The 278,769-nt window shown below is 43.6% G+C and overlaps 1 protein-coding gene and 1 non-coding gene across 2 annotated transcripts; both read right to left on the reverse strand.

Annotated features, from left to right (window-relative positions):
- Window positions 1-13,196: 13,196 nt before the first annotated feature.
- SNCB (synuclein beta) lies at window positions 13,197-152,427 on the reverse strand. The gene is made up of 7 exons (XM_073620463.1): window positions 152,122-152,427; window positions 151,971-152,020; window positions 150,174-150,310; window positions 109,312-109,353; window positions 96,067-96,185; window positions 50,963-51,052; window positions 13,197-14,102 (listed from the first exon to the last, which is right to left on the reverse strand). Exons 3-7 carry the CDS (start codon window positions 150,292-150,294, stop codon window positions 14,070-14,072), a joined length of 405 nt encoding a protein of 134 aa, XP_073476564.1. The 5' UTR covers window positions 150,295-150,310; window positions 151,971-152,020; window positions 152,122-152,427; the 3' UTR covers window positions 13,197-14,069.
- Window positions 45,457-45,567, reverse strand: LOC141135724 (U5 spliceosomal RNA). The gene has a single exon (XR_012243584.1). It is a non-coding gene; the product is annotated as a U5 spliceosomal RNA (small nuclear RNA).
- Window positions 152,428-278,769: the final 126,342 nt, after the last annotated feature.

Consider the following 278,769-nt stretch of genomic DNA (forward strand, 5'->3'; position numbering starts at 1 on the left):
CATGTCAACTGGGATGCAGAGGCTGCTTGGGCACAGCTACCAATTTGACATTCATATGGGTGCATATCCCAGAATTCACACTGTCTGCGTTTGGGGAAACACACTCACACGCACATGCCCCCACATGCATGTCTAATTATGCAGCTGTTGTGTCCCAATTGACATTTAAAGGACTGCCTGCACATGTTTGCATGGAACACCTGTGCAGTCTGTGTGGGCAAAGATAGCCCTTTGCATAGATCTACACTTAAATAGGAGTTCCGCCCCCCCCCACACACACAAATAAAATAAATGTCAGCAGCTATAAATACTGTAACTGTTGACTTTTATTCTCAGGGCACTTACCTGTCCAGGCATCCAGCAGTGTCTTCATCAGACCTGATGCTTGAATCAACTCTCGGGTGCTGGTGTCGCTATCTTGGCTAGGGGGGACCACAAGGCTTCACTGCTGGTTTTCTTTTGCGCATGCACAGATCGTGCTGCATTTTGTGAATGGGACGGCTGTGAGGGGAAGGATGGGGGGCTGAAATTCCAGGCTCACTTTGTCATGGCAAAGTGAGCCGGAAGTGGGAGCAGGTACCTGTCAAAACCAGGTACCAACTGGGAGGAGGCAGACAAGTGGAGCTTCCCCTCTTTTGGATGGAGCTCCACTTTAAAGTAATACTAAAGTCTTTCTTTAAAAATAACAAACATGTTATACTTACCTGCTCTGTGTAATGGTTTGGTTTTGCACAGAGCAACCCTGATCCTCCTCTTCTCAGGTTCCTCTTCAGCGATCCTGGCCCCTCCTGCCTGCTGAGTGCCCCCACGGCAAGCAGCTTGCTATGGGGGCACCCAAGCCGCAGCTCCATGTGTCCATTCAGAGATGGAGTCAAGGTTTGGCCCTCTCTCTCCTGATTGGCTAACTGACTTTGATTGAGAGCCGCAGGAGCCACTGGCACTATGGCTGTGTCTCAGCCAATCAGGAAGGAGAGTCCTGGATGGCCAAGGTACTTGTGCATATCGCTGGACCAAGATGGGGCTCAGGTAAGTATTAGGGGGGCTTATGCACACAGAAGGTTTTTCTTATTGCACAGAATGCATTAAGATAAAAAACCTTCTGCCTTTACAACCACTTTAACCACTTGCCGACCGGCTCACGCCGATATACGTTGACAAAGTGGCACGTTCCTGCAAAAGAACGTATGGGTACGTCTCCCCCTTTAAAAACCGCCAAACGCGCACGCAGTGCATGGCAGGGGGCCCGATGCATGTGGCTGGCAGGCGCAATCGCCGCCGGCCACCCGCAATTGCGGGCACGGGAACCAGAACGAGGATTTGTGTAAGTAAACACACAAATCCCTGTTCTGTCAGGGGAGAGGAGACAGATTGTTTGTTCCTAGTAAGTAGGAGCAGCGATATGTCTCCTCCCCATTCAGTCCCATCCCCTCACAGTTAGAAACACACATGAGGGAACACATTAACCCATTGATCGCCTCCTTATGTTAACCCCTTCTCTATCAGTGACATTTACTCAGTAATCAGTGCATTTTTATAGCACTGATTGCAGTATAAATGTCAGTGGTCCCAAAAAATGTGTCAAAAGTGTCCGATCTGTCCGCCACAATGTGGCAGTACCACTAAAAAAAATCACAGATCACCTCCATTACTAGTAAAAAAAGAATAATAATAAAAATGCCATAAAAATGCCAAAAATCTTTCCCATTGTTTGTAGACGCTATAACTTATGCACAAACCAATCAATATACGCTTATTGCGATTTTTTTACCAAAGGTATGTAGAATATATATTGACCTAAACTGATGGAGAAATTTGTTTTTTAAAAACAATTTTGGGGATATTTATTATAGCAAAAAGTAAAAAAATGTTGTTTGTTTTTCAAAATTGTCGCTCTTTTTTTGTTTATAGCGCAAAAAATAAAAACCACAGAGGTGATCAAATATCACCAAAAGCAAGCTCTATTTGTGGGAAAAAAAGGACCTCAATTTTGTTTGGGTACAACGTCGTAAGACGATGTAATTATCAGTTAAAGTGACGCAGTACCATATCGCAAAAAATGGCCGGGTCATTCAGCAGGAAAATCTTCCGGTCTGTAAGGGGTTAAGTACTCCCATGTGAACAAGGCCAAACAGTTTTACCTACTTGATCTTCTGATCCCCAAGCACATGGCACTCCCCATGTTTCTGCAGTGGACTGTTACTCAGCATCCTCACATCCTTTGCATGGTATTGGCCCCTGCCTCGGTCTTGATGTCAAATAACCTTACACTGCCAAAGCATGGGGGAAAAGAGAATGCAGGGCCTGGTCTAGCAGTGTAGAGGAGTCTGCAGGAGCTTGGCATTGAGTAAGTAAAAGTGCTTTACCAAGTGTCCTAGGCAGAAACAAGCAGTTAACCCTTGGATTTTTAGGTTTCCTGGAGTTCAGCCTTAAAGCGCAAGTTAACCTTTCAGGAAGATTTTCTGAAAATCTCCCTATGCAATTCTATAACAATGAATAGTGCATACCATAGCTCCTCTTGTTGAAAATGATGAAAGTTCTCCCTTTACACATGCAACTTTTGTCCTCTCCAGAAGATCTAAGGTCCCTCATTCCTCTCCAAACTGCCCTTTGCAAGACGAGCTGATGCACCCCTAGTTGTTGTTCATATCCTGTGGAGTCTGAACTCTCAGTATGAGTGCTGCTGTACAGGAAAATGCAGGGAGCTAACTTCAAGTCAAATCCAAGTGCTTAATCAAGCTGCATTTATAATCATATTTGAAGACTTGAAATGAAAGCATAGCTACATTAATAAATGCAATTATGCTCTGAGTTCAGCTTTGAACGGCAGACATTGGTAATTTGTAGATTAATGTTCTCTGGCACGGACACCAGGGGCTTTGGAAATGTTAATGTGTATATCCTTTTTGACAGTTAGGTGGATGTACTAGCTGTCACACTGTTTTTTTGTGACAGCTTGGGTCTCAACTAATGATTGACAACCAATCAGCTAGTTTCCTGATCATGTGGTCACCATGGCAGCTATAAAATGGCGATCACATGATATTTGTTAGCAAGCCAACCTTTCCCAGCTGTTACAGTTTTTTTTCTATGTGCACAGAAAGAAATTGAAATATTAAACAATACAGTACAAAAAAAGTTTAACAAATCCTTCACTCATATTTCTGTTTAAAAAATGTATTCATAGTTTTCCTAATTTCTCAGTCTATTATAATCCTTATCATAGTATTTATGAACAGAGTATACCAATTAAAAGTTTTGTCCTTAAAAAGCAATGTAAAAATGATTTTGGTATGCAAATACTGATGCTGCTAATTTTTGTCTGGGCATTTATACATTGATGATATCTGGTTATGGAAGGGTTTAAAAAGAAACACCTTTACATTTACTGTTTGCATACCTCCCAACTTTTTGAGATGGGAATGAAGGACACCTATCAGCAAAAGTATGCAGGCATAGGACACACCCCCTGCCACGCCCCCTTAAAGGAGAATTGTACACAAAAAAAAAAACAAGATTGGTTAAACCCACAAGTGCTTTTTTACCGCCTTTATATTGGCTTTTGGAATTTACAAATGCAGCAATTTAGAAATCAGATGAAAGGTTTAGTGCTGGAAAACACTTTTTGATAGATGAAAAGTGCATTTTAAAAACAACTATATAGATCAGACCAAAATGAGGGACATTGCTCCAAATCAGGGACAGTCCCTCCAAATCAGGGACAATTGGGAGCTATGCTGTTTGGTGCTTTGTCTCCTTATCCTTAATACATATCCTTAATACATCCAAAAATATAAATGTTTCCCCGAGTTGTAATGCATCTTCCATCTCATTAAATTTGTATTGTGTTAACATAATATACAGTAAATTAAATCTGAGCATTTTTTTAAAATAACAGTATATAAGCTATTTTTTTTTTTTTAAGAAAACATTTTGGAATTTCGTTGATTATTCACTTTGAGCATAAGGTGATCAAGACTAGAAATCAAGCTTTCTACAAGCAATTATCTCAATAACTGTGAGGCAAAATTGTTTTCCAGAGAGCTCCCACTCAGAAACTGTATAAGTCTACATCATTATCTCTCCCCACCTCCACTGCCCCCTCGCTCAGTATGCTCAACCTATTTTATCCTTACGCTGTAACAGACTTTTGCATAAACATTTCACTTACTAAAAATCTGCCTCATAACAAGCCCGGCATGATGAATTTCTGCAAATATGTTTCAGCCTAAAGTTACCTTTATCACAGCACATGTGAGGCATTTCTCCCGAATTTCATATTGATTGACTGCAGGTACTAAGTTATTTTTGCACTTCAAATGTGCCAGAGTAATTTTCACATTTTGAGTGAACAAAATTTTCATTTGAACATCTTAGCTAATCAACACGTTTCCAACAATGCTGATAATTTGTTTTTTTTTTGCAGCCTTTGCTTTGTATAAGACAGCTTCAACAGCTTCTACAACAGTTGATGGTATCTATGTTGGCTCAAAACCATACTGTTAAGCATACATGTTTGGGCTTGGTTCAACCATTGTAAGCAATGAACTCACAATTTTGTAGAACTAATGCCGCGTACACACGGTCGGACTTTTCGTCTACAAAAGTCCGACAGCCTGTCCGACAGACTTCCGGCGGACTTCCGGCGGACTTTCGGCGGACTTGCAGCAGACTTTCTAACGAACGGACTTGCCTACACACGACCACACAAAAGTCCGACGGATTCGTACGTGATGACGTACACCGGACTAAAATAAGGAAGTTCATAGCCAGTAGCCAATAGCTGCCCTAGCATGGGTTTTTGTCCGTCGGACTAGCACACAGACGAGCGGATTTCGGGGTCCGTCGTAGTTACGACGTAAAGATTTGAAGCATGTTTCAAATCTAAAGTCCGTCGGATTTGAGGCTGAAAAAGTCTGCTGAAAGTCCGGAGAAGCCCACACACGATCGGATTACCAGCCAGCTTTAGTCCGTCGGCGTCCGTTGGACTTTTGTAGATGAAAAGTCCGACCGTGTGTACGCGGCATTAGATTCTTGCTCTAGAGAACTTACATTTCGCCTTAGAGCAAGGTGTTTCATGCTGTTGCAAGAGAACATTTTGACAGTTTATTGTTTCACTCTCTAGCCACAATTCTTACGTAATCTTTTTCAGTTTGGACATTGCATTTAGCGTGTTTATTTTAAATGAGAGGAATAAGAATGTTGTAATATGGGAAAAGAGTATTCTCCATAAATCTCTTAAATTCAGCAAAGATGTCATTTACCTGAAACATTTCTATTTGTCAGACTATGGGTAGCAAAACAGTTTTCTGTGTACCTGTATACCAGGATGTGAATAAGGTAATGGGGAGTAGTCCCAAACATTTTAATAACATATATACAACAAGCTTGGACAATGGGGTTAAGTGACTTGACATGAAAGAATGCCCATTTTGGTTATATCTTGGTGTGGATTTGCATAGTACACAGTTCTTTATCAATTCTTGAATCACTGGACTGATTTACAGCTAACACACAGCTTTTTTACATGTGTACAGTATTGTAATTGTTGTGGAAATTTTTATTAATGTATGTTGTCAGATGTCCCCCAGTGTCAGTTTTGCTGTAATGCGCTCATGTGAGCGTATTCGCACATACAGACATTGGTGGAAGACCATTGGCTGCAGAAACCTTCCCTTGGATCTGTTTGCTCTTTTAAGGATGTTTGTTTATGCATCACCAAGGGACTGGCCACTCCATGGCGACCGCATCTATAACTCCTAGCGAGCAGATCTGCGTACATGGGAACCATAGCATAACCATACAAAATTATGGCCCACTGAGCCATGATAGAGTATGGCTCATGTCATTGGTAGTAGTGAGAATGCGCACACGATCGTGTTCAGAACCATGTGCTTGCCGCATGGTTTTTTTACACGACCATCTGCACACGTCACTACTGCATTCTCTATTTGAATATATACACGTGTGTAATTGGTTCTTTTGAATGAATTCAAGTGTCTGATTGGCTGATTCTGAAGCCACCACCTTCTTTTGTTATCCATGTGTTTAATATAAATAAAAGCAGCCTGGCTATTCTCTTCAGGATTCTGCTGAGCTCAACGTGATACCAATGTCTGTTTGTGTTACTGAGAGACATACGACGCGCGCTTTCCCGGCATTATATGAGAGAGCTGTATTTGTGCTTTTAAGCACAAAGAAATTATATGCTTATAGGGAGAAGCTTAGAATTTCCCTGACATAATGTAAAATGCCTTGAAGCACTTAGAGTACATAAAGCATAGCTCCCAACTGTCCCTGATTTCGAGGGACTGTCCCTGATTTGGAACAAAGTCCCTCTGTCCCTCTTTCCTCCTCATTTGTCTCTCATTTTGGTCTGATCTATATAGTTGTATATAAAATGCAAAAGTGTTTCACAGTGCTAAACCTTTCATACAAATTCTAAATTGTTGCATTTGTGAATTTCAAAAGCCAATATAAAGGAATAATAGTGGTGTAAAAAAAAATCACTTGTGGGTTTAACTAATCATTTTTTTTGTATAATTCTCCTTTAAGGGGGTGTGACAGGGGGTGTGTCCTATAGCTACATAATTTTGCTAATAGTTGTCCCTCGTTCCCATCTCAAAAAGTTGGTAGGTATGCATAAATTGTTTTTCCAGCCAAAACATTTCCAAAACATTTTATTGCTGCTTTAAGCCCTGTTGAAGTCACTGGGACAGGACTGGGAAAATAGGTTCTTGCCTTTACCCACATTACTAAAAATGAAAGTGCTTTTCCTGACGCCAAATCATGGCAGCATACTAGTGATAGGGTCCGCCTCTCTTCCACTCCCTCAGGACCAGTGAATAGCATTAATTAAAGGCCTAGTTAGGCCCCACCCCATTCTTCTTTTTTCCTCATACCTCCACGTACCAGTGAAGAGTAAGCAGTACTAAGTTCCCCCATCTGCCTCCGTGCAGCATCTGGCTGGGTTGAGCTTCTCCCAATTCGAAGTCCCAGCACTCGGGCTGCTAAATTGCGCTAAACAGCCTGGGAACCCGTTCTGTGGGCTGAGGCTTGGGAGGCCAGCTAGTTCATGCATTTTACTCCTTTGGTCCCTTGTATCTCACAGGGCTGCCTATCCCTTTTTGTTTTTATTTTCCGTCTCCCTATATGTCTCCCTATATGTTTCCTGTTTTTTTCCTTGATCTTTTCCTTTTCTGTGCCTTCTTTGGCTCCATTTTTTGATTATGTTTGCCCTTTTGCTTGTTTTATCCTGTGCTGGACTGTTTTCTCTGTGCTGGAGGCGCTCTCGATGATATCATCGGGCTGTACCGGTCTGCACATGCTGAGTACTGACCGACATTTTTCTTTTGGGAAAAGCTGCCCTTTATTTAATAATGAGGGTCAGAGTCACAGGGTAGATCTATAGATCTCCAGGGATAATTAGAGTGGCTCAAACGGCCCTGGAGATTTGGTCAGGCAGAGCCTCCATTGCCTGGCTCTGGATCGCTCTTCCCTCTGCTTCCTGGGACAGGTGATATATATATAGATATATATCTATATATATATATAGATATAGAGCAGCGCTAATCCCAGCAAAAGTCCTGCAGCGTCTATGGCGCAATACCTATGCCCAATAGGCTGGTGAGTAAAGACTGCCTGGAGGAGTTTGCAGTTGACAGGTATCACTCAAATATCATTGTTATTGAAGAGGGTGGTGTGAGAAATTATGCTGTACTTATTTAAATTATCTCAGCCACCAGGCAGACCCCTCCTAGTTGCCTGTCACTAGAAGAGTATCCTGGCACCTCGGCAGGTGGCGTTTACCCACTTAGTTACGCTACTCTGGCGAGTGGACAGCCTGCGGACAGTGGTAGCTCCTCTTCATCAGAGGAAGGCCCGGAACTGCTTGGCTTCAGTTTTCCCTCCATTGAACTATGTATCCAGACAGTCAAGCAGGCCAATTGTATGAGTAAAATCATATTCACCCTTTCTTCAGAACGGCAAAGTTCGGAGAGGAAATCTCCTTCATTTGTCTATACAGGTTTTATACTCGTTAGAGATTAGATAGCACCACTTTAATCCCTGCCTACAGTAGATACAATGTTTGAAACTTTGGGCTGCATTTGTTTTCTCAGGCAAGTTCGGTGTAAGATACCTTATAACAGGAAATCTCTGTGTTGGTAGGAAACTTAACACAGCCATACGAGGAGTGACAGGAAGTCCGTCCTGCTCCTGCTTGCTGGGAAGCAAAGGGATATGGAATGTTCCTCCTCTCAGCAGGTTCCATTCTTCCAGGCAGATGGGCTGCTATAATACATACATATCAGACCTAGGGGGGGTTTCGTCGTGATTCCATTCACAAAAAGAATATGCAGGCTTCAATTTAACCCTGTATGTAGTTTGCAAAGGATGGTGGCTAGCGTCCAGGTGTAGATCTGAAGACGTTAAACTTTTTTATTCCCCTTAGAGATCTTCAAAATGGAGTCCATTAAACCAGCACAGCCAGATGGCAAAATGCTATTTTTGGATCTTCACAATGAATATCTAAACATCCCAAAATATTTCTTTCTTTCATAATTGGTAAGCTTGCGATCGGCTAGATGCATTTCCAGTTTAACAGTCTGCCTTTTGGCCTATGCAGGTCTCCGAGACTGTTCACAAGGGCCAGGAGTCAAACGGTGGCAGTCAAAGAAGGGAGGCTGAAGACAGTAATCTCCACTTGTTTGACCATTTCTCAGTGCCTCAATCTTTTTAGCACAATGTCGTCATATGACTTTGACAGTTTAAGCTGGGATTATTAGCACAATAGAGGAAACAGAGTCTGGCACAGTTATCAACTGTTACTCAGTATGAGTAGGAGTATACGGTGGTGGCTGAAGAGGGAGAATCTGATGAAGTCGCCCTGTTAGAACCATTGGACTAGATTACTATTCATCTCTGCAAAGATGGCCTGGAAGGCACACTGCGAGAAACCGTCGGTTCAGTTCAATGAGAGATTTCCAGCCAAGCGGGGTAGTCTTAAATACCCTAGAAATCTAAGCAGCTTCTTTAGCACCTTTCGCCTTACTACACAGAATCAAGGGAAGATCAGTCTCTTTGCAGTTGAACAACATGGCAGCAGTTGCCTATATTCATCACCAAGGAGGAACTTGTGGCAATATGCTATTAGGAGAGGTGAACCCCACGCTGTCGGGGTCAGGAGATCACCTGCAAATTCCAAAAGCAGTTTACCATCTAGGGGACTTGAACACACAGACAGACTGACCATTATGCAAACTTTCTAGAGCACGAGTGGTCCCTTCACTGTAGGTCTTCTATGAGCTGGTCCACAGGTGGGGCCAACCACAGATAGACTAAATTGCTTCTCACAGCAATTACAAATTTAGAAGGATGTCTAAATCAGTTCCACACCCCGAGGCAGAGGGGACAAATGCCTTGATTTTCTCCATGGATCTGCAATCTAGCCTTTATATTTTCCAACATTTCTCGTAATGAGATTCCTCTTGAGGCTGTCGAGAGTGAACATGGTAGTCATATCCATTCCTTCATTTTGACAATGAGAACCTTAAGTGTTCGTGCCCATTCATCTCATGAGACAGAAGCCAATTACCCTTTGCACATACGCAGGCCCTGGCTGCAAACAGGATGACTAATAGGGGAAGCTTGAGAACCTAATTTGCTCCAGGATGATCTCTAACTTGTGGAGTGTGAGAAGGCACTTTACTAACAACAATTATGCCAAAATCTGGAACAAGTTTGCGTTATTTCTCAGCAGAGCGAGGTATTGATACTACTGCACCTCCGGTGACAGCTGTTCTGGACATCTTGTAGACCAGATTAGAAATGAGCCTTAGCCTATATTCCTTGAGATTGCAAGTGTCGACTAGGTTGGCAATAACAAGGCTTAAATGTTCTGGAAATCCTTTAGTTTGCACAAATTTTGAAGACGGTCAGGAGGTTTCGACTACCACAAAAGAGGATCTTTCCCAGTGGAATCTATCGGTGTTGCTGGATTTCAAATCAGTTCGACTATTTGCTCCAACAGAACAGTGTTCAGTTTGTGACATTACCTACTAGGCAGTATCTATCGCAAGATCTTCAAGCAGAAGTAAGTCTGAGATTCAAGCTCGGAGAGCTTCAGAAAAATATATTGTTTTCTTTCCTGAAGGAGTAGACATGTGTCCCGTAGATCATCTTGTAGCAAGGGTAGCGACAGCCCTCCATCTATCAGTCATCTGGGATTGCCTAACTTCCCAGAGGTTCACTCAGGAGAGTCACACAAATTGGACGTGTACAGAACTTGAAGTCCCTATCCACAATTGCCTTCTTCAGATCATGTAATACGCCTTTCATCTCTCCAGCTGGAATTTGTCAGGGAAAAGAGGCTACATCCTGGACTTAGTAGGTTTGGTCGTGTATTCAGGATGAGGGGTCGTGAACCTCCTTCAGCAGTGGATACATACTCTTCCAGAGCGGTTTCGGTCTCATGGGCTGCCCATTCTAAGGCATCCATGGAATTCATCTGCAGGGAAGTATCATGGTCACCCCAGGATACCTTTTCAAGCAGTACGGAGTAGATCCGGTGGTCTTGTCATTAGTGGACTGCAGAGGAAGGACTGTTCTGCCTTCTGTCCCATTCTAATTAAAAATGGATTTGACAAGTAGAACCCACCTTGTCATCTAGTTATTTATAACTAGTATGCTGCCATGGTGGCGTCACAAAAACTGAAAATTTTATCAAATACTTACTGTAATTTTCCTTTCCTGACGCCAAACCATGGCAGCATACAGACCCACCCTTGTACGTTTTGGTATGTAGCTAATTACAAAGAATGGGGAGGGGTCTAACTAGGCCTTTAATTTATGCTATTCACTGGTCCTGAGGCGGAGACTATCACTAGTATGCTGCCATGGTTTGGCATCAGGAAAGGAAAATTACGGTAAGTATTTGATACAATTTTCCATTTTATTGCTATTTTATCTCTTTTACAGCAATTTCTATGAGCTTTTTGTTGATTGACAATGCTGTCACTGAGACAGGAAATCATTTCCCAATAATGCCATAAAGAGCAGTAAAATTGTTTTAGATATCCTGGCATTCCTTCACTATAGCAAAAATGTAAAAAAAAAAGTTCTTGCTGGATTTGGGCTGGGCTCACGCTGTGTGCAGCATGGGTCACTGCAGGAGGTCCGGTGCATCCCCGTTCACCGTTTCAGGTCCAAATCCTTTGTCTTTGGCTCCATTTCAGGTCCGAATTCAGCAAAAAAATCGGACCTGAAATGAAGCCAAAGATGCACAGTACTCTTCTGCAATGCGTGCATTTGTCCTAGATGTTATTTGGCAGGCACGCCTGGTGAAACATTGGAGTTGATTTAATAAAGGAATAGAGTACTTTCCCTTAGCAAGGTGAATTTGCACTTAACTTAGTTAATGAGGTGCAGATAAAGGACAATTCTCAATAATGGTAAATTAAAAAAACAGGATTTTTGTTTGCGTGGCATTGGATGATTGAAGTCAGAAGAGCTTTAACTCATTAACCTTGCAAAGCGCAAATTTACATTGCAGAGTGAACAGTCTATACTTCTTTAGTATATCAACACCAAAGGGTACATTGAACTTCATATGGCTTCCAAAAGATCAGCCAACATTTAATAGTATGGTAGAGAAAGAGAAACTAAGTTTCCAAATTAACAGAATTATTATTTTGAGTGGAGTAGCACCTAAATAAAATTAAGATAGATAAACTTACAAATCTTTTTCCCCACTGTACGCCATTAAAAGGACAGCTACAGATGCTCATTTCAAATGTCAGATATTTTTAGCCACATTTTACAATATTATGGTTTTGTACCCATTCTGGTATAAAATCATATGTTTTCTGCAAATGATTCATCTCGCTGAATATTTGTGATCAGAAAGTGGGTATTTTGGGGAGTGGTTGATGACTTAAAGTAGGCTGCTCACACCAGAGTCTACCTTATCTTTTTTTTTGGACATAAATTGCTGGCTATTTCAAGTTCAAGTTTCAAGTTACCAGAGTGCACCCTATTTTTATATTTACCTCTGTTGCTTTCTGCACAGTGAAGAGTGCTAGCCATACATATAGCGCCAATTCAATTTAATTTTTAGCTTAAAAAATAAATAAAAATAATCCACTATTTTTAATTAACAGGTTGCCAATCAAATTTAAAAAAGAAAAACCTGATCAGTTGTTTTCTATCAGATCACTAGGTTTTCTATTCAGCCACTATTCTTTCAAGCTATTAAACTCTATTTTAATTTGTAAAGGTAACTGAAATGTGCTGGACATTTATCAATGGTAGGTTCATTTGGTTTTCTCAATCACTTCAATTTGAAAGTGCCTTACATTGCTACATGTATGGCCAGCTTAAAGGTTGCTGTTAGTTTCCCATGCTTAAATACAATGTTATGCCGCGTACACACAGTCAGAATTTCCGACAACAAATGTTCGATGGGAGCTTGTTGTCGGAAATTCCGACCGTGTGTAGGCTCCATCGGACATTTTCCGTCGGAATTTCTGACATCTGGATCTCAAATTTTGCGACAATAAAATCCATTGTCATAAATTCTGATCGTGTGTACACAATTCCGACGCACACAATTCCACGCATGCTCAGAATCAAGCACAAGAGACGCACTGGCTATTGAACTTGTGACCGTGTGTATGCAAGACAAGTTTGAGCCAACATCCATCTGAAAAAAAATATAGATTTCGTTGTTGGAATGTCCAATCGTGTGTACACGGTATTAGTTTTGGACAGGACCGTGTAAAAAAAAAATGTCTAATTCCGCGTACACACGGCCGGACTTGCAAACAGTCTAAACTCTGTCTGCATTTCCGACGGAGAGATTTACAACATGTTTTATATCTGAGTCCGTCGGAAATGCAGATGGTCGGAATGTCCGACCGAAAGCTCCCATCGGACTTTTTCTGTCAGGAAGTCTGGCCGTGTGTACGCGGCATAACAGAACATGAAACCATTTTGTGAAGTGCCAGTTCCAGAAGTCTTCCTTCATTGAAAGTAGAGGGAGAGCATTTGGAGGTGTATTGGCATAATACATTCTGGGAATATGGTGCTCCCTTGTTTTGTAGATTGCCAAGGACCCCGCAAGATCTTCAGTCATTTCCCACCCAATTGCCAAATCATTAGTGGTGTTGCCAATAACATTTCAAAAACTCAAAACATTGGTCTGATTTTAATTAATTTTCTTTTTTTATTCCTTTTGCAAAATTATTTGGAACACAATGACATTGAAAAGATTCTGCATGGAATATCACAGATTTTAATCTGTTTTACAGAACAGTCACAAATAAGTTAAACCATTTATATATTCGTTGATATGTGTGTATATATGTATAAAAAAACAGCAAAATAAATTCACATTAGAACACTGAATAAACTATGTCAAAGGTCATTCATCCACAGCTACATTTTTTTTTTGTGTGATTTTCCCTTATCTCAACGACTACCCAGCTTTGTGAGAAATCACGGCAGCCGCTTAGTGGGAAAAAACATTTGTTGGTGTTTCCACCTTCTCTTTATAAAAAGTAAAACATGCTTTATTTATATTGGTAGACGCAGAATACCCGCAGGTTCAGTTGCAGAGGGTTGCAGGCCCCCCTGCCACAGAACAAGCTTACACACCAAAACAAATAGAAGGTTACAAAATAATTATGAGTGACAAAATCCACCAAAAAAGCCCCCGGAAATTATTCTCTGGGAGGGAAACAGAAATAATTGTCTGGGGGCACAAGGACTGCAAAGACAAATACAATGCATTCATGGGTTCATACATTACAAAGGGCTTTTTTTTTTTAAGTTTAAACACCAGTTTTGTTTGGACTAATGACTCAACGCTAAGGATTACCGTACATGAAATCACTTCACATGAGGCTTTCTGGAGGTGTAGTGAAGGAAGAGCTCACTTCTTGGGAGAAGAGGGGGTGCACTTCACACTCCTCTCGGGAAGGATAGGGCAGAGGAGAGGGGAGATTTTTTATTATTTTTATTATAGCTATCTTTGTGCTGATGCTGCTGGTGGCTGGGTCCAGGGCTGAGGGATGTTATGCTTCCGGTTCATATTCCTGGTAATCATCCTGTAAAATAAAAGCAATCAAAGTTCATTTGTAGCAAAGCTTGCTTACAGTAAATCAGATAGTAATTCATATAAACCAATTTTATTGTCATGTAAATGAGCTTTAGAAGAGCATTTCCACTGGAACTACCAGAAACAGACAGATGTGTAACAGAATATAAATACTTTCAATTGTCATTTATTTAGAGGGACAGTTCCTCCTTTGAATCAGAATCCAACTGTCCCTCTTTTTCTCCTCAATCATCCCTTTTTTTCATCTGCTATAAATTCTGCTAACAAAAGTTCTATCTATCTATCTATCTATCTATCTATCTATCTATCTATCTATCTATCTATCTAAAAAAAAATGAAATAAAAAACAAACAAACAAAAAAAACATGAAGTTGGGGGGGAGGGGTCAAAATGCCTACCTCTTTTACTTCATGGATTTATCGCTACCACATCCTCTACTGTCACATTGGGGTTTATTTACTAAAGCTGGAGAGTGCAAAATCAGTCTAACTTCTGCATAGAAACAGCTTCTTACCTCAGCCTGTTCAATTAGGCTGTGGCAATAAAACCTGGAAGCTGATTGGTTTCTATGCAGAAGTGAGCCTGATTTTGCACTCTCCAGCTTTAGTAAACAAACCCATTGAGTATCTTCTGGAGAGAAAAGTCTCTTTCTTGGACCTTCCTCTCAATTACTAACAAAAAAAGCACAATTTGCCCATAGTCAAAATGGCGCCCGTTCTCCCGGCCGGCCAGTGCACATGTGCGAATCGGCGCGCTCTGATGATGTCACCGAGCGCATCCCAGCATAGAAAAACAGACCTGGGTGGCCGTGCTTGCCCTAAAGGGATGCTAGGACAGTTATATGTAGTACTTTCTAAAATTGTAAATGCACTCTTTTCTGATGCTCTATAATTGATCTGTAATTATTTACAATCAATCTTGTGATATATACACCTGTAATGTGTCGTGTATTAGCATATGGGTGACACAGTTATTATCTGGTTAATCAATGCAGTTATCTATGTGACCTCTCAGCCTCATCACAGAACAAAGAATCAACATCTTCACCTCTATCCAATAAGCAGTGATTTTGATCCAGGAAGTAGTAATGCTAAATTAGAAACAAAAACAGCGTCTCAAGAATGGCTGGTCAAAATACCGATTCATTGGCAGCATTGGTTACCATATACAGTATGCACTGTATATGAACTGTGAATTAAGCTGTCTGCCAGGAGTTTTGCCTTCACTTATACAGGAGGATCTACATTTTTTTATTTGCCCTAGAAAAGAAACCAGTGTACATAAGCTTTTGTACCTCCACACTCAACCCATCCCATGACCCACAACCTTCAGTTTGCTGTTCAACCTGCAAGAATTTTAACCCAACCCAACGTACCCATAACAAGTGCTAGGCCAAGGTCATCTGGTGACCAGGGTCACCAGAAAATGCCAAACTGCACCCCTTCCTGGTTTATGACGAATGAATGTGTGACATTTCAAGACAAGAAAATATTTAAAACAAAATAAACTAAATGGGTTTTAAAGAAGAAGTATGACCAAAGTTTTTTTGGCTATACTTCTATGGATCACAGAATTGCAGTCGTTCTGCACTCCTATGACCCATTTTCATCCAACAGTGGGCTAAAGCCTGCTATTGGCTGATGTCACTCAGCCAGTCCAGGCTCGGGAAAGATCCCGACCATATAGTTAGGATCCAGCCAGATACTTGGAGCAGCCTCTCAGCAATCTGCTTGGAGCCTGAGCCAGTCCCTCCTTCCTCCTCAACAGCTCAGTGCTTCAGTAAATGCTGGAAGGGAGAGCAGACAGCCGCTGACTAACAGTCATGGCTCTCTGCTCTCCCCCTCCGCTCTCTGCGGAGGGGGAGAGCTGAGAGATCAGTGGTGTTCGATTGCTCAGTTCTTACGACAGAGCCGACTGGGGACAGATGCAGCATCGGTCAATGCTGCATCCACCTAGTTGAGTGTAAGTGTTTTTTTTTTTTAAATCCTGGACTTCTCTTTTAATTAATTCAAAACATTTAGCAATTCTAAAAAAATAACATTCAACATCGGTGCCAGTTTCTGCAATAATAACCCCAGAATTGGTACCATTTCCCACAATAATAACCACCTGCATTGGTGTCAGCTTCAGCAATAATAACCCTGAGCATTGGTGCATTGCCACTCTTTCTTCCTGGCCTGGGAATGATGTCATATCAGAGGAGCAGGCCGGGACTAACCTTAACCTGTTGGGCGGAGATGACTCCACCTGAAAGTAGTGCATCTTCTTCCTAGTGCTGGGTTCAGGAGTGCATGTCTTATTAGAAACTGCATCCATGTTATAAGAGACTGTTAAAGACTGGTTGCCAGAGAAAAGCGACTGCTATAGACTGCTGCAATTTGATAAAAACCTGATAGACTGTTGCCATGTTATCTTTACTTAACATGTGCCCATGGTAAGCTTTCCAGCTTGCTTGACTTATTAAAAAACCAAGTGATGCCAAACTGAACCACAGCAATACTGTAGTGCATTCTGTTGCCTTCATTGAATCTGGTTCAATACTCACTACACATTGTAAGTAACCAATCTTTAGCTGCATATTCCTGACTAGCGTTGGACGAACTGTTGGGGCCGAGCAAAAGTTCAGCCCGAACATTGTCTGTTCAGTGATCACCCGATTTTGCGAGTCGGTTGGTGGGATGTTCGCCTGCCAAGCTCCCCACAATGCACTGCCTGCTGCACAGTTCATTTTAAGCCCTGATTGGACAAAGCTTCGCCCAAGCAGGGCACAGTGAATAGCTGGTTGTTAGGGGGCGGGGACGGGAAGATGGCCGCTGCATCCGGATGAGTCATTAGCTGTCAACAGGCTTTCCCACTGACAGCTGAGTAAAAGAAAAACACATTGCCAGCAATAGAAAAAAGTTGATGGGAACAAGGGCATCTTCCCCACAACCCTGGCCAGTGGTTGTGGGGGTCTGCAGGCAGAGGGCTTATCAGAATCAACAAGGGGGCCCCCAGAACCCGTCACCCCCCCTTTGTGAATAAGTATGAGGTACATTGTACATTGCATATTTTGGATGTCATCCTGAGTGCCGACCACCCCTTTCCTTTATTCCCGTAGACACACCCCTAAGCCTTGTGGACAGCCTTCCCAGAAGATTTGAAGCTGTTATAGCTGCAAAGGGTGGGCCAACTCAACTTTGAACCCTACGGACTAAGACTGGAATACTATTAAAGTTCATGTGTGTGTAAAGGCACATGTCGCAATACTTTTGGCAATATAGTGTACAGTGGCAGAATTACCAGGGTCGCAGCAGTCGCAAGTGCGACTTGGCCCTTGAGTTCTGCCACTGTAGGTGGGCCCGCCGCCGCCCAGGAGTACACTGGTCATTCAAGGGGCACACAGTCCCCGTCCCACTCCATCCATCCTCTCCACTCACAGGCACACTGCACAGACTCTGCCCATCCTCATCGCCCTCACTCACGGGCACAGTTCCCGCCTGCTCCGCCCACCCGCACTCACAGGCACACTGCACAGTCTCCGCCCGCTCCACCCATCCTCTCTGCCCGCTCCGCCCATCCTCCCACCTGCACTCACGGGCACACTGCACAGCCCCAGACTGCTCCGCCCATTCTCTCTGCCCGCACTCATGGGTACTCACAGGCCCTGCCCATTCTCTCTGCCCGCCCAAACAAAACCTAGCATGGAGGAGGAGCCAAGTGATCTGCAAGTGAGTAGCACTGATCCCATCCCTCAACATCAACACTGCTAGTGATTCCCCCCCACACCACACTACTGCCACTGATTCCACCCACCCCACTACCATTACTGCCACTGATTGCCCCTCACCCCACTACCACTGGTGCCACTGATATCCCCTCACCACCATTATTTCCACTGATACCCCCCGCCACCATTACTGCCACTGATTCCCCCCCACACCACCACCACTAGTGCAACTGATACACCCACCCGCACCACCACTAGTGCGACTGATAACCCCCCCACACCACCACTACTGCCACTGATCCCACCACCACCACTGATACCCCCCACACCACCACCACCACTGATACCCCCCACGCCACCACTGCTGCCACTAATCCACCCCCCCACACCACCATGACCACTACTGCCACTGATCCATACCATCGCGATGGCACGACCACTGCTGCCACTGATCCCATCCCACAACCACCATCCCTGCCACTGATCCCATCCTCCCTACCACTACCATTCATCCCATCCAATCCCCCCCTTCCACTACCACTCATCCCATCCCATCTTCCCCAACCACCACCCTCACTACTGATCCCATCCTCCCACCACCGCTGCCACTCATTTCATCCAATGCCCCCTACCGCTACTACTCATCCCATCCCCCCCAACCACCACCCTTGCCACTGATCCCATTCCCCCACCACCTCTGCCACTCATCCCATTCAATCCCCCCTACCACTGATCCCACCCCAAAACCACCACCCTTGCCACTGATCCCATCCCCCCTCACCGCTGCCACTCAGCCCATCCACCCCACCACCACTGACACTGATCCTATCCCCACCCAACCACCACTGCTGCCACTGATCTCATCCCCCCCACCGCTGCTACTCATCCCATCTCTCCCTCACCGCTGCCACTCATCATATCCCCCCACCACAACCACCGCTGCCACTGATCCTATCCCCACCCAACCACCACTGCTGCCACTAATCCCATCCTCCACCACCACCGCTGCCACTCATCCCAGGGGAGTAACTACAGGGGTCACAATTGCAATGGTGCACTCCCATAGGCATTCAGTGGCTGCAGGAGGAAAATGGAGGGGATTTGTTCCTCCATATGACGCCCCTTCTATCCAGGTCCTGCTGCCCCCGGGATCAGTGGGAAGGGCCCTGGCCAGAGGTCAGGGGGCTCTTCATGTTTTTTTGCACCGGGGCCCTGAAGGTTCTAATTATGCCTCTGATAGTGTATATACAGTATACACAGATCAAAAAATTAAAGGAACACTTTGAAAACATATCAGATCACAATGGGGAAAAATATCATACTGGATATCTATACTGATATGGACTGGGTAATGTGTTAGGAACAAAAGGATGCCACATTGTTTGATGGAAATGAAAATTATCAACCTACAGAGGGATGAATTCAAAGACACGCCGAAAATCAAAGTGAAAAAATTATGCAGCAGGCTAGTCCATTTTGCAGAATTTTCATTGCAGTAACTCAAAATGGTACTCAGTAGTTTGTATGGCCCCCATGTGCTTGTATGCATGCCTGACATCGTCCGGGCATGCTCCTAATGAGACAACAGATGGTGTCTTGGGGTATTTCCTCCCAGACCAGGGCATCACTGAGTTCCTGAACAGACTGAGGTGCAACCTGGTGGCATTGGATGGGCCGAAACAAAATGTCCCAGAAGTGTTCAAATTGGATTTAGGTCAGGCAAGCATGGGGGTCATTCAATGGTATCAATTCCTTCATCTTCCAGGAACTGGCTGCATTCTCTCGCCACATGAGGCCATGCATTGTTGTACACCAGGAGAAACCCAGGACCCACTGCACCAGCGTAGGGTCTGACAATGGGTCCAAGGATTTCATCCTGATACCTAATGGCAGTTAGGGTGCCACTGTATAGCCTGTAGAGGTCTGTGCATTCTTCTATGGATATTATATTGGTCATGCTGAACAATGTTACAGGCAGCATAACGTTCTCCGCTATTTCTCCAGACCCTTTCATATCTGTCACATGTGCTCAGGGGTGGACCTGCTCTCATCTGTGAAAAACACAGGGTGCCAGTGGCGTAGCTGGCAATTCTGGTGTTTAACAGGAAATGCCAATTGAGGTCCACGGTGCCAGGCAGTGAGCACAGGGCCCACTAGAGGACGTCAGGCCCTCTGGCCACCCTCATGAAGTCTGTTTCTGATTGTTTGGTCAGAGACATTCACACCAGTGGCCTGCTGGAGGTCATTTTGTAGGGCTCTGGCAGTGCTCATCCTGTTCCTCCTTGCACAAAGGAGCTGATACTGGTCCTGCTGATGGGTTAAGGACCTTCTACGGCCCTGTCCAGCTCTCCTAGAGTAACTGCCTGTCTCCTGGAATCTCCTCCATGTTCTTGAGACTGTGCTGGGAGACACAGCAACCCTTCTGGCAATGGCAGGATTTGGACTGCCTGTGCAAACTCTATAGGGTCCAGGTATCGCCTCATGCTACCAGTAGTGACACTGACCCTAGCCAAATGCAAAACTAGTGTGAAACAGTCAGAAAAGAGGAGAAGGGAAAAAAAATGTCATTCCTGTTTTTAGGGGTTGTCTCATTGTTGCCCATCTAGTGCACCTGTTGTTAATTTCATTAACACCAAAGCAGCTGAAACTGATTAACAACCCCCTCTGCTACTTAAGGGACCTGATCAATATCCCAGGAGTTTAACTGACTTGATGCTATACTCTGATTAAAAAGTATTCCTTAAATTTTTTTTTTGAACAGTGTATATACAGTATCTCACAAAAATGAGTACAACTCTCACATTTTTGTAAAAATTTTATTTAATCTTTTCATGTGACAACACTGAAGAAATTACCCTTTACATTGTAGCAAAGTAGTGAGTGTACAGCTTTTATAACAGTGTAAATGTGCTGTCCCCTCAAAATAACTCAACACACAGCCATTAATGTCTAAACTGCTGGCAACAACACCTAAGTGAAAATGTCCAAATTGGGCCCAATTAGCCATTTTCCCTCCCCGATGTCATATGACTCATTAATGTTACAAGGTCTCAGGTGTGAATGGGGAGCAGGTGTGTTAAATTTGGTGTTATTGCTCTCACTCTCTCATACTGGTCACTGGAAGTTCAACATGGCACCTCATGGCAAAAAACTCTCTGAGGATCTAAAAGAAAGAATTGTTGTTCTACATAAAGATGGCCTAGGCAATAAGAAGATTGCCAAGACCCTGAAACTGAGCTGCAGCACGGTGGCCAAGACCATACAGCAGTTAAACAGGACAGGTTCCACTCAGAGCAGGCCTTGCCATGTTCGACCAAAGAAGTTGAGTGCACGTGCTTAGCATTGTATCCAGATGTTGTCTTTGGGAAACACATGTATAAGTGCTGCCAGCATTGCTGCAGAGGTTGAAGGGGTGGGAGGTCAGCCTGTCAGTGCTCAGACCATACGCCACACACTGCATCAAATTGGTCTGGATGGCTGTCATCCCAGAAGGAAGCCTCTTCTAAAGATAATGCACAAGAAAGCTCACAAACAGTTTGCTGAAGACAAGCAGACTAAGGACATGGATTACTGGAACCATTTCCTGTGGTCTGATGAGACCAAGATAAATGTATTTGGTTCAGATGGTGTCTACCTCGTGTGGCAGCAACCAGGTGAGGAATACAAAGACAAGTGTGTCTTGCCTACAGTCAAGCATGGTGGTGGGAGTGTCATGGTCTGGGGCTGCATGAGTGCTGCCAGCACTAGGGAGCTACAGTTCATTGAGGGAATCATGAATGCCAACGTACTATATATTGAAGCAGAGCATGAACCCCTCCCTTCGGAAACTGGGCCACAGGGCAGTATTCCAACATAACGACCCCAAACATACCTCCAAGACGACCACTGCCTTGCTAAAGAAGCTGAGGGTAAAGGTGATGGATTGGCCAAGCATGTCTCCAGACCTAAACCCTATTGAGCACCAGTGGGGCATCCTCAAACGGAAGGTGGAGGAGCGCAAGGTCTCTAACATTCACCAGCTCCGTGATGTCATCATGGAGGAGTGGAAGAGGACTCCAGTGGCAACCTGTGAAGCTCTCGTGAAATCCAAGCCCAAGAGGGTTAAGTCAGTGCTGGAAAATAATAGGTGGCCACACAAAATATTGACACATTGGGCCCGATTTTGATATTTTCCCTTAGGGGTGTTCTCACTTTTGTCAGCGGTTTAGACATTAATGGCTATGTGTTGTTATTTTAAGGGGACAGCAAATTTACACTGTTATACAAGCTGTACACTCACCACATAGGTGTGCGCAGCCTAATGCATTAGGGTGTGCACCCTTAAGCTCAAACACACATGCATGTGTATGTATCTACATATATATGACCCCAGCACATTGATCTCCCTGCTGGCATAGTGAAAGAGAAGAGCATAAACACTTCTCTTATGGCAGAACTGGTAAGAGGGAGATCTTTCCCACATTCCTGTTGCTACACAGAGTGATAACACTAATGCGCATGGGGTGATTAGGGGGTGCCTGGGCACACCCGGCACACCCTGTGCGCACGCCTTCGCCTCACCACTTTACATTGTAGCAAAGTGTAATTTTTTCAGTGTTGTCACATGAAAAGATAGAATAAAATATTTACAAAAATGTGAGAGGTGTACTCACTTTTGTGAGATATTGTGTGTGTGTGTGTGTATATATATATATATATATATACACACACACACACACACACAGTTTTTTTCTGCATTTATATAGCACCCAGATATTTCATAGTGCTATACAACATACAAAGAATAATTTATATCAGGCCGTGGCCCTGAAAATGCTTACAGTTAAATGTCCCTAGCACACTAATCTCAGTACAAACATACACAGGGCCAATGCATTTAGGCATCAGTTATCCTAGTAGTAAGCTTGCTCGGCTGTGGAAGGAAACCAGAACACAGAGAGAATATGGCTGATCTCACTTCTTGCATCACCATTGTCTGTTGACTTATGTATCCCATAGAGCTATAAGAATGAGTAATTAGAGATTTGTTAGAAACCACTAGAGGAATCCTAGCAGTTAAGGAAGATGAGAGTTTATATTAGTATTCACCTTAGGTAGCAGCAGATAATGAAATATCACAGAAAGGTTTCCCTAATTATAGCTGTGTCTTGGTTAAACATGACTTCTCTGTCTGCTGTCTCACTGCAACTTGCTTGTTGTAAATGTAACCAGTCACAACTGTTTCCTCTTTTGGCTGTATATCTATATTGGCCTCTGCATCAGATATAACGCAACTGCCATTCATTTTACAAATGTCACAGTGTGGGCAAAAAAAAAATGTCACCTGATTCATAAGCATTAAATACATATTTAATATTTATATTTTTTGCATTTATGTAGCCTAGCCAGGGGATAAAGGCCTTGCATGGGCTATAGGTGTGCACAGCCTATTGCATTAGGGTGTGCACCCCAAAGCTAAAACACATACATGTGTGCATGTGTATATATACTGACAATGTCAGTAGAGCAGCGGACAGTGTCATTAGGGCAGAAACTGGTGTCAGTAGGCTAGTGGATTGTGTCAGTAGTTTTTATTTTTATTATTTTATTTTTTACAATTTTATTTTTTAAATCATTTTTTTTTACAATTTTTTTAGGAGCCTCGTTAGGGGGCCTTGATGAAATCAGGAGTCTAAACAGGGGGAATCTGCACCACACAGGGTGATTAGGGTGTGCCCAGGCACACCCTGTGCGCAAACCTATGGCTATAGCTCTGTGGAGAAAGTACCGTAAGTATGTAACATTTCTGAGAGAACAATAATACACTCACATCCTTCCTTCCACAGTGGCTATCTAACATCTCTGCCACAGTCATGGCCACTTTCATGTTTAAGCCATTTGGTATGTTACAGATTTCGGTAAGAACTAGAACACTCGCAGGAAATCTATGCCAATACCGAAGACAATACAAATTACTAAAATTAAGTCATTAAAATGCTTTCAACAGGATATTAACATGTTTCATGTAGTGCTGAAGCTTACTTACTTAAAGTGACGGACAGCACTTCAATTAAGACCAGTATTTAAAGTGTATCTTCACCCTCAAATTAAGTTTCTACTGTCCATCCCTCCTTTGCTCTGCTTCCTTCATTTTTTGCTTTGATTACCCTTTTTCTTCTGAAAAAGGGTGCGGTCCCACGCCAATAAACGTAATGCGCCTAGGCGCATAAAGTGCACTGTGCTTTAGTGTTCCATTCACAGAGGAGGGGAGCGGGGCTAGTGACACGTTATCGGGGGGCTTCCTGATGATGTCACACACAAACATGGCGGTGCAGGACTCCAGCAGTGGATGCAGAGAAGAGGATCTTCACAGGACAACACTGGATCCTCTGGGTAGGTGAGTATGTAAACTGTGGAGAACCTGCCACAAAGTTAGCAGGGCTTATAAAAAAGAGGGTGGGAGGAATACCTATCAGCAAATGTTTTACATTGTTCTGACCTCCCATGGGACAAAATATACAGCATATATTACTTTCTGCCATGTTACGCGGTGCGTCCTAAGTTTAGTTATAAAGTCCAACCTGCCCCTCTTCCCTCTCCATGTGGGAAATCCAGCTTGTAAGGAGAGCCATTGCAACTGGAGTTTTTCTCGGCTCAGAGCACTTATCCTAGCCAAGGGAACGAGAGGATTGTGTTAGGCTCCCGTCTCTCTGCACTTCTCCTTGCAGCAGCTTGTCCCAGGAAAGTGCTCTGAGCCAAGACAAGTAGCAGTTATGATGGATCCGTTGCTTCCCAAGCTGTTGTTGGGTTTGTCATGTGGGGAGGGGAAGGGGGCAAGACAAACTTCATAACTAGGCTTAATGAGTACCTAGTAACATGGGACAAAGTACAAAATGAATGTTGTATGTATGCTCTTTTTTCTAAAACTCCAAGTGCAAGATGGGAAGATGGTGCATTTTTTGCACCGCTGAGGATACTGCCAAGAGACACCTGTGCTATTCGGAGCTGTGAGTGAAGGCACCTTCACCCCATTAAGGGTATGCGGTTTGGATCCTATCAGCAAACACTGAATACAAGGAATACTTTTACTTCCTGCTGTGAGGTTCTTTTACCAAATGATGAATGCTACCCTTGTATTTATAAACATGTCCCAGGAGTTTATACTCCAGAGAGGTATATAGTGCATCTCTGATACCTACCCTTGTTTGGTGACTGGAATTTGGTGGCCTTCCTCACCTCTGTTCCTGCATTAATCTGCGCATATAGCTAATTGTTATTAGATCTATCAGGAGCCTTGGTCTTGGTGGAGGCTATATATGCCTCATTGCTAAACAAATAGACTCTCAGAAATTGGTGTGAAGAATTGCCACCATCCCTAAATAATACAAAAAGAACCTCATATAAATGTGATTTTAAGGGCAAAATTACTTCGTACTAAGTAATTACTAATTAATTTTGCCCTTAAAATCCCATTTATATGAGGTTCTTTTTGTATATGCCTCATTGCTTACCCCCATTGGGGAGTTTATATACAGATATTTACTATCTTGAACAGCAAAATTGTGTCCCCAAGAGAATTGGTTGCTGAGTTGTAGTCTGTGATGTGTGGTGTCTCCCTATATTGCAATTGAAGGTCTATCAGCACCTACCCAGTGTCCTGAGGAAGCTACTAAATTGCGAAACACATTAACAAGCAAGCGTGGAGGATTTTGTGAATCATACTTTCAATAACAGATATAACTATTGATATAATTACAAATTATTACTTATTATATGAAAGGATCCTACCTTCATGTTTGATGTATTGGGTATCTGTTGACCCCGTGCGGGTGTTGTGTCATGATTATATGTTTTTTAACCAATGAATTTTTGTATAATCACTGCCTCATGATGTGCCTGCAAAGTCCCTTTTTCTTTGAGAGTTCTTCTCAATCCTTACATATACTTATTGGATGTTGGCATAGTGGGGGACTTCCCTTTCTATAGGCTCTAAAAAACAATACTGGGGTGATGCCATCATCCCCGTATAGACGCCCCCCCCCCCCCCCCCCCCAAAAAAAAAAAAAATGCTGCCCCATGCAAAGCTTGCAGTAAATACACCCATGGTTAGACCCAGATGGCTGCTATATTGTACTTCATGCTGTTATCAAAAGTATTGAGGTGGTAATTGTGGGCCTCTATGTACCTCTTCCAGCCTCAATTAGGCTTTTTTATAAAATGATTGCACTGTATACTGCTAATTCCACTGACAACATTATCATTTTGGGAGATTTCAATATGACTCCTGACCCTGGAAGGGATAGGGTGCCCTCTGATGGTGCCACATACTCTGTACAGCTATGAAGAGAGCGAGGTAAGCCTGTCTAGAATTAATGGAAAGCTATTTTATTAAAATAATAAATAAGTACATGAATGCTATATTGGTACATAGGGGAGCTGAAATTTTGAAAAAAAAAATGCTTTTACAGGGGTATGAGGTTTTTTTTTCCTGCCTCTAAACACCCCTCCATGTCAACCTATGTGTCTTTGCATCAATAGGAGTTTAGAGGAATTTAGAGGAAGGGGCATTTAGGGGCATAAAAAACCCATCACTTGTGCATTCAGGAGAGGAGCTTTTGTGCATAAAAAACACTCAAAAGCACATAAACACGCATTAATGCTAGGTGTGTTTAGGCGCAGTCCCACAATAATGCCTTCTAATGGCCATAATTCTGACCAATAGAATGTAGTAGTGCCAAATGCGAGAAAGTGCATGAACACGCATGCAAAAATGCAGCTTTTTACTGTGTTTTGCCTGCTGCTAAACTCCTGTAGGAGGAAAAAGCATCAATAAAATACAGTGTGCATGAAGCCTTATGCCCCGTACACACGAGCAGAATTTCCGTAAAAAAAAGTGTGATGGGAGCTTTTGGTCGGATATTCCGACCGTGTGTATGCTCCATCCAACGTTTTCTGTCTGAATTTCCGCCAGCAAAAGATTGAGAGTTGGTTCTCTATTTTTCCGACGGAAAAATTCTTTTTTTTTCTATACAATTCTAACGCTCAAAAAACCACGCATTCTCGGAAACAATGCTCGGAAGCATTGAACTTCATTCTCTCGACGTAGTGTTGTACGTCACCGCGTTCTTGACGGTCAAAAGTTCAGAGAACTTTTGTGTGACCGTGTGTATGTAAGGCAAGCTTGAGCGGAATTCCGTCGGAAAAACCATCCAAGATTTTTCCGACGGAAATTCTGCTCGTGTGTACGGGGCATTACAGTTCTCACTTTTTTAGACATATTGGCACATTGAGTTATGAGGGGTTATTCGTAAACTACAATTGATTTGCACGGTGGGGTTGGTATTTCAAACAGTATGGAAGGGTTCATTTTTTATTACTCTTATATAGATTGACTTATGAAGTAGGAACTGCCTGGAAAAATCAGATAAAATTAGGAATGCTTGGATCAATGCCTCTGGCTCCTAAACCCTATCCCTAGTACACTTTGGTCGCTGGAATCCCATACTTCCTTATTGGGCATTATATGTATATGTTCAGAATTCCCTTAGTTCATTTCTCCTGCCTTTTTCTTTTCCCTATCTTCCTCTTCTCCCTCCCTCCTCCTGATCTCTCCTTCACCCCTCTCTTCCAATTCCCTTTCTGGGGTCCCCCCCACCCTTGTGATCCTATGAAAGGGTTATAAGTGCTCCCACCAGTTGGTATACTTTGTTGCCACCTTTAATCATCTGTGTATATGTAATAATACTGTGCTGCTCAAGTTAGTGAAAGGATATACAGTTTTCACAAAACTGAGTACACCCCTCACATTTTTGTAAATATTTTATTTTATCTTCTTCAAGTGACACACTGAAGAATTTACACTTTGCTACAATGTAAAGTAGTGAGTGTACAGCTTGTATAACATTGTCAATTTGCTGTCCCCTCAAAGTAACTCAACACACAGCCGTTAACGTCTAAACCGCTGGCAACAAAAGTGAGTACACCCCTAAGTGAAAAAGTCCAAATTGGGCCCAAAGTGTCAATATTTTGTGTGGCCACCATTATTTTCCAGCACTGTCTTAACCCTCTTGGGCATGGAGTTCACCAGAGCTTCACAGGTTGTCACTGGAGTCCTCTTCCACTCCTCCATGATGACATCACAGAGCTGGTGGATGTTAGAGACCTTGCGCTCCTCCACCTTCCGTTTGAGGATGCCCCACAGATGCTCAATAGGGTTTAGGGCTGAAGACATGCTTGGCCAGTTCATCAGCTTTACCCTCAGCTTCTTTAGCAAGGCAGTGGTCATCTTGGAGGTGTGTTTGGGGTCGTTATAATATTGGAATACTGCCCTACGACCCAGTCTCCGAAGGGAGGGGATCATGCTCTGATTCAGTATGTCACAGTACATCCATACAAAGTGAATTCGCAGTGAAATGACAGTTGAATAGTCCTCTTGAGAAAAAAACGAAATCCTAAAATCAATAAACATAAGAAGTCCAATTGCAAAAATGCATAAAGTGAAAAAAGTTCATTGGGGTGAAGTGATCTTGGCAAAGGAGAGAGTAACAGACAACCAAACGATGTATGACATGCGTCCTTATCACCCGGGAAAATGTGGTGACAGAAAGGTACCTCCACCTATGAATAGACTGCCCCTTACCGACTCCTTTGGAGGGCTGGGGGAATTAAAGATTAATTCCTCGATTAATCGTTAATTTTTTTGATCGATCAAAATTCTTTTGATTGGCACTCACCTCTCCACCGGCTTCCGGGCGTCACGGACATCGACATCACCGGACTCCTCCCCCCTTTCCCAAGTGCCTCCATCTGCTAACAAAGGAGGGGGGGGGGAGTCCAGTGACGTCGATGTCCGTGACGTCACCGGACAGCCTGGACAGTGATGGTAAATATGGATGTGGTTAACTGGGATCATTCAGTGAGCTAAGTGAAGGCAAATTTGATAACCTCCTTTTTTTAACATTGTTGTCCTTAGAGGCTGATAAGCTGTGATATTTTTGCCGTGTGGATGGCTTCTGCTGTTGCCATGATGGCGGCGATTGCTTTTGATTGACGTGTGACGTTCTAGCCATGCCCCGCTATGTCCGACTTACGTCAGTGTTACAGTTTGAATTTAAATATATTTTTGCGAACTGTGAATTTAAAGTGGTGTTCCACCCAGAAAAAAAAAAATGCATGAATGTACCTTAAAAAAAAAAAAAAAAAATTTGGATTTTTTTTTTTAAACTCCCCTCTAAATGGCTGTTGCTAGGGGATCCCTCGTAGTCTGCCTCCTTCAGTGCCTGAGCTGGTGACATCACTTCCCCTCGGCGCAGGAAGGACTCAGCTTTGTCCCCTCCCTCTTGTCAATCATCTGCAACACATTACAGGTCCCAGGTGACTGAGCGGCCAATCACGCCGAATGGAGGGGGAGACGAGCGGGGCTTCTATCCCCTGCATCGCTGGACCCTGGGACAGGTAAGTGTTCGATTATTAAAAGTCAGCAGCTGCAGTATTTGTAGCTGCTGACTTTTAATTTTTTTTTTAAATGGGAACTCCTCTTTAAGTCATGGATTGTGGAAACTAACTAGTGTCGGGTGATTGTATATAGTGTATACCACATTTACCACTGACTAATGGACTAATGCAGAGTTGTAATGCAAGGAGATCAGCTAAAAGTAGTTGGATCTGTATGTGCGTTATAATTAATTGAAATTAGTCGATTAATCAATTAAAAAAAATCGATTAATCGAACATGAAAATTTTAATCAGTAACAGCCCTAATATATATAGGGACCTTAGCATTTAAGAACTGCTAAAATTCCTCACTCCAGAGAGTCAGTTTGATAAGTAACCACCAGGGGGAGAGGTTCGTAATGAAATAAGTGTTTATTTTATATACATTGCTGCTGAAAACTGGATAATGAAGAAAAAGCTGAAAAAAAGGTGTTGCAGCAATGGTACTTTATACTATATTTTCTACTTCATAACCATGACAATTTAGCCATTTTGACAAAACTAAATCATACTGGGAACTGCCCTTAATTTTGATTAATATCCCACAGATCCGAGCCCTGTCCTATGCACCGTCCGGCATTGCTGAGGCTGCACAGTGGTGCAAGGCGAGAGAACCAATATGAGTTAATCAGCACCAGTCAGCCGTTTATTGACTGCGCTCTGTTGTAATTGTAACTGGCAACCATTTGTAAATTCTGGAACTGCAGCCAATCAGAAGGTTCTGATACTGTCATCAAACTCTTTCTTGATTGGCTAAAGTTCCAGAAATACTAATAAATGTATCTTCAAATATAGCTGAAGTTAGTGCCTAGTTGTGGCTTTGCATCGGCCTCCTGTTATTCCCCGCACAGTAACACTCAGACTGGGAGAGGGAGGGGCGGTACTAGGAGCCATTTAGGTGTGCTATATTGCAGGGACGTGCAGTCAGGGGAGGCGGGTGAAAAAAAAAATTGAGCTTTGAGGGTCGTAGCTCGGGGGTTCTGGGGTCACAGAGACCCCAAATTTTTACCAGTGGTGGGGTAGGACTTAGGCTACATACCCCACCACTGGTAAAAATTCTCCTTCGACCTATGGTTCTGGAGATACGGGGGTTTCTTGCGCAGCCTGTCAGAAGCTACATACAGAGCAGCCAGTTTAAATACAAGCTGACACACTCTGCAGCAGTCTGAGAGGTTGAGCTCACAGTGCCTCTCCTCACTTCTTGTCTGAGGCACTGAGCTCAATGGACAGCTTGGGGACTTGAACCAATGTTAAAGTACCATTAGCCCCAGCTGTCCAAAAAATGTTGCAGTGGAGGCACATCTCTCACTGCAGTGTCATAGAGGGGGCATGTGTCTAAAAGACAAATGTTCCCTTCCAGCCCAGCCCTCTAAACATGTGTTTATGTGTATAAGATTTACCCACAATCCCATGATTTTCTCACACAGTTAAGAGGAAACTGATTCTGTTGAAAAGGTACTGTTATATTCAAGCTAAATCATATATTTATATGCTATATTTTATAACATAATAATTTATTATTTATCTATTTACTGTGAAATTACTGGTTGGAAGTTATAACTTCAAACTTCAGTAATTTGTCCCTTAAGCCACCTGCTTGAGTACAGATTTTGAAAATATAGTAGATAACCTTAAAAACAATATATAATAATTATTTGTATATTACTTACTAATGGTAATTAACCCCTTGCCACCCAGGCCATTTATGACATTTGTCTCCTACATGTAAAAATCATAATGTTTTTGCTAGGAAATTACCGGTGCTCAAAACCCCTAAACATTATATATATATATATATATATATATATATATATATATATATATATATATATATATATACACACACACACACACACACACACACACACACACAATGGGGATGGAAAGTATTCAGACCCCCTTAAGTTTTTCACTCTTTGTTATATTGCAGCCATTTGCTAAAATAATTTAAGTTCAGTTTTTTCCTCATTAATGTACACACAGCACCCCATATTGACAGAAAAACACAGAATTGTTGACATTTTTGCAGATTTATTAAAAAACAAAAACTGAAATATCACATGGTCCTAAGTATTCCGACCCTTTGCTGTGACACTCATATATTTGACTCAGGTGCTGTCCATTTCTTCTGATCATCCTTGAGATGGTTCTACACCTTCATTTGAGTCCAGCTGTGTTTGATTATACTGATTGGACTTGATTAGGAAAGCCACACACCTGTCTATATAAGACCTTACAGCTCACAGTGCATGTCAGAGCATATGAGAATCATGAGGTCAAAGGAACTGCCTGAAGAGCTCAGAGACAGAATTGAGAACTGAGCTATCGGGGGAGAAGAGCCTTGGTGAGAGCGGTAAAGAAGAACCCAAAGATCACTGTGGTTGATCTCCAGAGATGCAGTCGGGAGATGGGAGAAAGTTGTAGAAAGTCAACCATCACTGCAGCCCTCCACCAGTCAGGGCCTGATGGCAGAGTGGCCCGACGGAAGCCTCTCCTTAGTGCAAGATACATGAAAGCCCGGTTGGAGTTTGCTAAAAAACACCTGAAGGACTCCAAGATAGTGAGAAATAAGAGTCTTTGGTCTGATGAGACCAAGATAGAACTTTTTGGACTTAATTCAAAGTGGTATGTGTGGAGAAAACCAGGCACTGCTCATCACCTGTCCAATACAGTCCCAACAGTGAAGCATGGTGATGGCAGCATCATGCTGTGGGGGTGTTTTTCAGCTACAGGGACAGGACGACTGGTTGCAATCGAGGGAAAGATGAATGTGGCCAAGTACAGGGATATCCTGGACGAAAGCCTTCTCCAGAGTGCTCAGGACCTCAGACTGGGCCGAAGGTTTACCTTCCAACAAGACAACGACCCTAAGCATACAGCTAAAATAACGAAGAAGTGGCCTCACAACAACTCCGTGACTGTTCTTGAATGGCCCAGCCAGAGCCTTGACTTAAACCCAATTGAGCATCTGTGGAGAGACCTAAAAATGTCTGTCCACCAACGTTTACCATCCAACCTGACAGAACTGGAGAGGATCTGCAAGGAGGAATGGCAGAGGATCCCCAAATCCAGGTGTGAAAAACTTGTTGCATCTTTCCCAAAAAGACTCATGGCTGTATTAGATCAAAAGGGTGCTTCTACTAAATACTGAGCAAAGGGTCTGAATACTTGGGACCATGTGATATTTCAGTTTTTCTTTTTTAATAAATCTGCAAAAATGTCAACAATTCTGTGTTTTTCTGTCAATATGGGGTGCTGTGTGTACATTAATGAGGAAAAAAAATGATTAAATGATTTTAGCAAATGGCTGCAAAATAACAAAGAGTGAAAAATTTAAGGGGGTCTGAATACTTTCCGTCCCCTGTGTATATATATTTTTTTTTTATTGCATTCATTTATTTATTTATTTAAGCAGACACCCTAGGGGAAAAAAATGGTGGTTGTTGCAACTTTTTATGTAACATGGTATTTGCGCAGCAATTCTTTTAAACGCTTTTTGGGGGGAAAAAAACAGTTTCATGCATAATAAAAAAAAAAAAACTAACATTAGCCCCATTTTTAATTTATAATGTGAAAGATTAATGTTACGCCGAGTAAATAGATACCTAACATGTCACGCTTTAAAATTGCGCACACTTGTGGAATGGCGCAAAACTTCGGTACTTATAAATCTCCATAGGTAACACTTTAAATTTTTTTACAGGTTACATGTTTAAGAGTTACAGAGGAACTTGAATTATTGTTCTCGCCACTGACCTCATCGCACGTCCCCGCTATATTGTAAATGAGCTGGCAAGGAATAGTTTGACAGGAATAGAGAACAGCTTGAACCCAGTCATAACACATATGTGTGCTGTGCCTTCCCTGTTGAGTCACAGGCTGGGGCAGAGGGGAGACCAGGCTGTATTGCTTACCTGTAGTAAGCAAAAGTGAGGTCATCAAACTAGCTATGCTGTCTAATAGAAATGTGTAATGCTTTTTTTCACACAGATGGCCAGAGGGTGGTGAAAACAATCGGTTGATTTGCGTTTTTAACTGTCACTACATGGTGGTGCTCGGGGTCGTACACATGCCATGGCTGCCATGCTTAATGGCAGTATTAATGCTACACGCAGAGTTCAGCAGGTGGCACTGCCTGTCAAACTCTCCCATGTTTTTTTATTTCTATAGAAGATTTTGTTATACGTTACAAACATTTCTTTTACCTTGAATCCAGTATTTCGCATGTATTTGTTGCATAACAGGTATGACATGCATCCCTTATATTCATGTCTATGCAGAATTGCAGAGTAATGTTTCTTATATTTTCAACATTTGCATGTAGGGGTGTAGTGTTTTTCACATTCTTTTTCTATTTGTCACATAAGAATCTCATTCCAGGATTCAAAAATATTTGTTGTGAAATTCATGCCCTTGATTTCCCCAAAGGGTCAGACCAGAGAGAATTCCTATACATTAATGATATTAAGCTACCTGATATATACTGTAAGGTATGTTTTTGTAAGCAAGTGAGATTAGACCGCCCAGGTTAGGGAAGAGTTAGGCTCTTAGTTGCTTGTTTCCTGGGCTTTTTGGGTCCTGCCTTCCTTTCTGGTCTATAGATAAATAGGGAGAAGGCCGGGCTCGAGGGAGAGAGAGAGAAAGAAGAGAGAGAAGTTGGGGGAGAAGAAGGCTTTCTGATGGGACCGCTTGGGAAGAAGGAATGTCCATGACACCATGATGGATGTAAAGTAGCCTGAAGCAACCTTCGTCTGCCTCGCTTCATGGATTCATGAGGATCAGGATCTCTGCCAATTATGGAATCATATAGCCAGAAGGACTGTGTTGCATTTTATACTGTTGCAAGCCTGGTCTGAAGTCATTAAAAGGGGTGCATGGTGATACATGGCATATTAGAACAGGGCCCGTATAGCACACATAGGGTATGAAAGCAAGGCCACTACGAAGAGTTAGTGTGAGAGTTGGAGGAAGAGAATAGTTGCAATGGGTAACCAAGAACTGGTGAGAAGTGAACAGCAGTCGGTCAATAAAGCGCGGTACCTGGCATGGGAACCAGGTCCTCTGGTAACAAAGGGTTGGTGCTCTCGCTCCCTCCCTAGTGGTCGGTTCCCCCAAAGTAACTGGGACAGAACCTGCAGTACGGAGACCCCATATACAGTACCTAGCCGCATGGAACAGGAGAACAGAAGGAGTTAATGAGGTCTGCACTAGTGCGTGGCAGGGACCCCATTCTGTCAATGGGAGTGAGGTGGCAGAGATACACTGGACTGGTGGAGAGGGCATAGGCTTAGCTGTGTCCCTTCTAAGTGCAGCATTTAACAGCAAGGTGTGTAGTACCATGGGACAGCACGTTTTACAGAGGGACTCTGTATATTCGAATATGCCAAGTTGTGAGTAGGGCCTCACACACGAAAGAAGAGGTACCCCCACATGTGCAGGGCGAGGAGGCCCCCCACAAGCCTCGTAGATCACATATCTCGTTATTTTCTCTAAAGAGCACTATATATCCCCTTTAAATGAATCTGAGAACACATTCTCAAACTATATTGCCTCATTAGACCACTTTTAAAATGCCTGGCTACTAGGGACATCACTCCACATTTTTCTTTGATTTCTGATCCTTAATTATCTTACTAATATAGAGGTCTCATAAATCTTCTACGCTCAAATTTCTTCTCAATGGATCTATGCTTACTACCCAGACCTCTTCTCATTTCACCATCATAATAAATCTCCTATCATATATCAAATGGGCAGTTTGATTTTTATTTGAACACTATACTACACTAAGCACATTATTATGTTACCCCAGATGATGCCGCATTTTAGACGGTGAAATGTGGGGTTATTTAGTTTTTTGGTTTATTTTTTTGTTTGTGTTTGGGGGGTGCTTTATCTTTATTTTAAATGGGGTTCCTGTCTGACCAGAGGAAGAATTTATTAGATGACCAGAGAGATAAGGAGAAAAGTGAAATATGATAGGAGATGTATGATAGTGAAATAAGAGTGTTTTTTTTACTTGCACATTTTTTTTGGTGAATGGGTAGGGGTATGTACCCCATACTCATTCATATAGGGGGCAGGATCTGGGGGCCCCCTGTTAAAGGAGGCTTCTAGGCTCCGATAAATCACCCCTCGCAACCCCACAGCTACCAGGCCAGAATTTTGGGGAAGAGGCCCTTGTTTTTATCAACATGGGGACAAGGTGCTTTGTGAGGGCATGTGACCTGGTATGGTTTGGGGGGGGGGGGCGCTCGCTCGTTCACCCATAACCCCCCACCACCACCACCACCACCACCACCACTCTTTTCCTGGCCTGTTGGGCTGCATGCTCAGACAAGGATCTGGTATGGATTTCAGGGGGGAAACCATGCCATTTAAAAAAATTTGGGCGTGGGGTTCCCCGCATGGATTGGGAGGGGGGGGAATTCCATGCTGTTTTTAGAAAAAACATTTTAATGCCCACACTTCTCTTATTTGCATTCTGCTGTTCACAGATGAGTTATAGATGTTAAGGACGTGTGAGGGGCAGGGGGTATAATTTTTTGCTTTTTTAGGTGAATACCGCATATAGGGATAGTGAATTTACATTTTCAGCATCACATGCGATATTTGGGAAAAATGTGTCAGATTACCTAAATGCTTTAGTGAATGGCACCCAGTACCTCTAGAGATTTTGCAATTCTCAGATAGATGATAGCATATTACAATCTCTACTACTTTGAGAAAATATGGTTAGTAAGCATAGATCCATTAAGAAGAAATACAAACTCTCCCATGTAAGTGAATAGGGCATGCAGTGGCGTTGCTATGGGGGTGCGGGGGGTGCGGCCCGCACCCGGGTGACACCCGTCAGAGGGTGACACCCGGCTCAGACTGGCACCGGCGCCGCATTGAGAGGGGCGCCGCCGCCTCGGCTCCCTCCTTTCCTTCCGGGATCTCCTCCTCTCCTCTGCTCTATGCGATCTGCGGGGAGAGTGGGGGAGGAGGGAGTGAGGCAGAGATAGACTGGCTGCCCAGGATCCGACCGTCCCCACACACACCTCCACATGGCACGGCCGCGGCTGCACTCACTGCAGCTTCCTCCTTGGCTGAGTTGACTCTGACGTGGTGTACACAGGCAGGGAGGAAGACCCGAGGATGTGGATGCACACCATCCATGCTACAGCACCTGCCCTGAGGTATGCAACAGGAGTGTTGCAGAGGAGGGGGTGGACATAGTGGTTGGGGACATTGGCAGGTAACAATTATGCTGCCAGGAGTGATTTTAGGGGGGTTAGAGAATAGGTGCTAGGGGGTGCTCTTTGTTTTGGGTTGGAGAGGACTTGTACTAGAAGTAGGAGAGGGCAGATTTGAAGTTTGACCCCCCTCCCCCCAGCGCAATTCCTCTCCCCTCCCAAAGCACCCCCTAGCACATATCCTTTCACCCCCCCCAAATCAAAGATCCTATCTCGGATCCATCCACCCCCCAAATCCCATTCTGGCTCCATCCACCCCCCAATCCCATCCAGCTCCACCCACCTACCGATCCCATACCTGCTCAACCATCCCCCTGATCCCATACCCACTCATCCACCCCCCCCCCCGATCCCATCCCCATGCCATCCATCCCCCCCGATCCAATTCCAGCTCCATCCATCACCCCAATCACATCCCAGCTCCATCTATTGTGGTAGATTAAGGAGGGGAAACCACACCGACCCACTAGCCTGCTTAGTGCCGGGGGGTGGGGGGGTGGGGGTGACACCATGTATTACCGCACCTAGTGACGCCACTGAGGGCATGTTCCTGCAATGCAAAATTGCAAAGCCAGATACCCGCTCCCACTTCCCAAAAATATGTGTCAAATATAACAGAAGAGGGGGTAAGGAGGAGGAACAGTGGAACATCCCCTTTTGGGTGAAGTTTTGCTTTATGAACAAGGCTCAAAGAAGTGAGTTGTAATGGCTGCAAGGTGGGGGTCATCTAACGTAATGCTCCAACCCAAACACCCTTACCAATATATAAGTTAGGTCAGAATTGTTCTATCTTCATTGAAATAAAATTCCATATTTTTTTTTGTTAAGCTTTAAACAGAGAGGTTACAAAGAGGGTCTGCTAAAAACTGATTAAAAAGTTCTAAAATGGAGAGAAATATAATTACTAGCGGAAAAAAATAAAAATAACAAATAAACTAAAGGATCATAACAATAGAATAAAAACCCCTAGGCTTAAAACTGTAAGTAGCTTAAAGATGAGAGATCAAATATACTCCAAATATACCGGGGCAGGGAGTTCCAGAGGATGGAAGAGGTTCTGGAGAAGTCCTGAAGGTGAGCATGAGAGGAAGTAACAAGGGAGCTAGAGAGCAAAAGGTCCTGGGAGGAGCAAAGAGGACGATTAGGGCAATATCTGCAGATGAGGTTGGTGATGTAGCTGGGGGTGATATTGTGGATGGCCTTGTATGTTGTGTTTAGCATTTTGAATTTTATACGGCGGGGTAGGGGAAGCCAGTGAAGGGATTGGCAGAGAGGGGCATCAGTCATGGATTGGTTAGTGAGGTGTATTAGTCTAGCAGCAGCATTCATAATAGACTGAAGGGGAGATAGCCTACGTAAGGATAGGCCTTTAAGGAGAGAGTTGCAGTAGTCAAGGCGGGAAATAATCAAGGAGTGAATAAGTTGCTTTGTGGTGTCATTAGTCAGGAAGGGTTGAATTCTGGAGATGTTGCTGAGATTAAGGCGGCAGGATTTAGCCAGTGATTGTTTTTCCCCTTGCTTGTGTGACAGGTGAGATTCAATCATTTGAAGGCTGAGTTGCTACAGCTAAGCAGAGGGACAAATGCATCTAAAAATATCCATCTGCCATGACACCAAAGAAAGCTGCAGTTATTTATTTATTTATTTTTTCTCCTTAAAAAGCAACTTTATTTCAACTAACACTGTCATGCATGGTAAATATAGCCTAGAGCGCTGAAAGGTTATGTCCACAACAACAGCCAATATAGCGGATTATAATTGCAAATGGCACTGACACTGCATTATTAATTTCAGCTTTTCTATTGGGCTTATTGGCAGACATAAGTTTCTGCACCTGGAAGTCATTAATTATTGAACTCATTTAATCATACTAAAACAGTCGCCACAGCTCAGGTCAAATGTTCCACTTATGATTAAATTACTTAGTCTTATTAATGCTGCAAAAAATATATTACCTTAAAATGCATAATACTGCCTGACTCAATATGTAACTATTGAGGTTTTTTTTTTTTTGTGGCAATGACTATGATTACCTGAGCCATGGATTTCGTGTGAATTTTAATATTGTTTGTAAGCATCTTCCTACAACTGAAGGCAATGTCAATAAACATCCATTTGTAGATACTATAAAGCAGTTATGGTCAGCTTTATAAATATAGAGGGACTCAAGTGTGGCCCCTACATGTCTAAAGGGTCATACCATGGCATCCGTTATTATAGATAAAAAACAACTTAAAAAAAAAACAGACAGACCTGCACCATTATTTCAAGGCTGCCAACTACAGTAGTTTAATGCCGCATACACACGGTCAGACTTTACGGCAGGAAAAGTCAGACGGAATCTTTTCATCGGACATTCCGATCGTGTGTTGGCCTCATCTGACTTTTTTTTTCGAAAATCCTGACAGACCTAGAAATAGAACATGTTTTAAATCTTTCCGACGGAATCAATTCCTATCAGGGAAACCGATCGTCTGTATGCTGTTCCGACGGACCAAAAATGACGCATGCTCTGAAGCAAGTACGAGACGGAAGCTATTGGCTACTCGCTATTGAACTTCCTTTTTCTAGTCCCGTCGTACATGTTGTACGTCACCGTGTTCTGGACGGTCGAACTTTGGTGTGATCGTGTGTAGGCAAGACAGTTTCAGTGGAACTCCGTTGGGAAATCTGTCGGAAAAACCTTCAGAGTTTAGTCCGACGGAAAAAACGGTCGCGTGTATGCGGCATAAGGCTTATTTGTAAAAAAAAAGGTTTTGTGAGAATGTTCGTTATCGCAGTGCAGAGTAATGGGCAACTGGTGGTGTGGTACATTGCAGTGACATTTGTTTTGAATGCTGCTGCAGTTTATTTTTCTTTCTCTCCCTGGTGCCCAACATGTCAGACACTGGCAGTGTTGTAGGCGACCCGCACAGCCATAGACGCCCCAGGCCACATACAAAATGCTGATGGACCGCGTGTTGACCAGGGCTATAAAGGCTTTCCTGATAAGTACAAGTAAAACTGCAGACTGATACAGCAATGAACACTGCAAGAGTGAATTTATAAAGTATCCATTAACGTAGATAAGGGTAGTGATCCTTCCATATTCTATCAAAAGCTAAAAAAACAAAATAAAACACTATATAAATACTTTAACCTTCCCACTTCCGCGCTGCTCCGTTTAGCATGCCCTGGGAAGTGAATTGGACTGAATTCACACAGTGTGTGGTGACAGACGTTTTCCTGCATTGTAAAACATCAGTCACCGCAGCGACACAAAGGAAACAATAGTTTTCTATGTGTCCCATTCAGACTGCAACTTAGCCTAGGGCAGCTCTGCAGCATGCTGACAGACATGTTGCATTTTATACCTTTCATGCCTAAGCCTATTTCTGATATTTGTAGCTTACAAGTTAAAATCCGTATTTTTTTGCTAGAAAATACTTACAACCCCAACATTATATCCAACATTATATATATATATATATATATATATATATATATATATATATATATATATATTTTTAGCAGAGACCCCAGAGAATAAAATGGCGATCATTGCAATATTTTATGTCACAGCGTTCTTTCAAACACAATTCTTTGGGAAAAAATACACTTTCATGAATTAAAAAAAATGACACAGTAAAGTTAGCCCATTTTTTTTGTATAATGTGAAAGATGATGTTACGTGGAGTAAATAAATACCTAACATGTCATGCTTAGAAATTGCACAAACTCATGGAATAGCGACAAACTACGGTACCTAAAAATCTCCACAGGCGATGCTTTAAAAAAATGTAATGGTTACCAGGTTGGAGTTACAGAGGAGGTCTTTAGCTAAAATTATTGCTCTCTCCGAATCTGGCATTGTTCGAGTCTCAGCCTAGGGGGCGAATTCACTGGCTGGTGGCTTGGATCCTCCGGTGGGACGGGAGGCCCGGGAAGAGCGACGGAAGGCGGAGTGGGGAGGATGTCCCCTCCCGTTCCTTAGGATAACAGCCAAACAGCATTTAGCCACATCGGTTGTTATCACTAAAAAGCCAACCACCCGCTGTAAAAAACGGTACTGGGGTGATGCCTGCAGGTGCAGGCATCACCCCAGTTTAACCCCTTCAAGCCATGAACGCAAATTTGCCTAGGGTCGGTGCGAAGGGGTTATTGCAGTTCATTGTACAGAGTCGCATGACACTGTACAGCAGCATGTTTTGTACACTTCAATTAAAGTTTGTAAAAAAAAAAAAGGGAGCTGTGTCATACGCTGAATCACGCACCACACTGCCCCCTACCGCAGCCCGGAACAGACAGCTGACAAAGCGGTAAAGCCTTCCACTTTACCGCTTCGTCCATCATAGTCCATTATAGTTTGAATTCAGCCTCACTGATCCAGAGCCCTGGTTAGGCTAAGTTCCTAGTTTGGGGGGTAAAATTGAGCTGTGGTGGAGTAAAGAAAAGTGCCAAAACAGTGCTGGAGAGGAGAGTTGTTAAGTGATCCTTTTACTTTGCTCTGCATTGGTAAGAAAATAAAATAAAAAGAGGGTCACTTTGATTTGAATGTTTTGTAATATAAGAGCATAAAAAGAGGAGCTCCAGTCTCTTAAGACCCCTTTCACACTGAAGGCCCTTTTGCACGCGTTTTAGCGTGTTTTAGCACCTGTAAAGTGCCTGAAAAGCGCCTCTTAAGCAACCCCCCGTGTGAAAGCCGGAGTGTTTCAACACTGAGGCTGACCGAAAAAAAAGTCCTGCAAGCAGTGTCTTTGGGATGGTGCAGGAGCGGAGTATACACTGCTCCCGCACTGCCCCCGCAAAGTGCTTTGACAGAGTTGCTTTTCGGGTGCTTTTAACCCCTTTTTGGGGTTAAAAGCGCCCCGCTCCCGCTCCCACAGCACCGGTAAAGCACCGGCTAGTGCGGGGCAGTCTTCAGTGTGAAAGGGGTATAAGTGAAAATTAAAAGTCAGCAGCTACAAAAACTGTACCTGCTGACTTGTAATAAACAGCCACTTACCTGTCCTACGATCCAGCAGTGTGCTCACCCCAGCTGTTTTCTCCCCATGTCCTTTCTCACTGGCACCGGCATCAGCTACATACAGTATACAGTGCTGTGTCCTGGCAGCAGTACAGGGACTTCCTGGAAAAAACTGAGTCAGGATGAGCACCAGTCACAGGAAGCTTTGTATTTTGTGAATGAATACAAGGCTGCCTCTGACTTGCTGAGGTAGAGATTGTGATGTCATCTGCCCAGCTTCCTGTGAATGCTTAAGCAGAGCTCAGCCCAACTTGACTTCTGGGAATAGGACAGCAAGTCCCTGTACTGTTGCCGGAACACAGCACTGTATGTTCTATGCAGTTGATGCTACATACAGTTTATAGAGCGCTGACAGCGGGCACATGTATTAGAAATGAAAATAGCTAGCTAGTTAGTTTTGCCCAAATTAACTATTTAAAGTGAAATGAAACCTAGAGTTAGGCTTTAAACAGAGAAAACAAAACCATTTATATCAGTTTCCTACATAATGAAAACAAACTGATCAAATGTGATTTTAGCAACTTGAATGGGTTCCTGAAAATCACATTAGGTTATGCCTGAGGTTTAAACTTCTATGGTTAGTGTTGGAAACCACAGTAGCATTAAGCTTAATGTGCTTATTAAGCCAGGGGCATTGCTAGGATTGCAAAAGACTTGATGCACATCTGAGCACCTTATGGAGATTATTGATGCAGCACACAGAGCAGAACAGTAGCTGTGGCCAATTTGGGCTAACATAGGGAGGGGCTTTAAGGGACAATATAAAATAAACCTTAGCCCACTCGATATATACTAGGCACACATATGCCCCAGTGCTTGTACCCATCAGACAAATAAATCTTAGCACAATCATCTTTTTTTCAGGACCAAAATTAAGGGAAGATAGGAGATAAGCAGTGCCAGAAAGGTGAGTATAGAAGCTCTTTTCATTCATGTACCTTCATCTTGATTTTTTACCCCGTCTCTTTAAATATCTTCTATATGGTCAGTTTACATTACGATACTGTAGTGCAGCATAGAAGACAAAAATCCAGCATGCATATTTTTTGATGTAGCAACTGTAGTATTACTGGCCCCCAAAAAACTAGAATGTGCCATATGGCTTTGCACATTAACATATGTCAGCACTTTTGCTACTGAGATATGAAAAGCTGATTTTTGCTGAGCTCATAGATTGTCATGAGTGCTGTGTTGACTCTGTCTCAAAAGAAAAAAATATAATTTTAAATTTTACAGCTTGAAGGAACCAACAGCACTTGCTCTCCTCCCACGGACACCTGCTGGTCCTCCATCCCCGAGGCTTAGTCTGTTGTCATTATCTCTCCTCAGGCTCAGTGCACTGTTGCTAAGCATGCGCGTACACCATCTGCTGGTCAGAACAGAATATGCAGCAGTGTCCACTCAACCGTGGCTTTGATCCATTAAAGAGGAATTTCACACGTATCTTAAAATTTACGAAGTCACCTTTAGAAATGTTTAGTAATGGCAATCTACAAACAGATACTTAGAGAAAAAGGCAGGAATTTTATTTTTTGCATATCTTATTTTTAGTTCTCTCCCTATTCTTCTCACAGTGGATATTTTAACTAAGGTCAGATGAATCCTTTTCCCTTTAATTCCTGAAACTCTGTGTCTGCCTCCTGGAGGTGACACTGCACATCATCTGAAGAGGGAGGCACTGGTAATTTTGCTTTCCTAGGATGTGTCTGTGAGGCCCTGGCTATATCACCAGTGCCTCACCCAACCAGGAAGTGGAAAAACAGTAACTGTAAAAAACAAAAAATATTTTGTTTGTAAGCTTTACATGTTGCCTGCCATCAGTGTAAGTACTTTTATCCGTTTTCTAGCCATTTCCTTCCTCTTTAACTAACAAATGTAAGATGATTTCATATCAGCATGAAGTGCTGCATGCTGATGTGATTTTTAGCGAAAGAGAGGATAGGTCTGCTTTATCCACTTGCCACTTGTGCTATAGTCGAAAGACGGATACAGCGCGGGCTTAAATTGCCGAGAGCACGCGGGCGGCATGCTCTGTGATTGCTGAGTCAGTGAGACTCCGCTTATCATAAATCGGGTAAAGGGCCAATCACAGAAGGCCCTTTACCACGTGATCAGATATCAGCCAAAGACAGCTGATCACGGAAAGATGTCAGATATCAATTTTTTTTTCCTTCACGCTGTCAGCGGCTTCGATTAGGGGGACATTGGTTCCCTTAGTGCCTGAATGTGCTGCAAATTAGTGCCGTCTATCAGCGCCCATCAGTGCCAATTATCAGTGCCCACCAGTGCCACCTAACAGTGATCATCAATGCCAAGCAATGCCACATATCAGTGCCCACCAGTGCCACCTATCAGTGCTTATCAGTGCTGCCAATCAGTGCCTCATCATCAGTGCTGCCTATCAGTGCCGCCTACCAGTGCCACCTATCAGTGCCCATCAGTGCCACCTATCAGTGCCCATCAGTGCCACCCATCAGTGCCTCCTGATCAGTGCCGACTAGTGCCGTCTCATCAGTGCACATGAGTGCAACCCATCAGTGCCGCCTCATCAGTGCAGCCTATCAGTGAAGGAGAATTACCTGTTTTCAAAATGTTATGACAAAATATGATAAACTTTTTTTTTTCTTTTCAAAGTTTCCAGTCTTTTTTTTTTTATTAAAAAATAAAAAACTCAGTGGTGATTAAATACAACCAAAAGAAAGCTCTATTTTTGTGAAAAAAATGTAAAAATGTCATGAGTACAGTGTTGCATGATGGTGCAATTGTCATTCAACGTGTGAGAGCCCTGAAAGCTGAAAAATTGGCCTGGGCAGGAAAGGGGTATAAGTGCCCTGTAAGCAAATGGTTAAGTTTGTTGCTAGTTCTGAAGACTTTGATTACTGCCTCCAGACCAGGGCCTGTGTTAAAGTTCTACCTGATTGCTTCTATCCCAGACCACAGCTGAATTATGGAAACACAATTTCTTGAATTGGTACCTTGCTTTGATTATCTACACGCACGTCAGCTGTCTGCCACAAGTTGTTCAGCAATACTGTAACATTTTCACTAGTGTCTGTCTCTCCAAAAACGTCTTTTCTTCTAAAAACCCAAACACAGCAGTTCTCAGTAACATTAAGGCTGCTTTCACACTGAGGCGCTTTATAGGCGCTATAGAGCTAAAGATAGCGCCTGCATAATGCCTGTAAAGAGCCTCTCACTCCAGTGTGAAAGCCGAGTGCTGAAATCAATGGTTAGACATCAAAGAAATCCTGGACAGCCACATTCCAAAAATATTTGCCTTTATTCAATAGAGTGTCATCCAAAATACAGGTCACAGCAGAGTGGAACAAAGCTTACGCGTTTCGCACTACACAGAGTGCTTAGTCATAGCTAACCAGCTAGGTTAGCTATGACTAAGCACTCTGTGTTGTGCGAAACGCGTAACCTCCGCAGAAACGTCAGTTTACTGCCGAAGCCCCCAACGCCCCAGTGTCAAAGTAGCTTTAAAGCAATTTTTTTCCTTCCTAATTTAAAAAAAGAACTGGCAATTATAGTGAGAGGAAGCATCCGGATCACACCAGAACTGTAGAAAGCTAACAAAAAACCCAAGCATCCCCAGAGACCCCATTATTTACACTTTGGGAACTGCCTTCTTTTTCCAAGCAAATCATAGTCAAGGGGGGGGGGCAAGGCTATCAATCGCAGCTCACCAAAAACCTGGGATTATACTGTCTGTGCCAATGAACTATTTGCATGCACCTCGCATACAGCAACCATGTGACTGAGTACTTGGTGGTTAGAGGGGGCAACCAGGTTCTAAGGAGGAAGGAGCATTCACTTTACCATAAAATTGTTTGCTTTGTAAAAAGAAGTACAGAGTCTATGCCTAAATTGCTTGTTGAAAGGATTAGAACAAGTAAAATGTTTTTGTTTTTTTTCTACCCCCGAGGCCTCAAAAAATTATTTGAAAACCCATAGTTGTTGCTTGTCACGAAAATCTAAAGTAAAAGGTGAAAGATTTTTTTGATTTATTGAAGAGAAACCAATGTATATACTCATAAAATGTTTTTTATTGTACTTTATGCCATCCTGTCTCAGTGAGAACCACATTCCTTGTCCTAGTGTCACAAAGTGAGGAATTATCAAAGGCAACCATACAAATCAGGCAGGAATTTTAAATATTCTTTATACTATCTCTTACTAACATAAGAGGGAAAAAAAACCTTTGGGCTAGATTAGGCTTTACATATTAAAGACTAGGGTAGAGGGCAGTGCAGTGACTTGGAGTAATTTGCTCCTGCCTAAATTGGCCCTAGTATGTGTACACGTAGGGTTGCTACCTCATCCCTTTAAAACCAAACACATATGAATTACACAGGTTCTGTGGCTGATTAAGGTGGTGATTCAACTCACTTGGTGCCTTATCTGCAATAAATTAGCCTGAGAACCTGTGTAACTCATATGTGTTCTTGTTGAAAGGGATGAGGTGGCAACCTTATGCACACGTGATCTTAGAATGTAAGCTCCGTGAGGACAGGGACTGATGAGACTGTACAGTACATAAAGTGCAGCTACAACATGTATAAATGTTTCGAATAAATAATGGAAACTGTCGTATCAGCCAAACGTATTTCAACAATAACTATTAGAGCTAATTAAGCAGCTGAGCATGTTTCATGTGCACACACACCACTGTCTGCCACAGTGCTCTAATTAGTTGGCAAGGGAACCGAAGTAAGGTTTACCTCTACTACTAAGCCCTACATTTGTGAAAAATACATCAGAGATGTACGTGTCCAATGGGATGCTGTCATTCAAAGAGGAATAATGTTCTTTTTTACAAAAAATGTATGGTTGTTGGTAAGGCACGTTCCTTTGAATATTTGTGAGTGCTTTTTGGATTGAGACGCCCCCTGGTGGGCACCTGTGGTAGCTTCTAACAAGCATTAAAAGAGAAATATGTTTTTTTATTTTTATTTTCGATTCATACTTACCTTGGTGGATGGAGCGTCAGACCGATGCTGCTTCTGTCCCCCGCCGTCTCTGCACTGAGAACCAAGCCACCAAACACCGCCGATGGCTCAGTTCTCACAGCTCCCCGAGAGGAGAGCTGCTGATTGTCAGTCAGCGACTCTTCTCTTTGCTCACTGAGCTGCTGAGACTGCCATCAGTCAAGGCACCTGGTGGATCCAGACTTGGGAAGTAGGGAAGACGCGCTGCTTCGACTGTTTGCAGTGACGTCAGCAGAGAGCGGACCTCAGATTGCTCTCCGCTGAAAACGGGTCACAGGAGTGTAAAATGAATTGCACTCCTGTGACCCAGAGGAGAAGCCCAGCCTAAAAAGCTCAGGTTGGACTTCTCCTTTAGGCCCCTTTCACACTGGGGTGGTTTGCAGGCGCTATTGCGCTAAAAATAGCGCCTGCAAACCGACCTGAAACTGCCGCTGCTTTGTCTCCAGTTTGAAAGCTCCGACGGCTTTCATACTGGAGCGGTGCGCTGGCAGGAGGGAAAAAAACTCCTGCAAACAGCATCTTTGGAGCGTTGAAGGAGCAGTGTATACACCACTCCTTCACCGCTCCTGCCCATTGAAATCAATGAGGCAGTGTGGCTATACCGCCGGCATAGCGCCGCTGTAGCGGCACTTTGCGGGTGGTTTTAACCCTTTTTCAGCCGCTAGCGGGGGTTAAAGCCGCCCAGCTAGCGGCCGAATACCGCCGCTAAAACGTTGGTAAAGCGCCGCTAAAAATGCCTCCACCACCCCAGTGTAAAAGGGGCCCTAATGTTGGCTTGTAGCAGAGCCATTTCTTTGTTAATTTGAAGATTCAATAATACTAGCTGTGAAACTCAGGGGTTGATCTTTAATGTGCTATGTCAAATCGCATGTCAAATCAGCGGCTATTGCCGGCAACGGCACTGTCTGAATTGGTGCGATGCAGATTCCCAAACATAGTTCCTGTACTACTTTTGACGACTTCAGGGGCGATTTCAATAGACATCTGTGCATGAACCCCCACAGATGTCTGTCAAATTGCCCCCGAAGTCAGACTGCATTGCTTGAGGGCAGTTCAACCTGCCCTCAATGCGAACCTGGGCTTAAACCTGGAAGCTGATTGGTTTCTATGCAGAGCTGCACCAGGTTTTGCACTCTCCAGTTTTAGTAAATCAACCCCACTGTGCTTGTATTCTCAGCTGCCATTTACTGTACTTCCAACTAATTAAATTGCTAGGTAATATTTTAAAGATTATTAATGAAATATAATTGTAAACAAAACATTGGAGAATTTTATAAGATACTGTAAAAAAAATAAATAAAAAATAATACAATCTAACAATTTTAAAAGAAATGTATGGGTTTCATTTTTTTGGGCTTAATCATATTCCTTGTGAGTTGCTAGTGCCTAAAAATCTCTCTAGCCTTCTGAACGGCTAGTGGGGACAGAGAGCTGTCTTTGACAGCTCGATCTCTGTGCTGGGAGTGCTCTCAAAGGAGAAACAGTGCCGCCCAGTGACGCATATGTGCGTTGTGTGGGCAATAAAGGGGTAGTAAACTGCGGAAAAAACAAAAAACAAAAAAACAAACCTGCAAGACAATAGTTCAATGTGCTAGTATGCTTCGCATACTAGCACATTGTGAAATACTTACCTTAGAACGAAGCCCTGGAGCGGTGCCCATTCACTGCTGAGGGAGCTGACATGTTTCCTCTGTGTTTCTTCTGGGATCGCTGGCTCCAGCACTGTGTGGCCGGAGCTGCCATAAGGACACTCCTGTGCATAGCCCTCCGTTCCGGCAAGTCCTGGCGTGATACGTCGAACCTTCAGAGCGCATGCGCCGCTGACGTCAGCAACTGCATGCAAGGTCAATATCTCTTAAGTCTTGCAGGTTTAGGAGATATTCTTTTTTCCTAAAATAAGGCTTACCTGTAGGTAAAAATGTCGAAGCAGGGTATACAACCGCTTTAAAGTCCAACCCTTTTGCCACAGAAAATATGTATTACACAGGTGGCAACAGATTAAGCTAACAATGGGGGACAGTTATGAAGCAAATTAGTGACCCAATATAACAAAAAAAAAAGACTACCGCTCATTTTGTAAAGTGTAAGCAACAGGTTTTCTGTGTATTTGTGACCCCAGTATGTAAAGTTCTGGGCAGCCAACTTCAACAGATTTGCACAGGTCTGTATCACTGTAGAAAAGACAGATTGTCAGCTTAATAAATGCACAGTAAATAAGTGGTCAGGGTCAGGTTTCATTCTGTTGCAAGTGTTGCATAATCTGTCTCACTGCTCCTGTTTTGCATTGCCTTGCTGTGACGGAATCCTTTGGCGTTTATTAGGGCTAAGGTCAGACTAATGTGTGTGCACCACTATAGTTTCCTTTTAACAATAACATGGATAGCAATACAAAAATTATATTTTAGCCCTACACCACTGTAACAAAGGAAACATGTTTAGTGCTACTGTATAAATCAAATTGTGCACACAGGACTAGGTTCATCAGGGCCAAAACTTAGGGGGGGGGGGGGCAGAGGGACCCATGCCCCAGGCGCTACATTGAGGGGGGCACCATGATTTGTTTTGCGGAGCTCAGTAGAGGGGTGTGGGAGCCTACAACTTAGATGCCTGTCTGCCTCTTCTGTGCTCAGGAGGACACCTGTGCCCCCTACTGTGTCAGCTCTGCAGGCTGGCAGAGTGAATGGTCTATCTCCAGGGAGCCTGACGTGGACTCGGAGGAATTACAAGATCCTCTGCGAGCAGGGTCAGGTGGGGTAATGTGGCTGGGAGATCCTGGGCTGAAAGGGAGCTTTGTAAGTATATGTCTACACATGACACACAGTCTTTCAGCTGCAGCAGCCGACAGTGACCAGACAGAGCAGCTGAAAGATCTGTTCTGTTACTACTACTGCACATGCTGGTAGGGGGGCACACTGATGTAAGGGAAGCACACGGATAGGGGGTGGGCAAATTGATTTAAGATGGGCACTCTCGGGTAAGGGGGAGGGGACACACTGCTAAAAGCGGCCAAATTTATGTAAGGGGGATACGCTGATGTAAGGGGGACACTGAAGTATGGAGAATCTCTAATGCAGGAAAGGCACTATTGTAAGGGGGGACACTAAAATAAGGGGGGGACGTTGTAAGGAGGGGATCGGACGTAAGGGGGAACACTGATGTAAGGGGGGACACTGATGCAAGAAAGGCAGTATTGTAGGGGGAAACACTGAGGTAAAAGAGAAATTGATGTAAGAGGGTACTCTGAATTAAAGGGGTACACTAATGTAAGGAACGACTCTGATGTAAAGTGGGGAATAGATGTAGGGGGGGGGGCTTTGATGTAAGTGGGGACACTGAATTAAGGGGGCACACTGATGTAAGGAGGGATTCTGATGTAAAGTGGGGAATTGACATAAGGGGGGCACTAAACTAAGGTGGGACACTGAAGTGGGGGGGGTTCTGATGTAAGTGGGGACACTGAATTAAGGGGGGACTCTTGTGTAAGGAAGGACTCTGATGTAAAGTGGGGAATTGATGTGGGGGGGGGTCCACTGAAATAAGGTGGGACACTGATGTAAGGGGGGCTCTGAGGCTCTGATGTAAGAGGGGACACTTATTTAAGGGGGGACTCTGGTGTAAGGAGGGACTCTGGTGCAAGAAAGGCAGTACTTTAAGGGGAGATTGATGTAAGAGGGGACATTGATGTAAGGGGACACTGATGTAAGGGGGGCATTGATGTAAGGGGGACACTGATGTAAGGTAGGCATTGATGTAAGGGGGACACTGATGTAAGGGGGGTATTGATGTAAGGGGGACACTAATGTAAGGGGGACACTGATGTAAGGTAGGCATTGATGTAAGGGGGACACTGATGTAAGGGGAACACTGATGAAAGAGGGACACTTGTGCAAGGGAGCATTGATGTAATATAACAATTTTGTAAAAAAAATAATTCAGTTGCAAAATAATTATGAAATGGAAATTAAATAATAAAAATAAAGTACCAACATCATCCTCTTTTTTTTTGGGGGGGGGGCGCCGAACTGTGTCTTTGCCCCGGATGACAGAATGTAGCGCTTAGCCACTAAGGTTTACATTGCTGAAATCTGATTTTGAAACGATTTTCAGTGCCATTATGTAGTGCAACTCAGATGTGATTCGCATGGGGGCCAAAAGTAGTACAGGAACCTTTTACAAATTGCTCTGTGCTGAGTTGCATTGATGTGAATGGGCACCATTGAATATGTGATTTCCATTGTGATGCCATTCTTTGCGACTCAAGTTGCATCTGGGATCACACTAGTGTGAATGTATGACACATCGATATGATCAGGCATGGGCAAATTGCTATCTGTAAAGGGGCTAACAGATAAGGTATGCCGTATTTTTGATGCTCCTGTAAGTATATCTTAATATCCTACGATTTCCAGTAATATCTAAGATCATTTGTCTCACCTGAGGGGCTTCCTCGTAGTTTTCCCCTTCTGGCTCCAGCAGAGGTTCAGCAGCAGGTTCTTCCAAAGCTTCCTGGGCTTCTTCCTCAGGCTGCAAAGACAGACGCACCTGTTAGTAGTGGCTTTTCTAAGATTCGTGTCCAAACATGCAACATTAAATCTGTTGAATCCCATTGAATCCCAAAAAGTGGGATTCTGGCACAGGGGGATTCATATAAGGATTTTCATAAAATGTTTTATAGACTGTACATGAAGATGTTTTAAAATCCCAAATGTACTAGATGAAAACTATATACAAAACTATAAACTATATGAAAAAAATTGCATGTACAATCAGGACTTTGGCATGTTGCACATGTCCTGTCTGTTAACCAGCTGGCAGACTGAGGCCCTGCTTCCAACTATACACAGAACATGGCACAACATTTTGATAATAAATAATAAGTTAAAATCGTTCATGAAAGCCTTCTTCTGAAATTGCGGCCACTCCCAGCTAGTAAACAGTCATGATATGTGTGAGCAGCACAGGAACATCGCTACTGGGAGTGCGCCTGCGTTGTTCAGTGTTAAACAGACACACCTCCATTTTTGGTAGGACGTCAGCAGATGGATTTTGGGGCAGACTGTCACATCCTGGATCTGAACTTGTACAGGTTCTAAAAAAGATGGGACTTGGGGGACTGCAGCATCAAGTGATAATACTTCTTTAAGTACTTCTTTGTGTAAGATTCAATAAAGGCCTTATTCAGACTGGTGTACTGAAACGTATGCCTGTGGGAGGGCTAGGGTTGCCATCTTTCCTTCAAGTCAAACCCGAAACACTTTAGTGGTTCACAGCAATTTTTTTTATAGTATAAAGGATATATATATTTTGCAATTAAATAACATTTCTAATCATATGAGTTCCCTTTAAATCAGAGTCCACAGAGTTCCCCTTTTACATCTGAATACACAGAGTTCCCCTTTTACATCTGAATCCACAGAGTTCCCCTTTTACATCTGAATCCGCAGAGTTACCCTTTTACATCTGAATCCACAGAGTTCCCCTTTTACTTCTGAACTCGCAGAGTTCCCCTTTTACATCTGAATCCGCAGAGTTCCCCTTTTACATCTGAATCCGCAGAGTTCCCCTTTTACATCTGAATCCACAGAGTTCCCCTTTTACATCTGAATCCACAGAGTTCCCCTTTTACATCTGAATTCTTAGAGTTCCCCTTTTACATCTGAATCCACAGAGTTCCCCTTTTACATCTGAACTCACAGAGTTCCCCTTTTACATCTGAAGCCACAGAGTTCCCCTTTTACATCTGAATTTGTAGAGTTCCCCTTTTACATCTGAATCCGTAGAGTTCCCCTTTTACATCTGAATTCACAGAGTTCCCTTACACTGTAAGGGGCGGACTCTGCAGACTCTGATGTAAGGGAGAGCCCGGGAGCCCTGATTTAAAGGGAAGCACTGAGAACTCTGTTGTATGGAGAGGACTCTGATGTAAAGGGGAACGCTGTGGCCTCTGCTTTAAAGGGGAATTCTGATGTAAGGGTTGCTCTGAGAACCTGGATTTACCTTAGTGTACTCACTAAGAGGCAGGAGAGAGAAGGGGGGAGACTTCAGTCACAGACAGGGATGGATGGTGAGCTCACTCACCCCTTGGCAGTCAGCATTTCTCATCCAGATGTATCTGAGTTTGCTGGACTTCAAATTTCCGGCCCCCACTTTTTTCTGAGGAGTGTGGGCAGACACCGAGGGGTAGGGGTGGGAGGAAAAGGAGCAGATCGAGCCCTCTCTCCTCTCCTGTGTGTGTGTGGGAATTGTTAGTGATAGCTTTGGGTAGCATGAAAGAGTGTTTAGACACCTGCAGCCAGCAACCCTGCTGGGAAACCATAGTCTGAATAATGTGTCCGGGTTTCAGGCAGCCCGAAACCTGGGCGCATGAGTCCAAACCTGAATCAGACAGGTGGCAACCCTAATGAGGCCTGTGTTTGCCCACACAGGGCTGCGCAGCTGTCAAACTGGGAGCAGTGGCTATTTCTGATTGGGACTGCCTGAACAGGGGTGCAAGGAATATATCTGTGCATCCCAGTGCAGGCAAACATGGCACTCCCAACGTTATTCCTTTTATGTTCAATTTTAAATTACTTTCAAATATATGTTTAAGCTGTATGTAAATAATGTCATCAGTGAGTGTCAATCTTTAAAAAAAAAAACCTTTGTTTGTATAGTGCTTGTGTAATTATGTAAGTCCATTGGGACAGTCTTTTCTCACTCATATACTGTATGCAGGCCCTGCTTCCTGCTTTGCACTGTTACACAGTGGTACTGCTTTACAAGTCTATGAGTCAGGGAAAACAATGCATTCCCGTTATGTTTATAATGCCATAATCCTTGGCAATAAAAAGCAGGTCTCTGTTTTGGTAGCCATACATGTAGTAATTTGTGATCAAACTTCATACAAGCAATTGCAAACAAGAGATTCATTATTGCTTAAACCACTTTTGTCAAAACACAAGGCCCATGGGCAGAATCCAGCTCACCAGGCCATTTCATGTGGCCCTCACACCTCTCTTGCAACTGTGGTGACACCCTTGTTTTTGCCCCCACCTTGTCTCAGCAGTCGGCAGCAGAGAAGAAGACCGAACCTCCTCCTCCAGATCCTGCACTTCTCTGTGCAGCTGCAGAGAGGTGCGTCTCTGTCCCCCTCTTCCCCATCTCAGCAGTCGGCAGCAGAGAGGGGGACTCCTCCTACAGATCCTCCACCTCTCTGTGCAGCCACAGTACCCCCTATCAATGCCTTCCCTGGTCTCTGCGCTCAGTAGACTCTGGCAGCTGACCCAAGTCCTCCTCTGGTCCTTCTCCAGACCCCAGACTTTCTGCTTCCCAGCTCCACCCTCAGCTTATTCCCAGCAGCACAAGGGAAGTGCACTGAGATGTAAGAGAGGGTGGGGGACTCTTGGCTTCTGATAGTGGGGGGGGGGGTATTGACATCTGATGTAAGGGGGTGTGATGCTCTAGACATCTAGTCTTACAGATACAACTGGCCCTTTGAGGGCAAACATAATGCTGATGCAGCCCATGATGAAATTAAGTTTGACAACCCTGGCTTAACCAGTTGTGGGATTTCAACGTACCACATATGCCCTAAAAAATGTAATCCAATACTTTGCATGTGTGTGTGGTACCCCCCGCTCCTCCTCCCTGGATGCATTTAGGGACCATTCAAATCAATTATATCTTTCTATGGATTGCATAGTAAATAAATTATAGACAATATTGCCAAGATAAAGCCTTGCTTGCAATTCCCCCCCATCCTTAAATATTGTGTATGGTAGTGACAATGCACCAAACCTCCATTCCCTCCATAGGGCATGTACCCAGCATTTGTTTTGTTTTGTACCTTTTGCTATAAAAAATATCTCCCAAAAAAAAATGTAAAAAAAAACACATTTTCTCATCAGTTTAGGTTGATATATATTCTTCTACATATTTTTGGTAAAAAAAAAATCGCAATAAGCGTATATTGATTGGTTATAGCGTCTACAAAATAGGGGATAGATTTATGGCATTTTTATTATTTTTTTTTTTTTTTACTAGTAATGGCGGCGATTTTTATCAGGACTGCGACATTACGGCGGACAGATCGGACACTTTTGACACTATTTTGGGACCATTGACATTTATACAGCGATCAGAGCTATAAATAGCCATTGATTACTGTATAAATGTTATTTGCAGGGAAGGGGTTAACACTAGGGGGCAAACAAGGGGTTAATTGTGTGTCCTAGGGAGTGATTCTAACTGTGGGGGGATGGGACTGCCTGGGTGAGGAGAGCGATTGTTGTTCCTAAACATTAGGAACAACAGATCGCTCTCCTCACCCCTGACAGAACGAAGATCTGTCTGTTCACATTGACAGATCTCCGTTCTCTCCTTCTCAGGAGCAATCGCAAGTAGCCGGGCAGGTGCACAAGGTCCTACATCATGCCCCGGGCCTATATTCCTTAAAGCATCCGCCGTACAGCTATGGCGATTCGCGCAGGTGTGCCATTGTTCTGCCGTCAATCAACAGCGGGCAGTCGGCAAGCGGTTAAAGTAAAAACTGCACTAACAACAAAAAATGCCCAAAAGAAATACACCATACTTTCTTATTAAGGATAATACATTAGTAGTATACTGATCAACAAACTGAAATGAGTAAAACATTTTTTTTTGGTGCGCATCCCTTCTGCCAGTTGAATAAAAATATTGCATAATGAAGATGTATTTAGGCTTGAGGTTGTAAGAGGCCTGTAAGCAGGTGGATGCAAAGTGGTTTATGTTTTGTTAACCTGTTGAACTATTTCTAAGTTAATATTTTTAGGCTAAACTTGGGTAGTGTAATTTAAGTGTGTTATCCTGTGTTGAGTTGGTGCTCCCAGAAAGGTAAGAGTTAACACTGCTGGCCAGGTTTTCCCAGGCTTTTTTGGGGGAAGTCCATCCCTCTGCTGAGGCAGACACATAAAAAAAGAGGGTACCACCTCTCAGGGGCACCGCCAAAGTTATGGTTCCAGATTTTGCCCACTTAAGGAACAAGTATGCTGCCAAGGATGTGACTCAGTGGGGGTTATTTACTAAAGGAAAATCCACTTTGCACTGCAAGTGCACTTGGAAGTAAAGTCGCTGTAGATCCGAGGGGGAAATGCAAGGAAAATAAAAAAACAGCATTTTAGCTTGCACATGATTGGATGATAAAATCAGCAGAGCTTCCACTCATTTCAGATCTACCACTTAGATTTAGAGCGACTGCACTTCCAAGTGCACTTTCAGTGCATTTGCAGTGCAAAGTGGATTTGCCTTTCGTAAATAACCCACAGTGTTTGGTGTTAACCAACTCTTTTGGGAACCCAGTCGGGGTTCCAGGGACATGGAATATGCCACCACTTTATGGACTAATGGACTCTGAAGGACTTTCTCACCTATTTAAGTTTTGACTGCCTCATAGGCAGGGGAACCAGGAGGATACCAAAGGGGCATTTAGAAACTCTTGAACAGGAATGCATTTAAAAGAACTTTGGTGTTAGATAAACTTGCCTTGTCTGAAGTCACTTTAAGATAATCTTAAAGGGGTGCATATATGGCGTATCTTGGAACAGGTTTCATATGGGGACTAGAGAAGATGCAGTACATATGTCTAACGTGCAGTGAAGCTATTCGGAGGGGGCTATATGGCTGTTGCCAATGACTGCAGTCCTAGTGTCTATGCACTAGTGACTAGCAAGTTCCCTCTTCCCATCCCCATATGGGTGCAGTAGGCACCACCCACAGGCCTGGTATGTAAGGGCTATAGCCCCCACTGAGGAGGGGGAACTGGTACCTTTGACATTTCTAGAAAATTTCAGGAGGGTTCCCCCAAAACATACAAAACATTTCAGGATTCCAATGCACATGGCAAGTGATGATGGTCATTGCAGCTAGTATAAAAACATTGTGACACAGTGACATTCTAACAGTACCAGGTTCTGTGCAGTAAAGGAGTACAAAAACTATTTATATGAATGATCAGATATGGTTTTAACTATTGTTGATCTCAATGGTATCAAAGTTAAAAATGAGAGGTTTATGTATAAGGCCACAAATTTTTGGGCACATATCATTTTTTAAATGAAAAACATGAAGAGTATGTTGTGTACATAAAATATAATAACCATATGCTGAAGTCAGACTATATAAATATGAATGTAGAATTATACTGAACTGCACATCCACTTACAGTATATTTTGTACATAATTAAAATCCTTTTTGTCCCTTCTTTTTTTAGTTCATTGTGAAATCTCCATTTATTTACAGCTTTGTTATATGCTTATGTACCAGACACACAGAGTCTGATTTAGCACAAGTAAAATGAAGAAAAGCAAGCAAAATTGTGAGCAGAAGATATACCGTATATACTTGAGTATAAGCCGAGTTTTTCAGCACATTTTTTTGTGCTGAAAATGCCCCCCTCGGCTTATACTCGAGTCAAGCACTTTTCTGCAGCAGAGAATAACATTTTTCTAACTGACTTTGGGGCCCTGTATCTCGAACCCCTAGGAACCCCAAATTTGGTGTGCAAACCCAGTCGAACTAGCACTACAACATATCCAAAGCTGGGGTTCCCGAGATACGGGGCCCCAAAGTCGGTTCGGAAAATGTTATTCTCTACTGCAGAAATGTGCTTGACATTTTCCGAACCAACTTTGGGGACCTGTATCTTGGGACCACTTGGTGCTAGTAACCCCTCTGGATATGTTGTAGTGCTAGTTCTACTGGGTTTGCACGCTAAATTTGGGGTTCCTAGCACCAAGTGGCCCCGAGATACGAGGCCCCAAAGTCGGTCCACTATGTCCATCTGCAGCAATGTCATTTCGGGACCCTTTGTGTCCAGAGACCCCAAATTTTGGCTGCAGCTAGGGGGCATCTAGGAACCCTTAACTACTGAGTTTGAAGTTCGGGGGACCTATGGCTGCAAATGGGCACAATGAGGCATACAAATGGGCACTGTGAGGCTGCAAATGGGCATTGTTGACCCTCTTTTCCACTTACAGTAGCTGCGTATTTCTCACCCTAGGCTTATACTCGAGTCAATATCTTTTCCCAGTTTTTTTGTGGTAAAATTAGGTGCCTCGGCTTATATTTGGGTCGGCTTATGCCGCGTACACACAGGCCGGACTTGCCAATGGTTTAAACTCCGTCAGCATTTCCGACGGAAAGATTTAGAACATGTTCTATATCTGAGTCCGTCGGAAATTCCGACAGAAAAAGTCCGATGGGGCATACACACGGTCGGAAAGTCCGACCGAAAGCTCCCAAATGACTTTTTCTGTTGGGAAGTCCGGCCGTGTGTACGGGGCATAATACTCGGGTATATACGGTAAGTGCTCAGAGCAAACATGATCTCTGAGACTTTCTAGCAAATCATACTTTCATGTACAATGGCCCAGACTGCAGTGTACATTGAACATCCAAATAATGGTGCGTTTGTGCCTTTATTTCAATAAGGTGTCAGCATTTTACTTGACAGTAAAGAAAAATACAAAAAAACTTATGTAACAAGCAACTTGATTGTTCACTAAGAAATTAAATGTTAATGCACCGAGTAATGCAACATTTCAAAAAGACCCATACGATGTGCTGACAGTGAAAAAAAAAATGTAGTATGTGTACAGGTATTTATTACTGTTCAGAGGCACAGAAAATCATTTAAGCTTGTTTTCTTTTGCCAAAGGAAGCATATCTGCTATTTTCTATGTAACTATTAACAGCAGTTAGATCAACTGAAAAACATTAAAAAAAAAGCACATTTTATTTTAGGCACGCTGCCATTTAGCTAAATATTGTGAGGATGTGGCTTGTTTGTCCGTTTAAGGTCGATGCACGTAAGATTTAGTAAATCACTCTCATTAGGCCTTATGGAAAGCAAAAATAGGACTTGGCTCATTCTTCAAGAATCAAGATTTGAAGCACAGGTTTAAAGCACAAACTATCTGTACATATCCCTTCATCCATTTTATGAAAGTATAATAAATAGGACACAGCTATATTACCTAGCTTGTCTCAATTACCAGCAAAAGTAATGTTCCATAGCAATTAATAGTAACACATGTAAAATGTGATGTTAAACAAATGTGATGAATATATGAAGCAGCGCAAAAAAAATTAACTCAATATTGTGAAAACACAAAAATAAAATCAATATAATGACATCAAGCTTATTAGGTGAAAAAATGTGTATAAAGAAATCACACCAAATATGTAAATAATTGTCCATAAGAGGCCATTCACAAAGGGTAAAAAGGAAAAATATATGTGAAACAAGAAAGTCCAAAGGAAACAAATGATCCACTATTCACTTGCTCCACTAGTGTCCCCACAATCACACTTCGTAGTGCGTCCACCACCAGGTGACACCAAGTATTAAAGCCTCTTACCAGATCCTGTGGACCATCATATAGTATGGTCAAATGCACATGTTACATCTCCTTATGAAGGGAGACTCCAAAGCGCCAAACGTGATCCAGTCAGGGTTGGTTCATCAGCAGGATAAAAAAAAAAGCATATATGCCCATAGTGTAACCCATAAAAAACATTTATTAAAAAAATAACAAGTAAAACTTGCAAAGGGAAGGGCACACTGAGCAAATCCTTGGGCAATAGGTTTAAAAAAACTTGCATATAGCAATAAAAACAGATGCAATTGCTCTCCCAAAAAGCAGCAGCCTTTGTGGCTGCACCAAACTTAATCGCCGGTCACCAAGCGTTTTTTTGAATAAATGTTTTTTATGGGTTACACTATGGGCGTATATGCTTATTTTTTATCCTGCTGATGAACTAACCCTGACTGGATCACGTTTGTTGTTTTGGAGTTACCCTTTATAAGGAGATGTAACATGCGCATTTGGCCATACTATATGATGGTCCACAGGATCTGGTAAGAGGCTTTAATACTTGGTGTCACCTGGTGGTGGAAGCACTACAAATTGTAGTTGTGGAGACACTGGTGGAGCAAGTGAATCGTGGATAATTTGTTTCCTTTGGACTTTCTTGTTTCACATATATTTGACCTTTTTAGCCTTTGTGAATGGCCTCTTATAGACACTAACATTTTTGGTGTGATTTCTTTATACAAGGTTTTTCACCTAATAAGTTTGATGTCATTATATTGATTTTATTTTTGTGTTTTCACAATATTAAGTTAAATTTTTTACAGCTGCTTCATGTATTTATCACAATTCTTGTATCTAGTGTCAGAGATTGCTTAAGCGGCTGCTCATTTGTAATTTATGTTTTAGCAGGGATATCCTATATGATTTTTTTTTTTTAGATGTTAAACAAATGTTCAATTTGATCGACGGCTCTTTGAAAATTTACAGGAAACCCAAGGCCTGTTGAAAGTTAAAAAAAAAAGATAGATTTTAAGATGTATTCAACTATGTTAACCCAATTTGTGTTGCTAAACTTTAGTAAGAAAGGCAATGAGCAAACAGCAATACCGTATTGCAAACAATATGAAGTGGGCTTTCGTTTGAAGGGTTTTATTCAGTAGAATAATGCAAAGATCAAAAATTAAACCCTATGTGTAGTAACTAACTGAAACCAAACATTTGTCAGATTATACTTTAGTCTACAATACATTAATCAGGCCAGAAAAAAGATGCTTTCTGATTAGTTGCTAGGGTTTACTTTGCACATCTCCTCTTTTTGCATTGCCCTATTGAATAAATTGTTACAAGTTTTTTTGTTGCTATGGCTTATTCCCATTTCACTATGCTACTGTAAAAAGCTTTACAGCTGCTGTCCAGGGAATATTTTTGTAGAAGCATTACTGGTTGAGGAAACTGGCATCTAGTAAGTAAAACTGTTTCTCTTCTCCCATAGTCAATATGCTCAATTAATCAGCCCTACTGCAAGGGATCATTTTTAAATTTTTCTGGAGCTGGGCTAAGATCAGGCCTTTTCTGGCACTTTTTGTTTACATGTAACAATCAGTATTTTTTGATAGAAAATTTCTTAGAATCCCCAAACATTAATTATTAAAGCAGAGACCCTAGAGAATAAATTGGTGGGCTTTTCAATTTTTTATGTATTTGTATTTGCACAGCGTTTTTTCAAATGCAATTTTTTGGGAAGAAATACACTTTTGAAATTTAATGTAAAATACACAATACATAACCCAATTTTTAGTCAAATTTAAAAGATGATGTTATGCCAAATAAATAGATATCAAACATGTCACACTTTAAAATTGCGCACACCCATGCAACGACAACAAAGAAAGTAAATTTTACTATCCATAGGTGACACTATAAAAGCTTTACAGGTTACCACTTTAGATTTACACAGGATGTCTGGTGCTAGAATTACTGGCCATGATCTGACATTCACGGGGATACCTCTCATGTGTGGGGCGATCGCAGTTTGGACGCATGCGGGACCAACACGTGTGTTCACCTTTGCGTGCAAGCACAGGGGGTTGGGGGGCACTTTACTTTTTTGTATTTTTATTAATTAATTAATTTTTTATTTCTATTTTTACACTGTCCCTTTAATTATTTTTCTTTAATCACTTTTACTGCTGTCAAAAGGAACATAAACATCCCTTGTGACAGCAATAGGCATGTGATAGGTAACCTTTATGGAGAGATCTGAGGTCTAGAAGACCCCGGATCCCACCTCTGGCCTTAAAAGCATTTGATCACACCAAGATCGATGTGATCGAGTGCTTTTGATTTTTTAAAGTGGTGCCCTTTACATCCCTTTGCTTTCGTTTTTCTAAATTACAGACCCAAATAAAGCTGATCCGATCTTTGTTTAGCTCTGTAAACAGCCAGCAGAGGTGCCAGCTGGTCAATCGAGGCTCCCAGTGGGACGGAAGATCCCGTTAAAGCCGCAGAAGACAGCGGGAGGGGGGATGTCCCCTCCCACTGCTAGTAAAAGCAATCCAACGGCTAGTTAGCTGCTAGGATTGCTTTAACAAGAGAGCCAACTGTCAGCTCTAAAAAAAACTTTCCTGGGAGGATGCCTGCAGCTGCCGGTATAACCCGCTTGAAGTCCAGTGACGTACCAGGTACGTGACTGGTTGGCAATGTGGGGAAACTTCACTTTGCACAGAATACCCACTCGCATGCAAGCAAAATTTAAAAAACAAAACAGTATTTTTGCATGCAGATAATTAGATGGTGGAAATCAGCAGTACCCCACTTCATTTTCAGGCAAAGGAAGATTTCCTTGCATAGTGAAAGCTTCCTTTTTGTCTTTAGTAAATCAACCCCATGGACTTTAAGAACGTTTTTCCAGCCATAGAGGCAAGGCAAGTTAAAAAGATAAAAGCACGACTTTCGCTGGGTGGAGGAGGAAGGGGTAGAAGTTCTTGCTGGCAGATAGGTTTTAATTTCATAAAGAAAAGTGACAAATGTATCAACCGCTAGCAGCCAATTAGAAATATTCTTTTTTTTTTTTGTTCAACTACTGACTTTTGATTTGTTGTTATGGTAACTGCACATCATTTCCTTTGTGCCATTCTAATCTGATTGGTGCTGTGGTTTACTGTACATTATTGCTTTCTGCATTATGTTATTAAAATATAAGCCTTGGGTCTTTATTTAATACGTCAAAGAGCAATGTACTAAATGCTGTAAAGCACAGGTAATACAAGTATGAATTATTGGAAACAGACATGAAAACATCCTGTTTTTGCTTGTACTGTGGCCTAGAAATTTTTTTTTTTTTTTCCTGCCACAGTTTAGAATAAATCTAGTGCCATCAGGCAGGTGTTTCTACGAACTAATAATGCAGGAAAACAATATTACTTACAAAGAAACTTAACTGATAGACTCTCAGATTCCTAGATTAGGAGTGACCTCTTTGTGGTGAAAGCTGAGAATTGTCCTTGTATCTATTGCTGTAACTTAAGGTACACGACAGACTAGAGTGGGCAGCCAGGAACAGATATATGCATTGGACAAAAGCGTCTTCGTTGCCAAGTAAGCACACTGTGATCTATGGGCCTCCTCCCACGTTCACACTAACCTCTCCTGTTTATATATATCTCTTGTCACTGCACTGCAGCTCTTGTTCCTCTGCTACCAAGAAGTGTGAATGCATTAATCATGTCTGATAAATCAGTGAATGCTGGGAGCTAGATACAAGCATTTCAATTAACAATCATGTTAAAATGCACCACAAATCAATTATCAGCTCTCGTCTTTGTGAGCCTTGTGAGAGCACTGTGAACACGTATTTGCTATGTTTAATGTGAATATAGACCATGATGATAACATCTATGCCAGATTAAAAATAACTTTTATGGGTTTTCCCATTTTTTTTTCTTTTCATTTCTTCATTTACATACTGTTATGATGTACACTCACCGGCTACTTTATTAGGTACACCTTGCTAGTTCCAGGTTGGACCCCCTTTTGCCTTCAGAACTGCCTTCATTCTTCATGGCATAAATTCAACGAGGTGTTAGAAACATTCCTCAGAGATTTTGGTCCATATTGACATGATGGCATCACGCAGTTGCTGAGGATTTGTCGGTTGCACATTGATGTGATTCTCCCATTCCTCCACATCTCTATTGGATTGAGATCTGGTGACTGTGGAGGCCATTGGAGTACAGTGACCTCATTGAAACCAGTGGTGAGATGATTTAAGCTTTGTGACATGGTGAATTATCCTGCTGGAAGTAGCCATCAGAAGATGGGTACACTGTTGTCATAAAGGGTTGGACATGGTCAGCAACAATAGGTAGGTTGTGGCATTTAAATGATGCTCAATTGATACTAAGGGGCCCAAAGTGTGGCAAGAAAATATCCCCCACATCATCACCACCAGCCTGAACTGTTGATACAAGGCAGGATGGATCCATGCTTTCATGTTTACGCCAAATTCTGATCCTACCATCTGAATGTCACGGCTGAAATTGAGACTCATCAGACCAGGCAACGTTTTTCCATTCTTCTATTGTCCAATTTTGGTGAGCCTGTGTGAATTGTAGCCTCAGTTTCCTGTTCTTAGCTGACAGGAGTGGCACCCGGTGTGGTCTTTTGCTGCTCTAGTCCATCTGCTTCAAGGTTCGATGTGTCGTGTGTTCAGAGATGGTATACTGCATACCTTGGTTGTAACGAGTGGTTAATTGAGTTACTGGTGCCTCTCTATCATCTCAAACCAGTCTGCCCATTCTCCTCAGACCTCTGACATCAACAAGGCCTTTTCATCCACACAACTGCCGCTCACTGGATGTTTTCTCTTTTTTGGACCAATCTCTGTAAACCCTAGAGATGGTTGTGTGTTAAAATACCAATATATTCAGACCAGCCTGTCTGGTACCAACAACTATGCCACGTTCAAAGTTACTTAAATCCCCTTTCTTCCCCATTCTGATGCTCAGTTTGAACTTCAGCAAGTTGTCTTCACCACGTCTAGATGCCTAAATGCATCGAGTTGCTGCCATGTGATTGGCTAATTAGCAATTCGTGTTACTAAGCAATTGAACAGGTGTATCTAATAAAGTGGCCGGTAAGTGTATTTCCTATTGTATACAGATATTTCTATTTGTATGCTACTTAAAATCACATTTAATTTTCATGATGTCACTGCAGGATATCTGCAACAACTTTTAATGGTATGAAGATCTGGAGCCTGGATTGCCTGCTAAATTGTTGGGATTTGTACACACGTGTTTCCCTTGTGTTAAGTTGTCATCGCCTTCTGAAGTTTGTTATTTTGCTGTTTAGTAACTTGGTCCAACATAGCCAAGCCTACAAGGGATCTCTGGCTCGTACTGTTACTGCAAAGATCATTTATAGTGCCCAAAGGGTTATGCAGTGCAAAGGCACTATGGTGTCTAAATGCTGCCTATTCTCATGTTCCACTAAAGGTCACGTGACTGGCCTGTGTGATTTATATAGAGGTCAGGCATCTCTTGTGGCTTGGGCATTTTTTTTGTAGCTCTGTTGAATGAACATTTTTGCAAACCCAAAACAAGTAAGCAAGCCAGAAGGAAAACTTGTGTGAAGGTCCCAAGGATTAACCTTATTAATATCATTTTTGTTTAGAAACACCTGTCTGTTATATCAGCTAAATGTCTACATTTACCAATATCCTTCTCTTCTAAATGGCATTAAATCCAAGGTACGAAAAATGTAGATTTACACCTTCCCCAGTTAAAGGACCACCCATCACCATGTAGAAAAGCTATGGCATAGTAAAGAGTCATACAAGGGGCAAGATTCCTATTTAGAAGACCTGCATATATCTGCTAAATTTATTTGCACTCATTTTTGCTCAAACTCACACTGAGGTTACACTTGTGACACTTTCAATGTTTCCTGGATTTCAAGTCACATACTGATTTTTACTCATGTTGAAACTCGCTCTTTAACAAGCGTTGAAAGCACTTTGCATCATATATTGGAATATGGGGGGCTGTTGCTTCTACCCTTGTTTAGTTAAAGTGGTTGTAAACCTCAGACATGAAATATGAACAAAGCATATCTCTCTAAAGTGTGTACTTGTCTCATTCCAAAGCACTAATGCCGCGTACACACGATCGGACTTTCCGATGGGAAATGTTGGATGTGAGCTTGTTGGTGGTAAGTCTGACCGTGTGTATGCTCCATCGAACATTTGTTGTCGGACTTTCCGCCAACAAATGTTGGCTAGCAGGTTCTCAAATTTTCCGCCAACAAATTTTTGTTGTTGGACTTTCCAATCGTGTGTACACAAGTCTGTTGCACAAAAGTCTACACATGCTCGGAATCAAGTACAAGCCGGAACCGCTCAGTCTTGTAAAACTAGAGTTCGTATTGGAGATATCACATACATCTTGTAAGTCACTACGTTCGTAAATGTTGGCAAACATTTGTGTGACCGTGTGTTAGCAAGACAAGTTGGAGCCAACAACCTTCGAACAAAAATCCACAGTTTTGTTGTCGGAAAGTCTGATCGTGTGTCCACAGTTTTGTTGTCGGAAAGTCTGATCGTGTGTACGGGGCATAAGTGTTATTTCTTAGTTCCTCTGCTATCAGTATGAGTCAATTCTGACAAGTTTTCCTGACGCCAAGCGAAAAAAGGTGACGGGAGGAATCTCCAGCACACAGCCTGTGATTGACAGCCTCAGCTCTGTATCTGTGTGAAGGGGGTTTGTCCCTTCCCTCCAATCAGCTCTCTTCACTGAGCTCCAAAGTGTGCCATTTCAGCTCTCCCCGCCCCCTGTTTCTGACAGCTCATACAAGCTTTATAAATTCTGGATGGATGTAGAGAAGAGAAGAATGCAGATAGTCAGGTACAACTTATGTAGTGGGATTTGTTTTATCCCTGTGTATCACCTGAGGACAGTCACTTCATTGGGTATTTGTAAGGGTTTACAACCACTTTAAAGCGGAGTTCCACCCAAAAGTGGAATTTATTTACTTCCTCCCCTCCCCCCTCCGGTGCCACATTTGGCTCCTTTCAGGGGGAGGGGGGAACGGGTACCTGTTTTTGACAGGTCCCTGTTCCCACTTCCAGGGGACGGCGTTGTGCACCGTCCCTCAGAAGTTCGGCCCCCCTCCTCCTTCCTCCACCGCCAGGGCCAATTAAAAAGTGCATCGTGCTTCTCGCATGCGCAGTAGAAAACCGTCTGTGAAGCTGAAAGTTTTCACTGCCGGTTTCCCTTAGTGAAGGTGGGATGGCTGCACCCGACAGCCGATCCAAAGACCAGCTGGGGTGCTGACATTGAGGGCTCCCTGGGACAGGTAAGTGTCCACATATTAAAAGTCAGCAGCTGCAGTATTTGTAGCTGCTGACTTTTAATTTTTTTTTTCCCCCAGGCTGGAAATCCACTTTAAGCCAATACTTTCTGTGCCGATTATAAACAAAGAAGCATACATTTCAACATGTTTTTAAAAAAATCTGAAATCATGTTTGCCAGGATGTATTACTGAAAAGTTACTAAAGCAAAACTGTTTTGATATGGAACAAATAGACATCATAAAATGCCTATTCATACCTAGGTTGAAAAAAAATCCCTCTGGCTGGTCATCAACCAACAGAATATTCCATGTAAATATTGACTGTTTCCAAAGTTGGGATAGGCTTAAGCAAGACCTCCCATTCCCAAATCACAACAGTCAGGGCTGGGGGTAGGTTGCTAAAGCACATAGGGGTGGATTTACTAAAACTGGTGCACTCAGAATCTGGTGCATCTGTGCATTGTAGCCAATCAGCATCTAACCGCAGCTTGTTCAATTAAGCTTTGGCAATAAAACTTGGAAGCTGATTGGTTTCTATTCAGAGCTGCACCAGATTTTGCACTCTCCAGCTTTAGTAAATAACCCCCATAGTGCTGCATTATTGGACTGGATACGTATACTTCTCTCCACATGCCCAAATTCAGGGTTTTGGGAGGCATTTAAGCACATTTTAGTTCAAGATATTCAGTGTTCGCATTACATTTTTTTTTTTTTTTTTTTTATCTTACATGGTTTTGTATTGATTTATGTCTGTAAAGCTTTCAGTTATGCTCACTTTTCTACCACTGTGTGGCAGATTAGTTCAAAGCTATTTCAACAATTCAGTGAAAACAGAAATGGAATTTAATATTTCCCTTTAGCAAAACAGAGAAGGATTAAAGACAATAACTGCAAATGAGAACATTTCCTTCTCCAGACACCCCAGTAGATAGTAAAATGTAAATGCTTAAGGTTCAGTTCTATTGCAACAGCAGCAGCTGCTGGTAATATTAGATTTTTATATGCGCTTGGAATGCTGCTTATGTTCTTTCTGAGGTTTGTTTCCTTATAAAAGATGTATTGAACCTTGTGGGGTCAGCTCTGGACGAAGCAGATAAGCAAGCAAATCGACTGCCTAGCAAATCATCACTAAAACACAAAAGCTCATTTCTTTTTTTTTTTTAACTTTAAAGAATTTTTATTGAATTTTAGTTTGAAAGCTGTTTTTTTTTTTTTACCTTACCCTGAGAATGTATCCAAACACTTTCCAACACTACATGTTTCTTTTGTATATGTTTCAATAATTACAATGTACACCACTGGCTGATTTCTGTGTCTCAAACGGACATAGGGTAAGTCAGAAAAAAAAGTCTTAAGCCTACTACAGGAAGGTAAAGTAATACTGCGCAAATATGTAACTAAATACAACAGCTGCTACACAAAATGTGACAAATTATACAAGGGGTGTGAAAAAATGTAGCGCTAACAGAATATATGCCTTGTGGTACAGTGCAAAAATTGAAACAATGAGACAAATCAAACCCAATAAATATGAAAAAGGGCAGTAGTGTGACTATAATTCTCCAAACAAAAGTCCAAGATGAAAAAAAGTGAGTGAAAGTCCAAAAAATAAACACAAGGATCAAGTGTCGGTCTTCTATTTGTGCAAACGACCAAGTGAAACCTCAATAGTGATGGCCCTGTAGATGTCCCATATTCTACGAAACGCGTTGGACTACGCTTAGCGCTCCCCACATTGCTTTTAACACCGTGATCACTTTTTATGTACCATTGGTTTTAATAAACCTACCTTTTGACCTGCTCCATTGGAGCCTCTTCTCTCTTCTTTTCACATACATTGATTGTGAGGAGAGTTGCTGTAGCATTCCTCTTTGGATACATCGCACTTCCAGTCTGGCAGAGTTCCATGAGGTCGTTTGGAGACATCCGTAGAGATCCCTAGCTTCCACTTTCATCAGAGAGAACCACTGATCCGATTATCCAAGCCTTTATGAACTGGTGTCGCTGACATCCGGGTCCATCAACTCTGGTAAGAGTACCCCATCTTATTTCACTTTTTTTGGATCCATCACTGTTGAGGTTTCACTTGGTCGTTTGCACAAATAAAACCGACATTGATCCTTGTGTTTATTTTTTGGACTTTCATTCACTTTATTCATCTTGGAATTTTGTTTGGAGAATTATAGTTACACTACTGCCCATTTTTCATATTTATTGGGTTTGATTTGTCTCATTGTTTCAATTTTTGCACTGTACCACAGGATTCTGTTAGCGCAACTTTTAAAGCCTAGTACACACAATGAGATTATCGGACAAAGGATCGTCCGTTTTCTTTTTTTTTTGTGTTTTTTCTTCTTTTGCATGCTAGTCTCCATATCAAAAATGAAGAGGTTACTAAAGTACGAAAATTATTGTATGACAGAATAACAATTCGGAAGTGATGTAATGTATTGTATTTTTGGACAAAACTGTACTGATTAAATGAAAATTGTACAATCTGGTATCATACGAGAACATTTTTGGCGTTTGTCCCTTTGGAAAATTTCACACGAAAGCTGTGTACTAACGATCACATTATCGTACAATCATTTCGAAAGCAGTATTTTTTGTACGATCATGGGTCTTTACATTGCTTTTGCAACCCAGATACCATAAAGATTCCTGTTGCCCCCATGACCATTTATCAACGTTTTCTAATTAGATCTGTCATTGTTGCAATCAAATTGAAACCTACCCAAAAAAATCTATTTAGAATAAAATTGTGGAGTTTATTGGAAGTAGTGATCTGTAAAGCCAATTCCTATAGAGGACACATTCATTAATAAAACAGAGGGCACACTGCTAAGAAATTCTGAAATGGTTCACTAGTAAATAATCTAAGCCAATACCATTGTGGTAATTGTCCAAAGGAAAGATTTTGACTTATCATAAAAAGGTCTGTTTTACTTATTTATTTATGAAAGGAACTGCCAAGCAAAATCAAGAAAAGAGTAAAAAACTGAGTGTATCAAAAATATTTAGGCTATTTCAGGCTCTGTCTCCATAGCCCCAAAAGTGGACATTTGGCAAGCATTAAAATGTTTCTAAACCCAGGGCCCTGTATTCACTATATCTGGTCTCCCAAGGTACACAGAACATGGAAATGCATTTCTTTATAAATATAAACTGCAAAATATCTTTTCTCATCAGCATTATATAGCAGTCTTATGACTTCTATCAGTGTCTGGTTAAAGCTAGTAGGCTTTTTATTCTGCTCTGACTTTCCTATGAGGCTGCATGACTCCTGACCCTTTGTCTGGAAAGTGCCAATTGGCCCTGTGCTGATCACATACATCCTCCCAGAAAAAAAAAAAAACCTCTCTAGCAATACACATCCAACTTAGCATGCGCAGTGTACCCCCAAGGCTCTGTACTATCAGGAGATGGATTGGGGACTGTGGAAGAACCAGCCTTTTTACACAATACAAAGGATTAACCTCTTAGGTTCCACAGTGAGTATAACAAGCATGCTTTACTGCATATACAAACTGATTTTACTGTTGTGGGTTTAGTAACACTTTAATGACACTTGTCAAGCTCCCCAAAACAGCACGGTCCAACAGTGCACCCTGAGCTTAAGATCTCAGTACATACTTCCATTGACCATTCTGTCATTTCCCGCCCTCTCTGGGAATTGACATTGATTCCCAGAGTGTGTCCTCTTTAGAAGAACATTCCAAGACACAGGATTTTCTGCTTCTGCATCCAGCACCTAAGGATACCTAGTCATCGCTAGATAAGAAATTAGACACATAACTTACTGTCCTCATCCCAACTTTATACATATTATACATCACAAAGTGCTCATACAGATTGATTAAACTGTCACCCCAACAGCTTACATTTATTTCTCTTTGCAGTCTTGCCACTCTTTGTAGCCACAAGTGGTGAATAAAGGACTTGAAGCTTACATAGGGCTGAAGACATTCGCCCTGTCCCCATATAACAGTGTTTCATACCCATAAGTACAACGTTTTTCTTTGAACTTGTTGGCTTAATTCAGCTGTTGGCAACAAATAAAATACCCAGCATAACAGGGTGTGTAGGATCATGTCACTGACTCTACTTGCTTGCATGTGACAGTTTTGAACTTTGGTGATGGACCAAGAGCTGTCACGTGGGGGTGGGAAGACCTTCTTCAGCACTGTAAAAGCTCCGACTTCAGAGCTTTTTTTTTTTTTTTTACACGTTTTATCCTTTCTGGCAGCTGAACAAAGTAGCAGGAGAGCAACGTAAATGAAAGAATTTGACTGGAGGTCTGGACATTTCAGAAAACCTGTGCTTTGCCCTACTTTGGTAAAAAAAAGTTCACTTGAAAGGCTTGTTTACTACGGATTGGATTTTCCACAATCTTTATTGCAAAAATGCAGTTGATATTCCTCCTCAATTTTCTGGAGTTCATTCACAGTAAAAGCATTGCCCTAATGCATATCTGTTGGGCTGAATTTTTAATTCAAGTCGCTTTTATGGGGTATTTAAATAGTGATATCTAAATATTCTTCTAGAGCAGTGGTCTCCAAACTGTGGCCCGAGGGCCAGATACGGCCCTTTGCTCACTTTTATCCGGCCCATGGGTATAATTCCCCCCACTGACACCAATGAAGGAGGCACATTTCCTCCCAATGACACCAACCATGGGGCACAAATCCTCCTAATGACACAAACAATGGGGCGCAATGACATCAATGATGGGGCACAATTCCTCTCAATGACACCAACAATGGGGCCCAATGACATCAATGAAGGGGCACAACTCCTCTCAATGACACCAACGATGGGGCCCAATGACATCAATGATGGGGCACAATTCCTCCCACTTACAGTAATAATGGGGCGCAATTACCCTCACTGAAACAAACAATGGGGCATTATATTTTCCCACTGACTACGGAACCTTTTCTACTCCCACTGGCCACAATCCAGCCCTCCTACAGTCAACAGGACAGTAAACTGGCCCTTTGTTTAGAAAGTTTGGAGACCCCTGTTCTAGAGAGTAGAGACGTGAATGTAGCCCAAGATGAAATTACTATATTCCAGTGATGGCGAACCTTGGCACCCCAGATGTTTTGGAACTACATTTCCCATGATCCTCACCTACACCGCAGAGTGCAAGAGCATCTTGGGAAATGTAGTTCCAAAACATCTGGGGTGCCAAGGTTCGCAATCACTGCTATATTCCACAGAAAACATTTTCTTCCAGTCTATACTCCTTTGCTTCATCGCAAACACAGGCCAGCTGCAGAGCAGAGCAACATTCTATCATATCTGTATAAACTATATAATATTTTATATACAGTACATCATTGTTGCCAACCTCATAAATGGCTTGACATTCATTATACTGTCTTTCATGGTGTAATAAAATATATCACCATCAGCAAAGAAACCTTTTGACCCTATAATAATGTATGTGTCAGTTACGCTCTTATTTATGTACAGAAAATAGGAGAGAAGACGTGTATGAACTGTGGTACCCCCTCCCCATAGATGATGGGTATAATAGGCAGGGAAGGAGTTTTAGTTATCAAGCATCCAAAACTCTGCAACATATCAGTTTTTCACTTACTATCACCTTATTGATCAAGTGGTAAGGGAATCATTTTTCACTGACAATCATATATTTTGCTATTTGAATTTCTGCTCATCTACAGATTTAGTATACTCCCATGGGACTTTTTCATACACGTTTCTATTGATTTTTGTTGCGAGCTCAAACAAAGTGATTAATGACTCAGCACAACAAAAGGGATGAGAACAGTAGTAAAATAGTTCACTGATGAACATTTAAAGTAATATTAAACATACAATGTTTAATTGCCATCATCTTCTCTATTTATGTATAAAGGTCATGCTACTGTATTTAATTTAATATAAATTATTATCTGAGTCCCTTATTTAATCATTGCTGTTCAGAGGTCACATGATGCTTGTAAAAAAAAGGCTTTCAGGAAAGAGAATTGAACCAATTAATTCATTTAAAAAAGTGTTTTAAAGCTTCATACAATTCTATATTTCAAATGTTTATTATATTTTTGCAATAACATAGTTTAGGTGTAGATTAACCACTTGACCTCCAGAAGTTTTACCCCCCCCCCTTCATGTCCAGGACATTTTTTGCGATACGGCACTGCGTTACTTTAACTAATGCAGTTATGCTGCCTTGTTTACATAGGCGTGCGCACAGGGTGTGCCAGGTGTGCCCAGGCACACCCTAATCACCCTGTGCAGCATAGATTCCCCCTACTGCCCTAGCTCCCCCCCTTCCCCCCGCACCGCTGCTGGCTTCCCTCCTCTCCTCTCCCATCGGCTGTTGCTGCAGGGATGTTTTAGGATGAATGGGGGAAGGGGCCAGTAAATATGTAATTTACTGACCCCTTCTGTTTCTGAATGAACACAGTGAGCGATCGGTAGTGTTTGTTTGAGCTTTGGGGTGCACACCCTAATGCAAAGGGCTACGCACACCTATGCTTGTTTACATAGGCAGTGTCTCTCCTCGCTGATCAGTGAGTTCTGGCAGACATTTATTGGCCGGCACCCGCTGATCGGCTTGGTCTTACAGTGCACAATTCTCTTGCCTGTCAGATATCCAGCCTTTTTTGTTCAGTGAAGAGCTCTCTGTCCCCCTCATATTCTGTTCACAAGACCGGTGGTTGATAGGCCCTCTATCCCCCACCGGTCTTGTACAATCCCATCTGTAGTTTTTATTAAAGGCAGGGGAGATGTAATCACACTGCTGCTCACTGCAGTGGGTGGACCCAAGAGTCTCAGACTCCGGGTCTGATTCACCCACTGAGCTGTGTAATTGAATGGTCTGGCCACTGCACTCCTGTTCTGTCCCACTTCTTATGACCAAAAAAAAAAAAATTTTGTTCTGTTGTATGGTCTTATGGCCGCACCATCTTTAATGCATGTTTTAGGGTGTGCCCCCCAAATATCTTGTTTGTGTATTGTATGGATTCTGACCAAATCCTTTTGGGTGCAGAGCACCCCACTCTCTTATTAAGTACCTCTCATTAGTGTCCACCTGTGTCATGGGTGGAGGCCTCAAGTTCTCACATATAGAGGAGTGTATATCTCCCATGGTTCAGAGAAGGAGGATCTCCCAGTCTATGGATAGTGTAGGACCCACTAATCATGGGGTACTTTGTCGCATTAAGTGGGCTTAGCACCATATAGCAATATGGTGTGACCAAATCCACATATTTTTTTATAATGTTTTTTGAAAACATCTAGGTGTTTTAAACTAGCCTTGCAGGAGGTAAATGTCTTTTTTGCATGTGTGCGCTGTAATATTTTGTTCTGTTGTACGGTCTTATGGCTGCACCATTTTTAACGCATCTTTTAGGGTGTGCCCCCCAAATATCTTGTTTGACTTCTTATGACCAGACACTTCATTGGCAGACCAGGATATGCATGGCTCAGAGAAAAAGAACCATATCGGTTTTCCATACCACACTGTAGGGAAACAATATGCAATGTACGGACATGAAATGAGAGCAAAACAGGGCACAATGATGCCGGCTGGCGGAGTCTGAAGCCACTGTAAAACAAACTTCAGATCCATTGCACACATGCCCACACTTCCACCCACACAGACTCTATATCCCAGGGCATGCTGGGATGTGTAGTCTCAGTGAGCAGCGACGAGCACTAAAAGGAAGTGACATCACCGCTTCTGAGACACCTCCTTCCGGACCCTGGGGATTGAGAAACTTTCAGAGCAGAATGATGACATCACAGCTTTTAAAACAGTGAGTTTGGGACAAAATATGCAGTTTTGATCAACAGAATGTCAGCTGTTTTGCCTAACTGACTATATTGGACTACTGTAAAAATTTGACCATCCTGGTGTTCTGCTTTAACCACTTGCCTGCTGGGCACTTTCATCCCATACCTGACCAGGCCAATTTTCAGCTTTGAGTACTGTTGCACTTTGAATGACAATTGTGCAGTCATGCAACACTGAACACTGTACACAAATTACATTTTTATCATTTTTTGAGACAGATAGAGCTTTCTTTTGGCGGTATTTATTCACCACTTTTTTATTTTTTATTTTTTGCTAAACAAACTAAAAAAGACTGAAAGTTTTTTTTAAAAAAACAACTTTTTTGTTTCTGTTATACAATTTTGCAAATAAGTAATTTTTCTTCTTCAATGATGTTTGCTGAAGAGGCTACACTGATGGGCACTGATAGGCTGCGCTGATGGGTACTGATGAGGCTGCGCTAATGAGGCTGCACTGATGGGCACTGATAAGCTGCACTGATGGGCACTGATGAGGAGGCACTGATGAGGCTGCACTGATAAGATGGCACTGATGGGCACTGATAGGCAACATTGATGGACACTGATTGGCACTGATGGGGCTGTACTGATCATCAATTTTTTTTATTGTGCATTAAAAAAGAAAACAAATAAAATTAGACATGCTATCTGCCAATAGAACTTAACCAAAAAGTGCATTCTATGCATCCAAAAAAATATACCAAATCAAATCATTAGTCAACTAAAAAATAAAATAAAAGCCTCATGCATGTGTCCTGCTTCTTAATATAGGAGGTCAACAATGCCAAGAGTTGGCAAAAGCAGGGGTCCGTCATCCAGAGATAATTCCGAAAATCATCTGGATTATTCTCCTGGAGCTCCTGCAGCAAAGGCATATGACATAATTGGTCACGATTAATAAAGGAACCAATTTTTGGTCCAAGAAATCCTCCTCCTCCTGTTCCTGGACTGGACTTGGGTCAAAGCAATAACTCCAAGGCCAATAATAAATAACACGTTATTTCCTTCCAATTCTGCAACATGTCTAGTTGATAAACGGCCGTTCAGAAACAAACTGAAAAGCGGGAACTGAAAAGCACGAAATGAAAAGTGCGAATCAACACTCACCAAACTTCTACTAACATGAAATTAGCAGAAGAAGCCCAAAGGGTGGTGCTAAAGAGCTAAAAAACTACATAGTACATCACTACATTCGTGTTTGTTGGCCGACAATTGTGTTTGCTGTTTATATGCAAGACAAGTTTGGGACCAACTCCCTTCGGACAAAAGTCTGAGGTTTTGTCTGTGGAAAATCCGATCATGTGTACGAGGCTTAAGGTTATGTCCTTGATACTGATTTGATCTCACAAGAATTGGGTTTGAATGATGCTGGGCATCATTCACTTTAGAATAGGGTCAGAGATGGGTTGAAAAGTGGAGAGTGTGCGGGATACATCACTGAAATAGAGGTGAATATTGCAAAGAAAGTTGCTTTTTCCCTTATTGCAGGAAAAATGGTATAACGACGGGAAATGTTCGATGTGAGCTTGTTGTCGGAAAGTCCGACCGTGTGTATGCTCCATTGAACATTTGCTGTTAGAATTTCCGCCCACAAATGTTTGAGAGCAGGTTCTCAAATTTTCCGCCAACAAAACTTGTTGTCGGAAAGTCCAATCGTGTATACACAATTCCGACGCACAAAAGTTCACGCATGCTCCGAATCAAGCAGAAGGAGCCGCACTGACTATAGAACTTCCTTTCTCTCGGCTTGTCGTACATCTTGTACGGTACCGCGTTCCCACATTCGGAATTTTGGGCCAACATTTTGTGTGACCGTGTGTATGCAAGACAAGTTTGAGCCAACATCCTTCGGAAAAAAATCCATGGTTTTGTTGTCGGAAAATCCGATCTTGTGTACGAGGCATTAGGCTTTAATGGAAACATGTGCTGAGGGCAATGAACCCCGTATGAAAATGCTAGTTGCCTGGTTGCCTTTCTGGATGACTGACCTGTAATAGGGATGAGCTAAGTTCATGTTTAAATCTAGTTCTGCACAACCCATGGGATGGTGTCACATGATTGCATCCGCACCGGCCCAATCAGCTGCATGCAAGCAAAGGGGCAGGGATGCTTGTGATGCCATTGACCTAATAATGGCTATGTTTGGTGAATGTGTTCGACCTATATGGCAGTGTGGCCATATTAGAGCAACAACGTCATGAACATCACCACCTCCTTGTGTACGTGTAGTTGCAGGGTGGGGAATGTTCCAGTCACAGTTAATTGGGTTAGTTGGGATCCGGTCATGTGAGAGTTTCCCATAGGTACTGCTGAACTGGGACTAAACCCAACTCATCCCTGACCAGGAAGAAGTAGATTGAATGCAGAACCCCTGATTTGAGTCAGTGACAAAGTATTCAAAATATTATAAGTATATACCAAGTCAGTGAAAAATTATTAAAGTATTTGCATCAATATAACAGCCAGGCAATGAGCATGTTCAAAAGTAGAAGTCAGCAACTGAATTCTATATATTTTTCTCAGTGCCAGGTCTGTTTAACTCTTTAACACTTACCAGACAGTGAACTGTGGACTGACCCCCTTCATACATAATGATCTTCCGTAGTACATTTGCTAGCACTTAGCACAATCCTAATTTTTTGGTGTTTTATTAGCATTATCATTTTCACTTAACAAAAAAGTGTTTATTTGACTTTCAAGCTGATTTTACTCCTGCAAGTTATTTGTCATTCTTTTTTTTAGATCTTAACATTATTACCTACAGAGCAGGCCCTCATTGTATGTGTGATCTGCATATTAAATAAATCTAATCACTAGTTTAATTTCAAACAAGTGGTAGTATTGCTGTGTTTACCTTCCATATGAAACAATTTTCTAACAATACCATGCTGCTGCGAGCCCAAACTGTGTCACGCCTTTGCAGACAAAAAAAAAAAAAAATTGAATACATCAAGTAAAACAAATCAGCAGATCTTAAGCAGTGTAAAACCAGAAAACGCGCCTGTGTTCTGAGCATAATCTGGAAGAGCAGAGGAGATGGCCACTCAGATATATCTGCGGGTCACATGCACACGAGGATTAACAGGATCAAAAGGGGACCTTGGGTAAGGGGGCAAGCTTACTCCCTCCTACCGCTGCACAGTGCTGCATGCTACCTTCTACCAATGCTTGCTCTCATTCTGGCAGCATAAGCCGTGGCCTCATTTTCTCAGCTGTTGCTATTTATAAGCTAAGCTGGAAGCAGTCCCTTCATTGTCTGAAGAGAGCGTGTATTCCAAGATCTCTTTTCTTACTGATCACAAACAAGACTTGCACATGGTGTAAATTTCCTGCCTGCCATCTTTTACTTACGTACGGTACCTTATCCCCGCCTGGCAAGGGGGTATGCATACTTGTGGGCACTTGACACAGGGTTAGAACTGCTTTCCTTATTTTTGATACAAAACACTGATTACTAAAGTCATATCTCCCAACTGTCCCTGATTTTGAGGGACTGTCCCTGATTTGGAGTCCCTCTTTCCTCCTCATTTATCCCTTCTTTTGGTCAGATCTATATAGTTGTATATAAAATGCACTATTTATCTTTCTTTTTTTTTTTTTTTTAAACAATAGATTTTTATTGAAGGAATTTTCTTAACAATACAGATTAACATTGTCACGATAGTTATTGTGACCAACTTATTTGCAATAGTTCTTAAGATTATTCTTATAGAAATACAGTAATCGATAGTCTGTACCAGCCTACCCCTATTGGGTTCAAACTGTAGGCATGGATAGGCCACCAATTGCGTTAATTAGTTGAATACAGAAAATTGTAAGGAAAACATAAAAAAATATATAATTAAATTAACTGAACAAAACTTGCTACACAGATTAATAAAGTGGGTCCAGGATGATATACTACATCTGAGGTATGTGTGTATATATATATATATATATATATATATGACTTCAGTGTACTTCAAACTTGTCAATAGATTATATATTACATTCTTTTAAGTAATTGGATGCTCTGGGATGGGAGAACCAAGCACTCAATTTCTTTCTAAATGTAATGGTGGAATCGTTTTTATAAGCCAGCATTAATTCGTATTGGACCTGTGTATTGATTCTGGCTATAACCGTCGATAAATTGGGTGCATTACTGGATTTCCAGAGGCTGGTTATAGTGAGTCTTGCTGCTATTAGTGTGTGGAATACAATTGTTCTGAATTCTTTAGGATATATATCCAAATTAATACCTAGTAAAGCTGTGGTAGGGTTTAGTTTATTTAGGATACCCGTAAGGTCTGCTATGAAGGAAGTTATTGAATTCCAGAAGCTTTGCAGACTTTTACAGCTCCATAGAATGTGTAAAAGGTTACCCGTCTGATCATTGCATCTCCAACATAAATTAGGTGTTGAGGGATATATTTTCGATAATTTATACGGGGTCAGGTACCACCTATTGAGTATTTTTTGTGCATTGTCCCAGTGCTCGATACATGCTGACGACTTACTAGATATATGAATGGCTTTTTTCCATTGGTCCCAGGTAAATTCTTGTTCTAGATCTCTATCTCCCATTTAATCGTGTGTGTGTTTTTATTGTCAAATGGGTGAGTCGATAATAGATCATGAAAAAGAGAAAATCATTTTATTGATAGTTGATTTTGACGTGTGAAAAATTGCCATATAGTTAAAGGCATTTCTACAGGGTTAGTCGGGTTGAATTCTTTTAGTCTGGTATGTTTCCTCAGTTTGTTTAGAGTGACCTCTTTATAATGCAAGGGTAGATTTACGTAAAGATGATAACCTTCTTTAACCCATTCATCAGCATTTAGGCGTACTTTACAATAATTGATTGCTCCTGTCAGTATCATTAAGTTGATTTTATTTTGGATATTTTTAGTTTTCGAAAGTATATGTTTCCAAGCTATTAATGTGGATCTGATACTGAGTAGACTAGGTATGTTAATCTTTGGTAGTATAGCGTAAGCTATTGCTAGGGCATATAGGTCGTGTCTTTTTGTGACTTGTTTTTCTATGTTTAGCCATAGTTTGTCTTCCATGTTGTAAAACCAATATCTCATCTGATCTAATAGGGTTGCATAAGAGTAGTTCTTGATATCAGGTAGGTTCATTCCTCCTAAAGATTTTCTGGTAGTTAAGGTGGATAATGCCACTCTGGGTTTCTTTCCATTCCAAATGCATTTTTTAAGTTCTCTATTCAGTTGCGTGAAAAATGTGGTCAGGATTGGGATGGGTAAACATCTAAAATGGTATAATATTTTAGGGAGGGTTTGCATTTTAAATGCGGCTATTTTCCCTACCCAAGAAAGTTGTGTTTTTTTTGTATGTTTTGTAGGTCTTTGTTGACTAATGCCCTGTACACACGGTCGCACTTTCCGACGGAAAATGTACGATCGGATTTTGTTGTCGGAAATACCGATCGTGTGTGGGCTCCATCAGACTTTTTCCGTTGGAATTTCCGACACACAAAGTTTGAGAGCTGGATATAAAATTTTCCGACAACAAAATCCGATTGTTTAAATTCCGATCGTGTGTAGAAAAATCCAACGCACAAAGTGCCACGCATGCTCAGAATAAATTGCGAGACGAAAACTATTGGCTACTGCCACGTTTATAGTCCCGACGTACGTGTTGTACGTCACCTCGTTCTGACTGATCGGATTTTCCGACAACTTTGTGCGACCGTGTGTATGCAAGACAAGTTTGGGCCAAAATCCGTCTGAAAAAATCCGACAGATTTTGTCGCCGGAATGTCCGACTGTGTGTACGGGGCATTAGTCTAAAAGGTGAGGGAAATTAGCTTTGTATATTTTGATTGGTGGGTAGGTAAGTTGTATTCCCAAATAGCTTATTGTGGAGTTATGCCAGTTAAAGCCATTTTCCTTGCGTAGTGTATTGATTAGTGTCATAGGAATGTTCATAGGGAGAGCATAGCATTTGTTTTGGTTTATTTTGTAATACGACACCTCCACCAAATGTGTCTAATAATTTTTGAGCTTCTGGCAGGGAAGAGGTAGGATTGGTTAATGTAAGTATGAAATCGTCTGCAAATAATCCTATTTTATGTTCATATCGTCCTATAGTTATACCTTTGATGTTGGGGGTTGATCTTATATATTCCGCAAGTGGTTCTATTGCTAGTGAGAAAATTAATGGGGATAATGGGCATCTTGTCTGGTTCCGTTAGTAAGGGAGAAAGTTTTAGAGATTATACCTGATGTGAATACTTTGGCCATAGGATGAGAGTATAGCACCATAATTGCCGAGTAAAATCCTTGAAATCCGAATTTGTCTAGAGTTTTGGAAATGTATACCCAGTGCATTCTGTCGAACGCCTTTTCTGCATCTAATGCTAGAAGTAAGGAGGGAGTTTGATCAGTGTGAATTTGGTCAATTATATTAAGAATTCTTCTAGTGCTGTCTGGTGCTTGTCTCCCCTTAGTGAATCGTACTTGGTCGGGTCCTATTAGGTGGGGGGTTATGTTTACTAATCTGTTGGCTAGGATTTTTGCATAGCTTTTTAGGTCAAAATTTAATAATGAAATGGGTCTATAATTTAGAGGGGATGAGGGGTCTTTACCCTGTTTCGGTATTGTTATTATTATTGCTTCCAATAGTTCTTTGGGAAAAGATTTAGAGTTAGCTAGATGGTTAAACATGTTAGATATGGACGTAGAGTTTCTTTAAAGGCCATGTAATATTCCCGTGATAGGCCGTCAGCTCCTGGTATTTTGTTTTTGGGTAGTTCTTTGATTACTTTAAGGGTTTCTTCAGGTGATATTGGTTTATTTAATCGGTCTAGATCAATAGGGTCGATATTTGGTAATTTTATGTTATCTAGGAATTTTGTTATATTTTCTAGGTTAGGTTGGGGAGTATTGCTTTCATCTTTTAGGTTGTATAGTGACTCATAGTATTGTGCGAATGTAGCTGATATTTCTTGGGGGTTGATTATTACTTTACTGGAGGTATGATGTGCTAATTTATGGATTTTATTCTTTATTTGGCGTTGCCGGAGTTGGGAGGCTCACTTTTTATCTTTCAAAAAAGTAATTCCCAGTGCTAAACCTTTCATCTAAATTCTAAATGGCTGCATTTGTAAATTTTAAAAGCCAATATAAAGGACTAGTAGTGGTAAAAAAAAAGCACTTGTGGCTTTAATCTTTTTTTTTTTTTTTTTTGGTTAATTCTCCTTTAAGGGGGTGTGGCAGGGGGCGTGTCCTATGCCTACATACATTTGCTAGTAGGTGTCCCTCATTCCCATCTCAAAATGTTGGGAGGTATGCTACAGTGAATTAATAGGTGACAGGTCAAGGTCTCTGCAATTTCCTCTATAACTGTTCCCCAGTTACACGTATATCTTTTTTTTCATTACTGTGGTTTTTGCAGTGGCAACCAAAGGGCCCCTCTAAACCAGCCTTTTTCAATCAGGGTGCCCAGGGAGGTGCATTCAGGTTTCTTTGGGGGTGCCTTTGCAAAATGTTTCAAAATTGCCCAAAAATTGTATACAAGCCAGCAGATGGATGAAGCCTGTATTTTAGTTACACACAGCACAGGTTTTCATTGTGCACCATTACCACCTTTCAGCAGCCAGCATCCTAGCAACCAATGACATCATCATCGGGAACCTGCACAGCATCCTTGATCGCCCCTCCTGTGCCCCTTTCCGTCAGCACTGGAGTCACATTAACCACTTCCAGCCCAGGCCTATTCTGGTACTCCTCTCCTACATGTAAAAATCATCTTTTTTTTTTTTTTGCTAAAAAATTACTCAGAACCCCCAAACATTATATATGTTTTTTAGCAGAGATCCTGAGGAATAAAATGACAGCCGTTGCAACTTTCTATATCACACGATATTTGCATGGCAATTTTTTAAACGCATTTTTTTGGGGAAAAAAAACAGTTTCATGAATATATATAAAAAAAAAAAAAAAAGTAGAGTTAGTCCGATTTTTTTTGTATAATGTGAAAGATGATGTTACGCCGAGTAAATAGATACCTAACATGTCACGCTTTAAAACTGTGCACACTCCTGGAATGGTGCCAAACTTCAGTACTTAAAAATCTCCGTAGGCGATGCTTTAAATTTTTTGCAGGTTAACTGTTTAGAGTTACAGAAGAGGTCTAGTGTTATAATTATGGCTCTCACTCTAATGTTCGCGACAATACCTCAGATGTGTGGTTTGAACGCCGTTTAAATATGCAGACACAACGTACATATGCGTTTGCTTCTGCGTGCGAGCATGCAGAGACGGGTTGCTTTACATTTTTTTTGTTATTATTGTTTATTTTATTTTATTTTTATTTATTTTTTACACTTTCCCTTTCATTTTTTTTTTATCACTTTTATTTCTATTATGAGTGTAAAGGAAATTTGTAAGTTCTGTATATAATTGTATTCTATTTTATACAGTATGTATTACACACTGCCCTCACTGTGCACACGGCGCTAATAATGTTTTCAGTTCATGTTTGCATTCTTTCGAGTCCTGATTAGAATTAGCCTGCCTATGTTACGCCCCTTGTTACCATAAAAGTACAATTGTAATATTAATGTGATACCTACGTAATCATGTATATAAAAACCTTCAATTGCGTCATAATAAGGCAGAACAGTTATTTGGAAAGATGCGGAGTGTATCTTTTGTGTCTGTTTGGAACCACTAATCAATATGAGGATAGGCGTTGCCTATCTATAAATTCCCATGTCAACGAGGAATGTAAACATCTCTTGTAATAGGAATAGTGCATGACAGGTCCTCTTTACAGAGAGATGTGGGGTCTATAAGACCCCACATCTTTCTTCTAGGCTGAAAAACCTGACATAAAAAAAAAAGAAATGATCTCAGCCTTTCCAGCTAACAACACAGCAGTATTTACATGTGCCAAGGCCGGAAATGACATCTTAACATTGCACCCAGCCTCTGAAGGTCATAGAGGTGACTGCGACCATCTGGTCTTTGGTCAGCTCTATGGTAAACGGCCTCTGTCGGCCGATTCATTCTCTGGCTCGCCGATCGCCTGAACAGTCACTATGATTGTTTTTACTTTGCAGGGAATCGCTGGCAGAAAAAAAAAAAGATATCTGAATGATGCCTGCAGCTGCAAGTATTATTCAGATATCTCCACTCAAAGTCCAGGACGTCATATGATGGCCAATGGGCGGGAAATGGTTAACTGAGTGAAGGAGAGAAAGTAAGGGAGAAGAGAAACGCTGGAAAATTAGACAGTACCAGTTTGCAAAGGTGGAGGAATAAAGCTCTAACGTTTGCTGGGTTCACAAATGTGCAGTGAGAATTTAAGCTCCATTTTCACAGCTAATTGACAAAGTAGTTGTTCAGCATTTCAGGTCATTTTCTGATCAAGGTCAGGTCCGGATTTCATCCTGTTCACAACTGAAATACATATGCGATTCAGAAGCTTTACCATAGAAGTCAAAGGGCCTGAATTCGCAGCCGGACTGCACTGCTCAGAAAACTGACAGGACACTTTTTTTTAATTCGCACTGAATCCGCACCCCTGACATCTGTGAACAGGCACAATAGAAACCAACGTTCTTTCACATGTCATGCGAATTGGATGCAGTTCAAACCGCATCCAATCTTAGAATAGAATAGATAGACAGATAGATAGATTTTGATATACTGGACTTTCTCAAGGTTAGAAATATGCACGTTGGGTCAGACAACAAACACCCCAAGTCACATTTCCTGCCCAAATGGTATTGGGAAGATGAAAATGAAGATATATTCTGTGTGTTTATGTATAGAAAGCACAAATCATGAAGCAGGGACCAGCCAAATTTTGATCTATCTATGGCCATTTCCGCTTGACAGAAGGCAATCTAACAATAAACAAAATGGGATGTTGGAAAATTTAAATTCGATCATCAGTTGCAGCGCCCATCAGTGTATTCTGATATGCTGATCAGCTGTTCGAACATAATAACACAGCAGGAAGGATTCCTTCATCCATCTCCTATGTGTGCATGGGGGAATCCATTCACTTTTTATTTTCTCTCAGCCCTCTGGCTGTTTGAAAAAAAAAAGAGACCAATCTATGGTTAGCTTTAGCCCCAGTGGACCCATGCCAAGCTGCACAACAAAATAGTTTGTCTGCCTCACCTGTACTGAATGCAGGTTTCCATATTGTTTAAAAGAGAAATGCTAGATTAAACAAAAATAATCATATTCACCTAGATCAGTGGTTCTCAACCTGGTGGTCGCGACCCCCTCGGGGGTCAAATGATAATTTTCCAGGGGTCACCGAATCCTGGGCTGTTCCTGAAGCCCGCACCGCTCTCCCAGCCTTTTTGCGGCCGCCCAGCAGGGCTGTCCCTGAAGATTGTGACCGCCCTGTTAGTTTTTTTTCTAGGAGCCTGTGGCTGCCTACTCAGTCTCTTTGTACCCGCCCATTTAGTTCACGGCATGGCTGGGGGGTAGAGACTAGAGATCAGCTGACTGGTGAGGAATGTGAAGTGGGAGGGGCTGGAGGAGACCCCATCTCCTGATTTCGGTATAGGTGTCACTGCTACAAGACACCACAAAGTCGGAGACACAGTGAGTAACATTACCTGTGATTATAGTTGCCTCTCAGATCAGCAGATGACCTTGATCAAGAGCACCTAAGTTGGCTGATCAGAACTCCCCCCAGCACTGCCACTCATCCCATTCCCCCCACCAAGGAGTAAGAGAAGGAATAAAAATAGAGAATACATAGAAGGGAGAGGAAAAGAGGGGGAGGAACAAGGAAAAAGGGAGAGAAAGAATAAGAAAAAAGAACAAGAAAGATGGCTAGAGAGAGGAATGGGAAAAAACAAGAAATTAGCAGAGAGAGATAAAGGGAAAGAAAAGAGAACAAAGAGAGTGGTACATCTTAAAATGTACCATAAGGGGTTTTAATACCGTACGAGTGGAAGGGACTCAGGGAGAACTAAAATGTCTGTGGGTTAGGGGCGCAAATTACTTGTCTTGCCTTGGGTGCTGACAACCCACAATACAAAAATGTTACTGTTAGGGGTCCCCACAACTTGGGAACTTTTATCAAGGGGTCACGGCACTCGAAAGGTTGAGAAACACTGGCCTAGATGAATGCAGCATTGATCCGATGCTGCATTTGTCTCCCGCTGCCTCTAGGACCGGAAATCACTCAGTTCTTGGTCTTCAGTGAGCAGAGGGTGGTGACTGTCAGTCACTGGCTCTCTGTTCTGCCCCTCCAGTGCTCACTGGGGCACCAGGCTGTGCAGGGGGCGTGAGCAGCTGGCTGAGGCTCTCAGCAGCATGCTGAGAGCCTCAGCCAGCTGCCGCTCAGGCATCTGGGTAGATCCTGACATTAAAGTTGAGATCCTCCCAGAGCCTGTGCCGACTAAGTGAGGTCAGCCGACAGTGGACTTTACCCCGCTGTTGGCTGAATATGGGACACAGGAGTGCTGAGCTGAGTGCCTGTGACTCGTAGGAGAGGTGGGGCCAAAACAGCTATGGGCCTACTTCTCCTTTAGGCCATGTATGCCACACCACAGGATTTTTATGCAACAAGTGTCTTATATGTACAGTTTATATGTAATGTTGTGCTTACCACTATGTACATTTTCAATTTTTAAATGGTGTAATTGCATTGTGCATAATTGAACATTGTTGAACATGTACATTAGGGATAAGCTGAACACCCCCCCGGTTCAGTTCGCATCAGAACTTGCGAACAGGCAAAAAATTTGTACGAACAAGCGAACACCGTTAAAGTCTATGGGACACGAACATAAAAAATCAAAAGTTCTCATTTTAAAGGCTTATATGCAAGTTATTGTCATAAAAAGTGTTTGGGGACCCGGGTCTTGCCCCAGGGGACATGCATCAATGCAAAAAAAGTTTTAAAAACGGCTGTTTTTTCAGCGGGTCCCCATACACTTTTTATGGCAATAACTTGCATATAAGCCTTTAAAATTGGCACTTTTGTTTTGCGGCTTTCAAATTTGCCGCGAACACCGCATAATGTTCGCTGTTCGGCGAACAGGCTAATACTCGATGTTCGAGTCGAACTTACATTCGACTCAAACATCAGGCTCATCCCTAATGTACATTAGCTAAATGAAAATGCCTGCTCTCATTCACACAGGATGCCAACAAATGTTGCTATAGTTATAGGTGAAGACGCCGAATGAATAAACAGGTAACAGCCAAGCAACCTATGAAGCACAGATCAGCTGTATATGAATATTCATCTTAACCCCTGCTGCTTACTGTAATACTCATGCAAATCTTTGCAGCCTGTGGGGTCAATTCATTAACGCTTATCACAGGTGAAATTAGTGTCACATTACCTATTTGTATAAATTATCGCATGCGATAATTTAAAAGCCAATCCGTGAATAAAAAAATATTAAATGTAGGGTAAATAAGGATAAAGCTTCATTTAGGTCAATTCACTTAAAAAAAAAAAGTTATTTATCCCATGGTACAGGCATTCGATCTTTTAGGAATGTAGAGAATAAGAAATCAGGGGAACTCTGCACTAGCCAGTAAATGAAAAGAAAATAATGTATCAGTGTAAAAATGCAATGTTGCTAGCTCAGGAAAGTAAATAATTTGTAACATTGCAGATCATTTGGTGAATGAAAGCACACTTAGCCCTAGTTCACACCAGTGCGACTGGTCATGGGACCTGACATTTTAAAGTTGCATGGCAAGTCACATTTCATTTGTGGCTATGGAACCATTCAACTCAAGTTGCAGCGACTTTGAAAAAGGTTCCTGCACTATTTCTGTGTGATTTCATTGTGGCTTGCATTGACATCTGTTAAAGTGTTACTAAACTCAGGACCCTGCATTCACTGTATCTGGTCACTGTATCTGGTCACCCACAGTACACAGAACATGGAAATGCAATTATTTTAGTAAAAATAAACTGCAAAAAACCTTGTGACTTCTATCAGTGTCTGGTTAAAGCTTGTAGGAGGCGTTTTCATTTTACTCTGATTGTCATATGAGGCTGCAGGACCCCTGACCTTCTGTCTGGACAGTGCTGATTGGCCCTGTGCTAAACCCTCCCAAGAGAAAAACTCTCTAGCAATACACACCAAACTGAGCATGTGCAAAGTGACTGCAAAGGTTCTGTCTTACCAAGAGATGGATTGGGGACAGTGGAAGAACAGCCTTTTTGCACAATGCACAGGATTAACCCCTTGGGCTCCACAGTGAGTATAACAAGCATGCTTTACTGCATATACAGACTGATGTTACTGTTGTGGGTTTAGTAACACGTTAAATTAAATGCAATGAAATCGCACTGGATAGTCGCTCTGTAGTAGTGACTAAACATGGGTACAGTGTATGGGTGTATGCAAATACATTGAAAGGGCTCAGAAGCCCGTGTGCAACAGCCCTGTTTTCATAGTTTTACAACTTTTAGTGTGTCTTTGTTGTTCTCACTCTGGTGCGGTGTTGCAGCATGTGAAAAAAAAAATTGAGATAAACAAAAACTATTAAATTAGGTGCTGAACATAGCAAAATGCAACTAATTTGTTAAGAAGGCATTGACTACTTTTGAGATTAGTACCCCATGAGTTATTTTAAGGCAAAAATTCATGCAGTATTTAAATGTTAGGGCCCGTTTAGACTTGCGGTAAAACATGCTGTTGAGCTGAATTTTTGCCACCCCCCCATTACTTGCAAGGGCAGCAGACATGCCATGGCCACGATGCTACATGTCACAGCCACAGTTTGAATGACCCACCCTGCCACGTTAGGCAGGCAGTAGCACCGCCAAACATGACCCATTCAAGTATTTACTCTTATAAGCCTATGTCAGAGGTCTCCAAACTCTCTAAACAAAGGGCCAGTTTACTGTCCTTTAGACTTTAGGGGGGCTGGACTAGGGCCAGTGTGAGTAGAAAATGTCCTGGCATCCAGTGGGAGTAAAAAATGCCCTTCTTTGGTGTCAATAGAAGGAATAGTGTTCCATCGTTGATGTCAGTGGAAGGAATAGTCCCCATTGTTGGAGTCAGTTGGAGGAATAGTGCTCCATCATTGGTGTCAATGGAAGGAATTGTGCCCCATCGTTGGTGTCCCATATTTGGTGTCCCATAGTTGGTGTCAATGGAAGGAATTGTGCCCCACTGTTGGTGTCAATGGAAGGAATTGTGCCCCATTGTTTTTGTCAATGGAAGGAATTGTGCCCCATCGTTTTTGTCGATGGAAGGAATTGTGCCCCACTGTTGGGGTCAATGGAAGAAATTGTGCCCCACTGTTGGTGTCAGTGAAAGGAATAGCGCCCCATTTGATGGTGTCAGTGGGAGGAATAGTGCCCCATTGTTGGTGTCAGCGGCAGGAATCATGCCCCATCATTAATGTCATTGGATGGAATAACGCCCCAAGGGCAAGATAAAGGCAAGCAAACAGTCGCATCTGGCCCCCAGGCCGGAAGTTTGGAGATCGCTGGTCTATGTTATAAAACTATAAAAGAAGGAAATATGTGTATGCTGAATGCAAATCATTCACATATGGAAGCTGACTAAACAGTTGTGAAACACTAACAAAGCTACTTAAATTGTAATAGGAAAAACACAAACTAAAATTAAACATATAGGAGAAATATTCGGTGCTAATACTTCTGACAATTCCTCCACCTACATGTTGCTGTAACAACATTAGACTGAGGATAGTGACAACTAATATAGACCTAATGTTTAGTCTTGTTGGATGACAACAGATTGAATCACACACCAGCTGCTGACATCTCCATTGGGACTGTGTTCGTGAGACTTCTCTGTCCGGGGGATTTAAGGCAAAACTCCAGACAAATACATAGGTAAAGTGGTGTTCCGCCTGGGGGAAAAAATGAATAGTCAGCAGCTACAAATACTGCAGCTGCTGACTTTTAATATATAGACACTTACCTGTCCAGGGAACCCGCAATGTCAGCGCCCTAGCCAATTTTCGGATCGGCTGTCGGGTGCTGCCACCACCATTCGTCGTAAGATCAGCGGAATTTCCACTTTTGGGTGGAACGCCGCTTTAATACACAAATATGTTTATTGTACTTTAGCTGACAAAGGATTTGTATTTTTTTCCAGACATTTCTGTGATATACACTATGGTAGTAAAAAAAAAATAATTAAGCTATTTCCTTGTTTTACATTACTGCATTCTTTCATCTCCCTTTCAATTGGCTAGAGGTAGTGATGTTATCTCATTGTCCAACATGCAGGCTGAACAAGGAAATAAGTGTGTTACCTGTGTTAGGCCTCATTCTCACGAGGCGGATCTGCTTCCACGGAGTCCGCCTCGGTCCGCCGGCTCAGCGGGAGATCTCTCCGTTGATCTCCGATGAGGCGGCGGATGACATGTCCCTCTCTGCTCACTGAGCGGGGAGGGGCTTGTCGAGCGCCGCTGGTTTCTATGGAGAGGTTGGAGGAAAATGGACAGCATGTCCGTTTTCATCAGATCTTACCCGATCTGCCAGCGACGGATCTAAACGTAGAGGCATCCGCTTTTAGCGGATCGGACCGGGTTGGATGTTAGTGGACATGTCACCGCTGACATCCGTCGCTCCATAGACTAGCATGGAGCGCCCGTTCAGGTCCGCCGTGAAATGGGCCTAAGAAGACTGATTGAATACAATTCAATACAAATCTTTTGGCAGGAAAAAAAGTAAACATATACATATTTCGATTGTGTATATTTCTGTTTGCCTGGAGTTCTGCTTTAAGAACTCATCACATATTCCATATGTCAGAAGCTATACAAGAGAGCAACATCTGATTTACATCGACACACATTTGACTTCAAATTCATGAGAACACCGATTTAAATAAATGTGGGGTGATGTTAAAAGAGACTTTTTAAAAAAAGGTTTCTTTCTTGTTTTGGATATTATAGAGCAGTGTTTTTAAACCTTTTATAAGTCAAGGCACCCTTTAGAACCACGCACAATGCGGGTGGGACACCAGTCTGAGGGTTCACTCACACAAGAATGTGTGTCCAAGTGTAAGCGTTTTTTGTGTGTTCCTGCGTGTTGCGTTTTTAATTAGGCTGCTCTATGCTAGTGAAACATATAAAACATGTGCTGGCATGGTTTTTAAATTGAGCCCCACCAAAATGCATGGTACTGCAGTACCATGTGTTTTAGTGGGTGAAAACATGCATGCAATTGGTGGATGTGTGGGGGTGCCATTAAGAATTATTGGCACCTGCGTGCAACTGCAAAAGGCAACACATTTTTGTGTGGTGCAGAAAAACATGCGTGTAGTTTTTCAGGCAGAGTTAAGCGGTCAGTAGGTTGTAAACCCATCCTCCCCATCTCCTTAGCTAGCAAAAATTTCCCCCTTCAAAACCCCCCTCATTGCACAACCCCCCCCTCCAAAATGCCCTCTCCTACCACAAACAAGCCCCATCAGTTGGTAGGATGCGGGCGGGTGGGCGGCTTGTACATCTTTCAATTTTGACGGTGTTCCGTCAACATAGCCAACTCGTCAGAAACTCCATCTACTTCACTTCCAGTTTCTTTAAACCATCAGTAATTGGAGATTTTGATGAATTGCTGTTTGAACACAACACCGGCAACTGAATACAGTCCGCTGTACGATATTATGAGTGGAGATTGATACTCTGCTCCGATACTAGCCAACAAAATGACCCACTCCGTGGTGGTGACAACTTTGTCTTCATTAGCCGCTGTGCTGTTAAAACAGCTAAATCTGCCTGTACTGGGCTGTATTCGGTTGCTGTTGTTGTGTCCAAACAGCAATTCATCAAAATCTCCAATTACTGATGGTTTAAAGAAACCGGAAGTGACGTATAGAGGAGAGTTAGAATCCCTGCCAGGGTTTTATGTTGTCTGTGTTTATGCTGGAGAAATTCACACTCTCATTTTGTCCTGGTGACCATTGTCAGAAACAGATGGAAATTCCAAAATTTCCCAGTGGTCATTGGTACAGAAATGGAGTAAAAATCTTTCAAGAGCGACATCTGTTTTGGTGATAACTGTATAAGAAAGGATTTACCTCTCGCTTTCTCTACAAAACTTGGCTGGGAATTCAATCGTTCCCATTTCTATCCAAACCTAAAAACACGTTTTTGCTTTTCATGGTCCAGGCTAAGCACTTCTAATTGTGTTTTTTGCAAATAACTAAGGCTTTCACACTGAGGCGCTTTACAGGCGCTACAGTGCTATGAATAGCGCCTGTAAAGAGCCTCTCCTGTGTCTCCAGTGTGAAAGCCCGAGGGCTTTCACACTGGAGCAGTGCGCTTGCAGGACGGTCAAAAAAGTCCTGCAAGCCACATCTTTGCAGAGCTGTAGGAGTGGTGTATTAACAGCTCCTAAAGCGCCCTCAGTGGCGTCTCCAGCTTTCATATTTAGGGGGGGCACATGGGGGGACAGGGACAAAAGTAGGGGGGCAACTATAAAATGCAAATATATATATATATATATATATATAGATATAGATATATATAGATATATAAATCTATATCTATATATATCTAGATATATCTAGATATATATCTAGATATATCTAGATATATAGATATATCTATCTATATATCTAGATATATCTAGATATATATATAGATATATCTATATCTCCTGGGGCCCTTTACTACGATCCCACAATGGCCCTTTCACATGTTCTGCAGTGAGCTCCCTTCCTACTGTATTGGGGCCCCCCCAGGGTGGCAGAAAACAAGAGATATATGTCACCAGCATACCAAGAAAATATAAGGGTCCAAAGCAGTGGGAAAACTATCAGGGTTGCAAAGGTTGTCTTGCCACCAGGCCCTGGTGTTCTGCCACTGTGGGGTTCCCCAGCCTCCTCTTGCTGTCCTGCCCCTGCTATTGACAGTGCTGGTCTGGTATCTCTTGGAATTTACAGGCTGGTTCTCCTGTCCTAAGGACGAGAGAAATCAGTCTGTTTTTTCACTGAGAGTCCTGGTGGAGTCCTTCCTGCAACTCGCTATTCTCCCTGCCAATGAGGATGCAGGGGAAGGAGCAGATCGGGCGGCCGTGGTTGTGTGAGCGCTCACATTATGCAGTGTCAGCAAGCAGAGGGAGGGGGGAGGAATCACCTGCAGGAGCTGACTGGGGACGCTCTCCCTCTTAGACATTGCCTTTTTTGTTAAAAAAAAAAAAAAATTTAATTGGGGGGGGCACATGGTGGGGCACAGCATATTGTTGGGGGGATCAGGGCCCCCTCTGGCCCCCCCTATGGACACCATTGGCGCCCCTACCCGCGTTACTGCTAGCGCACGCCCGCCCCAGTGTGAAAGTAGCCTAAGATATGACCCATAAGTAAGTGTTAAACATTATTTATCATTATGTAGGAACTATAGATACACAGGGGTTGATTTATTAAAACTTAGAGTGCAAAATCTGGTTTCTCTGCATAGAAACCAATCAGCTCTTTTTTTTTTTTTTTTTTTTGTCAAAGCTAATTAAATAAGCTAAAGTTAGAAGCTAAATGGCTACCATGCACAGCTGCACCAATTTTTTTACTCTTCAGTTTTAGTAAATCAACCCCATTGCCTACAGTAATGCCCCATACACATGGTCGGATTTTCCGATGGAAAATGTCCGATCGGAGCGTGTTGTCGGAAATTCCGACTGTGTGTGGGCTCCATCGGACATTTTCCATCGGATTTTCCGACACACAAAGTTGGAGAGCAGGAGATAAAATTTTCCGACAACAAAATCCGTTGTCGGAAATTCCGATCGTGTGTACACAAATCCGACGGACAAAGTGCCACGCATGCTCAGAATAAATAAAGAGATGAAAGCTATTGGCCACTGCCCCGTTCATAGTCCCGACGTACATGTTTTACGTCACTGCGTTTAAAACGATCGGATTTTCCGACAACTTTGTGTGACCGTGTGTATGCAAGACAAGTTTGAGCCAACATCCATCGGAAAAAATCCATGGATTTTGTTGTCGGAATGTCCGAACAAAGTCCGACCGTGTGTACGGGGCATAAGACTTTCTAAATATTTTTCAACAGTGATATCATTATGAATACAAGGTTGCAGGCACAAAAATCTGTTCCTGTCTCCTGTGCAGCTAACAGGAAGCAGAGACAGAAGGAGCCAACCGCATTCTGAACAGATATTTCAGGGATTCATTTTCTATAACTTTTATTTAATAAGGCTAATAACAACATGAAATTGCAGCATTGATATTGACTAATTAGACATGATTTCCTATTGTTCTGATTACTAGCTGGCAAATTTGTAATACCCTATTATTGTTCTCTGCAATCTCTTATTAAATAGGACACAATTAGTTATATGGCAGATGAAAACTCTACTTTAAGCTGTCATTTTAGTTGACAAGGCTGTCTGATATTCAGCCTAACTGCATTGTTCCAGATGGCAGGCTATTTGTGTGGACAGTGGTGTCGGAGACAGCACTGAAGAGTTACCACCCACAAGTCCTGATACTAATCCCTGCATATCTACCAGCAGTCTCAGGATGTGCTGGGTTTGCATATGAATAAACCAGCGCACAAAGGGCTGACCACATCATTTGCATATGAATGAGCTTTACCAGCTAGGGTTGCCACCTGTCCGGGATTCACCCGGACGGTTCGGGTTTGGCATCATGCGTCCGGGTTTCAGACTGCCTGAAACCCGGACACATTAGTAAGACTGGACTATAGTTTCCCAGCAGCGTTGCTGGCTGCAGTTGTCTAAGCTGAGAGTGTCTTTTACACTCTCTATCATGCTGCCCAAAGCCAGCACTAACAATCCCCCCCACATACAGATGGGAGAGGAAAGATGGCTCGATCTGCACCTCTTCCTCCCACCCCTATCCCTCTGTGTCTGCCCACACTCCAATCCCCGGCACTGTGCCTCAGAAAAGGAAAGTGTGAGCTGGAAATTTTAAGTCCAGCAGCCTCAGATACATCTGGATGAGAGGTGCTGACTGCCAAGGGGTGAGTGAGCTCACCATCCATCCCTGTCTGTGACTGAAGTCTCCCCCTTCTCTCTCCTGCCTCTGAGGGAGTACACTAAGGTAAATCAGAGTTCTCAGAGCACCCCTTACATCAGAGCTCCCCTTTACACCAGAGGCCACAGTGTTTCCCCTTACATCAGAATCCTCTCCGTACATCAGAGTTCTCAGTGTTCCCCCTTAAATCAGGGTTCCCAGAGCATCCCTTATGTTAGAGTCCCCAGAGTTCTCCCTTACATCAGAGTCTGCAGAGTCCCCCCTTACAGGTAAAGGGAACTCTGCAAGTTCATATGTAAAAGGGGAACTCTGTGGACTCTGATGTAAAGGGTGATTCTTGTTATTAACTTCATATGATTAGAAATTTTATTTGATAGCAAAATATATGTATAGTTTATACTACAAAAAAAAAATTCTGAGCGCCGCTAAAGTGTTCGGGTTTGATTTGAAGAAAAGGTGGCAACCCTATTACCAGCTGATTCCAATGCAAATCCCTCACTGGAGTGAGATTCTGTACTGGTGAGGAGGAGGAGTCTGCACCGACATGAAGGCTATGTACTTGAGGGAGTGCAGCACTGGTGGGGAGGGAAGGACTCTGTACTGGAGGCAGATTTTGTACTGGGGAAGGGGGTCTGTTCTGGAGGAGGAACTTTGCACTGAAGGGGGTGTTCTACACTGGAGGCTGGTTTGTACTGGTTGGGGGGGGGGGGTCAGTACTGGTGGTGGGGAGAAAGCGTCTCCAAACTGGAAAGGTGGGTCCACACTGGTGGGGAGTGAGGGATCTTTACTATGGAGGCGTCTGTACTGGAGAGAGGCTAGGTGGGGGGGGGCATGTATCGTGGGGGTGGTCTGTACTCAGGGACTATGTACTGAGAAGAGACTGGGAGGGTGGTCTGTGCTAAAGAGTGTTTAGGGCTGTGGGGCTTAGGATCTGCAATGGGGGGGGGGGGGGGGGTATGAGTTTGAGGAAAGACTTGTACTGGGAGGAAGAGGTTTTTTTTGGTTGTACTCTGTACATTGGCCAGTCCATTAAACACTCCTGACCCCTGCACTCTATGCTTTATGCATTCCTGAGCCCTGCTCAATAGACACTATGTTGTACATTTGTTTTGTTTATCACTGCATTATATGCAAGTACTGTTAGGTGGGCACACTATACTAGACTATACTAACAGTTGTAACTAGCTAAACAAGAACAAAAGCAAATGAATGAATAAACAATACCTTCTTGGTTGTGTTTTTGTCCTTGTTATGATATACTGTATACTCCAGTGCCAGGGTTCTCATCAAAGCTGCTGCAGGAATATCTGTAAACCACACTCACACAGCTGCTTTTTGCTTGGCTAAATTCACCTATTTCAAGTTCAAAAGTTGGGAGCCAAGTACCACTCACCCTCAATCCCAGCAAGCATGGAGTACACTGCTCTATGTTCTTACCTTAGTTTCACACTTCTGCGTGTGGCTGCGAGTGTGGGAAATGCAGCCCACTGAAATGAATGGGCTGCAGTGCCCACGCAAATGCGGCCCGCAAACATGTGTGAACCTAGGGTTAGTTTCTAGATTCCTGCATCCGCAACCATCCTCAGTAAAAATGCACGGCTCTGCGGAAACGTGCGGGCCTGCCATTCATTCTGAATGGCACCCCCACGCATGTAAAATTGCAGTGCGGGGGCCGCAGGCAAACCGCATGGTCAAAAATACCATGCCATTTCCCTGTGGCCCCGTTTTTGAAAAGGTGCATGCACTTTTTTTTTTTTGCGGGAATGCATGCACGGCAGCCCATTAAAATTAATGGGCTGTAGTGCCCACGCAAATGCGGCCCGCAAACATGTGTGAACCTAGGGTTAGTTTCTTTAGTAGCACAAAACAGCCATAGAACAAGGCAACACCTTGCTGTCCCATGCCAGAGAGCACCATAAGAAACAAAAATCTCAACCTTCCTGATGGTAGGAAAAAAACAACCAAAGGGTAACTGTCCCCTTGTCAGGATGGCACTGATCACGGACCACTGCCTGACTATTAATAATAGACGTGATTTAATATCACACATTGGACATTGATATTCGCATTACAGAAAATGTCAAACCTTTATGTCTGTAGGGAATTCATCTTTCTTCACTAGACCGGTGGCAGCCGCAATGTTTCCAGCTCCAGACATGACAGCCCCTCCCAGCTGAGATGCTTGCTCTTTGGTCCTTTCAGCCACTATGAAAAACAACAGAAAAACAGCAAATGTTAAAGTTGAACTCCAGGCAGATAGAAAAGGCACAAATCAGTTCAGCAAGAAATCATTAAATGTGTTTTATTTTTAATTAAGCTAGTGCAAATACCGTATTTATCGGCGTATAACATGCACAGGTGTATAACACGCACCCCAATTTTAGGAGGGAAGTTTAAGGAAAAAAACATTTTAAATCAGGAAGCAAAATTAGGGTCACAGCTCATCAATGCACCCTGCTCAGTGCCCATCTGCAGCCTCTAAATTGCCCATCAATGCACCCTGTTCAGTGCCCATCTGCAGCCTCTAAATTGCCCATCAATGCACCCTGTTCAGTGCCCATCTGCAGCCATTAAATTGCCCAACAACCCAGCCTGTTCAGTGCCCGTCTGCAGCCTCACCTTTCCCATCATTGCTACCTCGCCAGCGTTGGATTATCCCTGCAGTCTCCGAGGGAAGAGGAGGAGCGAGCGCTGCTGAATTACTCAGAGCCACGATCTCCTGTGTACCTGGCGCTCATATGATAGACAGAACAGTGGCCCAATGCGGGGCCAGGAGGCGTGGCTGTGCGTGACAAAGTACCGGGTACACAGGAGATGGCGGCTCTATGTAATTCAGCGGCGCTCGCTCCTCTTCCCTCAGAAGTACGACGTGGGAAGGATGTGCTGACGTCACCACGTCGCCCTGTTGAGGACGGGAGCTAGTCTTAGTGCCGGCCGGCATCATTTTTTATCTTTCGTTTACATTGTAAGTGTTATTTTATTTAATAAACCTCAGTTATATACAGTAAAAAAAAAAAAAAATGGGAAGGACGTGCTGACGTCACCACGTCGCCCTGTTGAGGACGGGAGCTAGTCTTAGTGCCGGCCGGCATCGTTTTTTATCTTTCGTTTACATTGTAAGTGTTATTTTATTTAATAAACCTCAGTTATATACAGTATCACACTATTGGCTACTCTTTTTATACAATATGCACTGCTGAGTTCGGGTCAAGATTTCCAGGATGTATCCATGCTGTTCCTGCCGGGATTTTGGTCTGTGTTTATGTCAATCTGTCCACTCACATTTGACATCTGGTAAGCAGGATTTTCACTAGGTTCGCTAGAACTACATACCCTGTGCCACTCCTTATGGTGTTTAGATTTCAGCTGTGTGAATCTGCATACATTAGTTTGACATCTGAACACACGGTTCGAGTGTGACCTTCCTGCTCCATTGGGATCATTCTCTAAAGGCCCAGGCTGGGTTTTAAGCCACTCGCCCGTTTTTTGGCTTACTTCTGGTAAGCACTTCACCTTATAGATGTGTTTATCCGACTTTCACCCCACAAGATATGAATTATTGAGGAATTTCACTTCACTCATTTAAGATCCATGATTGTTGGACTTTTTTCTGTTTAGGACTATACACCTTAATTTTACTTTATAGCGCTTTTTTTGTTTTTAATCTTCCCTCAGAGACAGCAGGGATCGGCGTATAACACGCACCCACAATTTTCCCCTGATTTTACAGGGAAAAAGGTGCGTGTTATACACCGATAAAAATGGTATTTGAATCTGACCTGGTATTGGCCATCAGCATTCAGACTGGGACAGGGAGGGGCAGCACTGGGAGAGGGAGGGGCCGGATTGGGAGTCAATCAGGTGCTCCAAAAGCATATGTATTGACAAGGAACACACTGATAGTTGAGTAGGCAGAAGGGTGACCTCACTGGCCAGTCATAAGGATGAGAGCGAAGAAAGGACAACTGTATTCCTTGACTATAAGTGGTACTAACCACTTGACCGTGCTGTGTTTGGGTTGTTTAAATCTCAAAACTGGATTGACAAAAAAAAATGCAAATCCTTTGGCAAATAAAACAGACCTCTCTCTAATAAGTACTTGATGTTTGTATTTAGCTGTTTCGCTGGAGTTCAGTTTTACTCATATAGCAAAAGTGTATAATAGATCTAATTACAGTAATTGAACTGAAGTAAACATACAGCAGGAAATGAACAATGCACTTGTTGCAAATGGCAACCAATTCACATTTAGGAATGTCTGCCTGATCATGTGACCACTGTGATTGGCTGTCACAGTGGTCACAGAATTGTGGACCCCGCAAGCTCCAGATTATTACTAGGGACAAGGAACTGTCTTTGAGAGTTAGGTCATTGTTCTGGAAGTTCGCAGTGTTCATGCTCTCAACACAGAAACCTTAGAAACCTCCCGCATATATGTGGCGTGTGGGCATAGCTCCCAACTGTCCCTGATTTGGAGGGACTGTCCCTGATTTGGAACAATGTCCATCTGTCCCTCATTCCTCTTCATTTGTCCCTCATTTTGGTCTGATCTTTAGAGTTGATAATAAAATGCACTTTTTATCTATCAAAAAGTTTTCCCTAAACCTTTCATCTGATTTCTAAATTGCTGCATTTGTAAATTCCAAAGGCCAATATAAAGGAATAGTCGTGGTAGAAAAAGCACTTTTGGGTTTAACCAATCTTGTTTTTTTGTACAAGTGTCCTTTAAGGGGGCGTGGCAGGGGGTGTGTCCTATGCCTGAATACTTTTGCTGATAGGTGTCCCTCATTCCCATCTCAAAAAGTTGGGAGGTATGCGTGTGGGCAATAAAATCCATCCTCTTTGCTGCCACATATATGGGTTATGAGAACGGCAAGAAGTTAAGTTGCGTTAAAGTGCTCTATATTCTATGCATGAAGGTAAAAGACCTTCAGCGGTGGGGTGTGGTAAGGGTAATAGTATACCTTATACAGTATGTAGAACAGCTGCAGTGTTTGCTAGATAGCAAAATAAGTCCACCCACTTGTTTTCCTTGTTATCTGGAATTAGTATAGTCAAAACAAATGGATAATGTAAAGTGCATTCAACTATAAATTACTGTAACCTAATCCTATCAATTGATAGTACTTGCAAAGTGTTAATGCATTCAAGTGGCACTCCAAGCCATTCAAATACATATATATTTACTGTTCCGCACAGTTCTGCAAGACAACATTATCGCTTGCCATTACTGCTTCAGATTTATTGCTTCCTTTCTAATTGAATTGAGGTGCTGAAACAAGTTCATTTCCCAATGATCAGGTTGGAGGTGGCGGGGTAACACAGAAAACTGTAAAGCTGAATTTCTGAAGCAGAAAATAGGTGCGAAATGTGTTTGTGCAGTGCACAAGCAGTGTGCAAATGACTGGCTGAATGGAACTACAAAGCCTTTGGCAGGTAAAAAATTACAGCATATTGTAGATATATATTTTAAGTCTATGCATTGCCTTTTTTTTGTTTTGGACAGATCAAGGAATGGCTAAGACCACTATTAGTTTATTTTTTGTTGCCTGGAGCTCATTGGGAAGATTTTACTTTACTTCCTGCCCTAGGGCACCACAGGAAGTCAGAGGAAATCTCTACAAAGTAAGGGCTTGTTTACACTTGTGGTACCCTCTGAAGAGCGATTGCAGTGCAGCCACTTTCAGGCAGGTGATTCTGGGGGGATAACATTTGCCCTCCTGTCTGCTGCTTTTGCACTCTCATGCACTGCCTTTGCAACCTAAAGGGGTATCATTTGGGAGGGTAGTAAAAATGTGGCTCAGCCATATGTTTTTATTGCCACCCCACTGCAAGTGTAAATCAGGCTTAAAGGGAATTCCCTTTTTTAGCCAGTTGTCATTGGAACAGTGGGGGAGATTTACTTAAGCCTCGTACACACGATCAGATTTTCGACAGACAAAGTGTCAGACTTTTGTCCAAAGGGCGTGTGCCAGGAACTTGTCTTGCATACAAACGGTACACAACTGTCGGCCAACAAACACGAACGTAGTGACGTACTACGAGGAATTTCAGCTCTTGGGCGCCACCCTTTGGGCACCTTCTGCTAATGTCGTGTTTGGTGAGCATTGATTCCGAGCATGCGTGTTTGTACTTTTGGACTTTTGTGTGACGGACGTGTGTACACACGATACGAAAATCTAACAACAGACCGTTGTCCACCGAAAATTTATTAGCCTGCCATCCAACATTTGTTGGCGGAAAGGCCAATAATTGTCTGATGGAGTGTACTAACGGTCGGAGTTTAGGCAAACAGTCTGTCATCACACAATTCCCGGATGAAAATCCAATCGTGTGTACGAGGCTTAAATCTTGTGCATACAGAATCTGGTGCAGTTGTGCATAGTAACCAGTCAGCTTCTAACTTGTATTGTCAAAACGTGAGCAAGCTAGAAGCTGATTCGTTACTATGCACAGCTGCACCAGATTCTGTGTGCACCAGTTTTAGTAAATCTCCCCCAGTGTCTCCATGGGATTTACCCTCTAGTCTAGTTCTGTTGACAATGCTAAAATGTTGTATTTCTTACGTCATTCTGTTTCGGTGACAATAATCACCGGGACAAATAGAGAGGGCAAATGTACCCAATGGGGACACAGGAAGATAATACCCTGAGAAGAGTTCTAATTCTTACCTGCAATATCCAATAGTAGATGCGCAATACAATAAGCATATACAATATATATATATATATATATATAGCGGGTAAAATAAGTATTAAACACATCACCATTCTTCTAGGTAAATATTTTTCTAAAGGTGCTATTGACATGAAATGTTCACCACATGTCGGTAGCAACCCATGCAATCCATACATACAAAGAAACCAAAACAAATGAGTTCAGAAATTAAGTTATGTGTAATAAAATGGAATAACACAGGGAAAAGTATTGAAAACATGAAGAAAGGGAGGTGCAAAAAGGCAAGGAAAGCCAAGACACCAGCTAAAATCTATCAGTAATATAAAAAGCAATACAGCCCCTTGTCAGTGCAATTTATTATCAGCTAGTTCAGTCTGAACTGATGGCCTATAAAAAGGTGTCTCATTACCAAAGTGTCACACAAGAAACATCTCATGATGGGTAAAAGCAAAGGGCTCTCTCAAAACCTTTGCAACCCTATTGTTGCAAAACATACTGATGGCATTGGTTACAGAAGGATTTCTAAACTTCTGAATGTTACAGTTACCCTGTTTCCCCGAAAATAAGACCTAGCATGATTGTCAGTGATGGCTGCAATATAAGCCCTACCCACCAAATAAGCCCTACTTTGTTTCCCTGAAAATAAGCCCTACCCTGAAAATAAGACCTACAAGGACTTTAACTAGGGCTTATTTGGGGGGTAGGGCTTATATTGTGGCAATCACCGACAATCACGCTAGGTTTTATTTTCGGGGAAACAGGGTAGCACTGTTGGGGCCATAACCTGGAAGTGGAAAGAACATCATTTCATCATAAATTGGCCACGACCAGATGCTCCTCGCAAGATTTCTGACAGAGGAGTGTAAAGAATTATCAAAAGAGTTGTCCAAGAGCAAAGGACCACTTGTGGAGAGCTTCAGAAAGACCTGGAATTAGCAGGTACAATTATTTCAAAGAAAACAATAAGTAATGCACTCAACCACCATGGCCTGTATGAATGCTCATCATGCAAGACTCCATTGCTGAAAAAAAAAGCATGTTGAAGCTCGTTTAAAGTTTTCTGCACAACATTTAGACAAGCCTGTAAAATACTGGGAGAATATAGTCTGGTCAGATCACCCCCAAAAACTCCCCAATACCAACAGTGAAGTTTGGAGGTGGGAATATCATGGTGTGAGGCTGTTTTTTAGCATACGGTACTGGCAAACTTCATATGATTGAAGGATGAATAGAAAAAATGTACCAAGACATTCTTGATAAAAATCTGCTGCCATCTATCAGGATGATGAAGATGAAACGAGGGTGGACATTTCAGCAAGACAATGATCCCAAACACAAAGCCAAGGAAACTCTTAATTGGTTTTAAAGAAAGAAAATAAAGCTGTTAGAATGGCTCAGACAATCACCTGACTTGAATCCAACAGAAAATCTATGGAAAGAACTAAAGATCAGAGTTCATAAAAAAGGCCCATGGAACCTTCAAGATATGAAGACTGTGTGGAAAAATGGATCAAAATCACACCTAAGCAATGCATGGGACTAGCTTCTCCATACAGGAGGTGTCTTGAAGATGTCATTACCAACAAAGGATTTTGTACCAAGTATTAAATAAATTTCATTTAGCGTGTTCAATACTTTTTCCTCGTGTCATTCCATTTTATTAAACATAACTTCATTTCTGAACTCATTTGTTTTGGTTTCTTTGTATATATGGATTGGATGGGTTGTTACCGACATGTGGTGAACATTTCACGTCATTAGCACCTTTTAGAAATATATTTACCTAGAAAAATAGTGATCAATACTTATTTTACCTGCTGTATATCACTAGAACACTTTATTTTTTTTTTTTTATTAAATGAGGCTATAAATAGCATAAGTCCGGTCACAGGAAAGGTTGTTGCTGTTATACAAAGGACAAAACAGGAGATGTCTGTTTTATCTTTTGTTATATATAGTCTATGAGGTGTCTAGCTAGAATGAAAAAAAGAAAAACAAAATAAGTCTTAAAACTAACTACAAAATGTAACAAGGCCTGTAGCAATCCTTAATCTGCAACTCAATATCTAACTGGTGAATGGTAGAGAGGGGTCGTATTTACTTTACGACACTAAAAGTGTTACTAAACCCAGGACCCTGCATTCACTATATCTGGTCTCCCAAAGCACACAGAGCATTGAAATGCAATAGTTTAACCACTTCCTGCCCGGCCTATAACAGAATAACGGCCGGGAAGTGGTTCTGTTATCCTGACTGGGCGTCATATGACACAGCGCTGCATCTCCGATCGCCTGTGGCCAATCACAGCTGATCATCGCGAGAACCAGAAAGTGCCGGTAAATGGCATTCCTCGGTTCGCGCACAGATCGGCTCTCCCTGTCAGAGAGGGGGGGGTCTGTGCTGATAATGAGCACATTGATTATCAGCACAGCCCCATCAGATGTGCCAATCAGCTGCCAATTAGTGCCCAGCAGTGCCCCAATAATAAAGTCTGCCAATGCCCATCACAGTGCCAATCAGTGCCCACAGAGCCAATCAGAGCCCACCACAGTTCCAATAAGTGTCCATCACAGTGCCAATCAGTGCTTAGCATTAATACCTGCCCAATCAGTGCTGCCCATCAGTGCCATCTATTAGTGTCCATCAGTGCCACCTGTCAGTGCCAATCAATGCCGCGGTCAGTGCCCATCAGTGCCACCTGTCAGTGCCCATCAGTGCTGCATATCAGTGCCATCTATCCGTGCCCATCAGTGCTGCATATCAGTGCCGCCTATCAGTGCCCATCAATTCTACATATCAGTGCCTCCTCATCAGTACCCATCAGTGCCACCTTATCAGTGGCAACTCATCAGTGCCCATCGGTGCTGCCTCATCAGTGCCCGTCAGTGAAGGAGAAAACAAAACGTTTCTTTTTTCAAAAATGTCGGTCTTTTTTAGTTTGTTTAGCAAAAAATAAAAACCGCAGAGGTGATCAAATACCACCAAAAGAAAGCTCTATTTGTGGGAAGAAAATGATGTTGTATGACCGCGCAATTGCTATTCAAAGTGCGACAACGCTGAAAGCTCAAAATTGTCCTGGGCAGGAAGGTGTGAAAGTGCCTGGTATTGAAGTGGTTAATTAAATATAAACTGCTAAATACCTTTTCACATCAGCAGTATATAGCAGTCTTGTGACTTCTATCAGTGCCCAGCAATGCCCTGGTTAAAGCTTATAGAAGGAGTTTTCATTCTTCCTCGATAGTCCTATGAGGCTGCAGGACCCCTGTGCTAATCACATGCACCCTCCCAAGAAGAAAAAAAAAACTCTCTAGCAACACACACCAAACTGAGCATGTGCAGAGTGCCCCCAAGGCTCTGTGCTATCAGGAGATGGATAGGGGACAGTGGAAGAAGGGGAGGATCAGAGAACACAGAATCCAGGAGCCTTTTTGCACAATGTAGAGGATTAACCCCTTAGGTTCCATAGTGAGTATAACAAGCACACTTTACTGCATACACAGACTGATTTTATTATTGTGAGTTTAGTAACACTTTAAGGATATAAGTATGGAATTCAAATTTTGCCCTTAAACATTTCTATTTTGACAGAAACGTAAAATTATGGTATTGTACAGTACTTTACAGTGTTGTGTATATTGCACATTATATATATATATAATATATTGTGTATATAGCCTGTGGTTCCTAATTCATATGAATTTAAAGTTTGCTATGCAGACAGCATGTTTGTCCTAGAGGAGACATCACAGGGGTTTTATCTTCAGCTGGCAGGTGGATGGCTTCAAAGCCGTGCGTTGAGAACAGTGTTCCCAAACTTTAAGGCCCCTTACACATGAGGGCATCTAGCTGCCATGCATCCCTTCCAGCATTTTCAAACTCCCAGGAGAGCTAGGTACATCATCCAGCCTTGCTGCCTGCAAGCTTGTCTGCAAGGGGCCTAAGCTAGACTGTTTATCTAGGCAAAAGTGTGTGACATGATAGGATCTTACTTTTTTAAATCATAATAACCTATTATTCTGAAATTCCCAGAACAAAAATATGAATTTCATTGGTTATGCTTATCTTTTTATTTCTACTTTCAAGTGAAATATGAATCACACAGATTTAAGAACAAAGTTGATATGTGTACTTCATTTATCAAATGATGTCAGTTTATCCAGTCATCTATTCTATGGTATCAGTATGATACAGTATAATGTGAGAATGTCAATAAAAAACTTCCTCCTTAATATTTTACAACTTTTTTTTACAACATGTTTACAGCATACAGCATTTTTGTGGTGTCAGCCCTGCCCTGTAGTTTTTTTACTAAATTACTCAAGCCCTTCTGCTCTTCTCAGCACTACAAAATAGGGGCTAATCATTCTGTAGTCCCAAGATCAGAACTTGGAGGGCTAATTACTCTCCCTGAGATAACACAGGAAGTGTGCACAAGAATTTCTGACATGGTTGACAAGTCATTTTTGCACTTGTTGAACAGAAATAGAAAAGCACTTACAGTATAATGGTATAATTAACAGACAAATGAAACAAATAAGTAAAGTTTATTGTTAGAGATTATATACTTTTTAAGCCATAAGGGGAGGTAAAGTGGGAGGTCTCCTTTAACTGACATACACTATATTGTCAAAAGTATTGGGACACCTGCCTTTACACACACATGAACTTTAATGGTATCCCAGTCTTAGTCCATAGGGTTCAATATTGAGTTGGCCCACCCTTTGCAGCTATAACAGCTTCAACTCTTCTGGGAAGGCTGTCCACAAGGTTTAGGAGTGTGTCTATGGGAATGTTTGACCATTCTTCCAGAAGCGCATTTGTGAGGTCAGGCACTGATGTTGAATGAGAAGGCCTGGCTCGCAGTCTTCACTCTAATTCATCACCAAAGCTGTTCTATGGGGTTTAGGTCAGGACTCTGTGCAGGCCAGTCAAGTTCCTCCTCCCCAAACTCGCTCATCCATGTCTATATGGGCCTTACTTTGTGCACTGGTGCGCAGTCATGTTGGAACAGGAAGTGGCCATCCCCATAGGTGTGCGCAACCCATTGCATTAGGGTGTGCTCCCCAAAGCTCAGACACACAGGCCTTTCTCTACAGCCTCAGCTGCACAGGGCAGTGAATGAATGGGAAGTGCTCTGTGCTGAGTGGCTTCCTGTTCATTCACCGACTGAAGTATAGTAAACACAGATTACTATGCTTCAGTTATGAATGGACTCAATGAGCAAGTGTGCTCATTTAGAAAAGGAAGGGGCCGGTAAATCCTGAAACATCCCCGCAGCAGCCGGGGGGGGGGGGGGGGGGAGGAGAAGAGGGAAGCCAGCAGCACTACAGGGCAAAGGGGCCAAAACGGAGAAGTCCGGCAGGATCGGCACCGCACTGTGATTAGGGTGTGCCCAGGCACACCTGGCACACCCACTGCGCACACCTATGGCCATCCCCAAACTGTTCCCACAAAGTTGGGAGCATAAAATTGTCCAAAATGTCTTGGTATGCTGACACCTTAAGAGTTCCCTTCACTGGAACTAAAGGGCCAAGCCCAACCCCTGAAAAACAACCCCACATCATAATCCCCCCTCCACCAAATGATTTGGACCAGTGCAAAAAGCAAGGAGACTGCGAGCCAGTCCTTCTTGTCCAACATCAGTGCCTAACCTCAAAAATGCGCTTCTGGAAGAATGGTCAAACATTTCCTTATGCCGCGTACACACGGTCGGAATTTCCGACAGAAAAAGTCCGATGGGAGCTTTTGGTCGGATATTCTGACTGTGTGTATGCCCCATCGGACTTTTTCTGTCGGAATTTCCGACGGACTTAGATATAGAACATGTTCTAAATTTTTTCGTCGGAAATGCCGACGGAGGTTATCCCGTAGGCAAGTCCGACCGTGTGTACGCAGCATTAGACACACTCCTAAACCTTGTGGATAGCCTTCCCAGAAGAGCTGAAGCTGTTATAGCTGCGAAGGGTGGGCCAACTCAATATTGAATTCTACAGACAGAGGCGGCTCTGTAATTAGGTAAATTAGGCGGTCGCCTAAGGCCTCACGCTCACAGGGGCCTCACGGCTGCCTAATTTCCCAAATTAAAGAGCTGCCTCTACTGCCTCTACTGGCAACCGGGATCCCCCCGCCCCCGCCATCAGCACAGTGGTGAGTCCTCTCACCGCTACATGGAGAGGTAGCGGGTTGCTTCCCAGATGATCGGAGCTCACATACAGCTCTGGATCTCAGTCAGAGCCAGCGCTGACACTTGCCCCCCTCCTCTCCCTCCCCTTACAAGCAGGAGAGGAGAGAGAGCTGCTTCTACTGCTGTTCCTCCTCATGTCTTCCCTGCTGACCCATCGGGACCAGTGGGGGCCCCCATGAGAAACTGTGCTGGGGATGAAGCCAGTGCTGGACCAAGTCCCGAACTTCCGGCACTGTGCTCCACTCAACAGGGATTCCTCTCAGCTGTGCCAGTCTGTGGTCATCGATCTCTGGTCCCTCCGCCCAGCGCCATTCTCCCCGCCCGACTCGATGACCCCTTTTTCATCTGGATTGCCGCTGTATACACACACACTGAGGAAAAATCTGTAGAATGCTCCGCCTCTCAACTCCGCCCCCCAACTTCGGCTCTCACACCTTGCTTGCAGCAGTACCCGATTCCCGCTGATAAGGTAACATAAATGGAGATCCTAAAGAGGGCAGGGGACGCTGCTATAAGGGGGGTCTCTGATCTCTGGAGTTCTCTAAGGAAGGGGGGCACTGATATTAGGGGACTGTGAGCTAATGGGGGTCTCTGGGGGGTACTCTAATGTAAGAGGCATCCTTCTTTCCTTCTGCTTCCCCTGTGCTGTGCCCTCCTGCTCCCTCCTTTACTTTGCTCTCTTGACCTGTGCCCACTTACCCTCCCCCTGTACTGTACCCCCCCTGCCCCGGTACTGTGCCCACTTACCCTCCCCCATACTGTACCTTCCTGCCCCAGTACTGTGCCCACTTACCCACCTCCTGCCCCGGTACTGTGCCCAATTATCTTCCCCCCATACTATACCCTCCTGCCCCAATACTGTGCCCACTTACCTCCATGCTCTCCTGCTCCCTGCTTTACTGTACCCTCTTGCCCCCTGTACTGTGCCCACTTACCCTCCCCATGTGCTGTGCCCTCCTACTCTCCCTGTACACTACCCTTCTGCCCTCTGTACTGTGCCCACTTACCCCCCTGTGCTTTACCCTCCTGCTCCCCCTGTACTGTACCCTGCTACCCCCAGTACTGTTCCCCATCTCTCTCCTTTAATAAACACTCCTGCCCCCTGTACTGTGCCCACTTACCCTCCCCCGTGCTGTGCCCTCCTGCTCCCCCTGTACTGTACCCTCCTACCCCCTGTCCTGTGCCTACTTACCCTCCCCCTGTGCTGTGCCCTCCTGCTCCCTCCTTTAATGTACACTCCTGCCCCATATACTTTGCCCACGTACCCTCCACCTGTACTGTATCCTCCTTATACAGCTAACTTTTATCGCTTGAATTATTTTTCCCATTATGGGTGTGAGGGGGCCTTGTGCCTAAGTTTTGCCTAAAGCCTCACAAAGCCTAGAGCCGCCTCTGCCTACAGACTAAAGCCCCATGCCTGCAGATTTTTGTCTTCAGATTCACCAAAACCATGTAGTGCAAGGGCCTGCCTGATTGGATACAAATTGAAACTCTTAAGGTTTGACCACATATTATATGGTTTTGGTAAATCGGCAGGCGTCACAATACTTTTGACAATATAGTGTATGTCAGTTAAAGGAGACCTCCCCCTTTACCTCCCCTTGTTCGTTAAAGAGTATGTAATCTCTAACAATATTTAACACTTATTTGTTTCATTTGTCTGTTAATTATACCATTATACTGTGCTTTGCTATTTCTGTTCAACAAGTGCAAAAATTACTTGTTAACCATGTCAGAAATCCTTTGTCTTGTGCACACTTCCTGTGTTATCCCAGGGAGAGTAATTAGCTCTCCAAGTTCTGATCTTGGGACTACAGAATGATTAGCCCCTATTTTGTAGAGCCGAGAAGAGTAGAAGGGTTTGAGTAATTTAGTAAAAAAACAACAGGGCAGGGCTGACACCACAAAAATGCTGTATGTTGTGAACCCAAAAAAAGATTTAGGAGCAGAATGCATTTCTGACAGATCAATAAGCATTATACTGTACTTGTAGGATCTTTAAATGGACAAAACATTGAGAAAAATACATGTATTACATGTATTTTATTATGCCCTGAAATACATTTTGAAGCCACAGTTATGTCATAATGACCACAAATCTTCCTGGCTCCAAGAAATCAAAAGATAAAAACTGAGTTGCAAGAATTATAAAACAATAGCATGAAGTACAGGAATGTGAAATATGTTACATATTCATTTCTCTAAATGGCAAACATTGGAAGGCCTACCGTGCACATATTCATCTTCTGCTTTGAATTTTAGTTGTAAACATGTGGAAGATGAGCAGTGGCTACTTGTATTAATTGTATTATCTCAGCCTGGATGATCTCAGTGACCCATTAGCTTTTGATCCTGTTATGAACAGAGCTGGCTCCGGTTGCCTGACTGCCTGAGGTGCCATGTCACAGAGATTAGCGTTCTGTGCAGCAACAGGGAGGACAACGCTTGGAAAAAGAGGTTGATACTGACCTGAAGTCACTCCTTGTACCACTCCATCTCTGGTTTTGCTTCCTGAAAGAAAGAGAAAAGGAAATAAGTGTACAATAAGAGTACATTAAAAAAAACATCAGGCACTGTATTTTTAATAAACACAGAAAATACTGTACTGATATTGCTCAGAGAAAAAGCCTAAGCCTGAAGATAGTATCTACACAGTAAGGGTACACTGTGCATGGCTCATGGAGTGTTCCTGTGTGTGAAGAGCTTAATCCAAGACAAATAAAGCCTGTATAATGGAGCAGCGCTAAATCATAATGCACCGATAAAACATTAAAAACCATATAAAAGTAAGTAAAAACCCAGTGCAAAATTAATAACAATAATAAAGTGCCTTCTTCAAATGTGGAATAATGAAGCAAACTTGTTTGGAGGAGTGGGGTGACGTCACTTTCGGTTACGCCCGAAACCTGAAGTCTTTCATCCTCAGCGTCTTGTTGACCCCACTTCACCGTAGCTACTCGCATGTCTTCTATTTTAAATGTAATGCCTCGTACACATGATCGGACTTCCGTGGAATTTTGTTTGAAGGGCACTGCCTCAAACTTGTCTTGCATACACACGGTCACACAAATGTTGGCCAACAATTTTGAATGTAGTGACGTACAAGACGTACTACATGGTTTTTCAGCTCTTTAGCGCCACACTTTGGGCTCCTTCTGCTAATTTTGTTTTAGTAGAAGTTTGGTGAGTGTTGATTTGCGCTTTTCAGTTTGTTTCTGAACGGCCATTCGTCAACCAGACATGTTGCGGAATCGGAGGCGATAACGTGTTATTTATTATTGGCCTTGGAGTTATTGCTTCGACATTATTTTTTCGGCTGAATAATAGTTTGATTTGGTATATTTTCTATATTTTTGGATGCATAGAATGTACTTTTTGGTTATGTTCTATTGGCAGATAGCATGTCTAATTTTATTTGTTTTCTTTTTTTAATGCACAATAAAAAAAATGTGGAGAATAATATTTGGCAATATGTTTTACTTCAAATGACAGTTTAGGTGTAGGCAGAAGATAATTGTGCGCTGCATTTGGAGATTTCATAATTTGCCACGTCACGAAGGTTAATTCTTCATTACAAACACTAGTTTACAAGACCGACTGCTTCTGCTTCCGAGCATGTGTGTTTGTACTTCGGACTTTTGTCCGACGGACTTGTGTACACACAATCGGAAAGTTCAACAACACACATTTGTTGGCGGAAAATTTTGAGAACGTGCTAGCCAACATTTGTTGGCGGAAAGTCCGACAACAAATGTCTGATGGAGCATACACGCGGTCTGACTTACCGCCAACAAGTTCACATCCAACATTTCCCATTGGAAAATCCGATCGTGTGTACGGGGCTTAAGTCTACCTTTGTTTTAAATAAACCATTGCTTTATACTACACCAGGCGGAGATATTTCCTTATTACATGTGCGATAACCAATGACGGATGACAACATATGGGGATTGCTTTGCCAGTTTGATGCGCATTTTTCTTGGGTCTGGGGTGAGCGGCCATTGCATATGGTGGCGAATTTGTGCCCTCTTTAGAATTCAGAACTGATATATGATTGCTGACACTGGGATTTGTTTGTTAATTACTCACCATTCATCTTGGAAAAAGGACTGCACTTTATTGTCATTTGATATAATTTACATGAAATCTCTAAAATTCGCCCCTTTTTAACAAATGGAACCACAAGCTCCTCATTCACTCCCTTGTTATCTCTCACCTTGACTATTGCAACTCCCTTCTCATTGGCCTGCCTCTCCATAGGCTATCCCCTCTTCAGTCTATCATGAATGCTGCTGCCAGACTTATCCACCTTATCAACCGCTCAGTGTCTGCCAACCCTCTCCTCCAATCCCTACACTGGTTCCCAATCACCCAGTAAATTAAATTCAAAATACTAACCACAACATACAAAGCCATTCACAACTCTGCCCCGAGCTACATCACCAATCTTGTCTCCAAATATCACCCAAATTGTCCCCTCCACTCTTCCCAAGACCTCCTACTCTCAAGCTCTTTCGTCTCCTCCTCCCATGCTCATCTCCAGGATTTCTCCAGAGCCTCTCCCATCCTCTGGAACTCGCTACCTCCACTGGTCTGGCTATCCCCTACTCTTGCTACCTTCAGGCGATCCCTGAAAACTCATCTCTTCAGGGAAGCCTATCACGTCTCCAACTAATCTCCTACCACTTCCATCAGCTCATTCCCCACAGTTACATCCTTTTGTACCACCTGCACCAGACTATTAGATTGCAAGCTCTTCTGAGCAGGGCCCTCTTAATCCTCTTGTATTTTATCGTATTGTAACTGTATTGTCTCCTTTTATATTGTAAAGGGCTGCGTAAACTGTTGGCGCTATATAAATCCTGAATAATAATAATAATAATAATAATAATAATAATTACTTTTGCACTGGACTTTCATTTTGCTTCATTATTCCACATTTGCACAATGCACTATATTATTGTTATTAATTTTGCACTGGATTTTCATTTTGAGTTTTTTTTATCTAAACAATATTTATACTTTTATATGGTTTTTAATGTTTTATTGGTGCATTATAATTTAGCGCTGCTCCATTATACGGGCTTTAAAGAGGAAGTAAACCCTGATGAGTCGCATCACATAGTAGCCCATTATGTGTCACTTACCTGACAAGGGAGCCTGCGATGTCACCATTGTCCCTTCTCCTACGAAGCGTCCATTTTCTTTTCGGGTATCGCGGCTCCGACGCTGTGATTGGCCGGAGCCATGATGACATCACTCCCGCGCATGCGCGCTGGTGCCGCCACTAACGGCATGATCGCCGTTAGAGACGTCACGATCAGTGCGCCTGCGCGCCGTTGTCTATGGCGCATGCGCCGTAGACATCGGAGCCTGTCTTTTGGAAATATCTCCTAAACCATGTAGGTTTAGGAGATATTTATTGCACCTACAGGTAAGCCTTAATCTGAGCTTACCTGTAGGTAAAAGTGGTCTGTAAGGGTTTACAACCACTTTAAAGTGGATGTAAACCCAAATTTTTTTTAATTTTTTTTGATGTCATAATGTAGAGTATAAGATTTCTATCATTTGAGCCCAGTCTTGTCACAATAGGTTAATCCATCTCTGAGCAATCCTCTTTTATTGTTCAGTGAGATAAATCTTGACAAACAGAGAAAAACTTTGTCAAATCCTCCCCCTTGCTGTGAGTGACAGGTGATTTACATATCTCGTGCACTAGCCTAAGACATGCATTATTTTTCAATTCCCACCCCCAATCCTTTCTTCAGCAGCTCTGAAAGGATTGGCTGTTCCACACCTCAGCATGATTTGGCATGCTGAAGTCATGTGGTTACTTTCCTGTCTTTTCACTGGATGTTAGAGATCATAGCAGAAGTTCAGTGTAAGAAATACACAGGAGAAAATGCATATTGACAAGGGGAGTGTAGAGGTGGGCGGGGAGTCTACTGACATCACAACTCCACCCACCGAGCTCCAGACAACAGACCCACCCACAGAATATGCAGTTTTTTGGGTCTCATAACAGACAGAGGGGAGACTTTTGACAGGTAAAGATACATACAAGAGACATGTATATCCCTATAGATAACCCCTATGGCAGTAGTTTAGAAAGGATGACATTGGGTTTACATCCACTAATATTGGTGTTAGTGAAACTACAAGAGTTTGGCAGCTTTTTTCTTATATTGGCACTGCAATTTACCACTCATTATTGAGTAATCACATTATTGCACATTATTACACATTATTGCTGTAATCTTTACACTGAGTAGCACATACGTTTTTTTCTTATATTTCCATTTTTAAGCCAAGACAATGAGTTCTCAGAGTGACATTACACATAATAAATAGGTTTGCATGAAATCTACGCACATCTTGGTGACTAGGAAAGAGTGGAGGGATTTCAACAAAATGACTGATTTCACCATTGACAAAATTTTGTTAAAGCGGAAATTCACAATTTTGTTTACTGAGCTTTAAAGTTTAGTTTTCTTTACTGAAGGCTCATTCAAACATACTGCGGTGCCTAGTGTTTTTCTACACTGGTTTATTGCAGGTCACCACTAGGTAGTGGTGGCCCATCCATTATGGGCGCATGGGCGCCCCCCCCCCCCCCCCAAACCATGCGCCGGACCCTAATCTACATGCAGGACGCTGAACGCATGGATTTCTATGTGGGTTTTTTTTTTAAGAACGTGATTAGAGCCAGAGGTTTTTAATTGGCTTCAAAAAGGGGAGCACTGCACCCCAAGCCCACCCACTTGTGTTACATTAGCGAATTAATATTCGCTAATGTGTTCCTGCTTCGCGGTGGGTGGCGGCTGTGTAAGTGGGGGGGAGTCTTTTGCCGCCCCCCAAAGTATTGAGCACGAGCCGCCACTGCCGCTAGGGCAAAAAGAACACAATTGTGCCTCGTTAACACCACAACCATATACAGTGCAACACAGTAATACAGCACAGGGCACCATCAATGGAATGTACACTTTGTACACTTAAAATAATGTTAACCACTTCAGCCCCTGAAGGATTTGCCCCCTTAATGACCAGGCCATTTTTTGCGATACGGCCCTGTGTCGGTTTAACTGACAATTGTGCGGTTGTGCGACACTGTACCCAAACAAAATTGACATCTTTTTTTCCACAAATAAAGCTTTCTTTTGATGGTATTTGATCACCTCTATGGTTTTTATTTTTTGCTTTATAAACCAAAAAAGGCCGACAATTTTGAAAAAAAAAATGTTACTTTCTGCTATAATACATATCCAAAGAAATATATAAAAAAATGTATTCATCAGTTTAGGCCGGAATGTATTCTTCTACATATTTTTGGTAAAAAAAAAAAAATTGGAATAGGCGTATATAGATTGGTTTGCGCAAAAGTTATCGCGTCTATAAACTACGGGATAGATTTAGGGACTTTTTTTTTTTTATTGTTTTTACTAGTAATGGTGGCGATCTGCAATTTTTAGCAGGACTGCTAGATTGCGGCGGACAAATCTGACCCCAAATGACACTTTTTGGGGACTGGTGACATTAGTACATTGATCAGTGCTATAAAAATGCACTGATCAATGTAAAAATGACTCTGGCATGGAAGGGGTTAACACTAGGGGGGGGGTTTCCACAAGGGGTTAAGTGTGTTTCCTGGGTGTGTTCTAACTGTAGGGGGATGGGATTACTGGAATATGACAGAGATCACTGTTCCCAATCACTGGGAACAGAAGATCTCTGACGTCATTAGACAGAACGAGGAATTGCCTTGTTTACATGTTTCCTGTTCTGCCTCTGTACACATCGATCAATGTCTGCTGTCGACCCGCAAGCACACTCCCGTGGCACGCAGCACGCACGTGCCCACTATCCTTCTTACACAGACCGACCTACAGGTACGTTGGTTCATGCAGGAGAGCCAACCTGCCACAGTAAATGTACGTGAGCTGGTCAGCAAATGGTTAAAAAAAAGGTAAGTAGTGCCTTATATCATAAAACACAAAGCACCACATATCCCAGCGTGGACACCAGCCACATACTAAAACGAGCCAATTTAATGTGCAGCTAATGTGAAAGAGTCCTTAGTAGAGCTGCACGATCAACCGTTAAAAAATTGCGATCTCGATTCAACCCCCCTCATGATCTTAATCCAGCATTTCCACGGTTCATGTAACAAGTGCAGAGCCGTTCTCTGCTCAGAGCTGTCAAAAAAATTAATCAAACAACCTGGCAAAGTTTATCACAACATTGCTCAGCGCAAGAGATAAAAAGAAATAATGTATCATTTGGTTCTTTTTAGAGATCAAAGGGAAGAACTTCGGTCTGCAAATGAGGTCATTTTAACCACTTAAAGACTAAAGCCGCGCACATACAATCGGATTTTCCAACGGGAAATGTGTGATGACGGGCTGTTGGCGGAAAATCTGACTGTTTGTACGCTCCATCAGACAATTGTTGTTGGATTTTCTGCGGACAAATGTTGGATGGCAGGCTTTAACATTTTCCGCGGACAAATGTCTGTTGTCGGATTTTCCGAGCGTGTGTACACAAGTCCGCCGGACAAAAGTCCAAAGTACAAACACGCATGCTCAGAAGCAAGGACAAGCCAGAAGCGATCGGTCTTGTAAACTAGCATTCGTAATGGAGAATTAACATTTGTGACGTGGAAAATTATGAAATCTCGAAATGCAGCGCAAATTCTCTTCTTCTTTAATGGGATAATAATGAAGCTGCTTTGCTGTTGATACTGATGGAGTTATTGCAAACTAATTTTCAAAGGCTTTTTTTTTCTAGTGATATCAAGAATAATATTATTATGCTTTTTTTTTTTTTTTTTTGACCACAACACCATTATCCCGTCGTTTTTAAGATCAAAGATACAACTATGTTGGTGTCCCTTGTAAATTTTACATCGTATTTTTTTAAATGTAACTGCCTACTCCCAAACTGTAATTTGAAGTAAAACACATAGCCAAGTATTATTCTACACAATTTTTTTATTGTGCATTAAAAAAAGAAAACAAATAAATTTAGACATGCTATCTGCCAATAGAACTTAACCAAAAAGTGCATTCTATGCATCCAAAAATATAGAAAATATACCAAATCAAATCATTATTCAACCAAAAAATAAAATAAAAGCCTCATGCATGTGTCCTGCTTCTTAATATAGGGGGGTCACCAATGCCAAGAGTTGGTGAAAGCAGGGGTCCATCATCCGGAGATAATTCTGAAAATGATCCGGATTACTCTCCTGGAGCTCCCACAGCAAAGGCATATGACATAATTGGTCACGATTAATAAAGCAACCAATTTTTGGTCCAAGAAATCCTCCTCCTCCTGTTCCTGGACTGGACTTGGGTCAAAGCAATAACTTCAAGGCCAATAATAATTAAACACGTTATCTCCTCCGATTCTGCAACATGTCTGGTTGACGAACGGCCATTCAGAAACGAACTGAAAAGCACAAAATGAAATGCATGAAATGAAAAGCGCGAATCAACACTCGCCAAACTTCTACTAACATGAAATTAGCAGAAGGAGCCCAAAGGGTGGCGCTAAAGAGCTGAAAAACCATGTAGTACGTCGCTACTTTCGTGTTTGTTGGCCGACAATTCTTTGCCATTTGTATGCAAGACAAAATCCAGGCACAAAACTACAAGGTTTTGTCTGCAGAAAATCCGATCGTGTGTACGAGGCTTAAGACCTCATGTACACTGCAGCTGGTAAACTGACATTTAGGAGCATTTGGGCGTTTTTTTCAGCAGCTCCTGAACTCTCCGTAATGTTATCTTATGGCTACATGTACACTCAGGCGTTTCTAGCAGTTTAGAAGCAGTTGAGGTTAGAAGCGTTTTTTTTTTCAAGCAAAAATTTGCGTTCAGGATGGTAATTCAGGGGTATTTGAAATGCCAAATGCTTGGGAGAAAGAGAGAGTGAGAGAGAGGGAATATATTTGGGAGGGTATACTGATCTATAAAAACTGTTATCAAAAACGCTTCTAAACTTAAACACGGCAAAACAGACGTTTTTAAGCGTCAGTTACTAGCTGTCAAGTTCCAGCATCCAGAAGAGGTTTTCAAATGCCCTGTGTACATGAGGCCTAAGCCTTTTTCTGACACTTTTTGCTTACAAGCTCAAATCAGTATTTTTTTGCTGGAAAATTACTTAGAACCCCCAAACATTGTATATATTTTTTGTTAGCAGAGACCCTAGAGAATAAAATGGCTGTCGTTTCAATATTTTATGTCACACTGTATTTGCACAGCGGTCTTTTAAACATGATTTTTGAGGGAAAAATACACTTCAATTAATAAAAAAAATAAACAGTAAAGTTATCCCAATTTTTTTGTATAGACAAGAAATATACAAAGTACCCCCTGGTACTAGTGGGACATTAAAAGCAACAGAGGTAGATATGCAGACATATCAGCATAAGAGAACACCAAATATCACCCCAATGTTGCAGCGGTGTCCTCCACACTAAGACCGCCAGCCTATTGAGCTTAAACGGCCCAGTAATCACAATTACGATTACTGGGCCGTCTAAGCTCAATAGGCTGACGGTCCTAGTATGGACACCGCTGCACCGTTGGGGTGATATTTGGTGTTCTCTTATGTGAATATATCTGCATATCTACCTCTGCTGTTATCACATACTCTTTATGAGACTATTGATGCTCTCCCCTCCATACTTCCAGACCCGGTACTATTCATATTTGATTGCATTGATACCATACACACCGTGGATGGGGGTTCTTTTGGGATCTTCACCTTTTGGTGCAGCGGTCTTATACCATCAGACCATATCTCACTCCTTGCTGACTCTGTGTTTGGTATGCTGACAATTATTATATACTTTTTGTATATTTTTGCTCATTAGTATATTCTAATGTACCTGTTCTTCCCTGTCATATGTTCTAATGTTTTGAATACTCTCTTATAGAACTTTTTACGATCTTCTATGTACATACCCCTGATGAAGGGACCTATCTTGTCCTGAAACGCGTCGAGGGCATAGGAGAAAGATCCAGATTTCTTACACAGTCATTCTGACAATATTCATTCATTTATGTTTTTATTAGTGATGTATACACCTGTTTTAAATTTGTAATAAATGTCTTATTCATACTTTTCTGTGGTATTTCTGTTGCCTTTAAAGTCCCACTAGTACCGGGGGGGGGGGGGCACTTTGTTTATTTCTTGTCTATTTATCAGGGATGTTGGCACAATTATATGGCTTACATGGGTGGGCAATTGTTCTGTTTAATTTTTTTGTATAATGTGAAAGATGGTGTTACACAGAGAATTGTGATCTTTATTCTAAGCGAAAAAATTGAAAAAATTATGATTCTCACTTTATCATTTAAGCTTAGTGTACTTTAGTAGTTCTTTTTTGTTCAACCCTGCAGGGCTGATCAAAAAAAACCTGACAGCTCTGGAGGAGGCATTGTACTAATAATCCAATGTCTGCTGTGCTATTGTGTTCTGACAGGGGGACACCCCCCCCCCCCGACAGAACACTCCAGTTAGCACTCTCAGCCATTGGGATCGGGAGCCGGTCAGCATAGCTTTTTCAGTCAAGCCCCATCGACAGAAGCCGGCCCAACAGCTGGTTTCTGTGGGACTGACTGCAGTACACACAGGCCAATTGTCAGCCGGTTTCGATTGAACCATTCGATGCTGCCCGACATTTGGCCTGTGTGTACTAGACTTAAGCTTGGTGAATAACGTGAAGTTTTGCTAACTTCTATCATGCAATCATGTGCAAACACATATCCTTTTTTTTAAATGGTTCTGAGCCATTGGATTGCGTTGACAGAACAGCGCAGGAAGCTGTCAAAGAGAGAGGTATGATCACCAGATATTTTGCTTCTTTTGAAGACAAAGGAAAAATAAGATAGTGTAGCATGGACAGAAAACAGGTTTCACTATTGAGTGAATACAGTAATTTGATTTTGCGTTTACATACTCTTTAACATCCCTGACAGGTCTTAAGATACGCCTACAGATGCTTTGTCATTGATAGCTGTGACTGAGACACCTATGATGCTTTGTCATCTCTTGATAGCTGACATTCAGAAGATAACTAGGCAATTAGTTGGAATACAAATCATTGCTACACACAACTTTAAGCCCATTTCCAGATTTTCACTCACCATATGCCATTCATTCTGTGGGATACAGTGCCAAATTTAAAGGTGACTACTGCAGTGAAAGAGATGCATATTTTATTATAGAAAGTGCTTGTCAATTTAGTAAAAAACTACTATTTTTCTGTGGGATACAGTGCCATATTTGAAGATGACTATTGCAGTGAAAGATACATACCGTATATACTCGAGTATAAGTTTTTCAGTCCATTTTTTAGGCTGAAAAACTCCCCCTCGGCTTATACTCGAGTGAGCCGTATCTTCCATTACTAAAACAGTGCGTGTCTCCCGCTGTGTAATGCATTCTGTTCAGCCGTTCATTGAAACAAAGCCCGCCCCGCCTCCTCCTCGTCTGTGATAGGCGGAACACTGATACAGTTTCCCAGCATCGTATCAGTGTTCCTCTATCACGAACGGATGAGGAGGAGGTGGGGCGGGCTTTGTTTCAATGGACGGCTGAACAGAATGCATTACACAGCAGGAGACACGCGCTGTTTTAGTAATAAAAGGTACGGCTGCAACTGGCCACAGTGAGACTGCAACTGGGAAAAGTGAGACTGCAACTGGGAACAGTGTGACTGCAAATGGGCACAGTGACTGCAAATGGGCACAGTGAGGCTGCAGATGGGCACAGTGAGGCTGCAGATGGGCATTGTTTACCGGTAGCTGCTGCATTTTCCCACCCTCGGCTTACACTCGAGTCAATATGTTTTCCCAGTTTTGTGGTAAAATTAGGCGCCTCGGCTTATATTCGGGTCAACTTATACTCGAGTATATACGGTAATTTATTATAGTAGGTGCTTGGTAATTTATTAAAAAAGTACTACTTTAGGCATGGTCAGAGGATAAACATTTACCACATGGCAAGGGAATGCCAGAGCACTATGGGGAAACTAAAGAGGTGGGCAGCTCAGAAATAAGTAGCTCCCTTTTAGACAGCTGCCTCACAATAAATCCTTGGATGCAGTCTTCGGATAAAGGATGAGTCATTGCTCTATCATCCTTTGTGTTCTTGATCTATTGAATGAAAATAATCTAACATTTGTAGATATTCTAGTGTAGTTGATTATTTTTTCAATAATTAGGGAAACTGTAGATTTTTTACATTTTGCACTGAAACTATCTGGGCTTACAACATTGAGAATAAATGTACCAGTATTAACATGCACTCACTCATGATATTAGAATGCCAGTATGATGAGGGGCAAGTCCAAACATTTGGTATATTTATTATCAAGTAAAAGCTCAAATGTTGCCATTTTCCTCTAGTTTAGATTGAGTATTGATAGGATAACATTTCTGTAAGGGCTTGTATACACTTGCTTAAAAATGTGGCATTGGAAACGCTTTTTTAAAGCCTATTAAAGCCCCTGTCACTAAATAAAATAGTAAGCTTACAGTCCTGTTTACATATTAGATTTGCTTTACCTCCAAAAATATACCCCATGTTGCTTTTTTGGTACTTCAAATCATCTCCAAAGCCTCCATAGAAGTCTATAACAAAGCTTGCTAGCAGCACCTGCAGATTTTGAGAAGCTTTTATTCAGCTTTAGCTTCACTTTGTTTTGGATTGCAGGTATGAAATATCCCAGGATACACTGGGAAACCAAGAAGCGAACCGGAAAGACATCATAGGACTTACTATCCGGTTCATGTGTATATAATCTGGAAGTGTCTGGTGCAGAAGTCACATCTGGTGTGCAGCAAGGAGCAGCAGGAAGGTGAGCTGGGTCCAGACTGGAGTGGAGCGACTAGCAGATGACACATATGCGCGCAACATGGGAATGCTATAGCAGAAGGTGAGTGAGGACCAGTGAGAGAGGACTGAATGGCAGAGGATCAGCAGAGCTGGTGGACCAGAGCAGGAGAAACTAGCAATGTCACATGTGGTACACAGCGGGTAAGCGATATAGCAGGAGTTGAGTGGGGACCAGAGAGAGGAGGATCAGCAAAACCAGAGGATCAACAGACCTGGGGTTTTCTAGTGAATAGGGTCTCAGCAGAGCTGCAGGTTATGAATAAGTGGGGGATAAGCTGAAGGGGGGGTTACTACTGAGCTAGGGATCAGCAAAGCTGGGGATACTACTGAAGGGGACATCAGCAGAGCTGTGAGTACTACTAAGCAGGGTATCTGCCGAATGAGGGAACTAATAAGCTGGACATCTGCTGAATGAGGGTACTAACAAGCTGGGGATCAGCTGAAGGAGGGTACCAATGAGCTGGAAATCTGCTGAACAGGGGTAATAATGAGTTGGGGATCTGCTGAGTGGGGGTAGTACTGAGCTGGGGTTCTACTGGACCCCTTTAAAACAAATAGAAAACCAGCACACACACAGGGCATTTGCCAATCTTCGATAAAGCTTTAAACAGATCATCAATGACGTATCATCGAAGCATCACCGAAGCATCAATGAACAATCAAAAACACATCAAAAAAGCATGTAGAAGCGGTAGACACTTTAATGTGTGTTGAAGTCATAGCAAGTGTAAATAATTTTGTTGTAACTGGGAAAGAAAGGCACGGACAGTAATAAACACATGATCAGAAGTTCTAATCCTTCCTCGCTCTATTAGAAATCTATTTGGGTTGTTCCTGTTGGAGAGATTTCCCATCACTCACTGTCCTGAAAAAAGTGATAGGAAATTTCACTAGGGACACAGATGGCAACAAACATCCAACAGAGACACTAAACCTTACCTGCTCTATCTAAAAAGAAGTTTTCGGTGCAGTTAGGTTTTACAAGCCTAATGCAGAAGAGACTTCAACTCATGTGGGCCTTCCTTAGGGGTTTTCAATGTATCACGCTCCCAGTTTGCCATAAACATTTGTGTCTCCAAAACATAAAATTTTTGCTATAAATCAATGCGTATTAAAATTGAGGCATACTTACTAATCCATTTGCCAGTTTAATTTAATTGCAATATGCAAGGAAAACATTTTGATTTCATAAAATTTTTTACAACAGATTCACAAAGTAAATATACCGAAGCCCCACATAGCATCTACTATAAGCCTTCATGCCTGAAACTGTCTGAAGAATGAACGGCTTCAAGGCCCAAAGATAATCCTATTTTTGCATTGGGTAAGAAGAACTGATTTTTCCTTCAGACACTTTGATGAATAAGGCCCAGCGTAAGCGTGAAAAGTGGTACCACCTAAGGTATTGTAAATCTATATTATGTTAGGCCCTTCATGCTTCAAGCTTAAATCAAGGCTGGTTTAGCAATGTTACGTGCTTCTGAAAACAATCCAATTAAAAGATTTAAATTGGTAGAGTAGACACATGAATGACATAATCAATTCTGAGCACCAGTGAACGTACTTCATCAAATGCAGAATAATACAATATCTCTTTGGAAAATAGGTTAACTTCTTAAAGAGAAACTGAACTCTGGAAGTTGTGCTGAAAAAAGAACACCAGTGTTGTCTGTGGTCCCCGTTACTGACTTACCATACCTCGTTCTGCACTGTGTCTCTGTATGCAGGCAGCCATATTGGTAGAGACAGGTCCTAGGCAGCCTGTATACTTACCTGTTCACTGGTAGCCCTCGCCCTCCTAGCTCCCAGTGACAGCTTGCATTCTGGTTCTAGGCAATGGGACACAGCACCACTCCTCTGCTTGGCTAGCGTCTTAAGTCCTAGGCATTAGGATGCAGTCTCCCAGCTCCTTCTAGTGGTTATTGGCTGCCACTCCGTACTTTCCCAAATTTTTGTAGGGTAAAGAGTCTGGCCACATGCCCCCCAGCTCTGGGAATGAACCATAGTGCAGGAGGCACCTTATTTAAAGTGCATCAGCCTGTGTCTCTTTGCTCCTGATAGCATTATCTGCTGACTAAAGCCTAGTACACACAGGCTGAATGTCGGGCGGCATCGGCCGGTTCAATAGAAACTGACCGTGTGTACTGGAGTCAGTCCGACAGAAGCCGAAAGGTCGAAAGGGCATGACCGAAAAATTATTATTATTTTTAATTTTTTCTTATTTTTTCTATCATTCATTCTAGTACTATAATCCCTCCCCTCTTCACTATTCCCTTGCTCTTACGAGCCACACCACCATCCCAGCTGACGTGTGTTAGACACATACCAACGCTGCCAGGCCACTCCTATTTTCTGCCCCTGTCCCTCCCCTCCTCTCTCCCTATTTAACCTACACCATCATGGCCGATAGCCATGCCTGAGGAAGGAGCACGCATGCTCCACACGCGAGCGCTACGGCCACGCCCCCTGCTTTCCTCCACCTGACGTCATCTTCCTAGGAACCTACTGACGCGCTGTCCGAGGGAACCCCAAGCCATCGGAAGCTACGGACTCCACCGCTAGCGGCCGAGGCCGGCCCCGCCACAGCCCAGCTGGTTCGTGATGTGACTCTGCCCAGGAGAACCTACCTTTTGCCTAATTCTTATCACACAAATGTGAGTGCAAAATTTATACTAATAAAGTGTCATTTTTTTAACTACTTACTACCCTTAGAGCAGCGCTGCTGCTCTTTTTGTTTTTTTTTTGTTTTTTCATGACCGAAAAAGGTCTGCCGATCGGCTCAGGATCAGCGCTCTCAGCAAATGGAGTGTTCTGATGGGGGGGCAGTCCCCCTGTGATAACACAAAATAACAGAAAGTGAGATTACTGTACTAACATCGTATAGTTAATTAATACAACGGCTTCTCCTGAGCTGTCAGGTTTTTTTTTCGTTTAGCCCTGCTGAGCTGAACGGGAAAGAAACTACCAGTGCGTAAGAGGCTCTAGTGTGCCTGACTGTTTACTCCTTGCTGACCTTTGCTACAGTCTTGATTTTTTCTACAGTCTGTTGCCTGCCCTGACCTTTGTTATGTTAACCGCTTGCTGTCTGCCCTATAGCAGTTTTACTGCAACAGTGCGGAAGCTGTGTGTCGGATCACGTATACATACACGATCCCGCACTTCCATGTAGTGCGTGCAGCTGCGTCTCACTCCTGCTGTGATTACATACAGCAGAAGCTGATCAGCAGGTGCCGGGTACTCGATGTCCGCCGGCACCCACCGATTGTTACACAGAATTGCGATCTGCCTATGTAAACAAGGCAGATCGCCGTTCTGACAGGGAGAAGGGATGGAGTTTGTGTCCCTGCAAAGCAGGGAATAAATTCCATCTCTTCCCCTAATAAAAGCAGCACACATACTATACTAAAACACTGGCTAGGCACACAGTTAACCCTTTGATCGCCCCTGATTATAACCCCTCCCCAGCCAGTGTCATTAGTACAGTGACAGTGCATATTTTTAGCACTGATCACTGTATTAGTGTCATTGGTTCCCAAAAAGTGTCAAAAGTGTCAGTTAAATAACTCAGCCATTGGCTGAGAATGCTGACCGGTAGACAGTCGGATACTGGATTTCCAGCATGCTCATCCAACAGAAGCTGGCTAAACAGCTGGCTTCTGTCGAATCGGCTGCCATACACACGGGCCAAATGTCGGGCGTTTTTTAACGGACTGGTCAATGTCGCCCGGCATTTGGCTCATGTGTACTAGGCTTTAGTCTGTTATTTCCAACTTCCTTTAACAGGCCAAGTTATGTGGCAGTTAGAGGGTTGAAATGAACCATTTACCACTGACAGGGGTACTTACAATGGTCAGCTATTATTCATATACATTATGTAAAACCTTTATCCCAAATGGAAAAAAAACTGTTGCTGTAACTGCTCAAAAGTGTTAGCTGAGCTGGAGTTCAGCTTTAATTTGTTACTCAAGACAATCTAAATCTGCTAGCTCATCTATCACTACCCTCTCCCCAGACTGACAATGCTGCTGTCCAAAGGTATCTCCAGAGTGAAGACACCCTAACACAAGCTTTGCTCTTTGAAGAGCAATCGACCTTCAAAACGCTCTACGTAGAGCATTTCACAGGCGGTGAGGAGGTGTTGTATTGCCTCCTCACGGCCTGCATTAAACCCTTGAATTCCACAACCACATGCATTGCACACGGTTGCCAGATGCTGGCAGAACAGGCCCATTCACTTGAATAGGTTGTGATCAGCAGGTGCTATGCCTGCCAAAAACGTCAGGGGGTAAAATTCCTGCCATGGCAACAGAGCATTGTGGCCAAGACATGAGTACATCCCCAGCTGCTGCCTCTACAGCCAAAGGGGGTAGTGGTTAGGGAGCAGTAAAGCATGGTTTTAACCCCCCCCCCCCTTTCCAACCTCATGTGTGAACAAGCTAAGACAGAAAGTGTGCTACTGCCAGATCACCAGGTAAAAATAAAAGCAAAACCTAAAAAAGGATATATAGCCTAAAAAAAAGGACAACCACTACATTAAAGCCGAATTCCACCCAAAAGTTGAACTTCCGCTGATCTGCTTCTTCCCCCCTCCGGTGCCACATTTGGCACCTTTCAGGGGAGAAGGGGGAATGGGTACCTGTTTTTGACAGGTATCCTTCCCCACTTCCAGGAGAAGAGGCCCACGGCGCTGTCCCTTGGAAATTCGGCCCCCCTCCTTCTTCCCCTGCTACCAGGTCAATTAGAAAGCTTCGTGCATGCGCAGTAGGGAACTGGTGGTGAAGCCAAAAGCCTTCACCACCAGTTTCCCTTATGACGAATGGTGGAGGCAGCACCCGACAGCTGATTCGAAAATCGGCTGGAGTGCTGACATCATGGGCTCCCTGGACAGGTAAGTGTTTATGTATTAAAAGTCAGCAGCTACAGTATTTGTAGCTTCTGGCTTTAATTTTTTTTTTCCCCAAGTGGAACACTGCTGTAAGGGATTGGTAAGCTGCAATATATTTAATACTGCTTCAACTGTGCTGGAGAATAGTAAGGTCAAAGACCTAGCTATGATGTCTAGCAGGAGTGCCTAAATCACATAGTACATAGTTACATAGTAGGTGAGGTTGAAAAAAGACACAAGTCCATCAAGTGCAACCTATGTGTGTGATTATATGTCAGTATTACATTGTATATCCCTGTATGTTGCAGTCGTACAGGTGCTTATCTAATAGTTTTTTGAAACTATCGATGCTCCCCTCTGAGACCACCGCCTGTGGAAGGGAATTCCACATCCATGCTGCTCTTACAGTAAAGAACCCTCTAAGTAGTTTAAGGTTCAACCTATTTTCTTCTAATTTTAATGAGTGGCCACGTGTCTTGTTAAATTCCATTCCACTGAAAAGTTTTATCCCTATTGTGGGGTCACCAGTACGGAATTTATAAATTGAAATTATATCCTCTCTCAAGCGTCTCTCCTCCAGAGAGAATAAGTTCAGTGCTTGCAACCTTTACTCATAACTAATATCCTCCAGACCCTTTATTAGCTTTGTTGCCCTTTTTTGTACTCTCTCCATTTCCAGTACATCCTTCCTGAGGATTGGTACCCAGAACTGAACAGCATACTCTAGGTGCGGCCGGACCAGAGTCTTGTAGAGCGGGAGAATTATCGTTTTATCTCTGGAGTTGATCCCCTTTTTAATGCATGCCAATATTCTGTTTGCTTTGTTAGCAGCAGCTTGGCATTGCATGCCATTGCTGAGCCTATCATCTGCTAGGACCCCCAAGTCCTTTTCCATCCTAGATTCCCCCAGAGGTTCTCCCCCCAGTGTATAGATTGCATTCATATTTTTGCCACCCAAATGCATTATTTTACATTACATTATTTTACATTTTTCTACATTAAACCTCATTTGCCATGTAGTTTCCCACCCCATTAATTTGTTCAGATCATTTTGCAAGGTTTCCACATTCTGTGGAGAAGTTATTGCCCTGCTTAGCTTAGTATAGTCCGCAAATACAGAGATTGAACTGTTTACCCCATCCTCCAGGTCGTTTATGAACACAAGACAGGCGTAACAGAATTGCAAATCTTTGGCAGATAAAACAGTCAACGGTATGTGTTTAATTGTAGGTTAAAGTGGTTGTAAACCTCAGTCATGAAATCTGAACAGAGCACATATATCTGTAGTGTTTACTTATCTCTCTCCAAAGCTTTGAGTGTGGTCTCTCTCTGGAGCTTCATTCCTCTGTTATCAGCATGAGCCACTTCTGAGAGTTTTCCCGATCACATAAGATAAAATTTGTGATGGGGAAGGGGACTCAGAACAGAGCTTATCTATGCAGAATACAGTTCTGTATCATTTCTTGGCTCCTGTTTGGTGTGTGGAGAGGGGTGTGTGCATAGGTGTGCGCAGCCTATTGCATTAGGGTGTGCACGCCAAAGCTTAAATGCGTGTGTGGGTGTATATATATACTATTACCACTCTGAAAAGCGATCTATGTTTGGATCACTTTTCAGAGGCATTTAGCTAGCGCAGTGAGGAGGCAATATGTTGCCTCTTCACCACCTGTTTTTACCCCTAAAAGCTACACAGGCCACACTACAGCACCGCGACCATACACATTGCACACAGTTGCACTTTAATGGGTTGCATTCGGTGGCCACTACTGCCAAATGCAACAGGGTTTGTAATTCCTGCCACACAACAAAGCACTGTGGCATGTGTACAACCCCCATCTGCTGCCTTTGCTGCTGAGGCTACATTTACAAGGGCAAGGGGATAGAGAGAGAGGGGAGAGGCAGGGAGAGAGGGCAAATAGAGAGAGAAGGGGGCAAGAAAAGACAGGGGGGGAGGGAGAGTGGGGAGGGGGGCAGGGAGAGAGAGAGAGATAAAAAGGAGGGCAGGGAGATAGAGATGGGGCAGGGAGGGAGAGAGGGAGCAGGGAGAGAAAGAGAGAGGGGTCAGGGAGAGAGAGAGAAAAAGGGGGGGCAGGAAGAGGGAAAAGGGGGGAGGGGCAGGGAGAGAGAGGGGGCAGGGAGAGAGAGAGAGAAAGAGAGAACAGGGAGAGAGAGGGGGCAGGGAGAGAGAGAGGGGACAGGGAGAGAGTGAGAGAAAGAGAGAACAGGGAGAGAGAGGGGGCAGGGGGAGAGAGAAGGAGAAAGGGGGCAGGGAGAGAGAGAGAAAGAGGGCATGGGAGAAAGAGGGCGGGGAGAGAGAGAGTGGGGCAGGGAGAGAGAGAGAGAGAGAGAGAGAGAGGAGTGGGCAGAGAGAGAGGGAGGCCAGAGAGGGAGAGTGGGCAGGGAGAAGATGGGCAGGGAGAGAGAGGTGGCAAGGAGAGAGAGAAAGAGGGGGGCATGGAGAGAGAGAGGGGCAGAGAGTGAGAGAGGGGGCAGGGAGGGAGAGAGGGGGGGGCAGGGAGAGGGAGAGAGAGAGGGAGGCCAGAGAGGGAGAGTGGGCAGGGAGAGAAAGAGAGGGGGGAGCAAGGAGAGAGAAAGAGGGCAGGGAGAGAGAGAGGGGCAGAGAGTGAGAGAGGGGGCAGGGAGGGAGAGGGGGGGGCAGGGAGAGGGAGAGAGAGAGGGAGGCCAGAGAGGGAGAGTGGGCAGGGAGAGAAAGAGAGGGGGGAGCAAGGAGAGAGAAAGAGGGCAGGGAGAGAGAGAAAGCAGGGGAGAGAGAGAGGGCAGAGAGACATGGAGGGAAGGGATAGAGAGAGGAGGGAAGGGAGAGAGAGCGGGGAGAGAGAGAGTGCAGAGAGAGATGGAGGGCAGGGAGAGAGAGGGGGCAAGGAAAGAGAGAGAGGGGGGTAGGGAGAGAGGGGGGGCAGAGAGAGAGGGGGTAAGGAGAGAGAAAGAGGGGGGCAGGGAGAGAGAGGGCGGACAGGGAGGGGGGGCAGAGAAAGGGGTCAGGGTCTGGTCAGTGACAGTGCTCAGCTCACTCACTTGAATGGTCCCTGGGGCTCACAGTCAGCGGCTTCAATGTGGCTGTTGGCTGCTTGTTTAACCCTCCCGCCATCACATCCCCTTCACAGTAGCAGCACACTGGCAGGGAGAGAGGGGCGGGAGAAGGGATGTGTGTGTGACAAGCTCAGGCATGCTGGACAGAGCAGTGTGCGGATCCCCTCCTTCTAGGACAGCTGTACCGAGTCGGCTGTCACCCGCTGCCCACACATTGACACAAGGGATGATCAGGAGGACAGGGCGGCAGCGGCCATCGGAGGACTTCTGTCCCACCCACCACCTATCAGACACGTATCGCAGAGCCAAAGGAAGTGCTCCAACATCCTGTTGGCTCTGTGCTACAGGTGGTGGGCAGGCCGTCAGAGATAAGAAGCATGCAGCTTTGGCAGCAGCATCAGGGCAATTGCTATGCCTCAGGCACAGGAGAAGTCCAAACCCTGAAGCTCCCTGCATGCTCCCCCCCCCGCCTCAACATTTCGCCCGTGCCTCTCCTCAGCATGCCGCATTGGTGATTGGGGGGTGCTTGGGTACATCTGGCACAACCCATACACACACCTATGGATGTGTGCCTTTCCTCAAATCGGCTTACACACAGGGGCGTAACTACCACCATAGTGACCCATGCGGGCGCTATGGGGCCCGCAGCCGAGTGGGGCCCAGTGAGGATAAGAGCACCGCTGGCACAGTCTCCCAGCCAGGGGAAGAGAGAGGAAAGGAAGAGGTGAGCTGTCCGTATCAGCAGAGAGCTGAATTGCCCGATGTAAGAGCTTTCATTAGAACTTCCAGTGTTCCCGGGGCTCACGTCACATAGCTCCACCTTTTGGCCCGGTGCATTTGATAGAACGCCGATCCAATGCGGGACATGTGATGTCATCAAAGGCGTCAGGCCAAGAGGTGGGGCTATGTGATGAGCCCCGGGAAGACGGGAAATTCAAATGAAAGCTATTACAGCGGGCAATCCCGCTCTCTGCTGATCCGGGAGCCTTGCCTCTTCCTCTGCATAGGTGGGGCTGTATGGTGCACAGGCAGACCAGGCTGTATTGGGCACAGGTCACGCTGTATGGGGCACAGGTCACGCTGCATTGACACTAGGGCAGCTGTGGGGGGGGGGCTGTTTGCAGGGACCCCCATACAACATTTTGCTATGGGGCCCTGCTATTTCTAGTTACGCCCCTGCTTACACACACTGTAACTACAGCTCTCCGCCTCTCCACTGTGATACTAACAGATGGAGAAGGATTATTACATGATTCTGCCCTTTTGAAGGGTTGTAGGGAAGAGAAGACTGCAAATAAACAAGTAAAACTTATGTAGGAGGATATGTTTCATCTCTGTGTATCACCTGAAGCTATTCACTTCACAGGGTAAATATACGTTTGGAACTAACATACAGCTAATGCTTTATAACTGTTGGCATCGCAGCACAAGGTAAGCTTTCCCGCTTTTTGGACCTATTGAAGTTTGTGCATTTTGTTATGCTATGTGGAAGCTTGCTAACCACAAAGCCACAGGTTGTAATTTAATTTTTGTAATTGTACACATGATCTGTTTACAGGCCAGTGAAAACTTAGCATTCAGTGAAATTTCCAGTGTCAGGGGTCAATATAGCTAAATGTAATCAACTAGGTATGGCAATTGAGAGGAAATACATTAAAGAGGTTGTACATCTACTTTTATAGAACCTTGATGCATAGTAGCCAACAGTCATGGTTTTCCCGGGACAATCACAGGAAATTGACTGATGTCCTGGGGAGACTTTGCTGCGGGAAGAATCCTGAAAAATGATTAATGTCCCGGGCAGGGACGATCTGGGCGCCAAAGCGTACCAACAGGAAGGGGATGGCATCTGTCTGAAAGGATGGTGTTTGGAGTATCTTTATCTGCTGATTGTTAAACTTTCTGTCATACACATATTGCTATTGTGGTGTAGGATCTGGGCCTGCTGTCCCTCCATCCCTCTCTCCCCCCTTCACCCTCCCTCCACCCCTCTCTTCCTTCTCCCTCCATCTCTCTTTCATCTCAGACTCTATGTAACCACACCCCTTTTAAGCCACGCTGAATACTTTGCATAGTTTAAACCACGCCCATTCTTCCACCACTGCGCGCGCCACATTTTTTTGCTCTATCTAGACCAGTGGTTCTCAACCTGGGGGTCGGGGACCCCCTCAGGGGTCGAATGATGATTTTCCAGGGGTCACCGAATCCTGGGCTGTTCCTGAAGCCCGCACCACTCACCCAGCCTTTTTGCGGCCGCCCAGCAGGGCTGTTCCTGGAGCCCGTGGCCGCCCAGCTGGGCCATTCCTGGAGCCCGCGACCGTCCACTCAGCCTCTTCACAGCCCCCCCCACCAAGGAGTAAGAGAAGGAATAAAAATAGAGAATACATGGAAGGGAGAGGAAAAGAGGGGGGGACAAAGAATAAGGGAGAAAAAGAACAAGAAAGTTAGCTAGAGAGAGGGATGGGGAAAAGAACCCCAAGAAATTAGGATAGAGAGAGATAAAAGGGAAAGAAAGGAGAACAAAGAGAAAGAGTGGTACATCCTAAAATGTACCATAAGGGGTTTTAATACTGTACGAGTGGAAGGGACTCGGGGAGCGCTAAATGTCCATGGGTTAGGGGCACAAATTACTTGTCTTGCCTTGGGTGCTGACAACCCACACTACAAAAATAATTTTACTGTTAAGGGTCCTCACAACTTGGGAAATTTTTATCAAGGGGTCATGGCACCAGGGCGGTTGAGAACCACTGATCTAGACAATGCCTACAAATGAATGCCCCACCCCTAATTAAAAGAATACTCCGCCTACAGACAAAAAAGTGCATTTTTTGAGGATGTTGGCAACAATGCTTGATGGCCTAAAGTACCTTTTAACAATCAGAATAATGTATAGCCAAAGCCTTGGTGCACAGGTTGAGCTGCAGGCCTTCATCACCTTGACAAAGACAAAGGCTACAATAAAATAACTTTCTGTTTTCAGGAAAGAACACAAACACAAGCAGTTATTAAAAAGGGTTTCTATATTGATCGCATTTACATGAGCTCATACAGTCTCCCCAGGGATCAAAGCACTTCCAGCAGCCACATAGCTGCCTCCACAAGCTAGAAGCGCTAATGATGTTGTTGATATTGATTTGACCTTATTACTGGGGATGAGTGAAAGATTACAATAGGTTTCAGTGTATTAATAGAACATAGGGGTCACTCATACTATGACATGCTTCACAAAGATTTGCATGAATTCCCCTATTTTTAAAAATATGCCATTTGCAATCTTTATTATGATGTCTTAGGTCTGTTACATGAAATGTATCTCAGTAATTAAGACCAGTAGGTTAAAGGCTGACTCCACCATACCTCCCAACTTTTTGAAATGGGAACAAAGGACACCTATTAGAAGAAGTATGTAGGAATAGGGCACACCCCCTGCCACACCTCCTTAAAGGAGAACTATACAAAAAAAATGATTAGTTAAACCCACAAGTGTTTTTACCACTCCTTTATGTTGGGTTTTGAAATTTACAAATGCAGCAATTTAGAAATTAGATGAAAGGTTTAGCAGTGGAAATATACTTTTTGAAAGATAAAAAGTGCATTATATATACAACTATATAGATCAGACCAACATGGGGGACAAATGAGGAGGAAAGAAGGACAGAGGGACTTTGTTCCAAACCAGGGACAGTCCCTCAAAATTGGGGCTAGTGCTATGCTCCATCTTTAGCAGAAATTATAGTTTTGGATGGTTCATGGTAAATCAAATTACATGTCGGCTTTGTATATCTATTAAGGTATCCCAACCAGACGTATCTGTTTGGTTCAACTGCAGAAATCCTTATGGACTTTTTATGACTTTTTCAACAATGGCTTTCTTCTTGCCACTCTTCTATAAAGGTCAGATTTGTGGAGTGCACGACTAATAGTTGTCCTGTGGACAGATTCTCCCACCTGAGCTATGAATCTCTGCAGCTCCTCCGGAGTTATGCTGCGTACACATGATCGGATTTTCCGACGGGAAATGTCGGATGTTAGCTTGTTGGCGGTAAGTCCGACAGTGTGTATGCTCCATCGGACATTTGTTGCCGGACTTTCCGCCAACTAATGTTGGCTAGCATGCTCTCAAATTTTCGGCCAACAAATGTGTGTTGTCAGACTTTCCGATTGTGTGTACACAAGTCCGTCAGACAAAAGTCCAAAGTACAAACACGCATGCTCGGAATCAAGGACAAGCCAGGTGCGCTCGGTCTTGCAAAAGTAGCTTTCGTAATGGAGATATCAGGTATGTCTTGTACGTCACTACGTTTGTAATTGTTGTCCAACATTTGTGTGACCGTGTGTATGCAAGACAAGTTGGAGCCAACACCCTTCAAACAAAATTCCACGGTTTTGTTGTCGGAAAGTCGTGTGTATGGGGCTTTATCATGAGCCTCTTGGCTGCTTCTCTGATTAATGCTCTCCTTGTCCAGCCTGTCAGTTTACGTGGACGGCCATGTCTTGGTAGGTTTGCAGTTTGCAGTTGGGAGGCTGCTGGGAAATACTCGCTACGTCATTACGTCACTGCGGGCCGGGCGAAATCAAGGCCTGAACCGCAAACAGTGCGCAGAGCGGGAGCGAGGCTTGCACGGCACACAGGCGGAGGGAACACCGCGCCGGTATCTCTGCATTTTTACCCAATCAAACTGCTGGATTAGCTTGGTGCCGGCTGGAGGGCACCCAAAGCATGTGAGTTTATAGTGTTTTATACGATTTTTTAATAAACAGTGTTAGCATATTGCGCTATGACCACTGTTTGTTGTCTTTTATGAGGACGGATGTGTTGGCTTATTACTACATTGGGGTCTTCATAAAACAAGCAGTAAAGTGGAATGGTTATCCCTAAATTAACCAAAGGCATATTTATGCCAGTATCTGGTGAGTGGCCGATCCTTATGGTGGTGGTGTAGTCACTGCAATGGTGAAGAAGTCACATTTTTTGCACCGATTTTAAGAATAAGAGCACGGAAAACAGCACAGACATAGTGGGAAGTCCACACTGGGATTTAAACCCTGTATTTGCAGAACATATTTAATGGACTCTATGTAAAATTATTCATGCATGATGGTTATTGAATAGTGGATTTATTTTTGATTTAGGTGAGTTTAGGTATCAGAATAAAGGGGGCTGAATACAAATGCACGCTACACTTTCTGATATTTATTTGTAAAAAAAAATAGAAAACCATTTATAATTTTCCTTCCACTTCACAATTATGTGCTACTTTGTGTTGGTCTATCACATCAAATCCTAATAAAATACATTTAGGTTTTTGGTTGTTTTTTAGCTGTTTGCTAAATGTATTTTTTGAATTTATAACACTACTGCTTTTTACTTTTATTCAGAGAGATAAGTAGTACAGTGGCTTACTGGTTAGCACTTCTGTCTTGCAGCACTAGGGTTCCTTGTTTAAATCCTTGTTAGGACACTATCTGCTTATGCCGCGTACACACGATCGGAATTTCCGTCAGAAAAAACTTGGATGGTTTTTCTGACGGAATTCCGCTCAAGCTTGCCTTGCATACACACGGTCACACAAAAGTTCTCTGAACTTTCGACCGTCAAGAACACGGTGACGTACAACACTACGACGAGCCGAGAAAATGAAGTTCAATGCTTCCGAGCATGCGTCAGATTGTTTCTGAGCATGCGTGATTTTTTGCGCGTCCAAATTGCATACAGACGAACGCATTTTTGGAAAGGAACTTTTCCCGACTGAAAAAATAGAGAACATACTGTCAATCTTTTGCTGGCTGGAATTCTGCCAGCAGAAGTCCGATGTAGCATACACACGGTCGCATTTTTCGACAAAAAGCTCTCATCTGAGTTTTGCTGGCGGCATTTCCGATCCTGTGTACGTGCCATTAGTGTTTGCACATTCTTCTTATGCTTTATTGGGTTTCCTCCCACACTCCAAAAACATGCTGGTAAGTTATTTGGATCCTGTATAAATTGGCCCTAGTATGCGGTACCTAGATTGTAAGCTCATTGAGGGCAGGGACTTATATGAATGTATAAATATGCATGTAAGGTGCTGCATAAATTGTTGGTGCTATATAAATACATGTAAAAAAAAGAAAGAAATACACATAACAGGCTCAAAGTGTGTGTTTATAGGACAAATGATATTATAAACCCAAGGGTAACCTTGTTTTAGTTAGATACCAGGCTAAGGCAGCCAAAACTACAAACAACTAATATCTCCTTACCGAGTTACAGTCCCTCTGTGTCACTAAATAAACTCACTGGCAGCACTGAGTAGAACATTTTTTTTTTGCGTCAATCCATCCCTGGCCCCTAATGCTCTGCAGATCCGCTGTTATTAACCCTTGCAGAACTGCAGACTGCAAACGATGTCAATTTTAAAAGAAACATGACAGCATTTGATATATTTTTTTAGTATTTGCCTTACTTGGCTACAGTATGTATTAGGAAATGTGGGATTCTCAAAAATAAACATTGGTACTTACTCAATACGATGCTGCATCTGTCCCCCGCTGCCTTTACACCGAGAACTGAGCAATCAAAAACTGCTGATTGCTCAGTTCTCAGTCTTTACTGAACAGAGTTGTGACTGTCAGTCACCTCTCTGTGCTTTGCCCCTCCAGCTCTCACTGGAGCACTGGGCTGTGGAACTCAGGTTCTCAGCGGTGTGCTGAGAGGCTGAGCCAGCTGTCGGTGAGGCATCTGGGAGGATCCAGACATTATTGTCGGGATCCCAGCAAAGCCTGGACTGGCTCTGTGATATCAGCCGACAGCGAGCTTTTGTTCACTGTCAGTTAAATCTGGGTTACAGGAATGCAGAACTGTGACCCACAGGAAAAGTATGGCTAAAAGAGCTTTGGCCATACTTCTCTCTTAACATTAGCAAGCATATTTGGCTTCCGGCTGTTTAAGTACTACCTATCCCACCATGCCCATACTGGTGCTTGCTGTGCCGGACATATGCTGGTATGCATCATTTTATGCATATGGACATTGAAACACTTCACAGTGTTATTACTTGACTTTTTCAAACTTTACTTGGTGCATTTGTGGTATTAGGTATTGATTGGCAGGAAGAGGTCATCCAAAGAACCAGCTGTTATAGTACAATTTATTAAAACAGGTAAAGTCCAGTACATGCCAAGTTAAGGCCTCATGCACACTGGGTGTTTAGATGCAGTGCATGAAGCTCCAGTGTTTATCTGTGGCTGGAGGGCACAGATGCACTGTCCAGCCCCACTGCCTGTCAAACTCTAGAAGAGGCCAACAGCTGCTGCAGCTGGATTGGGTTGGATGGTGCACTTAGCAGTACTTATGTTTAGGGCAGTATGCACCCAGGCACGAATGCCTGATATGCAAGCAGTCGCTTTCCAAGTATTGGTCTTTGGGCACATACTGACCTAAGCATTAGTACCGCTAGGTGAACTGTCCAGCCACTTGTCAGCCTCTTATAGAGTTTGACGGGTTTCAGCCAGCGGGACTGGGTGGTGCGCCTGTGCCCTCAACCCACAGGTAAATGCCAAAGCCTCAGGGAAAAAGCCTTTAGAGTTCTATTCCATATTAAATGTGATGGTTTTGTTATGACCCCTGGATGGGGGATGGGGCGAAAAAAATGACTACTGTAAAATATTAAGCCTTAGTGGTAGGCCTGTTTAAAATCTGGTACTGTGGTGGGTAAATTAGTACAATTAGATGGTATGGGATACACAGTAAACGCAATCAGCTGCGAATTGTCCATTATATTTTATGTAGCAGCATGTGTTTGGCCCACCTACCATACAGTGAATTTGTATACCAAAACAGAGCTCTCCTTAGTGCTGAGACCCCATGCACATAAAGACTGGAGTGCCAGGGAATGTGGTCACTTCAGCAACCTTCACATTCTTGAGATTTGCACTCTCAAAGGCTCACAAAGAATTAGAATATGTTCTTATTTAGACAAATAAGACCAGGGAAATTGTGATCAGTGTATCAGAATGATCTAGTAGACAAACATCTGCCCCAACATCTGTATCAACCTAAATGGCTATATAGTATATGCTTGAGCAGTTTTTTGAGTCTTCTACCAAATCTTTAAACCCCTTTTGATGTGATTTACGCATATAGCTGGTTTCACTTGTTATAAAAGGGCTATTATGAATGTGAGTTGTCAATTAAAGCTGAATTCTGGACATACTGTAAATACTTTCATTTAAAAATATTCAGCTTTAGCTACAAATGATAAAAATCTACTTGTGTGCACCAAGATATTACCTTGTAAAAGTAGCAGTGATATCATCACTGTGCTGTACATAGCCTATGCATGTACATTTGGTGAATTCAGATTTCCAAAAAGACAATCTGAGAGAAGGAGACCAATGGCTTCTGCAAAGGCTATTCCTACCTATATCTGATCCTGCTGTTGCCAGGTCCTATCCTTCTATCGTAGTGTCCCTGGTAGAATTTTAAATTAAAGGAGAAGTCCAGCCTGAGCTTTTTAGGATGGGCTTCTCCTCTGGGTCACAGGAGAGCAATTTGTTTTGCACTCCTGTGACCCGTTTTTAGCGGAGAAGGTCTGAAGTCCACTCTCCACTGACGTCACTGCTATCAGACGACTTAGAAGTCTGGATCCGCCAGCTGCCTTGACTGATGGCAGTCTCAGCATCTCAGCTGTGTAATACCTGCTTTTTATCAAGTGGTAATAGGCCCGAATTGACCAGTTAAAGTAGAAGCTACAACCAAACTAAAAACTACCGAAAAAAAAAGATAAAGTTCTAAACGGTGTACAAAAATGTCTAGTTAAAACGCTGTTTAATAGTATAGTTTGCGACCTTCCTTTTTTTCGCAATATCACACTGTATTGTCTTAAAATCTTAATAAAGTAGAGAGCACAAAAATGCTTTAAAACAACGACCCCACATTTCCTGAACCCCTTCCATCCATATATATATCCAATTATTCCCAAAATATGCAAAATATAGACTTCAGGCAACTGTTTAATAGTAGGAATGGGCCTCAAGTTCACATTAAACTAATTTTTGGGCAAAAGTTTGGCTGTCTGTATGTTACGCTCCCCATGATGAGGGCATGTGGCCTTGTGTAGCTCAGGATTGGGTGACACATACTCATCCCCCGCCCCCCCATTTTCTGAGACCCTAAATGATTGTTTTTTGTGTGGGCCCCCCCAAAGTGGAATTCCAGCTTAACTTTAACTACTCATAAAACTGTTGTCTCCCCCTCCTAACACTTATGCTTACTAACCTGTGTAAGAAAGATATATATACTTACCTATTTCAGTTCGCTGTAGTCCAGTCATGTGATCTCCCCTGTGTAAGCCAGTGGCGGCTGAAAGTTAGAGTAGATAATGCTCTGACAACCACTAGTAAAGTCTGGAGCAGTGACATCACCCAAAGGCTTATATGGCCCATCCTTCCCTCCTCTCCCCTCAAGCCTGCTCAGCATAAATGATTACACCCCAACAGATTTGTCAGAAAACCTTTACTTTCCTTTCAGAATCAACATTTTTCTATGGGACACTATACTACAAAATACTGCCACAAATGCAGGCCATTGATCACAACCAAGATGTGTTAATTTGCACACACAAAGTATATTTGCTAACAAATTAATTCAAGACCATGTTACAAAAATGAATACACCCCAATGAAAGTCTTAGGAGCAAAGCTAAATTTTAGACAAAAAAATCCTAATTAACAAGAATTTAACTACAGGTGAGTCTAATTATTCATTAACCACTTCAGCCCTAATGGCCCGTACACACGATCCGAATATCGTACGAAAACGGTAGTCCGAGGAAGGATCGTACGATATTCGGATCGTGTGTACACTTTCGACAGCCGATCACGACCGTTCATCCGATATTATTCGATCAGACATACCCGAAAATTTTCCTCGTATGATTCCAGATCGTACGATTTTTGTTTAGTCAGTATAGTTGTCGCCCGAAAATACAATACATTACAACACATGACATCACTTCCGATTTTTTTGTCTGTCGTACGAGAATTTTCGTGACTTTATTTAGCTATTCAATTTCTACTTGCGACTATTAAGCGAGAACGGTCGTACGATTAGTCGTACGATATTCGGATCGTGTGTACGGGCCATTAGATTTCGCTGCTCAATGACCAGGCAATTTTTTGCGATACGGCACTGCATCGCTTTAACTGACAATTGCGAAGTCGTGCGACGTTGTACCCAAACAAAATTGACGTCCTTTTTTTCCCACAAATAGAGCTTTCTTTTGGTGGTAATTGATCATCTCTGCGGTTTTTATTTTTTGCGCTATAAACAAATAAAGAGCGACAATTTTAAAAAAAAAACACAATATTTTGTACTTTTTGCTATAACAAATATCTCCAATTTTTTTTTGAAAAAAGCAATTTTTTCCCTCAGTTTAGGCCAATATTTATTCTTCTAAATATTTTTAGTAATAAAAATCGCAATAAGCGTATATTGTTTGGTTTGCGCAAAAGTTATAGCATCTACAAAATAGGGGAAAGATTTATGGCATTTTTATTATTATTTTTTTTTTACTAGTAATGTCAGTGATCAGCGATTTTTATGGGGACTCTGACATTATGGATGGACAAATCGGACACTTCTGACATATTTTTGGGACCATTGGCATTTATACAAAGATCAGTGCTATAAAAATGCACTGATTACTGTGTAAATGTCACTGGCAGGGAAGGGGTTAACACTAGGGGGCGATTAAGGGGTTAGCTGTGTTCACTAGGGAGTGATTCTAACTGTGGGGGGAGGGGAATGACTGGGTGAGGAGAGCAATCGTTGTTCATACTTAGTATGAACAACAGATCGCTCTCCTCACCCCTGAGAGCATTTAGATCTTTCTGTTTACATTGACAGATCTCCGTTCTGTCTCTGTGTGGAGCGATCGTGGTTGCCGCCGGGCATGCGCCCCCTAGTGGTCAAAAGGCTCCCAGGGGAGCCAACTTGCCGCAGTGCAACTGCGGCAGCTGGTCGGGAAGGGGTTAAATAGGTGTCCAGCAGACAGTTGATTATACAGTAAAAGGGCGTTTATTGACTGAGCAGTATGTAAGTAGCGTAGTGTTGGGAAGAGTTATTTTAGGTGTGGCACACCAAATAGTGGGCGTGGGTACCCAGTGGTGAGTGTAGGTAGCTTACTGGATGCCAAGGAGCCATTCTAACTCTGAATGTACATGCCCACAAGGCATTGTGTGAAGTTCACCCACAGTTTAGAGAATGTGCTCACTCTTTGAAATGGGTAATCAATTAGACATTTTGGAACTGCAGCCAGATAGGAAGTTTTGACACTGTCACATGACAGTATCAGAACTTCTCAATTGACTGCAGATTCAACATTTCTGATTGGTTACACAATACGAATGACTGCATTCTCTGAATTTTGGGACCATAGCTATTTCACTCAATGCGTCTGTCATTCACACCCCTAGCCTCACTTCTATCCTGGAGATTTGACAGTTCGGATAATTTTGGCATTGCTGAGTAATTTCTGGCAAGTTCGCATGTATGAAATGAAAGTGAAAAAAAGGTAAGTTTATCTTCAAATGAATATTAAGGCCCATACACACGATCTGATTTTTGACAACAAACATGCAAATTAGCTGTCTTAAGGCAACATCCGACCGTGTGTACGTTTCATCGGACAAACTTTTTCGGTTTTCATCGGACAAATGTTGGCTGTGCAAACAGACAAACTTGGCGGCAACAAAAGTCCTACGTTGGCAAGTCCGATCGTGTGTACACAAAACCATCGGACTTTAGTACAAAGTACAAAAACGCATGGTCAGAACCAATGCAAAAGATCAGACAACAATACAGAAGTTGACCAAAGGGTGGCGTCGGAGAATTGGACGTCCTCTTTTGAAGTGTCGTCAGTACGTTGAAACGTCACTACGTTCGTGTTTGTTGCCTAAAAAGACCTGCCGTGTGTATGCATACCAATTTACGGCCAACGCCCTTTGGACAGAAATCCACGGAAAAGTTTGTTTAAAGTCCGATCATGTGTATGAGGCTTTAGATTGTATCAGCAGATTGACAATAGCCACACATTTTAAGCGCTATCCCTCCAGAAAACATTAACAATTTTGCAACTAAGATCCACCTGGGAAAATATTGTGTGCCTCCCTACAAGACCCACCCACAGTACCTAGGCACTGGAATAGTTCCCACACTTTGAGTTACAAAGCAGGATTTACTCCACTGCAAACATTAGAAGTTTAGCATCTGAGTTCTAGCTGTAGAAATATTGGGTGGCAACTTTACAGTGCTGAACCACTAGAATAAGCTACAAAGTTTGAGACACAAAACAGGATTTACCCTGCAGCAAACATTATAAATTTGACAGCTGAGGTCCAGCTGCAGAAACATCATATGTCACCTTTACATTGCTGGAGCACTGGAATAGAGTGCAAAATTCAAGGCACATGGCATGGTTTACTCTGCAGCAAACATTAGAAAGAAAACATTGGTAATCAAACACTGATACATTTTAATGAAAGTGAGTCAGCCCACACTGGCATGGGACAGACGGATTTTCCTCCTCATAACAAAACCTCCTACTGTGCTGAAGGATCTCTCAGACAGCACATTGGCTGCAGAGCCCCAGCGATTGCTGTGAACTTCCAGCCAGCGGTCCAGCCTGGATGACCCATAGTCCTTAGGGTCCTTACTTGGAGAGTGTTTGCATCAGCCAGTCAGCAATGATGTGGTTCAGGCACTGCCTGTGAGTGCTGCCACCTGTGAAGACTGGCCCTTGTCATTTAAAGAAACTCTGAAAAGTTGTGCTGAAGCAGCTGGATGGAGCCAAGTTAGATTTCATAGGGTAATTCTGCCACCTTCAGGAAATGTGGCAAAAAGATTCTTACACATCATTGCCTCAAGGCACCACATTTTGGGCGCCCTTTGGAATGGTGGCAATAGATTGGCTGTTTTACTTTTGTATCAATATGGATCTAATAGTGATGCCTCTCTTTGATAACTGGAATCATGGAATCCTTGCCCATAATTTGGGCATAAATTACCCCATTCACCACAAATTACCTACAGTAGAGGACCCTGAGTCCTCAATGTCACTAAAGGCAAAATTGTCCTTGACAATCTCACCCCACCCAAGTACATCTCCTGGGATTTGGGAGGGTTGAAAACAACCCCTTGTAGTCTGCCCCATATTCTCTTCTTCACTACTGCTAGCACCACAACCCTCCTCCTCTTATTCTTCCTCTGCCTCCTGCTGCCTTTGCCTGACAGGGATAGAAGCAGTAGTCCAAGGATTCTGCTGAGAATGATACTGCTAAGACAACAGAAGCGCTCCTCTTCTATCAGGCCACAGAGTGTGTGCTCCAGGAAGAGCAAGAGAGGTATCACTAATCCCTGCCAAATCGCAACTTACCATTTCTTAGCTTTTTTAAAGGGTGCCAGAATGCTGAAGGTGTCCTAAATGATGAGCTACTAATGCGGTGAAAAGAACCCTAGCTCCCCAGACTGACCTCTTACCATAATCACACAGGTACTGTACTCATTGATGGATGGTTGCTATTGGTGCAGTCTTTGCATCATGACCAATACAGGGGGTCCCCTAGTTACAAACATCCGACTTACAAATGACTCCTACTTACAAACGGAGGGAGACAACAGGAAGTGAGAGGAAATCTACCCATAGGAAGGGAAATTCACTCCTGTAAGAGCTATTATGGGGAAAAGGTACCTCCACTGATGTTTTATCACCAAGGCTTGTTTCCCCAACAACCCAAAATTTTCAAAATCCAATTGTCATTGGGACAGAAAGTGAGGTGAAATCTTCTGAATAGGGGCACACACAGCAAAACAAACATTACAGGGGTGTTAACCCTTCCCTATGCTATCCAAAAAGCTTAAAAATATTTTTTTTGGCTGGAGCTACACTTAAAAAATGTACATGTTCCGACTTACAAACAGATTCAACTTAAGAACAAACCTATAGTCCCTATCTTGTTTGTAACCCGGGGACCCCCTGTATTAAATTCCAGCTTGTAAGGATGTAACAGATAAGGCTGTTGGCAGGCAGCTAATTATGGAGCTGCATTTCTGTCAGACGAGTACCCACAAACCATCTGGCCTGATAAAGGACCTCCTGAAAACCAGGGTACTTCATAGTGAACAGCTACACTGCCATGTTGAGAAGTGCCAGGTAAGGTAGATGTGTGATTTTTCTTAGGTGAAGTGCAGTTAGCAGGTCAGAACGTGACTGAAGATGGACCAGGCACCTTTCAGGCTGGGCCTGGAGAGATGCCAGCAGTTCTAGTCCAGTTAAGTCCTCTTAATCCCTATGAATATGAATTGCAACACAGAGTGGCTACTTGTAGCCTAGGAAGTTTCATATGCTCTGGGGTGCTTGGGGGGTTGCTGGTTCTGAGAAGTCGGAGGATAAGGCCAGTGAGGGAGGGGTGGAGTACAAATGACTGTGCTGTCACCATCTGACAAGACACATGCAGGTACCACCAGCTGCAGCAGTGTGGCCTATCCTGCATCCTTTCCAGCTACCAAAATATTCACTCAATATACCGTAAAAGATATGTAGCATTCCTGTCTATGCTTACCAGACCACATGTCTGTGGTCATGTGTTCCCTGCCACCAGGGCCACTGATAAGGCACTACAACCAGCCCTCTGGTACCGGGCCTGGACCCCATCAGCTCCACAGGGGGGCCCAGGCAGCTTTGTGATCCATCTATAGCATGCAGGCATTTTTACATAGATGACCTGCTAAGCCAGGCTCAAATGCCTGTGAAGACTTAAATTATATTTCTTGGGCCCCATCTATCCAGCAGAGGGGCCAAGGAGACAGAAGCAGACAGAGGACGATTTTTTCATTTTCAGCACTCATGCAAATAAAGCCTATGCCTTGATGTGCAACTAAAGTCCCGGCTGGCAGCCTTTGCCCGGCAGAGTGAATTTTACTGCTCCCCTCAGTAAGTGCGGAGGAGTGAGGAGGTCGAGGCTGTAGCCAGGCCTTGGGAGGTGACAGAGCGGAGAGCTCAGCACAGCAATCGCAGTGCACAGTCAGATGGCACAAGGTATGTATTGCAACATATCTTGGAAGGTATAGACAGACGACCATGCAGCACACATTACTGGTGCTGCAACTGAGAAGTCAATACAACAGCCTTGCCATATGACAGACAGCCAAACAGCAACTGGTGTGCTGAGATCATTACATAATATGTACATATTATGGCAGTGGTGGCAGCCAAGAGGAGTGTCTGTAGAACCCCCCGCCACCACCACCACCATAATATTTACTATAGTGGCATTGCCTTTGCAGCATAAGTAGAGGGGGTGGGGGGTAAAAAAATGCATGTTTTTACTGTCCACCAAACACAAGTATAAACAAGACCTAAAAGAAAGCGTCCCACTTTGCTGTGATCATCATTATAATGACAATGATCAGAGCACATCAGTTGCTGTTTGACTGTCACACTGACTAACATAAGCGGCTGAGGCATTTCCCGCCCCATAGCCGCACATATACATGCTTCCTGTATATGTACAGCTGCAGAGTGGGGAATGCCGCTTATAATTGGTGGGGCATTGTGAGGGGAAAAGGGGGCCCTGTCAATTAGGCGGTAGTGGGTCCTATGATTTCTAACAGCAGCCTTGCCTGCCACTGACAGCATGGTCCAGTGACACATTAATTCCACATGCTGGGGAAGAGCAGGCATGGCTTTCTGGGCAAAATAATTGTGGCTACTTGCTAGGAGCCTGCCAATGTGGTGTAGTACAGGCCATAAACTCAAGGGTCTTAATTCCATGAGTTGGCATTAATATGCTGGTCATTTGGTCACTTTTTTTTCTTCAACTCCTGCAGCTGCAGAAGAGACAGATGCCTTACAGGATATGCTGCTGGGGACTGAGTAGGTGTGGGAGAATTTTGCAGAGGTTCAAGTCTTTGCTCAGTATTTCCCCATGAACCTCTTCTGTGCTTGATGCGGCATATATAAGCCTTAAACCATTTATGAGTCTTCCTTCCCTTACTGTCGCTAGAGGTTGCAGATGTTATGGTGGATGCAGCATGAGAATGTTGGGGGGAGATGCTGAAAGCAAGGAACGAGGGGGAAGAAGAGGAGTGGTACTCAAATGGCTGGTAGTTTTACCATGGCTGATACAGTACACACCACAACAGTGCTGTCGGCAACAGATACATTAAAAAAGGCCCACACTAAATAACACTGTAGCCTGGCCCTGGGAATAGCAGTGGCCTGTACCTGTGGGGTAGTGCCATCAGATGCAGGACAACTGCTCCCACAAGCCCTCTGCATATGCCGCTGCCTCTAGGCAAAATCCTCCCTCACAGCAGTTCTGTTCTCCTTCAGAATTTATTTCTCTCTGTTTGGTGGCACCCATGGACTATCTGTGACCTCATCATCAACCACCTCTGTATTTCTGGAACCCACTTGGCAGTAAGATCCACCTGCCAAAACTTTACTGCCTTTGGTGCTCCCTGGGCTGATGTTCCCTCCCTCTGTTATCATGGTGCTATCTTCTGCATCCTCAATAACTGAAATGAGGAATGCTTACGCATGACCAAGATCATTCTGTTGAACCAAGTTAGTGATTATGTGATCAAATAATTGCCAGTTTGAGGGGCTATGATGGGATTAAAAGAGCAGGTGGAAGAAGAGACTGTATTAACAGCAGTTGCAGATAACTACCTCCTGATCATGTTGTGGCCGTATAGTAGCAAGGCCACATTGTGATAGCAAAGGCAGATGTACACTATTTATAGATGGTGCGGCCCAACCACTGCTTAGTCCTGCAGAACCTGCTCACCCCCTACTACCTCAGTGTGCAAAATCTCTCACTTTAGCGCTGCCTGACATTTTTAATAGAAGGGATTGTCTAAATTTGATGGGAAATATGGCAATATGTGGAATAAATATATGCTTTGGTACATTACTATGAAACACTAAACCCAATTATTTTAACCAAGAAGAAAATGGATAAACATGAAATAAACACAAATAAAACAAAAAAACAAAAAGACAAAAGAGGAGAGCTCAACAGACACAATCTCCTCCAGTATTTTAGTGCATAATAGTACATTATAGCACCATATAGCAATTAACTTTCACTACAAAGACTGTTAGCTCTCCTTAAACTACCCCAATACACACTGACAAATGGCTGCTGGAAACCAACCCTTTATAGTGAGAGGGTTGACACATAACAAAGACTCCATTATTGGCCTACTTACTACAGTTAAAATGTCATGAGTGCATTATTGCTAGAAAGAATACAGCCTAACAAATTTCTACATTATTTCACTGGGACTGCACTCCATGCAGTCTCTTGATAGTGGTGAACCTGAGCATTATTAATAAGGCCCAAGACTCACTGAGAACATGCAGATACCTCACTGTCTTTTGTTCTTGGTTAGAAATCTGCATCTCTGCCCTGGAGTTTTGTGTGTATATTATTACACAAGGTTAAACACCAGGTCATTTGAAAAATGTTGAATCCCAATTACAATCATAATACCTTTAACAACTAATAAATATTACATAATACAATGTATTAAAGGAATTATGTATACTGTAAAATAATAAGAAAATAAAGGGTATTTAGAGTTTCATGGTTGGCAAAATTAAAATATATATCAAGAAAATATCATTCCAATCTATTACCAACAGCACAAGAGGAAAATATTTGCAGGGTATAGTTCTTGCTGCTTTTATGTATACTAGAATGACCCAGTAATTCAAAATATCTGACAGTCATACACCTTTTTCACCTCTCCTCAAAGCTACAAAGTGCATTTTCATTCCCTCAATATTTAAGCATGCATTCTATACATATATTGAATTTTTGATATTAATATGTTTTGCTGAGATGTGAAGCAAGCTTCTCTTAAGCACCACTCCTCTAAGAGAGAGAACACTGTCTAACTGCATAATGAATGGCTCATGTAATATCCACTGATAGTGTCCATTTAATTTGACTCAGCATTTCATTGAAAAAGCCCTTAGGGATGTAAAGACAGCTACACAAAATAAATGCCAAGAGCTACTTTAATTAACCCATCTTCTTCCAGTAAAGAATCTAAAAGATTCCACAAAATCACTACATATATATGAGGAACTGTTACTTAGGGATTTAATATAGCTTCAACTTACTAAAGTCACAAATCCCATCTTGATCAAAATACCTTGACTCATTAAGGGCTTGATTTGCTTTTAGGGGCTTCTTAAGGGTTATACTGTATAATAACTTATTTATACTTGTTTATCTCTGTCAGATGCACATTGCTCCTATCATTCGCAAAGATGTGGGAAAATATTAAACTTTACCTTAAGTCACATTAAACCTCACAAATAGGCTACTGGTATATAACAGTGGCACCTCCATGTCTCTGACCTTTAGCTTAGATATCCTACTGAGCACCCTTGGAGAACTTTTCAAAGTGTAAGGGTATGATGCTTCCTATGGCTCACTTTTGGCCCATCATTGTGATTGGTGCTCAATACAAATGTCTGAAAGGAAGCAGGACCAGACTCTTGGTTATAGGAGTTGATCAACCGTAGCATACCAGTTCACCCTGGAATTTAAGGCTTTTGGGGAGCTGTCTGCAGTTACCTACTATTACATAAAAGCACCGCTTTACAGGGCTAAATGTGTTCTAAGTTTTTTTTAAAAAGGTTATATGTTTAAAAGTAGGATAATGCTTTCAAATAATGAACCAATAAAGCCATTCAATATTTCCCAATAAAATGTTATCCTAAAATTACGTGACGTCACATGATGTCAGAAGGGGCGGGGTCACACGTTTACGTCACCAGATGGCCCCGCGCTAAGCTATATAACAGTTGTCAATGCAGAAAGCCTGCAGTCAGTGGGAGCCTCTGATGGAGGCAGAGTTTTTTCCCTTTTTTAAAAAATTTTAGGTCCGTCGGACGCTGTGATCGAAGATGAATGGACGTCGCGGGAAACTTTTTTTAAAATAAAGGACATGTCCCAATTTGTCTACTGTCATTTTTACCATTTTGACACTTTTTTTGGTGAATGTGTAGTGGGTACAATGTACCCGATACCCATTCACATAGGGAGGGCCGGGATCTGGGGGTCCCCTTGTTAAGGGGGCTTCCAGATTCTGATAAGCACCCCACCCACAGACCCCCACAACCACCGGACAAGGGTTGTGGGGATGAGGCCTTTGTCCCCATCAACATGGGAACAAGGTGTTTTGGGGGGACCCCAAAACACCCTCCCCATGTTGAGGGCATGTGGCCTGGTATGGTTCAGAAGGGGGGGGCGTTCTCTCATCCCCCCCTTTTCCTGCAGCCTGCCAGGTTGTGTGCTCGGATAAGGGTCTGGTATGGATTTGGGGGGACCCCTACGCCATTTTTTAAAAAATTTTGGCGCAGGGTTCCCCTTAATATCTATACCAAACCTGAAGGGTCTGGTATGGATTTTGGGGGGACCCCCACGCAATTTTATTTTTAATTTTGGTGCGGGGTTCCCCTTAATATTCATACCAGACCCAAAGGGCCTGGTAATGGACTGGGGGGGAACCCATGCCGTTTTTTTCAATGATTTTTATCTATATTGCCGGGATCCGACATTACATTACAGCCGCGAGCGGTTTTAAATGCCATTTTTTCCTTTAGAAATGTAATTTTGCTGTGGTACTGTTCTACACACGGGAAAGATGCGCTACTTTACAGGCATACTAAGGACACCCCCCAGGCATGATATTTAAAGGAATATTTCATTTTTATTGTTTTACTTTAAGCATTATTTAATTACTGCTCCTGAAACAACAGCCATTTTTAAAACTTTTTTTTGCATTGATATATGTCCCCTGGGGCAGGACCCAGGTCTCCAAACACTTTTTATGACAATAACTTGCATATAAGCCTTTAAAATTAGCACTTTTGATTTTTCATGTTCATGTCTCATAAACTTTAACGGTGTTCGCGTTTTCGCACAAATTTTTTGCCTGTTCGCAAGTTCTGGTGTGAACCGAACCGGGAGGTGTTCGGCTCATCCCTAAGTAAAAATTCTCAATGAATTCTCAAGATGCTCTTCAGATATTTTGGTTCTAATTTTGCCCTTCGTGTGCTTCATCCTCACAAATATAGGTGCTGCCGAAAACTGATGACATGAATAAGGCATGATTGTGAAGATTGGGATATTTTTCTTTGGGCAGATAAAACTTATAAAAGACCAGTAAAGAGACACTGTCAAATTTTGTTTTGGCCACATGTGTTCGCTAAGTTTACAAAAAATTCCCCCCTAAAAAAATCAACATTTTTATATAAGTTTATGATTTTTGTGTTTGGCCATGTTCATAGCCATCTTGGGCCACATGCAGCCTGTTGGGTTACAGATTGGACACCCCTGCTCTAGTCTATAGCATATTCCAAATAGTTCCTGTTATGTGTGTATGGTAATGTAAAATGAAAAATATTTGCCACAATTTGCCACATCCATACAAGGGCCATATGTCATATACTGCACACCCACAGTATATCTATCTATCTCATATAGATAAAGAAAAATATATATATATATATTACATATATTCAGTATATGACCATTAAATAAGCAAACAAAATTAATCATGTTTACACAAAGCTGTTATAGAGATGACAAAACTACTTTTTTGTGCAAGTAAACCAAAACACAAAGAAGAAGTGTTGTCCATGGCTACTAATTAGGTCATATTAATGATTATTGATTTTTCCCACCCCAAGTCTTACTGGCTGCTACTAGGGCAACATTTTGAATTATCATCTCCAAAATTGTCAAGCTTGTACAAACCAGCAGTGTATCAAGAAATTTGCAATGCAAATAAAAAACAGCGACAAGGAATCAATCATTAATTCACATTTGTAAATTAAAATGTATTCATATCACATTATAATTCAAATTAATAGCATCATCTTTATTCATGTAAGAAAATATCCCCACTATATGTATGGTAGGTTTCAGCACTGGACAGCTCCTTGAAGAATTAGCTCTTGCACAGCTAGACTTGTTTAATGAACAAAGCAAAACACAATAATGACTTGATAATGTGACTTGATAACCCATAGTAGTCATATTTCAGTTTATGGATATCGAAATAAGTATAAGATACATTTTGGTTGATGGTTATATATTTCGGCACTTTTCACCCAGCTTTTTGTCATTAGAAAAAGACCTTCTATTCATATTCAAGGGAGTCATAGAGCTACAAAAATCTCCAGATCTGAGTAGAGGCCTACTATTATTATTATTATTATATAATCACACAAATAATTGAACTCTTCAAAATATTATATCTGAGGCTTAACAAGCTAAGGCCTAATTTAATTAACCAGACACGCATTAAACATTTGTAAACAAATATTATGAACATTTTAAAAACATGGAGGCCAAGGATTTACCCTCATTAGGAAGAGTCAAGAGAGGGGAAACATACACAGAGCTATGCACACAAATAGATACTTACCCATATACAGAACACCTTCCTTGGTCTTCTCTGCAGCCTCGGCTACCCCTTGTTTGGTCTTCTCAGCAGCAGCCACCACTCCTTCCTTTGCTTTGGACAAGCCTTTCATAAACACATCCATTCTGATCTGTTGAAGTCTGCAGAGAGGGGGGGAAGAGGAGGCAGCAGCTTAGCACAGGAAGCACAGTGATATCACAAGCCCCTGCAGCTCACTCTGACCTGCTTTTCAGTTACAAAGCTACCCCTACTCACATCATATTAGTACATTCCTTCCTCTGACAGAATAGGAAAGAGCACTGGGCAAATGAAAATCAGGTTACATGCCTTTTCCAGACATGGACATACACACGTTCAGTTATTATGCACAGACCATTTCTCTTCTTGTGGGAGACATGTTAGATTATATCCTGACTGTATCAGTCTGGTACTATTTTTTGAAAAAAACCTAACCTATACACACTGTAATGTGAATCCTACTACAATTCAATTACATATACCTACAATTATAGTACTGAAATATGTATGATGTAGTAAAAAAAAACCCCATAGTAGTACTCAGAATACAACTCTATCTATCTATCTATCTATCTATCTATCTATCTATCTATCTATCTATCTATCTATCTATCTATCTATCAATAGAACATGTCACAGGTGACTAATGAAGAAAGTTGATGGATACCAATGTTGAAGTTGGTCACAATCCACCTACAGTAGATTGAGCTTGGCTGCAACCCACCGAATAGACTTTCAAGTGTGAGTTCTCCTTTACTAAGACTTATACGCCTCTCCAATGAATATTTTTTTAGCCTTGTGATGAGCAGGTATGTTCCAAGACCCTCTATTCACCATCTATACACATGAATTCTATGTACAATATAGATACAGTATATATTTATATATAAATGATTATATATATAGATATATACTGTATCTATATATAGATAGATATATCTATATATAGATATAGATACATCTATATATAGATATATTTATACACATATACACACATACATGTATGCGGTTTATTGCATACTTATGTATATGCATATGTTAAATACACAAAAAATACACACCTGCATGGACAGTTCTCTATGTAACACCTATAAAAAGCAATGTTAGGCATTCAATGAATTTTAAAAATGTCAGAACCGTTACATTTCTGTTATTGCACCATTCTTGTTTGATGTGCACCAGTTTTATGTGAGTAATGATTCAAGGAACATTAACTGGTGAGCTTGGCCCCATGTCCTTGAAACCTGGACTTTTTTCCTCTGCAAAATAAAGGAGGAAGGCAAGAGGGGGAGGTGCAGCAATCCCAGCATCACCCTTTGCATTGCAGTTTCTATAAGCACAAGATGGAGATGTGATATGAGAAAAAAAAAAAGACCCCCTGACAAAGTAAAAATCAGCAGGGTAAAAAAAAAAGATAATTCTCCAGCTTAGCCATCTTGTCATTATTATCAGGGTGATAGAAGACTTAGAATACCCTTAGCTACACCCTAGTTACACATCTCCATAATTCATCTGTTGGTGAAATACACACGCTGCAAGTAATTATAGTGTGTAGAGCCACATATCATCAAGCATGAAAGGAGAGGAATTAGAAGACAGACACTGAATTGTCTCCACAGCCTTGGTGCAGATGAGAACAGCCAATGCTCTGGCTCCCGTGACAGATGCAGCTACCCCCACTGCTGCTAATGTCCTGGGGGGCACTGCAAACAGGTTTGATTTTATAACCATATCATTCAGCTGAATCAAAAGATGGGAAATAAAGGAGATGACAACACATACCTTCTCGGTGACAATCCTACTCCAGGTGTCTCCTTTTTGAAACTGGCTGCCTGTTTGGTATAAAAAGGTAGAGGAAAATGTCAGACAAATGAAGCAGCTGGGATGAAGCTCCATATAAATGAAGCTGTGCCAACCCCTAACCCTCCCTTACCTGGGGTTCAGAGGTGAATTACTCTTGGTGCTTTCTCTCTCTTGCAATAAGTAGAGGAGGGATCAGATGTGGTTGTGTCGGGGGGTCCCTCAGCAGGCAGTGTCAGTGCTACAGATCCATGGGATGTTCTGTATCAACCGTACTGCCTTCTCTTCTCTCTGTAATGAGAGTGCTTAATGCTTGTGTGAGTGCTGTCTACCCCCTTGTGGCAGGAGATCCTATGAACAACCAAGAACAGCAATTGCAGACTGGAAGCCCTCAGCTTCACACTTCCCCCCCTCCTTTCTGCTGATAAAAAATAGGAGATTCTAGGCTTTGCTTACCAGCCCCCTAACACACCCATTACACTGTATGTGTAGAATGAAGGGCCCTCCCTCTACTCTCCTTCTGACCCTTTCTCCTTCATGCAAGGATGCTCTGTGACCTTCTTCATCCCATGGGATATGGTGAGGTCAGAAACACGTCAGCCACTATCATGAACCCATGGCCAAGCCATTATATTCACAGAGGAACACATTCTCATCACTTTCCAAGCGGTGGCGTTTTCAATTGTGTATTTCCAATATAGCATTATGTGAATGATTTGGGATAAAGGAGCTTTAATAATTCCATTTTTTTTTTATAAATAGTATATACATCTACATCACACTGTGTCTAGCAAACTGTGCCAAAATGCCAATGCATTCCAATTACAGAGTAATTTTTATGTGATTGAATAGTCTGTATTTTTAAGAAAGAAAAAATGGAATTAGTTTAATGAAAGAAAATAAAATTTGCTGCCGCATAAAATACTGGCATTCTACATCCCAATCTTTAGTGCCTTTCCACATAGGCGATCGGATACATTATTCGTTATTTTGTAAAGCGCTGTGCAAATTGTAGGCACCATATAAATCCTGAATAATAATAATAATAATGTGTCTTCCCTTTTAAAAGAATAGACGTGTGAATGCTATTAAGTTTATCATGTTATACAAAAGAGATTTATTAGATTGTAAGCTCTTCTGAGCAGGGCCCTCTTAACCCTCTTGTATTTTATTGTATTGTAACTGTATTGTCTCCCTTTTATATTTTAAAGCGCTACATAAACTGTTGGCACTATATAAATCCTTTATAATAATAATAATAATATGGCTATTCTCCATATTCTTATGGGCACGGCACATGCTACAATTTAGATAAAAGCAGTGGCATTGCTATTATGAACAGTATACTGGTTTTATCCCAGATTTACCCCTTTCCTTGTTTTCATTATCAGTATTGATTGATTACTGAAAAGCATTGCTTTTAGAAGGGTCGCTCAGTACACATTAATCCAGCTGTCATTGCAGCTCTGACCAAGATAAAGGGAGGAATATAAGGAAGCCTTCTAGTGAGACCTACATGAAACCTGAACTGTATTAAAAATGTTAACTGAACAGCAGAAACATAAAGTAGGTGTGAACCCTAACTGCATAAGTTTTATAAAAAGTTTCTGTTTTTTTTAATTTATTTCTTTTACAAAATAAGGTATTCATTTTTTTTTTAACCTTTTTCTACATCTCAGTGCTGCTAATGCAGCCTCTATGCATCTATATGTGCATGTAATCCAGAGGTGGGTGTATGGCATTCTTCAGGATGGGTTTCCAGATGGTGACAACAGAGATCCATGCCTGCACATGTAATGAAAAGGCCATTTGTGGTTCCCCATTGAAAGCCAGTGTGACAGGGTGACGATGCAGAAGCATGGACAAGGGACAAGGGAGACAAGGACAGAGCATCATCAACCTGTAAGCGCCTGAATATGGAGCCTCATGGTAGGCTCACTAGATAATTAACAAAAATTGAATAATTACAATTATAAAAAAAACATTAAAAATGGCATTAACATGTTAAAGATTATATGAGATCTTAGTGAGTATGTTTACATATGCTTTTAGCAGTCTAACAACATCAATCACTACATAACTTAATGTGCCTCCTTAAACAAATAGTATACAGCTTTATAAACTTGCTTTTCATAGGTAGTATAGTCTTTAGAATTAAACTTTTTTATATCAAAATGTTTTTGTTTTTTTAATCTGTAATACTAACATTCAGATTTGAAAATGAATGCAGCTCCATCTCTCGCTTTATATTGAGCCTAAAAGAGTGACAGGGAAACTTGAATATGCCTACCTCTCTCTCTTTTGTTTCTTTTTGTTGTTTATTTAGTTATTGCTCACTGAGCGAAGTTAGGTACAAGGCACACTTGGTAGAATATACTGTACATACAGTATCTCACAAAAGTGAGTACACCCCTCACATTTTTGTAAATATTTTGTTATAAGTTTTCATGTGACAACACTGAAGAAATTACACTTTGCTACATTGTAAAGTAGTGAGCGTACAGCTTGTATAACATTGTAAATTTGCTGTCCCCATAAAATAACTCAAACAGCCATTAATGTCTAAACCGCTGACAACAAAAGTGAGTACACTCCTAAGTGAAAATGTCTAAATTGGGCCCAAAGTGTCTATATGTTGTGTGGCCACCATTATTTTCCAGCACTGCCTTAACCCTTTTGGGCATGGAGTTCACCAGAGCTTCACAAGTCCTCTTCCACTCCTCCATGAGGACATCAGAGAGCTGGTGGATGTTAGAGACCTTGCGCTCCTCCACCTTCCGTTTGAGGATGCCCCTCAGATGCTCAATAGGGTTTAGGTCTGGAGACATGCTTGGCCAGTCCATCACCTTTACCCTCAGCTTCTTTAGCAAGGCAGTGGTCGTCTTGGAGGTGAGCTGCCCAGTCTCCGAAGGGAGGGGATCATGCTCTTCTTCAGTATGTCACAGTACATGTTGGCATTCATGGTTCCCTCATTAAACTGTAGCTCCCCAGTGCCAGCAGCACTCATGCAGTCCCAGACCATAACACTCCCACCACCATGCTTAACTGTAGGCAAGACACACTTGTCTTTGTACTCCTCACCTGGTTGCCGCCACACACGCTTGCTACCACCTGAACCAAATACGTTTATCTTGGTCTCATCAGACCACAGGACATGGTTCCAGTAATCCATGTCCTTAGTCTGCTTGTCTTCAGCAAACTGTGGGATTTCTTGTGCATCATCTTTAGAAGAGGCTTCCTTCTGGGACGACAGCCATGTAGACCAATTTGATGCAGTGTGCGGCGTATGGTCTGAACACTGACGGGCTGACCTCCCACCCCTTTAACCTCTGCAGTAATGCTGGCAGCACTCATACGTCTATTTCCCAAAGACAACCTTTGGATATGACACTGAGCACATGCACTCAACTTCTATGGTCGACCATGGCGAGGCCTGTTCTGAATGGAACCTGTCCTGTTAAACCGCCGTATGGTTTTGGTCACCATGCTGCAGCTCAGTTTCAGGGTCTTGGCAATCTTCTTATAGCCTAGGCCATCTTTATGTAGAGCAACAATTCTTTTTTTCAGATCCTCAGAGAGCTCTTTGTCATGAGGTGCCATTTTGAACTTCCAGTGACCAGTATGAGAGAGTGAGAGTGATAATACCAAATTTAACCCACCTGCTCCCGATTCACACCTGAGACATTGTAACACTAATGAGTCACATGACACCAGGGAGGGAAAAAGGCTAGTTGGGCCCAATTTGGACATATTCACTTAGGGGTGTACTCGTTTTTTTTGCCAGCGGTTTAGACATCCATGGATGTGTTGAGTTATTTTGAGAGGACAGCAAATTTACACTGTTATACAAGCTGTACACTCACTACTTTACATTGTAGCAAAGTGTAATTTCTTCAGGGTTGTCACATGAAAAGATATAATAAAATATTTACATAAATGTGAGGGGGTGTGCTCACTTTTGCGAGATACTGTATATATTGTTACCCCTATGATCCCTTGTACCTTGATGTATATCTATAGCAGGGCGGAGCCACGGAGTAATCTCTGCCCGACAGAAGCTTCCTAGTCCCAGTAAGGCATGATGTCACTGAGCCAGCTGGGAGGCGGGATGAAGAGGACCATAGAGACCATAGAGAGCTGTTGTTGCACTGAGCGTGACCTAGAGGTGGAACCAACCGCGCTGTATATTGAACAAGTAAGCAGGCATATGCAGATTATGTTGTTAACTCTGAGGGGGAGGGGAGCTGAAGGGGGGGTAATTAATTATGAATGGTTTTTGTAATATGCAGCAAGAAGGGGTTCATTTACTTTCACTGGTCACTGATGCATAAGTTACCAGTGGCACTTAATTAACCCCATTAGTGGTGCATTAGTGGTGCCGGTGTCAGTGTTAATGTATGCTGCTGCATACGGGTTTATAAACACTGGTACTACTAATGCAGCACAATGGGGTTAATTAACTGCCACTGGTAACTAATGCATCAGTGACCAGTGAAAGTACATTAACCCCCTTCTTGCTGCATATTACAAATACCACTCATAATTAACCACTTGCCAACCCGCCACATTACATATACTGTGACTGGGCGGCAGCTACAGGCACCGCGACATACCCATATATCGCTGCCTGTTTCAGGCACATGCTGGGGGGGCGCAGTTTGCCAACTTCCCAATGAGTACTGGATGACCTTGTTCCGGCACTAATCTATAGTATAACTAGCTTATTTTTTCTTTGCAGGCAAGTTATAGAATTTTGTATTTTCAAACAAAATTATTGAAAAAGAAAATTATTGGAAAAGAAAATGAATGCAGAAACCTCATTATAACCACAATATATATTTGCTCAGAAGAATTATATTATAAAGACATATATTATATGTCTATACTTTAGCTAAAATTGTCAATACATGTAAACACAATTCTAACTAACCAACATAATACAGCATTATTGCATTAACGTAATTGAATGACTAACCAAAGCGCTCCCTGCTGACTTAATCAATAAAGATGCATGCTGGTTTTCACAATTAATCAAATGCATATGGCTCCTTATTGAACATATACAGTAACGACAGAACCTTCATTGTTTTCTGTTGCATTTATTATAAACAATATTTTTTTACTTGAGCCCATTGAGACTTTAGCTCTGGTAATACAGTATGTTGGCCTGCCAATTTTCCCTATTATGGATCGTATAAACTTGCGGTTAGGTGGGGATGGTAAAAACATGTGGTTGAGCTGCAGTTTTACTGCCCACTGACTGCCCCCCTTAACCACTTAGGCTTAGAAAGGTTTTACCCAATTCAGGACCAGAGCATTTTTTTGCTATTCAGCACTGTGCTACTTTAACTGGCAATTTTGCGGTCATGGAACCCTGTATGCAAATTCAATTTGTATCATTTTTTTCACACAAATAAAGCTTTCTTTTTGTGGTATTTGATCACAACTGGGTTTTTTATCTTTTTGCTTTATAAACAAAAAAAGACTGAAAATGAAAAAAAAAAACTCTGATTATTTCTACTTTCTGTTATAAAACATATCCAATAAAATCAAATTTCTTCATAAACTTATGCCGCGTACACACGTACAAATCCGTTGGACTTTGGTGTGATTGTGGGTAGGCAAGTCCGTTCATTCGGAAAGTCCGTTGGAAGTCCATTGAAAGTCCTTTCGGATAGTCCGTCGGACCAGTCCGGTCAAAAAGTCCGCTCGTGTGTACGTGGCATTAGGCCAGAAAGTATTCTGCTATATGTCTTTAGTTAAAACAAAATCCCAATAAGTGTATATTAATTGTTTTGTGTGAAAGTTATACCGTCTACAAACTATGGAATATATACAGTATATTTGAAAGTTGATCAATCCTGATGTATTGATGGACCATCTCATTTCTTGAGGCCCTTAAAATGGCAGCACAGTACAAATACCCTCTATATGACCCCTTTTTGGAACGTAGACAGTCGGAGGCATCTAGTAAGAGGCATGGCAAGTTTTTTGAAGTTGTAATTGTTTTGTTAAAATTTTGGGGAAAATTAAGAAATTTTTTTCACATTTTGGCTAGGTTCACACGCCTTCGATGGTAATTTTCCCTCAGTTCTCACTGCGCATTTCCAAAGCAGCTGTTCAGTTGCGATTTAGATAAAGCCAGCATCTTTTTACATTAGCTGGTTGTTAAGGAGCAGCATGAGAAGCTGGCCGCCGCATCCTTAACAATGGATGATTCATCAGATGTCAGCGGGATTCCCTGCTGACAGCTGAATGTAAAAACCCCATTTCCGGCAATAAAAAATTGTGAAAAAAATTGTGTGGGGGTCCCGGTCCCACCCCCCAAAACCCATACCAGACCCTTATCCAAGCATGCAGCCTGGCAGGCCAAGAAAGGGGGGGTGCCCCCCTCCTAAACCATACAAGGCCACATGCCCTCAACATGGGGGGAGGTGCTTTGGGGCAGGGGATGCTCTGGGGCCGGTGATTGTGGAGGTCTGTGGTCAGGGGGGCTGATCAGAACCTGGAAGCCTCCGTTACAAGGGGTCCCCAAGATCCCGCCCCCCCATGTGAATGCGTATGGGGTACATTGTACCCCTACTCATTCACCAAAAAAAGTGTCAAAAAGAAATAAAAACACAGAGACAGTTTTTGAAAACTCCTTTATTAAAAAAACAAAAACAATGTCCCTGATGTAGATCCCACCGGCACGGCCTACCTGAAAAAAGAGAAAAAAAAAGCTCCGCTCATGCCGAAGGCTCCCACCATCTGTCTGCTCTGCCGTCTGACATTTCTTAAATAGCTAATGGGGTGCCACACGGCCACATCACCAGGTGGCCATGCAGTCTTGTGACATCATCAATTGGTGCATACTGGGTTGATGACATCAAAGCGAGAGCCCTGACCAGAGTATTCTGGTGTCTTCAGAATCTTCACACTTCTTTCTGCAAAATGTCAGGTAATGTCAGGGCATTAATGAATCATAGTATCCTTGAATTATTTATGAGTTAAGTTCCTGACAGTTCACACATGAACTGTTTTAAGTCAACCATGCCAGGGTCTATTCGTCTCCCCTACTTCCCCGCAGGTTTACACCAGGGCTAGACTGAAACAAAAATTTGGCCCTGGACTTCATCCAGACCAGTCCACTATAATTTTGCAAACATGCACAAAAACAGTGCATAAACTATACACAATTGCACAAAAAAAGCCTCCCCCTTACATCAGAGTCCCTAGAGAGCCCCCCTCTTACATCAGGGTCCCCAGAGAGCCCCTCCTTACATCAGGGTCCCCAGAGAGCCCCCCTTTACATCAGGGTTCCCAGAGAGCCTCAGTCTTGCATCAGGGTCCCCAGAGAGCCCCCCTTACATCAGAGTCCCTAGAGAGCCAGAGCCTCCGGCTCTCCCGTGCTGCCCGCTGCATGGCTGCAGAGAGGCCACAGCTCAGTAGTGGGCCGTGGCCCTGTGGTTTGGGACGCCTGGGACTCAGGGCTATGGACCCCAGATTCAGGGCTATAGCCCCAAAAGCCACCCCCTAGCGACGCCACTGGCTGTCACTGAAACTGACCCACTGAGCCATCGGCCCACTGGGAAACTTTGGTAGTCCCGATGGCCAGTACATACTTACAAGTGTTCCTAGGCACACTTACAAGTGTTCCTAGGCACACTCCCCTGCTAGCCAGACCAGCAATCCCTGTTTAATTACATAGTTTTTTATGAAGCTAACTGTACTGTGGCACAGTTTGCACTCACACTGCTGCAAACCATACGGGATCAGAAATAAATGTGCCAGGGACACCCTCTTCAGGAATGGTTCGATTAACTGGTCCTGGGCATGGTTTGGTGAACTCACACTACACAAACAAACTGGTCCAGGGGCCTGAACCCGCACTCGGGACTAGTTCAGAGTGCTAGTGTGAGTACAACCTAAAGCTCCATTCATATATGTGTGGTTTTGTGTTATGCTTGTAGGTAGCCTATTCATTTCAATGGGCTGCCCTGCCAACAGAATTTTTTTTAGAATTGCACTGCATTAAATCGCATGGTGCTGTGGCACTATGGGATTTAGAGTGCTTGGAAGCTCTGCAGTTTCCAATGCGTGGGGGTGCCATTGAGAATTTGCACATACCCACAGATGTGTGAATCTAGCTTAAAAGCTTGTGACTACATGTTAAAGAGTTTGTAAACTCTAATGCCGCATACACACGATCGGACATTCCGACAACAAAATCCTGGATTTATTTCCGACGGATGTTGGCTCAAACTTGTCTTGCAAAAATGTTGTCGGAAATTCAGAACGTCAAGAACGCGGTGACGTACAACACGTACGACGAGCCGAAAAAAATGAAGTTCAATAGCCAGTGCGGCTCTTCTGCCTGATTCTGAGCATGCATGGAATTTTGTGCGTTGGAATTGTGTACACACGATCGGAATTTCCGACAAAGGATTTTGTTGTCGGAAAATTTGAGAACCAGCTCTCAAATTTTTGTTGTCGGAAATTCCGACAACAAATGTCCGATGGAGCCTACACACGGTGGGAATTACAGACAACAAGCTCACATCGAACATTTGTTGTCGGAAATTCCGACTGTGTGTACGCGGAATTACAATAAATTAATCTTAATTGCTCCTTTTTGGTCTGTTAAATATACCGTTGAAAGAGTTTTAATATATCTGTTTGAAAAGTGAAAAAAAAAGTTGTTCACTGTGTGGGGAAGACATGAAAATCTACTAGATAGAAGATCAGTTGTAGGTGGTGCGGTTGCAGAGTTTTTTGGCGCGGAAGTCAGTGCTGGGACAGCGTGGAGTAAGGCCGCGTACACACGGGGCGGATTTTTCAACCGGACTGGTCTGACGGACTTTCCGGCGGACTTTACACAAACTTTTGACGGGCTTCGTCTTGGATGGACTTTTTACCGAACGGACTTGCCTACACACGATCACACCAAAGTCCGACGGATTCGTACGTGATGACGTACACCGGACTAAAATAAGGAAGTTGATAGCCAATAGCTGCCCTAGCGTCGTTTTTTTTCCATTGGACTAGCATACAATCGAGCGGATTTCTGGGTCCAGCGGAGTTACGACGTAAAGATTTGAAGCATGTTCCAAATCTAAAGTCCATCAGCTTTTCGACTGGAAAAGTCCGCTGAAGGTCCGATGAAGCACACACACGATCGGATTGTCCATCGGACACGGTCCGTTGGACCAGTACGATAGAAAAGTCCGCTCTTGTGTACGCTGCATAAGAGGGAGTGTGTGAGCAGGGAGTAGAGTAAAGGACCAGACCCCCCCACCCCCGAGAGTGGCAGCGCAGCGGATGGACCCCCCTTCCCGAATCGGACCCCCCATGACCGGACCGGCTCACGACCGAGAGCGGGGACCTACAGCTTTGGCAGAGCGGGACATCGTGGTGCGGGAGCGGGTGTACTGAGAACAGTAATCACCCCAGATGCGGACAGAGGAGGCGGGAGGACATCCATCAAGGTGGAAGGCTGACAGGGAGAGGCAGCGGGTAAGTGAAGTGCAGACCGGAGGAGAGAGTGTGAGGCTGATCAGTGAGCAGCGGCACTAAAGGTGACTGACTGACTGCTAGTGTCAGGTTACAAGGGGAGGCTGTGCAGAGTGACACAGAGACACAAACTACAAAACCTGACTGACAGTGTTTGTGAGTACCTGAGTACTGTGTGTACCTGAGTACTGTGTGTACCTGAGTATTGTGAGTACCTGAGTATTATGTGTACCTGAGTATTATGTGTACCTGAGTATTATGTGTACCTGAGTATTGTGAGTACCTGAGTATTATGTGTACCTGAGTATTGTGAGTACCTAAGTATTGTGTGTACCTGAGTATTGTGAGTACCTGAGTACTGTGTGTACCTGAGTATTGTGAGTACCTGAGTATTATGTGTACCTGAATATTGTGAGTACCTAAGTATTGTGTGTACCTGAGTATTGTGTGTACCTGAGTATTGTGAGTACCTAAGTACTGTGAGTACCTGAATATTGTGTGTACCTGTGTATTGGGAGTACCTAAGTGTTGTGTGTATCTGAGTAGTGTTGTTGATCGTTAGTACATGAGTATTGTGTGTGCCTGTGTATTGTGAGTGCATGTGGGCAGTGAGTACACAAGTGCGCGAAAGTGCACGTGGACTGCGAGTGCATGTGGGCTGCGAGTGCACGTGGGCTGCGAGTGAACGTGGGCTGTGTGTACACGTGGGCTGCGAGTGCACGCGGACTGGGAGTACACTGGGTTGCGAGTGCATGTGGACTGTATGTACACGTGGGCTGCAAGTGCATGTGGGCTGCGAGTGCATGTGGACTGCGAGTGCACATGGGCTGTGAGTACACGTGGGCTGCGAGTGCACGTGAACAGCGAGTACACATAGGCTGTGAGTGCACATGGACTGGGAGTACACTGGGCTGTGAGTGCATGTGGACTATATGTACACGTGGGCTGCGAGTGCATGTGGACTGCGAGTGCACGTGGGCTGCAAAAACATGTGGGCTGCGAGTGCATGTGGACTGCAAGTACACGTGGGCTGCGAGTGCACGTTGGCTGCGAGTGCATGTGGACTGCTAGTGCATGTGGGCTGCGAGTGGGCTGTGAGTGCGCGTGGACTGTGAGTACCTGTGTATTTTATTGTTGAGTACCTGTGTATTGTTGAGTATTAGTGTCAGGAAGCTAGTTGTTAATTAATTTGGACAGGGTATAATCCCCAATCCTCATTAAATTAGTAGGTGCGATGCCCGGCGGGTGTGGGGATGCGACTCGGTGTACATCTTGCGGCATGTATGTGTTCCTTGATCATCTGATCGAGGGCGAATACTGCTGTGCAAAATGTAAGCACATTGTTTCCCTGGAAACCCAGGTTCTGAATTTAGGGAAGCAACTGTCAGCATTGAAAAGACCCTCTATACTAAAGGAGAGCCAGCACAGAGGCGTGTGGAAACAAGGTGCAGGCACTAGAAAAGAGTAGATGGATGACAGTTAGGAAGGTTAGAGGGGAAAGTGCCAGGGAGGCCGATCCTGGGCTGCAACATCCCAATAAGTACGCTACATTGAGTAAACCAGTTAGGGGCCAGCACTGCTGGAGCGGAGGAATGCCCCTAGCTGCCAGGGGAAGAACTCCTTCAGTGAGAGTGGGGGGAAGCGAAGGGAAAGGAAAGACAGATTCTGGTGGTAGGGGACTCAATTCTTAGAAGGACAGAGAGGGCAATCTGTGACAAAGACCTGAAGCGCCAAACTGTATGCTGTCCGCCTGGGTTCGGCACAGATCAGGTGGACAGATTACTGGGAGTGGCTGGGAAAGACCCGGCTGTCATGGTGCACTTTGGCACCAATGAAAAAGTCATAGGCAGATGGAGTGTCCTAAAGAACGATTTTAGGGACTTAGGAGCTAAATTGAGGAAAAGGACCTCCAAGATAGTATTCTCATAACTACTACTGGTACCTCGAGCCACATCAGAAAGACAGAGGGAGATTAGGGAAGTAAACAAGCGGCTGAGAGTTTGGGTTCCTGGAGAACTGGACCGACTTCTCAGTTGGTTTCCAGTTCTATAGAAGGGACGAATTGCACCTAAATGAGGAGGGTGCAGATCTGCTTCAAGTGAAGATGACCAAAAAGTTAAAGGGGCTTTTAAACTAGGCGATGGGGGGCAGGGTCCAGATGTAGAGATAATCAGTGTGGAACATATTCCAGAGGGTAGTATTGTGGGCATTAGTGGTAGGTTGACTAAGGCACATAAACCCAAGGTAAGTATAGTAACAAGTCCTATTTGCAGTCTCGGAACACCCAATAAGAGGACAGTATGCGACCGGTCTAAACTACGCGGCATGTTCACCAATGACAGGAGCCTGGCGGACAAGATGGGAGAACTGGAGATACTAGTGTACGAGGAGGATTTAGATATTGTGGGAATTTCAGAGACTTTGTTCAACAGCTCTCATGATTGGCTGGCAACCATTCAAGGGCATTCCCTTTATCGCAGGGATAGAGAGGGTAAAAAAGGGGGAGGTATGCCTGTATATCAAGAATAATGTACAAGTGAATGTGAGAGATGACATCACTAAGGGAGCTAGGGAGGAGGTGGAATCCTTTTGGGTAGAGCTCCAAAGGGATGAAACTAAGGGAAAAATAATACTGGGAGTATGCTATAGGCCCCCTAACCTGAGGGAGGAGGGGGAGACGGACCTCCTATTACAATTTGGATTAGCAGCAAGGATGGAAAGTGTCATCATAATGGGGGATTTTAATTATCCAGACATAGACTAAGTTGAAGGAACCGCGCATTTGTCTAAGGCTCGCCATTTCCTAAATGTCTTGCAGGACAATTTCATGGGTCAGATGATAGACGCACCAACCAGAAACAAAGCGTTACTAAACCTACTGATTAACAACAATACAGACCTGATCACGGATGTGGAAATAAGGGGCAATTTAGGAAACAGGGATCACAGGTCAATTAGCTCCATTATAAATCACACAAATAGGAAACATAAGGAGAATACAAAGATACTGAATTTCAAAAGAGAAAACTTCCCTAAACTACGAACCTTGCTAGAAGATATAATTTGGGATAAAATCTTAGGAAAAAAGAACACGGAGAGAGATGGGTTTGCTTTAAGAGCATATTAAATAAGGGCATTAGCCAGTGCATCCCATTGGGAAATAAACACAGACAGGAGGAAGTGATGTCATCTCTCCTCGTGGGGTCTTTTTGATTCCAGTGAGAGAGAGAGGACATCTAACTGTGAGTTGCACCAACAGTACACTGACATAAGCAAACATAGGTACACTTTCCACCCCCTGATCACCCCCCGATCGATCCCCCAGTTAACCCTTTCACTCCCTGTCACTGTGTCATCAATTGCAGTTTTCTAATTTTTCACTGATCACTGTATTGGTGGCATTTGTGACTGAAATAAGTGTTAGGGCAGTTAGTAGTAGCCCCCGTTGGGTCTAGGTCACCCCCTTAAACCCCCCTTATAAAGGTTTAACCCCTTGATCGCCCCCCCAGTTAACCCTTTCACCCCGTCGCCAGTGTCACTAATCAATCGCCGTATTTGTGTCATTGGTGGCACTAGTTAGCCAGTTAGGTGATTAGTTTCACCGTCAGGTTTTTATAGCGTCAAGTACCCCCATATATACTACCTAATAAAGGTTTTAACCCCTTGGTTAAGCCTTTCACCCCTGTCGCCAGTGTCACTAATCGATCACCGTATTTGTTTTACTGGTGACACTAGTTAGCCAGTTAGTTTCACCGTCAGGTTTTTATAGCCTCAGATACCCCCATATATCACCTAATAAAGGTTTTAGCCCCCTGATTGCCCCCTAGTTAACCCTTTCCCCCTGTCACCAGTGATCACCGTATTAGTGTTACGGGTGATGCTGGTTAGTTAGTTTGCTTTTTATAGCATCAGGGCACCCGCTGTATATTACCCAATAAAGGTTTAACCCCCTGATCGCCCAGCGGGTGATATAAGTTAGGTTTTAGTGTCAGTCAGGGTCTGCGTCGCCGCAGGCAGCGTCAGATTAGAGCCAGTTGCGCTAACACCCGCGCACGCACCATACACCTCCCCTAGTAGTATAGTGTCTGAATGGATCAATATCTGATCTGATCAGATCTATACTAGCGTCCCCAGCAGTTTAGGGTTCTCCAAAAAGCAGCGTTAGCATGATCAGCCCAGATACCTGCTAGCACCTGCGTTTTACCCCTCCGCCCAGCCCAGCCAACCCAAGTGCAGTATCAATCGATCACTGTCACTTACAAAACATAACACACATACCTGCAGTGTTCACAGAGTCAGGCCTGATCCCTGTGAATGCTAATGCCGCGTACATATGACCGGATTTTCCGGCAGAAAAGGTCAGACGGAATCATTCCGTCGGACATTCCAATCGTGTGTGGGCTTCATCTGACATTTTCTTTCTATAATTCTAACGGACCTAGAAATAGAACATGTTTCAAATCTTTCCAACGGAATCAGTTCCTATCGGAAAAACCGCTCTGTATGCTATTCCGACAGACCAAAAACGTCGCAAGGGCAGCTATTGGCTACTGGCTATTGAACTTCTTTTTTCTAGTCCCGTCGTATATCGCGTTCTAAACGATCGGACTTTGGTGTGATCGTGTGCAGGCAAGTCTGTTTCGGCGGAACTCCATCGGAACTCCATCGGAAAGAAAGTCGGAGTCTATTTTGACGGAAAGTCCGGTCGTGTGTACGTGGCATAACAGTTTTTTTGGTAGCGTTTGAATCAGTCGCTGACAGTCAGGAGATTTTTTACCTGAGAGTCTCACTAGTGTACCAGTAACTTTAGAGACCAAAATGTCAAATCGAAGGTACACTAGTGAAGAGGCCTACACATTTCTGAGCATGACAGATAGTGAAGAGGAAGTCACTGATCTGTCAGATTCAGGCTCAGAATATGAGCCTGTAGACAGCAGCAGCACCCTGACAGATAGCCCTGTCGACAGAATTGTGGTCCCTGCCAGGGTCAGGCATACCAGACCCAGTTCTTCTGCTGTCGTTGAGGTGCAAGAACCGCAGGGCTCTCGTATGGAGCAGAGAGCCAGTACTAGCGCCGCTCATCCTTCTGGTGAACTGGCAAGTACCAGCAGCCTAGTACACCCTGGTCGTAGTCAAACCAGCACCGCAGTAACACGTGGTGACGTGGCGAGTCCCATAAGTGCAGTTCAAGCTGGTGCGGTGGCTAGCACAACTAGTGTCCCGCAGCCACCAAGAAGACAAACACAGGCCCGTCAAGCCCATAGTGCCCTTCCTGCTGCATTCACCAATCCTAATTGGGAACCCACCAATTCTGCAGCACCTGTATTCCCCCATTCACTGGCCAACCCAGAATTCAGGTGGAAACAGTTGATTTTACGTCACTTGATTTTTATTCTCTGTTTTTATGGAAGAACTCTATAGATCTATTGTGGACCAAAGCAATTTGTATGCTGGTCAATTCATCACCGCTAATCCCCATTTGACCCTTGCCAGAGATTGGAAACCAATTACGGTTTCCGAATTTAAGACCTTTCTGGGCCTATCCCTCCTCATGGACATAACCAAAAAGAGTGAGTTGCGGTCATATTGGTCCACTGACCCAATTCACCATATGCCCAAGTTCTCTGCCTCCATGGCCAGGGCACGATATGAGCAGATCTTGCAGTTCATGCACTTCAACGACAATGAACTCTGTCGTCCTTGGGGTGACCCTGGATACGATCGGCTCTACAAAATTTGTCCCCTCGTAAACCATTTCAACCAATGATTTGCAGCCTTGTTTACTCTCCATCAAGTTGTGTGCATTGATGAGTCCCCGCTTAAGTTTTCTGTCCGCTTGTCTTTCAAACAGTATCTTCCCAGCAAGCGTGCCAGATATGGGGTCAAAATGTATAAGCTCTGTGACAGGGCCACATGCTATACATATAGTTTTATGGTTTACGAGGGAAGAGATAGTCATGTAGAGCCGGAGAACTGCCCAGATTACATAGGGAGTGCTGGTAAGATTGTGTGGGACTTTGTGTCACCCTTATTCGGAAAGGGGTACCACTTATATGTGGACAATTATTACACGAGCGTGCCACTTTTTAGTCACTTGTTTGATCACCAAATTGGCGCATGTGGCACGTGCGATCTAATCGGCGGAACTTACCCCAGCGGCTTGTAGATTCCTGTCTTAGGCTGGGGGAGAGAGCCTGCTTGAAGGGTAATAATTTGCTCACTGTGAAGTGGAGGGATAATCGGAATGTTTTCGTTCTGTCCTCCCTTCACAAAGACACGACGGTCCAAATTCCTATGGCGACTGGTGCTGTGGAGAAACCCCTCTGTGTCCACGAATATAACCCTAATATGGGAGGGGTGGTGTCACGTACATTACAGCGGAGCCCGAAATGATGACTGTGGCCTCTTGCACGGTCCCGGTCCCAGCACCCCTAGTGGTTGAGACAGGAACCGCTACGGCAACGGAAGGGTGCAGGTGCCTGCAGGCTGAAGTTTGGGGACACAGGAACCTCTGTTGAGAAGATGTAGACACCGAACTTGTTCAGCGGAAGCCAGATCAGGATTAGGGATGAGCCGAACACCCCCTGGTTCGGTTTGCAGCAGAAAACGCAAACAGGCAAAAAATTTGTTTGAACACGCGAAAACCGCTAAAGTCTATGGGACACGAACATGAATAACCAAAAGTGCTAATTTGAAGGCTTATATGCAAGTTATTGTCATAAAAAGTGTTTGGGGACCTGGGTCCTGCCCCAGGGGACATGTATCAATGCAAAAAAAAGTTTTAAAAAGGCCGTTTTTTTGGGAGCAGTGATTTTAATAATGCTTAAAGTGAAACAATAAAAGTGAAATATTCCTTTAAATTTCGTACCTGGGGGGTGTCTATAGTATGCCTGTAAAGTGGCGCATGTTTCCCAGGTTTAGAACAGTCCGAGAACAAAATGACATTTCTAAAGGAAAAAAAGTCATTTAAAAGTACTCGCGGCTATAATGAATTGTCTATGGGAGAAATCAAAAGTGCTAATTTTAAGGCTTAATATGCAAGTTATTGTCATAAGTGTTTGGGGACCCGGGTCCTGCCTCAGGGGACATGTATCAATGCAAAAAAAGTTTTAAAAACGGCCCTTTTTTTTTCGGGAGCAGTGATTTTAATAATCATTAAAGTGAAACAATAAAAGTGAAATATTCCTTTAAATTTCATACCTGGGGAGTGTCTATAGTATGCCTGTAAAATGATGCATGTTTCCCATGTTTACAACAGTCCGAGAGCAAAATGACATTTCTAAAGGAAAAAAGGTCATTTAAAAGTATTCGCGACTATAATGAATTGTCGGTCTCGGCAATACACATAAAAGCCATTGAAAAAAATGGCATAGGATTCCCCCACAGTCCATTACCAGGCCCTTTGGGTCTGGTATGAATATTAAGGGGAACCCCGAACCAAAATAAAAAAAACAAAATGGCGTGGGGGTCCCCCCAAATTCCATACCAGGCCCCGCAGGAAAAGAGGGGGGGCGAGAGAGCGGCCCCCCTCCTGAACCATACCAGGCCACATGCCCTCAACATGGGGAGGGTGCTTTGGGGTAGCCCCCCAAAGCACCGTGTCCCCATGTTGATGGGGACAAGGGTCTCATCCCCACAACCCTTGCCCGGTGGTTGCGGGGGTATGCGGGCAGGGGGCTTATTGGAATCTAGAAGCTCCCTTTAACAAGGGACCCCCAGATCCCGACCCCCCCTTTGTGAATTGGTAATGGGGTACAAATGTACCCCTACCACCCTACCATTTCACAAAAAAAGTGTCAAAAATGTTGAAAAAGACAATAACCGTTTTTTGACAATTCCTTTATTAATGTCTTCTTTTTTCCCCGCTTCTTCTTCCATCTTCTTCTGGTCTTCCTTCGGTTTCCTTCTTCTTCCTCCATCCTGTTCTTCCCCCGCCTCTTCCTCTATCTTCCTCTGCTTCTTCCTCCGGTCCTCTGCTACTTCCTCCGGTCTTCTCCTCCGGCATTTTCCTCCGGCTTCTCCTTCCCCGCTTCGTCCTCCGGACAATCCGCCTCAATGGGAGTCTCCAACTGTGTGACACTTCTGTTCTTGTGACAGCTCTTATATAACTGAGGGCGGGGGCCACCCAGAAAGGGCTTTAGCCCAAATTGTCATTTTCCCGCAACTTGTGTCAAAATATAAAAAATTCCATGGACTCAACATGCCTATCAGCAATTTCTTTGGGGTGTCTACTTTTCAAAATGGGGTCATTTGGGGGGGGGGGGGGGTTGTACTGCCCTGCCATTTTAGCACCTCAAGAAATGAGATAGGTAGTCATAAACTAAAAGCTGCGTAAATTCCAGAAAATGTATCCTACTTTGTAGATGCTATAACTTTTGCGCAAACCAATAAATATAAGCTTATTGACATTTTTTTTTACCAAAGACATGTGGCTAAATACATTTCGACCTAAATTTATGACTAAAATTGGTATACACCGCTCCTAAAGCGCCTCAAAGAAGCTGCTTGCTGGACTTTTTTGGACGTCCTGCCAGCGCAGTGCTCCAGTGTGAAAGCACTCTGGCTTTCACACTGGGATTGCAGATGAGGCTTATTTCAGGCACTATTTTTAGAGCTAAAGCGCCTGAAAAACGCCTCCAGTGTGAAAGGGATCTAAGAGCGGCAAGGATGTGAAATTCACTTCCACAAGCGGTGGTTTCAGCGGGGGGCATCGATAGTTTCAAAAAACTGTTAAATAAGCACCTGAACGACCACAAAATACAGGGATATACAATGTAATACTGACATATAATCACACACATAGGTTGGACTTGTGTCTTTTTTCAACCTCACCTACTATGTAACTATGTAACTATGTGTGCCCCCTTACTTCTGATTAGTGGTGTGGCCCTCCTTTTACTGGTCGTTGGTGTGTGCCCCTTTTATCGCTAGTCAATGCTGTGTGCCCCCTTACTGCTAGACAGTAGAGAAATGCCCCTCTTGCTGCTCCCTACTTCTGGTAAGTGGTGAGTGTGTTTCCTTGCTGAGTGGAGAGATTCTTCCTTAGCTGCTGGTCAGTGAAGCAGTGCCCCCATTGCTGCTGGTCAGTGGAACAGTGCCCCTCACGCTGCTGATCAGTGAAGCAGTGCCCCCCTTGTTGCTGGTCAGGTCAGTGAAGCCGTGCCCCCCTTGTTGCTGATCAGTGGAGCTGTGCCCTCCTTGCTGCTGGTCAGTGGAGCTGTGCCCCCTTGCTGCTGGTCAGTTGAGCAGTGCCCCCCTTGCTGCTGGTCAGTGGTGCAGTTCCCCCTTGCTGCTGGTCAGTGGTACAGTGTACCCCTGCTGCTGGTAGGTGGAGTAATGCCCCCCTTGCTGCTGGTCAGTGGAGCAGTGCCCTCCTTGCTGCTTGTACGTGGAGCAGTGCCCCCCTTGCTGCTGGTCAGTGGAGCAGTGCCCTCCTTGCTGCTGGTCAGTGGAGCAGTTCCCCCTTGCTGCTGGTCAGTGGTGCAGTGTACCCCTGATGCTGGTAGGTGGAGTAGTGCCCCCCCTGCTGCTGGTAGGTGGAGCAGTGCCCCCCTTATTGCTGGTCAGTGGAGCTTTGCCCCCCTTGCTGTTGGTCGGTTGAGCAGTGCCCCTCATGCTGCTGATCAGTGAAGCAGTGTCCCTCCCCTTGCTGCAGGTCAGTGGGGCAGTGCCCTCCTTGCTGCTGGTCAGTGGTGCAGTGCCCCCTTGCTGCTGGTCAGTGGTGCAGTGTACACCTTCTGCTGGTAGGTGGAGCAGTGCCCCCCTTATTGATGGTCAGTGGAGCTGTCCCCCCCTTGCTGCTGGTCAGTTGAGCAGTGCCCCCCTTGTTACTGGTCAGTGGAGCTGTGCCCCCCTTGCTGCTGGTGCGTGGAGCAGTGCCCCCCTTGCTGCTGGTCAGTGGTGCAGTGCCCCCCCTTGCTGCTGGTCAGTGGAGCAGTGCCCCCCTTGCTGCTGATCAGTGGAGCAGTGTCCTCCTTGCTGCTGATCAGTGGTGCAGTGTACCCCTGCTGATGATAGGTGGAGCAGTGTCCCCTTGCTGCTGGTTAGTGGAGCAGTGCCCTCCTTTGTGCTTGTAAGTGGAGCAGTGCCCCCCCCTCCCCGCTGCTGGTCAGTGGAGCAGTGCCCCCCCTTGCTGCTGGTCAGTGGAGCAGTGCCCTCCTTGCTGCTGATCAGTGGTGCAGTGTACCCCTGCTGCTGGTAGGTGGAGCAGTGCCCCCCTTATTGCTGGTCAGTGGAGCAGTGCCCCCTTTGCTGCTGGTCAGTGGTACAGTGCCCCCCTTGCTGCTGGTCAGTGGTGCAGTTCCCCCTTGCTGCTGGTAGGTGGAGTAGTGCCCCCCTTGCTGCTGGTCTGTGGAGCAGTGCCCTCCTTGCAGCTTGTAAGTGGAGCAGTGCCCTCTTGCTGCTGGTTAGTGGAGCAGTGCCCTCCTTGCTGCTGATCAGTGGTGTAGTGTACCCCTGCTGCTGGTAGGTGGAGCAGTGCCCCCCTTGCTGCTGGTTAGTGGAGCAGTCCCTCCTTGCTGCTTGTAAGTGGAACAGTGCCCCCCTTGCTGCTGCTCAGGGTAGTGCCCATCTTGCTGCTGGTAATTGGAGCAGTACCCCCTCTGCTGCTGGTCAGTGAAACAGTGCCCCCCTTGCTGCTGGTTAGTGGAGCAGTGCCCCCTTTCTGTTGGCCAGTGGAGCAGAGCCCTCTTGCTGCTGGTCAATGGAGCAGTGTCCCCCTTGCTTGCTGGTTAGTAATTAAGTGCCCCCTTGCTGCTTGTCAGTCCTGACAATCAATATTCTGATTGATATAAAATATGGAATACAGAGGTGGGACCTCAATGCAGAGAAATAGGAGAGTAGGCACAGAAGAGGAGACTTCCAAGACTGAAAAGACAGTGCAATTTGCCTAATAAAGTTATTTTCCAGGTTCATCATAGCCATCTAGTGGCCATAATGTGGTATTTTCCTGAAATACCTCAATCATAAAAATGCCAAATTATGGCCCCTAAATGGAGCTGGCAATCATAGAAAATAAACACATTAGGCAAAATACAAAGGTTGTTCGTGATTGATTGTGACATTTGTACAGCAAATGTTTTAAAAACAGACCCTTTAGCATCACACAGCAAGCAGAGGCAGTGTGAAGTGAACACAAAGGCACAGGAGTACACTGACTGGGGGATCCTCCAGTGACCGAAGACCACCTTACATCAGAGTTCCTGAAATAAATAATGGGGTTTTTTTGGAGTCCCCCTATATTTATTATAAATATGCATTAACTTGTCTATTCCTATAATTAGCTAGTCTATCAAAGCTCTGATAATGTTAATGGTGATGGTACAGTAACACGGTTAGCTATAAAAATAAACACACTGCTTTAATAAGCAAGGGTCTAATTTTTTTCCCAAAAAAGTAGGAATTCTAACATAAAAACAGTAAAGGAAAATATTACAGAGCATATAACACAAAAACATAAATTATACTTCACGTAAGGTTAATTAAGGTCCTCCTCAAGATGCTATCTCGGCTGAGCTCAATGGAAAAAGAGGAAGTAACTCCAGCCGGTCAGTACTTTTAAAGCCCACTCAGACACCACCCACACAAAAACCCTGTCACGTATGAGATGGACAAGCCTGACATGCAGTGGGAAGGTCTCACGTACAACCCTGGTTCAAGGGCCACCGATGTTGGGAACAGTGGTCACCAGAGCGGGGTGGTGTATGGGTGCCTGGATCGTCTTCCGTGCAGCAGATGACTTCCCCGAGTAGATCAGCAGGTTAACAGCAGGTGTAGTCAGCTCAGCTAATGCAGACAGGAAGCAGGAACAGGAAGCAGGTAAGTGCAGAGCTGTGGATACACTGGATGTGTGGTCAGACAAGGGTTTGATAACAGATGATCAACCAGATATAACTGGACCCTCCCTTCAGTCTATTATGAATGCTGCTGCTAGACTAATACACCTCACTATTCGATCTGTGACTGCTAACCCTCTCTGCCAATCCCTTCACTGGCTTCCCCTACCCCACAGTATAAAATTCAAAATGCTAACCATAACATACAAGGCCATCCACAACATCGCCCCCAGCTACATCACCAACCTCATCTGCAGATATCGCCCAAATCATTCCCTCCGCTTCTCCCAGGACCTCCTGCTCTCTAGCTCCCTTGTTACCACTTCTCATGCTCGTCTTCAGGACTTCTCCAGAACCTCTCCCATCCTCTGGAATTCCCTGCCCCGGTATATCCGATTAGCCCCTAACCTGTCCACCTTTAGGAGATCCCTGAAAACTCACTTATTCAGGGAAGCCTATCCCACACCCACCTAACAACCCCATCAAATCATTCCATGCATCTTTTACCTTTTGTACCACCACCCCTCCCTTTAGAATGTAAGTTCTACGAGCAGGGCCCTCCTGTCCCTTCTGTATTGTACTGTAATTGTGCTGTCCCCCCTCTACATTGTAAAGCGCTGCGTAAACTGTTGGCGCTATATATATTGTGAATAATAATAATAATATAACGATAGGCAGAGAATAGTCAGGAGGCAGGCAAGGTTTGGCAACAGGATATCAAGCAGTGGAGAGCTAAGCATAGTCACAAGGCAAGCCGGGGGAAGGATAACAGAGAGCAACGTAGTAAAGCAAGCCGGGTCAAACACAGGAAACAAATCGGGATCTCAGGAACAGGATTTCACAGATACAACCTGCAGATCAGACAGCAAAGTCTCTGTGCAGCTGGGAGGTTTAAACAGGGAATCTTTTGGCGCCAGTCTCATTTGCGTGCATGGCCGTGCACGTGCCCGTGCTCCTGCACGCATCTAAGCACCGGAAAGATCCCTGGCATTGCCCCCTACTTACGGGCAACCTCTGGGTGTCCAATTGGTTTCTTTTCTGTGGGTGGCTGCGTAAGAAGGCTCAGATTAAATATCTAGCATGCAAATCTCGTTCAGATTCCCAAGAGTTTTCCTCAGTGCCATAGCCTTTCCACTTTACTAGGTATTGTACCTGAACTCCTCTCCTCCTACAGTACACAATGGCCTCCTCCTTGTATTCCTCTTCACCATTGACTGTCACAGTACCTGGTGGTCTGGAGACTCTGTCTGGAAAGGAATCAGACACTGCGGGTTTTAAGAGAGAGATGTGGAAAACAGGGTGGATCTTGAAAGATTCAGGCAGAGACAGTTCATACGACACATCATTTAGTCTTCTTTTAACTGGGAATGGTCCCACAAACTTAGGTGCCAGATTCTTGAAGGGACATGCTAGCCTGAGGTTAGTGGTTGCCAGCCATACCTGGTCTCCAGGGCGGAGGATCAGTTCTCCCCTTCTTTTCCTGTCAAAGTCCCTTTTGTTCGCTGCTTGTGCCTTGGTGATTGCTTCCAACTCTACTGCGTCTTGGGCAGCAGGAAATGTGGCCTCTTGATCAAAGTTAGGCGGAAAAGAAGGATGGAAACAACAATTGGCAAAGAAGGAAGACTGGCCTGTGGCAGGGTGGCTGGCATTGTTGTAGGCGAATTTCGCCAGTGGCAACAGTGATAGCCCGTCATCCTGGACAAAAGAGGTGAGGCAGCGGATGTACTGTTCCAGCATCTGGTTGGTCCTCTCTGTCTGCCCATTGGTCTGAGGATTGTAGGCAGAGGACAGGGATCTTTTTATCTTGAGGGTCTCACATAGAGCTTTCCAAAAGCGGGATGTGAACTGGACCCCCCCCCCCCCCCCGATTGGAGCGATATTTGTAGGGACTCGGTGAAGTCTCACAACCTCTTTGATGGCCGAAAGTGTACCCTTCAGTGGCAGGAAGTGGGCCATCTTGGATAATTACCACAAAGATGGCTGTGTACCCCTCCGATGGCGGGAATTCCACGATAAAGTCCATGGTGATCATACCTCATGGCCTGTCAGGAACTGGCAGTGATCGGAGTAGACCCCAGGCTTGGTTTTGAGTACTCTTGATCCACAAGAGTTCACATACCTTCTGCTGGTGTTTTCCAGATCCGGCCACCAGAATGTGCGCTTTAGGAGGTCAATCTAGTGCGAAAGACCGTCTTCCACTCATCCCCTTCACTGATGCAGCCTAAATTGTAGGCCCCCGCAGATCCAATTAAGTGAAAATGATTGTCGATCTCAGTCTCTGAAATAGATCAGGTACCAGCGGGAGAGGGTACCGATTCTTAACGGTTATTTTGCTAAGATCCCAAAAGTCCACATAAGGACGTAGGGAGTGATCTTTCTTCTGGACAAAGAATATCCCTGTACCTGCTGGGGAAGTAGAGGGCTGAATGAACCCCTTCTTTAAGTTTTCCTGAATATAATCTTTTAGTGCTTCCTGTTCTCGATCAGTGAGGGGAAAGATCCTGCCCAAGGGAATTTCAGTCTCAGGAAGGAGTTCAATCGGGCAGTCGTATGGCCGATGTAGGGGAAGGATGTCAGCTCCTTGTTTACTGAACACGTCCAGGAAATCATGGTAGGGTTCAGGTACGGCTTGTTGTACCTCAGACTCAGAGTCCATGCAAAATAATGTAGTGGGAGGACCTGAGGGCTCCAGTAGACAATGTTCCTGGCAGTAAGCTGAGTGGAAGTAGATCTTCCCTGTGGCCCAATCAACTTGGGGGTTGTGCTCCCACAGTCAAGGTAGGCCCAGAATGACAGGAAATAATGGGGACGCGATAGCGTCAAGGCTGAGAATCTCCTTATGCTGGGAGGTGATCAATATGGTTAGAGGAAGAGTCTCTTGGGTTACGGGTCAGGACTTGATGCTTGACCCGTCAGCCAGGAAAAGAGAGAGTCCTTGCTCCTTGGATCTTAAAGGGATGTGCTGTTGTGTGTCAAAGGTCAGGTCAATAAAATAACTGCAAGCCCCAGAGTCAACGATCGTGGTGACGGCACTTCCGTTTCCGGCAACTGGAATGAGATAAGAAGTGTAATGTGAGTTGCACTGCCGGGTGAAGGGAAGTGGTTGACAGAGGAGATTGTTTGCCACTTAAGTGTCTTAGCTGGGCAGGTGAGCACATAATGGCCCATACCCCCGCAGTAGAGGCAGAAGTTATTCTGTCATCGGTGTTAGTGTTATTCAGGAGACAGAGGGGGACATACAAGGCCAAGTTGCATAGGCTCTGGTGCTTCGGCTGCAGGAATGGCTGGAGCAGGCTGGATTGGAACAGAGCTGGCAGGAGCAGGATAAGCGGGAGGTGGGATCAGAGGCATCACCCAACCTGGACGTTGCTGCTGGGTAGACCTTTCTGACCGTTGCTCCCGTAGTCACCAGTCAATCTGGATGGGCAATGTGATAAGGGCCTCCAAGGTGCTTGGAACTTCGACGCGTACCAGTTCGTCCTTCAGGCTCTCTGAAAGTCCTAAGCGGAAATGGGTTTGCAGGGCTGCGTTGTTTCACTGTGTGTCTGCACTCCAGTGCCTGAAGTCCATCACATAGTCCTCGGCTGTCTTACGGCATTGCTGGAGCGCATGAAGGGCAGCCTCTGCTGTGGAGGTCCGCTGTGGGTTGTCATATAGACTGGTCATCGCATCAAAGAAGGTGGACATGGACTGTAGCAATTAGTCATTCCTCTCTAGCAGCTGGTGGGCCCAGGACTGGGGTTCGCCCTGGTGCAGAGAAATACTAAATCCCACTGGTTTATTCCAGGGAGAATGTTCAGGAGGCTGCAAGGCGAAGTACAACTGACATGAGTTGCGGAAAGATTAAAGTTTTCCTTGGTTCCCAGAAAACCTCTCCAGTGCTGGAGCTCTAGGTTCAGGAGGCAACATCACCACTGAGTGTTCTGTGGTGGCAGTCCTGGTGACGGAGGATGCAGCAGTGGTCATTGTGGTACTCGCTGGTGCAGATAGAGTCTGTACTTGCTTTTCCAACTGCGCATAGCCCTCCTGCAGCGATGTGGCAGCTTGGTCAGGGCTGCAAGATGCTGACAGATCTCATCTCTGGACGACTTCTCACTTGCAGGATTAGATATGGCTGTCTGATTCTGTCACGTACCTGACAAACGAGCCTGACGTGCAGTGGGAAAGCCTCATGTACAACCCCGGTTCAAGGGCCACTGATGTTGGGAACAGTGGTCACCAGAGCCGGGTGGTGTATGGGTGCCTGGATCATCTTCCATGCAGCTGATGACTACCCCGAGTAGACCAGCATGTTAACAGCAGGTGTAGTCAGCTCAGCTAATGCAGACAGAAAACAGGAACAGGAAGCAGGTAAGTGCAGAGCTGTGGAGACACTGGATGCGTGGTCAGACAAGCCGGGTTTGGTAACAGATGATCAAGCAGATATAATGATAGGCAGAGAATAGTCAGGAGGCAGGCAAGGTTCTGCAACAGAATATCAAGCAGTGGAGAGGTAAGCGTAGGCACAAGGCAAGCTGGGGTCGGGATAACAGAGAGCAACGTAGTAAAGCAAGCCGGGTCAAACACAGGAAACAGATTGTGATCCCAGGAACAGGATTTCACAGGTACATGCTGCAGATCAGACAGCAAAATGTGCAGTTGGGAGGTTTAAATAGGGATAGAATAGGGATTCTTTTGGCGCCAGTCTCATTGCCGCGCATGTCCACGTGCCCGCGCGCTGACGCGCACGCTCCTGTGCACATGCGCGCATCTAAGCGTCGGGACGATCCCTGACTCACCCACTGTCCAATGAGAAATCCATAAGAGGCAGTCCTTTCTATTCACCAGGAAGTATATTCTCCAGTCCATCTTCCAGGAAGCATGCTGTAGTGTTCACTAGGGGTAGCATTTGTCCATGAATCACCGCTATTTGACCCAGGTCATCCTTCCTTTGATGTTGGTGTAACGCAGGAAATCAGTCATCTTGGCAGCAGTTGATTTTTGAAGCTTTTGCTTGCAGTCATGATAATCAAGCACTTCAATCTTAATTACACCAGGTGGTTTGAAGCCAAGCTTTCTTATCATATACTCCCTTGCCAGGGGATATGTGTGACCCTTTTCTTCCAAATGAAGATTCTGATATGCATTCTTAAGTTACATAGCCCTGATGGGTAACCTGCTGAATGGCATTCCAGGCTGTCCCCAAGAGTGACGAGGCTAGGTGTAACCAGATTTCATATTCAAAAACATCTTACATTATGAAATAAAACATGTTGCCTTCCAACATAAGCCGCTTTGTGCCTGAAGGGCACACATCTCCCTTCCTCAGAAAGGGCTCCTATGGAACAGTCCATAGCTGTCTTAGTGTGTGGTTCTTCCCAACATGTGCCGCTTTGCCCCGAGTGATGCATCACCACCATCCTTCAGCGAGAGCTTCCAGGGCACCATTCTGTGTCTTCTCCTTTTTGGTATCTTCACGATGGGGTGCACTACAGGCAACATATCAGAGCCACATATCAACCAGCTTTCAGATACAAAACCTCAAGGAGGGCCTTACCCATATTGCTAACCTAATACATATATGTCAAACTATACTATCACACAAATCAACCCATTACCATAATATATACATATAGATTCGACCCACCAAATTAAGCATCCCACTCCCAACCTCCTATAACCCTTCATTGTACATACATGTCGGGATTAGGCAGGCTTGCTCAATATGGCCTTTTCTACCGCAATGTTGGCATGTCCGCGATACTTTGGGACTCTGGATTGGCAGCAAAGCCTCTAACTTGTACGAAGGGACCTTAGTGTCAATTCGTCCCTCAACTTGCATAGATAAATGCAAGACCTTCCTATATAAATGTCGGGTCAAAAAACACATATAAACCTGAAATAATGACAAAACCACAAAATTCCATCCTTGTGCCTGGATTTCAGAGACCATGCCCAGGGTATACCATGCACCTCTATCTATTGTTAGGCTCAAGGAACACCCTAGTTCCATGACTAACTTTACACTGGTATCCTTTAGGACAAAGAAACAAACTCGTCTATGTCCCAAATAATACCCAGGTGCTTCCTTCCCAGCAATGATCTCTCCATCCAGAACACAGAGTGAAAATTCTTCCCAACATTTCTCGTTCACCACTGCATACTGACCTGGCATACAAAGGACATCACGGTCATGCGGGAAATATCAACCTGCCTCCAGCTTCCATCCTCTCTGATCACATGTGGGTAATATAGCCTCAGATGCAACAAGGTAGAATCCCCAGTCAGTAAGCCAGTTGATACCACTGAATATACAGACTGAGTCTGCACTTCTGTATATGGGATCAACGAGGAAGCATAACACCTTTCATAATCCAAACTACCACAGCCCAATTCAGGCATTCGACCACCACTTTGGATTAGTGTAAGCGATGTGTTTGGGCAAAATCTTACTGAGCTGTGATGCTAACTCATAAGGCCACTGCCCCTCATACAGAGACTGTACAATCAGCTTGCTGTTGGTTGATAATTCAGCTTGCCCCTGCATGCAGGCCAGAGCCCATGACACATTTTTGCCCTGTACCACCACACTCTCTATCAACCTCTTAAAATGGTGGATAAAATCTTGAGCCATTTTAACCTGGTTATTTATGTGACTTTGTTGAATGTTATTAAGGATTTCATTCATCTCTGAGTAACAAGGCCCCTCTTACTGTCTGAAGCTATGGCTGAGAGTTTGTTCCTCAGGATACTGATGTCCACTTCATTAATAACACCCATCCCAGCCCCTATTCCCCCTAATATAGTGCTGAATACATCCCGCCTCTTTCGGTTACTCCTCAGAAATAAGCATCCTGAATGAACCTCATCCTGTGTCCACACATCTCTGGGAGTAAGCCACTGGTACAATGACCGCACTTGATTCAGTGTATATTCAGCACATATAGGGTAATAGGTTTTTATCAACCACTGTGAGATGTTGAAGTGCCATGTGGTGGAGGCATACTGTAACCTGGTAGCCAGTGTTTGGGAAGAGCTTAGATCTATTTGTAGTGGTTTCCCTTTCTCTAACAGAGCATGCTTTTGTGTGTAGTCACTGGCATTACCTGTGCAAGGTTCCAAACTCTCAGGTGAGACATCAACCAGGCATATCTCACCCATGTCCAGTTCTGGTGTCCCACATGTCCAGTAACCAAGAACCTCTCTGTAGGACTGCTAAGATTGAGACACCACCCCCACAAGGAAATTTTCACCCCATTGACATGTCACCTGGCACTCTCTAGTTTGGCCAACAGACACCTTACTGTGCATAAGTGCCAGCCTCCTGGGTACCTGCACCATATTAATTAAGTTATGCCAATAAATGTCACACATTAAAAACATTTCCTTCTTTCAATTTCTCCCCAAAAAAAACAAAACATAGGGGTTGATTTACTAAAGCTGGAGAGTGCAAAATCAAGCTCTGTATAGAAACCAATTAGCTTCCAGGTTTTTTTTTTTTTAGTCAAAGCCTAATTGGACAAGCTGAAGCTTGTTAGAAGCTGATTGGCTACCATGCACAGGTGCACCAAATATTGCACTCTCCAGCTTTAGTAAATCAACCCCATAATTTCCATTTCTTGTTCTGAAGAAATTGATAGGTTATATTCCTTCCCTAACCTCCAACCCATTGCACTTGTATTCACAGTATGTTTGCATTCATAAATGACAGGAGAGACTCCGGCAACATCTTTTACAAGCCTTGTTGATGGGCAAAGTCTTTCAAATGCAGCATTAGCACTAAATTGTCCATAAGGAAAATAAACCTTTCAATTGCAAGTATTAATCTGAATCTTTTCGTTTGTCCCTTCTCCCCTGGATGTTTGTCAGAACAAATTTGCAATGTGGCAAGGCACAGACAAACTGCCAGTGCGATGAACATCTTTCATCCATGTTCCAGAGACCTCTCCAAACTCTCGCTCCACCAGGAATCTGGAAATGAAAAACAAGAGCAGAATCAAATTCTTATCCACAATATCTACTCGCTTGCTATGTTTGCTTATAGAACCTCCCTAGGAATCCAGGAACTTAGTTTTCGTGGCTTCTGCAATTCTGAACAAGTTATCAAAACAACCATGCTTTCTTTAGGCTGAACCCACTCTAAACTGGATCCCCATGATAAGAGAGAAAAAAAATGAAAATGAATGTTGCTTTTCAAAATTCTCATTTTAAATGCTAAAAAAACCCCAATGCATTTATCTGTTCCTTAAGACCTATGCACTAACTCCCCTTTCACGTGAAAAAATCCCAAACATTTTGAAAATAAAAACAAAAAACCTACAATAACTCCAGTGGCTAAAATGGCTTTCTACCAACTCTTGTCTTAAACAAACTGTATTCAGCTGCTAACTTAAGGCAAAGTCAGGTGGACTAAACCTAACAATTTGGAATTTTTCCACCTGAACAAAACAAAAATAAAATAAATGAATAAACAAATAACAAAAATAAAAAATAAATAACAAAAAGAAGAGAGGAAAAATAAAAAATAAGAACAAACTCAAGCAGGGCTTCAGAATTCATGAACCAGCACGAATCTTGTCCACTGTAGGGGGATGCTTTCAATTCTGGGTCTCGTAGAGGACTTCTCATCTTATGTGAACTCAAGACAAAAATACATTAGGTTTGGTTTCTGTGAGGAACTTCTTTTCACACTCCTGCTTCTAGGGTGCCAAATGAAATAAATAATGGGGGGTTTTTGGATTCCCCCTATATTTATTATAAATATGTATTAACTGGTCTATTCCCTATAATTAGCTAGTCTGTCAAAGCCCTGATAATGTTAATAGTGATGGTACAATAACACGGTTAGCTATAAAAATAAACACACTGCTTTAAAAAGTCAGGGTTCCATTTATTTCCCATTAAAGTAGGAATGCTAACATAAAAACACTAAAGGAAAATATTAGAGCATATAACACAAAATCATAAATGATACTTTACATAAGGTAAGGACAGATGCTGTCTCGGCTGAGCTCAATGGAAAAAGAAGAAGTAACTCCAGCCTATCAGTACTTTTAAAGCCCACTCAGACACCAACCACACAAGCACCCACTGTCCAATGAAAAATCCATAAGAGGCAGTCCTTCCTAATCACCAGGAAGTATATTCTTCTCCAGTCCATCTTATAGGAAGAATGCTGTAGTGTCCACTAGGGGCAGCATTTGTCCATGAATCACCGCTATTTGACCCGGGTGATCCTTCCTTTGATGTTGGTGTAACGCAGGAAATCAGTCATCTTAGCAGCAGTTGATTTTTGAAGCTTTTGCTTGCAGTCATGATAATCAGGCACTTCAATCTTTTTTACACCAGGTGGTTTGAAGCCAAGCTTTCTTATCCCATACTCCCTTGCCAGGGTATATGTGTTGACCCTTTTCTTCCAGATGAAGATTCTGATATGCATTCTTCAGTTACATAGCCCTAATCGGTAACCTGCTGAATGGCATTGTAGGCTACCCCCAAGAGTGAGGAGGCTAGGTGTAACCAAATTTCATATTCAAAAACATCTTACGTTATGAAATAAAAGGTGTAGCCTTCCAACATATTCCGCTTTGTGCCTGAGGGGCACACATCTCCCTTCCTTTAGAAACGGCTCCTATGGAACAGTCCCTAGCTGTCTTAGTGTGTGATTCTTCCCAACAGTTCCCTTTTACATCAGGGTCCGCAGTGTCCATATTACATTAGAGTTCCCCTTACCATCAGGGTTTAAAGGGGAAGCGCTTCAAAATTCTCTGCCTATAGGCTCCTGAGATGTACATTGGGCCCTGGCACTTGATCTTTGCTACCTAGCACTAGCAGGTGAATTTTATGTGTAGTGGTGTAGTGGTTCATGCAGTGACCGACAGCCCGAAGCTCTTTTTCCATGAGTCGCACTGGGTACCTGTAAATTTAGTGGCCAAAATGTCCAAAGAAAGGTACACTAGTGAAGAGGCCTAAAGATTCTGAGTATAACAGATGAGAGTGAAAACGTACCACTTTTTAAAACACTTATATGATCTTGGAATTGGCTCATGTGGTACCATACAACCTAATCAAAGGGATTCCCCCAACGGCTTGTAAACACCTGACTAAGAAAGGGGGAGAAAGCCTGCTTGTGGACTGGTGATTTGTTCGCAGTGAAGTGGAAGGACAAACTGGATGTTTTCATCCTGTCTTCCATTCACGCAGACACGATGGTCCAAAATTGCACAGTATCTGGTGTTGTTGAGAAGCCCCCTCTGTGTCCACAAATATAACCCTAATATGGGAGGGGTGGACTTCAACAACCAGATGATGAATCTTTACTTAGTTTCCTGTAAAGCCAGACAATGGTACAAAAAAGTGTCTGTATATTTATTTCAATTGGCTCTGTACAACGCTTTTGTCAGGAAGAAGTGGGTCCTTCTTAAAATTTTAGGAAGAGATCTTCACGGCCCTTTTGTTTCCAGAACATGCTGTGGCCCAATCTCCAATTAGGCACGACACTCGCTTTTTTTGTCCCTCCTGTCCTGGCCAACCTGGTCTCTGCTTCAAGGACTGCTTCCGTCATTACCACACACTAGTAGAGTATTAGTATAGGTACAGCATGGTACAGTCTAGGGCACACAATTCATACACAAGGGTCTCGAAAGATGCTAGGTTTATCAGCAAACTGACTATTGCATTTTGAGAGACCCTAAAATCACAGCCTGGAAAGTTTACAGTTACAGTTTCTATAAGTTGCATAAAAAGTTTAAGAAAAAAGTAAAAAATAAGCATATAAAAGTTAACAAAAAATAAAATAAAAGAGTTAAAAAAAAAGTAAAAAAAAAAGTTGTTGTTTTATTGTTAATGTTCTGTTGTTACTGTGTTTTATTGTTAACCATTGTTGTTTGCTTGCAGGAATGCCCTTTAGCTGTAGCACTGATCTGTTTATTCTGACAGCAACAGTGTGTGCTTTCAGAATACATACGTCAGTGCTTGCAGTGCTGCAGGAGGAGATTTTGCTTCGGCATATATATTTTTATTTCAGTAAAAAAAAGTTGTTTTATTGAGTTAATGTTATATTGCTACTGTGTTTTATTGTGAACCATTGTTGTTTGCTTTGCAGGAATGCCATTCAGCTGCAGCACTGATCTGTTTATTCTGACAGCAACAGGGTGTACTTTCAGAATACATATGTCAGTGCTTGCAACGCTGCAAGAGGAGATTTCTCATCCGTAGTTAAAAAGAACATATTGTCACAGAATCTGTGAATTAAAAATACAACACAGGATTTCTGGATTTAATACCGACTGGTCTAATTTTTGGATAGGCCAAAATATTAAAAGGTTAATTTCAGGTCTCAAGTCACAGAGACATTCTGTTTTTCTCAACTGGAACTGCTGGAGGTTTGTAAGCCTGCTTATAGAACTGGGAATAGAAACAATGGTTTATGATATACTCGCACATTTGTGATAAAAAACAAACTGACCAATTTTTAAAAGAATGTGGAGTGTGAAGACACTATGGGGGTTATTTACTAAAGGAAAATCCACTTTGCACTGCAAGTGCACTTGAAAGTGCACTGAAAGTGCACTTGGAAGTAAATTCGCTGTAGATCCAAGGGGGACATGCAAGGAAAATAAAAAACAGCATTTTAGCTTGCACATGATTGGATGATAAAATCAGCAGAGCTTCCTCTCATTTCAGATCCCCCTTAGATTTAGAGCAACTGCACTTCCAAGTGCACTGTGAGTGCACTTTCAAGTGCACTGGCAGTGCAAAGTGGATTTTCCTTTAGTAAATAACCCCCTATGTGTGTACAGGTAGACTTGTGGGCACGAATGATGAGCAAGCCTGGTTATCCAGTGACCAACCTTTGTCTCAGCTTTGGAAAATGAAAATAATAGACAATCATTTCCCATTAAAGGGATCTCTATAGGAAGTCTATACAGATTAATTTTGAAACTATTTCCATCCATATAACATAAGCCAATTCCATGGATTATCTGTTGCAAGTCATAAGGTAAAGACCTTATGACACTGTCATACCATACCAACATATCTACGCAAGGGAACCTATTCCTGCCAAAAGACTGCTTACAAGTCAATAGATTATAAACTATTTTATCTGACAAAATCACTAGAAACATCATGGACATATTTATATGATTTTAAATCATAACACAGTATTACAAAGTTTACATGTTGAAAGGGTATAAAAATATGTTGTCCTGGCAAGATATTCCATCGCCGGAAAAACAGTGTTAACCACTTCAGCCCCGGACTATTTGGCTGCCTCTTGATTGATCGCCTCTGTGGTTTTTATTTTTTGCGCTATAAACAAAAAAAGAGCGACAATTTTGAAAAAAACGCAGTATTTTTTACTTTTTGCTATAATAAATATCCCCCAAAAATATATAAAAAACAATTTTTTTCCTCAGTTTAGGCCGATATGTATTCTTCTACATATTTTTGGTAAAAAAAAAAAATTGCAATAAGCGTATATTGATTGGTTTGCACAAAACGTATAGCGTCTACAAAATAGGGGATAGTTTATGGCTGTCACGGAACATCCCACACTCCGCTTGAGTGCTTCCGTCATATACCACTTCCTCCCAGTCTGTATACAGATATCCCAACCTCTCTGAGCACAAACAAGGCGACACTTGCTTTTTGCTACCAAGAACTGACTTAATTCAGAACCAGAATACAGTCTTATATACACAGGAGAAGATTACTCTAACAATACAAATGTAACCTAATTAACATGAGCTAATTATCTAATCCTTTATACAGCCTAGGTGACTGAGACATGACCTTTCGCCCAGACTTGTGGTCCCCGAGCTTCACACAGTTAATTAACACAATGCAGTCGCCCCGTCCCCTACATTGTATAGAGGACAATGTCATTAGCTCATTCAATTAACATAAACACAGGTTGATGACACCAGTATCTCCTCACAGGATGTGTCCAAACAGAATGAATCCATTGAAAATCCAGGGCCCAAAATCAAAAGGCAACAGGCTTGCATACAGTCCTCTCCAACAGCCTCTGTCCCGGCTAGGTCTGTGACATTTCTCCCCTTTCGGCAGGAGACTAACACAGAAGGAGACCCCAGACGGGTTGACTCCAAAGTTAGTAAGTAGTTCCAGTCCTCTACGGCCTGTACCCACACAGTACCCCAAACAAATTGTTCCAAACAGAGTATTACTCACCCAGCCAACCTCTGCCTCTCTCAGAGAACATATCTGCCGCTGGGGAGAGGCCTGGACTGGCTCTTCTCCCTGGAATCCTTTCTGCCGCTGGAGAGAAGACAGGGTGTCTGGGCTCACTCTGTCATGCTGTTGGGGATCAGGGCCCACTGCCCACCATCCCTGGGGTATACAGGTGGAGACTGAAGTCCCATCCACCTTCACAGGAAATCCATCCTCTGTTAGTTGAGGGCAGAGTCCAGCAGTCCTCGGCCCTGTTGCCAGCCCTTCTGCTGGAAACCCCACACCATCTGTTCCGGCTAACTGTTGGAGAGGGAGGCCGACTGCCCCGCCTCCCTGGAACTCTGTAGTTGTTGCCGGTGCTGGGCAGAGGTTGGTAGCACTCTGCCCTGTTGCCAGCACTTCTGCTGGGGACTCCGCATCCTCTGCTCCGGCTAAGTGTTGGGGCAGGAGGCTGGCTTCCTCCACTCCCAAACTGTGTAGCTGCCATTGGGGAGGTGAGCCGGCTGCTTCCTTTTCCATTCCCTCATCTGGCTGCTGGGATGACATGTCGATGGTACTGTCTCCCAGGTACACGGATCTTTGCTGGGGAGGAAAGCCCACTTCCTCCACCCTGGACAACTGTTGAGGAGGGACAACACACACCTCCTCTCCCTTCTCCCCCTGTATCTGCTGCTGGGAAGTGATTGCCATCTTCTCACCCTGAGCCTCCACAATTGCTGCAGGTGTGGGGCAGAGGTCTTGGACCCTCTGTCCGGTTGCCAGCACTTCTGCTGGGGGTTTTCCAAGTGGTTCCTCCTCTACAGAAACGTCTATTAAATCCCCAGTCTCTGGAATTGGTAAAAGTGTGGGACAGAGGTCTTGGACCCTCTGTTCAGTTACCAGATCTTCAGCTGGAGAAGTTTGTTTTAACTCCATAGATGCTGCTGGCAGAAAATCACATGTCCCTGTCAGTGTTGTGGGAGAAAGGCCGACTACCTCTTCTCTCAAGAAGGCCGAAGCCACTGTTGGTGCTGGGCAGAACACAGTGAACTTTGGCCCTGATAGCAGCTCTTCTGCTGGAGGCTCATCAGGTTGTTTTTCCTCAGCAGAAAAGTCTATCAAATCCCATGTCTCTGCAACTGATGTCTGGGGATAGAGGTTCACCATCTCCTGTCCATGGAACCCAGAAGATGCTATCATTTCTGGGCAGAGGTTAGCAGAGCTCTGCCCTGTTGTCAGCCGGGACAATGGCATTTTTATTTTTATTAGTAATGGAGGCGATCTGCAATTTTTATCGGGACTGCGACATTATGGCGGACACATCGGACATTTTTGACACATTTTTGGGACCATTGTCTGTGTAAATGACACTAGCAGTGAAGGGGTTAACCACTAGGGGGCAGTGAAGGGGTTAAGTGTGTCCTAGGGAGTGATTCTAACTGTGAGGGGGCTGGGCTTGAACACACAGGACAGTGATCACTGCTCTCGATCACAGAGAGCAGTAGATCACTGTCCTGTCACTAGGCAGAATGGGGAATGCTTTGTTTACATAAGCATCTCCCCGTTCTTCCTCTCCGTGACGTGATCGCAGGCACCTGGTGGACATTGAGTCCGCGGGACCCGCGGTCACAGTCACGGAGACCGCGGAGGTGCACACGCGCTCGCGACAGCGCTTCTTAAAGGGGACGTACCTGTACGTCCTTTTGCCTGCCAGTGCCATTCTGCCGACCTACATCGGCGTGCGCTGGTCGGCAATCGGTTAATATGACTACAGTTTGTTTATTTGTAATCAATATTGTTAGGGAAATGTGTGTTGTGACATAACTATATTCAAATAATAAAGTTAAAGGGTTCTAATTATTTTATGTATTTCAATTGCTGTATGTGGAATTCCACCTCCTGATATTCAAAAACGATTAATGTTAATTATTGTTACACCAAAAAGGTAATGCTCTTACATTGGCAGTTACCAGATCTCCTAAACATTCTACATTTTTTAGATAATATCAAATGGTCCCACGTGTTATAGTCAGAGAGTAATTGATCCTATAACAGATTATTTTATAAGTTTCAATTAGAAAAGACACTCCTTGTCCTAGAATAAAACCTAGTGGCCAAAGATGGCAATGCAAAAGCAAACACTCAATTCGTTATTAACATAATTAACCAATAAGGATTAAGGCAACACCTTTGGAGCCACCCCCTGGCGTGTTTTATAACTTTATTGTTGTCACAGTATAAGGGGAGAAGTCAGGTAGACAGGAGGAGATCCATCCAGATAGACTCCATTAAATATACACCCACCATCACACATCATCTGAACATCAGAAAAGCATCATCTGACACCTCAATGATGCCAGGACATATAGTAAGACACCGTTTTGGGAAGGCAACTACAACTTGTAATTGGCAGCCATCTTGGAAGACTATGGTAGTGACTATTTTAAGCCAACAGCCATTTTGAAAAGGGGTAACTATAATATTCTGTTGATACATTGGAAAGCTAAATGTCATATTTCTTTTGATACTTAACCGCTTTCCCCACGATAATCTAACCATTCAAATTAATAATTTTTATTTTTGTTTTTCCTTTTTAATTATTTTTTATGTTTTTCGAGCCATAGCGGTGTGCCATTTTGCGTAGTTTGACACTTATTCCTTCTGCAGGGGAATAACTGTTGGATTCCATAAAACTCAGACTATTGGCGGATAATGGTTATGATGGTTATATATGGTAATTCTGTCTATGGGGAGAATTGTATTATTGAGTTTAATTCTATATGTACATATATCATTTATTGTTAAAGACAATTTTGTCATTTTTATGTAAAATGTAGCGTCTAGGTCACGTACCTGGTCGAGGCCAAGCTTACGGGAGGGATTTCCCTTACACCTCCTGTCCTGTGGTGGTGGCAGGATATAACAGGGCACAGAGTGGCACGGGTGCCTGGTTGGAGATCCTGGACAGAAGGTACTGGCAGCAGGTGCCAAGCAGCGGGCAGGTTTGTGGACTGGCAGCTGCGGATACATGCCAACAGGTGCAGAACAACAGTCAGATTGGTGGACTGGCAGGTGCGGGTACACAACAGCAGGTGCAGGACAGCAGACAGCAACCAAGCTGGTGAGCAGGCGCATACAGGGTCTCCGGTAGTCGGGCAGGCAGGTAGAAAAATGATAAATGGTTTTCAAATTTTTTTACGAATAAATATCTGAAAAGTGTGGCATGCATTTGTATTCAGCCCCCTTTCCTCTGATACCCCTAACTAAAATCTAGTGGAACCAATTGCCTTCAGAAGTCACCTAATTAGTAAATAGAGTCCACCTGTGTGTAATTGAATCTCAGTATAAATACAGCTGTTCTGTGAAGCCCTCAGAGGTTTGTTAGAGAACCTTAGCTAACAAACAGCATCATGAAGGCCAAGGAACTCCAGACAGGTCAGGGATAAAGTTGTGGAGAAGTTTAAAGCAGGGTTAGGTTATGAAAAAATATCCCAAGCTTTGAACATCTCACGGATCACTGTTCAATCCATCATCCGAAAATGGAAAGAGTATGGCATAACTGCAAACCTACCAAGACATGGCCATCCACCTAAACTGACAGGCTGGGCAAGGAGAGCATTATTCAGAGAAGCAGCCAAGAGGCCCACGGTAACTCTGAAGGAAATGCAGAGATCCATAGCTCTGGTGGGAGAATTTGTCCACAGGACAACTATTAGTCATGCACTCCATAAATCTGGCCTTTATGAAAGAGTAGCAAGAAGAAAGCTATTGTTGAAAGAAACCATAAGAAGTCCAGTTTGCAGTTTGCGAGAAGCCATGATGCAGAAAACATGTGGAAGAAGGTGCTCTGGTCAGATGAGACCAAAATTGAACTTTTTGGCCTAAAAGCAAAACGCTATGTGTGGCGTAAAACTGACACTGCACATCACCCTGAACAGACTATCCCCACTGTGAAACATGGTGGTGGCAGCATCATGTTGTGAGGATGCTTTTCTTCAGCAGGGACAAGGAAGCTGGTCAGAGTTGATAGGAAGATGAATGGAGCCAAATACAGGGCAATCTTAGACGAAAACCTGTTAGAGTCTGCAAGACTTGAGACTTAGGCGGAGGTTCACCTTCCAACAGGACAACAACGCTAAACATACAGCGAGAGCTACAATGGAATGGTTTAGATCAAAGCATACTAATGCATTAGAATGGCCCAGTCAAAGTCCAGACCTAAATCCCAATGAGAATCTGTGGCAAGATTTGAAAATTGCTGTTCACAGACGCTCTCCATCCAATCTGACAAAGCTTAAGCTATTTTGCAAAGAAGAATGGGCAAAAATGTCACTCTCTAGCCACTTCAGCCTCTGGAGGTTTTACCTCCTTAATAACCAGGCCATTTTTTTTAAATACGGCACTGCATTACTTTAAATGACAATTGCACGGTTGTGTGATGCTGTACCGAAACAAAATTGATGTCCTTCTTTTCCCACAAATAGAGCCTTCTTTTGGTATTATTTGATCACCTTTTTTTTTTGTGCTATAAACAAAAAAAGAGCGACAATTTTGAAAAAAAAACAATATTTTTTACTTTCTGCTATAAAACATGTCCAATAAAGATATGTAAAAAATCTAATTTCTTCATAAATTTAGGCCAATATGTATTCTGCTACATATTTTTGGTAAAAAAAATACCAATTAGTGTATATTGATTGGCTTGCGCAAAAGTTATCGTGGCTACAAACTATGGGACGTTTTTATGGCATTTTTATTTTTATTTTTTCTAGTAATGGCGGCGATCAGTGATTTTTAGCGGGACTGCTACATTGCAGTGGAAAAATCGGACACTAAGTGACACTTTTTGGGGACCAGTGACACCAATGCAGTGATCAGTGCTAAAAAAATTCACTGTTACTGTTTAAATGTCACTGGCATGGAACGGGTTAACATCAGGGACAATCAAACAGTTATATTTGCTCCTAGGGAATGCCTTCCAACTGTGGGGGGGATGGGCTAACTAGAGGAAGCGAGACATCTGTGTTCCTGATTAGCAGGAATCGCAGACCTCTCTTCCTCTGTGACAGAATGACGGTCTGCCTTGTTTACATAGGCAGAATGCCGCTCTGCCTCTCCTACGTACGTTTGCAGGTGGCCTGCTGATTGGCTTCCGCTGTGCCCAATCACAGTTGGAGCGGGTCACCGGTGGCCCAGGAAGAGAAAGACCCAGGACCCTGGAAGAGGAAACAACAAACAGGTACATTGTTTTGCGGAGCCAGGCTGCCCTGTGTCAGTATATGTACAGTGGGCGGTCCGGAAGCGACTAGATGTGCAAAGCTGGTAGAGACATACCCAAAAAGATTTGCAGCTGTAATTGTAGTGAAAGGTGGTTCTACAAAGTATTGACTCAGGGGGCTGAATACAAATGCCTGTCACAATTTTCACATATTTATTTGTAAAAAAATGTGAAAATCATTTAACCTTTTCCTTCCACTTCACAATTATGTGCCACTTTGTGTTGGTCTATCACATAAAATCCCAATAGAATACATTTACGTTTTTGGTTGTAACATGACAAAATGTGGAAAAATTAAAAGGGTATGAATACTTTTTCAAGGCACTTACATAAATATATATACTGTGTGTGTATATATATATATATATATATATATATATATATATATATATATACAGTATTTAACAAAAGTGAGTACACCCCTCACATTTTTGTAAATATTTTATTATATCTTTTCATGTGACAACACTGAAGAAATTACACTTTGTTACAATGTAAAGTAGTGAGTGTACAGCTTGTATAACAATGTAAATTTGCTGTCCCCTCAAAATAACTAAACACACGGCTATCAATGTCTAAACCACTGGCAACAAAAGTGCGTACACCCCCAAGTGAAAATGTCCAAATTGGGCCCAATTAGCCATTTTCCCTCCTTGATGTCATGTGACTCGTTAGTGTTACAAGGTCTTAGGTGTGAATGGGGAGCAGGTGTGTTAAATTTGGTGTTATCGCGCTCACTCTCTCATACTGGTCACTGGAAATTCAACATGGCACCTTATGGCAAAGAACTCTCTGAGGATCTAAAAAAAAGAATTGTTGCTCTACTTAAAGATGGCCTAGGATATAAGAAGATTGCCAAGACCCTGAAACTGAGCTGTAGCATGGTGGCCAAGACCATACAGTGGTTTAACATGGAAAGGTTCCACTCAGAACAGGCCTCGCCATGGTCGACCAAAGAAGTTAGGTGCACATGCCCAACGTCATATACAGAGGTTGTCTTTGGGAAATAGACGTATGAGTGCTGCCAGCATTGCTGCAGAGGTTGAAGGGGTGGGGGGTCAGCCTGTCAGTGCTCAGACCATATGCGGCACACGGCATCAAATTGATCGTTCCAGAAGGAAGCCTCTTCTAAAGATGATGCACAAGTAAGCCCGCAAACAGTTTGCTGAAGACAAGCAGACTAAGGATGGATTACTGGAACCATGTCCTGTGGTCTGATGAGACCAAGATAAAGGTATTTGGTTCAGATGGGTGTCAAGCATGTGTGGCGGCAACCAGGTGAGGAGTACAAAGACAAGTGTCTCTTGCCTATAGTCAAGCATGGTGGTGGGAGTGTCATGGTCTGGGGCTGCATGAGTGCTGCCTGCACTGGGGAGCTACAGTTCATTGAGGGAACCATGAATGCAAACATGTACCGTGACATACTGAAGCAGAGCATGATCCCCTCCTTTCTGAGACTGGGCCGCAGGGCAGTATTCCAACATAATAATGACCCCAAACACACCTCCAAAATGACCACTGCCTTGCTAAAGAAGCTGAGGATAAAGGTGATGGACTGGCCAAGCATGTCTCCAGACCTAAACCCTATTGAGCATCTGTGGGGCATCCTCAAACAGAAGGTGGAGGAGCTAACATTCACCAGCTCCGTGATGTCGTTATGGAGGAGTGGAAGAGGGCTCCAGTGGCAACCTGTGAAGCGCTGGTGAACTCCATGCCCAAGAGGATTAAAGCAGCGCTGGAAAATAACGGTGGCCAGACAAAATATTGACACTTTGGGCCCAATTTGGACATTTTCACTTAGGGGTGTACTCACTTTTGTTGCCAGCAGTTTAAACATTAATGGCTGTGTGTTGAGTTATTTTGAGTGGACAGCATATTTACCCCATTATACAAGCTGTACACTCACTAAGTACATAAATAATTTTTACAAATACTTAATTTATCTAATCAACAAAATCAAATCCTCAAGTCATGCTTACCCACATTATTATTAATTCAAAAGGATCTCTGTCCCCAAATCTAAGGGCGGTATTAAAGTGGCCACAGGAGAGGCAATAAAACCTCAGTTACAAAAAATGCAAAAATACAAAAAATATATATGTGTATATATATTATAGCGATGGACACATTTATGTGTCCCCTTCCCTACATGGGAAATCAATATATCAGGTAGTTACCGGTACTTACTATCTGCTGTATTGCAGTTTAATCACAAGGGGGCGCCAGACTCAGCTCTGACACTAGCTTGTCAGGTATTAGAATAACTTTAAATGAAAAAAGAAAGAAAAAAATAAAGAAGAATCTTACAAACCCGGTATAGAATGGTAATCAAATCCTCCAGCAGATAGTAAGTAACTACCCAATATATTGATTTCCCATGTAGGGAAAGGGACACATACAGTTGTGCTCATAAGTTTACATACCCTTGCAGAATTTATGATTTCTTGGCCATTTTTCAGAGAATATGAATGATAACACAAAAAGATTTCATTCACTCATGGTTAGTGTTTGGCTGAAGCTATTTATTATCAATCAACTGTGTTTACTCTTTTTAAATCATAATGTCAACAGAAACTATCCAAATGACCCTGATCAAAAGATTACATACCCTGGTGATTTTGGCCTGATAACATGCACACAAGTTGACACAAAGGGGTTTGAATGGCTATTAAACGTAACATCCTCACCTGTGATCTGTTTGCTTGTAATTAGTGTGTGTGTGTATAAAAGGTCCAATGCGTTTCTGGACTCCTGACAGACCCTTGCATCTTTCACCCAGTGCTGCACTGACGTTTCTGGATTCTGAATCATGGGGAAAGCAAAAGAATTATCAAAGGATCTGTGGGAAAAGGTAGTTGCATAAAACAGGAAAGGGATATAAAAAGATAGCCAAGGAATTGAGAATGCCAATCAGCAGTGTTCAAATTCTAATCAAGAAGTGGAAAATAAGGGGTTCTGTTGAAACCAAACCATGGTCAGGTTGACCAACTAAAATTTCAGCCACAACTGCCAGGAAAATTGTTCAGGATGTAAAGAAAACCCCACAAATAAATTCAGGTGAAATACAGGGCTCTCTAAAAACATGTGGTGTGGCTGTTTCAAGATGCACAATAAGGAGGCACTTGAAGAAAGATGTGCTGCATGGTAGAGTTCCCAGAAGAAAGCCATTACTAACCAAATGCCACAAAGTATCCCGCTTACAATATGCCAAACAGCACAGAGACCAGCCTCAAACCTTCTGGCACAAAGTCACTTGGAGTGATGAGACCAAAATTGAGCTTTTTGGCCACAACCATAAACACTACATTTGGAGAGGAGTCAACAAGGCCTATGATGAAAGGTACGGAGGTGGATCGCTGATGTTTTGGGGATGTGTGAGCTAAAAAAGTAGAAAAGAAATTTGGTCAAAATTGTTGGCAAGATGAATGCAGTATGTTATCAAAAAATACTGGAGGAACATTTCCATTCATCAGCCAGGAAGCTGCGCATGGGACGTACTTGGACATTCCAATATGACAATGATCCAAAACACAAGGCCAAGTCAACCTGTCATTGGCTACAGCAGAATAAAGTGAAGGTTCTGGAGTGGCCATCTCAGTCTCCTGACCTCAATGTCACTGAGCCACTCTGGGGAGATCTCCAACATACAGTTCATGCAAGACAGCCCAAGAATTTACAGGAACTGGAGGCTTTTTGCCAAGAGGAATGGGCAGCTTTTCCATCTGAGAAGATAAAGAGCCTCATCCACAAATACCACAAAAGACTTAAAGCTGTCATTGATGTTAAAGGGTACAATACACAGTATTAAGAACTGGGGAGTGTAAACTTTTGATTAGAGTCATTTGGGTATTTTCTATTGCCATTATGATTTAAAAAGAGTAAACCCAGTTGATTGATAATAAATGGCTTCAGCCAAACACTAACCATGAGTGAAAGAAACATTTTGTGTTATCATTCATATTCTCTGAAAAATGGCCAAGAAATCATAAATTCTGCCAGGGTATGTAAACTTATGAGCACAACTGCATATTCAGTGTCTGCAGCGTTCACTACTCTATGAGAAGAGTCGGGTTATATAACTTAAGTATAAGTATTTGTTTCCCAGGGTCACTGTTGGTTGCTGACCTGAAATACGCTAGAAATAAACAATGTGTCACAATCATAGTTACATAGTCACATACATAGCTAGTCAGGTTGAAAAAAAAGACACAAGTCCATCTAGTTCAACCAATTAAAAAAAAAAAAAAACATACAATCCCACATACACTATCCTATACCCACAGTTGATCCAGAGGAAGGCGAAAAACCCCAGCAAAGCATGCTCCAATTTGCTACAGCAGGGGGAAAAATTATTTCCTGATCCCCTGAGAGACAATCAGTTTTTCCTGGATCAACTTTACCTATAAATGTTAGTACCCAGTTATATTATGTACATTCAGGAAATAATCCAGGCCTTTTTTAAAGCAATTTACTGAGCTGGTTTGTCTGTCTCTGACAATCCTGCAGTTCTGAGAGCATCCACTCCTAGAGTCTTTTCAGACAAGGTTTTTTCCAGTGGAAATTTTTTTGACCCAAGGGGTCAAAAAACGTCATGTCAGCAACATATTATCAGCACCCAAAGAAAAAACAAACAACCAGAAAATAGGAAACTGCAAGAAAAGGCAAAGGCAAGTGGGGAAAAGACGGAGATCGGCGATATCCACATAGGAGAAGAAAATAAGTAGCAAATTATCTACCATCACTTCAGTAGTTAATTTAATGGATGAGGTTTTAACTGATTCTGTATTATCTCTGTTGTCACGGGGTCTATCTTTTTCACCCACCTATCATTTTGATATTTTCAACACCATTTTGGACACCAATAGGTTTGTCAGGGACCTCCTGCTGCGGTAACATTTCCAACAGGGAACGGATGAACAGGTGGATGACCCACTGACATCAAAGATGGTGAGTGAATCTGACCAAAATCAATCAACTGTAGAACAAGAGTTTTGTCCGTATGTTTCCTCTTTTTTGTTTCAGGACTTATCTGCATCATTAACTTTAGAACAGCTGTACTATGAATCGCATATGGGCTCCTATGGAGTTTCATGTAGTACATCACAATATGGGGACACGTTTTTCTACCCTGTAAATGCAAGAAATTCCACTATAGATACTTTTTCAGGCTGTAATAGAGGGGGAATTGATACAACTGAAACAATGTAGCTTAACATCTAGGAAAACTAACATCAGGCTCTAAAGCAGTTAAACGTCAATAAGGGGTTAGTGATAAAGGAAGCAGATAAGGGAGGAGCAGTGGTGGTGATGACTAGGGAACAATATAGATTTGAAGCTATCAGACAGCTTAGTGACAGTGATACATATCGCCCCCTGTCCAACAATCCCACTATGCCATTTCAATCAACTCTTTTTATACATTTACAGTTGGGCATTAGTATGAGAGTTTTGTCATCCAGAACTGCTGAGTATTTCTATGTGGATAAACCTGTGGTGCTGGTCTTCCATCATCTCCCCAATATTCACAAAATGGATTGTCCTTTACGTGGCTGGAATTGGTTCCTTATTGGAGAGAATGGGTAGACTGGTACCTACAGCCTTTAGTACACAGATTGCCTGGCTACATTAGAGATAGGAGCACAGTCCTATCCCATATTACATCTGTCAAATGGACATCTACCTTGTGGGCTACACTGTATGTGAGGGCACTTTATTTGTCGAACCCCCACAGCGCTGGATTGCAGGCCATCCAATATCATCTTCAACGCTATAGCTCCTATTCTCAGGAGCTACAGGGGTTTATTTTGTTAAGCGTTGAGCTCTTATTAAAGCACAATTATTTTTTATTCAATGGTGTGTATTATGTCCAGCGCTGTGAGGCGTTGATGGGTGCTAGATTTTCACCGTCCATGGTGTATCTCTACAAGGGTTGGTGGGAGGAACAATTTTTGTTCTCTCCCAGCAACCTCTTTGCCAGGCAGAATGTATGGTATGGTTGCTATATCGATGACCTTGTGATGGTGTGGGATGGTGAAACTATAGGATTGCATGAATTTTGGAAATGCCTTAATGACAATCAGTTAAATTTGCATTTTTCATTTGAGCATGATGTTTTTAGTATCAACTTTTTAGACATCACCCTAATGGGCGATCCAACTTCAGGTGATGTTTCAACATGCACCTACAGGAAACCATGCTCTGGTAACACTACAATTTTTGCAGGCAGTTTTCATCCATCCCACGCCATCAATGCCATCCCTTATGGGGAGTTTATTCAAGCTAAACTAAACTGTTCAACAGACTTAGCCTTTGAGCTGGAATGCAAGGTCATTCATCAGCGCTTATTGGACCGAGCTTATAACGAATCTGTTATACACCAAGGACTGGAAAGGGTTTTAATAATGGACAGAGAGGAGTTACTGTCAGATAAGCCTAAAACCAAGAGAGAGTATAAAAATAAGAATAAATCTTACAAATCTTGCAACTCTAGAAATAGAAGAACAGGCAAACCTATTACGTTTGTAACTACATTTTCCCAAGAATATCATCAAATAGTCAGAATAATAAAAAAGAATCAGCCAATACTGTACACAGATAAAGATTTAAATGGGATATTGCAAGCAGGTTGCCTTTTTTCTAGCCAACGTGCGCCCACATTAGGGACTGCACTATCACCTAGTCTTTTCTCATCTAAACAATGCCAACCCACCTGGCTCTCCTATCCCGGAAGTTACCCTTGTAATACAAAAACCTGTAGGTACTGTAATTTGTTTCTTTTGGGTAAAACGTTTGTTGCCACAGCCACAGATGAAGAGTTCATCATACAGCAATACATCAACTGTGGCACAAACTATGTGATGTACCTGATCACCTGTATTTCATGCAGCCTCCAATATGTAGGTTGTACCACACGTCCTTTGAGAGCCCGTATGGGGGAACATTATTATGACACAAATAACCCAAATGGTAGAAATATTTTGAATGCAACACGTCACTTTAGAGAATGTCATCAAGGCGATCTTTCTTCATTTCACTTCAGAGGAATAGAATGGTTGTCTCACTCACCCAGAGGAGGTGACAGGGAGAGAAGGCTGTTGGGGAGAGAAGCATGGTGGATTTTTAGATCAAAAACTAGATTGCCTCAGGGGTTAAACCTGAGGTGGGATCTGGACTTGCACTTACATTAAGAATGCGTATCCCCAGAGCCTCCTCTCTATCTCTTTTCCTTTCTCTCTTCTGTTTTTTTTTTTTTTCACATACCTGGATTATTATTTTCATCTTTTTTATTTAATGTTTTTTTAATTTCATGGTGTGCTTTCTTATACATATGTCTATATGTGTATGAATGTATGCACGTGTGTGTACATGCGTGTGTGTACATACATGTGCATATTATCACTACAAGGTGTGTGAAAATTAGTGGCATACACATGGATCACCCTATATGTATTGCAGCTGATTCACTTTTTTGGATAATTGCCTGCGGTCAATTAAGACAATCAATGGGTGGAGCCTGTGGTCTTTAGAGCTACTATTTATTTCAAAGTTTTATGTCTGTAATGTGGTTATGACTAAGGCCTTATAGGCTGAAACGCGTTAACTGACTTAATCTGCGTTTGTTCACTGTGGCTACTCAATAAAATTAAGACATTTTAAGAGCAACAACCGGAGTGCGGATCATTTTTTCTACATTAATCTACTGAGCTGGCCAGAACCAGCTCTTGAGGGAGTCTATTCCGCATTTTCACAGCTTTTTTACTGTGGAACCTTTCTGTATTTGGAGATGAAATCTCTTTACCTGTAGACGTAAAGAGTGCCCCTTTGTCCTCTGTGATGACCTTAAGTAAATAACGTAAAGTAAATAACTCAACACCAAGTTCTCTATATGGACCCCTTATGTATTTATACATGTTGATCATATTCCCCATTAATCTTCTCTTCTCAATAGAGAATAAATTCAGTTCCTCTGATCTTTCCTCATAGCTGAACACCTCCATGCCTCTTATCAGTTTGGTTGCCCTTCTCTGCACTTTCTCTATCCTTTTTGAGAACTGGTGCCCAAAACTGAACTGCATATTCCAGATGAGGTCTTACCAGTGGTGGCCCGTCCATTAGGGGCACCGGTGCGCCACCCCCTCTATCCATGGCCGCCACCCCCATGCTCTATTCATGGACACTATTCTGACAGGACACCGCCACCCCCTAATTATGCGTCTGGCCCCTTTCAGAACACCGGGAGCGTGAATTACAGTGGCGGGGGTGCTTTTTTGAAGCACCTGATTAGAGCCAGAGGCTCTAATGGGCTTCAAAATAGGGTGGGCTCGAGAAGCAGAGCATTGCGCCAGGAGCCCACCCAGGTGTTACAATAGTGAATGAATATTCGCTATGCAAACACTGATCTTCAATCTGGCCAATCAGAAGCAGGTCTGAGACCCGTTTTCTGATTGGCAGAAAAGAGAAGGGTCTCAACTGGCCGCCGAGGAGGAGGGAGGAAACAGAAGCCGCTGCAATGCCCATGAAGAGCAGGAAGAGCCTGATATGCAGAGGAAGGCTTCTCTTACTCCTCTGACTCGGGGCCCCTGGTAGAACAGACAAGTGGCACAGGAGTGTACAGTGGCTCAAGGGCCGGTAGTCGTGCTAACTGCTGGGCTTCAGGTTGAGTGGTGTGCCAGATGACAGTGGATTCAGGTATGCTGTGGATGCAGGACAGCAGATGCAGGTAAGCTGTAGATGCAGGTATGCTGTGGATGCAGGACAGCGGATGCAGGCAAGCTGTAGATACAGGACAGCGGATACAGGTATGCATCCGGGGATAGGTATGGCGCTGCTCTTATTAAGAGGTGACCTACAACCTCTAAATAATTAAGGGGTGTGTGTCACAGGTGCATTTAGTGCAAAAAGGGTTCAGAAATATGCATATACCGTCCTGAAACCCTGGTGTATAAAAAAAGTCCAATAAAGTGACAATGTGCTCCTTCAAATTGTTCTGTGCTTCTTGGAAAACAGTGCCCCATAAGAAAAGCACTCACCGCTATTATTCACCCCACAAGGAGGTATTTCACCTTCACAGTATGAGCCACTGTGTAGCCTGTGGAAATATGCATATTTCTGAACCCAGTTTCACAGCAACAATATACACCAGTCATATATGTTGGATTTTTTTGCACAGAAATGTCACTTTGATTTGCAGGTTTTGCACAGGATTGTGTTTATCTTATTTTATTTTCGTTTGAACATAACAATATGTATTATATATAAGTGGTTAGGAAGTTTACACAGTAGGATTTTTTTGTGGATTTTTGTGAATATACAAATATTTATTTTCTGCACTTTTATTGTCACTTTTTGCACTAAATGCACCCGTGACACACACCCCTCAAGTATTTATAGGTTGTAGGTCACCTCTTAATAAGAGGAGAGCAGGAATAGTCAAAGCAAGCCGGGTAGGTAACTGGAATCAGATGCAGATAAACAGGGAACAGAATACTCACGGGAACGCTGTAGACAAGACAGCACTGGATCTGTGTACAGATCTGATTTAAATAGACCATTTGGCGCCCTCATCTGTCACAGGATGCGCCGCACGTGCCAATGCGCGCATGCGCATATCCATTCGTATTTTGGCGCATCTTCGTGCGCATGCACAAGCATATGTTAGCACGTGTTAACGCATCTTTCCCAAGACAAGTTCGGAAGACAGGGGTTAGCCCGCAGGAACCATTTCTTCTTTTGGTAAGCCTTTCCTGACAGCAGGGGAAGGGAAAGCCATCGCCTCCTCAGAGCAAGGCAAGCCACCGGTGAAGCCTGGGAGAAGCGCTGCCCACCATAGATGGGGTAAATGCACCAGACCCACCCAGCCACCCCCCCCAAAAAAAAATTACCATCGGCCGCCACTGGGTCTTACTAATGATTTGTACAGGGGCAAAATTATATCTCAATCTCTGGAGTCCATACCTCTTTTAATATAAGAAAGGACTTTGCTCGCTTTGGAAACTGCAGCTTGGCATTGCATGCTATTATTAAGCTTATGGTGGACCAAAACCCCCACACCACTAATAACCTTACACCATTCAGACTAAGAATCATTAACCACTACTCTCTGAATTCTGTCTTTTAGCCCGTTTTTTTATCCATTTACAAACTGATCTTTCCAAGCCTGTAGACTTTACCTTACACATTAACTGTGTGTGGGGAACTGTGTCAAACGCTTTTGCCAAATTCAAGTATACTACGTCCACAGCCACCCCTCTGTCTAATGTTTTACTTACCTCTTCATAAAAAGAAATCAGGTTTGTTTGACAACTTCTGTCTTTCATGAATCCATGCTGTCTGTTGCTTAAAATATTGTTTTCCACCAAGAATTCATCTATGTGGTCTTTTATTAAACTCTCTAGTATCTTCCTGACTATAGAGGTTAAACTAACAGGCCGATAGTTACTTGGTAAAGACTTTGATTCCTTTTTAAATACGGGCACCACGTCGGCCCTATGTCAATCCAGTGATACCGTTCCAGTTATTAACGAGTCCTTAAAAATGAGAAACAATGGCTTTGAAATGACAGAGATCAATTCTTTTAGGATCCATGGGTGGATGCCATCTGATCCAGGCATTTTATCCACCTTTATTCTGTCTAAATATTTCTGGACCATATCACTTTTGAGCCATTGTGGATCATTTGGGGCTGTGTCAATACCACCCCTATTATGGACATGAGCTCCCCCAGGCTCCTTTGTATACACAGAGCTGAAGAAAGTATTTCATAAATTTGCTTTCTCTTTGTCCCCAGTCACCCACTCCAGATTATTTTGTAAAGGGCCTACATGCTCAGACCTGACCTTTTTTACCTGTTAATATATTTGAAGAATTTTTGGGGGTTTGTCCTACTATCTTTTGCAATCTGTCGGTCATTTTGAATTTTTGCGTCCTTGATTTCCTTTTTACATATTCTGTTATATTCTTTGTAACATTTAAACAATGATAGTGTTCCTTCATTTTTATATTTTTTAAAAGCTCTTTTCTTATTATTTATAGCTTTTTTAACTTTGGCCATGAGCCACGTAGGTTTTATTTTTAGCCTTTTGAACGTATTGCCCATGGGAATATACTTTGCAGTGAGTTCACATACAGTCTTTTTATAGAATTCCCATTTCTGTTCTGTGTTCATCGATGCCAAAATTGCTTCCCAGTCTAAGTCTTGGAGAGCAGCCCTCATCCTTGGAAAATTTGCTCTCTTAAAGTTATGTGTTTTTATCTTTCCCGTATGTGTTTGCTGCTTACAGCTAACATTAAATTAAATCATGTTATGGTCACTGCTACCCAGATGTTCTTTTATATGAATATTGGTAATATATAATAATAAGGGAGAGGTCCATGGGAAAGCAGATACAGCTCGGAATTTAAAGTCTGTGTATACCCAAAATTTTTTTATTTATTTCGTTTTGGATGGAATGTGGAAGGGTCAGACCCTTTGTGAGGTTTTTACTGCTGTCTGTGTCCTAGCCGATGAGATTAAATTGTCCTGGTGGCAGAATGTGATGGGGAAACCCAAAATGCTGTCACTGGAACAGGATGAGAAAGGAAAAGGAGACACCTGTTCTGGTGACAACTAAAGGGTGTGTAGCGGTGCCCCGTAGGAGCCACTGAGTGTTGTGGTCCACCTGTCACCCTGCTCAGCCCGGAGTTCACTCCTCAGTCACCCTCAGGCAGAAAACAGTCCATGTGCTTGTTTTTGCTTATTTTATTGAGGGAATTTAACTTGGATGGGGTAAAGGAAATATGGATTGCATATCAGTCAATTGGTAGATTGTATACCAATCAATTGGCGGATTGTATATCAATCAATTGGGACAACTATATACACTTCTCTGTACTATCTACCATTTCAGTCTCCTCCAGCACTTTCCTTGCTTGCAGACTATTCCTTTTCCTTCTTCCTGCACAACTCTTAACTCCCAGGAGCATCTAGCACATTTAAACTTAGGCCTGACACGACTCAGTCAGGCCTTAGCAATTGCCTTTTGCAGGCAGAGACCGCAGGCCCCTATGGTGTAGCAAGAAATGAAAAGTCTTTAGTGCTAGCTGTCCTACTGGTGGACTCTTCAGGCCCTGCCAGCCGTCCTGGCTGCAGCTGCCCGACTCCACTGCCCGTGACATTGCAGTCCTCAATACTGGCTCTGCACCCATCTCTGACTGCATGTTCCCAGACCTCTCAGGCGTGCCTCCGCAGTCCTCCTGACTGCACATGTCACTCCCCAGCCCTCCTGGCTGCGATTGGTGGTTCCCTCCTGAAGACTTGCCCGGCGGTACTAGCTCCTGTTGTCCTCTCTTGCTCCTCCTGTGCCTCCTGTCCAGAACCTTCATGCTTTCCTGAAAGGCTCCATCCTGCAACCGAGCCCCAGGACCAAGGTCACCCCCCCACACACACAGACTGGGGAGCTCCCTTAAAAGCTCCGACAGCCTAGTACTGCATCTTTAGTTCTTCCACCCGACAACTCCTCCCCAGCTGGGCTGACTCTAGGTTTAAAGGAGGCCTGCCCCCTGCCAGGCAGCTCCACTCCTCTAGAAGGAAGAGTGAGGTCTCATTGACACTCCCTGTGAGTCACCATCTGCTAACTCTGAGCCATTCCCAGTCCACACAAACCAAAACAAAGAGGCCTTGCTAGACTTTTCTAAATTTGCCTATACTCACGAAAAAATAATAATCTAGCACCTACCTATGTAGAGGGTGCTACAGGTGAATAACTGTCACTTTCCAAAAATTTCCTCTCCCTTCTGTTGTCTATAAGACAGGAATAGAAATGAAAATCTCCTCAAGGGGACACAGACAGCAAACAATACCTAGCAAAGGTTCTAACCGTTCTTTAGTATATTCTAAAAAAAGGTTTTGCTTATAGATGCATTAGGCATATAGTGTTCACGCTATTTGTTCTGGTGTCCATTCTCCACAAGAATGAAAGAAAATCGGGGCTGTTACACACAGAAGGCTTTTTATCTTAATGCAGAGATTGCATTAAGATAAAAAAACCTTTTGACTTTACAACCACTTTAAGCCCCTGAAGGTTTTACCCCTTCGTGACTATGTAATTTTTGCTATTCGGCACTGCGCACCTATAACTGGCAATTGTGTGGCCATGTAACGCTGTACACAAATGAAATTTATATAATTTTTTTCACACAAATAGAGCTTTTTTTTGGTGATATTTGATCACCACTGGGTTTTTAGCTTTTATTATACAGACGAAAATTTAAAAATATATATATTTTTCACTTTCTGCTATAAAACATATTCAAGAAAAAATGTTTAAAAAAATTAAATTTCTTCATAAATGTAGGCCAAAATGTATTCTATAACATGTCTTTGTTAAGAAAAAATCCCAATAAGAGTATATTAATTTATTTTGCGTGAAAGTTATACTAATACAATATACAAATAATGGTACATACTGTATATTGGAATTTTTTTTTTTCATACTAGTAATGGCAGTCATCAGTGACTTTAGTGGGATTGTGATAGTGTGGCGGAAAATCTGACACTGGCACTGTATGGGAACTGACACTGGCATCACCAGTGACACTAAAACAATGATTAATGCTAAAAACACAGTCACTGTACTAATGACACTGGCTGGGAAGGGGTTAACATCTAGAGCCAATCAAAGGGTTAACTGTGTGCCTAACAATGTAAAATGAGTGCTGCTTTTACTAAGAGATGTGGTTGTTTTTTCTCCCTGCTTTGCAGAGGACAAGGGGGCGTCCTTACTTCAAAATCCTAAATCACTCACTTTCATGCTCCAGGTTTCAGGTACTGCTTGTCTGTCCTCCGTAAAGGTGTAACCCTTCTTCAGGGCTGCGGTTTGAGATCACGGGGCCCTGTACAGCCTACCTGACAATTCACCCTCTTCGCCCACTCATCCCCAATGTCCCTTCTGTCCCCACCCCCTTCCTCCCACTTATCCCAAATGTCCCTTCTGTCCCCCCACTTATCCCAAATGTTCCCCCTCTCCTCCCACTTATCTCAAATGTCCCTTTTGTCCCCCCCACTTATCCCAAACATCCCCCTCTCCTCCCACTTATCCTAAATCTCCCCCCTCTCCTTCCACTTATTCCAAATGTCTCCACCCTCTCCTCCCACTTATCCCAAATGTCCCTTCTCTCCCCTCACTTATCCCAAATGTCCCCCCTCTCCCCCCACTTATCCCATATGCCCCCCCCACCCACCCACTTAGCCCAAATGTTACTCCTCTCCCCCTACGCATCCCCAATACCCCTCCTGTCCCCCCCACTTATCACAAATGTCCCCTCCTCTCTTCCCATTTATCCCCAATGTTCATTCTCTCCCCCCACTTATCCCCAATATCCCTTCTGTCCCTCCACTTATCCCAAATGCCCTCTCTCCCCCACTTATCCCCAGTTATCCCAAATGTTCCTCCTTTCCCCCACTTATCCCCAATATCCCTCCCCCACTTATCCCCAATACCCAATCTCTTATCCCAAATGTCCCCTCCTCTCCTCCCACTTATCCCAAATGTCCCTCCTCTCCTCCCATGTATCCCCCACTTATCCCCAATGTCCCCCTTCTTTTTCTACTTATCCCCAATGTCCCCTCTCTCCCCACTTATCCCAAATGTTCCTTCTCTCCCCCACTTATCCCCAATACCCAATCTCTTATTCCAAATGACCCCTCCTCTTTTCCCACTTATCTCAAATGTCCCCCTCTCCCCCACTTAGCACTAATGCCCCCCTCCCCCCACTTAGCACCAATGTTCCAACTCTCCCCCAAGATAGAAATTAGCACATTGCCCCCCCCCAACCCCCATTTAGCACCAATGCCCCATTAACTTAGCACCAATGTCATCCCCTATCCACCCTCTTGGATTAATGTCCTCTCTCCACACTTAACATTGCACTCCTACTGTAAATTGTAGCTGCTCTTCTGTAGCAGACCCTCTCTTTGATACTCTGTAGGTGGGGAAGAGAGGATTTGGGGGTGGGAGGAGAGCTCTTTACTGGAAGGGGGGTTGTAAACTGTCCTGTGAGATATGCATTCCTGAGCCCTGCAATCTGTATGTAGCACAGTCATGAATTCTGCACTGTGTATGCAGTGCACTCCTGAACTCTATTCTCGGAGAAAAATAGCCCTGCCTATAGTATGTCTGCAGTTTCTCACCATCTCCTGTACTATGTCTGCAGTTTCTCACCATCTCCTGTACTATGTCTGCAGTCTCTGACCATCTCTTGTACTATGTCTGCAGTCTCTGACCATCTCTTGTACTATGTCTGCAGTCTCTGACCATCTCCTGTACCATGTCTGCAGTCTCTGACCGTGTCCTGTACTATGTCTGCAGTTCTATGACCATCTCCTGTAATATGTCTGCAGTCTCTGACCATCTCCTGTAGTATGTCTGAAGTCTCTGACCATCTCCTGTAGTATGCCTGCAGTCTCTGACTGTCTCCTGTAATATGTCTAGCACTAAATATCATGCACAACCCTTACGTTGGGGTTATTATTGGCTGCCTGCTCTGTAATATAAGTAATATATAGTATAGTATAGTATTATATAGTATATAAGTGCTCCACATTATATACAACCAGAGCCTCTGATTGGCCCTCCACAGCCTTTTATTATTGGTTGATAATGAGACAATATCTCTTTGACTACTGTTGTCAAGGAGATATCTCAGATCTAACCAATAATAAAAGACTGCAGGCAGCCAATCAGAGGCTCAGGCTGTGAATGGAGGAACCCTTTGCGTTTCGACAGCCACAGCACATACGCAGCAGCAGAGCAGTCCCTGGGCCCCCATTCTTAGGTGCTAAAAGTCCATGGGTTAGGGGGCGCAAATTACTTGCCCGGGTGCTGACAACCCACACTACGCCACTGCCCAGACCCCCATACCCCTTTCATGGCAAATTACTTGTATATAAGCCTTCAAAATGGGCACTTTTGATTTTTCCTGTTGGGCTCCCATAGACTTTAATGGGGTTTGCCGTTTGGGTTAGAACAATTCCCCTGTTCAGGGGTTTTGCTGCAAACTGAACAGGGGGGTGTTCGGCCCATGTCTGTTACAGACATTTACATATCATAATGCCAGAGGAGCACTTCCCTAGGAAGGGCTATGATATTACTTGCTCACACTGCGATCCCCAAATGTTCTTGCACATCCTAGTGGGATACTGTTTTAGGAAGCTGACAGAGGAGACATCTTGAAGTAGTAAACCTATTCCTTCCCTCCTCGGCAGGTACCTCTCCCTAACGCTAATCCTACTCTCTCCCTTGCCAGTTGAAGCTCTATCCAAACCTCCTCCTACACTACCAGCTCACCAAATGGCGGAGTATTACTATTTAAAGACTCCTAGTCAAGATACGTTGCCCGAATCTTCGGTATCCAATAGGAAAGCAGTTCTCTCCAAGATGGCTGGAGACAATTAGTCTTCAGTGGGCTCCTGCAAGTCTGAAGAAATGGCACAATGCCACCTTCAGATTGGAGGATATGCAGACTCCACCTGTCTTCAAACAGTGTAATGCACTGAAACAGCAGATCGCAAAACTTCTAAATGCTGGTACACAAAGGACACCAGGCTGCAAACAAAAATGCTGGGGGGTGGTGTACCTCCCTTAAATTACAGGGAATGATTAATCAACTGTGAATTTTTGGTGAGTATCATATTTACTACTTTATAAATATGCCTCATTTATGCATGCTCTTTGTATATGTTTTGTTCTGTTTTTTGTTTGTGTACTTAATTGTTATTTGTGTGCTCTCATTTTACATGGAACATTTTATTATTTTTTGCTTAATGGTTTTGCTTTGTGAAAAATAAGGCTAATGAGAAGTCATTAAGGCTTAACTTCAGGCAGATAAAAAAAGAAACAAATTAATGCAACTCTACAATAATTAGTATAGAAATAAATTAATTTTGTTAACAGGTAGAATAGTATATTAAATAATGGACAGAATGATAATACAAGTCACAGGTACAGTACAAATCAAATATATAGAGAGGCTCACAATAAGTTCATTTATAATGCAGTGTGTAAGTGCCTGTATGTGGCTGGGTATAACCTTATAATTTCCTATATAGAAGAGGACTAGGGCTTGGTGAATCCTAACAAGGAGCCAATCAGTTGTGCTGCAGTGCAAGGAGCATGTTGGTAGGGGGAGAGAGAAGATTGACAGAGAGATTAGCTCATTAGTCTTCTCTTTCTCCTTTCACGGTGCAGTCACAGCTTAAGGGTAAGAGAGAGTTCATGAACAACAGAATAAAATAAAAAAAAATTCAGGTCCCCTGCCCCACTAGACAAAGCTGTGCTATGGGGGGAGAGATTTGTAAATCTCGGGACTGAAAGGAGAGAAACAAATCATTTGCTGCAGGTCCACAGTGGAGCACGACTTATGTTCTTGCACAGAGGCTCTCAGCATTCTGAAAAGAGCCTGGGTTGAAAGTTTAACAAAATGTCAAAACAAAGTGTAACACTACCCTCGAAGAAGCCACTAGTTGAGATGGGTTCTCTGTTGGCCTCAACCTTCTCAAAAACCTCAGCCCCTCTGACACACCAGGCTGAGTACACAAACACACAATTTCACCGAGAAATTACTGACAGTTACCTCAGTACCAAGCTTAAATGCAATTTTAAAGAATGCAAGCGCCAGACCAATTAGTAAGACACACTTAAAGCGGGGGTTCACCCACACCGCCAAAAAAAAAAAAATATTAAAAGCCAGCAGCTACAAATACTGCAGCTGCTGACTTTTAATACATGGCCACTTACCTGTCCCAGGGTCCAGCGATGTCGGCAGGGGACGCCGAGAACCCGCTCGGTTCTCGGCAGCTGCCGCCGCCATCCTAGGTGAGGGAATCAGGAAGTGAAGCGTTGCGGCTTCACTTCCCGGTTCCCTACTGCACATGCGCGAGTCGCGCTGCGTGTCCCAAGTGGTCCCCGCTCTCTCCTGGGAGCTGTGTGTTCCCAGGAGACAGCGCGGTGGGGACGGGAAGAGGCATAGACTCCCATGGGAGTCTATGCCGGAAGTGGGTGCAAATACCTGTCTTAGACAGGTATCTGCACCCCCCTCCCCCCTGAAAGGTGCCAAATGTGACACCGGAGGGGGGGGGGGGGTTCCGAAAAGCGGAAGTTCCATTTTTGTGTGGAACTCCGCTTTAACATATTGTCATCGAATTAATTGGATAAAGGCAGGCAAAAATAAAAGGTGAAATAAGTAACAATGGTAGCAATACACTTAAATTCAGGATTTTTGCAAGTAACTAGGCCCAGGATTTACCAATGAGCTTAAACTGTAACAGAGTCACCTAGGGTATTATAAAGGCAGCCAAGAAAAGATAGTATAAACCCCCTGAGGCTACACTGTCCTAGACATTGCAGGAGTGGCTCTGTTAAGGTCCAAGTCTGTCTGCAGGACTTCAGTGTAAGATGAAGAATTGCCAAAGTCTTTGCAAATACTATGAAACAGGGAGGAAAAATCTCCAAAACTGCTGCTCAGTGGTATGCTGCATAAGTATGGTAATGACTAAGGACCCTGATGGCAACTGTATAAATGAGGTCTTGTGGTGCAGAATGTTTGTTGGGTTGGTAAGCCAGCTACCAATCATGTGCATCAGCGGTGGATTCTGAAGGTGGAGGGGCCCCTCATGGATCGAAGATTTATGCTCCAGCGATCTCGCTCTGTATTGCTGCAGCCTCAGATAATGACCGGCAAACCCGCTCTGTCTGACTGTGGATGCAGATGATGACCGTCTGGCTCGCTCTGACTGTCAGGGAATGCCTGAACCATTAATTTAGTCAGTCAAATTGATCATTTTACATCAATCGATGAACCACAGTGCTTCCAATACAAAAAAATGTATAAACATAATTATTATATTATAGTTATTTTGCCAAGCAGAATTCTTTAAAGAAAATACGATAAGATTGATGTAAGTATAGACCGAGGCTATTGGAAATAAATGAATATTTATTTATTAAGTCACTTAAAAACACCACAAATAATAGTCATAGTGTGATATACATAGACACTAAGATATTTGTGGAAAGGTTCCAAAATTGTCTAACAGCAGAGTATATATAGTGAATTAAATTCAATAATGAATTTCTCCTTGAAGACAACATAACCAATAATAACTACCTAACAGACAATAATCTGCGGTTTACGGAATTCGACGATTATTCTACTGTAGAAAGAATAAACGAAATACATAAAAGTGGGCATCAATATGGCCCAAGAAAAGAAAAATAATAACCAAAAAACATATATTTTTTTTTAAATCACCTAACTAGTGGTTATGCTATCGTGGGAACAAGACTAAATTACATCAAGGATTATTGTAATTGGCCTAATAATTTGAGCAAGCAAAATCCCCAAAAATTATAATATATTATAATTACCCTCCAAGTATACTAGGTTGGCTTTTAGGTGGCTGATGACCAGACCAAAGATGCCAATTAATGGGTGAAGTTTGTCTTCCCCAGAATGGCATCTAGCTATGTTGGAGCTGATTGTCCTGGCTTCAGTGAAGTGTCAAATGATGGCATGTGATGATTCTCAGATGAGGTGAAGATGTGATCTCTAGATGATGTGTCTGCTGATGATGAATGTGTTTCCTGCCCACTTTCCTTGTTCTCTTATTGAGTCGCAGAAAATATACTCCTGTGTTTACTTATGTACTAGGTCACTTGGCCACCAGATTGCACCCTAGGACCAGAAATAACTATTTCAATTTTCCAGTGGAAATTAATCTTTTAAAATAATCTGTTATAAGACCAATTGATATTTTACTCTAACAAGTTGGACTGGATGAGTCTATTTAAAGTATATAGTAGAATGTATAGGAAGAGTCTAGTGATTTCTAAATTATGATCATGACTCTTTTAGTGTATTAGTATGTAAACTTCTAACTAACGTGTTGGCATGATTTCATTATCAAATATGAATGATGATCTAAAATTCCCATACTATAAACTACTATTTGAATATAGTTACGTCACAACACAACATACATTTCTCAACAATATTGATTACAAATAAACAAACTGTAGCAATACTAATAACAATTTTTCCAGTGATGGTACATCTTGCAAGAATAATTTATGTTTCTGATCAATTTATATACCTTGCAATATGTTCATGATGATTACAGTTAATTTGTCTGTAAAAAGAATTTATAATCTATTAGCTTGTAAACAGTCTTCTGCCAGGAAAATGGTCTCTTGCATGGATATGTAGGGATATAATGACCATGTCATAAAGTCTTTAAAGTAACACTAAAGGTTCAGGGTTTTTGTTTTTTTTTTTAAATAACAAACATGTCATACTTACCTCCGCTGTGCAGCTCGTTTTGCACAGAGTGGCCCTGAACCTGGTCTTCTGGGGTCCCTCTGCGGTTCTCGCGGCTCCTCCCCGCATCAGATAACCCCCTGGGAGAAGCGTTCTTCCGGGGAGGTTACCTTGCGGGCGCACTCCTGAGTCCAGCATTCGGTGTCCATAGAGGCTGATTGCAGGACTCGGCCCCACCCCCTGACGCCCACGTCATTGGATTTGATTGACAGCAGTGGGAGCCAATGGCTGCACTGCTATCAATCTATCAAAACAAGAGCCGAAAAACCCCTGCAGAGAGAGAGTCCGTCCCCTTGGGACAAGTTCGAGGGTTCAGGTAAGTAAAACGGGGGGGCTGAGGGGCCGATCACGGACAGGCATTTTTCCACCTTAATGCATAGGATGCATTAAGGTGAAAAAACATGAACCTTTACAACCCCTTTAACCTTATGTCCATGAACTGACTTATTTTATAGGAATAATTTAAAAATATAGATAGTTTCAACCTCCTCTGTAGCAACTTCCCACACAGTTCACTATAATGAACGATGTTTGTCCGTGGTTTACCTTTCCCAAAGCTGAAGCAATGGTAAGGGCTGAATAGACAAGGTTAGAAAGTAACATATACTGTATGTTGTTTTTCTTATCCCTGTTTGCATGTGTTCAAGGTTTGTCAAGCAGTTATGACTTTCAGGGTGAGAAGAAGATTTTGTGTGGATAACCAAAACTCCATTGTCCAGTCCAGAGAATTTGTTCTGTAAGCAAGCATGTTGACAAACCAAATTGTTTAGGTTGAGAAAACAGAGTGTCTCTGATGGGCCCTGAGACCTAAAAATGACCTTGGATCTCAGGTCTTATTTGGTTTTCAAAACTCCCATGGTTCAAACTAGAGAGATGATGAAAATACTCATAGAAACTCTAACACTGTGGGTGCAGATGAGTAGGCCACTCTAGTGGGTGAGTACTCTGGGGCTCATCACTCTCTCTGGACATCTGTCTGGTGCCAAAGATCCTGAGCTTTCCCAGGCAGTTAATCAAATTTCTCCTGCCTCCTCCTTGAATCCTTTGTTGCCGACGGGATCTGTATTCTGTAGCTATATGGCCGAGTGCAGCAATCTCTCCAAAGGACTACATGTCCCCATGTGCAAGGCAGTAGTTCCGGTATCCTCCCCTTCCACCAATTTTTCAAAGCAGCGGCCACAGAGGGGAGAGAGGAGAGCAGGAGCAAGGAGACGTGAGCTGGCACACACTAACCCACTGCTCTGGATCCATTGTAACAGTGTCCACAAGGGGGTTTGGATGGCAGCCAGCAGCTCAGCTGCCTCTCCCGTCGGGTTCTCGATCACCCGCAGCAGGGGAAGGAGGGGGGTGAAAGAAAAAATGCAGACAATGTAATAGCTGGGAGTCAGCTACAATCGTGAAAAGAAAAAACTAACAACTCCACATTCCCTCAACCCCCTCCCACCCCTTTATCTTCAGATATAGGGTTCAGTTATGTATATGTTGGCCAGTGTCAGGAGAGTAAGCAAGCACTTGAAGCACCAAATAGAAAGAGCTCTGCAGTGTGTGCCTTTTTTTTTTTTACATATCTGCTGCCAACAGTAGCATTGTGATCTGCAGTTTCTGTCTGCTGCGTATCAACCATGATAAATGTAACAGCCATTTGAGAAATAAATGCATAAGAAAACATATGATTCTGCACCACACAATTTGGTGGTAGCAGCATCTCAATGAGACAGGTTTGTAAGAGAGCTTGTACTTGGATCCAATTAACCCAAGCTCCTGCCCCACTTCTTCTTGGATAGGACAGGGACCCATCTGCTGGTAGTTGTTTGCTTTTATCATATTGTACCCAATTCCTTGCCAGAGGCCTTCCCACAATACTCCCGGCCCTAAGCCTTCATATTCTCAAGAAAGGAATGTCCACACAAGATCATAGTTTCCGCACTTTAATGTAGCTCTTCAAACATGGCGGTGACAGCTCACGTCACTTCACACAGACCTACTATCCGCTGTTGTTTGGCATTCTTTGCCAAACACATATGGATGTACAATAGCAGTCATTATGTGAAAGCAGACATTACACATCACTGTTAAGCCATCTTCTCTTAGTAACAGTCTCTCTCATCCCCAGGGTCATTAGTACTCACTCAGATGTGAGGGGGCTGCTAATGTAACCTCTTCCCCCTCCTTCACATGGGACATAGCTGCCATTTGCCTTTTTAGTGCAGCTCCTGTGCCTTTTTCCTCCAGCTCCTCTAATCTCGCTATATTCCATCCAACTGGCTATTGAGAGGCAGCAAAAATTGCTGGCTGAAAACCCCAGTGCTGGTCTCCAAATCATCCCTTACTGCCTTTATGCCAGATTTAGCTAACAACATACAGTATTTAAGCCTTTTTGTGGCCTGTGCTACACCATATTCTCAAGTACAGAATTGCAATTATTCTGACCAGGAATATTCTGACTCCAGCCATCATTGCTTGACACAGAAAGCCATCATTGCCCTCCACCAGCAAGTGGAATGCCATGAGTCAGCAGGATGCAGAGACAAAGGGTTGGGATGCTGGCAGTAAAGAGGATAATGAACTTTGGTGTGCTGGAGGTGAGGAGGAGGAGGAGGAGGAGGAGAAAACTTGGGGAGGCTTTAATGGCAGGCATTTCACCCCCTCCCCAAATAATGGCCAGGGATCTACTGCCAACATCATAGACGTAAGCAAGTTCAAGTGACATGCTGCTTATATTAGTACTAAAAACAGTAATATCTCTCTATATCAAATTTATATAAAAAAGAAGGGGATATTTGCGCTAACCAATCAATATATACAAAAATTATATGTGCACAAGTGATATAACTAAATAAAGCGTGATTAAATGCTGCACCTCTATAGGTCAAATACCAAAACCTAAAACCAATATTAAGAAAGAAAAAGATGCGCAAAGAAATCGCTACAAATAACAATAAATATTGCTGTGATCAAATTCTCTAAAACCTGATAATATGAAAAATTGAGTGGTGTATCAAAAAACAAATAGTCCATGTGATATAAAAAATAAATGAATAAAACCAAAAGTGAATTTATCGAAAACAGAATATCCCAAAATGATCCTTCCAAATTTAGGAGATGCAAAAGTTCTTCACTTAATCTCGAAAAGCAGGACACATATTCAATCGAATCATCTGGAATACAGAGCATAAAATGCAAATACAAACTGTTTACCAGATCCGTTGGATCCCAAATGATAGAGATCAGAAGCGCTTGTGCATTAGCCTGCCGGCAGGTGAACTCACGGTGATTGAAAGCAGAGAGGAATCCACCTGTTTATCCAGGAATCAGCAAGGACAAAACTTCACTCTCCAGGACACTCTCATAAAAGCCAGGATCTGGGTATTCTCTTGTAAGGAGGAATACAAGAGGGCTTCATGGTGCAGTATGTTCCAGCAAAGGTATTTATTTAAAAAACAAATCATACACAGTCCATAAATTCAAGCAGGTAAGAAAAGCAGGTTTGAATTAGCCGCAGTGTCTACCAGTCAGCTGTTCAGCGTGGTGAAGTCACAGGCTCATGCTCTACCCGACATGTTTCCCCTTAATAGGCATCCACTGGGAACGGAGATCTTTTAAATAAATACCTTTGCTGGAACATACTGCACCATGAAGCCCTCTTGTATTCCTCCTTACATGAGAATACCCAGATCCTGGCTTTTATGAGAGTGTCCTGGAGAGTGAAGTTTTGTCCTTGCTGATTCCTGGACAAACAGGTGGATTCCCCTCTGCTTTCAATCAGCGTGAGTTCACCTCCTGGCAGGCTAATGCACAAGCGCTTCTGATCTCTATCATTTGAGATCCAACGGATCTGGTAAACAGTTTGTATTTGCATTTTATGCTCCGTATTCCAGATGATTCGATTGAATATGTGTCCTGCTTTTCGAGATTAAGTGAAGAACTTTTGCATCTCCTAAATTTGGAAGGATCATTTTGGGATATTCTGTTTTCGATAAATTCACTTTTGGTTTTATTCACTAATTTTTTATATCTCATGGACTATTTGTTTTTTGATACACCACTCAATTTTTCATATTATCATGTTTTAGAGAATTTGTTCACAGCAATATTTATTGTTATTTGTAGCGGTTTCTTTGCACATCTTTTTCTTTCTTAATATCAAATTATATATACAATAATACTAAATAGTGCAAAAATGTAAACGTGCATGTTTAACACATCTCCATGCACAAAACATGATTGTAACCAAGAATCTCTGTGCAGCATTTAAATAAACACAGTTAGCATAAATAGATTGTGATCAATTATGTCAGTCCATTCAAGGAAGATCATCTACCATATAAACACATTTGTTCAGAAATTGTGACTGCAATCCCAGTGCTTCAAGGAAAGAGTTAACACTTCACCACTTGTACTCTCACCTTAACTTTCTTAAAATGCAATATTGGCAACTGATTATCACCTCCTTCCTTGTTCATCTTGGATGGGTACTGTCCCTTTACATCAGGGGTCTCAAACTGGTGGCCCTCCAGCTGTTGTGGAACTTCAATTCCCATCATGCCTCTGCCTGTGGGAGTCATGCTTGTAACTGTCAGCCTTGCAATGCCTCATGGGACTTGTAGTTTCACAACAGCTGGAGGGCCGCCAGTTTGAGACCACTGCTTTACATGTTCGCCAGCCTATGACGTGTTACTGTTAATGCTCAAATCAAGAATGGATCCACCATGATGCATTATTTTAAAACATTCATATCTTTTCTCAAATGTAAAAGTTATGGGTTCACATATAGATAAGAAGTAAAAGGCACTCTGCATTTAAAACAGTACAGGAATGACAGGTACATCCACTACTGGTTCCACATCACATCAAAGCCCATCCTTATGCGTTACAACATGCATTACGTGGCTGATAAAGCCACGTGATGCATGGCATAACGTGTAAGAACAGGCTTTGATGGGATGTGTGTAGCACCCTGGAGTTTAGGCAAGGATGCTCCTCACAAATGTACTCGCCAGGAGTAGTCTGCCTGGTCGATTGTTAGAGATCCATTGAATTCTCCCTGTTTGGCCTTATTGCACTTTTCTCTTCTACCACTAGATGGCCAGGTACTTGGTGGTACTAGTTATGAGAAGGGCAACGCAAGGTCAGGTTATGGATATATGGAGTATCTCAGTCAATGGGCAGGGGTTTTCTTGGATTCCTTGGCCTGCTGGAAGAGCCTATATATTCAGGTGGAGTCAGGTGATCTATGTTCTGTGCCACCTAGATGGCTGTCTGGGTGGACATGTGTCGTGTTGCCCCGGGCTGCTAAGCAGGAGATTGGGCCTATCCTGGGGGCATCTGGCTGCTAGGCTGTCTGAGGCCTATCCAGAAGCAAGAGAGCAGTGCAGGGTTGGGATTGCTCCTAAAAAACTCCCCTCTGCTGGGTACCTTCTTGCAGGTATATTACACTTTTTGTTTACTGCTTGTGGACCTCTGTACTTGAATTTCTGCCAGCATACCCTCTAGCCCACGTCCTACAATACCAGGATAACCTGTGGCATATGATTATCTACTACAATACTTACCTTAAACTCCGGAAGAAGGGTATCAGCGCGAAACATGTAGAGCTCCGAACTTGCTACCCCTTTCATCAACTTACACCAGACCTATATAGATATTGATGTTGCATTTGTACAAGTTCCATGCAAAAGTTACAGTTTGGCCTATGAGTGGTTACAACGATGTCTATGTGGTAGTTTCTCTAGCCTATGGTGCTAGGAATTTTAACCATCATTTTTAAGCTTTTTGTAATAGTAAACAACTTATTTTTAGATGATTGTGTGTGTTGTGGTAAGTGGTGTATTTAGGTTTTGTGCTGCTCTAGGCCTGACTTAACTTGTGCACCCCCTAATTTAAATATTACCCACCCATTCCTGTCAATGTCACGCCCCACATCAAGTTTAACAATATACACGTATGAATATGCATAAGGTCTAGGCGTGTTATAGGTGTGACCGTATAGTTTAGTCCAATCAGCATGCATATCTTCTTAACAGCAAAGGAACAGTTAAGTAGGCGGTTACATCATGTGACTGATAGAAAGTGAAAGAAAACATGGGCACTGCCATAACGGTACTGGATCAGACCAGCTAGATAAGACAGTCCATTTTTTGGAGCAAAAAGGGAGTAAACTATTGCTTCTTATCTGGCGGTGAAGGTCATCATGGACTGAAAACTCTGTCTAAAAAGAAGCAAGAAAGTGCATTACAAATTCTTAATATATATATATATAACTCAACATTATCAGACCCCCTATAATTCTACTCACTGCACTATATATGAAAGCAGCGGTGTACATGTGTCCATTGAAGCAGAGCACAATCCTCCCCTAGCACCAAGGACACAAAGGGTTAATTACCACAGAGTCCCTATTTCAGATAACAGGAAGATCTGAGAAACAAAGTAAAAGCTAGAGCACAGATAAACAGAGGTGTGAGGTTTGTAAGGAGAGACAGTGAGAAGGATCAGTATCTTACTTTCACTCCCTCCAGGATATGCAGAAAGTAGCTGGGGCTGCCAGCTGAAGCCACAATCTGACCATTCTGGAGGCTCCATGTGCACCTGGAATCACAACACAGGAGGCTGACCAGTTCTCTCTCTATTCTCCTGTCTGCGCAGAGGGGAGGGGGGAACTGTGAACACACGCTCTGCTCTATAAGAGACACTGCAGCCAGCAACCTCCGGTGTTCCTTTAGATTAGGCAACCCGTCAGAATGTGTAATTCAAGTGAAGTTTCGTCGCCGCCATCTTGCTTCACTCCGCACCCATCCACAGTTATGATACAGTGAGAAGGGGACAAGCGGACATCTTGTTACACCCACTGGAGTTTTGCATTTTACACTTATTTATAACAGTAAATTGAGGCTATATAGTGAAATAGAGTACTTAGAACTCCGTCTGAATGTTTAGATGTTGAATTTTAAAAGCAGCCAACTTCTGTCAGATTAGCAAACCTGTGAGCAGGCTTGCCGCTGCTTTTAAAATTCTAAACAGTGAGACGGAGTTCTAAGTACTGTATTTCACTATATAAGCTGAGTTTACTGTTATAAATAAGTGTATAATGCAAAACTCCAGTGGATGTGACAATATGTCCACTTCCCACCTTCTCACTGTATCCTTACTGTGGACGGGTGCGGGTTGTAGCAAGATGACAGCGATGAAACGTCACTTCCGTTACACATTCTGACGGGTCGCCTAATCTGACGGAACACTGGCAGTGAATGGACTGACTCCAGAGGAGGAGGAGGGGCTTTTTTCACGCGGGGGGGGCGCTCCATCAAAGTGCTGCCCTAGGCCTGGGCCTTGTTGGCCTAGGCCAAAATACAGCACTGGTTGTGGTGCCTAAAAAGTCCCTCTAGGCAAAGGATGTCATACATCCCAGAAGTCTTCAAGAGGGGAGAAGGGGTTTTCTCAGTTAAGCACACCCTCCTCTCTGCATGCCTGTGCTAAGGGCAGATGGATTCCAGGAAGTAAATGCTACATGATTCATCTGCCCTTACTCAAGATAGCCATGGCCAGAAATGCAAAGCGGTATTTTTAAACGTGATTTCTTAACAAAATAAAGCATTGTGACATGGATGGGGGAGTTTGTTTTGAATTAAATAAGAATTGCATTCTGTTTCTCTGGATGCCCCAGCTGCTGTGGGGAGCCTCTCCCAAATGGGTACCAGAGTACTTCAGTTCCAGCTCCAACTGTTCGCCTGTGTTACTAGAGCTACCCTGGACTAACCCTGAGAGGGATGATGTTTATGAGGATAATCACAGGTAGCCAGGGGCGTCTTAAATATTGATTGGGCCCTGGGCAAACATTGCCTTTGGCCCCCCTGATTTAAAATCAGGTCAGGCAGCAATTGAGATTGGTTGCCAGAGGTTACAGCATATCATTACTGCTCATTGACTGGATGCTAGAGGTTACAGCAAACATTACGGCTCATCAATTAGTTGTTAGAGGTTACAGCACATCATTTCAGCTAACCAATTGGATGCTAGAGGCTACTTCACATCCTCACCGCTCACTGATTGGTTGCTAGAGGTTACATTTTTACCGCTCACTCATTGGTTGCAGGAGGTTACATGCTTACCGCTCACTTATTGGTTGCTAGAGGATACATGTTTACCACTCACTGATTGGTTGCTGAAGGTTACAGCACATCACCTCCTCACTGCCTGCACACCATGGACTGGAGATGTGAGGGAACCCATCAATAGACAGAAAATTCCTAGAACTTGCTATTAGCAATGAGCAGAGCGCACACAGCTATGAAGGTTAACTGAGTACAGCTAGGAACAGAGTCAAATAGGAGCAGTATCCCTGAGGACAGGCTACCAGAAAAAAATTACTAGTTATGCCACCTGCAGTAGAGCAGTGTGGAGGGGTGAGCTACATACAGAGTGCAGGGTTAAGGGGTGCGCTATAGACAGAGTGCAGGATTTAGGGGTGAGCAATGTACAGAGTGCAGGATTTAGGGGTGAGCTGTGTACAGAGAGCAGGATTGAGGGGTGAGCTATATACAGGGTACAGGATAGAGGGGTGAGCTATATACAGGGTACAGGATAGAGGGGTGAGCTGTGTACAGAGTGCAGGATTGAGGGGTGAGCTGTGTACTGAGTGCAGGATTGAGGGGTGAGCTGTGTACAGAGTGCAGGATTTAGGGGTGAGCTGTGTACAGAGTACAGGATTTAGGGGTGAGCGGTGTATGGAGTGGAGGATTAAGCGGTGAGCTGTGTACAGAGTGCAGGATTTAGGGGTGAGCTGTGTACAGAGTGCAGGATTGAGGGGTGAGCTGTGTACGGAGTGTAGGATTTAGGGGTGAGCTATGTACGGAGTGCAGGATTGAAGGGTGAGCTATATACAGGGTGCAGGATTTAGGGGTGAGCTATGTACAGAGTGCAGGATTGAGGAGTGAGCTGTGTACAGAGTGCAGGATTTAGGGGTGAGCTGTGTACAGAGTGCAGGGTTGAGGGGTGAGCTGTGTACGGAGTGTAGGATTTAGGGGTGAGCTATGTACGGAGTGCAGGATTGAGGGGTTATCTATATACAGGGTGCAGGATTTAGGGGTGAGCTATGTACAGAGTGCAGGATTGAGGAGTGAGCTGTGTACAGAGTGCAGGATTGAGGGGTGAGCTGTGTATGGAGTGCAGGATTGAGGGGGAGCTGTGTACGGAGTGCAGTATTGAGGAGTGAGCTGTGTACGGAGTGCAGGATTGAGGGGTGAGCTGTGTACGGAGTGCAGGATTTTGGGGGGAATCTGTGTACAGAGTGCAGGATTTAGGGGGTACCTGTGTACGGAGTGCAGGATTTAGGGGGTATCTGTGTACGGAGTGCAGGATTGAGGGGTGAGCTGTGTACGGTGTGCAGCATTGAGGGGTGAGCTGTGTACAGTGTGCAGTATTGAGGGGTGAGCTGTGTATAGAGTGCAGAGTTTAGGGGTGAGCTGTATCCAGAGTGCAGGATTTAGGGGGGGATCTGTGTACGGAGTGCAGGATTGAGGAGTGAGCTCTGTACAGAGTGCAGGATTTAGGGGGGATCTGTGTATGGAGTGAAGAATATAGGGGGGATTTGTGTACAGAGTGCAGGATTTATGGGGGATCTGTGTAGGGAGTGCAGGATTTAGGAGGATCTGTGTACGGAGTGAAAAAGTTAGGGGGATCTGTGTATGGAGTGCAGAATATAGGGGGGATCTGTGTACAGAGTGCATGATTTAGGGGGGAATCTGTGTACAGAGTGCAGGATTTAGGGGGATCTGTGTACGGAGTGCAGGAGTTAGGGGGGATCTGTGTACGGAGTTCAGGATTTAGGGGTGAGCTGTGTACGGAGTGTAGGATTTAGGGGTGAGCTATGTACGGAATGCAGGATTGAGGATTGAGTTGTGTACAGAGTGCAGGATTGAGGGGTGAGCTGTGTACAGAGTGCAGGATTGAGGGGTAAGCTGTATACACAGTGCAGGATTGAGGGGTGAGCTGTGTATGGAGTGCAGGATTTAGGGGGGATCTGTGTACGGAGTGCAGAATATAGGGGGGATCTGTGTACAGAGTGCAGGATTTAGGGGGATCTACAAGTTAGTGTAGTGCACAGTGTTCAGCTAAAGCTACAAGTTAGTGTAGTGCGACCTCTGCACAGTGTTCAGCTAAAGCTACAAGTTAGTGTAGTGCATCCTCCTCACAGTGTTCAGCTAAAGCTACAAGTTAGTGTAGTGCACAGTGTTCAGCTAAAGCTACAAGTTAGTGTAGTGTGACCTCTGCACAGTGTTCAGCTAAAGCTACAAGTTAGTGTAGTGCACAGTGTTCAGCTAAAGCTACAAGTTAGTGTAGTGCATTCTCTGAACAGTGTTCAGCTAAAGCTACAATTTAGTGTAGTGCACAGTGTTCAGCTAAAGCTACAAGTTAGTGTAGTGCATCCTCTGAACAGTGTTCAGCTAAAGCTACAAGTTAGTGTAGTGCACAGTGTTCAGCTAAAGCTACAAGTTAGTGTAGTGCGTCCTCCTCACAGTGTTCAGCTAAAGCTACAAGTTAGTGTAGTGCGACCTTTGCACAGTGTTCAGCTAAAGCTACCTGTAGAAGGTTGGTGGTGTTTTCCTGATCCTATCACTACCGAAGGCAGCTACATTATTTAGACGTTAGTGTAGTGCGACCTCTGCACAGTGTTCAGCTAAAGCTACAAGTTAGTGTAGTGCGACCTCTGGACAGTGTTCAGCTAAAGCTACCTGTAGAAGATTGGTGATGTTCTCATACTACAGGCAGGCAGTTGATTTTGCTAGCTGCAGTATCAGTATATATATATATATAAATATATATATATATCCCAGCTTAGTGCAGCTACATCTCACTGCAGGCCATTAGTATGTCTGGAAGGCCAACAAGGAGAGGCAGACAGTCAGAAGCCAATAAAAGAGGGCAAGCAGGCTCTGTGTCTAGAGGCAACAGTGCTGGTCGTGGACATGGTGCATCCTCATCAGCACGTGGCCGTGGGACACGCTTGGCCTTTTTTTTCGGCAGCTGCCGTGTTGAGCCACAACATGCGGAAGACTTGGTCGAGTGGATGACCAAGCCGTCCTCATCCTCCTCATCCTCTCTCATCCATGCTCAGGGTACTTTGTCTGGCAAAGCAGCTGCCAACGCGGCCTCTTCCCTCGGCTCAATGGCATCAGTGACTCCTTCCCTAGCCCCACCATGTCCTCCTGAGGAGTCCCTCGAACTGTTTGACCACAGTGTTGGGTACATGCTCCAGGAGGATGCCCAGCGTTTTGAAGGCTCGGATGATGATACTGAGCTAGATGAAGGCAGTAACGTGAGCACGGACAGAGGGGGTGCCCAAGAAGGACAGCAATCTGGCAGTCATGCTCCCCCTGCTGCAGCATACTGCCAGGTTTGCTCCAGTGATGAGGAGGGAGAGGATAATGAGGTCACTGACTCAACGTGGGTGCCTGATAGAAGAGAGGAGGAGGAGGAGGCACATCACCAACGAGGCAGGATGCCCTCCAGGGGCCAGCCTAAGGGCAGCACACTGACTGCATCACCCTGCAAAGCTCCGCATGTGCAGGGCGCTGCTGTCTCTGCGCGTTATTCCAAAAGTTCTTTGGTGTGGGCCTTTTTTGAGACAAGTGCATCAGCTCGCACCGCTGCTATTTGCAACATATGTCTCAAGAGTATCTCGCGTGGCCAAAACATCTCCCGCTTGGACACCACATGCTTGACCAGACATATGTTGACCTGCCATGCAGTTCGTTGGCAAGCGTACCTAAAAGACCCACACCAAAGAACAAAGAGGACCTCTCCTTGCTCCTCATCAGCTGAGATCTCCAACCCCAATATACCTTCAGTCCTCTCTGAGACCTGCACTGAGAGGAATGAAGGTGTAGAATTAGGTGTGCCACAGCCAAGTACTTGTGGGCAATCTGCTTTCGGTACACCGACGTCAGATTGTACCAGGCAAATTTCCCTGCCCCAGCTGCTGCACCGCCGCAAGAAGTTCGCTCCCAGCCATCCACATGCCCAGCGATTGAATGCTAGCTTGGCAAAATTGCTAGCACTTTAACTTCTACCTTTTCAGTTGGTAGACCCTGCCCCCTTCTGTGAGTTTGTGGAATGTGCGGCTCCTCAGTGGCAGGTACTCAAACGCCACTTTTTCTCATGGAAGGCGATTCCGGCTCTCTACCGGCATGTGGAAGGCAATGTCCATGCCTCGCTGGACTGGGCGGTCAGCGGTAAGGTGCATATTACTGCTGACTCATGGTCCAGCAGGCATGGACAGGGACGTTACCTAAGTTTCACAGTGCATTGGGTGACTCTGCTGGCAGTTGGGAAGGATGCAGGACAAGGTGCAGTAGTGTTGGAGGTTGTTTCGCCACCACGCCTCCAAAATGCCACTACTAATGATTCTGACACACCTCTCTCCTCCACCTCCTCCTCTTCTTCTTCCTCCATGGCCTCTTCCAATGCTTTGTTCTCGGAACCAGCGGTGCTCCATAGGCATTCAAGGGGCTACGCAAGTATGCAGGCCAAAAGATGCCATGCGGTGCTTGAGCTGGTGTGCTTGGGGGACAGGAGCCACACTGGGGCAGAGGTTCTGTCAGCTCTGCAGGGGCAGGTTCAGAGGTGGTTGATGCCACACCAACTTAAGGCAGGAATGGTGGTTTGCGACAATGGCACCAACCTCCTCTCCGCCCTCCGACAGGGACAAATTACCCACGTGCCCTGTTTGGCTCACGTCCTTAACTTGGTGGTGCAGCGGCAGACCAGGAAAGTCTGTGTGCATTTCCGCCGGTCATATAATGCCAGTGCTCGGCTGGCAGACCTCCAAAAGGAATTTAACCTGCCCAAGAACCGCCTAATCTGTGACATGCCCACCAGGTGGAACTCAACGTTGGCCATGCTGCAGCAGCTGCACACGCATCAGAGGGCCATCAATGAGTACCTGTATGACTATGACACCAGGACAGGGTCAGGGGAGCTTGGTTTTTTCCCCACGCCAGTGGGCCATGATCAGGGATGCATGCACTGTCCTGTCACCATTTGAGGAGGCCACGAGGATGGTGAGCAGTGACAGTGCATGCATCAGTGACACTGTCCCCCTTGTCCACCTGCACAGTATGCAATTGAACTACTGGCCTTTCCTGCATCCAGCGTTCTTTCGGAACGCACATTCAGTGCTGCTGGAGGCTTTGTAACCAATCACAGGGTGCGTCTGTCCACCGACTCAGTCGATCGACTGACCTTCATAAAAATGAATCAGTCTTGGATCACCACCAGCTACCAAGCACCTGATGCTGATATAACCGAATAATTTTTTTTAAAATGTCAGATCCCTTCAAAGACTGCCTATGCTGATGCTGAGTGACTATCCTGTTATGCTGAGTAATTATCCTCTTCCTCCTCAATGATCATGCTGATAGCTTGTAAGAACATTTTTGGTTCTGGGCGCCGCCAGTCCCGCCACCAGTGCCTAAGGCCCAATTTTTCAGCTCCTGTTTAACAGGGGCGTGTAATTACAATTTTTTATGCAATTCTTTGCAGCAGGGCTAGTTCCTGCGCTCCAACTAGAGTATGTGTGAGGGGTTGCAGTGTTGTGGCACCATCACCAGTGCCTAAGGCCCAATTTTTCAGCCCCTGTTCAACAGGGACATGTAATTTGAATTCTTTATCTAATATTTCACAGCAGGGCCCGTTTCTGCGCCCACCAAGAGTATCTGTGAGGACTTAAAGTGTTTTGGCACCAGCACCACCACCAAAGGCCCAATTTTTCTGTCCCTGTTCAACAGGGGCATGTAGTTACAATTGTTGATCTAATATTTCACAGCAGGGCCCTGTGAGGGCTTACAGTGTTGTGGCCACAACAACACCTAAGGCCCAAATTTCAGCTGAGTATATAGGGCAGGCCCCTACTTTCAAACATCCAACTTACAAACGGAAGGAGACAACAGAAAGTGAGATGAAATCTACCCCTAGGAAGGGAAATTAACTCCTGTAAGAGTTAATATGGGAAAAACATTTCTCCTTTCCACTGATGCTTTATCAAAAATCTTTGTTTCACAAAAAACCCAAATTTTCAAAAAACATTTGTCATTGGGACAAAAAGTGAGGTGAAATCTTCTGAAGAGGAGCACAGACAGCAAAACAAATGTCACAGGGGTGATAACCCTCCCCTAGGTTTTCCAAAAAAGCTTAAAATAGATTTTTTTGGCTGGAGCTAAACACGTTAAAAATGTACCAGTTCAAAATTACAAACAGATTCTACTTAACAACAAACCTACAGTCCCTGTTTTGTTTGCACCGTCTGTATAATGCTGTTCAGAGTATATAGGGCCTGGGGGCCCCACACCTTTCCTTTTTTAATTTGGGTGCGGGGTTCCCCTTAATATCCATACAGGACCCAAAGGGCCTGGTAATGGACTTGGGGGTACCCATGCCGTTTGTCTCACTGATATTCATCCATATTGCCAGGACCCGACATTACATTAAAGCCGCAAGCAGTTTTAAATGACTTTTTTTTCCTTTAAAAATGACATTTTGTGCAGGGACTGTTCTAAGCACGGGAAACATGCACCACTTTACAGGCATACTATAGACACCCCCCCAGGTACGATATTTAAAGGAATATTTCACTTTTTTTTTTACTTTAAGCATCATTAAAATCACTGCTCCCGAAAAAACTGACGTTTTTGAAAGTTTTTTTTGCATTGATACATGTCCCCTGTGGCAGGACCCGAGTCCCCAAACCCTTTTTAGGACAATACCATGCAAATTAGCCTCTAAAATGAGCACTTTTGATTTAGAACGTTCGAGTCCCATAGACGTCAATGGGGTTCTAACGTTCATGCGAATTTTCCGGGGGGTGTTCGGCTCATCCTTACTTAGGGACATAATCCTTATCTATGATATCATTGTATCCTGGAGGTAGGTGTGAAAAAATACAAGCCTCCACATCTCCTGCCACATCCCCATAAATAAGAACCCATGGACCAGATAATACACAGCCTTCATAATTTGGGCAGATGAAGGACTAAAGAAAATCACTGATCTTTTTCACCATTGACCACATAAACCAATATCATTCTTTGCCTACAGACCCCTCATATTTCTTAAAATTCATCTGGCATAATAAAAGATATCCACATGATAAGACTCATCGAACAACCATTGTGCTAAGTCACTAGATCAGCCTTTTCCAAGCGTTTCACAACCTGGGGGGAGCACCTGAGAAAGCTGAGGCGATATCACAGGACACATGACCTGCTTCGGCTTAGCGCCCCCCTCTCAGCCTGGTCTACGCTGCAAGGGAAAAGGAAAAAGTATGTCCTACACTAAACCAACGCTAAGTTCATAAAGTATTTTTTACTTAGAACAAAGGTTGCAAGTATGCCCCATTATTTAGATGTGGAAGCACTATCAGGGTTTAGAACCACTTTAACTGCCAGTGCCACCAGGTCCTTCCACCTTAAAATCTCTAGCTGAATTATTAACCAAAGTGGTTCAGGCTGTTTTTTTACCCTATAATATCATCAGACAAGGCTGCTAGGAGCTTCCCAAGGCATTCTGCACAATTTTGCATCATTTGCTTGTAGGCAGGTTGAAGCAGTCAGTAGGTGCTGTCCCAGCTGGCAGGGTAGGGGTTAATGCTTTGCCTACTCTTCTGATCTTTTTGGCGGGTTCCTGTCTGGGTCTGACCCACTTGCCTTGTGGATATAAACCCAGTGAGAGAAAGAGAAACCCAGTGAGAATAGTACAGCCATGGGCTGTGAGACCCTAGGGGATAGAGATGAAAGTAGAAACCCGTAGGAGAAGGTCGCTTATCATGGCCTGCAACAAAGACCTTTAACTTTGGGATTGCCCTGAAGATACCAGTGCTGGAGAGATGCTTCTGAAGGACTTATGATTGCTGGACTGCATTAATTCAGTCCAGGTATGCTGGGGCAACACACAAGCCTATATTTATAGTTAGGGAACTATGAAAGCATCGTGTTTTACCTGTTGGACTGTGAAATCTCTGTTTTTGCATAAAGTAAAGTATTGAAACCTTGTCCCTGCCTGATCTGAAGTAATTAAAGCGGTGTATTGTAAGTAACCGTTGCACACACAGTCAACCAGTGGGTCTTAACACATTTGGGAATGAAGACATCGGTGTATAATGGAGTGATGTGAAGACACATGTGGTTACTTAGAGTAAGAGAAGCTTAACGAGCAGCCTGTCGATAGTGTGAACTTGTTATAGGTGGCACGGCCTTTAGCAGCGACGGGGATGTTGTCGGTACTCCTTACGCCAGAGGTCTGTCTCCCATAGCAACGGGAGCAGATTGCACCACAGAGGTTCCTCAATCTGTACAGAGGTAGGGAAGTTTGAGAGTTAAGTTAAGTGCACGTATGGAGCCAGCGCAGAGAGCATGTTGGGGCCCACTCTGCTGCTTGGGAGTAGGAGCGGAAAACGCTGGACAGATGGTTGTGGACGTTGATTCAGCGTGTCCCCCAAAAATGTAAGTCATTGTGACTGTGTACATTGACACTGGGAACCAGGAGTTAACTGGAGAACAATTTCAGTGTAAGTGTACATGGTGCACATGGTGCCGCGGCACTCCGAGCGGAAGTGGGAGCTGGGTACCTGTCAAAACAGCCCAAATGTGGCATGTCAGGGGGTCAGGAGACCTTAGAGTGGATGTTTCACTTTTGAGTGGAACTCTGCTATAAGTGGCCAGTAGCCAGTTGTGAGAGGTAGAAGGAGCTGGGCCAAAGTGCTGACTTTTCAGTAAATAGTTGAATTATAAAGCTTTTGGGTTTTGGGAATCTGAAAACTCGTACATGTGCAATCACATGTATTTCAATCCTTATGTCAGTTTAAATTGCCTTTAATTCAATGCAGATTGACTTTGACATACTAAATTGCCATTATGTGATTCTCCCTGCATACCACCTTAAAAATAATGCAGCACAAAAAGTGAGACTCCTTTGGCTTTTTAGGCACTGTGACAGGGCTGATCTGGAATGTTTGGTGGAAATATTTTACCACTAGAAGAAGAATGATTTAACCTGCTGACATCCAGCAAAAGCTAAAATGGCAGTTTTGTGTGCATTAATATTACTAAAGCACTGTTTTATTTCATGCTAATGCACGGTGCCCCTGGTAACTTCGAATCTGCCGTGTAACTGAACCTCTAACTAACTAATGGGCCATCAGATGCCTAACTTGGCCCTAACATATGCTGGTTATTGAGCCCTAAGCTAAAAGTAGCTATAGAATCCCAGGTTGGAAGGGACAAGGTTAACTAGATCAACCGGATCTGCAAATAAACAGTATTGCAATAAACAGGATCACCTACTAACATACAGCAAGGTGACCACTTCACACACGCACCGTATCACAGACCTAGCTATCTGAAATAGTGCCTGTGGGATAACAATAAGGGTTACAGATATACAGTATATCCAGTGAAGTGAACAGCCTCAGATGATACACAGAGATGAAACAAATCTCCCTACATAAGTTTTACATGTGTATCTGCTGTCTTCAGCTTTATATATTCTTAAGAAAGTTCAGATCCTGTTAGGAGATTTTCTCTTCCTGTTCAACACTGCAATGAAGTCTGGGCATACAGCCAAGGCAGCTGATTAGAGGAAAGGCACACACCCCCTCTCCTTATAGGTAGAGACTTTCAGAGCTGATTGTTGAAAAGTTCAGGGCTCTGCTAATCTATTTATAGCATCCTCCCCAACTCAAAACTCAGGCTGCTTTTTTTTTTCAGTTGATAGAGAACTTGTAAGGAGTTATCAGGCTTAGAACCAAAGAATGGAGCAGGAGACAGCTACGGGACATAGTGCTTTGAAGAGAGATAACAAAACACTGCAGATATATGTGCCCAGCTCTAATTTTATGAATCAGGTTTACATCCACTTTAAAAGTGGCTTATTTGGGAAAAGGAATTTGAGGCCCTGAGTGACATTCAGGTGGAGTAAGAGTTGAGAAGAGACCAGGCTCTGTGCTGCATGTGTGTTACAAATGGCTGAAGCTGTACGCTACTAATCCTGGGGTAAAAACCCTTATTTGACTTTTGCTTATTTAATAAGTTTGATTTGTGCTGAAGATAAGCAGACTTTTTTTGTGTTGCATTCTCTGAAGTTTCTTTTGCTGCTGGAAGCTCTTTTGTGTTTGACTAAAGGAAACGAAAGACTTTTATGTTTAAATTAACCAAATATAGTGGAAAAAGTTGCGCTACTAATAACATAAAAAAATAATAAAGGGGGCGTGGCTTAGCAATGGCCGAGTGAGGACAACTTTTCTGAGAGCTCCCGGCTTTGCCCCTCTTAACCCCACAAACTGACGGTCTTCACCTAACAAATGTAAGGCATGATATCTACCAGAAGGTACAGAACACGCTCCAGAGGCTCAAGATCACTTTCTCCACGGCAAGGTATCAGGAGGTATTTTACAGACACACAGAAGGCCTCGCCTGGCGCCATTGTGACTTCACCACGTGTACGGCCTATGCTGGAGACGAGTACACAGGTTTTAACTCCTTCTACCGACTCTACAGCTACAACAGCATCCCCGTCAGAGCCACCAGCAACAAGCGGAGAAGTCATGGCTGGCCCTTCACAAAGCCACAGAGACATCCCTGAGGACTTGCGGAGCATATTACTAGCCCTCCCGACTAAAGCGGACCTCGAAGCTCTCCCTTCCAGAGCTGACATGGAGTCCCTAATACTCCGAGTTGAGGAAGCGCACAGTCGGGACATTCAGGAGCTCAGGACAGAGATGCATGAACTTACAGAACGTGTAGATTCCAACGATCTTACGATCTCGTCCCTCTCCCAGAGAGTCACTGCACTAGAACGATCTCAGGAGCTCCATAATGCCCAGACCTTGGACTTACAACTCCACATGGAAGACCTGGAAGACCGCAGCCGCCGCAACAAATTGCGGCTGCGGGGCATTCCAGAAGCGACAGGAACAGAGGATTTGGCGGTGTCAGTGCTGGCAATATTCCATACAGTACTGGGTACAGCGCCGCCGGACCTGGAGCTGGATAGGGTACACAGAACGTTGGGCCCTAAACCCTTAGATCCGGGCAGACCAAGGGATGTTCTGTGTAGACTCCACAAATATACCCAGAAAGAAACGATCCTCCGCAAGGCGTGGGAACACGGTGAGGTGGAATTCGACGGAGCAGCAATCAGAATTCTCCCGGACCTGTTGAGAGCCACACTCCAGAGAAGAGCCCTGCTGAGACCGGCCCTGGACTTAGCCAAACGCCAAGGCTGCACATACCGCTGGGGATATCCTCTAGCGGTCACTTTCCGTAACGGGACCACATCCTTTACACTACGCACCCCAAAGGACTTACCAGCCTTTTTTGACTTTTTAGCAACAGAGCCGATCCCGGTCCCAGATTGGATCACTTTTGTCCCAAAGCCGCCGGGCCGCCCAAGATCCACAACGCAGAGACATCCAGCACCTCCCCGTCAGCAGAGATCCCGGAGGAGAAGCAGGGCACCGTCGGACGAGGGGACACGTGAATCGTAAGTGTGGAGCCTACCCCCAGCCTCAGCACAAGACTATCTCAACTTCCACTAGTTTGCGTTGCCCCCTTTCTTCTAATTTCTCATTTTCTGAGATCCACGTACGCTTAGCATGCACCCTGCAATGCCATTGGGCAGCCCCACTCGTCCCTCCACTTGCTGTTAGATAGGGGAAACGTTGGTCAGCATTGCACAGCTCTCTCCAGTCCCTCCACATGTTAGTAAAGAGACCGCTGGAGAACACCAAGAAGCACCCGGCTGGGTGGGAATGAGATAGGGGTTTCTGTCAGACCTTGTCATGTGACTGAAAAAGAGTTCTCAGGCACAACTATGACACGGAGGTCCTTTCTGAGCTATATGGCTGCCTAGATGAAACTCAAGTCACATTTATACCTGACACTAAAGGCCCCCCCCTAAAAGGAAACAATAGAGGAGCTGGAAATACACACTCTAGGAGCTGAACTACTCCGGATAAAGGGGGGAACCTTGACAGATGTTGCCTCAAGCGCCTTAGCATGAACTACATTAACTCATGTGCAGTAAAGAGAAGTAAACATCTTGCTTGCCTCCAGCATACATACTCTCTATACCTGGAGGGGGGAGCACCTACTAACATTGTCTAGTCCCACATTATGTGTGATTTGTGGTGGACGAGGCTCCCCGAACCCATATACTCTGAAAGACCACATTCTGGTAACTTAGCAGTCATTTGGGCTTGATTTGTAGCTCCCATTTTTATTTTTCTGCTCACCCTCGCAATTTACCTTGAACAAGGGAGATAAAGTATATATGTCGGATGGACAGGGAACATGTGGGGAGGCATCGGTCCTCGCCTTCACCCACGGGTCGATTGGTACAGGCCTCTGGGGGAATGTGACACCGCATGGGTCTCATATAGAGGTGGATCTCTAAGTTGATATCTATGTTAATACTGAAAATTTGGCATAACGCAAAACTAAAAGCTGTTTGTTACAAATGTGAGCTAGGCAGGGGGGAACATGTTACCTGTAGTTGGATAACTTTATGCAATGTTTACCTTGGAAAATTACATTACATATATGTTTAAAATAGCCTTTGATTTATATTTACTGGTTAGATCCTCAGACCGACATCACAAAGACTAAGACACATATCACCATGTCAGGGGATTGGGAGGGGGAGTTGGTGAACTCCTTGCTGGCTATCCCTTTCCACATCCCAAATTAGGCCTGCGCTCAATTACCAGACTTTGGTGAGCGTTATAGCACGATTGTGACACTCCTCGGAGTATAGTTTGTGCACTCAATTAGTGCACCTGAGGTACTAGTTACCTCATATCCTCTTTCTACTTCTCACCTCTAAACTAAACTGAATTTCTTTTGCTACTCTAACCTTTACTCTCTTTGATTGTTTTTCCACTTTTTGCACCTCCTGCACCCCATCCCCCCCCCCTTTTATTTTAGAGGGAATATGGAGACGGTGAATGTTTATACACTAAACGTGAAAGGTTTAAATGTACCGGAGAAAAGGAAAATGCTCCTTCATGACCTAAAACATCATAAGACAGACCTGGCATTACTCCAAGAGACGCATTTCAAAAGTGGCAATCTTCCCATACTGAAAAATAAATTTTTCCCTACAGTATACCACTCCACCAATGGGTCTTCTAAGACCCGTGGAGTGTCCATACTCATATCAAATAGAATCCCATGGAAGTGCAAAGATATAAAATGTGACCCGGAGGGGAGATTCCTGTTTCTTAAAGGTGAGATTGGAGGAGTTCAGGTGACCTTAGCAAACATATATGCACCTAACTGTCACCAAGACCAATTCCTTCACAACATAATAGAGACCCTACTAGAATTCACTGGGGGTCACCTTATAGTAGGTGGGGATTTCAATGTCCCATTAATCCCTTCTGAAGATACCTCTTCGGGGAATTCCTCAGTCACAACCAATATTAGGAAACGTATATCCAGGACACTACATAGGGCACAGTTGATTGATGTTTGGGGATTACTCCATCCAACTGAACGAGACTATACCTTCTACTCGAATCCACACAAACAGTACTCAAGGATTGATTATTTCCTACTCCCACATGAACAACTACACGCTCTTAGAGACGCAAAGATAGGGTCCATTACGTGGTCAGACCACGCCCCTGTTATGTTGTCATACGCACTAACTAATAACACCAACACCAGAGAAAGGACATGGAGACTGAATGAAAGTCTGTTACAAGATGAAGAAGTACTTAAAGATGTCTTAAAGGAATTAGATGAATATTTCAAAACAAATAACACTCCAGGTAGTGACCCAGGAATAGTGTGGGAAGCCCATAAGGCAGTGATCCGAGGGGTATTAATCAAACATGGGGCACGCATAAAGCGAACACGATCGACACAATTAACGTCTCTTTTCAACGACTTACACCTAGCGGAAGCAAGACATAAACATGGTCAAACTCCAGCGGGTGAGACCGAACTTAAACAATTAAGAAACAAAATTACAGACGTAATGCAGTTCCGTGCAAAGGCTGCGATACAAATCTGCCGCCGAGTATCATACGAATCGGGAAACAAATGTGGGAAACTACTTGCCAAAACATTGAAAGATCAGATTCTGGCTAATTATATCCCCCGTATCACGTCGTCTTCTGGACAGAAGATTACGCAGCCACAGGGCATTGCGTCCGAATTTAGAGAATTCTATTCATCCCTTTACAACTTACAAAAGACACCTCCACCACAATCACAAATAGAAGAGTACTTGACTAAATCTGACATGCCTAAACTACCAACAGAGTCCAGTGAATTACTAGATGAACCCATCACTTTGGAGGAGATACAGAAAGCTGTGGCCTCTATGAAAATAGGGAAAGCTCCGGGACCGGATGGCTTTACGGCCCAATATTACAAAACCCTACTACCGTCCCTAGGAGAACCCATGCACAAACTATTTAATTCACTGGATTCTGGAACACGTATACCGAGAGATACGCTGACAGCACATATCGCAGTGATCCCCAAGGAAGGGAAAGACATGACGGCATGTGGGAGCTACAGACCGATTTCATTACTTAATCTTGACCTCAAAATACTCACGAAGATACTATCTACTAGGATCCAATCTTACCTTCCTTCTCTGATCCACTTAGACCAAGTAGGGTTTGTCCCCACAAGGGAAGCGAGGGATAACACAACCAAAGTACTCAACATTCTACATGTAGTGAACCAGACGAAGACTTCTTGTGTTTTCCTGAGTACGGACGCAGAGAAGGCCTTTGACAGGGTGGATTGGAACTTCATGACTTCTGTTTTAAGAAACGTCGGAATGGGAGAGAGGATGCTTAAATGGATCGATGCGATCTACACTGATCCCTCAGCCCGGGTTCGCGTGAATGGAGTCTTGTCCGATCCTTTCATGATCAAAAACGGAACCCGCCAAGGGTGTCCTCTGTCCCCACTCCTCTTCGCCCTGTCATTGGAACCCTTCCTGCGAACCGTACGCAACAATCCAGATATAACCGGGGTGACTTTGGGAGAGACACAACAGAAAATAGCCGCCTACGCGGATGACATGCTGTTCACCCTCACTAACCCAGTAGTTTCCCTCCCCAACTTACTAAAAGAATTCCAAACATACGGTAAGATTGCCAACCTGAAGATCAATTTCAACAAGTCCGAGGCCATGAGTGTAGGATTACCTGACTGCTCTCTCACGACTCTTAGGGATAATTTCAACTTTAAATGGACTAATACTGCCCTTAAATATTTAGGCACGTATATTCCCCCTAAGATATCACAGTTATTCGCTTTAAATTTCCCCCCATTATTATCCAAAGTTAGGACACTACTCACCACATGGAGCGCTGGATTACATTCGTGGTTCGGCAGATGCAACATCCTTAAGATGTGCATCCTCCCGAAATTCCTGTACCTTTTACAGGCATTACCGATTCACATACCATCCCACTATTTCAAACAGATAAATGCTCTCTTTTCTAACTTTAATTGGGCTAATAAAAAGCCCAGACTCAACAAACGACTACTCACACTTCCTAAATCATTCGGTGGTTTGGCGGTTCCAGACCTTCAGCAAGCTACTCACCTGACTAGACTTATTGACTGGATCCGACACCAGCCCACTAAATTGTGGGTTCAACTGGAACAGTCACAAAGCGTTATACCACTAAACAGAGCGCCCTGGTGCCAGACTTCCCTACCACGTATGATAAAAAATCATCCTTTGATAGGAGTAACTACACGAACGTGCTCATCCTTATTCACACGCTTCAAGCTTACGTCTCCCAACTCACCATTACACCCGATACTGGGACACCCAGATTTCACGCCAGGATACATGGACCCAGTCTTTAGATCTCTTTACAACAGGGGATACTCTCAGATATTACACTTTGTAGCGGATGGTGGGTGGCCTACGGCGGATGAGCTCATGAACACAGAAGGACCATTTCGCCTAGACTTTTGGAGAGCTCTCCAACTCATACACTATCTTAAAACATTACCCCCTCCCGAAGGCCATAATCGGAACTTGACTACATACGAAATATATTGTTCGGAGGAAGGAGCCCTCCCTCATGCGCTGTCGGCCACCTACCAGTTGTTGATAGTAACGCCAGAAAATTACCAAATAAATGCCATAAGAGCATGGGAAAGAGAACTGCAATGTACGTTTACAACGCGACAAAAACAAAACATACTTTACTTCACATTTAAATCCTCAATATGTACAAAGATGCAAGAAACCAATTATAAAATACTCACTAGATGGTACAATACTCCTACAAAACTACAAAAGTTCTTCCCATCCTCCTCAGAGATCTGCTGGAGATGCCAGGGAGAACGGGGCACGATCCTTCACATCTTCTGGAGCTGCCCCATGTTAGGGCAGTTTTGGAAGACCATACAACAGACGATACAAAATTTTACAGAGCGCTCTATTCTGGCAGATCCTGGCTTTTTCTTACTACACGCGACGGCAATACCAGCCAAGGCATATAAAAAATCTTTGATCCGCCATCTACTAGACGCAGCAAAGTTATGTATTCCACTATTGTGGAAGTCTACCAAACCTCCAACCGTAGGCTTGTGGCTGAGAAATGTGGAAGACATAAGGAAAATGGAGGATCTTATCCTCACATCCCGACACCAAAATGAGACATACACAAAAACCTGGTCGAAATGGCTGATGTTCATATTCTCTAATGAAGGACAGAATCTCTTGACAAGTGACTAGGCTACACTGACCCTAACACACCGAACCAGACCCACTCACCGTCTCTGTACGTAACCCCTCCTCCGCTCCCCTCCACCCTCTTCTCTCTCTCCCTCAACTTTTCTTTATTTCATATCTATTCTTTCTCCCTAATCTTTGGTTACCTTTCTAATTACTGTTTGGAACAAGGAAAATGGTAGAGGGAAAGGGACACCCAGATAAATAAAAGAATCGCAGCAAAAATGAACACTGTGTACATAGCTCAACAAGATATAATTATAAATGTACTGAATTGAAATATTGTTGTATTCCTAAGTATGACGCTATGAGAAGCTGTATTTCTGTATGTTTTCTTTATATAGATTGTTATTCTGGGAGTATACCCTTTCCTGTGCCTGAATAAAAAAAAAAAAAAAATAATAAAATCAGCAGCCAGCATCAACAATGTGACAAATTGTATATGGAATGAGTAATAAAAAATGCAGCGCTCTGGGAATATGTCACCTTTGGGGTGAATATTCCACTGGTGAGTGATAAGTGATAGGTGATAATACAAATGTACAAAAATACACTAAAAGTGTTAAGTGCATAAAAGATGATGGGTGAACTCATGTGTACATGGTACAAAAAAGTACATAAAGTACATATATTCATATGACAAAGGCTGATCAAGGTAACAATAAGCCTATAATAAACATGTAATAAACTCTGTATAGAGATATATAGTCTGTTGGAGATGACAATAAATAATATTCTTTCTTGTCATGAAAGATAGAAGGTATACAATATATGAAATGGCTTCCACACACGGCAATCTGGGATGTGCATCAAACACCCGGGAAGAGAAATGGATACTCTTACCCCAAAGCGTGGACACACGCCAGAGGCCGGAGGGTCAATCGAGCATGAAACGATCGTCTCCAGTGAACTCTCCAACCAGGACTGTTGCAGTTAGGATGGTGTATACCAAGTTTCAGGTCATAGAAAATATATTAAGGGATTTGGAGAGGAAAAGGTCATTGACAGAAGCTAGTTTGTTGAAGACTGAGCTGGCATTCCAGAGGGCACATGAAAGAGGGGGGCTGACTTGTGGAATCCGGGGAATTGGGATGAGAAGGTGGGAGTCTACTGTTGGAGGAGGTAGACAGCCAATTTTGGGGGTGGTAATTGGGTGTGAGAAGGCTGGGGTTTGGTGCGATGTCCCCAGACATTAGGAGTAGTAGGAGGGTGAGGGTGGTAAGGCGGGAGTGGGATTTATAGGAGGACAGTGGAGTGGAAGTGGTGATACTGTGTGGGCTTAGAATGAGCAGGAGGTGATAAGTGCAGTAATATTGAGTGGGCAGAAGAGAGGGAGATATGTACGGGTTGCAGGCTGGAGAGGAGGGGTAAAGAAATTAGAGAGTTTGAGGAGAGAGGACGTTATAGCAAAGATTAGTGTGAGCATGTTGGAGGGGGGGGGGGGGGGATGGGAATAGAAGGAAAGCTGAGGAAAGTTAGAGGATGAAGGGGAACTTCGTGTAAAATAGATGTGGAACACTAATGTCTGTACTTGCTTTTCTGTAGCAGTGCCTTAGTCAAAGTGCCCGTGTACAAGTGGCAAACACTTGTCGCCGGAGTGACACTTTGGGCAAGGAGTGGCCAGCCCAAACTCTCACCAGCCTTCTCAAGAAATGAACTACATTTATACAGGGATGGTGTGGGGGGAAGATTCTCAATTTTTCAATTAGGAGCTGATAAAATCAGGCTCGTGGGGGGGGGGGGGGGGGTTTGGTTTACAACTGGCTTGGACAGAGTGCAATGCAAGAGGGGGCAACAGGATAAAGTTAAATGTTTGATCTTGTCCAAGGCAGCTTAATACAAAATAAGTGACACTTTAAAAAATAAACAAACAGGTATAGACAGCAGATTCAAATTCTTAGTAAGCCAGAATTAGAGTTCAGTTAGGCAATGTAGTCCAGTGTTTAAGAGAAGAGTGGAGTCTGTGCAGTTACCAGAGGGTATGAAGAGTCAGGTGGGAAATCGCAGACAGGTAGAGCTACATTGTGTTGCAGAGAAGATCTATGCAGTTACCTGAAAGAGTAGAGCAGAGAAGGCATGATGAGGGGATGGTGGAGATGACAAGGTGGTCTTGTTAGAGGAAGTGAAGATTATCAGAAGAATCCGTGCTTAGGATGTACAGTGGGGACGGAAAGTATTCAGACCCCCTTACATTTTTCACTCTTTGTTATATTGCAGCCATTTGCTAAAATCATTTAAGTTCATTTTTTTCCCTCATTAGTGTACACACAGCACCCCATACTGACAGAAAAACACAGAATTGTTGACATTTTTGCAGATTTATTAAAAAAAGAAAAACTGAAATATCACAAGGTCCTAAGTATTCAGACCCTTTGCTCAGTATTTAGTAGAAGCACCCTTTTGATCTAATACAGCCATGAGTCTTTTTAGGAAAGATGCAACAAGTTTTTCACACCTGGATTTGGGGATCCTCTGCCATTCCTCCTTGCAGATCCTCTCCAGTTCTGTCAGGTTGGATGGTAAACGTTGGTGGACAGCCATTTTTAGGTCTCTCCAGAGATGCTCAATTGGGTTTAAGTCAGGGCTCTGGCTGGGCCATTCAAGAACAGTCACGGCGTTGTAGTGAAGCCACTCCTTCATTACTTTAGCTGTTTGCTTAGGGTCATTGTCTTGTTGGAAGGTAAACCTTCGGCCCAGTCTGAGGTCCTGAGCACTCTGGGGAAGGTTTTCATCCATGATATCCCTGTACTTGGCCGCATTCATCTTTCCCTCGATTGCAACCAGCCGTCCTGTCCCTGCAGCTGAAAAACACCCCCACAGCATGATGCTACCACCACCATGCTTCACTGTTGGGACTGTATTGGACAGGTGATGAGCAGTGCCTGGTTTTCTCCACACATACCGCTTAGAATTAAGGCCAAAAAGTTCTATCTTGGTCTCATCAGACCAAAGAATCTTATTTCTCACCGTCTTGGAGTCCTTCAGGTGTTTTTTAGCAAACTCCATGCGGACTTTTATGCGTCTTGCACTGAGGAAAGGCTTCCGTAGGGCCACTCTGCCATAAAGCCCCGACTGGTGGAGGGCTGCAGTGATGGTTGACTTTCTACAACTTTCTTCCATCTCCCGACTGCATCTCTGGAGCTCAGCCACAGTGATCTTTGGGTTCTTCTTTATCTCTCTCACCAAGGCTCTTCTCCCCCGACAGCTCAGTTTGGCCGGACAGCCAGCTCTAGGAAGGGTTCTGGTCATCCCAAATGTCTTCCATTTAAGGATTATGGAGGCCACTGTGCTCTTAGGAACCTTATGTGCAGCAGAATTTTTTTTGTAACCTTGGCCAGATCTGTGCCTTGCCACAGTTCTGTCTCTGAGCTCTTCAGGCAGTTCCTTTGACTTCACGATTCTCATTTGCTCTGACATGCACAGTGAGCTGTAAGGTCTTATATAGACAGGTGTGTCCTAATCAAGTCCAATCAGTATAATCAAACACAGCTGGACTCAAATGAAGATGTATAACCATCTTAAGGATGATCAGAAGAAATGGACAGCTCCTGAATTAAATATATGAGTGTCACAGCAAAGGGTCTGAATACTTAGGACCATGTGATATTTCAGTTTTTCTTTTTTAATAAATCTGCAAAAATGTCAACAATTCTGTATTTTTCTGTCAATATGGGGTGCTGTGTGTACATTAATGAGGACAAAAAAAAAGGAACTTAAAGGATTTTAGCAAATGGCTGCAATATAACAAAGAGTGAAAAATTTAAGGGGGTCTGAATGCTTTCCATCCCCACTGTATGTAACTGTTGCCTCCCTATACAAAAGTCCCACCTAGGTGAAACCCAATCAAAGTGTAAAAAACAACAAAAAGGGAATTGGCGCTGTTTTATGTGAAAAAAACATATGTATATATAACTATAGTATGTGTACCACCGAATAAACATATATATATGTGTGTACATATATATAAGGTGTACAAACTATGTATATCCGGCAAGGACAAATCTTTCCTATCACGTGGCGATAAAAAGTGACATGTGCTTAAAGATTGATTTGTGCAAGAGATAAAAAAATAATAATAAATTAATAATATAAAAAATATAAATGTATGAATGTGTATATATAGAGATGCAATCAATAAATAACATCAACTGATATTAATAATGCCCATCAATCAACAATAACAAGCTGTGTGATAAATATCAAAATATAAACTTATAAGCTCAATATAACTGCTGTGGGTGATGTCCAGTAATAAGCCAAAAAATTATTGAAAATAAGTGTCCATATAAAGTGACATAGTGCTTCTTCCAATTAGTGAAAGTTTTTTTTCATAAGCAGAGAAAGTGCTGACAAAAGTGACTGTGCTCCCCTCTTGTGCTTTCACTCACCAGAGCGCTTCACCCCTGCAGGGGTACAAGCGTGAAGTATAAATGACGTGATCCCGGTCTCAAAGTTGTGATATCCCCCTGGTTTCCAGCTTTGGGGCAAAAAGGTCATCCACGGGCGGGAGGGAAGGAGACTCCAGTGTCTCCCCTCTTTTGCTCTCCTAAACAGAAATTGTCTGAGGTTCCCAGGCCAAGGGCTCTTGGTAAGGATTTGTCCTTGCCGGATATAAGTGCCCGTGTACAAGTGCTAAAAAGCTGTCGCCGGAGTGGCCAGCCCAAACCCTCGCCAGCCATCCCAGGAAAAAAAAAAAAAGAAAGAATAAGAATATGTACAGTATACTGTGTATGTGTCATGGTTATGCAATAGAGTTTTCTCTGTCAGCTTACCAGTCTCCATGTGTTCATCTCTAAAGACCAGCTGCCTCTCACCTGACTGGTTCTATAACCTCTCCTCTAAGCATGGCCCCACCCCAGGCCCTATCAGGGAACCCTATATTAACCTGTGCACTGCAAGCCAGCAGTGCTGATCACTGATTGTGTGTTTGCCTCCATGTGTACTTGCTGTGTTTCCTATGTCTGATTCCTGTTACCGACTTTGGCCTGTTCTCGACTCTCCCTGTCTGCTTGTTACCCTGACCTTTGGCGTGTTATGTTTATCCTTGTCTGCTAGTCGCCCTGACCTTTGGCTTACCCCTTACTTCCCTGTCGTTCCAGCCTGCTGCCTCCTTCCTCTTCTCCTTTAGTCTATGGTGAGCGTGAGCTGTGAGACCCTGGGGGCCACAACCTGGAGCCAGACTGCAGCGCAGTCCATCCTCAACACTAGAGGCTCTGGTGAACACCCGCTCGCTCTCCGCGCCCTGGGGAATCTATGCTCCAGCTCTCACTGGGATCCATGTTAGTTATCCTGTAGACCTGCTTCCTGAACCTTCCAGGGTTCAATCCGCAGCAGTCCCTTGAAGGCCCTGGAAAAAAGACGCCAGCACTCCCCGTTCCTTAGGCAGCTTGAGCTCCCAGTCCCTTCTCTTCGATCCGAGGAGCACCCTCTGCCTGCTGAGGAACCTATGCAGCTGGGCTGGACCAAGTTGTCTCCTGAAGAACGCGCTAGGCGCAGAACTCTGGGCCTGTGCCTCTATTGTGGGGCCAAAGGTCATTTTCGTGACACTCGTTTTCTTCGTCCGGAAAAACGATCGGGGCTAATACATCTGGAAGGTGGAGTATTAGACCCTGAAGTATCACCTTCACCTTCTCGTCTTCTTCTTTCTGTGTTCCTTCATGTCGGCGCTTCCTTTCATTCGGTCTTGGTACATCTGGATTCCGGAGCCGCTGGCAATTTCATGGATTGGGAAACTGCATCTTCCATGAGACTTACCCTTTTGCCCCTTTCAACACCATTGGTGGTCTTGGCAATTGATGGCACTGTTCTCCCAGGGGGTCCTATCCGCTTCCAGACCCTTCCTGTTAAGATGTCGGTAGGGACACTCCACCAGGAGTGGATATCCTTCCTTGTCTTACCTAAAGCTTCATCTCCTATCATATTAGGTCTTCCTTGGTTACGGTTCCATTCTCCACACATTGACTGGACTGCTGGACGGATCCTGGCTTGGGGTTCCTCCTGTTCCTCTTCCTGCCTACTCAAGGTTACCCCAAAGAGAAACTTCCTTTTGCCACCATCCCAGTATCTTCTGCTCTTCCCGCTGCATATAGCGATTTCTGGAATGTCTCCTGCAATTTGGGCTGAGGCACTCTCTGGGTCATGTGGCACTCTGGATGAGGAGCCCACCTGTGAACTTGAGCGGATCATTCACTCCAGTTTGCATGGTCATTTACCTTTGCCTGTTCCTGGACCCCCTTGGACGCACACCCAGGCTGACTCGTCTACCAGTTCCACAGTCGCTACGCCCTGTGATGCGATTCTGGTGGTCGCTGCACCTGCTAATGCTGTTCAGTCGGCCTCTGCACCAGTTCAGCCTATGCCCAGTGAATCTCTCCAGCTTGACTTCTGTGACACATCACTTTCTAACCAACCTGGTCTCAGGGATCCACTGACTTTTGCCCAGTCTGATGATCCTGTGTTGGATGTCCAGCTCATCTTTAAGGGTCTGGGGGACCCTGCTCAGACTCCTGATGGTCTTCTTATGCCTTTACCCATTCCTAAGAAGCCTTTAGCCCTCAATAAGTCCTCTCGTCCTCCCCCTACCTCGGTTTCGGTCTCTGAGGATAATCTTAAGTACGAGGTTAGTCAAGTTCTCGATTCCCGGCGCCGTAGAGGCATTCTTCAGTACCTCGGACATTGGGAAGGGTTTGGTCCTGAGGAGAGGTCTTGGATCACTGCATCTGAGATCTTTGCGCCTCGTCTGTTGAGGAGGTTTCATCTGGAGTTTCCCTTTAAGCCAGGGCCCAGGCGGGGGAGGGGGAGGCCCCATAAGAGGGGGGGTACTGTCATGGTTATACAATAGAGTTTTCTCTTTTAGCTTACCTGTCTCCATGTGTTCATCTCTAAAGACCAGCTGCCTCTCACCTGACTGGTTTTATAACCTCTCCTCTAAGCATGGCCCCACCCCAGGCCCTATCAGGGAACCCTGTATTAACCTGTGCACTGCAAGCCAGCAGTGCTGATCAACCATTGTGTGTTAGCCTCCATGTGTACTTGCTGTGTTTCCTACGTCTGATTCCTGTTACCGACTTTGGCCTGTTCTCGACTCTCCCTGTCTGCTTGTTACCCTGACCTTTGGCGTGTTATGTTTATCCTTGTCTGCTAGTCGCCCTGACCTTTGGCTTACCCCTTACTTCCCTGTCGTTCCAGCCTGCTGCCTCCTTCCTCTTCTCCTGTAGTCTACGGTGAGCGTGAGCTGTGAGACCCTGGGGGCCGCGACCTGGAGCCAGATTGCAGCACAGTCCATCCTCACCACTAGAGGCTCTGGTAAAAACCCGCTGGCTCTTAGACTCCGCGCCCTGGGGAATCTATGCTCTAGCTCCCACTGGGATGCATGTTAGTTATCCTGTAGACCTGCTTCCTGAACCTTCCAGGGTTCAATCCACAGCAGTCAGTCCTAGGGTCCACTACCTTAGCGGTGCACTTCCGACTCCTACAAAGTGCATCTGTCACCTGGTCCCAGGTGACCTGACAGTATGTGTATGTATGTATATAGATAGATAGATAGATATCTATATATAGATATATATATATATATCTATATATACACACACACACACACACACACACACACACACACACACACACACACAGTTGTGCTCATAAGTTTACATACCCTGGCAGAATTTAATATTTCTTGGCCATTTTTCAGAGAATATGAATGATAACACAAACTCTTTACTCTTTTTAAATCATAATGGCAACAGAAACTACCCACATGACCCTAATCAAAAGTTTACATACCCCAGTTCTTAACCACTTCCCTACCGGCCTTTAGTCATATGACATCCGCAGGAGCACTCTGCCATCCTGGGCGGGCATCATATGACGTCCTCTGCTATTCGCCGTGTGGCGACCGGGATGAGGCGTGTCCCTCAGACACAGCCCATCCCAGATCAGTGTAAAGAGCCAATACAAATCGTCACTTTACCACGTGACCAGCTGTGTCCAATCACAGCCAGTCACATGCACTGTCCTCATGCATGGTGCTCGTGCGCTCCCCTAGGAGTTGCGATAGGGGACGAGGCTTGACACAGTCCATCCCCGATTGCGGTAAAGAGCCAATGAAATTGGCTCTTTATCACGTGACCGGCTGTGTCCAATCACCAATTACCAGGTTCTCCTCCTCACACACCAATCATGTGTGGGGAGGAGATTGCAGTAACATCTCGTTACCACTTACAGTGCACACCAATCACGCGGATTGCCCCCCTATCAAAGTACCTGTCACCATCCATCAAAGTACCTGTCACCAGCCCATCAGAGTACCCGAGTACCTGAGTACCTAACTGCAGCCCATCAGATTACCCAAGTACTTGTCACCAGCCCATCTGAGTACCCGAGTACCTGTCACCAGCTAATCAGAGTACCCGAATACATGTCACCAGCCCATCAGAGTACCCAAGTACCTATCTGCAGCCCATCAGATCACCCGAGCACTTGTCTCCAGCCCATCAGATTACCCGAGTACCTACCTGCAGCCCACGCTTCATAGAATATAACTTGGGGTGTTTGCTTTCCAAAATTGAGTAATTTTGTGGGTAATTCCACTGTCCTGGTGCTCCAGGACCTTCAAAAGTGTGAAAGGGAGGAATGAAATTATATGTGTAATTTATGCTCCTTGAACGCCTGAAGGTACTACTTCAATGTTGGACCTCTTTATGTGGTAAGGCTGTGTAAAAGTCTCACACATGGGGTAATGCCATACTCGGAACAAGTAGCAGAATGTATTTTGGGGTGTAATTTTGCTATGTATGTGCTATGTGTTAGAAATATCATATAAATTGACCACTTTCTTGAAAAAAAAAATATGTTTTCATTTTCTTTCCACGTTTTTCGAAGACTTGTGGAAAAAAATGAAACATTCAAAAGACTCATTATGCCTCATAGAATATACGTTGGGGTGTTTGCTTTCCAAAATGGGGTCATTTTGTGGGTAATTCCATTGTCCTGGTGCTCCAGGGCCTTCGAGTGTAATAGGTCTTTAGGAAGCCTAACTTTGCTCCCTGCATGTTTGACCTCTGTATGTGGCCAGGCTGTGTAAAAGTCTCACACATGGGGTATCGCCATACTCAGGACAAGTAGCAGAATCTATTTTGGGATGTCATTTTTGCTATGTACATGCTGTGTGTTAGAAATATCTTATAAATTGACCACTTTATGTAAATAAAAAACGGTTTTAGTTTTCTTGTTCCATGTTTTTCGAAGACTTTTGTAAAAAAAATGAACTGTTGAAAAGGCTTATAATGACTCATAGAATATACGTTGGGGTGTTTTCTTTCCAAAACGGGGTCATATTATGGGCAATTCACTTGTCTTGGTGCTCCAGGGTCCTCAAAAGTGTGATAGGTCGGAAATGTTATGCTCCTAGAACGCCTGACGATGCTCCCTGCATGTTGTACTTCTCTATGTGGCCAGGCTGTGTAAAAGTCTCACACATGTGGTATTGCCATACTCGGGAGGAGAAGCAGAATGTATTTTGAGGTGTAATTTGAAGTATGCATATGCTGTGTGTGAGAAATAACTTGTTATTATGACAGTTTTGTGTAAAAAAAAAAAAAAAATAATAATAATTTCTTCATTTTCCAAAGAATTGTGGGAAAAAATTACAACTTCAAAAAACTCACCATGCCTCTTACTAAATACCTTGGCTGTCTACTTTCCAAAAAGGGGTCATTTGGGGGGATTTGTACTTTCCTGACATTTCAGGGCCTCAAGAGAGATAGGCCTATCTCATCAAGAGATGAGATAGGCCGTCAGTGCATCAGGTGTGATCAATTTTCAATGATTTGCACCATAGCTTGTAGACTCCATAACTTTCACACAGACCAAATAATATCCACTTATTTGGGTTATGTGTACCAAAGATATGCAGTATACATTTTGGCCCACATTTATGAACAAAAATTACTTATTTGCAAAATGGTATCATAGAAACTAAAAAAAAAGTTTTTTTTACCAAAAATAGGTAGAAGAATACATATTGGCCTAAACTGATGAAGAAATTATTTTTTTTGGGGATATTTATTATAGCAAAAAGTCAAAAATAGTTTTTTTTTTTCAGGGCAAAAAATAAAAACCACAGAGGTGATCAAATACCACCAAAGGAAAGCTCCATTTGTGGGGAAAAAAAAAACAAAACATCAATGTTTGGGTACAGCGTCGCACGATCGCGTAATTGTCAGTTAAAGCGCGCAGTGCCGTATCTCAAAAAATGGCCTGGTCAATAAAGCAGAGTTCAGCAGCTACAAATACTGCAGCTGCTGACCTTTACTATGAGGACACTTACCTGTCCAGGGAGCCCGCAATGTCCTCACCCGATGCCGACCAGTCCCTCGGCCCTGGGTGCAGCCTCCGACATCCTTATTAGGAAAAACATCCTGTTTCCCACTGCACATGCAGCGGGGGGGTTGGGGGGGGGGGGGGGCAGTCATTGCCCAGAAGTGGGAGCAGTTACCTGGATTTGACAGGTATCTGCTCACCCCTCCCCCCTGAAAGGTGCCAAATGTGGCACCGGAGGGAGGAGGAATCCGATCAGCAGAAGTTCCATTTCTGGGTGGAACTCCGCTTTAAGGGGGAAAATATCCTGGTCCTTAAGTGGTTAATGGCATCCAGTCTTAGTCCATAGAGTTCAGTACTGAGTTGGCCAACCCTTTGCAGCTAAAATAGCTTCAACTCTTCTGGGAAAGCTGTCCACAAGGATTAGGAGTGTGTCTACGGGAATGTTTGACCATTCTTCCAGAAGCGCATTTGTGAGGTCAGACACTGTTATTGGACGAGAAGGCCTGGCTCGCATTCTCCAATTGTATTCATCCCAAAGGTGTTCTATTGGGTTGAGGTCAGGACTCTGTGCAGGCCAGTCAGGTTCCTCCACCCCAAACCCCATCCATGTCTTTATGGGCCTTGCTTTGTGCACTGGTCCAAATCATTTGGTGGAGGGGGGATTATGGTGTGGGGTTGTTTTTCAGTGGTAGGGCTTGGCCCCTTAGTTCCAGTGAAGGGAAATCTTAAGGCGTACCAAGATATTTTGGACCATATCATGCTCCCAACTTTTTGGAAAAAGTTTGGGGAATGCCCCTTCCTGTTCCAACATGACTGCGCACCAGTGCACAAAGTCCATAAAGACATGGATGAGCGAGTTTGGGGTGGAGGAACTTAACTGGCCTGCACCTCAACCCGATAGAACACCTTTAGGATTAATTAGAGCAGAGACTGTGAGCCAGGCCTTCTCGTCCAACATCAGTGTCTGACCTCACAAATGCGCTTCTTGAAGAATGGTCAAACATTCCCATAGACAGACTTTTATACCTTGTGGACAGCCTTCCTAGAAGAGTTGAAGCCGTTGTAGCTGCGAAGGGTGGACCAACTCAATATTGAACCCTATTTACTAAGACTTGGATGCCATTAAAATTCATGTGAATGTAAAGGCAGGTGTCCCAATACTTTTGGTAATATAGTGTGTGTGTGATATATATATATATATATATATATATATATATATATATATATATATATATATATATATATATATATATATTAACAACCGTTAATTGGCAGGTTTTTTGTTTTTTTTTTACATTGATAGAACCAAGCCTGAAAGTATTGACTTCAGGTATCGGAGCATTTGCACGAGTACCGATGCTTAGTATTGGCACCGATATCAATACCAGTATCGGTAAAACCCTAATAACGAGTGTTTGCAGGCAACAGTGAAGCATTGTGGAGGTTCCTTGCAAGTTTGGGGCTGCATTTCTGCAAATGGAGTTGGAAATTTGGTCAGGATCAATGATGTCCTCAATGCTGAGAAATACAGGCAGATATTAATCCATCATGCTATACTATCAAGGAGGTGTGTGATTGGCCCCAAATTAATTCTGTAGCGGGACAATGACCCCTAACATACAGCCAATGTCATTAAAAACTATCTTCAGCGTAAAGAAGAACAAGGAGTCCTGGAAGTCATGGTTTGGCCCCAACAGAGCCCTGATCTCAACATCAAATCTATCTGGGATAGAAGAGACAGAAGGATTTGAGGCAGCCTGCCAACCACAGAAGATCTGTGAATAGTTCTCCAAGATGTTTTAGAAGAACCTACCTGCTGAATTCCTTCAAAAACTGTGTGCAAGTGTACCTAGAGGAATTGAAGAATGGATGCTGTTTTGAAAGCAATGGGTGGTCACACCAAATATTGGTTTGATTTGGATTTTTCTTCTATTCATTGACTTTTTTATTTTCTTACTCATTTTGTAATTGATAAGGGTAAACTATGACCACTTCTATTTCTGAAAGAATTCCTAGTTTACAACATTTTTCATACCTTGGATATGCATAGAGAAAGGTCCCAAACACAGCAAGCTTTTTTTTTTTTTTTTTTTTTTTTTTTACACAGGAGCTGCTGCCAGCTCTCCACTATAAATCTAAAAAAGTCAATAGGCTTGTTAATACTGGAGCATTGAGCTCCTTAATAAGAATGGGCATAGCTGTCATTTTGACTGCTGATTCTTTGCATTTACAGGCACCTTACATATCAGTCAGAGCCAAGGCTGGACTTTCCATTGGGCTTGACTGGGCTCAAGCCCATGGGCCCCGGCCAATAGGGGGCCCTGCGGGCCCCGCCGGCCCCGGTTCGAAAGCCTCCGAGAGCCACCTAGAGCGGCCGAAAGCCGGCGAAAGCTGCCGAGAGCAACCGAGTGCGGCCGAGAGCCACCGAGATCCGGCTCTGTATCTCGGCGGCGCCATTTTTAAACTGAAAGGCTGCAATGACAAGGCAACAATGACACTGGAGCAAGGCTACACTGACAAGTCTGCAAATAAAACTGGGGCAAGGCTACACTGACAAGTCTGCAAATAACACTGGGGCAAGGCTACACTGACAAGGCTGCAATGACACTGACAAGGCTGCAATGACACTGACGAGGCTGCAGATGGACACTGATAAGGCTGCATTGATGGGCATTTAAATGTAAGTTTTTTCCTTAAACTTCCCACCCAGGGCCGTCTTTAATATTGATTGGACCCTGGGCAAAACTTTTCTTGTGCCCCCCCAATGCAGTTACGCTCTCCACCTGCTCTGAGGCATACAATAAATAGCAGCTAGACTCAAAATCAGTTTACTGAATCAGATCAGGCAGCTATTGCGATTGGTTGCCAGAGGTTACAGTGTATCATTACCGCTCACTGACTGGTTGCTCGAGGTTACAGCACACATTACGGCTCACTGATTAGTTGCATGATTTCTGCTTGTTGATTGGCTGCTAGAGATTACTGTGGATATGACCTCAGGGGGGCATGATATACATATGAATGCTGCCGGCCGCCGCTATTTACATATGAATGCCCCCACTATTTACATATGAATGCCAGTAATTTACATGTAAACACAGGGTCTGCAGGTGAGTCATCTGTACACAACAAAAGGGCAGAGCTGGGCAGCATTAGTAGCAGCATTTCACACTGAGATATTGGGACACAGCATGGGACTAAAACTTCAAGGGACGAGGGAATTTAAACCAGGATAGTTGGAAAGTATGAGGCAGCTGCTTTGGGCCCCACAACAATGACAGGGCCCTGGGCAGCTGCCCCTTTTGCCCTGCCTTAAAAACGGCCCTGTTCCCACCTAAAAGTTTTTTTCCTTAAAATTCCCTCCTAAACTTGGGGTGCGTGTTAAATACGGTAATTAGCATTTTATCCATTTTTATTGCTTTTATTAATCGTGGACCCAGGACGAATACCAGTACAGTAAACCCACTTTTATACTATCTACATTTGGCTGTTTTGTCTTGTCCAATTAAACAGAAGTTCTTTAATACTGTACTGAGTCTGGCGCACCTTGTCCTTTTCTATTTCTGTTTTATAGAGTTGTGCATATGTATAGAAGGTAGGGGCCGAAAGTGACTCAAGCCCAGGGGCCCCCACCACCCTAAGTCCTTCCCTGGTCAGAGCTCTACTGTGCTCATAATTAAACTATAGGAAAAATATATAACATTTAACAATATATATTTTGTAGTCAGCAATATCTAAAATATGAAAATTGTAAAATGTGACACTTAGGACCATGATCATTTAGCTAATTTGTTATAAAACTTATTGTATAGCTGTGCATGTTTATATAGATAATGATATCAGGTAATGGGATCACCATGTATCAGGACAGATGGGCACCCAGCAGTACTCCGCCAAGAACTGTCACAGGCTAGAAGATTAAGCTTCAGCTGACAATAGCTAGTTTTACTTTGCAGTGCTAAAATCATAATCTCTAACAGTGTCAGAAGCTATCACCAACTGTCCTCTGGGCAGCATGAAGCCAAAACCAGCATTGTTTTCATTTATTGTCATTACTCTGGAAAATTAGAAGAGTTGGCTGTGTACTGCTAGAAGTAATAATGGCTGCTCTTTCATTGCTATGTGTGCATGATAGTAATAGAGTAAATCAGATGGAATTGAGAGTTTATAGTTCTCCCAAATTTCAATAGAAATTTAGATGTTTTGGTAACATTTTGCCATTAGACATGTGCAGAACGGAAAAATGTATTTCGTTTCGGTAGATTCGTTAAGTTACTCATTTTTTGTTGAATCATTTCAGAATTCATTTAGTTTAGTTTGGTTTTGTTTATTGATTTTCTAGCGATATCTAAATTTTTTAAACGATTCGAATTTGGATTGGTCCAAAAAATGATCGACCAATTTAAATTCTGTGTAAAAAATAGCTGGTTGTTAAAGCAGCGGGCTGGGAAACCAGCCACCGTGTCCTTAACCATTCGCCGACCAGGCTTTTTCTGGCACTTTTTGTTTACAAATTTAAATCAGTATTTTTTGCTAGAAAATTACTTATAATCTCTAAACATTACACTTTTTTTTTTTAGCAGAGACCCTAGGGAATAAAATGACGATTGTTGCAATTTTTTGTGTCATACGGTATTTGCGCTGCGGTTTTGCAAATAGAATTTTTTTTGGAAAAAATACACTTTAATAAATAAAAAAAAACGCAATAGTTGCCCCAATTTTTTGGTAAATTGAAATGTTACACCAAGTAAATAGATACCTAACATGTCACGCTTTAAAACTGCATACGCTCGTGGAATGGCGACAAACTACATTACCTAAAAATCTCCATAGGCAACAATTTAAACTAAGCCTTTACAGGTTACCCGTTTAGAGTTACACAGGGGGTCTAGCACTAGAATTATTGCTCTCGCTCTAATGTTTGCAGAGATACCTCACATGTGTGGTTCAAATACTGTTTACATATGCGTGCGTGACTTATGTATGCGTTCGCTTCTGCGCATGAGCACAGAGGGATGGGGGCACTTTAATTAAAAAAAAAAAAAATGTATTATTTATTTTACTTTTTACTTTTACACTATCCCTTTAATTTTTTTTTTAATAATTTTTATTACTATTACAGGAAAAGGAATGTAATCATTCCTTGTAATAGAAATAGGGATGACAGGTCCTCTTTCTGGCGAGATCTGGGGTCAAAAAGACTCCAAATCTCTTAGTTACCTTTAAAAGGTTGATCTTTCGCTTTAAATTTTTTTTTATTATTTTCTTCCAGCCTGAACTGGAAGTGACGTCATGACGTCGCTCCGGTCCTCCAAGGCCATAGAGTCGATCAAAGAGTGTTAACCAGCGGAAACGGTAAGCCCTAGAAACACCGGTGAGCGGCGGGAGGGGATGTCCCCTCCCGCCACTTCGTAGATCGTTCCAGCGGAACGGCCGCCTGCTGAAAAAAACAGTAAAAGGGTTATGGCTGATATCTTCAGACATGATCCCGGTAAACCAATTTCAGACTCATCATCTGTAAGCGGGCTTCCCTGCTGAGAGCTGACATGTAAACGAAAGAATTCCGGCAATCGAATATTCAGGAACAATGTTGATGGGGACAAGGGCTTCTTCCCCGCAACTCTGGGCGTAGGTTGTGGGGCTCTGCGAGCGAGGGGGCTTATTGGAATCTGGAAGCCCCCTTAACAAGGGGGCCCCCAGATTCTGCCCCCCATGTGAATAGGGGAATGAGTATAGGGTACACCTAATTGATTTTTTTTTCTTTCTTTTTTCGGGTCCGGTGGGCTTCGTGATTAACGATTGATCTACACCGGAGGACATTTTTTTTTATATTTTAATAAAGAAATTGTCAAAATTTGTGTGTTTATTCACTTTTTACAGTTTTTACACCTTGTTAAGCGGGCATCCAAATTCTGATAGGCACAGACCCCCACAACCACCACGCAGGGTTGTGGGGAAGAGGTCCTTGTCCCCATCAACAAGGGGACCCTTACCCCTACCAATTCACCACAAAAGTGTGAAAAGTAAATAAAGAGACAACACGGGTTTTTGACAATTCTTTTATTAAAAAATCAAAAACAATGTCCCTCGGTGTAGATCCACTGTCAATCATGCCACCCACCGCACCGCCAGACCCGAAAAAAGAAAAAAAAATCTCAAGTCTCCTCGAAGGCTCACCGCCAACTGCCTGCTCCTCCGTCTGACATTTCTTAAATAGTTAAGGGGCAGAGTCACCGATGATGTCAGTCTGAATTGCCAACCAGTAAACCCCGTTAGCTGCTGCCCAGGACTGCTGCTAAAGCAAGAGAGGCACTCCGCTGCTACGGTATATATTATCTCTCCCGTTAGATAGATAAAGTGCACCAAGAGGGGCCCCTACAATGTCTTGGCATGTCGCTAAAGGATATCCCAAGGGAGATTGGTGAGAGGGTCACAGACCCACAGTTAAGGTAGGTTGAATACTGACATGATTTGAATTGTTCACTTGCAAGAAGTTTCTGTTTTTCCCAAAATACTACACACAACTGCCCTAGCGTTCAGCTGCTGAATTAGGCCAAACTTGGCCACTTTTGCCTGCTTTTCACTCAACTGCTAAAATTGTCTCTTAACCACTTCAGCACCGGAAGGATTTACCCCCTTCCTGATCAAAGCATTTTTTGCGATTCGGCACTGCGTTATTTTAGCTGACAATGGCGTGGTCATGCAATGTTGTACACAAACAAAATTGATCTCCTTTTTTTCCCCACAAATAGAGCTTTCTTTTGGTGGTATTTGATCACCTCTGCGGTTTTTATTTTTTGTGCTATAAACAAAAGGAGAGCGACAATTTTGAAAAAAAAACACAATATTTTTTACTTTTTGCTATAATAAATATCCCCAAAAAATATATTAAAAAAAAAGTCTTCCTCAGTTTAGGCTGATATGTATTCTTATTCAATAAGTGCGTATATTGATTGGTTTGCGCAAAAGTTATAGCGTCTACAAAATAGGAGATAGATTTATGGCATTTTTATTTTTTTTTTCAAGTAATGGCGGCATTCTGCGATTTTTATCGGGACTGCGACAATATGGTGGACACATCGGACACTTTTGACGCTATTTTGGGACCATTGTCATTTATACAGCGATCAGTGCTTTAAAAATGCACTAATTACTGTATAAATGACACTGGCAGGGAAGGGGGCAATCAAGGGGTTAAGAGTGTCCTAGGGAGTGTCTCTATCTGTGGGGGGTATGGGCTACCACTGACATAACAGCGACCACTGCTCCTGATGACAGGGAGCAGCAGTAGATCCCTGTCATGTCACTAGGCAGAACAGGGAAATTCCTTGTTTACATCTCCCCGTTCTGCCTCTCCGTCTCACAATCTCGGGCCGCAGGCGAACATCGAGTTTGCGGGACCCGCGGGCACGCTCCCGTGGTGTGCGCCCGCAAGGCGGAAAATTTAAAGGGACATACAGGTATGCCCATTTGCCTGTAGGAGCCATTTCTGCCGACGTTTATGCGTGTGGGGCAGTCAGCAAGTGGTTAAAGAACCCATATCCCTTTCAACCCGACCTATCAGGTGTGCAACACCACATATATGTAAACCCAGCCTCATACTCACCTCTATGCTGCAGCATCGGTGTGATGCTAGTGCTGTCCCTCATCGGCTCTAAGACCAAGAACTGAGCGTTCATATGACCACTGATTGCTCAGTTCTCAGTATGCTCAGAGTGGAGAGCAGTGAGATTTACTCACAGCTCTGGAGAGGGTGCAGGCACAGCTGGCTCTGGCTGTGAGGCTGAACCAGCTGTCAATCAGGCAGCTGGGTGGATCCCGTGAATATGGTTGGGATCCTTTCAGAGCCCAGAGCAACTCTACCACATCAGCTGAACAGGGGGATATAGCCCTTTGTTGACTGATTCTGGGTAACAGGAGAGCAAAAGAAGCTTTGGCTATACTTTTCTTTTACCTTTCGTGAAATCAAATATTTTTGTCTATTGCCAGGGCTATTTTTCTCCCAGAGAATAGGTACAGGTACTCTCTCCTCCAAGTCACCCCTTATCTCAGCCCCCTACCCACCTCTGAGCACTGTTCCTTTGTTCCACCCCCTACCCACCTCCCAGTATAACCCCATTTAGAAAATAAGTATAATTTTGTGGTGCTAAATAATTTGTATGGAATTTGTTAAAGATAACAAAAAAAGGGCCCCTGCAGCTAGCAACAATAGACCCCCCCCCCCAACAATAGATCTCCCACATAACAAATATTGGCAAATTATCTTTTAATTGGCCAATATTTTTTTTTTTTGGCTGGAATTCTGCTCTAAGGCAAAAATTATTGAAAACACTCAGTTGAGAGACGAGATACTTTGTCACTTTTCTGCAGAATGTATGGTGTGCCCATGTATTGTTTTTGATTAGACATACTTTTGATGGGAGTAAGCAACAGAGCTTCTGACAGTAGACTAGGGATGAGCCGAACACCCCCCCCCGTTCGGTTCACACCAGAACCTGCGAACGGACCGAAAATTCGCACGAACGTTAGAACCCCATTGACGTCTATGGGACTCGAACGTTCGAAATCAAAAGTGCTTATTTTAAAGGCTAATTTGCATGGTATTGTCCTAAAAAGGGTTTGGGGACCCGGGTCCTGCCCCAGGGGACATGTATCAATGCAAAAAAAACTTTTAAAAACTGACGCTTTTTCAGGAGCAGTGATTTTAATGATGCTTAAAGTAAAAAAAAAAAAAAAGTGAAATATTCCTTTAAATATTGTACCTGGGGTGTGTCTATAGTATGCCTGTAAAGTGGCGCGTGTTTCCCGTGTTTAGAACAGTCCCTGCACAAAATGTCATTTTTAAAGGGAAAAATCTCATTTAAAACTGCTTGCGGGTTTAATGTAATGTCGGGTCCTGGCAATATGGATGAAAATCAGTGAAACAAACAGCATGGGTACCCCCCAGTCCATTACCAGGCCCTTTGGGTCTTGTATGGATATTAAGGGGAACCCCGCACCCAAATTAAAATAAGGAAAGGTGTGGGGCTACCAGGCCCTATATACTCTGAACAGCAGTATACAGGCGGTGCAAACAAGACAGGGACTGTAGGTTTGTTGTTAAGTAGAATCTGTTTGTAATTTTGAACTGGTACATTTTTAACATGTTTAGCTCCAGCCAAAAAATCTTTTTTAAGCTTTTTGGAAAACATAGGGAAGGGTTATCACCCCTGTGACATTTGTTTTGCTGTCTGTCCTCCTCTTCAGAAGATTTCACCTCAATTTTTGTCCCAATGACAAATGTTTTTTGAAAATTTGGGTTTTTTTGTGGAACAAGGATTGGAAAGCATCAGTGGAAAGGAGAAATGTTTTTCCCATATTAACTCTTAGAGGAGAGAATTTCCCTTCCTAGGGGTAGATTTCATCTCACTTCCTGTTGTCTCCTTCCGTTTGCAAGTAGGAGTCGTTTGTAAGTTAGATGTTTGAAAGTAGGGGCCTGCCCTATATACTCAGCAGAAATTTGGGCCTTAGGTGTTGTTGTGGCCACAACACTGTAAGCCCTCACAGGGCCCTGCTGTCAAATATTAGATCAAGAATTGTAATTACATGCCCCTGTTGAGCAGGGGCAGAAAAACTGGGCCTTTGGTGCTGGTGGTGGTGCTGGTGCCACAACACTGTAAGTCCTCACTCACTCTTGGTGGGTGCAGAAATGGGCCCTGCTGTGAAATATTAGATCAAGTATTGTAATTACATGCCCCCGTTGAACAAGGGCAGAAAAATTGGGCCTTTGGTGGTGGTGGTGGTGCTGGTGCCACAACACTGTAAGTCCTCACAGACACTCTAGTTGGAACACAGGAACGAGCCCTGCTGCAAAGTATTGCATCAAAAATTGTAATTACACGCCCCTGTTAAACAGGGGCTGAAAAATTGGGCCTTAGGCACTGGTGCTGGTGCCACAACACTGCAACCCCTCACAGATACTCTAGTTGGAATGCAGAAACAAGCCCTGCTGCAAAGTATTGCATCAAAAATTGTAATTACATGCCCCTGTTAAACAGGGGCTGAAAAATTGGGCCTTAGGCACTGGTGCTGGTGCCACAACACTGCAACCTCTCACAGATACTCTAGTTGGAACGCAGAAACGAGCCCTGCTGCAAAGTATTGCATCAAAAATTGTAATTACACGCTCCTGTTAAACAGGGGCTGAAAAATTGGGCCTTAGGCACTGGTGGTGGCGCCCAGAACCAAAAATGTTCTTACAAGCTATCAGCGTGATCATTGAGGAGGAAGAGGATAATTACTCAGGGATAGTCACTCAGCATCAGCATAGGCAGTCTTTGAAGGGATCTGAAAAAAATTATTCGGTTACATCAGCATCAGGTGCTTGGTAGCTGGTGGTGATCCAAGACTGATTCATTTTTATGAAGGTCAGTCGATCGACCGAGTCGGTGGACAGACGCACCCTGTGATCGGTTACAAAGCCTCCAGCAGCACTGAATGTGCGTTCCGAAAGAACGCTGGATGCAGGACAGGCCAGTAGCTCAATTGCATACTGTGCAAGCTCTGGCCAGTGATCCATCCTCAAGACCCAGTAACCCAGAGGATTTTCGGTGGGAAAGGTGTCCAAGTCAGATCTTGCCCCTAGGTATTCCTACACCATGTAAAACAGACGCTGGCGATGGTTGCTGGAACCGATCATACCTTGGGGCTGCGGACCAAAAAATTGTCTGAACGCATCGGTCAGACGGCCACCTTCTCCACCGCTCCTTCTTTGACTGACCGAAGCCTCAGCAACACGTTGTCCAGAAACAGGAGTTTGTAACCTCCCAGTCTCTGGGAACGCGTTGCACAGACCTTTCTGCAAGGCCTCCCGAAGATGTTTCATCCTCTGCTCCCTCTGCGATGGCAAGATAAGGTCCGCAACCTTACCCTTGTAACGTGGATCAAGGAGGGTTGCCAGCCAGTATTGGTCCTTCTCCTTGATACCACGAATACGAGGATCCTTACGCAGGCTTTGCAGGATCAGGGAGGCCATGCAGCGTAGGTTTGCTGAGGCATTCGGTCCGGAGTCCTCTGGGTCACTAAGGACGACATGGTCCGCAACCACCTCCTCCCAGCCACGTACATGTCCATGTGTTTCTTGGGACTGATCCCTTAAAGACTGCTGCTGATGCTGAGTGCCAGGCTCCACCTCCATACTGACACAATCTTCCTCCTCCTCCTCCTGGTCCTCTTCCTGTGTGATCTGCGGGCACGCAGGAACACTGTCTGGATAAAGGGGGCCTTGAGAGCTAAGGAAGTCCTCCTCTTCCTGCCTCTGTTCTGCCTCAAGTGCCCTGTTCATTATTCCACGCAGCGTGTGCTCCAACAGGTGGACAAGGGGGACAGTGTCACTGATGCATGCACTGTCACTGCTCACCATCCTTGTGGCCTCCTCAAATGGTGACAGGACAGTGCATGCATCCCTGATCATGGCCCACTGGCGTGGGGAAAAAAAACCAAGCTCCCCTGACCCTGTCCTGGTGCCATAGTCGCACAGGTACTCATTGATGGCCCTCTGCTGCGTGTGCAGCCGCTGCAGCATGGCCAACGTTGTGTTCCACCTGGTGGGCATGTCACAGATTAGGCGGTTCTTGGGCAGGTTAAACTCCTTTTGGAGGTCCGCCAGCCGAGCACTGGCATTATATGACCGACGGAAATGCACACAGACTTTCCTGACCTGCCTCAGGACATCCTGTAAGCCTGGGTACCTGCCCAAGGACCGCTGCACCTCCAAGTTAAGGACGTGAGCCAAACAAGGCACATGGGTCATTTGTCCCTGTCGGAGGGCAGAGAGGAGGTTGGTGCCATTTTCGCAAACCACCATTCCTGCCTTAAGTTGGCGTGGCGTCAACCACCTCTGAACCTGCCCCTGCAGAGCTGACAGAACCTCTGCCCCAGTGTTGCTCCTGTCCCCCAAGCACACCAGCTCAAGCACCGCATGGCATCTTTTGGCCTGCGTACTTGCGTAGCCCCTTAAACGGCTATGGAGCACCGCTGTTTCCGAGGACAAAGCACAGGAAGAGGCCATGGAGGAAGAAGAAGAGGAGGGGGTGGAGGAGAGAGGTGTGTCACAATCATTAGTAGTGGCATTTTGGAGGCGTGGTGGCGGAACAACCTCCAACACTACTGCACCTTGTCCTGCATCCTTCCCAGCTGCCAGCAGAGTCACCCAATGCGCGGTGAAACTTAGGTAATGTCCCTGTCCATGCCTGCTGGACCATGAGTCATGAGTTACCGCTGACCGCCCTGTCCAGCGAGGCATGGACATTGCCTTCCACATGCCGGTAGAGAGCCGGAATCGCCTTCCGTGAGAAAAAGTGGCGTTTGGGTACCTGCCACTGAGGAACCGCACATTCCACAAACTCACGGAAGGGGGCAGAGTCTGCTGAAAAGGCAGCAGTTGAAGTGCTAGCAATTTTGCCAAGCTAGCATTCAACCGCTGGGCATGTGGATGGCTGGGAGCGAACTTCTTTCGGTGGTGCAGCAGCTGGGGCAGGGAAATTTGCCTGGTACAATCTGACGTCGGTGTACCGAAAGCAGATTGCCCACAAGTACTTGGCTGTGACACACCTAATTCTACACCTTCATTCCTCTCAGTGCAGGTCTCAGAGAGGACTGAAGGTATAGTGGGGTTGGAGATCTCAGCTGATGAGGAGCAAGGAGAGGTCCTCTTTGTTCTTTGGTGTGGGTCTTTTAGATACGCTTGCCAACGAACTGCATGGCAGGTCAACATATGTCTGGTCAAGCATGTGGTACCCAAGCGGGAGATGTTTTGGCCACGCGAGATACGCTTGAGACATATGTTGCAAATAGCAGCGGTGCGATCTGATGCACTCGTCTCAAAAAAGGCCCACACCAAAGAACTTTTTGAATAACGCGCAGAGACTGCAGCGCCCTGCACATGTGGAGCTTTGGGGTGTGATGCAGTCAATGTGCTGCCCTTAGGATGGCCCCTGGAGGGCCTCCTGCCTCGTTGGTGATGTGCCGCCTCCTCCTCCTCCTCCCTCCAATCAGGCACCCACGTTGAGTCAGTGACCTCATCATCCCCTCCCTCCTCATCACTGGAGAAAACCTGGCAGTATGCTGCAGCAGGGGGAGCATGACTGCCAGATTGCTGTCCTTCTTGGGCACCCCCTCTGTCCGTGCTCATGTTACTGCCTTCATCGAGCTCAGTATCATCATCAGAGCTTTCCAAACGCTGGGCATCCTCCTGGAGCATGTACCCAACACTTTGGTCAAACAGTTCGAGGGACTCCTCGGGAGGACATGGTGGGGCTAGGGAAGGAGTCACTGATGACATTGAGCCGAGGGAAGAGGCCGCTGCTTTGCCAGACAAAGTACCCTGAGCATGGGTGAGAGAGGATGAGGAGGATGAGGACGGCTTGGTCATCCACTTGACCAAGTCTTCCGCATGTTGCGGCTCAACACGGCCAGCTGCCGAAAAAAAGGCCAAGCGTGTCCCACGGCCACGTGCTGATGAGGATGCACTGTCTCCACGACCAGCACTAGACACAGAGCCTGCTTGCCCTCTCTTATTGACTTGTGACTGTCTGCCTCTCCTTCTTGGCCTTCCAGACATACTAATGGCCTGTAGCTGCACTAAGCTGGGATATATATATATATATATATATATATATATATATATATATATATATGTACTGATAATGCAGCTAGCAAAATCAACTGCCTGCCTGTAGTATGAGAACACCACCAACCTTCTACAGGTAGCTTTAGCTGAACACTGTGCAGAGCTCGCAAAAAAATAACTTGTAGGTTTAGCTGAACACTGGCAGGACGCACTGCACTAACTTGTAGCTTTAGATGAACACTGTGCAGAGCTCGCAAAAAAATAACTTGTAGGTTTAGCTGAACACTGTGAGGAGGACGCACTGCACTAACTTGTAGCTTTAGATGAACACTGTGCAGAGTTCTCACTACACTAACTTGTAGTTTTAGCTGAACACTGTGAACAGGACGCACTGCACTAACTTGTAGCTTTAGCTGAAAACTGTGAGGAGGATGCACCACACTAACTTGTAGTTTTAGCTGAACACTGTGAGCAGGACGCACTGCACTAACTTGTAGTTTTAGCTGAACACTGTGAGGAGGACGCACCACACTAACTTGTAGTTTTAGCTGAACACTGTGAGCAGGACGCACTGCACTAACTTGTAGTTTTAGCTGAACACTGTGAGCAGGATGCACTGCACTAACTTGTAGCTTTAGATGAACACTGTGCAGAGGTCTCACTACACTAACTTGTAGGTTTAGCTGAACACTGTGAGCAGGACGCACTGCACTAACTTGTAGCTTTAGATGAACACTGCGCAGAGGTCTCACTACACTAACTTGTAGTTTTAGCTGAACACTGTGAGCAGGACGCACTGCACTAACTTGTAGTTTTAGCTGAACACTGTGAGGAGGACGCACCACACTAACTTGTAGTTTTAGTTGAACACTGTGAGCAGGACGCACTGCACTAACTTGTAGTTTTAGCTGAACACTGTGAGCAGGATGCACTGCACTAACTTGTAGCTTTAGATGAACACTGTGCAGAGGTCTCACTACACTAACTTGTAGGTTTAGCTGAACACTGTGAGCAGGACGCACTGCACTAACTTGTAGCTTTAGATGAACACTGTGCAGAGGTCTCACTACACTAACTTGTAGTTTTAGCTGAACACTGTGAGCAGGACGCACTGCACTAACTTGTAGTTTTAGCTGAACACTGTGAGGAGGACGCACCACACTAACTTGTAGTTTTAGCTGAACACTGTGAGGAGGACGCACCACACTAACTTGTAGTTTTAGCTGAACACTGTGAGCAGGACGCACTGCACTAACTTGTAGCTTTAGATGAACAGTGTGCAGAGGTCTCACTACACTAACTTGTAGTTTTAGCTGAACACTGTGAGCAGGACGCACTGCACTAACTGTAAATAGTCTAGCTGCCTGACTGTGGTACTAATAGGATCAAAAGAACACCAGCAATTTTCTTCAGGTAGCTGTAAATACTGTAACAAGACAAGCCTGCCTGTCAGTAAGAAGATAACAGGAACGGATCTAGCTAAACTGAATACAGTGTACATATATATATGCAACAGCTGGGATGCATATATATACACAATACACTGTAAGTTCAGCTAACTCACTGATTGTCCTGCCTAATCTATCTAACTCAAATGAAATGACACTGTCTCTCTCTCTATCTCTCTTTCAACGCCGGAACACACACAACACAGGGCCGCCGTGCAGGCGGCCTTATATAGTGTGGGGCGTGTTCTAAACCCCCTGAGCCATAATTGGCCAAAGCCACCTTGGCTTTGGCCAATTACAGCTCTCTCTACCGACGGCGCTGTGATTGGCCAAGCATGCGGGTCATAGTGCATGCTTGGCCAATCATCAGCCAGCAATGCACTGCAATGCCACAGTGAATTATGGGCCGTGACGCGCCACACGAAGTTGGCGCGAACGGCCCATAACGTTCGGACTTCGGCGAACGACCGAACAGCCAATGTTCGAGTCGAACACGAAGCTCATCCCTACAGTAGACCAATGGAACCATACTTCTTTAGTAAACTTGTTCTAACCCTAAACAACCGTATGTTTCAGCAGCTCTCTTGTTGATCAAACCATATTGCACTTCAGATGAGTGTTGCTGTGAAAAGCAGGTAATCAAATCTGCAATAGATTGGAACACCTGCCTCCAGTTAAGCTGGCTATACATTATGTGATTTTTGCCCCTGTCCCTTTGCCACTCTCCTGTCCAATGTCCTTTGATTGAAAAATGGTTGGCCAAAATAGTGGCTGCATCCAGCCAAATACAGCTGCTGCTGATATTCTGACAGTTGCTGGTGCCAGCTGTCAGAATATAATAGCTTTTGCGGGCGATTCATCCATCCACACTGTTTTGCGTAGATTAAGGAATCTGTTTTTTCGTTCAACAGGAGGGCTGAAATATAAAAATGTTCTATCGCCAACTTTATCCTGTTTTCAAGATATCATTATCCTAGAAGCTTTCTTTAACTACCTGCCAACTGCTCACAGTAATTATACTGCAAAAGGGAATCAGATACAGGCACAGTCACATACATGTACGTTGCCTGTGCATGGGCATGCAGCGCTCCACTCCTGTGACCACTTTGTCCTATGAACACAGCAGATTACTGGTACCTGGCCACTATAAGCGACCGGGGTAACATGTGATGCTATGATTGGTCATAGGGATCACATGATAACAATATAAAAACAGTCACTAAGCAAGTCATGAATGGTTTCCGCTGATGATAGCTTGCTTAGTGTTGTGAAGCTGCGATTGGCTCACAGCTATCACATTGCACCTGGCAACCTGTACCATGTTATTAGCTGTAGCCAATCATAGCATGTCAATAGTAACTAAGCTGCCACGAATGTTAACCCACTCATGACAGTTAAAACTATTGCTTACAACAGTGAACTTATGTCCTAGCATTTTAGAACCTCAAGAAATTAGATTAGCCATCAGTACATCAGGATTGATCAATTTTCAAATATAATATATATATATACACAGGGCTTTTTTTTCTCAAACAATAGGTGCTGGAACTCAACCATGACCCCCCCAAAACCCCTCCACCCGCACACACCCTCCAAATCACATCAAATAGTGGGTGTGGTCAGTCAAACGTCACGAACAGTAGGAGGGTCTTAAAGGGACATTAAATACCAGGGTTGCATTACATACAGAGTGCAGAGCTGTCACTTGTAAACAGGACTTCTGTGTTTACAAGTGATTGTGGTGAGCAGGCCCCCCCCCCCAAGGGTCTGAGCCAGAGGTGGTGGAACTGAGTTCCCCCTGAAAAAAAGCCCTGTATATACACAGTGGGGCAAAAAAGTATTTAGTCAGCCACCAATTGTGCAAGTTCTCCCACTTAAAAAGTTGAGAGAGGCCTGTAATTGTCATCATAGGTATACCTCAACTATGAGAGACAAAATGTGGAAACATATCCAGACAATCACATTGTCTGATTTTTGAAAGAATGTATTATTTATTTGCAAATTATGGTGGAAACTAAGTATTTGGTCACCTACAAACAAGCTAGATTTCTGGCTCTCACAGACCTGTATCTTCTTCTTTAAGAGGCTCCTCTGTCCTCCACTCATTACCTGTATTAATGGCACCTGTTTGAACTTGTTATCAGTATAAAAGACACCTGTCCACAACCTCAAACAGTCACACTCCAAACTCCACTATGGTGAAGACCAAAGAGCTGTCGAAGGACACCAGAAACAAAATTGTAGACCTGCACCAGGCTGGGAAGACTGAATCTGCAATAGGCAAGCAGCTTGGTGTGAAGAAATGAAGAAAACTGTGGGAGCAATAATTAGAAAATGGAAGACATACAAGACCACTGATAATCTCCCTCGATCTGGGGCTCCGTGCAAGATCTCACACCGTGGGGTCAAAATGATCACAAAATGGTGAGCAAAAATCCCAGAACCACATGGGGGGACCTAGTGAATGACCTGCAGAGAGCTGGGACCAGCGTAACAACGGCTACCATCAGTAACACACTATGCCGCCAGGGACTCAGATCCTGCAGTGCCAGACGTGTCCACCTGCTTAAGCCAGTACATGTCCGGGCCCGTCTGAGGTTTGCTAGAGAGCATTTGGATGATCCAGAAGAGGATTGGGAGAATGTCATATGGTCAGATGAAACCAAAGTAGAACTGTTTGGTAGAAACACAACTCGTCGTGTTTGCAGGAGAGAGAATGCTGAGTTGCAACCAAAGAACACCATGCCTACTGTGAAGCATGGGGGTGGCAACATCATGCTTTGGGGCTGTTTCTCTGCAAAGGAAACAGGACGACTGATCCGTGTACATGAAAGAATGAATGGGGCCATGTATCGTGAGATTTTGAATGCAAACCTCCTCCCATCAGCAAGGGCATTGAAGATGAAACGTGGCTGGGTCTTTCAGCATGACAATGATGCCAAACACACCGCCCGGGCAATAAAGGAGTGGCTTCATAAGAAGCATTTCAAAGTCCTGGAGTGGCCTAGCCAGTCTCCTGATCTCAACCCCATAGAAAACCTTTGGAGGGAGTTGAAAGTCCGTGTTGCCCAGCGACAGACCCAGAACATCACTGCTCTAGAGGAGATCTGCATGGAGGAATGGGCCAACATACCAGCAACAGTGTGTGACAACCTTGTGAAGACAACGTTTGACCTCTGTTATTGCCAACAAAGGATATATAACAAAGTATTGAGATGAACTTTTGATATTGACCAAATACTTATTTTCCACCATAATTTGCGAATAAATTCTTTCAAAAATCAGACAATGTGATTGTCTGGATTTGTTTCCACATTTTGTCTCTTATAGTTGAGGTATACCTATGATGACAATTATAGGCCTCTCTCATGTTTTTAAGTGGGAGAACTTGCACAATTGGTGGCTGACTAAATACTTTTTTGCCCCACTGTGTATATATATATATATATATATATATATATATATATATATATATATATACACACACACCATGGTTTGTTTACATTTTTTATTGGATATGTTTTATAACAGAAAGAAGAAAATATCTTTTTTTTCAGAATTTGCAGTCTTTTTTTGTTTATATAGCAAAAATAAGAATCATAGTGGTGATCAAATACCACCAAAATAAAGCTCTGTTTGTGTAAAAAAAAATAAAAAACTTCTATAAATTTCATTTGGGTACAGTGTTGCATGACTGCGCAATTGCCAGTTAAAATAGCACAGTGCTAAATAACAAAAAATGCTTTGGTCAAAGGGGGTAAAACCTTCTGGAGGTCAAGTGGTTAACTACCTTGATATGAACCATCTTTGACCTGTTTATTAGATTCCTTGAATTCATTTGATTTGATTGATTTGAAGAGAAAAACATTTTTTTCATGAAAGCAATAGTAAATGCTCTTATTAACCCAAATGTTACAAAACAGATTAATTGCTCTGCTACTATACACACAGAGCCAAATGTTTTCTTTTTGTGTGTGTGTGTGGTGTACACTGCTACTATATACACAGAACTAGTGGTTACATTACCTCTTTTTGTACACTGAAAGAAAAAAAACACTTGTAGTAACATAAATCAAGTTGGTTTTACAGAATTCCTGATGTCACTAACATAATAGGCTGCTACATGCTTCATCATGTTTCTAAGCAATAAGTCTACAATGCAATTCAATTCTGTTGAGAAAAAAAAATGTGCAGTATGACTCAAAGAAACAAAGAAAAAATGCAATTAAACTTGAGTAGCTGGCAATTTCATAGGGTGACTAGATCGGTAATATTGCAGACATTTCTGAGAAGTGCAGATGGGTACGCACAAGCTATTGTGGTTTCCGTGTCATTTTGGAACGTCTCACCACACTATACCACTTCCAGCGTTCTTTATGTTAGTACACACAGGAAAAGCTTATATGTTTTCACTGATTTGTGGTGAGTTTTTTTTTTTTACTAAGTATGGACTTTTTCTGTGTCACCATTGCTTTTTATGCCATGAAAACACACTGAAAACAAACATACCTTTGATTACATGCCTGATAAATACAATGTAGGAAAATCAAATCATAAACTTGTAGCCAAAGTGTATGTTACTCTAGATATTTATGTTTTCTACAGTATGTATGTGCATTTTATAAATCATAGTGTTTATCATTTTCATGTGCTTTTTCCAGCTGAAGTACGTGGTAGATCCTGCCAGTCACCTTTATTCCTTGTCCTAAACTGACCACACAAAGCACAGAAGCTGATCTGTGTTAGTGTGGTCAGTTTTCATTCTCTGGCTGGCCATTCAGAGGTACAGGACACAGTGGAGACACACAGCATGTCTGTATTGGGTAGTTTGTTCAGCCATTACGCCCCCCCCCCCCCCGACCAATCACTGCCCGTCTCTGGCATACACCTCCTTCCAATCACAGCCTGCCTCTTGATCACACCCCCTGCTCAAGCACAGACTGTCTCAGACTGAACAGACTATGGAATACAGGTACACTGTGTATTGTCATACTGTAACTCCACCTCTATTATCAGGAAGAACAGCGCAGTTCTGGTGGGTCTCTAAAGGCTGCATTCTCTGAGCCTACAATGCATGTGCCGACTTATCACCACACAAAAGAGACTGCAAAATATCCTCCTCTACTCTGCATAGAAATCATGCGAGATTTAAAAGTAAATAAGGCACAGGAAGGCTCCTGGGATAGATGGTGAAAATATCCCAGGAGTCAGTGGGCAGGACCAGCAATGATCTTCTGGCCTTGGGTAGGAATGTGGAAGTAGGGTCAGAAAATGCCAATTAGGGTAAAAAAATAAATAAATAGCGGTTCCTATCTACTTGTAAAAGCGTGCTATATAACAATACTAAATAGGCAATGTATCGAGAGAGTTTTATTCTGCATTAAAACGGGACCATATAAACCATAGGGTAAGCACATACAAGACACATGTAATAATTGGTGCTACAGTCCAATCTTAAGGCTTAGTCCTCTTGGATACTAAAACCTGCTGGGTAAAAATAGGTGCACTGAGTCAAAAGACTCCCCTACACTCTTCCACATTAGTTGGGTACTGAGTCACTTTGCAGCAATCCAAATGCTGCATGCAGTGTCTGGTATATTGTATGACCTCAAATGCAGATTGCCCATAAAGGAATGGACCCTTCTAAACCCATGGAGATGTAGTGTTATGTAGTGTATTTCTCCAATCAAATTAATTTAATTTTATTTTATATTGGTTAGAGAAAAGAAGAGTTAAAACCGATTTGTAGCCTTGCTAAAGTGATTTGCCTTTCTTGTCCTGGTGACAAATGTGTCACCAAGACAAGAAATTAGGAAAATCTCTAAGAGGGACACAGACAGCAATTGAACATTTTACACTTTTTTGGAATAGAGTACGGGAGGGTTACCCTCTCCATCAGCTTGTAATTGACAAACCATTAACCACTACTGGGCACTTAAACCCCCCTCCTGCCCAGACCAATTTTCTGCTTTCAGTGCTCTAACACTTTGAATGACAATTACTCAGTCATATAATACTGTACCCAAATCAATTTTTTGTCCTTTTTTCATACAAATAGAGCTTTCTTTTGGTGGTATTTGATCACCTCTGGGTTTTTTATTTTTTGCGCTATTAATGAAAATAGACCAAAAATTTTTAAAAAAAGAAACACATTTTTCTTAGTTTCTGTGATAAAATTTTGCAAATTACTAATTTTTCTTCATAAATTTTGGCCACAATTTATACTGCTACATATCTTTGGTAAAGATAACCCAAATTATTGGATATTATTTGGTCTTTGTGAAAGTTAGAAAGTCTACAAGCTGTGGTGCAAATCATAAAAAATTGATCACACCTGATGTGCTGGTGGCCTCATTTCTTGCGATCCGAACAGGCCAGGAAAGTACAAATACCCCCCAAATGACCCTTTTTTGAAAGTAGACATTCCAAGGTATTTAGTAAGATGCATGGTGAGGTTTTTGATGTTGTCATTTTTTCCCACAATTCTTTGCAAAGTGAAGATTTTTTTTCCCCCACAAAATTGTCATTGTAATAGGTTATTTCTCTCACATGGTATGTGTATACCACAAACGACGCCCCAAAATACATCCTGCTACTCCACCCGAGTATGGCGATACCACATGTGTGGGTCTTTTTTACAGCCTAGCCACATAGAGAGGCCCAACATGCAGGGAGCACCGTCAGGTGTTCTAGGAGCATAAATTACACATCTAACTTGTTGACTACCTATTACACTTTTGAAGGCCCTGGAGCACCAGGACAATGACACGTGATACTGATGTGGCACTGATGACAGACGGCACTGATACGTGGCACTGACACGTGATACTGATGTGGCACTGATGACAGATGGCACTAATCATGGCACTGATGACACGTGACACTGATGTGGCACTGATGACAGATGGCACTAATACGTGGCACTGATGACAGATGGCACTGATAACAGATGGCACGTGACACTGACAGGTGGGACTGATGACAGATGGCACTGATAGGTCGCTCTCCATCCTCACACGCGGTCTCTGTGTGAGGAGGGAGAGCCGGCAATGAGAGATGATCTCATATGAGACCACACAGGGAGCAGATTCTGCAGCTATCACAGAGCAAAGTGTAAGACCCAAATGTACTATATATAAGTGCAAAAATATATAAATATATGGATGACAAATTAGTCCATTAGATAAAGGAGAAACCAACTCCAATGGCGGAGGAGATCAGACAGAAAAAGCCACCACAAGTAAGTGTATAGAATGGCCGCTCACCTCCAGATAAGACCAAACGGTCAGATAAAGCTCAATGAATAGCTGATGGAAACTCAGCTGGTACGTCTATGCAGACACCCTCTGGTCTTATGCCTCCATCCTCAAACACAACTCCAGATATGATCATAGCGTCAGAGAAACATCAGATCTCCACTGAAGGTTCCTGTAGAGACTCACTCCTATAATGTGCCTCTTGCACAACCGTCACTCAGAGAGAACAAAAATATCCATAGTGCAATAATGCCAATTTAATAATAATAGTTTATCCCGTAACTGCTTACATATGGGTACAGTAACATCCGCAGCAAAAGATAGAAGTAGTGACACATTCGCCTCCTCACCTCACTTCCGTTCATGCTGGACACCGGAAGAGACGTCACAAGGCTCCACCCGACGCGTTGGGCAGTGGGTTTGCCTTAGTAACAAGTGACTCATAGGTTCATTGATGTATAAAATAATTTTATTGGCCAATGAGGTGAAGAGCTTCAATAATGGTTGAAAACTACCCAGCAACAGAGGCCAATACACATGATCAGATACTCATATTAAACACAATAGATGACATGCGGAATAGACATGAATATTACACAGTACATCAAATCTTAAAAATAAAAAGCATTTAAATATTAAATATTAAAAACAATTAGTTGTAAATATCAATCCAATGGATACTTGACATGAATAAAATATTACAAGATCAAAGAAAGGATCAGTGACTAAAGGATCATTCTCTAAGCCAATCCAAGTCTTTTCAACTGAAAAGGGCTGTACATGGACTTTCAATCCTCCTCATTCTTCCCACATGGGTGGCTCATGGGAGAGAATGATAGGCATTAAACGTAGGATACTGGACTCTATGTTAATGGACTTAAACTCCACAAGTCTTACTCATGAGAGTTTAACCACCTTTCTGGCAGAAGTGTCTGCCCTAATCAATTCAAGACCACTTGTTCTACAGATCCAGAGTCCCCAACCATCCTTACTCCAGCTACTCTTCTTACCCAGAAGCTTGGGTCTGTCCCTGTTCCACCTGGTGACTTTAAAGCAGGAACAATGAACATACCGTGAACAATGGAAGTCAGTACAACAGCTTGCCAACTGCTTCTGGATTAGTTGGAAGATGGAGTATCTTTCTCTTCTACAAGGACGCAGAAAATGGCAACATCTGAACCCTAGTCTTCAAATTGGAGATTTTGTTCTCCTCAAAAACCAGCAAGCCGAAAGAATCGAATGACCCATGGGGCTCATTGTTAAGACCATTCCTAGTGATGATGATATGGTGCGTAAGGTAGAGGTGAAGGTTGCCAGACAAGGAACTGTAAAGACTTTCCTCAGACCCATTACAGAACTTGTTTTACTCTTGCCTTTTGGAGACTGAACTTGCTTAACTGAGTTTGTTGGATCCAGTTTCTACCACAAGAAGGATGTGGCTCAAACTTTAAGTGACGCTTCTTGATGCCTTATTGCAGTTATTGTTGTTGCATATATTTGTATGTTCTTTTTTGTCTTTCAGGTCTTCATGACAACTGCAAATTGCACCATTGTTTATTTGCATTGCATAAGTACTGTTATAATGTAGCATAGTGGTATTTACAATACCAGACGGGGAGTGTGCTGTTACACCTGTTGAGTAAAATGTATGCTATATATAGTCTTGGTAATGTTTTCATAATTGGTTATTATACTGCCATCTTTTTCTTATAGCACCACCCTTTTCTGTTTATTATCTGTGTCCCCTCCCACATTATGGTGTACTTCCATTTCCTGTTCCTTTACTCTATCTTGTGAGGAAGAGATGGCCACTTCTGTATAGGCCTCATACCATTTGCTCACATTAGGGTTGGCACCTTTTCTTCAAGCCAAACCCGTACACATTAGCGACGCACTGCAATTTTTTTTGTAGTATACACTATAGTATTAGTAAAAGGCCTGAGACAGAAGAATGGGGGGTGGACATGGGTAGGTGGGGGGGGGAGGGGTAGTATAAATAGGAGGGGTTGCAAGGGGAATGGTGGGGGGGGGGTTCAACTGAGGACAGGAAGGTGGGGGGGGGGGGTGTAAGTGAGGGGGGTGACTGGGGATGGAAAGAGGGGTTGCAGCAAAGATAGGTGGTAGGTTGGTGGAGATACAGACAAGGATGAGGAGGGGGGAAAGCAATGGAATGAGACTTGCAAAGAGAAGGGAGCTTGTTCCATAAGGTGAGAGATGCGGATGGAATTGAGCAAGGAGGCAATGATCAGAGGAGGACCATAGTTGGTAGTGAGGGGAAGGAAGAGGCTAAATAAATGTGAGAGCACAGATGGAGGGGGAGAGCTGGGGGCTGTGAGCGGCCAAAGGTGCAGAGGGAGGGGAAGAGTTGGTGGCTGTTAAAGGGGGAATCCTAATGATATTAGGTCTGAATAATGTGTCCGGGTTTCAGGTGTACTGAAACCCGGACACATGATTCACACATGATTCAAAACCCGAACTGTCCGGGTGAATCCTGGACAGGTGGCAACCCTAGCTCGCATCCGGGAACACATTACCATGTTTTGACTTGCAGATACCTTCTTTCAATCATCTGCCAAATTTTGTTGTCTGCTATACCTGCTTGTGTCTGGTGAGTTCAAGATATCTGATAAATACTGTCCGCTGTGATTACATCTGCTTACACAGGCCAGGCATAGAGGTCTCAGCAAGGAATAAGTCACTATTACAACAGGTGGAGTCAGAATAGTGATATATGCATTTTATGCATGTTTGTATTGCTAACGCCCCAAGAAGCTGCCGTTTTCTCGGTTCCCCTGTTCTTAGTGCCCACGATTCTGCAAGCGACACCATGCTGACAGCTAATGTCTCTCCATTCCCCTGAGCGGCTCAACAAAGTCAGCAACCGCAGCGCCGTCTCCAACAAGTGGGCTTAGTCAATGATAGCGGTGACCTCGGGTACCAAGGAATGTATTCTGCTGTGTCTCACTCTGTCCCTGATGCTGTGGTAAGCTTTTTGCCAGCAACCAGATGCACTCTCAATGTCCGCCACATCTTTCTGGGCCCAGAAACAACTCTTCCCTTTTTCCACCCTACAGGTCTCCAGTGAACCTAAAAAAAGGAAGTACCTTCTCGCAGTCTAAAAAAAGACTCAGCCCTCGTTCACACTGAACACGGGTTTGAAATCGTGCGAGTTCAGCTGAACTCGCATGATTTCAAACCCGCATTTTAGTGCGAGTTCGGGGGTGATTTGAAAAACATTTGTGCGGGTTCTTGCACATGTGTTTATATGTGTGTTAGTTGTTTGTGTGTTGCTGGTTAATGGGCGCACCCTGTGTTGATTGCACTGGATGAGCCCATTGATTTGTGTCAAGGTGGATCAGCTCCATACATGTGTCTTATTGTCAATGGTATAGTATTTTGTAATTTTTAGATCCTTCTAATAAACTTTTATATTTTTACATACATCATCCCCCCTTTATTGCCCATCATATCCATAGTAACCACTTTTTGGACCGAGGGAGATCACTCCCTTGTGCTTCCCCTTGGTCCTTTCCCTTGTTAGTATTCTTGCACACGTGCAGGAACTACTTTTGAAAATCGGTGCGGCGCCACAAAGTTGGAGTCACACCGATTGGGACAGTGCCTTTGCTGGCAATAGGCTGCGATTTGGCAAGTGATTTGACATGTCAAATTGCATGTCAACTTGCGTGGGTGTGAACGAGGGCTTTGGCTCAGTTCACACCGATGAGGTTTGGAGTTTGGACCAATTTCTGTGCGTTTCCTGCACCGCATCAAAATTGCACTCCGTTCCTGCAAACTGCTGCGGGTGTGTATGTTGTAAACCAGCGGTCCCCAACCTTTTTGGCAGCAACTGTTTGGAAGAGAACTATGCCAAGGCCCGAGTTGAGGGGGTGAGGTGATGCGGGTTTTCATGGGCAATTTGTAGGGGCAATGGCTGGTGTTGGCCCTTCAATCATCACGGCACCATGGTTGATATGGTGTCAGGATGATTGAAGCGCATTATTTCTATTATTACATTGTAATATAAAATGAAATAGTTCAACTCACCATAATGCAGAATCACAGGGAGCCCTGAGCGTGTCACTTGCCACTGTCGCCTGCCACCACATGCAGCTTGTCACTTGCCACATCACCTGCCACCAGATGCAACTTGTCACTTTCCACCTAACCTGCCTTTAGATGCAGCTTGTCACTTGCCACATCACCTGCCACCAAATGCAGCTTGTCACATCCCCTGCCACCAGATTCAGCTTGTCACTTGCCACCAGATGCAGCTTGTCATGTCACCTGCCACAAGATGAGGATTGTCACTTGCCACCAGATGCAGCTTGTCACTTGCCACATCACCTGCCACCAGATGCAGCTTGTCACTTGCCACATCGCCTGCCACCAGATGCAGCTTGTCATGTCACCTACCACCCAGATGTTGATTGTCACTTGCCATGTCACCTGCCACCAGATGCAGCTTGTCACTTGACATATCACCTGCCACCCAGATGTGGATTGTCACTTGCCACTTCACCTGCCACCAGATGCAGCTTGTCATGTCACCTGCCACCAGATGCAGCTTGTCACGTCACCTACCACCCAGATGCTGATTGTCACTTGCCAGGTCACCTGCCACCAGATGCAGCTTGTCACTTGCCATGTCACCTGCCACCCAGATGTGGATTGTCACTTCACCTGCCACCAGATGCAGCTTGTCATGTCACCTGCCACCAGATGCAGCTTGTCACTTGCCATGTCACCTGCCACCAGATGCAGCTTGTCACCTAGCCTTCTACCAGATGTGGCTTGTCACTTGCCTTGTCACCTTCCACCAGATGCAGCACATGTTCATTGACTGGGTCCCAGAGTGAGGGCAGGCAGTGAGAGATGATGTAATCAATCTGCTGCCCACAGCTGCACAGGGAGGGCGGAACAATGGTGATGCAGAGTGGGCGGTGAGAGATGATGTCATCTCTCTGCTCTCTCGTCCGCTTGTCTGCCCCTCTCATGCTGCCCGCCCGCCGGATTTCCGGCTCTCTCATGCTGCCTGCCCACTGGATCTCTCATGCTGCCTGCCCGCCTGCTCTCTCGTGCTTCCCGCCGGCTCTCTCATGCTGCCCGCCCATCGGTACGCCCACTCTCTCTTGCTGCCTCTGGCTCGCCGGCTCTCTCATGCTGCCCGCCCATCGGTACGCCCGCTCTCTCTTGCTGCCTCCAGCCCGCCACACTCATGGCCCGGCTGCAGAGAGGCCACGGCCGGTGGTTGGGGACCCCTGTTGTAAACGATTACCTTGTAAAACAACCCATGTAGTTTAAAATTGAAATGGAAGGCAAAAAACATTTGTGTATAGATATAAAAAAAAAACATTATAAATACCATTTTTTTTAGAAGTGATCATATTGCCTCTGTTCCCCCAGCAGTATAAGAGCTGGGGGAGAAGAAGCAGCAGCACACTGAGCTTCCCAGTGAAAGGCTTTGTAGCAGGGGCGTATCAGAACAAGTCTGATCATTGGGGAGAGCAGACTCTGTTCCCAGCACAGCTAGAGAACTGACCATGATGTGTGCTCTTACTCAGTGTGGTCAGTTTTAAAAGGAAAGCATAGAGAAACAGACACGAACACCTTGGATTTCACACAAAGGAAGCAATACAAGGAGAACAGCAATCTTTCTCATACAAGTACAGCAGGTACATATCAGGAATATGAAATGTTGGGGTAACAAACATTTTAAGTTAACCTCTTTTCAAAATCAGTTCGAAAAACGCAGAAAAATTTTCAGAATCGAATGCCATGGGTGTGTATATCCATGCAATCCGATTCCAGTGTCAGAAAAAAAAGGTCCTGCACCACTTTGATGCGGATCCGGTGCAATTTAAAGAGATACAAAAAGAATGGCTTGAATCGCACTGCTGCAGAATCACATGCAATGTGCTGCACCACATCAGTGTGAACCGAGCCTAAGCCTGAATGAAACTTCTTCCCCCACAATCTTCAGTTCCTCCCCGCGATCCAAGCAGTCCACGTCCTTTTCCTCTGTGTGGTGGGCAGGCGGACAGTCATCTCTTCACAGCTGTGCCTGTCCCTCTGTCAACTTGAGCAGGACTTGCAGAAGAGATAGTAGAGACAGCCACATTGTTTACATGTAAAAAGCCTTCTTGTGTAGATTTGCAAAAGGCCTGAGACTAAGGCCTTGTACACACGGTTCGATTGTTGGACGACCAAGCGTCTGACTTTTGTCAAGTGCTTGTGCAGGATTTTGTCTAGCATACTAACTATCCACAAATTGTCGTTTGACAAACAGGAACGTAGTGATGTACTCTGAGAGTATAAAGAGGAAGTTCATTTCTCAAGCGCCACCTTTTGGGCCCCTTCTGCTAATTTCGTGTTAGTAGAAGTTTGGTGAGCGTTGATTCGCGATTTTCAGATCATACAAAACAAATGCCTTTTAACATATGTTTGGCATAACTACATCAGTATCACCAGCAAAACAGCTTCATTATTATCCCATTAAAGAAGATGAAAATGTGTGCTGCATCTCAACATGTCATCAATTGTCGTGTCACGGATATTAAAGTGATTGTAAGGGTTCTTTTTTTTTTTTTCAAATAACAAACATATCATACTTACCTCCATTGTGCAGTTCATTTTGCACAGAGTGGCCCCGAACCTGTTCTTCTGGGGTCCCCCGACAGCTCTCGCGGCTCTTCCCCACATCAGATAACCCCCTAGGAGAAGTCTCTCCCGGGGGGTTACCTTGCGGGCGCGCTCCCGAGTCCATCATTCGGCGTCCATAGTCGCCGAATGTATGACTTGGCCCCACCCCCCGGAGCCTGCGTCATTGGATTTGATTGACAGCAGCGGGAGCCAATGGCTGCGCTGCTATCAATCTATCCAATCAAGAGCCGAGAACCCTGGGCAGAGGGACAGCGGGTGAAATTCCAGGGCTCAGGTAAGTAAAACAGGGGGGCTGGGGGGCTGGTTTCTGCCAGGTATTTTTTCACCTTAATGCAAAGGATGCATTAAGGTGAAAAAACATGAAGGATTACAACCCCTTTAATTCTAGATTACGAACGGTAGTTTACAAGACCGAACTCTTCCCAGTCGTTTCTTGATTCCGAGCATGTGTGTTTGTGCTTTCGAGTTTTGTGTGACGGATTTCTGTACTGACCATCTGAAAATCAGATGTTGCGTTCACATCCTACAAAAATTTTATACCCTGCACATCCAGCTTTTGTCTGACGAAAAAGTCAAATTGGCTGTCAAAAGCACCGTACTAACAATCCGAAAATCTGCAGACAGCTCGTTTAATGAATTTTCCCTTCTGATTTTCGTATCGTGTGTACGAGGCCTAAGGATGAGCTCAGGCGTGTTTGCAACCGCACGTGCGGAGCTCACCAGGAAGTCGGCACTATGGAGCCCTTATCACAAGCAGTGAGACATTTTCCCGATCAGCGGCTGCAGAGATCGGGAAATGTCTCACTGCCTGTGATTAGCGCTGTGCAGTGCCAACTTCCTGGCGGGCTCTGCATATGCAGTTGCAAACATGCCAGAGTTAATCCTTACCTGAGACTACTACATCTTGGATGTAATGTCAGCACCCCTACAGGCTCAGAGCGGTACTCCTCTTCACTCCTCCCCCAGCAACTACATAAAGGTTATGTAAGGAGGTGAAGGGAGGTGCAGAGGAGCTGAGCCAACACAGACAGTAATTAGACACTCCCAGATAAGGAGAGGGTTATGTCATGCAAGGAAGCAGGGGAATGTGCTAGGGAAATGTATTCTTCCTGAAAGAAGTCACTTTTTTTTAGCAAGTTCGATGGCACAGATCATTTATAGAAAGGAAAAAGACTGCAAGAAAGTTTTTTAACGACTTTTTTTTCTAACGATTTTTCTGGGCTTTTTTCTGCACTTTTTGGTGGCATGGTCTCTTTCAGGCAGCTTATTCATTATGAATGGGCTGTCAAAGTATGTCAATGGACAAATTAAGGTGCATGCACATTTTTTTTCTAATGCATGGCATGTGCGTTGTGATGCTGTGCTATGCTTTGTCAGCTACTGTACAATGCATTGGGGTAATATAAAAGCAGTAGCAAACTCCACTATTCTTCCAGAAGCGCATTTGTGAAGTCAGGCACTGATGTTGGATGAGGAGGCCTGGTTCGCAGTCTCTGCTGTAATTGATCTCAAAGATCGGGTTGAGGTCAGGACTCTGTGCAGGCTAGGGTTACCACCTCATCCCTTTAAAACCGAATACATATTAATTACACAGGTTCTGTGGTGATTAAGGTGGTAATGAAACTCACTTGGTGCCTTACCTGCATCAAATTAGCCTCAGAACTTGTGTAATTCATATATGTTCGGGTTTAAGGGTTTGAGGTGGCAATCCTAGTGCAGGCCAGTCAAGTTCCTCCACCCCAAACTCGCTCATCCATGTCTTTATGGGCCTTGTTTTGTACACTGGTCCAAAGCATTTGGTGGAGGGGGGATTATGGTGTGGGGTTGTTTTTCAGGGATTGGGCTTGGCCCCTTAGTTCCAGTGAAGGGAACTCTTAAGGTGTCCACATACCAAGACATTTTGGACAATTTCATGCTCCCAACTTTGTGGGAACAGTTTAGGGATGACCCCTTCCTGTTCCAACATGACTGCACACCAGTGCACAAACAAGGGCCATAAAGACATGGATGAGTTTGGGGTGGAGGAACTTGACCTGCCTGCACAGAGTCCTGACCTCAACCTGACAGAACAGCTTTGGGATGAATTAGAGAGGAGACTGTGAGCCAGGCCTTCTCATCCACATGAATGCCTGACCTCACAAATCGCTTCTGGAAGAATGGTCAAACATTCCCATAGACACACTCCTAAACCTTGTGGACAGTAGAGTTGCAACATCATCCCTTTAATCCAGGACACATATGAATTACACAGGTTCTGAGGCTGATTTAATGCAGATAAGGCACCAAGTGAGTTTAATTACCACCTTAATCAGCCACAGAACCTATGTAATTAATGTGTGTCCTGGATTAAAGGGATGAGGTGGCAACCATAGTGGACAGCCTTCCCAGAAGAGTTGAAGCTGTTATAGCTGCAAAGGGTGGGCCAACCCAATATTGAACCCTACGGATTAATGCTGGCCATACACGAAAAATCGGCCGAACCCATTTTCGAAAAACGAACGTTCGGCCGTGAGTGCAAACAATAGTGCCATCATGTAATAACCAATAAATCGTTCAGTGGGCATAAATAAATACATTTTTTGTTCATTTTTTTACATATACCTAGTGCAGAC

This window comes from Aquarana catesbeiana, linkage group LG03 (genome assembly GCF_042186555.1).
Source record: "Aquarana catesbeiana isolate 2022-GZ linkage group LG03, ASM4218655v1, whole genome shotgun sequence".
Taxonomy (NCBI): Eukaryota; Metazoa; Chordata; class Amphibia; order Anura; family Ranidae; genus Aquarana; species Aquarana catesbeiana.

Bases quoted from the DNA above. Each gene is read 5' to 3' on its own strand.
- SNCB (XM_073620463.1), bottom strand. From the start codon at position 150,294: ATGGATGTGTTTATGAAAGGCTTGTCCAAAGCAAAGGAAGGAGTGGTG. The intron at 109,354-150,173 runs GTAAGTATCTAT...TCTTTCTTTCAG, and splicing joins GGAAGGTGTTCTGTATATGG to GAAGCAAAACCAGAGATGGA. The intron at 14,103-50,962 runs GTGAGACAAATG...TTTATTTTACAG, and splicing joins ACTACGAGGAAGCCCCTCAG to GATGATTACCAGGAATATGA.